Below are 283454 nucleotides of genomic sequence, written 5' to 3'. Positions count from 1 at the left end.
AATGGAGGAAGAAGTATTGTCACCTGAGTGGAGTTTGTGAGTTCAAACTATTGCCAATCATGTTGAAGAACATGAATGAAACAGTGAACCCAATAATGACTGAAGCTCTTGGCAAACCACCACAAGAAGCCATGAGCCAATTCACCTGAGCTTTGTTTCAGTCACTGCATAGACAACCCTTGTTAGAGTTACACTTCCTGCAGCTTAGCTTACAAAATACCCAAGTACCAGCGTCTGGCAACCCTGAGAACTTGAGTGATGGTTCCCAGCAGGAGCAAGCAGAGATTTTGTAGCTCATTAAACACAATGTTAAGCAATTTGCCTGACAGATAACCCTGGTCCTTTAGCAGTGTCTGGCCAGCATTTACAAGCAATGTGTAAATTATGAAGAAAGTGGCTTCAGTATCTCTTTTTTTTATTGTTGTTGTTCTTTTATTATTCTAAAGGAAACAAGATTATAATCTCACGTAAAAAAATATTAATCCAACCCAAGTTTACTGCGCTGTTATTATTTACTACATGGAAGAAAATAGCCATGATAGTTTATAAAGAGACAGAAATTTGTAATTTAACAATGAAAGGTAGAATAGAAAAAAAGAAGTGCATTCTTCAGAAAGGAAAATAAATATATATATATCTGTTTCACCCTCCAAGAGTATGAGGACTCCTCTCTCAGCTCAGCCTTAAATTAACTATTGACCGTGCCAACAGCAGAAATCAAGAGGCAGCAGGCAAAAAAACCTAAAAGGCTAATGGCCTGAGAACGTGATACATCCTTCAAAGGCCTTTTCTCCATTCTGCTCCTCTCATCATTTCTCTTCAGTTTAGGCAGTGTTTCAACTCCACGCTCAGATGAGTCTGCTGAAGCCAGCACACACCATGAACAAGTTCAGTCTTCCCACAAATCTATGGATTTGTTTGATCCAAGTCTGATGGCAATTACACACCCACGCTGGTGCTGCCAAGATTCTCAAAAAAGCCTCTGCAGGCAAGAAGACATTTGCAGTTTTTGTTTGCTTGTTTATGTGTCAGCATGCGTGGCTTCAGCGTGCATGTTTACCTGTGTGACTAAAATGACCGCCACGAGAAAGAAAGTCAAACTGAGGGAAGCCGAAAATGTCTAGTAAGGAGGAATTTGTCTGCAGGAGAAATAAGAATCGCAAACACATACATGCACTTGCTCATATATTCACAGAAACAGAACCACAAGGAGCTTGTTTCTACTGCCCACAGTCTAACTGGGAGTCATATGCAAAACACATACGCCCACACACAAATTATACATGCACAAAAGGGAAAGAAGCAAACACCCTTCCAGTTATGCACTGCAGCACGCCAAGGTCCGGCCTCTGTGGACTGAAAGCCTGAAAAAAAATCCTCATCTGACGACGAGTTCAACTGCCTTTGAAAAAATATGATTGATTTGTCTTTTTTTGTTTATGGCACAATCTAAATTTAATTTTATATATGTGGTATGTGTAAAGATAGTGAGCACAAAATAAGCAAGAGAATAGAGGTGTTGGTGTAGGACATCAGATAATTAACAAGCATAATTAGTCTGTCAGTTAGATACCTACCTGGCCACCTGATGCAAATTAACCATAATTAAAGTAGAGCTGCTGTATTTTTGTCCATCATTGCTTGTCATTCATTTTCACCTATGTGAATAATAATTATCACCTGCAGCACTGGTTGTGAGCAGATTCCTTTCATATCTGTACTTAACGGGAAATAACACGAAGCTGTGTTTATCACCACACGTTTGATTGAAGTGTCTGCTGGTGTGAACATACTCGGTGCTGTGGGAGCAAGCTCACAAACTGCATACTGTATGTGCAAACCAGGCAAGAGGTTAAAGCAAGGGAGATAATTTAAAGGGGCTCTGAGAGGACACATACTTGGTCTTCCGATTCTCCTTGATATTGTAATGAGTCTCCGTGGTCTCCAAACATGCCCATAAATTTTCATAACTGGTGGGTGTTCCATAGTTGGCACAGAAAGCGAACAAATGGCTCAGTCTCAGGCATCTTGAATATCAATGAAAGATGGGAAATGACTGTCCTGACTAAGCAGGCAAGCAAATCCTGATAACTTCCAGACCCTAAACTGGATCAGACAATTCCCAAAAGCTCAAGATGGCGGTCCTGTTTTATTCCTCCCAATGCCTTGAGTATATACTTCTCAATGTTTATAATATAAATGTATAATATAATTCTAATCAAGTGTGCTTCTGCTAACAGAGATGAGAAGCAATCAACCCCATGCAGATTTTCTGTATGAATTATATGGAGGCTGGTGTGATGGTGAAAAATATTTCACAAAGCTGCACACTGTCAGAAATATAAATGAGCTGATTGCAGCTTAATTGTGGTCTATCAGGTTACTCCTTTATGATAAACAAATCAGTAGAATAGTAATTGTAATTGTAATGGTTGTGCAAAACACAATCACTGTAATATGTCAGCCATTGCAAAGGAGACAATATGTTTAACACTGCGTGTTTACATTTAGGCTGGAAATCTGCAGATTTGCATGTTTGTTTTACACCTTAAATCAAAGAAAATGAGTTGTTAACACGTAGGGCTGTAAAGTTTCACAGTTCCACATTTTGCTGTGTTTTTCTTTGTGCTAGATGCATTAAGAAAAAGCCTGTGGAAAAACTTGCTTAAAAGCATTCTTGTGTTATTCAAATAGAGAAAATGTTACACGTGTGACTCAAATCTGAAGACTTTTCTTGATTTTATGATAACAGGTCAGATTTAGTTTTGTGCCAAACATCAGAAAGTTAACTAATTTTACTGTCAGCCATTTTCAATTTACCCATTAAAATACCATTTTAGCCAAAGAAAGTTAAAACTATGGAAGTCAAAGACACAATGTTTTCTGTAGTTGATCTCATCACAGTGGGTGTGGGTCTACTGGGTGTCTTGTTTGTATAATATTTCACTGTAGTTCAGAGCTCCATTGAAAACAGAACCAGATAAAAAGAAAGCATTTAATAATATGAGCAAGGCAGTGACTGCTTTTAAAAAGATGAATAATGCTGAATTCTCTTGAAATCTCCCATATGGCCCATTAAATGAGCTCCTTTTTCACATCTAATGACTTCTAGTTTCATGCTCTCTCTCTCACTCGTCCTGACTTCTGGCTGGAGCAAATGGTGAAGAGGAAAGTGGTCGTTACCTGTTGGCTGTAGAACGCAGGAGAGCTCATGCTCGGAGACATCAACAGACCGTCGCACTTTCTCCAACGATAGAATTATGAGCAGGATGGATGGCTGAGCCATGACATCAATATCTACTCATCCATGTGTCCATCTAGAGATCGGTGTAGAGGAATGTGATTAAAAGCTTGTGTGATTCATGCTTTCAATTTCATTGATCTCCTTACATAAACTAGTATTGGTGCTCCAACTGCACACATGCACATGTGCATCTCATATGAAGGCCAAGAGACATAAAAACACACTCACACATACATTGGAATTCCATAACTATAAATATTAGCCTGAGGTGGACTGAAGGATGGTCTTATTTCCTCTGCCGGACACACACACACATTCACACACTTGTGTTACAGGGACTTTCATATTGCCAGGTCAAGCAAGACAGCTAGTTTGCAGTGAATTTAAAGCGATAAGCTGAGTAGTGGCAAGCAGTAGCTATTCCTGGACATTAGGTGCACAAAACTGGGCACTGCTCGAAGATTTATCTCCTCCTCAGAAATTTCATTTGGGGACGGAATAATAAGGCATAGGAAATTAAAGTTAATCATGAATCATCCTTCACTTTCTCCCTTTCTGACTCTGGCTATCAAAGCTTGGCCAAGGCTTGCTTTATTTAGTCTGAAACCTTTTGTCTTTTCCCCCTCTTGCAACCTTTTAAATGCTTCATAAATCAGCGACAAGCCAAGCAATTTTGACAGTTTGTTGTCCCACAGAAATTAATTACAATGAGAGAGCCCCCCACTAGTGAAACCAGCTAGAAGGAAATGGTTCACAATAGAATATCCTTTGCAAAAGTGTGCAGAAAACAAAGATTGGGAAATAATTTCAGCTTTAGTTGTAATGTCTATACCTCATTCAGACACATTTCTCTTTCATTACTTTTTCTTTTTGCATCAGCATTGCAATGTTTCAGTGCACTACAGTACAAGTTACACTCTGACATTAGATATTATATTAGAAAATAATGTATTTTAGCACAAATATGATAAATGTGTTTTTAATCATCTTTTATACCAAACACAAATTAAATTAGCCACTCCAGCTGCATTCAACCTGGAGTTTAATTACCCCCCACTGAAATTAGATTTTAAATATCCCTTTTCAAGTCTCGCAAATGTGCTTAAAATAAAAAAACATAAATCTACATTTCAATATTTATTACAATATCCTAAAGACCAAAAAAAGCAGCACCACAGCAGTCAAAGTGTATTTCAGTAGGATGTCTGCTTAATGGGTGAAACTAGTTTTTCTGTGTTTAGTCCAGGAGGTTGAACTCATCATTATTTAAAAGGATGTCGAGGTCAGCATCATTTTAATCCAGGAGCAGGATATTTTGGTGTGAAATAGGTATCAATTTAACAGCAAGCTGTTTTTCTAACCACGGCCCGGAAGTTGTAATATTATGAATCCACTTTTAAAGAACTGGTTTGGACTATTGTGTATCTAGCTGCACTATCCAACATCTTCGAAGTCCAAATGCAAGCTTTGTTGGTTGTTAAATATGATGCAACAATCGTTTTTATGACTATTCAACTAAAAACAAACAAGAAAAGAGCTGCAAAAATTATGTTTCTGGACCCAAATCAGTCCCAATCCACAGCTTTCGGATTTACTGATCATAGCTGCTGGTGAGATAATAAGAGAGCAGATAAAAAAAACCCTAACCCTAACAAATCCACTGGGAGTGGGACTTAAACACAGCATAGTAAAGGAAAAATCTGCTCAGGAATGGCTGTCTGTGTTTGCTTGTTGTTGTGGCTTTCCACAGTTTTAAAAAGATCTGCTTCCAACATCCAGGTTTCACACAGCACATGCCTCACCTGAGCAGTCAGTGCTTATTAGGCTGCCTGACGATCACCACCGGGTTGATTGATGCATGTGTTTTCCATACTGGTAGCTTTCAAGTTGACTGGTTTAGTCTAAAACTTCATAGTGAGCACTATTTGGATATAATCTGTGGTTTTGGTTTGGGTTTTGTTGGATTTACGGTTGCTGTTGCCTACGTTGCCGTCCTGTTTTCCTGTTTTATTTTGTAGTTCATCCCCTTGTGTAGTACTTTCTATTTCACTTCCTGTTTTCTACACATCTGGTTTGATTTGCTAATTTGCATCACCTACTCTTCGTTTAGTGTGTTCGCCTCAGTGTAGTTTTCCAGCCCTGTGCCTTCAGTTATTATCATTAAACCTTTAATTCCTGCACCTGTCTGCCTCCTGCCTCTTTACCCTGCATTTGGGTCCTCTTCATCCTTGCACCGTGACACAAAACTTCCCATGTACACAGTAAGATACCAATAAGGATAATATCATGGTGAGAAATCCTTGTAATACACAGCAGTGTATGGCTTTTTCTGCATCTAGAATGAACAGGGTAACCACTGTGTTCTCAACAGGTTTCAACATTTATTTTGATTAATTCAACCATTTAATAGGGCAAAAAAGAAAAATCAAAACAAAACTCCAGGCTGCTATTCACATTTGCTGCCATTGCTGCAGGTAAGACAGGATTTTAATTTGAATAATGCATTTTTAATCATGTCTGTTAATTATGATAAATTATTTAAATGGGTGGCTGGATAGGTTGACCTTTTAAGTGCAGAAAAGGCCTTCAGCATTGTTTTTTTTTACCCTTATTAAACTTTAGTTATCATCACATTTCTGTTTTCCTGAATTTGGCTAATAGGGTAAAATTGTTCAGTAATTTAATTTAAAAAAAAAGCATCTGGCTTAGTTTTCAGTTTTGAACACTGATCATTCAAAACTAATAATGGGGCATTTAATTATTAACCAAAGAAGTATCAAGATAAAATAAACTAAAGACAACAACACAGATACACCGTGTTTTGATGCTTAATCCTCTACAGTACAATTAAGAGCAGCTAAAATGAAAAACTAAGGCCTTAAGCTCTGCTGCTGTTCCACAATTTCCCTACTAAAACTAAATATACACTTCTTGCAAATAGCAAACAAGCATGCAACAAGTATGTGAGAATATGCATACTTGCATATGCATATGTCAATTTGTAACTGTTTATAGTTGTAGTTTATTGTAAGGGAGCCAGAGAGTGATTTTATAGGGATTCAAGGATAAGAAAAGACTTCAGGCTTTATGGTTGTTGAATGTTAATGGGTAAAACCAACAGCATAATCTTACATTTTATATTGAGATCATGATACCAACCATTTATTTAGCCATATTTGTGAGTATACATATGGATAAATACACCACAAACATCTACTAATGTGTCAGATGGAGTGTAGTCAAAAGCTTGAAAACAACCATTAAGCAGTGGTTGATGAATCCAATTTTCCTTGAATAAAGGAAATCTGCCGTCTGTCATCCTTCTCAGCGAGTCACTTAACCTGAATGGCTTGTGAAAACACCCTGTGGGATAAATGGGTATTATCTTAAAGAAGGCCAAAAGCTGGCAAAGCTGAGGGGTGATGAAAATAACTAAGAAAAAGCTATCGCTTCCACTTCCTGGACAATGAGGATGGCTGTAATGAGTATTGGTGGGTGTATGTGAGGGGATCAGGAGAAAGATGAAAAGGTGGTGATTGGGAGAGTGTGGCAGAGACGATGACGAGAAAAAGAGAGAGAAAGAGGTAGATGACTGGAATAGGCAGCATAAAGCTAACAGTTCTCAAACTGGATGTGTTAAGACATATGGCCCCCTGACTGAGACATGCTGATAGAGATTGTTTCTCAGTGATGTGACTCTGGGGAGCAGGTTGTGACTGGATCGTGACTCGCAAACAGAAAGCTTCTTTGATCATTTCCATCTTCTTTTCTCCACATGAATGTTTACTGATGTTTACTAAGGCTACGCCCATGTTGATATGAAGCATCAGAGATCTCAGATGAGGTTTACCATTGGTTTGTAAGAGTACTTGATAAATTTACATTTTAGACAGTGGTGATAAAATTCAGTGGAAAGCCACTATATGTCAGCAGTAGCATGCAGAGGCATGATGTTTAGAGCTAATTTATTCATTTTTATTGTAAGTACCAGGAATAGCTAAGAATTTACCAGTTTCCAAAATTGACCTGTTTCTTTAATATTTTAAGCGGGATAGCAACTATTATAAATTTTAGTCAAATTGTTTTGTTGTTTTCTGGTAGCAAATTAAGCTGCAGACAGCAGTAAAATTTTGAACACAAACTTTAAAAATAAATAAATAATTTTGCTCTGCTATTCCCAAAATTTTGTCACCAAAAAAGGTCAACTCCCAGAAATTCATATGTAAACAGGCCAAGCACAAAATTATCTCTGTGCTGGTTTCATGACTTGCAACATGTAATTTGTACGAGGCTATAAATCTGGCCCTAACTCTCACTGGGTGTTTGTCATTTTCAAGGTGTCTCTTTACTTATCCAAATCAAAATAATCTTGCTTCAGATGTGGAAAAGAATGTTTTGTCTTTGATCATGAGCCTTTTGAAGACCCGTTCCTTTTACTTAAAGTCTAGGGAAAGCATCAGAAGATGTTGTACGTAAACACATTAATTGCAGAGAAAATGTGAAAAGACTTAGAACTGTGTTGTATAGAACTATTAAATGAGTCCAAAATTAAAGGGCTTTGCATCAGAATTAGCAAGTTTCATAGAAAGTCCAAGTTGTCCTGTTTTACTGTTGTTGTGGGACTGTATATGTGCATACTCATAGGCTACTAGAGTTGCACTTGGTGGACTGAATCTTGAGCAGAGCCAAATTTAAATGCTGCAAAGCTAAATATTTGATGGACTAAGACCATACATGGCAACTTTGCCAGCTCAGTGGAAAGTTTTAGTGCAGAGTGACAGAGCTGAGGATTCCCACCAATGCCATCGTCTGCAGTGACCATTTTACACATGGTAACTTTCAAAGCCGACAGCTAGTGATCATTACTCAATAAATAATCCCTACTCGTTTTCATCTTGCCATAGCACTGACATCCCGTAAACTGTTTGCAGGACACGTCCAGTGACTAGAAGTTCTTTGTTTGATACTGTTGTTGCTCTGCATTTATGATTTCGCATCTAAGCAGTTTGATTTGCATGCTTAAATCTTATTTTTATTTGATATTTAAATGAAAACATGTGTGTGTGAAACAGAGCACATCTTTATGACTGCTGTACCTGGATTTTTTAGTGTTCATAGCATGAGAAAATCTACCATGGGCACCCAAATTTATGCATGCCGCTGCGTTTTCTTCCTCACTTTTTCTTCTTGCCACCACTTTCTGTTGCTCTGTAATTGGATACTCCTCACCTCCCAACTCAGTCTCATCTATGAATTTAAGTGGAGCTTGAGTCTGGCTGTGATAAAAGTGTGCAAGTGTAAGAGTCTGTGACAGCTCACAGCGAGGTCACGAGGCATCTCACACTGTCTGAACTTGCTAACAAAAAGGCTGAATATTGTGTCAGCCTGAGAGTTTTAGTCTCAGATCCCTTACACTTTAAATTTAGTTATTTAAAAGTTCCTTCATTTCTGTTTTTTAGGCAGCTTGCCTGTTGCTCTGTGGTCATCTCCCATGTCTCTTTATTCCTTCTTTTCTTTGCCTGATTCTGTCTCCTGTTTGTTTTGGACAGATCCCCTCTGAGAAAACGGAGCATCACACAACTTGACACAACCACCACCAAAATGTGCATGTCTTTATATTCTTTTGTGTGGGTGAACAAGTTGACCTCTATGTGCAAGTTTGTGACTGTTGAGTAGGGAGACATACATTATATTCCAAAAAAATAAAAAATAAAAAATGCATGACAGCTCTTGCACTGCAGCCCCGTCATCATCCATCAATCAGCTTTGCAACATATGCATGCACACACAAAGCTTGTACACACAAATGCACACATCGGGGGAATGTGGAAATATGTCAGATGAATGTCATGTCATTTATTATCCAATAATATAGCTGAGAGAAAAGAAATTGTAAAAAATAGGTTCAACATTGAAGAACTAATCATGACACATCAGCAACCTTGTGTTAGAGGCAGATTGTGTTGAGGTCCGGCCGAGAGCATGAAATCATTTTGACTCTCATTCCTGTTCATTTTGTCAACGCTGAATATTTGTAAGATGTCAGAAGAAATTATTCTCTGTGTTTGTGGACTGAAGGCGACAGGAACTCAAGCTGGGGGGAATGGTTGGTCAGATGTGTGCAGGTGGGTGACTGCTAAACTGACAGAGGAAAAGTTCATACTTTTAAGGCTTGGCTGCCTGGCAACACTTATTCCTTAGGGAGCTGCCATTTATTTAATAAAAAAAAAAACTACTGCCAACCTTCTTTAATCTTACTAATACATCATTATAGTTTGCAAATTTTTAATTACTAGCCATAAATATCAATTTCTGCATCCAACATTTAGCTATGGGCTTCCCTCCATTCTTCATACGATGTATCCTGAGAGTAAATCAAACCCTTAAGCAGGCAGCGTCCTGAACCCGGTCCCTTGCTCGCCCTTATCTTTAATCTGTAAATTGCCTTTTCCATGCAGTAATTTCCCCAAACTTAGTCCGCCTGCCCTTTTTGAGACTTATAAAGATCAGGTTTTATTGCTTTGAGTTTCCTACAACTGGATCCAAAAATATACGAGAGGAGCAGGTGGGAGGACATAGAGATTTATTTGGAGTAGACAGAGAGAGAAATGGGCTGCCTATTCAACCGATATCTTTTTCAGTTGTACACAGTAGATATCAAACTTGGCCTCAGCTATACTAGAACTGTTTGGGAAGAGTCACAGTGCTGCTTCGCTCAGTGCGTACAGTCAATTTGTTCAATTGAATCTGAACCAGAATGTGAAGTGTAGCACTTGGAATGTGTCATTATGTTTTGCTTACCAATTTAAAAATAGTCATTAAAATGATTAAAGGCTATCAAAAAAACACAGAAATCTATGAATATTAATTATATCACTGCACCATATCCAACAGAATAAATTCCCAGTTTGATACTCTAGCTCAAAGGCGACCATAATATTATTTGATTGACAGCTGGCTCCTGCAAAGAAGAAGTTGTTGCAAGCCAAAGGCGTGGTCATATAGATAAATGATAGTTTCAGTCAGTTTGAATATTAAATGTATTATGCATGGATGGATCTCATTCATTTTGTGTGTGTTCGAGTTTGATAAGTGCATGTAAATGAACAATATACTCAGCCACAGTAGGAGCGCCAAACGAGCACTGCCATCTTTCAGCAATAATGGCAAAAGCAGTGGGAGAAATTACTCTGAGACTCGGCTTTATGGCTTTCTCATCCTAATTTACATTGAACATTAGCTTATTATAATTACTATTTGTGAAATATGAAGCTTTAGTTCCTCAGTCAGGGTTTTTCTCACAGCTTGGAGAAAACAGCTATGCAGTTTATTAAAGAATTTTCTTGATAATTAATGTCATTGCTTTCTTAGACATACTCTGTTTTATTCCATTCTCTTCAGCATGTCAACAGTGGTGTTAAAGCTGATCAGCATAGCCCTGTGAGAGCAAAGCAGATTCCCCATAATCTCTTAGTGATGTCAGCATATTATTGTTCTCCTGGTTTGAGCCCTGATTAGACAGCAGATTGAACACATTTGCTGTGTGCAGTGCCACACATTACTTAGGGACACAATGACAAAAAGCAACCAACATAGTCAGTCATACATCTAGGGATGGATGGAGGGGAGGGATGGATGTTCTGCCACACAGTTATGACAAAGGAAATTAAATGCCCCGTGTGTCAAACACATATCCTCACACAAAATGTTCATACAGTCAATAACAATTACACAGTCACACATTATGCATGTCATTGCACTCACTAGCGCGTGAGCATGGCAGCTTGCACACAAAAGACAATGTGAAATAAAATCTTAAATGAGAAAGAGTGATTAATATGTTTTGACATCTGTATCACACTTCTGGCAAATAAAGCAGCTACATAGCCGGCACATCAAATCTTAAAAATATACCAAAATCCCTTGCTGTCATGGCAAATCTACACTTTGACTAATTATATTAAAATTGCACTTTTCAATAACATTAACATATGTTTAATTTTGCACACACATTTAGTAACAAGATCTACACAAATGTGTTGATGTGATGAATCCACATCCTCCTGAGCTTATATGTGTCTATGTCTTCATGTGAATTTGTGCCTGTAGTGTGTTTTACCATCATAGAGGGGTATGTGCTTGTACAAGTGCCCACACACATATGTGTGTTTCCTTCCTGTCTAGTGCTCTAATAGTGTGTCTTCTGGATTAAGTGATATAAATGGATAGCTCTTCCTGTTGATGCACCATCCACCTGCAGGACAAAATAGGCCTCCAGGGGAGACGTTGTTCCAAGCCTCCCTCATTGCCTTCCTCCTCTGAAGTACAATATTCCAGGGGCCACTTCTTAAGTCACCAAGGATCAACAACAAGGAAGATGAGACAAATGGAGAGGCCGAGGCAATCAGCAACTTAGATGCATCACGCTGGCAGAGGATGTGGGTCATAAAATAAGTCTGAGGAAAGGAACAATATCACAAACACACAAGCAAATACAGAATTTAAGAGCAGAATTTGCTTTAGTTCCCTCTTCATAAAACATAATCTATCTTTGTGACTAACACAACTCTGCATCCTTCTTTTATTGATGATGATACATTTATGAGTGACTGCAATTTGCCAATTTTTGTACTGATTTTAAAAAAAAGTACATTTTATGTCACTGACTGTTTCCCAAAGATCTGAAACCAGCTAAAAGTCTTTATGTCCTTAAATGTGTACATGTAGACACAACGAGAGCACCAATATGTCAGACTTAAACAGAAACAAAGCCAAAAGCAAAACCTCAAAAACCTGCAAAGTGTTGATTCTGGTTTTATCCAACTCCTCGAGGGACACGTTGTTTGATGGGAAAATGTTGTTTATACAGAGCAAGAAAATCTGGAGTGTCAGAAGCTTGGATTACAATGACTTCTTTGTCATTTCTTAAATTTATGTATATATGGCTCATATCTGCATTCTAAACACATGAAATATATGACAAAGCATTGAACTCTCACAATAAAAAGCTAAAAAATGGTGTAATTAATTAAAAATTAATACATCTGCTTTTCCTTCCACCACCTCGACCTTAATTTTCTATCCTACTTTCTTTCGAAATGCATGGCTCAGGTTAGCATACATCTATATTTGTAGGTCTTCGTGTTGAAATTAGCAGGAGAGTTTCAGAAGTCTACATTACACATTTTAAAACTCAAGCTGTGTGATTCCTGTCATCACTAGAACGATGCCTGACAGAGTCTGTAGGGATTTGTAACCATATCATTACTTACAACAATGGCTTGTGAAATTACCATGTTGTGGAGAAGTAGTCATATTTTGTGGTGGTACTGGGCTGTCTTATTAAGATTTTTAGTCCCAGGAGGTGAGTAGAATGCTATCCTTTATTTACAGAACGTTGTCTTAATCCGTGATGAGTGACAAAACAACAAGTGGAGGCACATAATCTTCTAATAAGGAGATAATGCTTAATATTTTACTACAATTGACTTCTTCCCATTCCTTTTTGAACTTGAAATTAAATTACGTGTCTTGATTGCTTGTGTCTGAATGTAGTGGACTTTCCTCCTGCTTGCTTTCTTTTGCTTGTTGTTTTGTTTTTCTGACATGTTTAAAATAAATTATTAATATGATTGGAAGTTTTTCAGTAGAGATTGTCCAAGAGATGAGTACTGACTGGAAAGCAGCAAGTCGGGGCTTTTATATGACTTTTCTCATGGTAATGGCAGCAGCAGTGCAGAAAGCCTGATTCCTTGGTAGGTGTTGATGGTTATGAAACCAGATCCAATAGGTGAACAACTGCTCTCACAGTGAGAAAAGAGGAGGCTGGAGCTTTGAAAGGGCACATCAGAATCAGTCACAGGTAAGAAGAGTGAGTCATCAGGATCATCACCAGCCACTGTGCCCACAGGGATGCTGTGGAGAAAAAGAGATAACAAAACCATACACCCTAACAGGAAAAGGATAGGCACTTTAAAAACAAAGGGGTAAAAAAAAACATCAGTAGCTACCACTTTAGACGGCTGATTGGACCAAGTGTGGACTAGTCCAAGGGGGATGAGGTGAGGAAATGGACTCAATTGAAGAACAACAACAGAGATGAAGACTCCAAGTAGCATCTGAGGTTTTAATTATGAAACAAAAGAGACTATATAATAAATAAACAGAAACACTGAAACTTGAAGTGACATGGAAATAATCCAACAAGAGTCAACTGAAAACCAAGAGTGTATATACACAGAACTAATCACAAAATGAGCAGCAGGTAAGGCAATCAGCAAGAGAAACCGGGTGTGACAATGAGAAACAGACTCAGGGAACAGAAAGTGAAGTTCACAGAAAACACAAGGGAATAAACTCAACAAAATAAAACAGGAAACAAAGAACTCAAAATGACAAGACTAGAAACTAAGACTGCAATAGAGCAAGAACAAAAACCTGCAGATCAGCCACAAAGTACTTTGAACCTGAGAAATTTCAGAGCCCAGGGAGTTAATGTTCAGTACAAAACAAAGTCTTGAAAATCTTGAAATGATTACAGTATGCTTTTTACATGCATATTATAACATGTCCCTAAGTGTCTGTAGGTAGAATTGCAGAATGGGTTGGTTTGTTTGTTTGTTTTGTTTTGTTTTTTGTTTTTTGCAGTGGTGCAGTTTTATATCTGTTTTGGAGGAATAAGAAAGTTCCACAGAAAGTCTAACCTACATTTATTTGCAAGATGCAAAAGTTTGTAATTTGCATCACAACATCTTCACGCTGTTTGCCTCCCCCCAGCTCTCCTCTGTCTTCCTCCAGCACCTCCACACCTTCGCTCAACTCGCTATCACACATCAGTAACAATCTCATTTGCCGCCCCATTAATTGTTGGAATCCCAGACTCTGGTGAAAGAGGTATGTCTGCATGTGTGTTTGCATGTGTGTGTGAGCTTGCATTACTTATGCTGTGGGGACATAAATTGGTTTACACTGTCACATTGTAGAGATCCACTTCCCTTTTAAGCACAGAAAATAAATATATTGTTAAATGTAACGTCTGGACTTGGTTTAAGGTTACAATAAAGGTTAAGGGAAGTTTGGGTTGAATAAACTCCATCAGTGTGATTAGTGGGAAAGGTAACCAGGATTTGGAGTGACAGTAAACATTCCCTATGTGCTTTAAAAGCACTCTAAAATACTCAGAAGGAAAATAAACCACTTAAATACTCCATAATGAGCCAGTGTGTACAATACACAGTATTAGCAACATGTTGAATGTAGGTAAACGCTATTATTCTTCATTGATTTCCCATATGAATTGTTCATGACTTGAAAAAATTGTACGTGTAGATAAGGAGCAGATAATATGAGAAAATGATTGTATGAGCATGAACAGTTTTTCTGTCTCAGTCAATACCCATCCTTGCTGCATAATCAAAGGCAGATAGATTTTGTTTTAGAATCATGATACCTGCATTCAAACACCGTTACGTATACAAATATATGCTCACATGCAAAATATTTTTCAGATACCAGCAAGCACTTGCACACATAAAAACCAAAAAAAAAATAGAGTGGCAAATTAGCAGGAGGCTGTTAATGAAGTGAGTCCCTGCCTGCAGTAATGAGTGTGCATATTTAACTACATTAGGATCCCATTCCTCCTCAACAGTGCAGCAGGTAGGGCATGACAGCGCTCACTGTCAGACGTTTTACAGTTATTTGTTGCATCAGGAAGCGGCTCTTTCACTCGCAGCAGTGATGCAGGGGGAGTTTTGTTCTGATGCACTCTAAGTTCTCTGGATTTGCTCTAAGCTTTGTTTGTATTTGTGGTAATGCTTTGAAAAGGTTTGCTGTTTGCTGTGGGGTTTTCTTTTCATGATCATCACCGAGGAGACTTTTCTGATCCAAAAATGAAATTTTTACTTCCTGAAATCAGATAGAATAACAGAAACAAATAGTCTGAAACCTTCCAAACAACAAAAAAATATATTTTTTTTCATTGTTTTGTAGATTAGCATAAAAAAGAAAATGTAAAATTGACTCAAGCATGCAAATAGGATGTGAAACTTTTGCCCTTACCTTACATATACTTTGTTTGCTACATACAAGCAGATGCCAATTATTTTCCTGATGTGCAATAACTTAATGAGCATCTCTGCATGCAGTGCACATGGTGCAGATAGTAGGCCATGAAATGAAAGCATAATTACACCAGGGATGTGCTTTTGTCTCTTCATTTTCTCTCATCTTGACTGCTCTGTGCTCCGTTGCTCTCAGGTGGCCCTGGTTCTTACATGAATGCTCTCTGGGCCAGCCTTTCTCCTTCTCTCCATCTTTCAGTCTTTTCTATTTCTCACACTGGCACACATGTAGACTCTCAGAACTCTTTGTAAAAATCATTGTCAGACCAGGCCTGGAGAGATGGAAAGAAACAGAGAGAAAGGATTCGAGTTTATGATGGGTCTGAATCCTGGATAAAGGTCAAACAGATTGATGGCTTTAAAACACTTGGCGCAAGGACATGGGGGTTATGACAGCTTATATCACCACTGTCTCTGCCGCCAGTGCCATCAGCATTGTCTCCATCACTGCAAGTTTTATATTACCAGTAAGTGGCAAGAGGTATCTGACATTCCAAGGCTTTTGCAAATTGTTCTCTCGACAGTTTGAGCTGGTATTTCTCTCTCTCTGACTCTCCCTCTCAGGTTTTACTTTGAGATGAATAGGGGTGTTTAAGTGGTGGCTAGGAATGCCGTCAAATCGTCCTTGAGTGTCATACAATAGACACAAAGCGGAGTAGAGAGGGGCGTGAATAGGAGGTAGAAAGAGATAAGAGGAAGAGGTTTAACAAAGAGGTTGTCAAAGACAGAGGTGCTTTGTCATTGTCTGGAGCATTTAATGGGCAAGAATTAAACAATGACAATCCGTAATGAGCTAAGAGTGGTGTGCACGTGTTTGTGTGATGATACTTTAAGGTATGTTTGAGAACTAACTGACCTGCTATTTCAATATGGTATTTATGCCTCAACCATAAGTGATTAGTTTGTCATGCCAGGAATTCAGCAGACATCGAAGGAATTTTTCTTTGCAATGTTCTTCTGTTGCTGCTCCCTATCACCTGTCTAACAATAAAAAGCACACACTTTTTCTACATACTTCCATTCATTTAGAAAATGACCTGGTCTTGAATGGAATTAATAACTCCCTGATGGTGTTTCCAAGAAAGATGCAAGGTTTTCTTAAAGGAATTCTCTTATATACTCACCTGATGTCCCTAAATCTGGATTTTTGGACAGATATGGCCCTTAGAACACTTTCCTGAACCATCATGAGCAACAAGTGTTTAACGGAAACAATATTAGACCCAAACGTTTCTACTACTTAAGTGTCCAGATTTTTTCTAAACATGACTCAGCTATATGTGGAGACACAAATGTCCATATCAGATGAAACATTAAACTGGCTTTATATTATCAGCCCCAAGGTCAGTGTAATGTCTGATTGTGAGAACAGAGCAGAAAATGTACAAAAATATGTGCGGTATTTTACAGCAAGTATCCAGACGAGCATTTTCATCTTGCAAAGGGTTCTGTTGCCACAAGTCAACTTAAGATATGGACCTTAAATTTGCATTGTTACCATACCTGACAATCTATCCAGTAGTTGTGGTGATTTTTCAATAAAAGCAAAAACATGTAAATTTCATGGTGGCTCCACTGGGAAAGCTTGTAGACTAGATGGATCTTTTCTACAAACATATTTCTCTATAATGCCACAAAGACATCGTCATTGATTAACTGCTGTTCAATTCCCTCTGTTTGGCCATGATGACTTAACAGAGGTGCCATGAACATCAGCATGAGCTTACAAATAGCATGCAGAGGTAAGTCAGAATCAGAGGAGCAACAGCAACGTTGGCGTCTGGATCAGTGTTTAAACGTCATGAATCTTCCTTACAAACACACACACATATACATCAACCTTGATCTCTTGATTCTTCATAAAGAAGATAAAAGTATTTAAATTTCTGAGCGCATCACTCTGATATCTTCCAGTTTACAAAGACTACCTTTATCAGTGTTTAGAGCATTCAGTATATTGAGTATACGGTATATTGTATAACAGCTGAAATTGTTTTTAATTCTGTTTTTTAATTTGTTTTTCTAGTATGACTTCAACAAAAACTCATTAAATTCTTTACATGCTGTACACCAGCCTGAACTATTGGTGTACATCTCTCAGTACCAAACCAGCTGCTGTCACTCAGCCCACATTTATTCATTATCTTATTAATATTCAGTGTTTTATAGCCATCATTTTAATTCATTTGTGTGAAGTTGTTATATGCTTATCAGCAGTCCAACTTCCACTGCATGATTTATGAATCATTGTCCTCCTATTGGTTTACTAAACTGTTAAATGGAATAAAAATGACAGAATTGTAACAAAAGACAGTTTTGTGCTCTGGTTCAAGAATTAAGCTTCGACCACTGCAATGCACTGGAATATTCACAATGTAAAATACTTAAAAGAGACCACCCACAGCTGTTAAAATCACTTCCTTCATAATGGTTCAAATGAGCAGCAAACAAAGACACAGTGTTTTTATTCATTTTGATGCCAGTAAGAACCGTAAGCCAAAAACAATACAAGAAGTTAGCAGGGGTTGATTCAGCATTCAACAAATCTATTGTGAACATGTGCTCTTAGAGCTGTAAAAAAAGGCAGCAAAGGTTCATAAAACAACTACTAAAAACAAATGTGGCACAATTCAACAGTTTAGAGGCTTAGCAATGGTACTGCTGTCTAAAATTAAATAAATACTATTAGAACAATAGATGTCTGTGAATGGTGCACATAAATTCTCAGAAACAACTTGCTGCATTGCATGGCTGGAAGGTCCTTCTTTTGCTGGAAACACACTGAGTATCTCTTGAAACACACATACCACAGCGTCTTAATGAGCATAATCCTCCATGTTTGATTCACACATCCTCATAAAAGGTTGGGCCACCCAGTTCCTTTGCTTTCCAGCTGATTCCAATTAGATGCTCCCACTAAATAATATTGTAATGCAGTGGTTTATCAAGAAGAAAACACGAGCAAGAAGAAAGAAAGCACATTAAAAAAGCTTCTCATCTCCAGAGGTTAATCTACCATTTTCAGCCTAATTTACAGAGCGCCAGGAAACATTTGTGCAGGGAGAATGAGAAAGAACGAAAGTGAGGAAAAACCAGCAGTGACGTGATCAAAGAGGAGGAACAACAGAGCTGAAGAGAAGAGGGATAAAGACAGAATAAAAGAGATTTTGAATTCACAAGAGGAAAACAGAGGAAAGGCCCCAGCACCTCCTGGATTCTGACCATGCAGCACTGCATGTTGCACATACATTTCATTTGTTCTCTATTTGAGTGGAAAATGACTGGCTGTGATCCAATCAGACTGCCTGTCACTGGGATGGTGTGAGTGAGGGAATATGAGGAAACATACAGACCAGCCCACCCTGCTGCAAGCATCAATCTCCTCTATCAGATTATGCACGCTGAAATTAATCCAGACCGACTGGCCGATATGCTGATCACACCACTAGATGTAAATGATGGAGCAGCTGTCTCAAAAGCGGGTGGAAACTCTGGCATGTGATTTTGTGCAAAACAGGTGACGATGGAGTCACGTACAGAGCAGATACCCTGCAGATGTCCACCTTGATTATGTCATAAGATCACATTTTCATACTGTGTAAAACAAGGTATCATACAAATTTTAAATGAGGCAACAATAACATTGTGAATATGTTGAAATAGGTCAAGCTGAGTGTTGCTGATCTGAAGCCTTTATGCAGCAGGATGAGCTGCATCCGTGAGAAGACTGTCTGCTTTGAAGACACATCGACTGGCCTGACCCTTCGAGTCTGGATACACAGCACCCCCTAGAGGATCATTATTAGGAGCTCCCCCCTCTTTTGTTGTCCGTGTGTGTGCCACACAGCTTGGGAAATAGGGAGTGTGGTTGTGTGTGTGTATGAGTACACAAGAGTTAGGCTAGACTGAGCTGAGAGAGAGATTCAGTAACTTTATACTCTTGATAATCTGGATTAAAACCCTCTGGGACAGTATTAAACACCACTGACTGGGCATTGCACACACAAACACATACTAACACACACACAGATCCTCTCTTGTACTTTTTAAGATCACAACAGTCCCACTAAGACTGCTTGTAATCATATTTTAGCTGAATAAAATCTTTTGATCTGAGGATTGTTAGAATCCACACCTATATCTTCCTAAACCTTCATTAAAATGTCATTCTGAGTGACTCATTTCCTCAAAAGCTTTGGTACTTGGACCCTTCACGTGCAATGTCAATCGCCTAAACTATGACATATAATTTCAGCTAACAGGGAGATTCCACCTTTTACAAAACTCTTGGTGAAAGACAGGATGTGTTGAAGGGGTGGATGAAGAGTGAGGTTGGGCCCTGGCCTGCTTGGCCCTGTGGGAGTATTAGGTTTGATTGGATTGGGGTTGGGGATTTGTGTATTAAACTGAGATTACTATGTGATCCAGTGTTTCGCAGGGAAATCCACACAACAGTAGGAGGCAGAGCTTGCAGCGGGAGTCCGCTGACCTCCTCTATGCTGCCTGATTCCATCCACTTCTGTCCTGCCCTGCTGCGCTGTGTGCTTTTGACTTGTGTTGTGTTTACAGTTTATTTATTCCATCCCACTGTGCTCTGCTGCATCCTGTTGTTCTCCATGGTATTTACTTCTGTACACTACAACCCATTTTTGATCTGTTTTAATCCACATTACAATCTATGCTTTTCTAAGCTAAAGATAAAACTTTGCTTATTTTCTATTAAATCTGTTTTTCTGCTTTGATCTGAGGACAGTACACTGAGATGGTTTGGGCTTGTACAGAGGAGGGAGAAGGATACTGAGGCTGGAACAAACATGGGGCCTAGAGAAAAACCAAAGTGTAGATTTACGTGTAGTGAAAAAGAACATGAAGTTAATTGGTGTAAGAGAAGACAATGCAGTGGATGGAGTTAGATAGAGGCAAATGATTTACTGTGGCAACACCTAAAGGGAACAGCTGAAAAAGAAAAGAAGAATTAATATTTTGTGTTCTTTGGCTAAAACATGTAGCTTTGCTCGTCATCATGGGCAAAAGTTATTGACTGAGTTGAAGTTTTCAGCTATGTCAAGATAAAATCTCTAAACCTGAGTTATTATATGTTTTTTTTTGTGTGTGTGTACTTATGTATACAGGTTATTGCACATACTGTTTATGTCATGATCTACTTCAGATTTTTTTAAGTCTAAGCTGTCTTAAATTAACCATAAATAAATGAAAGCGTTCTCACACCTTTGCTACAGATTTTCACACATCTCTAATGTTCCTTATCACAAACTCAGCCAGAACCACATTTTAGTGCCAACATGCACGAAGGATGGCTCACTTTGCATTTGCACTGTTTTATTTAGCAGATCTCCTCTTTATTCTGCATTTATTCATTAGTTCCACTTTCCTTCATTAATGACTCCACAAAGTTTAAGTGTTACCTGAACCCATGCTGGAAAGTCCAATTCTTTACAGAAGTATGAGTGATATTCCACATCTATTCTACAAAATCTGTGTTGTCTGAATGTACAAGGCTGTGAGTCAGCACGAGAATCCGGGAAGATTAGCTCACAATGGAAATCAAGACTTAGAGAAAGGAAATATGTGACACCTCTGAACACCTCCCCAGACATGAATCCATAGTATTTACAGTGGGTCCCACACCCCCCTTATCTCTCTCTACACAGAGGTAGAAGTATTGGGTCTACAGAGTGGGTCATTGATTTTCTGTCAGAAATGCAAGGGCTGAGGGCCTATTAGGCCAGGACCAGAAAGACAGACACATGTATACACACACATACACACATTTGATGTCCTGTACCGCCACATGCATCCAAATCACTTTCAAAATTTACAATAATCCAGAATGCATTTCCTGTGTTGCCGTGTGCTACACGAGTCATAAGATCAGTTTACTCTTGTATCCTGATAAAGCTGGATACCTGAAGAGAAGCTTAACATCTGGCTTAATTACCAGTTCACACCTTACCTCGTTGCATACTGATGCTTGACCAGAAACCCACTGGTTATAAACTCATATGCCAAAAGTGTCACTTCTGGATGTGAACACTTTCCCAAGCTGATAATGTAACAGATGCAGGATACATTGACATGGCCACAAAGAAAATGTAAACAAAGCTTTCAGCATTCGAATGTTTTTTTTCTTGTGTATGTTTCCGCATGTTAAAGAGGAGCTTTTAAATTAAAAATAAAAACCAAAAATTGAAAGTAAAAAACAGTTGCACTATTCAAAAAGCATTTTTGTTCTCCAGAAGCCCAATATATACTAAACTTCTTTTTTTTTGTACCAATAACTTGGTTTACAGCCCAAACTGAGACATCTAAGGGTAATCAAAGGCTTAAAGTGGTGATTTTAACAGGCTGTTTGGTCTCTTAGTGTGTGACTGGTAATTTGACTTTGTTAGATTGGCCAAGCGCCCTCTTATGTATGAGAAAATGTTGCATAAGAATTTGAAAATCAGAAAATATGGCTAATTTTTCCTTCTTGAGATATTTTAAATTGTTCATACATATTGCAAATGGTCATAATCAACAATACATTACATTATTCTTGCTTTCTAAACTTCATTTCTCTCTCTCTCTCTCTCTCTCTCTCTCTCTCTCTCTCTCTCTCTCTCTCTCTCTCTCTCTCTCTCTCTCTGTCTCCCTCTCTGATGGACATTTGGTTGATTGATGGTGGTCCAAGTGCTTGCTAAGAGGCTTCAGGTGGAAAACTGTTATCAGCTGTAGGCTGCAAGATTACCTCCAGCAGCTTTGTGCTCAAACTTCTTCCTTCTAAATCCTCCCATTCATAAGCTACTCCAAAAATGGCACACAAACACACACATGCACCACCGCTCAGCGACATAGACTTGCAGGTACCCCCATTGAACTGATTTTGTTTCTTATATTTTTCTTTACGTTTAATACTCTTCATAGTCTTTCTGTTCCATTCAACATCTTTTCTGCCCCTGAAGTCAACAACTCTAAGCCTTCAAGGCAATGCTGGATGTTGACTCAAAACGTCCTCTGAATAGCACAGTGTGGCTAAGCCTCCCTAACCATTGACCCTGGGAATCAATCTGCTTTACCGTCTCTGTCTCAATGTTTTCCAGACTTTTTAAGCTGTTAAAATACCTACAAAGGCATTTCCTAGCTTTACCTTTATGTGCCATTTTGTGACAAGTCTGATGTCAGAAAAGGAAAAGATGTTAATGCCTTTAAAGAACCATGCAGCAGCTATACCTCTCACCTTTGGGCTGCTTTTGACAACATGATTCAATGTCGCTATGTGGAGCTCTATAAAGAAAAACAGTTGTTGTTGAATTAAGTTTTTATTTAGTTTAGGACAAATTTCAGGTTCATTATTTTGTCATCTCTGTAAACTGTTGTCTCACATAAAGAGGGTTCTGTGCTTAAACCTACAGGTCATTTGGTGTCTTTCTATGTGGAGTTTACATCTTTATCTCTGTTGTAGCGTGCTGCGATAAACTGATCCAGCCTCCTGTGACGTTCTTCTGATGTGTGTAGTTAATGGCTAGACTGTTATTGTCACTCATGTATCATCAGCTCTAAGCTTGAGTTGCCAAGGTTTCTCTCCACCTGAGTTTCAACCACAACTTTGCCAGGAACTAGAGCTTTTGGAGGATACACACAACTTTTCCACCACAGGAACAGCAGTCAGTCAAATTAAGTTGCATTCACACATGCACAAGATGCAATAATCTGATGGTAAATGAAGGTGTGAGTGTCATGTATGGATTTCTGTAACAGACTTGTGAAGCCACTGACATCATGTATCTTACATATGAAGAGGACTTTTTAAGGGTGTTATAGGTCACCCCTTTAAATCTCTGCGGAGGTTCTGGTTCAGTAACAAAGCTTTAAAAGTCATGGGTGTGCAGTGCTAAGCAGAATTGGTTTTTATGTTAGTTACCTTGGGATCAGTCTTATTCGTAGCCCATTACATGCAGACCTAAAGTTAAAGTTGCATTTTAAGTACTTCAACTGTTCTCTAATTAAGAGTCTACAAGATCAGAATCAGAAAACTTTATTATCAACAATGTACTTTAACTTTTAAAATGTTTTTGTCCACACTCTTTATTGATAGGCATTAATATATGCTGGTAAATCAGGTTGGTTCAGCCAGTGTCAACTTTGCGTGTTTTCTGTCTTCACTTCATAATAGTAGAGATGAACATCTGCTGCTCTGACTGCAGTTGTAAGAGCTCCTGTGGCTCACTATATATACATATATATGTGTGTGTGTGTGTGGGTGGGTAGTGACCGAAAAAACAAGATCGCGAATACAAGCGGCCGAAATGAGTTTCCTCCTAAGGGTGGCCGGGCTCTCCCTTAGAGATAGGGTGAGAAGCTCGGTGATCCGGGAGGGGCTCAGAGTAGAGCCGCTGCTCCTCCATATCAAGAGGAGCCAGATGAGGTGGCTCAGGCATCTGGTTAGGATGCCTCCTGGACGCCTCCCTGGTGAGGGAAAGAGGCCCCAGGGAAGACCCAGGACACGTTGGACGGACTACATCTCTCGGCTGGCCTGGGAACACCTCGGGATCCCTCCGGATGAGCTGGTGAATGTGGCTGGGGAGAGGGAAGTCTGGGTTTCCCTGCTTAGGCATCTGCCCCCACGACCCGACTCTGGATAAGTGGAAGAAAATGGATGGATGGATATATATATATATACACTCCTTTATTGGTCCTTTATTTTCTTTCTTGCATACCTTCTTTCCTTTTTTTGAGCATGGAAATGCTGGTAGATCTATGTTGTGCACAGCCTTTTTGAGTTCAACTTTCCTTGACTTGTATGCCTTTGACTTCTCTAACCTTGATTCAGCTTTAATTTTCTACCATTCTGACAGCTGTCCAAACTTGAAGAAGATTGAGCGCAAAAGGGAAAAAGATGAAAAGTTAAAGAAGACCAAAAACAAAGACAGAAAGGGGGAACATACGGACAAACACAGTCCAACAGATGGAGAGCTATGGGGATATTTGGAGGATACATGAGGCAGTCATCAGCCTATTTGGTTTCTTCTACAGGAGCGCCCAAGTGTCACTAATGGTAAAGTAGGGGCTGGTAAACACATTTCTGTTACAGCATGACACAACTGAAAAACGAACCGAGCTCCTTTTTTTTTTTTAACTCTCTCTCAACCTTTTTCTTTTTATCTGTTCAACTGTCCTGCCTCTCTCTCCTCTGTGGCTGGTAATCTCTCATCCTGCCTAACCCTCTATATTACTTCTGCCAGTCTGTCACTGTTTCCTCATCCATTCTCTGGCTTTAGCCCCATCTCTCTCTACTTTCTGCTGTGCACACCCAAAAAGAAACGAAAAACAGGGCCATATGTGTGGGGACAGCAAGCAGTATTGCACTCCTGATGTTCCTGCTGAGGCAGTTAAGAGTCTCTCTGCATACTGCACCCACTCCAGCCCTGCCCAGGACATGCGGGCAGTTGGCAAGTACTGCTGCTCCAAACACAGTAGCAGCTTTCTGGCTGTGTGTACTGTGATGAGACTGGGAGTGTAATGAAGCTTCTGGGTCCTTGTGTCGACTCACTGCTCCTTGTACAATGGCTGTCTGAGTTGATAGTGCAGAACAAGATGAAAAGAGTAAATGAGAACAGATGAGAACAATTTGGGTGAATAGAGCGGAAGATTTTACAAAGGTCAACAAACAAGGCCTGTATTCCGATTGTTGACTGACATGCACTTTTTGTAAGAGAAAAGAGGATAGAGGCCAAGGGGTTCTTTAACTTGTGTCTTTCTGCATCCCCAACCGTATCATTTCTTGAGCAGCTGGAAGTAAAATGGCTTTGAAGTGAAATTTTGGCATCAAATGGTTATCAGTGTCAGCCACCCTGATGACGCAATTGTGAGACTCTCATCCAGGAAACTGGTTTGATCTCAGTGTGGGATCATTACTCAGATGCCTTACAATTCAGTTTTTTATAGGTCACTATTAACTTTTTTTCAGGCACACATACCATACTACATTACAACTACCTTGTGAGGTTTAGGAAAGATTGTGGTTGTACAGCCAAATCTCATCTGAAATCTATTTTTTCTCATTTGAACTAGCATGTAAATCTCTAACCTATTCACAGAAGTTAAGGAATCATTACCACAGCCTGGAATGGGCTGTGGTAATTCACCACCCTAAAAAACCAAAACAACAGGGGAAAAAGCCCCCAGACATAGATCGTGCCACAGTTTCATGACTTTATTGATTCATTCTAAACAAATAGAGATTGCATAGCAAAACACATGATTAAGCTTAGTGACCACACATCAATTCTGCCTCTGTACCTTAACGTTTAGGCTCTATAGTTCAACCTTAAAAGGTTGCTATATGTGGTGCCAACAGATAAGCATTACACATAATCAGATGTAATACTTTTACTTGATTCCAGTGTCTCTGATTTCATGTCCAGCAGTGGAGTTACAGATTCAATGAACAGCGCTGGCTTCATTCTCCATGCATGTACTGGGGAACATTAGAAACCAGTCAGGGCATATTTTGTTCTCATGTAATGAGATGTAACAGCCTGGAAGCAAAAGTTGTGAAGTGCCATTTCTTTTCCTCTGGATGCTGTGCCATCAAAACGAATCAGAAACAATTATTTTAAGGTCAGAAATTTACATAATGCTTTACAGTGGTCTTGAGAAATAGTTCATCAGGCTCTCTGAAGGTCTTAGAAGTTTTTCTTAAGAAATTGGGTACTTTTTCCATCCATTTTCAAACCAGTCCATTCAGTTAATCTATCTACTGTTAGCTGAAGCCTGATCAGAAATGATTTTTATGGAGGGGTGACTGTCAAAAAGTCATTCCTAATGAAGAAAAACAAATAGAAAAAGGCAGGGGTTTGCCAGCTTACACAAGAACTGAGCTGAACATTCATAGAAATGGGTCTTATGATGAGTTCTCCCCAGAGCCCGCTTTTTGACATTACTGTAGCATTGTGGGATCATCTTGACATATATTGAAGCAAAAAGCAGCCAACATTCAAAATTGATGTTTGAAATATCCTTCAAGAAGCCTGGAAAAGTTTTCCTGAAGACTACTAAAAAAAGGGGGGTTCAATAATTTGTAAAAAAAAATAAATAAATAAATAATTAAAAATAAAGGTGCTGATACCAAATATAATTGTACAAAATAAGTAAATCACTGCAGCCATTTTCCCATTTTTTTGATGATGAAAACTTTAATACTAGATAGTATTAGGATCACAAAGCACAGCAGCATAAGCTGCTATTTCTTAAGCATCATTAATAAATCTGATATTATAGAACAAGAAATCATGTTTTTTTAGCCACAGCAGTGCTACTTCAGTTTATTTATTATACCTTAAAATACAACTCAGAAGCAACACTGTTCTGACATGCCACTACATCATTGCAGAGAATATGACATAGCTTCAGATAGCTCTGTGTCAGATTTTCTATCCCTCTTTTCGTCCAACTCACCCCCTGTCTCCTTTAAGTATTACAGTCTTCTAATATACAGTACAGTCTATTATTAGGAAAGGTGTCAGAAGAATGTGATTAACACTTGTGTGTGCTTGTGTGTGTGTGTGCCCATATTTAGCGAGGTGACACTTTGGATCAACGATGCGCTTCTACTGGGGCTGATGCCGGTGTGTTTGAGAGGTTGCATGGGTCACTAAGTCACTAAGTACTACCAAGAGGAAGCCAGTAGGGGGTTGCTGATGTTTACAGGGGCCCTCAGTAGCACCTGAAATGAACTGACAGCATGCATGTGTGTGTACAAGCCTGTGTGTGTTTACTAACCTCTTCCTGGACTTTAATTCTTGCGAGGAACATTAGTAACAGACCAGAACACACCCATCTGCTACTGCTCTGTCCTTCGATTAGCTTCCCATCCTTTTTCTCTCCTTGTTTAATCATTTCCGAGCTTCTTCTTTTTCACTCACTTTTTGTTTAGAGTGAGTGGTTTTTGCTTGTTTTGTTTTAAAGGTTAAGCTCCTTTTTTGTCATTTTTCCATTTTCTGCTCTCGTCGTTGTGTCATTTGCACCACCTGTTCTTCTTGACAGCACTTCATGTACTATTCCTCCCAGTGTGCTGCAACCCGCTTCCCTCACATACGCACTTACTTAAAGTCAATTGCATGTATATTTTGAAATGTTGGATTATGCACAACCAAAATGCCACCAGTAGCAAAAGGTTCCTTTCATTCTGTCTCAATCTGTCAGTCTTTCTAAACATCTGTCTGTCTCTGTTTCTTTCCCTTTCCCCCAGTCTTTCATTAGCACACACCCCTGCCTCCAACATGGGGAATAGTAAAACTGAAAACAATGAACGTTATCACAACAGCCACTGAATTCAGAGAGATAAGAAATTCATTAGGCGCCAGCTTGCTAATGACGTGCAAAGAGATGAAATTATGGCAAGGACAAAAAGGGTGTGAGAGATGGGGATGGAGGAGGAAGGAGGGGAGGAGGTGAAATGAAAAAGAGTATGTGGGAGAAAATGTTCTTCAGGATGGCACACTGTATCATAGTGTGCCAGCTCAATTGGCTTTTAACCTCAGCAAGTTTAAAGGCCTCTTTCTTATCACAACTATTTTTCTTCCTCTCTCCTGTTTCGTCTGTTTTTCTGTCTCTTTTCTCTCAGTTTGTCTAATACACAAACACAGAGCTGGTGCTCACGTTTTCCTCCTCCTGATTATGTACAAGTTTGTAATGTTTTGTCTTGGTGCAACGTGAGCAAACAGACAGAAAAATATCTTTGCATTTCATATTAAGGGCTTTCATGCTTTTTGTGATGAGAACAAAAACTGGAAAAAAAAAAAAAATGTCCATCTGCAGCACATCAGAAATCGACCTCAATAATCCCAATGTCAGTGCCTAAAATTCAATCTAAAACACACTCACATGCACCATCACAGCCACCATCTGGTGCCCGCCCTGCCCCATGTTATACCCCCCTCTGCCCTGTTCTGGATTACCCTTTCAGTATTTACATCTTGCAAATCCAGGCAGCAGCCTCTGATAGGGGCCATCTGTAATCTGAAGGTTATATTTGAAGCATGTGTGTGCATGTGTGTGTTCTCTGGTGTGTGTATCGGCCTGTAATTTGTTCCTGCTCAGCTCAGGGACAGTATCAGCGTCCGTGACATCTGTTCAACACAGGACCTACACAGCAGAACTGAGAGCATCATCTGCACAGTGCAGCACAAGGGATAACGCACACACATTTCATTCTCATGCACTGTTCATCGAGACACATTAAAAAACAGAAACAGATGCATGTAGACATAAAACTGACTTTATTCTCAGACAGGTTCTCAATTTGTTGCTCTTTTTCCTTTTGAAAAGGTTCATTTTATTGTGTATTTTGCAGTTATTATTTCCTTAGATAATTATTGCAGGTCCAGATGTTTTGGAAACGGGATTTCTCCTTTTATCAGTTTTCCAAATTCTCTCATAATTCCCAGAGTCTACATGCACTCTTTGGCATTTTGGGCCTGTATGAATAAAATTCATAGAGATTGTTAGTTTATTTCACATCTTTTTTTTTATTTTTTTATGTCAGCTAAATTAATTTGCCATTTTCCATTCAAATACATTTCATAAACAGGAGACTATGGAAGAAATGAAGGTCACATGAAATTGAACAGATAAGATTATTAATTCATAAAATAATACTCCTTAAATTAAAGAAGCAGAAATATTCTGGAAAGATGGAGCACTCTGGTTAATTAATACAGCACATTCACCGGACTTGCAAAGAGTAATTTTAATTAAACCCAAACCCAAAAATTTAAACCAAAAAAGCTGAGAAATTTCTGCATTTAGCTCTAAACAGTAAACCCTAAATATCCCAACATAAAATGTAATGTTTTCATCAAAAAATTTCTAAATATTTGCATCATCTTTATGGGCTACTACGTAATTTAAAAATCCTTACATCTAAACTCCCATGATTTGTAGCACACATTTACTGTAAAAGCTCAGTTCTGAGAAAAGGCTGCTCCCCTGTGGCATAAAGCATTACTTTTCACATGTTAAATCAATAGACCTCCACTTGAATATGTTCTGTTTAAAAATTCTTATTCTAATTTTTAATATTTACTAAACTTCCTTTACATTAATATGTGCATGTATGTTTGTCCACAGAGTTTTATTTTTGTATGTGCTTCCATCAAATCCTCATCGTTCCACTTAAAGACACCAAAAAAGCAAAGAAAAGTCTCATATAATGTTTTGAATGTCTGCAGTTTCTCACCAGCTCAAGTGGGATCTATGCAGAGAATGAGAACAAAAAGAAATTAATTTACAGCTTGTGCATACGGGGGAATGGATGTGCCTAAGATGAAGTGATGATCATCTCTGTTCCCTGCTAAAATGAAAAATGATGGCAAGGGAGCCCAGTGCCATTTCCTGCCTGGCACAGGAAGCGCCCATCTGGGGTTGAGTGCCGTCTGTACTCTGCTGTTTTGTTTCATGTTGTTGTAATAGCTCTTGTCACTGTTGTTGCTGTTCTCTATATTGTTATTATTTCTGAAGCATTACGCAGAAGAAGGTTGTGTTGATGATCTAAGATGCTATGCTGGGAGTTTCTGAGGATAAGATGGACAATAAGTGTGAAGTTAGTTATTTGAAAGAGGAGGTTGGATAGTTAAGGTGGGGTGAGTTGAAAGGTTTGAGGTGGGGTGCAGCAAGCTGCCTGTAAGACTGTCGCATCCCACCACCCGCCAGAAAAGCAGGAGAAAGCCACTCGTCATTGCTGTGACAACCAGCGTGTGGTAAGAAAAGAAAGGAAACTTATCCATCAAAAAATAATACAGGGATGACTGCGCTCTCTCTCTCTCTCACACACACACACACACACACACACTCACACAAACAATGCTTTCATATTTCATTTGAGTCATCAAGAGCAACTGTCTCCGAGAGGAAATCTCTCACGGTATCTCATGCTTTCTTCACTCAGTAACATAATAATGTATTTTCTTTGTAATGAAGTGACTGCAGCCCCCCACAGGGCGAATGTTCAGAAGACACAGACAAACTGAAAGCACCAGAGGAAAAGAGCAGCAATTCAACTGTGAATGAAAAAACACCCCAGAGCTAGACACATTCACACTGAAGGCAATTAAACTAATTCATTTAAAGGAAGTTAACAATTAGCTTAAAATATATAGAATATATTTTGATAGATGTGTATGTATTTTTACATAATAAACTCAAACAATTGGATTAATACATTGAAGCAAAAGGGGATTTTTAATTTTTTTTTTTTTCTTGCTAACATTTCCACTTTAAAAAAGCCTAAAAGGAAAGCGTCTGTGCATTACTGAAGCCATCATGTAGGAAACTGTGTACTGAGCACCACCCAGTGGTGGATGGTGTGATCTGTTCTCTCTGAACTTCAAACTAGAAAACACCTTTAAATGTTAACTCATAAAACTGGTTTTATATTTAAACCTCTTATAATGTCATTTTTCAACATAACAGTATATTAAATTGGAGAAATGTGAAGAAAAAGGTTATCAGTAACACATTTTTTCTTTCCTTTTTGCTCCATCACACCTGCTCCACATCCTGATATACAGTCTTACATATATTTTATTTCTCTGTGAAAATGTATTTTTGATTTCTGCTCTTGTGTCCTCTTTGTGAAATCAGTTTATTGTACAAAGAACTCCACTTAGGGTAGCTTCTCTTTGCTGTTGAGGCCGCTGAGTTGCCCAATTCATTTTTATTTTTGTATTCGTACAGCTGCCTGGTGATACTGTGGATCACACCTTAGAAATAGTAAATAAGTAAGATGACTGTTTGACCTGTTTAATTCAGAGGAGACGACATAGAGGATATTCATTCCAGCCTGTCTGGTTGGTCCCACGTGTCAACTTAATCTTCATCTTCTGGGTGGATGCTGCCCCCTGGAGGTCAATAAAGTCAGTCTTCATTAAGTTAATTAATCCAATATGAGAAATTTGTTATTTGTCCAAACAACTAAAAGCAAACAACATCTGGAGCAATAAACATTAGTGCACTCATGCACACAGCATAAACCTCATTCTAGTGTAAGACTTCAGCATGTCTGTGGTGAGAACCAACATCTCTGCAGCCTGCAGACTCAAACATAATCAGATAAGATCATAAGAAACACCATCACGTTTTTTTTTTGTTTTGTTTTGTTTTGTTTTGTTTTGTTTTTTGTTTTGTTTGTTTGTTTTTCACTGAAAGAGCAAAGGAAATCGAGAGGGTGCAAACGTCAGTAAGCAGTTTCTGTTCACACCAAACTAAAAGTAATAACGTTGCAGAGACATGATGACATCAGCAATTTCAGAGAATTTCTGCATGCTGCTAAGTAGATGACAATGTAGAAACAATGACTAGGTATTATTTTGCTATTAATACCGTGCATGGAGACTGATCACTATTTAAAATGTGCTAAAATTGACTTGATATCATTGTAAAGTTGATCTAAACTGTAAAAAGAACATGATTCTTGTTCAATTCATTTTTAAGTAATGCACAATGGTCTATAAAAAGTTGATACATTGTTAATTAGCATTTGCTGCCTCAGATATGAACTGATGTGTGAAACTGTGGTTTGTCATGAAGCACTGAATCTACCACATGATGCAGCAACGTCACCATTGTAATAATAATAAAAATAATAATAATAATAATTTATTATTATTATTAGTAGTAGTAGTAGTAGTAGTAGTCATCAGGAGCGCAACGTGTTTTATTTTATGTTTATAAGAGGCTATTAATGTGCTTTTGCATTAGTTTTGTGTTTTTATTGCATGTATTAACCTTCTTATTATTTTCAGGAGCTTACTGTGTGATCCACAGCGAACGTATCTCCGAACGGGGCTTGCAGGTGGACAAGGGACACAAGGAGCCAGCCGACTGCAAACCAGCATATTGTCTGGAGAATCCACATCGCTTCTTAGGAAGGAAAACAGGTGACCCAGAGGGCCCAGGTAAGAATTTATCAAAAGATTAGCTACAGACAGGACTGCCTGCACAAAGCCAGCATTGGTATCACATTTAGACTGATAATTCCATAGTCACTGGCCAATAACACCATCCAGTGCTGTACAAACAACACTTTGTTTTATTTAAATTTTACTGGTGAGCAGCTGCAACAGACATGCCAGCGTTGCCTCAACAGGAAGTTGACTATCAAATAACCACTCCAAACTTTTTGGTGGCCTAATAATCTCTCATGTTTTTTCCCACCACGCGATGTACCGAATTGCAATTCTTGAACCAAAGAAAAGGAAGTGAAGCTGCTTCACATCCTGTACCTTCTACAATTCCCCATCCTAAACCCACTTAAAACTGACTGTAATGAGGTGAAGCACTTTCACAACTACTGCTGCTTGTTTTGAAATTCTTTAGCTTTTCTCCATGTTTTTGACAAGCAGAACAGCAACAGTTTGTTTAGCAACAGTTCATTAAGTAAGAGAAACCACTTGCATGTAAGTACAGCCCAGCTTTACACATAAAGAGATTACATTACAGATCGCAAAGATTCTGAAATATTTTCAACGTACACATCAAATCTGCAGTTTGCATTTATTTTGGCTTTGATCATCTTAGAAAAAGTAGCATCATGAGTCAGATGTCTGTACATAGTTAGCAGATTGACCTAATTACATAGCTAAACTTCTCAAATGATCTCATATTAATCGTAGGAATAAAATAAAGCATTCAACAATACTGCAGCATATGATTTTGTTCGTTTACTTTAAATGTTCAACAACAACCATGTGTCAACTTACCTGACACATGAAAACACCAGCGGATACATACTGAGGGAATAAAATAACCTGTTTAACCTGGAAGTTGTTCTGATCACATGAATAAAACTAAGGATAAAGTCAAATCTTGGTGCAGCATGGGGGAAAATGATTAAAAATACATGTGTGATTTCAGAAGACGTTAATGAGCATAGTTTAGATCAGGGGTGCCCAAGTTCGGTCTTCGAGATCTACCATCCTGCAACTTTTAGATGCAACCCTTCTCCAACACACTTGAAGCAGATGTCATCTGCATGTCATTCAGCTCTGCAGAGGCCTGGTAAGGAGCCAGTCATTTGATTCAGCTGTGTTGGAGAAGGGTTGCATCTAAAAGTTGCAGGATGGTAGATCTTGAGGACCGGTCTTGGGCACCCCTGGTTTAGATCCTGTTATGTCCAGTCAATTTGGTTAAGTTTTCTGTTGTCTAGTCTGTTTCCGGTTTTGGTTTGAGTGTTTTATTTTGAAGTTCTAACTCTCCTCTCGTTTCAGGTGTCTTGTTCTTCCTGCCTTTGTGTCTGTCTTGTCCTGATTGATTTCACCTGGGATCCATTTCCTCCTGTCTGTATATAATCTGTGTGTTTTCCTTAGCCCATTGCCAGTTAAGTCCTGTTTCATGTGATGTTCGAGCCAGACAACCTGATCTGAATCCAAGCCTGTTATTGTAATAAACTATTTAACTTTTACTGGTCTCGGAAGTCCTGCTTTTGGGTCTCCTGTCTGAGCTCAGCTTAACTGATTCTTAGAAAACTTTAACTGTTCAGATCTTTAAACAGTATTTTGTGAACGTCCCCCTGTGCCCCCGTTTGACATATATTTATTGGATTTCTGTGACTTATTCAGACCTGTAAAACAGGGGTGTCAAACTCCGGACCACGAGAGCCGGTATCTTGTAGGTTTTCGTTGTTTCCAACAATTTTTGGCTGTTTTTGTCCTGATTTTGCCTTTTCCCAGCAAACACCCGAGCCGATTTGTCCAGATAATCTGCTTCGAAACGGGTTGTAGCCGATAATTGGGAATATAGAACATGTTTAATATTTCAGAGCCAATTTCTCAGGAATGCCTCGTGCATTGTGACTGCGTGGATGGTGACGTGGTACGTAATGTAGCAGAGAGTGAGCTGGCTGGGGAACAAGGAAGTAAATAAAGTCCGTGTTCACGCCGTCTCCAGTCTGTTATTTTTTCAGTTCTGGCTTTTTCTGTTAACAATAGTCCCAAGACCACCATCATTCCCTCATCCTATATATCTTCTTCCATGCTGTGTGTTGTGTTTTCCGATTGTTACTGTGTTTCTTCTTCATTTTATACCGGTTGTTGTTATGGTTCTTTTTCTACGTTTCGACGTTTGTCCGGCACGGAGGACTAGATTGTCTATCAGTTGCGGGACAGCATCGTTTTGTGTGTGTTGTTCTGTGATTACATTTTCAGAGCACACCACACACAAACTGATTTTTTTTTTATCTTCACGTGTGAGGTCTCAACCAGATTAAAAGAGTCATTATGTGTGTACCAGGCCTCAGGTTGGAGGTCTGATGCCGACCTGTGAAACTGCTACAATCATCACAGCCTGAGCCTGAAGGTGACCACCGTTGGAGATTTGAAATGTTTGTAGCCAAGTGTGCTGAGAGCCTGCCAGCTCTGAATTTAGAGAATGCATTAAAAGTTAGAGGAGTCTGGTAAATGGTTCTTCCCGCAGGTCACAAATCGTTGGGAGATTTTAAATGTTACAAACTGAAGACTTTTGTGGGTGAGATTGGCTTTTATCGTCATTCTCTGCTGATTTTCCATCCAGATATTTAGTAGTAAAAACTATGACTGCACACTGCTTTTTGCTTCCTGTGAGCAAAATCATGGAATAAAATTAGTGGTGTTTTTAAATTATCATTCAAAGGGAAGTTAGAACTTCCTTTCTTTCTGTTTTCCAGTCTCATACTTCCCCCAGCCTCACCTGCATTTTGATTATAACAAACTAGTCACTTGTGCACCTGTTGTATTTGCTTTTTGATCATTTCAGACAACATGCTGCTCAGCTTTGTTCTCCTCTGTTTTCTGTCAGAGAGCATAGGTATGTACATTTTTCACATTTATCTTTCTAAAATCATCCAAAATTGGAGATTTAGTTGCATTGTTACAATTTGTGTCGTCCTTGTTTTCAGTTAAATCCACAGATACTACAGAGAGGTCCACTGAGCTGAATTCAACTACAATCACAACAAAAGGTAATACTGGATATATATATATATATATATATATATATATATATATATATATATATATATATACTAACCAGCTTATAAACTCAAAATTAGTCAGTCATGCAAATATCTTTAATAAGTGAGGCTTACTTTGGTCTCTACTTTTAGTTAAGCTTACTCACATTAGCTTATCACTTGAGGTAAACTTAGTTTTTACTGTGTGTGGAAGGACCAGCCAGGAAATAATTCTAATGTAAACAGACAGATGAGTAAAGTGTTGCCACTGTTCTTCTTTTGCTTGTTTCCCTTTTTTGTTTTATCAACAATGTTAAGAATTGCAAATGTTATAAATTACATTAAAATATTTTTTTTTCCAAACCCTGAACAAACAGTTACAAAAATCTGAAGTAGGCCTGGACAGGAAATAGTACATTACAGTATTTGGTATTCATCTTCATCCACTGCCTGCTCTCTCTGCAGCAACCTCCACTGTAGAAAATCTGCCTCCCCTGCAGGTGGTGGCCACACCAGATTACCCAGTTGCAGCAGGTCAAAGAGTACACCTGCTCTGCAGCACTCCCAATGTAACAGCTTTTGTCACTTGGTTTTGGAAGCACAAAGAAAACCAGACCTGGAGCGACGTGGGCAGTGATAGGGAACTGCTCCTCACTGAACCGGAGCAAAGTGGTGTGTACCGCTGCTATGCTAAGAATCGGTTATCTCAGATCAGCGAGAGCCCAGATCACACAGTCTATATTGTCTCAGTGCAAGCAACAGGTTGGTCGTTTTTCCTTTATATCCTTGGCATTTGGGACACTACTGCCCAATATTTACTAATGCTAATGCAGGTTATTGGGGGCTTAAAGATAAAGTAAATACATGTTTTTTCATGTCATGAAGTTCATGCTTAGGAAGTAATGAGTTTCCATTTGAGGAACAAAATCTAAATATACACAAGAAGTTCAATACTCTAAAAAAAACATCAGTAAATGTCCTGAATAAGGACATGTAGAAATATTGCAGCTAATCTTTTATGTTTTCTGCCATTTCCCTACCATTAGTGGAAGGAAAATTAGGATTAGCTGCCTTTGTCCTTTCTCTTGTGGGCTTGATAAGCATCATCTCTGGTCTTATCTGGATGGGCTGCCAGAAACGGAGTGCCACACCGACTGTGTCAAGCACTCCAGTTAAAGGTAAACGGCATCTATAAGCACTTCCACTTCAGTCAAATTTAAATTTAAAGAGCTTTATTTTTATCATTTTATGTATTTTCTGTTCCTTATAGGTGCTGCAGGACCTGCAGTAGCATCAAAGTAAGTCTGACTTTTTCATACGTTGGGCTTTTTTCATTTTATTAGCTGTCTGATGCCAAATGCATGGACTAACTACCAGTAACCATGGATTTCTGTTTACCAGGGGAGGTTTCCCACAAGCTGAAAGTGATGGAGATGTGTACATAAATTACACAAGCACTAACCACGCTTACACCAATCTCGATCCCACCAATGTTACTGGAGAAAATTTGTACTCAACTCTGTCATAAATGACGATCTTAGTGAAGGTAGAGAAGTGAAATAAAAAACAGACTGAAAGAGTGTTTTGTTCAGAAGCAGACAAAGGTTAGGTACTTCTGTATTTGCATGTTGAGCTCTGTATTTACTGAGATCATAGTTTTTGCTAAAGTAAATGAAAATGATCTACTTTCATATCTTATTCTTAACGTGAATGACCAAATATGATGTTCTGTGCTGTGATGGTTGTAGGTGAAATGTTTTCATTATCTTTTTCAGTCAGCAAGTAACTGTCTCTCTGCCATCTTCTAGCTGATTTGTAAGAAAAACGAATAAATAATTACTGAACCACCACAATAAAAGAAATTGAACCCAAAATTATTTTATTGAAATAACATGAAAAAGAAAAGATAGAAATCACACCGGTCTGATGGCAAAGTTGCTTCACAAAATGCTTATTCTTTTACAACAACAAACAAGCTCAAAGTAAATGTAAACAAAGTCTTTACAGCATGTAGCAAAGAGCCGGATAATTACATGGACTAGTTTTTGCTGTTGTAATGAATCATAGGGAGATTCTGCTGCAGGAGATGTTGAAATGTGATGCTAGAGGGGAAATTGAGCCTTTTAACTTCTGCTCCCTGGTGTCACAATGCAGGATATAATTCTGGTTAAATCTTGTTTCTTCCTGTTAAGAAGAGTAGCCAAAATTAAGCCGCTCCTCTTCTTGAAAATTTTAAAATCAGTTACCTCAGCACTGTTCTGTCTCATCTGCAGATAGTACAAAATGCTGCAGCTAGACTCATAACAGGAACAAAGAAAAGAGACGGCGTCACCCCCGTCCTCATGTCTCTGCACTGGCTTCCAGTAAAATATCACATTGAGTTTAAGATTCTTTTATATGTTTTTAAGGCTCTAAAATGTGCAGCGACCCATTACATTGTTGTTTTTCTCTAATAGCTTTGAAGCTTTGGAACAGCCTTTTTATTTCAGTTAAAGACTCGGCCTCCATAAATATCTTCTAGGCTAAACTGAAAACTCTTTTTAGTTTTTTGAAGCTTTTGTTTTTAACCTTCAAACAAAATACATTTTAATTTGTTTTATATTGTTATTATTTGTATTTGCTTTTGCGGGTGTTTTGTTTTTTTGTCTTTTGCTTCTGATAACTGTTAAACACTTTGGTTGTTTTTTTTAAATGTGCAATACTAATAAATTGGAATTGATTTGATTTAACCCTTTGGTGCATAGTGTCCACTACAGTGGACACATATTTAAAGGCTGTTTTTAAATGTATGCATGGGTGTGGCTTGTAAATTAGCAACTTTATTGGACATTAGTGAGTCACTAATACTCTGCCACGTATAAAGAATAACTACATTTGATATAGTATATATACATACATTGTAATTACCAAGTTTGCCTCAGTGATAAACAGGACAAGAAAATGATCAAATGATAAAAAAAATAAATAAAGTAGAAATATCCATACACTGAGTAAAAGTTAAAATAAGATTAAAAAACAGAAAAACATTAATGTGCATGTCTGTAGAAGTAAAATATTTTATTTAAAAAAGTGTGGTATTGTTTTGTAATAATTCATGCACCAGAGGGTTAAAACCTTGTCCTGGCAAAACTGGAAAAAAAACAAAAACTGTAAGCAGAGATCACGAGTCACTTATTTTATTGATGGGACATCATGCATGTGAAATTTGTTTATATGTGTTCTAGTGGCTAAAATATGTGGCTAAACCTTAAATATATTCATATTTGACTGAATACATTCTGAGTTAAACACCAGTGCTATGACATAAATAACACAAATAAACACTTCATCAGCTTTTTAGTTTACACAGGAAGAGCAAAAACATTGCACAATACAGAGTACAGCTCCACAACTTCCAGGTCAATCGAGATGTGTGAGGTCGCATTAACATGGCTTTAAAAAGTCTTTAGGAGGTGAAGTCTGCTTTCATGTTGCAGATGAGCTGTGCTGCTAAGATACGAGAAAGAGGGGTAGCATGCAGGGCTTGCAGTGTCTATACGTCCCACCCCTGGAACTACACAGCACCTGTTACAAGTATTTTTTAATACATTGACAAAAGCATGTGTGAAAATAAAAATGAAATTATAAAAAAAATATTACAAAGGAAAAAGTATTGGATCAGATGAGAGCCAAACTAATGTCTCCTGATGACAACTCCAACACACATCCTGCAGCCTCCAAAAAATAGAACTATTTCCAACCAGCACTGAATAACACTCCTTTCATTGGACATTTTATATCTTTAGAACTAAATTCCTATATGTAAGCACTTACGGTCAATAGGCTACATTTTATGACCATTTTACAAGCTTATGGGAGACTGAGTTTGAAGCTGCCGACATTAAACCCATACATTTTCTTTCCTTTTCAACTATTCCAGTCAGAGGTTGCCACAATCATCTCCCTCCATCTAACCCTAACCTCTGCACCCTCTGCTTCTTTCATACTAACTAACTTCATGTCCTCTTCCTCTTCATCCAGAAATCTCCTCCTTGGTCTTCCTTAAGGCCTGATATATTCCACTATATATCTCTCATTTGTACATGCCCAAACCATCACAGTCTGGCCTCTCTGGCTTTGTCTTCAAAACATCTAACATGGGATGTCCCTCTATTATATTCAATCCCGATTCTATCCATCCTACCTCCAGCTCTGTCCTGTTCATCAATGATGCAACAAAAGATTAGCATATAATCTTTAGAGGTAGCTTGAAATGTCACAGAAGTAAAATTCTACATTTCCCTCTTGAAATATGTACATATATTACATAACACTGAGTCATTCCTCTTTGGGCTGTTGGTGAATACTCTGGAGTTTCTGACTCTGATCTCTGCTGTCCGGAGAAACATTTGTGGTAACTGTAGAAAAGCATCCTTCTCCCTTTGCAAACTTTTTAATATGGGCCACAATGAATTTCTTAAACTTTCTTGTGGCAAAGTAATAAACCACAGGATCCAAAATGCAATTGAGACTCATAAGAACCAAGGTGATCTGATGTGCATCATTAATTGCTTGACGGGTTTCTTGGCCCCAGTCCATGTGGCCCCAGCCATCTTTGATCTGCAGCACTGTCAACGTCCAGGGGCCTTGAACTATATGGTGCGGCAGGAAACAAAGAATGAATACTCCCACCACTGCAAAGAGCATCTGCAGAGCCCTCCGTTTCACTCCTCTGGACCTTCGACCTAAGGACGACATGGTTCTGGACATTTTGGATGAGACTGTCGCAGATCGCACTTCTGCCTGAGGAGCTTTCTGAGTAAGTAACGCTTGAGCAATAAGGAAATTGCAGACCACCACAAGGAAAAAGACAACAAAAAACATTCCAATTATTGAGAAATGAAGGATGGCCACTTTCTTTTTGTCATAATCGTCTTTATCCTGGTAGCCCTCAAAACATCGAGTTAAGTTTTCATTTTCTAAGTCAGTATGGGAAGCCTCTGTTAACCAGTTTGGAATGGTTGCAGACACAGTGAACAACCAGATAGCGGCACACACAATGATCCCACGACACTTGTGATCTGAGGAGGCTGCATCCAGTGGCTTTGTGACTGCCCAGTATCGATTATAGCTGATAGCTCCAAGGAAGAGGACGGTACCATAGGTGTTAATGAAAAACAAGGAGCCTGTCAGCTGGCACATAAACTCTCCATAGACCCAGTCGCCCCCACGAATATAATAACCAATCCAGAACGGAAGGGCACAGACAAAAAAGAGATCAGCGATGGTCAGGTTGGTCATGTAAATGCGGATCTCTCCCATGGCCTTTGTTTGACGGAGGCACCGCAGGACAAATAGTATGTAGATGTTCGCAAAGAAGCCCAGGATGAAGATGATGCTGTAGATGACTGGAAACAGCACATAACGAAACTCTGAGTCAAGGAAGGTTGAGTTGCTGGGTGTAGGGTCCACAGTTGGTGCAGACGTTCCCAGCATTTTTGTCTGTAGGAGACAAAATCCATTATCAGTATGATACCCAAACACAACATCCAACATTCTGATGTTAGTTTAGAGTTAATGTAGCAGCTGACCGTAACAATGGTTTATTTTGAGTGTTTGAACAAGAAGAGGAAGTTAGAAAGACAGTTGCAAACTCTGTATGATGTTATCAAGGTTAGAAAGAGTTCTGCAAACACTTTTTCTCATCCGTTTTCCTCTTAATCCGTTAGTTTAATCCCAAAATTAAATCAGGTGATAAAAGCTAATTGCTTATGGCTATCTACTTAAACACATTTTACAAAACACTTATGCAGTTTTCAACACATTAAGAACACTCATCACATCACGGGATACTGGTTAGCACACTTCATGTCTCTTCAATGCAAATGATGGAGATGAATGTGCAAACAGAGCTTCAATATGATATGTAAATTAAAGACGGGGAGATGGCGACATTATCTCCATCAACAGAAGGTAGGCGCTCCTCTTCACACTTAAAATGTAACACAATATTCTCACATCTTCCTCAGTGAATGAGAGGCCTGCCTGTCAGGCTCTATTCATATTATGCATCTAATCTTTTTAACTATGTTTGATAGGGAAATATTTTTAATGTTATATTATTATATTATCCTTTTTTTTTAACAATTTCATATGGGTGTTAGAGGTCCAACAACATTGTTTTCAAAGTGCATTACCCCAAATTCAGCCTTGGTCCTTTATTTCAGCCATTCCGAAAGTAGCTCTAATGAGCTCTACAGAGAATTCGCTGGGATGTTCTTCAATAGGAAGTGAATGCATTAAAATGGGAGGGGCAATATCATGTTGCTTCTTTTCTGTGGAATAGGTATATGGGTGAGAACATTCCCAAACTAATATCATTCCCTGTTCTACCAAGATCTCAGCAGAGATTACTGGGAAGCCAAACCATAAACATAAAGACAAGTTTGAGCTCGTTCTTAGCTTAATAAAGACATACCAAAGAAAAAGGAAGCAGATTCAGATGGATTATTCCATGCCAAATCGTTTAACTTTATCAAATTGTGCCAAGAATTTAAACTTCTATTATATTTTCTTTATCATTTTTATTATCTTTTTTAATATTTATATTATATTTTTTTGTACTCGCTGTAAAAACACATCCAATGACCTATTTTCATAGATATTAAATGATAATGAATTCAGTGTTGTGCTGATTGCTTTTTAGAAGCTCAGTTGTACTGATCACCTTCTATAAATAACTTTGTATCTTAACATTTAACACATTTAACTCCTTCCTCATATTTCCAGACAATTATTAAAAATGTGACCAAACAAAACTGCTATTTGGTTTTGTTATTTTTTTTCTGTTCATTCATTTTTTGTGTGATGCTGGAGTAAAAAAAGATAAAACGCTGTAAAACGAACTGCATTTCCTGAGAAATTGGGCAGATTTCTTATGTGCAACCAAACTTAAAACCTGTTAAATGACTTTTTGTTTAAACTTCTGTTTTCCACACACACACTCAAGGAAATGACTTTCATTTTCTTCACAGTTCCTCTCATACACACAGTGAGATCATCTGGGAGTGTTTTGGTGGTGCATTCTGTGTCTACAAAGTCATACAGCTGTGACTTGTGAAATAGTGCTGGCATTGTCATACTGTAATAACAATTACTAACCCAGTTAAAATACACGAAGAGTGTAGTATATCTCTCTCCTAAATTCCAATATTCACCTCTGCAGTGATGCAATGTCCAGCATGACATGACTACTAATGCACCTCCACGCCATCATAAACACTGGCTGTTGATCTTTTTAACCTGGTCCTTCTCATCTATAGTATTTGCCCTGAAACTGTTGAAACTTGTACTCATTTACAGCGCTCTCAATTAAATTGAAACAAAGTGGGGTCTGCAATTAGAAAAAGAACACGAAGATCTGAAGACAGAGGATTTTAAATGTCAGGCACTTTAGCTTTCTCTGACAGTCTAAAAACATGCATGTTAGTTCTAAATTCTCCCTGGGTGCAAGCATGAGTGGTTATCTCTCTGTTGGTCCTGCCATGGGCTGACAACCTGACCAGACCTGCCTCTCACCTACTAGCAGCTAGAATAGACTCGTCCCCCCATGACCCTGCACTGGAATATGCAGTATAGACAACAAATACATGAAAAAAGTCAATACAAACCTTTTGTAAGAAAGACCGCATACGATTAAATGCATTCTGTTGTACTTTTAATCTAGCTTTCTGGTTTGGAAAAAAGGAAAGACTAGTGAAAATTCACATGTTCACTATTTTTCTTTACATCTGAGATCAGTTCATGCTCCAGAGACCTCAACAAAGCTGAAACAGCTTCCTCATTTTACAATATGAGGTTCACTTTCTGGTTGCAGTGGTGGACTTTGTTGAATAAAAAGGGGTTTTCATGGTATCCCTGCATAGATTCTTTGCAATCTTGCAACAGAGAATCATTTCTTTGTAAATTTCTGATGATTCTTTGAGGAAGTTTTGCACAAAGGGATGAGCCACAATCCACTGTACAGGTAACTCCTTTGATTCATGCTCCCTTTATACCCAACCCTAACACTCTCACCCAATATCAGTTCATCTTCTGATAGCTATATCACCCACAACCCATAACACCCATATTCTTTATGTAACCCACAACTTATTTTTTAACACTAGAAGTCCCAGGAATTTTGATGTCTCCCTAAAGTCCCAGAGAAGGGTCGAAAGACCTTTAGTCCAAACTGACGACTCTGCTGGCAAAAATTAGCATCTCTTCATTTGTAAATGCAGCCATTACCTGAGGAATGCACCCATTGCATCCAGCCCCTCCTTGTTACCTTGAAACGTCTGGTAAATTCTGTGGCAGTGGGGGATGGTGGGCTGAGGGGGATAAATAGTAGCTAGCTTCACCTCGAACAAATAGAAGGAAGCAAAATGCAGAGGCGGCTTACAACTCAGCAGGCATTGGACCTGATCCTCAGCGATACAAACCCTTGTGACTCAGATGGAGAAGAGATACAAATTCAGCTGGATTCGGACTCTGACTCTGAGCAGTCTTCAGGTAAGATTTGAAACTATTATTGAACTTTTTGGTATGACAAATTTCTTTCTTTCTGCTTTGTCCTGTACTGTGAGTTGCAACACTGGAATTTCTCCATTTTGGTACAAATAAAGGATTTTTTTAATCTTATTTCCAAAACATCCTATTTTCGTCCTCTGAAATTGTGAAATTGTTTACCTTGCAGATGATGAGACTGCTCCACTGCCAGAAAAGAGGGCTCGGTTGGGAAGTGAGAGGACAGAGATGGCTAAAGATGGCACAGTGTGGCATGAAGAACAGCTGGGGACATGTCTCAATTTCACCCCAATAGAACCATACGGCACAGATGGAGAGCCAACTGCTAAGGCCAGAAGAAGTATCCGGACTCGTCTTCAAAGCTTCTTCTGTTTTATAACACTTGAAATGCTTCGTAGCATTCAAGAATGGACCATTCAGCATGCACGGCAAAAGGAGCAGGCAGATTGGTTCATGAACCTCCCAGAACTAATGGCATTTATTGCAATTATTATCTTGCGGGGGGTGAAGAAAGTTCCATCACTACGTGACAATTGGTCAGCAGAGCTGGGAAACCCACGAATCATTGCTACTATGGCCCGAAAGCGCTTCCAAAACATCATGCAACACCTACGCTTTGATAACATGTTCACACGCAGTGAGCGAGTGGAGACAAATAAGTTTGCTGCAATTTCTAATCTGTGGGAATCTTTTGTCAATAACTGCATCAGATCTTATAACCCTGGTCGACACATCACTATTGATGAACAGCTTTTCCCGACAAAGACTCGCTGCAGTTTTCTGCAGTACATTGCAACAAAACCGGACAAATTTGGCATTAAGTTTTGGCTGGCTTGTGACTTGAAATCAAAGTACATTTGCAATATCCTGCCATATCTTGGCAAGGACCCCAGTCGTCCCAGTGGAGAGAGACTCTCTGAGAGTGTAGTGATGAGGCTGATGGAGCCGTTCATGGATAAGGGCAGAACTGTAACAACAGACAATTTTTTTACATCGCTGTCCCTTGCGCAACGACTGCTTAGCCGGAAAACCACCATCCTTGGCACAGTCAACAAGATTCGCCGGGAAATTCCTCAGTCAACTAGACTGAAGGACCACACTAAATTCACCACTCGAGTGTTTTCCACCACTGGTGCAACACTCACAGTATATGCGCCGAAACGGAAAAAGACTGTCTATCTTCTCAGCAGCATGCACAATGTGGTTGAGACTGAGAATACCACCAAAAGGAAGCCAAACACTGTCACACAATACAACACCACAAAGTGTGGTGTGGATGTGATGGACCAGATGGTGCGGGAGTACAGCGTGCGTGCAGGAACACGGAGATGGCCAGTCGCCGTGTTCTACAACATGATCGACATGGCGGCACGGAACGCTCATGTTCTTCATAAGGAATGCACCGGAGTGCAGGAGAGAAGAGTGGACTTCCTGGTTGAGCTCGCGAAAGAGTTGGCCAACTCTCATGTGAGTCAGAAGAAGGCACATAAGGAGCAACTGCTTCAGCAGCAACCTCCCACACCTAGCCCTGGGAAAAGGGCAAAATGTCAGGTCAACCATCGATGCAAGAACAATTGCGCAACTGTAAGATGTGTTGACTGCTACAAATACACATGTGGCAAATGCAGGATGGAGATACCATGGAAGTGCCAAGCATGTTTGGACTTAGCACAGACGGACTGCTGAAAGAGCAGAAAAGCCATTCACACAAGGGCATGCCACTGTAGCCTTGTGTAAATATTTGTGAAATTGTTTCATTACTTGCATTATTTTAACTGTTTTGTTGTTTTTTTTATGACAAAAATAAAAAGCATTGGAAAAAATTCACAGTTGTTCTTTTATATCTTTGTCATGTTGACATTTATGCCCTCTTGACTTAGACACTAATGCTTCTGGACATTTTACTCACAGACCCTGCCTGTACCACCACAATCAAAAAATGTTCATTTTAAATATTCAAAATTGTTCATTGCTTGGGCTTTTTGGACATATGAACATTGGGTTAGAAAGTTTGAAAAATTGGTAAAAAATTCTGAAAAATTTGTATTTTTTCATTTGTATGAAAAGAGGAGAGCTGGACCTTTTAAAGTGATTTTTAAAAAAAATATGAATTCATCATTTTGTCATATCATTCTAAATTGTTTGCTTTTTTATTGAAGGCCCACAATGATTATCTTTTTTTTTTTCTTCTAAAAGCACACAAATGTGTCGAGGAGGTATATATCATATATCATATCAAATATATTTTTAATTATTTGAAATATACTAGAATGCAGGAAAACCTTTCTGAATCTGTTTGAGGTCTACTCCAATCTCATACTCAGGGGACCAAGCAGTGTCTCAAGCCAAGCTTTGGGCAAAAGTTGACAGTCCAGTTTCAAGAGTCTACAGTGTCTCCCCTAAGTATGCGCCCTCCTGGGGTGTGCCAGTAATTGACTCGTCTACAAACAAAAGAAGCTGTTCGCAGCTTAAGACAGGATTTTAGCTAAAATCCTACTGGTCAATCGACCCATCTCTGGGTTGTAAAGGTAGAAAGGTCAATTGACCCCTCTCTGGGACTTCTAGTGTTAAGTGCTGCTGACTTCAAATTCTAAGTCTGTTTATATTTTTATGTGCAGTGAAGATGGCACACTTTCACACAAATCCTCATTTTTGTTTTTGTGTCTTGTAAACAAGTTAACTCTCCAGACATGGAATCTGCTCAAAGGAAATGATGATTGTTTCCTGTATCATGTAGCATTTAAAATGGGCTCATAAATCAACCAGTTATGGTTCTAATTAAAACTTATTAATGTCTTTTCAGCATAATGCGGCAAAGGCAGGAAAACAATCTTCAATTCAAGAAAAAAATGTAAGTATAAACTATTAACATTTTAATTATAAACAATAATCTGCACATCTAACCCATCATAAAGTTTTATGAGTTATTAATAAGTTAATTAATATTTAACAGGAGCGCTAATTAAAGCTTTCTGTTCTTGCTATTCACTAATTAATAAAGTTATAAAGTTAAACCTTGTAGGTGGATACAGAGGCAAACCTGCTTGCTTCATAAATAATAATAAATAATAAAAAGACTCACCGTACAGCTTTGTCTACGATGATTGTCTCTCAAGATCTGAGACACGTGAATGTCCGCGCGGAAGTGAAACGTCTTTACTCAGGCAGATGTCAGAGCAGTGACTGAGGAGGTGTCAGTCCTCCAACAAAAAAATCCTCCATGGTGTAACCGAATGTTCACATGCGTAATTTCACGTATTTGTCTGACAGCGCGAGAGCAGACGCCCACCTTCACGCAATATTGGAGTTTTACGGTTAATTTTAATTCCTTGTGAATGAGATATGGATTCATGGAAAAATGTTACTGATAAACAGCGAGGCTTCAGCTTTTGTTTTACCTTTTTGTTTTATATTAGAAGTTGTTCAGTCAATTTCTAGTAAAAGTCATCAGAACAACAAATCTCCTGTATTTTAGAACAGAAATAAAACAGACATGTTTTTTCTGTAGGTTTAAATTTCTTTAGATTTGAACTTAAATGTAACCAATTTCAAATATTTCTTTTTAATCTTTGCTTTATATGTCTCATTAATATCTGTAAGTAATTGGTTGTTTATGTTTTAAACGCTTTATTAGTTACACCTTGCTTTTAGCTTGGACTCCCTTTAGCTTTCAGAAATGCTTTAATTCTTCGTGGCATAGATTCAACAAGGCGTTGGAAACATTCCTCAGAGATTTGATGCATATTGACATGATCGCATCACACAGTGGTTCCCAACCTGGGGTCTGGGACACTGCAAGGGGTTCCCCCAAAGAGCACAGGAGGTCTCTGAGGTTTTGAACTTTAGAACCATTATGATTAATGTCCACAAATTGTCCCCATTTTAAGGGAAAAAAGTAAGGCTATATGGTTAATTTATCTTTAGCTTTATGAAAGGACAGGACTCAACCAAAATACATTATTTATGGTGAGAATCTCACTTTTGAAAGCTTAAAACCAAGCATGGTTTCATCACAGGATGGAGCAGGGGGTCCATGACGTTTAGTATATGTATGAAGGGGGTCCCTGAGTAAAAAAGTTTGGGAACCACTGCTTTAAACAACTTCCGCTCTGCTCAAAAAGGCCAAACATCCGATCATTTTTAGGCTTTAAACCATTTAAATGCCAGTATGAATAGTTTAATTAATGCCTGATTCATTACAAAAAACAATTAATTATTTTCTATATAATATAGAGGAATGGGTCTTTGGTGGTGATTACACACTTGCATATGTTAAAGATTAGAAACAAAATTAATTATATTACATTTGTAGTGTCAGAAACGGGACTCTCATGGCAAATATGTACATGTGTATAAAACTGCTATAAAATCATCACACATCAGTATTTTTTCTGTTTTTTTATAAATCACTTTAGATGAAAATACCAAACATTCAATAATTTTAAGATTCTTAACCCTTTAAAATGCTGGTTAAACTATTTGAATTATTCGTTATAAAACATACTGAACATTCAATATTTGCTATAGTGATGAGATGGAGGAGAGGAAAGATAAGGAACAGGAAGACAGAAAGAGGCTGAGCAGCGTAGAATAGTGTCAACCAGGTCAACCAGGACTATGGCCATTTTGCCATTTGGAATTTAAACTAAAAATGTTTTTATTATCTTTGTCCTGTATAATAACTGTGAGAATTATTGATCAATTGATCTACATGCATTACTTAATGCATTTAGGCATGTCCATGAACTGATATTTTCTTGCCTTAAAACAGTAAATGTCAGAGGAGACGTGGTCAAGGCTGAGAGAAATGTTGTTTCACTTATGAGTTTCTAAAAACAATGAGAAAACATCAGCAGCAGCAAGTGTTTTTATTGCTGTGCCTTTATTTGGTCTTATTGTTTAACATTTTTAACTCCAGTGTTTTTCCTCGTGGGGATCCTTCATGTCGGGGACTATACCTGCCTGGTCTGTTTGTCCCTTGTCTTAGTGGCTTTGGGGGTCCTGCAATGCTGTGTAGTGGACTCTGGCCTGCCATGATCTGTGTGGTTTCCGGGGCAGAAGCCTCTGTGGTCAACAGTGGGCTGGCTCCAGTGTGAACAAATCCCCAAGATATTGTTTCCTCACAGCAGCATCAGGCCAGATGTTCATTTCCTTCTTAATATACAGTTAAAGAGACAGACGCTAGAGGTTAGAGTCAAAATAGGATGGGGGGTGTGAGTGGTTATGGTGGTGGGGGAATGCATGCATGTTGTGTGTGTGCATGAGTGCATTTGAGAGAATTTATGATCAGGTGTGTGTTTTTACGTTTGGGTGTGTGAAAACTTGTTTTGATGTGCCTTTTTTTTATGTAAAGCACTTTGTGCTTCTTTTTGTATGAGAAGTGTTTTGTAGATAAAAAAAGGATTTGATTTGATGATTGCTGTTCTTGTTGGTTTATCTTTACCCTTCTTTCATATCTTTTGTTCTTATCACACTATTCAGATTAAATCTCCATGACTATTTCTGTCAGGAGATTAAAAGATCTGTTGGATGAGAACCATGTGGATGTGTAATCATGCTTTTTAACCACATGAGGGAGGTAGAGACTAATAAAAAGGAATGAACTAATAAAATAACATTATCCTGTATTTTCAAGTGATTTTAGCCAGACTGTATAATTCTATTTGTGTGAACTGCATGAACCACCACTCTCACTCTCTAAAGGCAAGGCAAGGCTAATTTATTTATTCAAAGTGCTTTAAAAAATATATTAAAAGCATTCAGCGGGGAGAAATAACATTAAAAGAAATAAAATAAATAAAAACAGAAAGAAAAGGCTAAGGTAAAATGCAAGAAATAAAGTTCCACTGTGGGGGAGAAACAGCATTAAAAAATGATCAAGTTTAAAAATTCAAGCTTAAAAGAAACAGATGCAGATCTGGACTTCTAAATATAAATTATAAATGCAGCAGAGAACGGACGGACAGGCAGCCAGTGTAAAGATCTCAGAGCTGGACTGATGTGGTCCACTTTCTTGGTCTTAGTGAGGACTCGAGCAGCAGAGTTCTGAAACAGCTGCAGGTGTCGAATGGATTTTTTAGGTAGACCTGTAAAGACACTGTTACAATAATCAAACCGAAGATGAAAGCATGGACTAGTTTTTCCAGGTCATGCTGAAACATCAGATCTTTTATCCTTGATATATTCTTAAGGTGATAGTAGAGTGAATTTGTGATTCCCTTAATGTGTTTCTCAAAGTTAAAGTCTGAGTCTATCAATACACCCAGATTTCTGGCCTGGTTGGTGGTTTTTAGGTGTATAGACCTTTATAGGTGGCCTTTAGTTGTTTCTCTGGGGCTCCAAAGACACTCACCTCAGTTTTGTTTTTGTTTAACTGAATAAAGTTCAGACACATCCAGACATTAATCTCAATGCATTTACCAAGAGCCTGTACGGGGCGTCTTACATTGTAATATATACCTCTGTGTCATCTGCTGTGGTAACTAATTTTGTTTTTCTTTCTAACCTGTGCCAGTGGGAGCATGTAGATGTTAAACAGAAGAGGCCCTAGGATGGAACCTTGGGGAACGCCACATGTAATTCTTGTCTGCTCAGATGTAAAGTTACCTATATACACAAAGTACTTTCTGTTCTCTAAATGAGATTTAAACCAGTTTAGGGCAGTGCCAGAGAGGCCAACCCATTCTCCAGTTGTTTAAGTAGTATATTGTGGTCAACTTTATCAAAAGCAGCACTGAGGTCCAGTAAGACTAAAACTGACATTTTTGCATCATCTGTATTCAAACATATGTCATTAATGACTTTGGTCAGAGCATCTCAGCGCTGTGGTGCCGTCTAAAACCTGACTGGAAGACATGGTAGCAGTTGTTTTGTGTTAAAAAGTCGTTTAGCTGATGAAAAACAGCTTTTTCAATGATCTTTCTCAGAAACAGAAGATGTGAGATCAGCCTGTAATTGTTCATTTGTGTCTTGTCTAAATTGTCCTTTTTAGCAGAGGTTTGATTACAGCTGTTTTTAGAAGTTCTGGAAAAACACCCGAAATTAAAGACAAGTTCACAATCTGTAACAGATCTGGATCCAGTCTTTGAGATCTTTTTGAGAAAACCTGTGGACAGGATGTCCAGACAGCAAGAGGAGGAGTTCAGTTGGCATAAGATGTCGCCCATTTCTTTGCTGTTAATGGGATAAAACTGTGTCATGGTGTTTAAACTGGTTTTCAATGGACACAGTATGTCTGTTGAATCTGCTGTTGATGAACCAATTGCTTGTCTGAAATTCTGGATTTTTTCTGTGAAGAATTTGGCAAACTCATTGCAATAAAATAAAGCAGCTACATCTCTGCCCAATAGAACAACAGATATACACAATGTCAATATAGTAAAGTACCAGCAACCACTATATGCATTGACTGCGTTTCAATACACCCAAATATTTGTTTAACTTGGTGATTGTCCATGACAGTGTTGGGATGGGTGATGTTGCCATAAATGTCTGCAATAAAGGCTAGATGACTCACCTGCTCTGCTGGCCAGTGGGGTCGAAAGTCCGCACTGGCTGCCATCTTGCCACAGTCAGCTCGCTCACTCATAACATTGTTTTAATGGTGCATATTTCATAGCGGGTGTGAGTGGTTATGGTGGTGGGGGAATGCATGCATGTTGTGTGTGTGCATGAGTGTATTTGAGAGTATTTATGATCAGGTGTGTGAAAACTTGTTTTGATGTGCCTTTTTTTTTATGTAAAGCACTTTGTGCTTCTTTTTGTATGAGAAGTGTTTTGTAGATAAAATAGGATTTGATTTGATGATTGCTTTTCTTGTTGGTTTATCTTTACCCTTCTTTCATATCTTTTGTTCTTATCACACTATTCAGATTAAATCTCCGTGACTATTTCTGTCAGGAGATTAAAAGACCTGTTGGATGAGAACCATGTGGATGTGTAATCATGCTTTTTAACCACATGAGGGAGGTAGAGACTAATAAAAAGGAATGAACTAATAAAATAACATCCTGTATTTTCAAGTGATTTTAGCCAGACTGTATAATTCTATTTGTGTGTATAAAAAATATATTAAAAGCATTCAGCGGGGAGAAATAACATTAAAAGAAATAAAATAAATAAAAACAGAAAGAAAAGGCTAAGGTAAAATGCAAGAAATAAAGTTCCACTGTGGGGGAAAAACAGCATTAAAACATGATCAAGTTTAAAAATTCAAGCTTAAAAGAAACAGATGCAGATCTGGACTTCTAAATATAAATTATAAATGCAGCAGAGAACGGACGGACAAGCAGCCAGTGTAAAGATCTCAGAGCTGGACTGATGTGATCCACTTTCTTGGTCTTAGTGAGGACTCGAGCAGCAGAGTTCTGAAACAGCTGCAGGTGTCTAATTGATTTTTAGGTAGACCTGTAAAGACTGTAATGGAAAATTTATACATAACCCTTGTATTCTGTAGACTATACTTTGTATTATTAAAAACCTTGACTTATGATTCACTGAGGAAGGAGAACAACCTGTACCCAGAAAATGTTTAGTAATGAGCTCTTCTTTGTTATCACATCGCTGTTAACATTCTTTAGAAACCTTGTACCAGGCTGTGCAGGGTTTGAAGACAGTGTACTGAGAATCTGCTTCAACGACCTTGAATAATATCATGCCATGCGAGTCTATATTAACCAAGCCCGTGTGTATCTCTGCGGACTCGCTCAGCCAAAGCTGTTTGACTGTGTGACTCCCATTGCCTGATCAGCTCTTAATAAAAATACTTTGTTTGATTCTCACTTAGTGTGTGATCTTTGATAATAAAATTCCACAACAAGACACTGTTACAATAATCAAACCGACTAAAGATGAAAGCTTGGACTAGTTTTTCCAGGTCATGCTGAAACATCAGATCTTTTACCCTTGATATATTCTAAAGGTGATAGTAGAGTGAATTTGTGATTCCCTTAATGTGTTTCTCAAAGTTAAAGTCTGAGTCCATCAATCCACCCAGATTTCTGGCCTGGTTGGTGGTTTTTAGGTGTATAGACCTTTTATAGGTGGCCTTTAGTCGTTTCTCTGGGGCTCCAAAGACACTCACCTCAGTTTTGTTTTTGTCCAACTGAATAAAGTTCAGACACATTCAGACATTAATCTCAATGCATCTAAATGCATTTAACAAGAGCCTGTACGGGGCCTCTTACATTGTAATATATATCTCTGTGTCATCTGCGTAGCTGTGGTAACTAATTTTGTTTATCTTTCTAACCTATGCCAGTGGGAGCATGTAGATGTTAAACAGAAGAGGCCCCAGGATGGAACCTTGGGGAACGCCACATGTAATTCTTGTCTGCTCAGATGTAAAGTTACCTATATACACAAAGTACTTTCTGTTCTCTAAATGAGATTTAAACCAGTTTAGGGCAGTGCCAGAGAGGCCAACTTGTTCTCCAGTTGTTTAAGTAGTATATTGTGGTCAACTTTATCAAAAGCAGCACTGAGGTCCAGTAAGACTAAAACTGACATTTTTTGCATCATCTGTATTTAAACATATGTCATTAATGACTTTGGTCAGAGCATCTCAGCGCTGTGTCTAAAACCTGACTGGAAGACATGGTAGCAGTTGTTTTGTGTTAAAAAGTCGTTTAGCTGATGAAAAACAGCTTTTTCAATGATCTTACTCAGAAACAGAAGATGTGAGATCAGCCAGTAATTGTTAATTTGTGTCTTGTCTAAATTGTCCTTTTTAGCAAAGGTTTGATTACAGCTGTTTTCAGAAGTTCTGGAAAAACACCCGAAATTAAAAACAAGTTCACAATCTGTAACAGATCTGGATCCAGTCTTTGAGACCTTTTTGAGAAAACCTGTGGGCAGGATGTCCAGACAGCAGGAGGAGGAGTTCAGTTGGCATAAGATGTCGCCCATTTCTTTGCTGTTAATGGGATTAAACTGTCATGGTGTTTAAATTGGTTTTCAAAGGACACAGTATGTCTGTTGAATCTGCTGTTGATGAACCAATTGCTTGTCTGAAATTCTGGATTTTTTCTGTGAAGAATTTGGCAAACTCATTGCAATAAAATAAAGCAGCAACATCCCCGCCCAACAGAACAACAGATATACACAATGTCAATATAGTACCAATAAGTACCAGTAACCACTATATGCATTGACTGCGTTTCAATACACCTAAATATTTGTTTAACTTGGTGATTGTCCATGACAGTGTTGGGATGGGTGATGTTGCCATAAATGTCTGCAATCAAGGCTAGATGACTCACCTGCTCTGCTGGCCAGTGGGGTCGAAAGTCCGCACTGGCGGCCATCTTGCCACAGTCAGCTCACTCACTCATAACATTGTTTTAATGGTGCATGCAATTTATGAAAAAGCAGAAATTGCTCAATTTCATAGCAATTTTTAAAGGATTTGGCTTGTTATAAATTTAAAAACAGCTAGTGTATCAAGTTGATACAGATTTTTTTTCTTTTTTTTTTTTTTTTTTTTTTTTACTTTTGCGTTAGGGATGGTCCGAGAGAGAAGCCGTTTTGCTCAGTTTCTTTAGGTGTTTCTAGTCAGCATGTGTCCCTCTCAGCATCAAGTCAACATAACACAAACACCTGACAATGATTTTATTTCCACGTTAACAGAGAAAGTGTGTTGTTGTAACATACTGCTTTAACGGATTAATTACAAGTGCAGACAAAGAGGTTTGCTGTAATCAGAAATGGTATCAAGCTTTACTGTTTTGGCTTCTTGCCTGTAAAGTGAGATTGATATGTTTTATTGGTAATTTATTAGGCCTAAATAAACCCAAATTTCCATTCATTTTCATGACTGAATTATTTGATGCTGAGAGGTACATATGCATGTGTGTCCCAATTCAGGGTCTGCACACTTCGAAGTGCGGATTCGTCGGCCACATACATCATTGCGGTGCACGAAGTACTGTCCCAATTCACAGAATTTGAAGGACCCTCCGAATCCACCCTTCAAATCCGCACTTTTTTTTCCACTGAATTTATTGACTTTTTAGGGTCAGTACAACAAATTAGGGTGTAAACAAGCAACATTACAAAGTATAATAAACAGCAACAGAACAATGAAATAAATAATACCTTTATAAACAAACAAAGGAATTTTATTCATTCTTAGGGATAGCCAGCTATGGATGTCAGACCAAAACAAGTTAACAATAGAGCATTAATAGAAAAGGTGTTCAGTGGTTTCTGCCTTGGAAGAGCATAAGGAGCAAGGATCCACATCAAATTTAAACCTCTCATGCAGAAAATTATTAACAGGGTATATAGCCGAAATTATTTTAAAATGAGTTTCCTTGACTTTAGGTAAGATAGGATATGATGTATAAACCCAGAATGCCTTCTTTATTCCTGAAGCTTCAATGTGATCTCCAACAGAACAAGAATTAAAGTCACCAAAGAGCTTTTGTTTAAAGAGTAAACTAATCAATTTATTGTCACATTTTCTATCTAACAAGTTGATATCACCAATTAATAGAGTGGGCAGGGATGGAGGGGTCAGGGGAAGCGGCATAGCATTTTGGATCAAACGCAGCAATGGGATGGGGATACCTCTTTTTTAAAAAAAAAAAATACTTATGTTATACTTGGTCGCAAAGTCGTTAAAGCACAGTATTTGTCCATTGGAATCTAGCATATCATTAACAAAGAGAATCATTTTTTCATACCAGTCGGATTTGAAAATAGATTTCCTGTTAATGGTGATAACCCTGTTGTTCAATCATAAATATTTATGTGGGGAGAAGTTGTGGGTGAATAGCATCTATGCATACAGTAATACTTGTTTGTGGAAGTTTGAAAGCTGAACAGAAATTTTAGGTACTTCAAAATCACATCTAAGTAGGAGGTTAATACCACCAATCTTGTTGAATAGTTTGTTAGGAATGTGGTACCATATTGAATGGGATTGAGAAATGCGCTCTTTCAGCCATTTGACCCTAAGAGCAGCTATTACAGATTCAAATTCCATGACTCTCAATCCCCCATTTTCATTATCCCTGACCAGTTGAGATTTACGTAAATAGTGAGTTTTGTTTTTCCATATGAAATTAAAGATAATAGAGTTAGCTGATTTTATAACATCAGATGGTTTAAACAGGGAGTGACAAGGGTAAATGAGACTTGATATCCCATCATCTTTTGACAGGAGAATGCAACCTAACAAGATAAATCACGTGGTTTAAAGATTTTTGGATAGATTTCAGTCTGGGAGAGATATTCAGGATTACCCTATTATGCCAATTCCTTGATACTCTTAGGTCGAGATATTTGACCTCACACCTCACAGGGATGTTGTCAATGCAACTTAGGTTGTTTTCATGGGCAGCTAGAATTTCACACTGGAGATTAAGAAATGAACCGGATGCTTTTGAAAAAATATTAACTTTATCTATTACTTTGGGAACCATATCACCATTTTTGAGCAATAATGCTGTGTCGTCAGCAAACTGGCTGATTTTCTTTCCCCAATATGTTGATGTTCTTAAGACTGATTGCCAACAATTCACTAGCGATGATAAATAAAAGGGGGCTAATTGGACAGCCTTGACGGATGCCCTAAATCTTAGGGAGGGACCCCGAGTAAGGGAGACGCTACTGGAGATGTCTTTGTAAAACATCTGAACTACTCTACAAAAGTTGTTCCCGAATCCAAACATGGCTAAGGATTCAAATAAGAAAGGGTGTTCTAGGGAGTCAAAAGTTTTAAAGAAGTTCAAAAAGAGGATTAGGCTTTCGTGAGGGACTAGAGAACTGTAATCAAGTATATCTGGAATTAAACGTGTGTGATTATGAATATGTCTACCTTTTATGTATGCAGATTGTGTCTCGTCAATAATTGTATTTAAGCCTCTTTTAAGTCTATTTGCAAAAACGTGAGCAAGCAGTTTGTAGTCTACATATAGAAGTGTAATAGGCCTCCAGTTATCCAAAGAAAGTTTGTCTTTATTGGATTTAGGTAAGAGAGTAATTAAACCTTGTTTCATGGTAGGTGACAACATGTTATTGTCAATGTATTCCATGAAGGCCTCATAAACTAAAAATCTAATCTCACTCCAAAAATGTTTAAAGAATTCTACAGTGAGCCCATCGGCTGGAGACTTGCCATTGGACATTTGAGACAGGGCATCATCCAGTTCAGTTCAACTTCTGTCAAGGTTTTAAAATTATCAACGATTTTTGGAGGCATATCTCTGATCATGTCCAGGAAAAAAGTAGCCTCACTATCTATATAATTTGAACTATACAGGTTCTTATAAAAGTTGTAAATGTAGTTATCAATCTTATTTTGGTCGTCTGTAATACAATTTTCAATGTTTAATTTGTTTATAACCTGTTTGGATTGTCAGTTTTTTTCTAAGTTAAAAAAGTAGAATGAATTTTTTTTTTCTCCTTTTTCAATCCATCTCGCCTTGGAGCGAATAAATGCACCTCTGGCCATCTCAGTGTAAAAATCATCTAATTTTGATTGTAGTTGAAGCGATTCCACATTTTTTCTATCAATGGAAATATCTTGGTTATAAAGTGTGTTAATTTGAGATATTAGTTTAGATTGTTGCTGTCTTCTCCTAGCAGCCATTTTCTGGCCTTCCTGACTACTGATTCCCCTCATGATTCCCCTCATTTTAAATTTTAACCATTCCCATTTTTTTAGGGGACTTAATTCATTTAGCATTTTAATTTCTCCAATTAAAGCTAAATTTTTTATTACAGAACAGCTTTTGATTTAATAGATGACTGTTGAATTTCCAAATAGATTTTTTTGGTATTGGGTGGTCCTTGTGTGATGACATGGAGAGGGTAATAGCACAGTGGTCAGTAAGAGGAGAGGGACAAATTTCACAAATGAAATAAAATTCCACCAAGTTGCTTCATACCAGCCAATAGTCTATTATAGAACATTTGGGACAATCTGCCTTATTACTCCAGGTATATTGTATTTTTTCTGGGTTTTTCTTGCACCATATAACAATAAAGTCAAGGGACCTAGAGAAATTGGAGATTAGAGGGTTGAAAACATGTGTAGTCAGCAGGGTTGGTGACCTATCTTGCCATTCATCTGGGACCACATTAAAGTCACCTGATATTATGATCTTGTCTGTAGAGAACATAAACTTCCAATCGTCAGTCATGGTATTCACGTTGTGCATTATTCTCCTATTTTTAGATTAATTATTATAGCCATAGATGTTAACCAAAATGTATTTACAGTCACTGAGTTCAATAATAACCGTAATCCAGTGGCCTTCAGCGTCACACTTTAGTTAAATGATCTTGCCATCATGGTTGTTGAAAAAAATAGCAACACCTGCTGAGTGTGCGGTTCCACGTGAAAAAAAATAAGTCACTGGTGCAACCCCACTGGGATCTCCAAAAGTTAACATCATTTTTGGTTGAGTGTGTCTCTTGAAAAAGAAAACAATTAATTCTAGGCTGTTCCTTGCAGAAAAGAAAAATTGCCTTGCGCTGAACTTTGTGCTGTTCCGTAAGCCTCTAACATTTAATGAAAACAAAGATAGTGTCATAAGTAAAACCTTAATAAGATAATCTATACAGTACAGGTATACGTGTTGTTGCTATGGGAAATTCTTGTTGACTAGGTAGACTGTCCCATTTCACGAACGTTAAGCAGACTCTCCGTAGCCTACGTAGTCTGCGCACTTCGAAGTGTGCTCCAAGTAGTAGCTTTTTTTCTGCATGTGCGTGTGTGCACACGTGCATATGTTTGCACATGTTTTGAAGCAGATGAGAGCGTCTAGGATGATGATGATTATGATAATGGTGCATGTGTGTGTGTGTGTGTGTGTATACCAGCACTTCCCCAGTGAACTGAATGGGGCCTTCTTTTGTGGTGGCCAAACATTGCTTGTCTGCTCATGCATGAGTCTATTGCAGAACCTCTGAATGTGTCCTATATCTGAGCAGTTAGCTCATTCTTAGCCTGTTAGCTTGACTGTGAACAATCTCCCCAACAGTGACTGCATTGTCAGTCTGGCCGCAGCCTCTGAGCCTCGCCAACTGCCTAAAATGACAATGGTGAAAGATGACACGAGTGAGTGTCTAGATATTACGATGACCTGTGCTTCCCTTTTATTAACCTCATACCCTCTTTGTTTAACCCTCAGGATGGAGGGTTTGTTGGAAGAGCTTTACCTGCTTATAACAAAAAGATACATCAATAATAAAGTAAGTTACCTGTAATGTATTTGTATTTGTACTGCGGTCTCGTAAGATTGATTTGGTTTAAATTTGTTCTCTGTTCCATTTTACATATGAAAATTTCCACTCAAATTCATGTTTGTGTTTTTATTTTTATGATTAACATCTACCAGAAACTCCAGATCCTCATGGTTTTAAGGAGAATAATCTAAGGACCAAGAAAATGCCACTTCAAAGTTCCAGCTGATAAAATTTGGGGTGATCTGTTGGTAGAAATAAAATAAGATATTTAACATGTGTCTGCAGCAAACTTAAAACTCAAAAACACTTGAAACATTTCTAATTCAATCTTTCTCCTGACGTGTTGGTGGTTTTCAGATTTTTACTATTTTAGTAATGGAACATCAAAAGCTTCAAACTCAAAAATACACTTTAAGCAACATTCACACAACGTTGAAAGTGGCATTAAAGGAAAAAAAAGTTCTATGAGTGCTGGGCATTTCCATTTTCTGCTCTCCAGTCTTCTCCCTGTGGAGATGATTCTACTCCAGCTTACAAAAACTTGAGCTCGCCATGACAACAAACATTTCAGTCAAGCATCATGGGAGGTAAAGTGCATATTTGGCAGTCAAAGGATAGTTTTACCTGAAATCAACAGAATTTTAAAAGTTTTCTTTCTTTTTGAAGGGGACTTTGAAATAAAAGTCACGATACATAGAGGATTCCTAGTCAGATGTACACAGACCATGAAGAAAATGAACAGAAAACAGTACAGATGTATTTGACTGCAATAAGAAAATGTTTAATTTTGAGGTTCTGGGCAGACAAACAAATAGAAAAAAGAGCAAAAAAAAAAAAAAAAAGAGTTGCAACACTGACCCCTCAATTTTTCATGCATGACTGATGGGTTGGGACCATATATTTAATGTTAGCAAAGGCATCAGCTCCTCCATAGCGCTCCAACATCATCAGAGTCTCTTCGATCAGGTCAGCAATGTTCTGCTGGCTGTAGTCAGTTTTATCTCCAAGTTTGTCTGAACACAAAGAAAGACATAGAAACAGATGCTGGGGGTCATCACAGTCTGTGAGGCTGATGTCAGGGCTTGCAAAGCACCACATGTGACTACCCCTCACCAAGCTGCGATTGGGACTCGAAAGCAGAAGAGTTTTTAACTGTTTAGCTGAAAGTTTAATGAGGCAGCATGCAGAGAGGAGTGTGGTGCAGAGGACATGTGAGCGAGTGACGGCTCTGCTGTTGCGCTTCACTGCATCAATGTACACAAGGCATAAGTAGTGACCTGGAGTCATGCTCCACAGGTAGGAATGCATGTGTGTGTGTTTTGTTTTGCTGTAAGTGTGGTAGAGAAAAGTAGCCAGTCAGGGGGAGAGTGGCTGTGTGTTTTCACCACGCTCCCTGCCTGTCTGATTGCAGAGCAGCCCAGAATATGTATGAATCTGGCTGAGCGTGGGACGGACCTGGATTTGTATGTAAGAAATATTAGATAATAGATGGACTTCAATGAAAGCTTTGACAATGATAAAAACAGAACATAAAAGAACAGCAAGACAAAGACGGTTCAAGAGAAAAAGTGAAGCAACAACCCTAAACTAGTTTTTGCATTCGACAGAGAGAAGGCCGAGCACTGTGTATGAAAAACATCCATTTCATTCTATTTGAAGTTGTATCTTTTTCTTGTAGCAGGAGAAAGTAAACTAAATTATCCATTTACAGTATCTATGAATATATACAACTTCTTTTGTACAATAAAGTATGTATTGCTTTATTTTTGCTATAGTTTCATTATTTGCTCTAGTCAAGTTTTATAAACTTCACTGTACTGGACAACTATAAACTGCTGAGCAGGAAGCACTGTCTTTGTTTAGCAGATTGGGTTTTGTGCTTTGGCATCTGGATGAACCCTTCTCTGGCTCAGACTGGTCTCTCTGGGAGAGACGCCTGCCAGGTGAGTGGTTGGCTCAGGTTTAATCAATGCCCGCCAGAGAAGGAGAGAGAAGCATGCAGGCAGGTAGACAGGCCGGCACTGTAACAACTACAGCAAATAGTAACAGATAATGTAAGCGAATTAAGGAAACAAGAGATTCAAATTGGATATTGATTATGAGGCTAAAGCCTTGTGTTTTCTCTTGTTAAAGCTTGTGTTTAAATGATTGATTCAGTGTCTGACTGACTGTGTGGTGTTTGGGAATGGTTGAGCCTCTATGTCCTAAATGGGTCCACATCATGTCACACCATGCTAAGCGCTTTGACACTGCCACACAAAGAGCCCTGCCTATCTGATTCCAATCACCCCTCGTCTTGGTATCACACAGGTGGAGTCTTTCAGAAAGTGCAAGGCAAAAGTCTCCTCCTCTACCGCCCCACACAAAGCAGCCTGACTGACAGTAGAAAAGACAAGATGGAGTTTCTCTGTCATGGGGACAAAGTGAAGGGAGAGAAAATAAAAAGCAGTTCTTTCAGTCAAATAAAAAGAAATGATTAACCTCTGACACGTATCTCTGGATTATGGAATCACCTGGTGTTAATAAAAACAGAACACAACCACCATCTTGGCTGTCTCTCTGTTTACTAAGGACACAGCAGTATTAGCAGAAGAGAGGACCAGCCTGCACAATACCTGCAACATCTTAACAACTTTAACTTACTCCTCTTGTTCTTGAAGAGATTAAAAACGGGAAGGGTCCGTCTGAATTACGGGACAAGGGCCTCCCCCACATTGTCTGCAGACTGCACCAAATGCTGCAGGACTTTCATGGTGTTGCACATCACCTTTTCCTTCTTTGTGTTCAGGGCATCTGGAAGGTAAGATAAACAGCAAAGGCTGGAAATCAATGCTCAGATAAAACAAGATTATCAATTAAAGAGGTGTACATGAACAAACAGTCAAAGTAACCTGAAAAGAAGAATGACGGGTTGTTTGGGGAGGTGGAGGTTGAGTAAATGTGGAGTGGTTCCAACAGCAATTCCAGCAGCAATTATATGGTAGATAAGAGCGGCCTTTGCAGACACACACAAAAAATATACCTAAACCTTAACCCCTTTCACTTTTTTTTCTCTTAAAAGCATTTCCTTTATAGCTGGGCTTTGATTTAAACAAGCCTGCAATCAGTGATTTCAAATGCACTGGGGAGGCAGGAGTAAGTGAGAGCCAATCACAGGGCTATTTGGCCTACAGGCTCCACTTCATCTCCTACTGATAGAGAGAACAAAAGAGAATAACGGTGGAGGAGATGGAGGACTGGCAAGATCAAGAGAGACCAATATGAAGAGAGAGAGAATGAAGAGAAATAAAAAACAACAAAGGACACAATGTCAGAAACAGAGGTGGAGAGATGTAACAGGTGAAGAGCGATGACTTAGAGAGTAGCTCGCAATCAACCAGTAACCAAGGCAGACATATTTTTCTACTTCTAGGTTTCTCATTTTGAGCCGTTAACTTCAGCGCATAAAACCACACACCCCAAGGCAAAAAGCTGCAGCACGTCTCTATGAAAACTCAAACTGTAATTTTCTGTTGACGTTCATAAAAGCAGAATTGCGATAGCACCACTGTTCGTTTTGTCAGTTAGCACTAGAAAGAAAACATTTATTTACCACAAAAAAGTTAAAATACGTAAAAACAACTTGAACTGAGACTAACCAGATCTGAAACTGCTCAGCCTAACAGTTTTATGGGGAGTTTAAGCTATTTGTTTAATCCCACTACTCTCATTGTGTTGTCAATGACGTTTTCTTTAGGGCCGGTCGAACCCATAAACAAAAATAAAAAAGGGAAGGTACACTGCTCCACAACTGTCAGATGTATCAGTAACAAACTCTTTGCACACAACAAAGTCTATAAATATGTATTATCAACTTCAGTGGTTATATTGTTGACACATTTCTTTTCTAACCACAGAATTATTTCAGACAGGATTAAAGAGAATTTTCTAAATAAGGAAGCTGCAGATACCGGCACACTGCAAGAGTTAGCCATATTTATTTATATACCTATGCATGATCTTCTACAGATTTACAGATAAAATATCTAATAAATTCAATTTTAAATGCTGTTAAAATGCATGTACTGATTAACAGTTTTTGGAACAACTATGAAGTTTTAGTTCATCCATCCAGTATATGGTTTTGCACCACACCCACACCCAAAGCAAATTTATTTGTAGAGCACATTTCATGTAGGAAACAATTCAAAGTGTAGACATATAGACATGTGGGATACAGCAGTCACAACAACAAATCCCTTGTTGAGAAATCTAGTGCTACTGTTTGTATGTTTTTTAAATAAATCAACAACATTAGAAAATATAGTAATTTAAATACAAATAACTTTATCCATACATACATGAAGGTCAGTTTTAACAAAACCAAGTATGAAAACTACTAGCAAAGGCTGCATTTCAGAGACATCTTAACAATACCAATCTGTAACATCATAGTCAAACAAAAGACTATTGTGTGTGACAGCACAAGAGAACAGTATACATCATCATCCAGTTTCATTGGTAAAACATCCACCCAACCTTTAGAAGTACTTTCTGGGTAACATACAGGTAACCCATACAGATCACCAGTCCTCACAGGGCTAACACAGGGAGATATATGACCATTTATTCAAACACCCATAGCCTATTTAGAAACCACCCACAGCAACAGTTTAGCAGCAGATGAAGGGCTCTTCTCATTTCTCTATTTTGTGCCCCCTTGTGTCCTAGCTCCTCCTCTGCTTGAAATCCTAAAATTGATCTCAGCCTGACATCTAGAAGGATGTCTTTATTCCTAAAATGCAGGTGGAGGACAGAAGGGGCTTGCTGAATAGGTATAATTTTAAAATAATTCCATTTCAGATGTTATGTCCTGTATTGCGTAAGCTGTATTAGGCCTTTCATTTAATATATTATAGAGAAGTTTGCAAAAATGATGCAAAAGTTTATGAAGACAGGGCGTAGTGGCTGTGAGAGCTCTACTAACTGCAGCTTAGGAAAACACATTCAGAAAGATAAATGATCAGCAAATTAAGAATAAATTTTCATAAACTTGACTGTACAGCAGACAAGCTGGTGTTATGCTACAGCCTGCTGAACTGTCTCTGTTGTCATACAGCAGGGCCTTTTTCACAGAAATAACATCGAAATACAGTCAAGGTAAAATTGTGCAAAAAAAAAACAGATAGAGGCTATGTGTGTAGAGGCCGGATGATCAGTTTCACATAATCCATCAAAGAACAGTGGCAGGTAGTGGTTGTAGTCCAGTTGCTCAATATCCACCTGAAGACAGAAATGCTCATTTGTACATTTACGTTCAGGTATTCTTGGCTGCAACTGTCATTTACAGGGAAACAGAAAGAGGGAAGGGGGGCAAGAATCTTCATAATGAAATTGTATTTCCTTTTTAACAAACCACAGACACATGCTTTCAGTTATCAGATTAATGTCATAAAGCCCCAGTCATTCTTTGCCCTTTCGATTTGTTTGCCCTTGGCTTTGAAATAAATCTACAGCTAATGCCCCTCTTGCATCCATTTATAACCTTTTCAATAAACACTCACACACACAATAGTATGGAACAGCTGTTCGAGAGATCATGACACAGCAGCATGTGGCATCTTGTGGGCTGGCATGTTAACACCTGTTTACACCATTTACAGGACAGACAGAAAGGCGCACAGCACAATCAGGTGGTAGATGAAGACATTTGTCCAGCCTTAGGCCCCAGGCACACTTTGATGTCGTTCGGCTGAGGGTGAGGACGCTGTGTGACACATTATAGTCAAGTCTTTCATGTGTGAGAAGCCATCAGAGGAAAGCTACTCCAGCACACTGTGTGGGCATGCACAGACGATCCAAAGGAGGCAGTCCTTGAGTCACTAAGACCGTGCATGAAAATCATATGAAATTTTACATACCTTATGTGGTGTTTGTATGCAGGATCAAGTTACTGCATATGTATTTATATCAGGGGTATCATCTGTTGCAATTTATCCAAATGTCACTGCTGGTGATCCTGAGGTTATAGGTTGAAGGGGCAAAATCATGTCCCTATCCACCAGAAGTTCTATAGAATTAGAGGACAGATTGAAAATCTCTTGTTCATACATAGCCACATATTCACATACATATCTGTGTGTGTATAGATACACAAGCACAGAAGCTTGCCACTGGTTCACACTGCTGTGTGCTAAAATGTCACTGAGGTAGTAACACTTTGTGCTTTCAAGTTCCTAGCTCTTGTTGGTCAGAGCTGAGACTTCAAAGCAGAGCATTTAGCCTGGGTGCATAAATGTTACCCTCCCCAGGAGAGGCTGACTAACAAAGATCCCTTAAAGGAGTGTAATAATCTGCAATTTCACCAAGTAACCAGGTAAAATAAGTCATTGAAGGACTTTTTTCATTTGGTTCAATGTTAAAGTTGATTGGTTCATTATTTAGGGAGCAATGAATAAGAATGATGCACAACAGCATGGCAGGACTGCAAGGACAAAACCATGAACTCACTAAAACAGAGAGCTGCTGAGGGCTCTGTCCAGCTCCTAATAGGATGTACTTGTTGTTGCCAGTGGATAGCTCTCATCCTGTCTTCTGGACTAAAGATCAAAGAGAGCCTGGCCTCCACAGGGCTACCAAAGCTGAATGCATGGTAGCAGGGGTAAGTAACGGGTAAAATGAGAAAGAATACGAGAAGCAAAGTAAGCTAACAGGTAAGTAAGGAAGGATGAAACCCATAAATAAAGAATGACTGACTGAAAAGATGGGAAAAAACAGAATCAGCCACATGTTGTGTCTCTTTGTTCACTCCTAAAGGCCGATCAGAGGCTATTAATTTGCTTATATTCAGGTGAGGGGAAAGAAAGGCGAGAGGGCAAATAAGATGAAAGCCATCGACTGTAAAACAGTCAAAAGGGACTTCTGTGTTTTATTTAAATCCAATCCAGGAGGGCTGGGAAACAGATAATGGCTGAGCAGTATCACAACACGGGGACCGAACAGGATGGTGTCACCGAAAACATGTTTGTTTACCAGGATCCAAAGTTCCTACTGTAGAAAATACTGCCCTTCAAAAATGAAAAAAAAAAGTAACGTACTAGCTGAGTCTATAAAAATGTAAAGTTGAGATTTGAGGTATCTTCACAACCAAAGTTGGCCTGGTTGGTACCATGAGAGAGCTTGATAACCCTCCCTGTTAAGGGTCAGCAGTGTTGACAGGCCAAAGCTTTTTGTCAGGTGATGTGAGATCAATTTTTTAAGTAATGAATGGCAGCCAGCTGCAAAGGTGATGGTCCAGGGATAGAAACATGTCTGGTATGATAAATTATCAAGAGCGAAAAAAGCATGATACTGGCTGACCAGGAAAAGAGAATAAAGCTTTATGCGCTGGGATAGGCACAAAAATAAAAACACACAACCCCATCATACCTGCAGGGAGAGAGATGTCTCTCCCTGGTACTGATGAAAGCATTTTCAGTCCCAGGGTTCAACATTTTCACTCAAAACCTTTGACAAAAGGACTGCATCTAAAAAAGAGGATTTTTTTTTTTCAGCTTTTTTACTAATGTGCTCGACACACAGGGCCACAGAGTGGGATGAAAGACAGTTTTGAAATGTCTGAGAAATCAAGAGATACAATGTTCTGAACACACATAATTTCCACCACTATTACTGATGCAAGATGAATAACTGAATCTAAAGCAGTACCATAGTACCAGAATTTTCTCCCACACTAGACTCGTGTGTAAAGCACATAGCAAGTGTCAACCCTTTCTATTGGACAGCTTTAAAAAGGACCAGTTAATTAGGGATACTAAGATACTGCTTTACTAATGCAAAAACATTACAAAGACACTTGTTCACAGTGGAAGGCCACAGGCACATCTTGTGTAATAAACTTTTCTTTTTCCAGGGAATTTACAACGGACACGGCTCTGTGCAAGCATTGGCGGAAAATCAGGAAGCACTTGATATGACAGCAACAATTTCATACACCACATCCTATTTGCAGCATACATGTTCTGAGCACAAAAGAAATCCTTTATTTTTTTCAATTGCAAAGATTCATTTGAACATTTTCCATAAATAATTTATGCAAAAGGAGATACTTTACAGTGTTTTCACCTGAAGACAGACAGGTAACTAGGAAGAGCTCACTCACTTTCCTTTCTTCCTTTGAAGTAGAAAAAAAGAGTAAAGGGGGATAATTTGCTTGATTAATTTACCGTTGCTTACTATGAATAAATGTCATTATGAGTAGTTGCTGCATGGCAGTTATGAAGTTACAGAATTGCTTTCAGCATATTGGGAGGTTAAATAAAAGAATACAGTGATTAGAAAAAAGCATCCATCCCACACACACTTTCAGTCAGGAGAATACAGTAATGGCTCTGTTAGGTAGTGAAACACTCACAAATACATAAATACAAATACATACACAATTACTCCGTCTATTGCTGTTGCTGCCCCGAGTTTCTCGACATTATGTAATTGATGGGTTTTATGAAGCTTAGTCATCACCTTAGTCAAGTCTATAATGATGACGATAAAGGGTGTTAATGTAACACAGTCTTCAGATTTACCCCCATCTACTTGACAGCAAGTGTGATTGCAAACAGGAAGCTGTGCAAACTTTTTAATTCAGTTATGTTAAAGAGGAAATTAAAAGTTCTTCCGTGTTTTCTGGGATATTTATTTACATCTCCTGCTTGATATTTTCTTTGAAAGCTTTTAATTACATCCCATTAGCTTTGTATTTGTTTCCTAAGGTTATTTAGTTTACTGAGGGTATTTACACCATCCTTATTCTGATATGCAGCTATCCCTGGCCGCCTTCTTTTGTTGAAGTCCACCTTAACTTGGAGGTTGCCTCTGTTGTAGCACTTGCAAAAGAAGATTGATTTGGCTGGCCGCACCTGAAAAACACCTGTAGATGGGGGGCCCGCTACCTGGCCAGACACAAAAGGGCAAAAGTTAAAGGAAAGACATAATGAACTATTTCCCTTTAAAAAAAATGTCCCAACGTTCTTGTCAGCGCTTATCAGATTTGCAGTTTTTAACCGGGCTCCACCCTTTATTTGACTTCATTTGGTGTAGCACAGATGGTTTGTCAACCGGAGTTGATTAGCTTATTTCCCTGTCTCTTCTGTCCTTTTCACTTCGGTGACAAGACAGATGACGACAAACGGATGATAATCATAGGCCACTTAAGTAATTGTTACAGGGAACTTAAATAATTAATTATATTTGATTCGTACAACTTCACAATACTTGTTTTTTTTTTAAAGCACTGCGAAGCAGGATGCCACATGTTGTTACCTCAAATATTAGTATTGTGAAGTTGTACGAAGTTGCTCATTAGACTATACCGATATTACAGCCACAATCTGATTTATGAACCATAACGAAAGCAACTTTGCCTGCTATTAGCTAAAATCTGGTAGCATCCAACATGTGAACTTCGAAGCCCAGAAAAATTTGAAGAATGCAGTTAGCTACTTTGCCTTGAGTTTTTTGTTTCTGTCAGTTGACTTCTCTGCATGACTGATCGCACAAGTTATTTCTTGACCAATAGCCTTAGTGGTAGGAGTTATTTTTGGTTTATAATAAATATTTATCAGAGGTTGATATATGACAGCTCATGGAACACAGGTTGTACAAAACTTGTTTTTCTGTGTCTGACTGCAAAACAATATTATGGAGACACATTTAACTATACACACGCCAAGTGCTGCTAAACAAAGGGACACACTGAATAAACAGAACATTTCCCTAATTCTCTGCAATATACTAGTAAGCGCTAAAAAAAAGACTTAAAGCATCATACTTTATCCACTAAATGAAAAATTGTCCACTTATATTTTGGCCAAGTCATCCGTATTATAATAATAATGGTGATCATCATTGTTATTGTGTTGACTTGATCTGAATATTGTGTGAATCATGCTTTACTTTTAAAAACTAACTATAAAACTGTGTATTTTGTAGTGAGCCTATCAAAGACAGCCCTAAAGAGGCAAAATCCAATTAAAGAAGCAGAACATTATATCCGGTTGGGAATAGATAAGGAAATCCTTACATGGAGGTTTATTGATCATATAAAAGGTAAGAATTAAAAATGTTTTGTATTTTAATAATAGGTTGTCAACTGTTAATATGACAATTTGATCGATGGGAATAATATATATATATATATATATATATATATATATATATATATATATATGTACATATACATGTGCTGTTAGTTTAATTGTTTAATTAAATGCTGTTATTTTTTTCCTGAAGGTCGAGGAGTGTTTGCAAAAGGCCCTATTTTAAAAGGCACAATCCTTCTAGAATACAGAGGGAAGCTTTTTAAAAGAGCAATCTGTAGTAAATTTGGAATGACAATAAATGAATACACTTATATATTCACACACAAAGGAACAGACTTCTGGTTAGTAATCAAATTTATATTACATATTTAAATATTGTGGTAAATTAAAAAAATAATTAACTTTTTTTCAGTTTAAATTTAATTCTGTTTTTGAAAAATACAATTTGTCACTCTTTTAGCATTGACTTCAAGTGAAGATGGCAGATGCTGAGATGGTAAAGTTAAAGTAAACATAACTTGCAATGACACGTTTATTGTTATCATTAGTATATTACTATCATATGTTTCCAAAGCACATCACAAACCAAACTTATCAAATTGATTTCATATAGCCTACATGGTTTCATATACGTCCTCTATTTCCACACTTAACAATGCAGAATAATCTGTGCAAACCTATGTATTGTTTGTTGTAAACATTGTTGGTTGGTACGAAATGCAGGCATTAGGAGATGGCACTAAAGATAGCATTAGCAAAAAAAAAATAAAAAACACTCACCACTGCGTTCTTCAGGTAAGACTTTGTGCTAAAGCCTTCAGCTTAAAGCTGTGTTGACCTTTTAGACATTTCATATATTTCTAACTTTACACAAATTTACACAAAACAGCTCAGACTCGGACTACTGCTAGGGTAACCACGGAACTTAGAGTTGAATTTTCTAAAACTTAATGTCTATTGCTTTCAGTGGTGCTTTCAGCAACTTCTAAGACGCATATGAGTTTTATATATATATATATATATATATATATATATATATATATATATATATATATATAGTTTTTAAAGTTTTTAAGGGAAATTGTAAGTGACAAAAAATGTTGAGTATGAACCAGAGTTTATGGTGGCTGTAAGATAACTCATCTAAGTTCATATTGTTGCTTCATAGTTTGGTAGACGTATGGGAAAACTGACCGTCTTCAATGCAGTTTAATCTTTTGGATTTTTCTCATGTGTAGTGTGCAATTTTTCCACAACCTGTTAAAATTATATCAGAAGGAGTTTGTTCAAAAATCCACTTTTAAAGAAAGGCAGAAAACCCCAGAGATTGTGTAGAATTGACAATTCTTTGTTTAGCCAGCAAAAAGAAAGCAATACATATCTCTTAAGAGGAGGTCTGTTTTAGCCTTAGCCCCTGGTTCTAGTACACGGAGTGCAGAGCCTTTCAGGTTCAGCCAAAAAGACCTGCCTATCATTAATAATCCTTCTCTTTACACTGTTACAATGCGTTTGACTATGTGAATGCATGTTATGCAGATTCATGTGAATGTGTATTGTGCATGGGCGTTGCTCCTCCTCTCTCTTCCCGGGACCTGGTCTCTCAGTCAAAGGTTCCTCTTTTCGTTCTGCATTCTTTCACAGGACCTGTGGAGTAAATATAGCCCTCCCTGCTGCATTTTGGTCACTAGGTCGTATCACGCGCCCAGGTGTTGGCCTTTAAATGACTCCTGCCTTAGTTGTTTTTTACTACATTTTAGCAAAAGTTTCCCCCTGTTTACCTAGTTTCCTCTCTTTGTTCCCCAAAGTAGCCCTTTGCTTAATGTAATACGTGCAAAGCTGTTTCCTGTGTTTATGTGAGCTTCTTCCTTAAGCAATTATCTGTTTGACACTATAGCAATTCTTATGATTAAGCTGTTTTGTGCTTACAAATAACCTTAACTTGAACTTTGTGTCCAACAATAAGAAAGCATATGAAATAAAATATTTTCAACACTTGCTATTATTATTATTTGATTTTTCAACAAGGAAATTATTTTTGGCTGTTTGCCTGAAGAACATGTTTTCATTTGCAGTTAACCTTTAAAAAAAGGTTTTATACAGCCATAAGACATAAACGCAACAGATTTGAACAGACTCCCCCCACCCCCCCATTTATGTAATAATTAATGTTTTATAGGCAAGAGCTAACCAGCTCTGTTAGTTCCAGGTTCAATGCATGCATTAAGGTCGTTTGAGTGACTCATTTCCTCAAAAGCTTTCGTACTTGGACCCTTCACGTGCAATGTCAATCACCTAAACTATGACATATAATTACAGCTAACAGGGAGATTCCACCTTTTACAAAACTCTTGCTGAAAAACAGGATGTGTTGAGGGGGTGGATGAAGAGTGAGGTTGGGCCCTGGCCTGCTTGGCCCTGTAGGAGTATTAGGTTTGATTGGATTGGGGTTGGGGATTTTTGTGTTAAACTGAGATTACTATGTGATCCAGTGTTTCGCAGGGAAATCCACACAACAGTAGGAGGCAGAGCTTGCAGCGGGAGTCCGCTGACCTCCTCTATGCTGCCTGACTCTATTCACTTCTGTCCTGCCCTGCTGCGCTGTGTGCTTTTGACTTGTGTTGTGTTTACAGTTTATTTATTCCATTCCACTGTGCTCTGCTGCATCCTGTTGTTTTCCACAGTATTTTCTTCTGTACACTAAAACCCATTTTTTATCTGTTTTAATCTACATTGCAATCTATGCTTTTTTTTAAGCTGAAGATACTATTTAGCTTATTTTCTCTTAAATCTGTTTTTCTGCTTCGATCCACTCCAAGCTGTTTTAATTCATTATGGTAAATTCAATTCAAATGATAGATTCTTCAATCCGGCCACACACAAACACATTTGATGTCCTGTACTGCCACATGCATCCACATCACTTTCAAAATTTACAATAATCCAGAATGCATTTCCTGTGTTGTCGTGTGCTACACGAGTCATAAGATCAGTTTACTCTTGTCTCCTGATAAAGCTGGATACCTGAAGAGAAGCTTAACATCTGGCTTAATTACCAGTTCACACCTTACCGCGTTGCATACTGATGCTCGACCAGAAACCCACTGGTTATAAACTCATATGCCAAAAGTGTCACTTCTGGATGTGAACACTTTCCCAAGCTGATTGTTACGACCCAGTACAAGGGTATGATGGACGTAACAAAAGAATGAGAATTGTGAACAGATGTAAAACCGGGAGAGAACAGAATTTATTGATACAAGTGGAAGTGAGGATGAATACAAGGACAAAGATGATGAATCAAGTGCTGGGGTTAGTGAAGCTGCTTAAATCAAGAAATCAATATAAGAACAATTTTCTAAAGTTAACTCAAAACAAGCCAGTAAAAACAAAGCAGATAATAGAAAAAAAAGGTGAACAAAAACTGGCCAAGTAATCTATATAGTAACAAAAGGTGAAGCAGCTCCAATTAGGGATGTTATGCTTGGGCTGATCTTCTCGATCACGTGTCCAGCATGTGACACGGAAGTGTTGCGAGCATTGTCTCTGAGCAGGAGTCAGCGTGCCGAAAGTCACGTGATAGACCAAACGAGGCCTCGTTACGTCATCAGCGCGTATCGAGCAGCCCGCGGGAAATTTGAAGGGGCCGGGCTTTTCAATCTGTCAATGATTTAAAAGGGGTTCCAAGCACTTAGCCGATCATGGGTTTTTGAGAGGAGGAGATTTTGCTAGCAATTGTGCGATATTACATTTGGAGAATACTTTGACTTGATTTCACCAAAAAAAAGTCAAGTGTTTCATATGTGCTCAGGAGATAACGTACAGCGAGAACACATCAGCAATGTTGCGGCATTTGCATTCCAAACACCCGGAGACAACGCCTGCACCTGCTGTTCCTGCTCCTGGTGGTGCAGCAAACCATCATGGTAGGATTCTAAATTCCTTCACTATATGCTACAGTACTGGTCAAATATGGTTAACAACTGTTTAATATAATCACCTTCCTAAAATAATCGCCTAAGTCATTTTTATTTAAATATCTTTTCGCCTAAATCATCATTTTGTGATGCAGGCCACCTTTGATATTGTCACCAACATCCTCAGATGAACAGTTCATTAGCTGATCTTTTCTTCTAACAATGTTGGTGAGATTATTAGAGGTGGCCAGCATCACAAAATGATTAATAAGGCTAAATAAATATTTTTTGTGCAATAAATTACTTACGCCATTGCTATAGGATGGTGATGATATGTAAATTATTTTATTTTATAGTGCGGCAAGCTGAATTGGATGAGGCACTGGTGGGCATGATCGTTATGGATGCGCAGCCATTTACATTGGTGGGGGACAAAGACTTCAGGGCCTTTGTTCAGAAGCTTGACCCCACATACACCCTGCCTACTTGCAAGGCTTTGAAGGTATTGGTGGAGAAGAAATATGATGAGGAAAAAGAACATGCCATCAAAGCTGTGGAGAAGACAGAAGCGGTCAGCCTAACAGCAGACATGTGGTCATCTATTGCCATGGATGGCTACCTTGGGGTCACCTGCCACTATGTAAATGAGGATATGGAGCTAGCAAGTGTTCTCTTGGGTGTCAGCCACTTTAAGCAGTCGCATACGGCCGAGAATTTGAGAGATGCCTTGCACGCACAGTTGACTGCATGAGGATTGAGGCAAAAGGTCCACTGTCTCATCACTGACAATGCAGCAAACATGCAGTTAATGGCGAAGCTAATGGGACTGAGGAATGTGCCGTGCTTTGCACACAGCCTGAATCTGGTTGTGAAGAAGTCACTGGAACAAACACAGGCTTTGGCAGAAATCAGGACGAAGGCGAGAAGAATAGTGACCTTCTTCAGATCCAGCGTCAAGGCCAAAAAGCGCCTGGTGGAAATCCAGCAGCAACTACAGAAGCCAGCACATAAGCTAATTCTAGAGGTTGACACCCGGTGGAACTCTACCTTTTCCATGCTGCAGCGCCTTCATGAGCAGCGTGAACCTGTTGGAGCCGCGGTCACGTCTCTGGTCGCTGATGTCACCCCTTCTCATGTACTGAATATGACACCATTGGTAAATGCCTTGAGGTTCTCGGACCATTCAACTTGGCAACAACTGAAATATCTTCAGAGAAGACCGTGTCAGCGTCAAAGGTCATTCCAATAATCCGAATGGTGCAGCATAAACTTGCTACAAAAGCTGGTGTACTACACAATCCTACAGCAATTGAGCTAACACAACACCTGCAACACTTCTTACACACAAGATGTCACATAGAAAATATCCGTGTCCTGGCAACGGCAACTTTACTAGATCCCCAATTTAAAACTATTGCATTTGGTAATACAACATCAGCACAAGATGCTGTTGTCAGGGTTACCGCTGAATGTGCTGCAAGCATGAGAATGGAGAGGGCAGCGCAGTCAACATCATGCCAGATTTTCTTGAGTTGTTGTTTATGTAATAAGCACACATGACACTGTATTTATACTGTGTCTAATTTCAGTTACCAACACAAGCGGCACCCACATCTGCAGCAGGAGGGGACCAGGACAACTTGTGGGACCTTCTGGATAGCCGAGTTGGTTTGTGTTAGCCACTGATTACATCTACATTATTTCCTCCTGAAATAGGCTTTTTGTCACCTATTTATTTCTTGTTTAGGTGCAACTCAGAGCATTCAGAGTGCAACGGCAGATGCCACGGTGGAGGTCCAGCGGTACCTAGCTGAACCTAGGGATGTTATGCTCCAGCCGATCTTCTCGATCACATGTCGAGCATGTGACATGGAAGTGTTGCGAGCATTGTCTCTGAGCAGGACTCAGCATGCCGAAAGACCAAACGAGGCCTCATTTCGTCATCAGCGCGTATCGAGCAGTACGCGGGATCTTCAAAGGGACCGGTCTTGTCAACCTCTCAATGAGATTCCAAACGCTGAGGAGATTGCGGGTTGTTGAGAGGATGAGATTCTGCTAGCGATTGTGCACATTACATTTTGACAACAAATTTAGGGGAAGCATCACATCAGCATTAGCTTATATTGGATCACACTTAGCTTTTAGAAATTTTGGAAAACAAAAGTCTGTGCGAGACGCCGTTGCCAGGGTAACTGCTGAAGGAGCTCCGAGTATGAGAGAAGGACGGAGCTGGTGGTACCTTCAACATCACAGGTAGGCTTTGTTTCCCTTTCTTTATATAGATGTTTTTTTTTTAAATAGCCTTGCAAAAAGCAGACTTTAAAATTAATCATATACTTAATCCAGAAGCATCACAGGAAACGTCTCGGTCTGCAGCTGCAGAGGAAAACTCACAACCTGCAGGACGTTAGACACCAAGCTGGTTTCTGATCACCATCAGCAGAGAATTTTAATGATTTTTAAAGTTGGTTAATTACAATTTTATTCTTGTGTTTCTTTCAGGTGCAACCTCTCCAAAACTGGAGAGGTAGTGTGCCAGAAGGGGAGCAGACTGAAGCCTGACAGAAAATACGTTTTTAAATAAAAATCTATGACACATCACAAAGTTGCCAAAGCATTTTTCTCATAATACATTTCCAAATTCAAAGTGTTTATTGTCATTTGCACAGTAAGGAAACAGGTTTCCCTGAACAATGAAAATCTTACTTTGCCGTCCACCCTGAATGCCAAAAAACATTATAAAATAAAAACAATTAAAAAAACTAGATAGAAGATAAAGATAACATAAAAAACACTCGGAGTAAATAATCTATGTACATAAATGTGCAGTGTGCCACATTAAACAAGGCAAGGCAAGGCAAATTTATTTGTATAGCACATTTCATGTACAAGACATGTTTTACATAAAACATAAAAACATTACAGCAAGGTGCAGGGAAAGAAAAAAAATAATAAAGAAAAAGATTAAAAAAGATCAAATCAGCTATGCAAAAATAAAAAAAACTCATGAGGTAGACGATAAGATGCATTTGCAATTTCTATAATAAATGATAAGACACAAAACAGTAAACAATTTTACTACAACTGTATAAAATCAGTAGCACATTCACTATCCGCGTTGCACAGGTACCCTTCCCTCATACGTCCCCACTGTGAGTAGACCACTACTGTCATTATAGATTGGTATACTTAAGTTACACCACAATTCTGTTACCTTAACTAATCTCAACTAATACATCTCCTTGTTATTTATATGAACAGAAAATAAATATTCACTCGGATGGTAGATTACGTATCATTTATTGAACACGTATTCCATGTTGAGATAGGGATGACAGATGAGAGGTGTCAACGCTGCCCTTCTGATGCATCAGACGGCCACAGCCAGCAGATGGAGCTCTTTGATTTGGTCAAATGATTCAGAACAGCAAGCCTTTCATGCATTTGGGTCAAAGTTGGCTCGATGATTCATGAGGCCTCGGTTTCACCACCCCTACACATGCTCATACCCAACGCTCTCAGACCAAAGGCAGACTGTCTGCGCAAACAGTTGCCAAAGAATACACAGCTGCAGATGGCTTTTATTTCCTTATCAGGTGGCTGTAGGGATGATGATTGGCCTGGCAATTATCCAATCAGCTTGATGAAGGCAGAGGTGTGGTGTAAGGAGCCAATCCTCAGTAGGCAGGAAGTAAGGTGTGTAGAACATGACCAATCTCAGATGGGTGACGACACACAGGCATTACCATGCCAAATGAGGGCAATTAGTGAAATGACAGGCAGCTGTAACACTGATAATGTAACAGATGCAGGCTACATTGACATGGCCACAAAGAAAATGTGGACAAAGCTTTCAGCATTCAAATGTTTTTTTTTTTCTTGTGTATGTTTCCGCGTGTTAAAGAAGAGCTTTTAATTTAAAAATAAAAACCAAAAAATGTAAGTAAAAAAGTAAAAAACAGTAGCACTATTCAAAGTTTTTATTTAGTTCAGGACAAATTCCAGGTTTGTATTTATTTTTTTTATTTTTAATTTTTTTTTTATCATCTCTTACCGAGTCAGTATAGTTAAAACTGTTGTCTCACATAAAGGGGGTTCTATGCTTAAACCTACAGGTCATTTAGTGTCTTTCTATGTGGAGTTTACATCTTTATCTCTGTTGTAGCGTGCTGCGATAAACTGATCCAGCCTCCTGTGACCTTCTTCTGATGTGTGTAGTTTAAGGCTAGATTGTTATTGTCACTCATGTATCATCAGGTCTAAGCTTGAGTTGCCACGGTTTCTCTCCACCTGCATCTCAACCACAACTTTGCCAACTTGCAAAGGGTAATTTTAATTAAAACCAAACGCAATGCATGTAGCTCTAAACAGTAAATCCTATCCAAAATACAGAATCCTTCTATAACATGTCCCCAAAATTTAAGGTTTTCAGCAAAGATTTTAAAACATCTTTACATCGAAAAATCTTTACATCGAAATTCCCAAATGTAGCACACATTTATTGTAAAAGCTCAGTTCTGAGAAAAGGCTGCTCCACTGTGGCATAAAGCATTACTTTTCAATAGACCTCCATTTGAATATGTTCTTTTTCAATTTTTAATATGTACTAAACTCCCTTTACATGTATATGTGCTTGTATGTTTGTCCACAGAGTTTTATTTTTGTATGTGTTTCCATCAAATCCTCATCGTTCCACTTAAAGACACCACAAAAAGCAAAGAAAAGTCTCATATAATGTTTTGAATGTCTGCAGTTTCTCACCAGCTCAAGTGGGATCTATGCAGAGAATGAGAACAAAAAGAAATTAATTTACAGCTTGTGCATACGGGGGAATGGATGTGCCTAAGATGAAGTGATGATCATCTCTGTTCCCTGCTAAAATGAAAAATGATGGCAAGGGAGCCCAGTGCCATTTCCTGCCTGGCACAGGAAGCGCCCATCTGGGGTTGAGTGCCGTCTGTACTCTGCTGTTTTGTTTCATGTTGTTGTAATAGCTCTTGTCACTGTTGTTGCTGTTCTCTATATTGTTATTATTTCTGAAGCATTACGCAGAAGAAGGTTGTGTTGATGATCTAAGATGCTATGCTGGGAGTTTCTGAGGATAAGATGGACAATAAGTGTGAAGTTAGTTATTTGAAAGGGGAGGTTGGATAGTTAAGGTGGGGTGAGTTGAAAGGTTTGAGGTGGGGTGCAGCAAGCTGCCTGTAAGACTGTCGCATCCCACCACCCGCCAGAAAAGCAGGAGAAAGCCACTCGTCATTGCTGTGACAACCAGCGTGTGGCAAGAAAAGAAAGGAAACTTATGCATCAAAAAATAATACAGGCATGACTGCTCTCTCTCTCTCTCTCACACACACACACACACACGTACACACAAACAATGCTTTCATATTTCATTTGAGTCATCAAGAGCAACTGTCTCAGAGAGGAAATCTCTCACGGTATCTCATGCTTTCTTCACTCAGTAACATAATAATGTATTTTCTTTGTAATGAAGTGACTGCAGCCCCCCACAGGGCGAATGTTCAGAAGACACAGACAAACTGAAACTGTTCTGTTGTAGATATGGAAAAAATATTTCAGATTAAAATGACATCCTATCCATAATGGATTTTTTTTTCCTTTTTTTTTTTTCTTGCTAACATTTCCACTTTAAAAAAGCCTAAAAGGAAAGCGTCTGTGCATTACTGAAACCATCATGTAGGAAACTGTGTACTGAGCACCACCCAGTGGTGGAGGGTGTGATCTGTTCTCTTGGAACTACAAACTAGAAAACACCTTTAAATGTTAACTCATAAAACTGGTTTTATATTTATATTTTTTTTTATGTCTGTTTTCAACATAACAGTATATTAAATTGGAGAAACGTGAAGAAAAAGGTTATCAGTAACACATTTTTTCTTTTCTTTTTTGCTCCATCAAAGCTGCTCCACATCCTGATATACAGTCTTACATATATTTTATTTCTCTGAGAGGATATTCATTCCAGCCTGTCTGGTTGGTCACATGTGTCAACTTAATCTTTATCTTCTGGGTGGATGCTGCCCCCTGGAGGTCAATAAAGTCAGTCTTCATTAAGGTAATTAATCAAATATAAGAAATATATTATTTGTCCAAACAACTAAAAGCAAATAACATCTGGAGCAATAAGCATACACAGCATAAACCTTATTCTAGTGTAAGACTTCAGTGTGTCTGTGGTGGAAACCAACATCTCTGCAGCCTGCAGACTAAAAAATAATCAGATAAGATCATAAGAAACACCATCACGTTTTTTGGGGTTTTTTTTTTTTGTTTTGTTTTGTTATTTTTTGTTTTTTTTTTAAGTTACTGCAAATTCAAAGGAAATCGAGAGGGTGCAGAAGGTGTGAACTTCAGTAAGCAGTTTCTGTTCACACCAACCTAAAAGTAATTACATTGCAGAAACACAATAACATCTGCATTCAATGCTTCTCCAGAAACATGACATTTTAGTAAAAACTGTTGCTAAGTAGATAACAATATAAAAACCATGACTAGGTACTATTGCTATGCTAATGCAAAAATGTGTTAAAATTGACTTGATATGATTGTAAAGTTGGTCTAAACTGAAAAAACATTCTTGTTCAATTTTTTTTTAAGTAATGCACAATGGTCTATAAAAAGTTAATACCTTAATAATAAACATTACACACAGTTCGCCATGAAGAATTTATGAAGTAAACTTCTAATTTATTTCACAATGATACACCTTCTTATACAGTTTATAGTTATTGTACTAAGAGGTATGTGAAGACCTTAAACATGGACACAATGATAACATGTATCAGTCAAAAGGATGAAAAAATCTTGATTATTAGTTCACTGAGCTGAATGCATAAACCAGCCATCATTACCTCATAACAATGAGCTCAATAAGTTCAACTTTCTTTAACCCTTTGATGCCATATGTATCACATTTGACACATGCAGTTTCTGAGACCTTTATGGTAAAAACTTTGCTCGAAACCTTGTTGTACACAATCTGATACTTAAGCCTTTGGTAAATATACAAAAATAGTTTGTAATATTTATAAATAAAGACAAATTTATACTTCAGATTTTAAAAAAGGAGAATTTTCTCCCCATTTTTTCTCAGGTCAGGAGGGGTTAAATTTGGTCACAAAAAAACTGCTTTTAAACTGCCTCTCATGAGGATCATGACAAGAGCAGAACAAAACAGCTTTGCTGTAGAGATTCACTTTATCAAAGTGTGCAGCCTCAGATATGAACTGATATTTGAAACTGTGGTTTGTCATGAAGGAAGAAAAACCACTTCCTACATTTTAGGAACGTCATTGTATGACCTTTATGAGATGTAAGTAAAGAAATTACATTATAAATCACAAAGATTCTGAAACATTTTCAACTTAAATGTCAAATCTGCAACTATTTTGGCTTTGATCATCTTAGAAAAAGTAGCATCATGAGTCAGATGTCGGTATATAGTTAGCAGACTGATCTAATTACAAAGCTAAACTTCTCAAATTATCTCATATTATTCATACGAATGAAATAAACCATTCAACAATATATGATTTTGTTCTTTTACTTTAAATGTTCAACAACTAATAATGGAGTATTTAACGTACACTTCCAAGAAACTTACCTGACACATGAAAACAGCAGCGGATACATACTGAGGGAATGAAATAACCTGTTTAACCTGGAAGTTGTTCTGATCACATGAATAAAACTAAGGATAAAGTCAAATGTTGGAGCATCATGAGGTAAAATGAAACATACACGTGTGATTTCAGAACATGTTAATGAGCATAGTTTAGATTCTTAGAAAACTTTAACTGTTCAGATCTTTAAACAGTATTTTGTAAATGCCCCCCTGTGCCCCAGTTTGACATATATTTATTGGATTTATTGGATATATTTACTGTATAAAACATAAATAAATAAATCTACCTGCTCCGCCTGAACGGCCTTGACAAAAACTGACTGTCAAACTGCTACAATCAGAGTTTTCATCACAGCCTGAGCCTGAAGGTGACCACCGTTGGAGATTTGAAATGTTTGAAGCCAAGTGTGCTGAGAGCCTTCCAACTCTGAATTTAGAGAATGCATTAAAAGTTAGAGAAGTCTGGTAAATGGTTCTTCCCGCAGGTCACAAATCGTTGGGAGATTTTAAATGTTACAAACTGAAGACTTTTGTGGGTGAGATTGGCTTTTATCATCATTCTCTGCTGATTTTCCATCCAGATATTTAGTAGTAAAAACTATGACTGCACACTGCTTTTTGCTTCCTGTGAGCAAAATCATGGAATAAAATTAGTGGTGTTTTAAATTATCATTCAAAGGGAAGTTAGAACTTCCTTTCTTTCTGTTTTCCAGTCTCATACTTCCCCCAGCCTCACCTGCATTTTAATTATAACATACGTAGTCACTTGTGCACCTGTTGTATTTGCTTTTTGTTCATTTCAGACAACATGCTGCTCAGCTTTGTTCTCCTCTGTTTTCTGTCAGAGAGCATAGGTATGTACATTTTTCACATTTATCTTTCTAAAATCATCCAAAATTGGAGTTTTAGTTGCATTGTTACAATTTGTGTCGTCCTTGTTGTTTTCAGTTAAATCCACAGATACTACAAAGAGCTCCACTGAGCTGAATTCAACTACAATCACTACAAAAGATAATACTGGATATATATATATATATATGATATTTATCTATTCAAAATTTTTTGATATCCAGATCAAATGAAAATAATAAACACAAGAATGAGAGTTTAAGCTGGCTTCTTTAGGCTTTTTGAGATAAACCCTGTCACTAACCAGCTTATAAACTCACAATTAGTCAGTCATGCAAATATCTTCAATAAGTGAGGTTTACTTTGGTCTCTACTTTTAGTTAAGCTTACTCACATTAGCTTATCACTTGAGGTAAACTTAGTTTTTACTGTGTGTGGAAGGACCAGCCAGGAAATAATTCTAATGTAAACAGACAGATGAGCAAAGTGTTGCCACTGTTCTTCTTTTGCTTGTTTCCCTTTTTTGTTTTATCAACAATGTTCAGAATTGCAAATGTTATAAATTACATTAAAATAATTTTTTTTCCAAACCCTGAACAAACAGTTACAAAAATCTGAAGTAGGCCTGGACAGGAAATAGTACATTACAGTATTTGGTATTCATCTTCATCCACTGCCTGCCCTCTCTGCAGCAACCTCCACTGTAGAAAATCTGCCTCCCCTGCAGGTGGTGGCCACACCAGATTACCCAGTTGCAGCAGGTCAAAGAGTCCACCTGCTCTGCAGCACTCCCAATGTAACAGCTTTTGTCACTTGGTTTTGGAAGCACAAAGAAAAACCAACCTGGAGCGACGTGGGCAGTGATAGGGAACTGCTCCTCACTGAACCGGAGCAAAGTGGTGTGTACCGCTGCTATGCTAAGAATCGGTTATCTCAGATCAGCGAGAGCCCAGATCACACAGTCTATATCGTCTCAGTGCAAGCAACAGGTTGGTCGTTTTTCCTTTATATCCTTGGCATTTGGGACACTACTGCCCAATATTTACTAATGCTAATGCAGGTTAATGGGGGCTTAAAGATAAAGTAAATACATGTTTTTTCATGTCATGAAGTTCATGCTTAGGAAGTAATGAGTTTCCATTTGAGGAACAAAATCTAAATATACACAAGATGTTCAATACTCTAAAAAAACATCAGTAAATGTCCTGAATAAGGACATGTAGAAATATTGCTGTCACGTGTAGCTGGCAGAGGTGAGGACCCAAATGCAGGCAGTCAAAGCAGGAGGCAGAACTGTGCTGGTGACAAGGTTTTATTCTTGAAACGCAGGACAGGGAACCACACAGGACAGGGGAATGAACCACATGTAAGGATCTGACAAGAGCAAACTGAAAACCATGGGGTATATATACACAGGAGGAGTAACAAGGAACAGGTGAAGTGAATGAGTAATTAGACCAGGTGAACTAATGAACCAGAAACATGAACCACAGGAACACAAGAGCGAAAACCAAACATGACAAAACTGAAAACCTAAAGCATGAACATAACAGAAACTGAACATGATAAAACCCAAGAACATTAAACCAAGAGCAAGACCGAACTTAAACATGACAAAAACCAAAATCCTAAACCATGATCAAACACACACCAAAACCCAGAAACCATGACAATTGCAGCTAATCTTTTATGTTTTCTGCCATTTCCCTACCATTAGTGGAAGGAAAATTAGGATTAGCTGCCTTTGTCCTTTCTCTTGTGGGCTTGATAAGCATCATCTCTGGTCTTATCTGGATGGGCTGTCAGAAACGGAGTGCCACACTGACTGCGTCAAGCGCTCCAGTTAAAGGTAAACGGCATCTATAAGCACTTCCACTTGAGTCAAATTTAAATTTAAAGAGCTTTATTTTTATCATTTTATGTATTTTCTGTTCCTTATAGGTGCTGCAGGACCTGCAGTAGCATCAAAGTAAGTCTGACTTTTTCATACGTTGGGCTTTTTTCATTTTATTAGCTATCTGATGCCAAATGCATGGACTGACTACCAGTAACCATGGATTTCTGTTTACCAGGGGAGGTTTCCCACAAGCTGAAAGTGATGGAGATGTGTACATAAATTACACAAGCACTAACCACGCTTACACCAATCTCGATCCCACCAATGTTACTGAAGTAAATTTGTACTCAACTCTGTCATAAACGACGATCTTAGTGAAGGTAGAGAAGTGAAATAAAAAGAAACAGACTGAAAGAGTGTTTTGTTCAGAAGCAGACAAAGGTTAGGTACTTCTGTATTTGCATGTTGAGCTCTGTATTTACTGAGATCATAGTTTTTGCTAAAGTAAATGAAAATGATCTACTTTCATATCTTATTCTTAACGTGAATGACCAAATATGATGTTCTGTGCTGTGATGGTTGTAGGTGAAATGTTTTCATTATCTTTTTCAGTCAGCAAGTAACTGTCTCTCTGCCATCTTCTAGCTGATTTGTAAGAAAAACGAATAAATAATTACTGAACCACCACAATAAAAGAAATTCAACCCACAGTTATTTTATTGAAATAACATGAAAAAAGAAAAGATAGAAATCACACCGGTCTGATGGCAAAGTTGCTTCACAAAATGCTTATTCTGTTACAACAACAAACAAGCTCAAAGTAAATGTAAACAAAGTCTTTACAGCATGTAGCAAAGAGCCGGATAATTACATGGACTAGTTTTCGCTATTGTAATGAATCATAGGGAGATTTTGCTGTAGGAGATGTTGAAATGTGATGCTAGAGGGGAAATTGAGCCTTTTAACTTCTGCTCCCTGGTGTCACAATGCAGGATAGAATTCTGGTTAAATCTTGTTTCTTCCTGTTAAGAAGAGTAGCCAAAATTAAGCCGCTCCTCTTCTTGAAAATTTTAAAATCAGTTACCTCAGCACTGTTCTGTCTCATCTGCAGATAGTACAAAATGCTGCAGCTAGACTCATAACAGGAACAAAGAAAAGAGACGGCATCACCCCCGTCCTCATGTCTCTGCACTGGCTTCCAGTAAAATATCACATTGAGTTTAAGATTCTTTTATATGTTTTTAAGGCTCTAAAATGTGCAGCGACCCATTACATTGTTGTTTTTCTCTAATAGCTTTGAAGCTTTGGAACAGCCTTTTTATCTCAGTCAAAGACTCGGCCTCCATAAATATCTTCTAGGCTAAACTGAAAACTTTTTATTTTTTGAAGCTGGTGTTCTTAATCTTCCAACAAAATAAATTTTTCTTTGTTTTTTTTTTTTTATTGTTATTATTTGTTTTTGCTTTTGTGGGTGTTTTGTTTTTTGTCTTTTGCTTCTGATAATTGTTAAACACTTTGGTCACTATTTTATTGATGGGACATCATGCATGTGAAATTTGTTTATATGTGTTCTAGTGGCTAAAATAAGTGGCTAAACCTTAAATATATTCATATTTGACTGAATACATTCTGAGCTAAACACTACTGCTATGACTTAAATAACACAAATAAACACTTCATCAGCTTTTTAGTTTACACAGGAAGAGCAAAAACATTGCACAATACAGAGTACAGCTCCACAACTTCCATGCCAATCGAGATGTGTGAGGTCGCATTAACATGGCTTTAAAAAGTCTTTAGGAGGTGAAGTCTGCTTTCATGTTGCAGATGAGCTGTGCTGCTAAGATACGAGAAAGAGGGGTAGCATGCAGGGCTTGCAGTGTCTATACGTCCCACCCCTGGAACTACACAGCACCCGTTACAAGTATTTTTTAATACATTGACAAAAGCATGTGTGAAAATAAAAATGAAATTATAAAAAAAATATTACAAAGGAAAAAGTATTGGATCAGATGAGAGACAAACTAATGTCTCCTGATGACAACTCCAACACACATCCTGCAGCCTCCAAAAAATAGAACTATTTCCAACCAGCACTGAATAACACTCCTTTCATTAGATATTTTATATCTTTAGAACTAAATTCCTATATGTAAGCACTTACGGTCAATAGGCTACATTTTATGACCATTTTACAAGCTTATGGGAGACTGAGTTTGAAGCTGCTGACATTAAACCCATACATTTTCTTTCCTTTTCAACTATTCCACTCGGAGGTTGCCACAATCATCTCCCTCCATCTAACCCTAACCTCTGCACCCTCTGCTTCTTTCATACTAACCAACTTCATGTCCTCTTCCTCTTCATCCAGAAATCTCCTCCTCGGTCTTCCTCTAGGTCTCATGCTTGGTTTTCCAACCTCAGCATCATTTTCCTGATATATTCCACTATATATCTCTCATTTGTACATGCCCAAACCATCATAGTCTGGCCTCTCTGGCTTTGTCTTCAAAACATCTAACATGGGATGTCCCTCTATTATATTCAATCCCAATTCTATTCATCCTACCTCCAGCTCTGTCCTGCTCATCAATTACTTATGTTATTACATAACACTGAGTCATTCCTCTTTGGGCTGTTGGTGAATACTCTGGAGTTTCTAAATCTGATCTCTGCTGTCCGGAGAAACATGTGTGGTAACTGTAGAAGAGCATCCTTCTCCCTTTGCACACTTTTTAATATGGGCCACAATTAATTTCTTAAACTTTCTTGTGGCAAAGTAATAAACCACAGGATCCAAAATGCAATTGAGACTCATAAGAACCAAGGTGATCTGATGTGCATCATTAATTGCTTGACGGGTTTCTTGGCCCCAGTCCATGTGGCCCCAGCCATCTTTGATCTGCAGCACTGTCAACGTCCAGGGGCCTTGAACTATATGGTGCGGCAGGAAACAAAGAATGAATACTGCCACCACTGCAAAGAGCATCTGCAGAGCCCTCCGTTTCACTCCTCTGGACCTTCGACCTAAGGACGACATGGTTCTGGACTTTTTGGGTGAGACTGTCGCAGATCGCACTTCTGCCTGAGGAGCTTTCTGAGTAAGTAACGCTTGAGCAATAAGGAAATTGCAGACCACCACAAGGAAAAAGACAACAAAAAACATTCCAATTATTAAGAAATGAAGGATGGCTACATTATTCTTGACATAATCGTCTTCATTCTGGTAGTCCTCAAAACATCGAGTTAAGTTTTTATTTTCTACGTCAACATGGGTTGAATTTGTTTTCCAGTTTGGAATGGTTGCAGACACAGTGAACAACCAGATAGCGGCACACACAACGATCCCACGACACTTGTGATCTGAGGAAGCTGCATCCAGTGGCTTTGTGACTGCCCAGTATCGATTAAGGCTGATAGCTCCAAGGAAGAGGACGGTACCATAGGTGTTAATGAAAAACAAGGAGCCTGTCAGCTGGCACATAAACCTTCCATAGACCCAGTCGCCCCCACGAATATAATAACCAATCCAGAACGGAAGGGCACAGACAAAAAAGAGATCAGCAATGGTCAGGTTGGTCATGTAAATGTGGATCTCTCTCATGGCCTTTGTTTGACGGAGGCACCGCAGGACAAATAGTATGTAGATGTTCGCAAAGAAGCCCAGGATGAAGATGATGCTGTAGATGACTGGAAACAGCACATAACGAAACTCTGAGTCAAGGAAGGTTGAGTTGCTGGGTGTAGGGTCCACAGTTGGTGCAGACGTTCCCAGCATTTTTGTCTGTAGGAGACAAAATCCATTATCAGTATGATACCCAAACACAACATCCAACATTCTGATGTTAGTTTAGAGTTAATGTAGCAGCTGACCGTAACAATGGTTTATTTTGAGTGTTTGAACAAGAAGAGGACGTTAGAAAGACAATTGCAAACTCTGTATGATGTAATCAAGGTTAGAAAGAGTTCTGCAAACACTTTTTCTCATCCGTTTTCCTCTTAATCCATTAGTTTAATCCCAAAATTAAATCAGGTGATAAAAGCTAATTGCTTATGGCTATCTACTTAAACACATTTTACAAAACACTTATGCAGTTTTCAACACATTAAGAACACTCATCACATCACGGGATACTGGTTAGCACACTTCATGTCTCTTCAATGCAAATGATGGAGATGAATGTGCAAACAGAGCTTCAATATGATATGTAAATTAAAGACGGGGATATGGCGACATTGTCTCCATCAACAGAAGGTAGGCGCTCCTCTTCACACTTAAAATGTAACACAATATTCTCACATCTTCCTCAGTGAATGAGAGGCCTGCCTGTCAGGCTCTATTCATATTATGCATCTAATCTTTTTAACTATGTTTGATAGGGAAATATTTTTAATGTTATATTATTATATTATCCTTTTTTTTTAACAATTTCATATGGGTGTTAGAGGTCCAACAACATTGTTTTCAAAGTGTATTACCCCCAAATTCAGCCTTGGTCCTTTATTTCAGCCATTCCAAAAGTAGCTCTAATGAGCTCTACAGAGAATTCGCTGGGATGTTCTTCAATAGGAAGTGAATGCATTAAAATGGGAGGGGCAATATCATGTTGCTTCTTTTCTGTGGAATAGGTATATGGGTGAGAACATTCCCAAACTAATATCATTCCCTGTTCTACCAAGATCTCAGCAGAGATTACTGGGAAGCCAAACCATAAACATAAAGACAAGTTTGAGCTTGTTCTTAGCTTAATAAAGAGATACCAAAGAAAAAGGAAGCAGATTCAGATGGATTATTCCATGCCAAATCGTTTAACTTTATCAAATTGTGCCAAGAATTTAAACTTCTATTATATTTTCTTTATCATTTTTATTATCTTTTTTAATATTTATATTATATTTTTTTGTACTTGCTGTAAAAACACATCCAATGACCTATTTTCATAGATATTAAATGATAATGAATTCAGTGTTGTGCTGATTGCTTTTTAGAAGCTCAGTTGTACTGATCACCTTCTATAAATAACTTTGTATCTTAACATTTAACACATTTAACTCCTTCCTCATATTTCCAGACAATTATTAAAATGTGACCAAACAAAACTGCTATTTGTTTTTGTTATTTTTTTTCTATTCATTCATTTTTGTGTGATGCTGGAGTAAAAAAAGATAAAACGCTGTAAAACGAACTGCATTTCCTGAGAAATTGGGCAGATTTCTTATGTGCAACCAAACTTAAAACCTGTTAAATGACTTTTTGTTTAAACTTCTGTTTTCCACACACACACTCAAGGAAATGACTTTCATTTTCTTCACAGTTCCTCTCATACACACAGTGAGATCATCTGGGAGTGTTTTGGTGATGCATTCTGTGTCTACAAAGTCATACAGCTGTGACTTGTGAAATAGTGCTGGCATTGTCATACTGTAAGAACAATTACTAACCCTGTTAAAATACATGAAGAGCGTAGTATATCTCTCTCCTAAATTCCAATATTCACCTCTGCAGTGATGCAAAGTCCAGCATGACATGACTACTAATGCACCTCCACGCCATCATAAACACTGGCTGTTGATCTTTTTAACCTGGTCCTTCTCATCTATAGTATTTGCCCTGAAACTGTTGAAACTTGTACTCATTTACAGCGCTCTCAATTAAATTCAAACAAAGTGGCGTCTGCAATTAGAAAAAGAACAAGAAGATCTGAAGACAGAGGATTTTAAATGTCAGGCACTTTAGCTTTCTCTGACAGTCTAAAAACATGCATGTTAGTTCTAAATTCTCCCTGGGTGCAAGCATGAGTGGTTATCTCTCTGTTGGTCCTGCCGTGGGCTGACAACCTGACCAGACCTGCCTCTCACCTACTAGCAGCTAGAATAGACTCGTCCCCCCATGACCCTGCACTGGAATATGCAGTATAGACAACAAATACATGAAAAAAGTCAATAAAAACCTTTTTTAAGAAAGACCGCATACGATTAAATGCATTCTGTTGTACTTTTAATCTAGCTTTCTGGTTAGAAAAAATGGAAAGACTAGTGAAAATTCACATGTTCACTATTTTTCTTTACATCTGAGATCAGTTCATGCTCCAGAGACCTCAACAAAGCTGAAACAGCGTCTTCATTTTACAGTATGAGGTTCAATTTCTGGTTGCAGTGGTGGACTTTGTTGAATAAAAAGGGGTTTTCATGGTATTCCTGCATTGATTCTTTGCAGTCTTGCAACAGAGAATCATTTCTTTGTAAATTTCTGATGAATCTTTGAGGAAGTTTTGCACAAAGTGATGAGCCACAATCCACTGTAGAGATAACTCCTTTGATTCATGCTCCCTTTATACCCAACCCTAACACCCTCACCCAATATCAGTTCATCTGCTGATAGCTATATCACCCACAACCCATAACACCCATATTCTTTATGTAACTCACAACTTCTTTTTTAAGTGCTGCTGACTTCAAATTCTAAGTCTGTTTATATTTTTATGTGCAGTGAAGATGGCACACTTTCACACAAATCCTCATTTTTGTTTTTGTGTCTTGTAAACAAGTTAACTCTCCAGACATGGAATCTGCTCAAAGGAAATGATGATTGTTTCCTGTATCATGTAGCATTTAAAATGGGCTCATAAATCAACCAGTTATGGTTCTAATTAAAACTTATTAATGTCTTTTCAGCATAATGCAGCAAAGGCAGAAAAACAATCTTTAATTCAAGAAAAAATTGAAGTATAAAAAACAGTAATCTGCACATCTAACCCATCATAAAGTTTTATGAGCTATTATTAAGTTAATTATTATTTAACAGGAGCGCTAATTAAAGCTTTCTGTTCCTGCTATTCACTAATTAATAAAGTTAAACCTTGTAGGTGGATACAGAGGCAAACCTGCTTGCTTCATAAATAATAATAAATAATAAAAAGACTCACCGTACAGCTTTGTCTACGATGATTGTCTCTCAAGATCTGAGACACGTGAATGTCCGCGCGGAAGTGAAATGTCTTTACTCAGGCAGATGTCAGAGCAGTGACTGAGGAGGTGTCAGTCCTCCAACAAAAAAAGCTTCCATGGTGCAACCGAATGTTCACGTGCGTAATTTCACATATTTGTCTGACAGCATGACAGCAGACGCCCACCTTCACACACTGTTGGAGTTTTACGGATTCATGGAAAGATGTTACTAATAAACAGCGTGTCACAACCTGTCATGCCGCCACTCCTTCATCTGCAGTCCCCTGATCTTCCTCATCTGGTCCTGATCTGCGCATAATCATCAAGCCAACCAGTTACACCTGTGTCCCGTTAACTTCCCAGTCCTCTTATACACCAGCACCTCAGTCATTCCTTGTCGGACCTTAACCCACGCACCATATGGACACTCTCCTAGTCTCTTCCAGGCTTCCTGGTGACCCACATCTGCTCTACCTTGATCAGATCCAGTAAGACTCTTTATCTCTGCTTATTCAAATAAAGATCTGTTAACCTGTTCCTGTCTCCGAGTGGTCCATGTGTAACACAGCGAGGCTTCAGCTTTTGTTTTACCTTTTTGTTTTATATTAGAAGTTGTTCAGTCAATTTCTAGTAAAAGTCATCAGAAGAACAAATCTGCTGTATTTTAGAACAGAAATAAAACAGACATGTTTTTTCCTTTAAACTTAAATTTGCCCTATTTGAAATATTTCTTTTTAATCTTTGTTTTATATGTCTCATTAATATCAGTAAGTAATTGGTTGTTTATATTTTAAACGCTTTATTAGTTAGACCTTGCTTTTAGCTTGGACTCCCTTTAGCTTTCAGAAATGCTTTAATTCTTCGTGGCATAGATTCAACAAGGTGTTGGAAACATTTCTCAGAGACTTGATGCATATTGACATGATGGCATCACACATGTTCCAGCTGCACATCCTGTACATCCTTTAAACCAGCGGTTCCCAACCTGGGGTCTGGGACACTGCAAGGGGTTCCCCCAAAGAGCACAGGAGGTCTCTGAGGTTTTGAATGTTAGAACCATTGTGATTAATGTCCACAAATTGTCCCCATTTTAAGGAAAAAAAAGTAAGGCTATGTGGTTAATTTATCTTTAGCTTTATGAAAGGACAGGACTCAACCAAAATACATTATTTATGGTGAGAATCTCACTTTTGAAAGCTTAAAACCAAGCATGGTTTCATCACAGGATGGAGCAGGGGGTCCATGACGTTTAGTATATGTATGAAGGGGGTCCCTGAGTAAAAAAGTTTGGGAACCACTGCTTTAAACAACTTCCGCTCTGCTCAGAAATGCCAAACATCCGATCATTTTTAGACTTTAAACCATTTAAATGCCAGTATGAATATTTTAATTAATGCCTGATTCATTACAAAAACAATTATTTTCTAGATAATTACATTATATTATGTTAAAGATTAGAAACAAAATTAATTATATTACATTTGTAGTGTCAGAAACGGGACTCTCATGGCAAATATGTACATGTGTATAAAACTGCTATAAAATCATCACACATCAGTATTTTTTCTGTTTTTTTATAAATCACTTTAGATGAAAATACCAAACATTCAATAATTTTAAGATTCTTAACTCTTTAAAATGCCAGTTAAACTATTTAACTTATTCGTTAAAAAACATACTAAACATTTAATATTTGCGATAGTGCTGCAATGCTGTGTAGCGGACCCTGGCCTGCCATGATCTGGGTGGTTTCCTGGGGCAGAAGCATCTGTGGTCAACAGTGGGCTGGCTCCGGTGTGAACAAATCCCCAAGATATTGTTTCCTCACAGCAGCATCAGGCCAGATGTTCATTTCCTTCTTAATATACAGTTAGAGACAGACGCTAGAGGTTAGAGTCAAAATAGAATGGGGGGTGTGAGTGGTTATGGTGGTGAGGGAATGCATGCGTGTGTGTGTGTGTGCATGAGTGCATTTCAGAGAATTTATGATCAGGTGTGTGTTTTTACGTTTGGGTGTGTGAAAACTTGTTGTAATGTGCCTTTTTTTAATGTAAAGAACTTTGATTTGATTTGATGATTGCTGTTCTTGTTGGTTTATCTTTAACCTTCTTTCATATCTTTTGTTCTTATCGCACCATTCAGATTAAATCTCCCTGACTATTTCTGTCAGGAGATTAAAAGATCTGTTGGATGAGAACCATGTGGATGTGTAATGATGCTTCTTAACCACATGACGGAGGTAGAGACTAATAAAAAGGAAAGAACTAATAAAATAACATTATCCTGTATTTTCAAGTGATTTTAGCCAGATTGTATAATTCTATTTGGGTGAACTACATGAACCACCACTCTCACTCTCTAAAGGCAAGGCAAGGCAAATTTATTTATTCAAAGTGCTTTACAAAAAATATTAAAAGCATTCAGTGGGGAGAAATAACAAGACAGAAAAAATAACATTAAAAGAAATGAAATAAATAAAAACAGAAAGAAAAAGCTAAGGTAAAATGCAAGAAATAAAGTTCCACTGTGGGGGAAAAACAGCATTAAAACATGATCAAGTTTAAAAATTCAAGCTTAAAAGAAACAGATGCAGATCTGGACTTCTAAATATAAATTATAAATGCAGCAGAGAACAGACGGACAGGCAGCCAGTGTAAAGATCTCAGATCCACTTTCTTGGTCTTAGTGAGGACTCGAGCAGCAGAGTTCTGAAACAGCTGCAGGTGTCTAATGGATTTTTTAGGTAGACCTGTAAAGACACTGTTACAATAATCAAACCGACTAAAGATGAAAGCATGGACTAGTTTTTCCAGGTCATGCTGAAACATCAGATCTTTTATCCTTGATATATTCTTAAGGTGACAGTAGAGTGAATTTGTGATTCCCTTAATGTGTTTCTCAAAGTTAAAGTCTGAGTCTATCAATACACCCAGATTTCTGGCCTGGTTGGTGGTTTTTAGGTGTATAGACCTTTATAGGTGGCCTTTAGTCGTTTCTCTGGGGCTCCAAAGACACTCACCTCAGTTTTGTTTTTGTTTAACTGAATAAAGTTCAGACACATCCAGACATTAATCTCAATGCATTTACCAAGAGCCTGTACGGGGCCTCTTACATTGTAATATATATCTCTGTGTCATCTGCGTAGCTGTGGTAACTAATTTTGTTTTTCTTTCTAACCTGTGCCAGTGGGAGCATGTAGATGTTAAACAGAAGAGGCCCCAGGATGGAACCTTGGGGAATGCCACATGTAATTCTTGTCTGCTCAGATGTAAAGTTACCTATATACAAAAAGTACTTTCTGTTCTCTAAATGAGATTTAAACCAGTTTAGGGCAGTGCCAGAGAGGCCAACCAGTTCTCCAGTTGTTTAAGTAGTATATTGTGGTCAACTTTATCAAAAGCAGCACTGAGGTCCAGTAAGACCAAAACTGACATTTTTGCATCATCTGTATTCAAACATATGTCATTAATGACTTTGGTCAGAGCATCTCAGCGCTAAAACCTGACTGGAAGACATGGTAGCAGTTGTTTTGTGTTAAAGTCGTTTACCTGATGAAAAACGGCTTTTTCAATGATCTTTCTCAGAAACAGAAGATGTGAGATGAGCCTGTAATTGTTCATTTGTGTCTTGTCTAAATTGTCCTTTTTAGCAGAGGTTTGATTACAGCTGTTTTTAGAAGTTCTGGGAAAACACCTGAAATTAAAGACAAGTTCACAATCTGTAACAGATCTGGCTCCAGTCTTTGAGACCTTTTTGAGAAAACCTGTGGGCAGGATGTCCAGACAGCAAGAGGAGGAGTTCAGTTGGCATAAGATGTCGCCCATTTCTTTGCTGTTAATGGGATAAAACTGTGTCATGGTGTTTAAACTGGTTTTCAATGGACACAGTATGTCTGTTGAATCTGCTGTTGATGAACCAATTGCTTGTCTGAAATTCTGGATTTTTTCTGTGAAGAATTTGGCAAACTCATTGCAATAAAATAAAGCAGCTACATCTCTGCCCAACAGAACAACAGATACACAATGTCAATATAGTAAAGTACCAGCAACCACTATATGCATTGACTGCGTTTCAATACACCCAAATATTTGTTTAACTTGGTGATTGTCCATGACAGTGTTGGGATGGGTGATGTTGCCATAGATGTCAAAAATAAAGATGACTCACCTGCTCTGCTGGCCAGCGGGGTCGAAAGTCCGCACTGGCTGCCATCTTGCCACAGTCAGCTCGCTCACTCATAACATTGTTTTAATGGTGCATATTTCATAGAGATTTTTAAAGAGTTTGGTTTGTTATGAATTTAAAAACAGCTGGTGTATTAGGTTGATTTGAAGCCCCCCAGGGGTCACAGATTTTTTTTTCTTTCTTACTTTCTTTTGCGTTAGCAAGCAAAACTTTTGCGTGCCCTTGCAATACTTTTGCGTTAGCATGCAATACTTTCGCATTCTTTCGCAAAAAATGGATGTCCAAGAGAGAAGCAGTTTTGCTCAGTTTTTTTAGGTGTTTCTAGTCTGCATGTGTCCCTCTCAGCATCAAGTCAACATAACACACACACCTGACAATGATTTTTTTTTCACGTTAACAGAGGAAGTGTGTAGTTGTAACTGTTATGGGTACCACTCATTACGGACAGCTGGGGCTTGTTCTTCATGCAAATCCCTGGCTGTGGCATCCGTTCTGAGTGGCTGGATCAACTGCACCCCAGTCTCTTCCCCATTGATTGGTTCCACACTCGGCCAATCAAACTTCAGCTTGGGGGAAAGCCGGGGATAAAGAGCTGCTGCAGTGTTCAGTCGGGAGGGAGTAGCGGGCTGCACAGGCTGCTTCCCCACACTTTAGATGAGAGAGGGTGTTTAACACGGGCGGCCTCTTCTCTCGGTTGGCAGAAGTATGAAGGCATGGCTTTTCTGGGTGTTTGCTGTGCTATATGGTGGTCCTTTTGGTGTCAGACCATTTTGTGTCTACAGTGGGGTTGGTCCTGGCTGGTCCTGGATGTTCTGTTAGGGGACTTAGTTATGGTCTGTTTAGTTTGGTCTCACCTTTTGTTATCCACCCAGTTTTGGTTCAAGCTTTGCTTTGTGTTCTGCCATTTTGTTCTTTGTATTATCGGTTTTGGTGTGTTGGGCTAGGTTAGGGTTTTGGTTGTGACAGAGTTCACGTAGTTTATTGGAACTGCTGCCCTTTCGTTTGTTTAGTTATCACCCCGAGTTGTGGACACTCCTTTTGTTTTACTCGGTGGTGTTTTGTGTTTGGTTTTGGGTTAAACCTTTTGTATTTATTTTCAGCAGTTTCACTAACCCCAACACTTGTTTTTTACCATCTTTTGTTCCAGGTTTTATTTGATGTTTATGTTTTATGTCAATAAAGTGCGTTGTGTTTATCTTTTACACCTGTCCCAGCGTACTTTTGTGTTGCGCCCAGACATGCCCCTGATTTGGGTCGTAACAGTAACGTACTGCTTTAACGGATTAATTACAAGTGCAGACAAATAGGTAGGCTGTAATCAGAAATGGTATCAAGCTTTACTGTTTTGGCTTCTTGCCTGTAAAGTGGGATTGATATGATTTATTGGTAATTGGTATTGGTAATCTGAACACACATAATTTCCACCACTATTACTGATGCAAGATTCATGTTTTGCTATAGCTCAGCCATGATCTTTTGTTAATTAGATGAATAACTGAATCTAAAGCAGTACATAGTACCAGATTTTTCTCCCACACTAAACTCATGTGTAAAGCACATAGCAAGTGTCAACTCTTTCTATTGGACAGCTTTAAAAAGGACCAGTTAATTAGGGATACTAAGGTACTGCTTTATTAAAGCAAAAATATTACAAAGACACTTGTTCACAGTGCAAGGCCACAGGCACATCTTGTGTAATAAACTTTTCTTTTTCCAGGGAATTTACAACACACACAGCTCTGTGCAAACATTGGCGGAAAATCAGGAAGCATAACAGAAGCACTTGATATGACAGCAACAATTTCATACACCACATCCTATTTGCAGCGTGCTTTTTCATGTTCTGAGCACAAAAGAAATCCTTTATTTTTTTCAGTTGCAAAGATTCATTTGAACATTTTCCATAAATAATTTATGCAAAAGGAGATACTTTACAGTGTTTTCACCTGAAAACAGACAGTTAACTAGGAAGAGCTCACTCACTTTCCTTTCTTCCTTTGAAGTGGAAAAAAAAAGAGGAAAGGGGAATAATTTGCTTGATTAATTTACCGTTGCTTACTATGAATAAATGTCATTATGAGTAGTTGCTGCATGACAGTTATGAAGTTACAGAATTGCTTTCAGCATATTGGGAGGTTAAATAAAAGAACACAGTGATTAGAAAAAAGCATCCATCCCACACACACTTTCAGTCAGGAGAATACAGTTATGGCTCTGTTAGGTAGTGAAACACTCACAAATACAAATACATACACAATTACTCCGTGTATTGCTGTTGCTGCCCTGAGTTTCTCTACATTATGTGATTGATGGGTTCTATGAAGCTTAGTCATCACCTTAGTCAAGTCTATAATGATGACGATAAAGGGTGTTAGCGTAACACTTACCAAGTCTTCAGATTTAACCCCATCTACTTGACAGCGTGATTGCAAACAGGAAGCTGTGCAAACTTTTTAATTCAGTTATGTTAAAGAGGAAATTAAAAGTTCTTGTTTCCTACGGTTATTTAATTTACTGAGGGTATTTACACCATCCTTATTCTGATACGCAGCCTTCCCTGGCCTTCTTTTGTTGAAGTCCACCTTAACTGGGAGGTCGCCTCTGTTGTAGCACTTGCAAAAGAAGCTTGATTTAGCTGGTCGCTCCTGAAAAACACCTGTAGATGGGGGGCCCGCTACCTGGCCAGACACAAAAGGGAAAATGTTTATTAAAAAAGAGCAAAATAGAGAAAATAAAAAATAAAACATATACAGCTAGTAAAAATCATGTTTTATGAAATCAAAATTGACTGTTTTTCTCCTGCAAAAACAGAATCACTCCCACTGCCTTTTCTTCCAAGTAAACTCTTTTAAGGAAGGGAAAACACAGATAATGTGTGTGTGTGTGTGTGTGTAGGAGAGGAGGGTGTGTGTGTGTGTGTGTAAAAATGCTGAAGAGTGGCCTCTGCAGGTGGAAAAAGGAACTGCAAGGCCACGCTAAGTTACACATGTTCCGGGGCTGCCATACACAACGGTGGGAAATTTTAGTTACGTGACCAGCACTTCCCACGGATTTTCGGCTGGTGACCATTCCTACCATGGGTGTTTCTGTGGATTTTTAGAGGCTGGATTTGTAATTCCTTTGGATTTTGGACCCATGATTTTTTTTCCAACCATCTACTCAAGTGATGAATTCAAAAGTAAGTTTTTCTGTTTTAATAGATGTCTAATTATATGATATAGTGTCCGTGGACATATGTGATCAAGTAAAAATGGACATTATCACTTGTTAAGGTTTATATGTTTTTAATGACAAGAAAGACATAATTAACTATTTCCCTTTAAATAAATGTCCCAACATTCTTGTCAGCGCTTATGGGATTTGTAGTTTTTAACCGGGCTCCAGCCTTTATTTGACTTCATTTGGTGTAGCACAGACGGTTTGTCAACCGGAGTTGATTAGCTTATTTCCCTGTCTCTGCTGTCCTTTTCACTTCGGTGACAAGACAGATGACGACAAACGGATGATAATCATAGGCCACTTAAGTAATTGTTACAGGGAACTAAATAATTAATTATATTTGATTCGTACAACTTCACAATACTTGTTTTTTTTAAGCACTGCGAAGCAGGATGCCACATGTTGTTACCTCAAATATTAGTATCGTGAAGTTGTACGAAGTTGCTCGTTAGACTATACTGATATTACAGCCACAATCTGATTTATGAACCATAACGAAAGCAGCTTTGCCTGCTATTAGCTAAAATCTGGTAGCATCCAACATGTGAACTTCGAAGCCCAGAAAAATTTGAAGAATGCAGTTAGCTACTTTGCCTTGAGTTTTTTGTTTCTGTCGGTTGACTTCTCTGCATGACTGATCGCACAAGTTATTTCTTGACCAATAGCCTTAGTGGTAGGAGTTATTTTTAGTTTATAATAAATATTTATCAGAGGTTGATATATGACAGCTCATGGAACACAGGTTGTACAAAACTTGTTTTTCTGTGTCTGACTACAAAACAATATTATGGAGACACGTTTAACTATACACACGCCAAGTGCTGCTAAACAAAGGGACACACTGAATAAACAGAACATTTCCCTAATTCTCTGCAATATACTAGTAAGCGCTATAAAAAAAGACTTAAAAAAGCATCATGCTTTATCCACTAAATAGAAAATTGTCCACTTATATTTTGGCCAAGTCATCCATATTATAATAATAATGATGATCATCGTTATTGTGTTGACTTGATCTGAGTATTGTGTGAATTATGCTTTACTTTTATAAATTAACTATAAAACTGTATATTTTGTAGTGAGCCTATCAAAGACAGCCCTAAAGAGGCAAAATCCAATTAAAGAAGCAGAAGATTATATCCGGTTGGGAATAGATAAGGAAGTCCTTACATGGAGGTTTATTGATCATATAAAAGGTAAGAATTAAAAATATTTTGTATCTTAATAATAGGTTGTCAACTGTTAATATGACAATTTGATCGATGGGATTAATATATATATATATATATATATATATATATATATATATATATATATATATATATATACATGTGCTGTTAGTTTAATTAACTGTTTAATTGTTTAATTAAATGCTGTTACTTTTTTCCTGAAGGTCGAGGAGTGTTTGCAAAAGGCCCTATTTTAAAAGGCACAATCCTTCTAGAATAAAGAGGGAAGCTTTTTAAAAGAGCAATCTGTAGTAAATTTGGAATGACAATAAATGAATACACTTATTTATTCACACACAAAGGAACAGACTTCTGGTTGGTGATCAAATTTATATTACATATTTAAATATTGTGGTAAATTAAAAAATAATAACTTTTTTTCAGTTTAAATTTAATTCTATTTTTGAAAAATACAATTTGTCACTCTTTTAGCATTGATGCTTCAAGTGAAGATGGCTCACTTGGAAGACTGTTATGTCAATGATGACAGGAAACCTAACGCAAAAGTGAAGAAGACTGAAGTGGATTATGTGCCCCATCTCTGCTTGTTTTCCATTACGTACATAAACACGTGTGTGCTTGTGTGTTGGCCATGTAGCCAGAGGCACTGTTCTTTCATAAGTATATTAAAGTGTTTTTAAAATATATAATTTTGGTAAAATGTCCATGTTTCATCCCCATTTGCTTGTCTTACAGATAAATATTGGCAAGTACACAAATGAGTTCATCTTCAATCCTTATTAAGACCAAATTTTCTGGCTTTTAGCCTACAAGGTTGCGCCCTCTCCTGGCATGTGAAGGTAGCAGAAAGAAGTATGACAATGAAGGGGCTGGATCTTAAGCTTACATCATGGTTATTGCATTATTATTATTACCAAACTGGAACACATCTGGAAAGTTATATCAAGAAAAAAAATTACTAGCCGATTATAAACGGCTAGAAGAGAATGGCACTTTCCCGTTGTTCACCGGCAATTAAATTGTACAGCGGCATAAGAAAAAACGGCAAGCTTATGTCTGGACCAGAGTGCTGTAATGAGAGTGGCGACACTCTTTGAAATCGCCGACAGGAGGTCACGTGGTTCATGGAGCTCTGAATAGTTCAATACAGCACAGCGTTCTTCGTTGGGTTCAGCGGATTCTGGCGGGAGGCAACGCGGACATTACAATTTTATTCGTCATTTTCGGTAAATATTTACTGATTATGTTTAGTGATTACGTTATTAATCCGTATTTTATCCAAAGCTTACTTTTGGAAGGAGCAGAGACACATTTATCACAAATTGTAGATCTAGGAGGGAAGATCTGTATTACGAATAGCCTTCATTTAAAGATACTTAGTGATGAATAAAAAACCTGAGCTCATGTACGGTGAGCTACTAATCAATAAAAATCTAAATCAGTTTAAATGTGCATGTAATGAATTGATATGTCTGTTTTTTTTTGTTTATGCTAGCATGGGGATGCTAAATCTCATCCTCTTACACAGCGTGGAAGAGATTACATGTTCTGCTTCTTCTTACCTTCACATCAACGTCCTTCAACAAAGCCTCAATCAAAACTGTGGAAGATCTCATTCAGTTTGTTTTCTCTGCCTGGTATCAGGTGGAAAATGTACTCATGGCAATGTTAAATGAATAATTTCAAGCAGGTTTGAAGGATAAAATGTAGCTGTAGATGCTAACTGGTGTCTTTAGATGAATTATTTCCTATAACAAACATTACTATTCTATTATCATATCTGATCATATTTTCCTGTCATATGAGCTTAATACATGCATCTGTATCCATGTATATTGTATTTCTAACCAGAAAACTACCGTAAAATGGCACTGATCTGACTCCACTAAATGTTAATTCACTGACCCTTTTATAATATTAGCTAACAAGTATCCATGTTCAAAAACAGCTTTTTAACAAAATATTTTTATTAAACAATGTTATTATTGAAAGTGTAATAAATGCAGAAATAAAGAAGTACTTTTACTAATACTTGTAATGTTTAATAGTTGAATCTGCAACAATTAATTGTTTAAAGGTTCATTCAATGAGGGTTCATCCTTCTCAACTTGGCAGTTGCTTCATTTGGTAGTGACCATCTCTTCGAAACATCAGTGGACTCTGGTAACAAAAAATACAGAAATAATTCATCATCAAAAGCTCCAAAGTCAGACTGAAAAACTGGTGGTGTGTTCCTTTCATTTCACTTTTCATTTATTCATCCATATCAATTTTCTGTACCATACAGAATTACATAAAAAATACAATAAAGCCCTAACATGGATGAAAGGAGCATGTAGAAGATGTCATATATTACATGCCCTCTACAAAAAACAGCTTGAATAGATGACCAGTAGCAATCTTTTCCACAGTCCATGTCCAAATTACAAACATTGTTAATTCTGAAATAAAACTCTTAAAAAGGTATTGTTTAACTGATATATTGTGGATCATTTTAACATCACTTCTAAGAATTTCCATAATCTCACTCCTGAGACCATAAATCCCCTGTCTTTGCTTCTGTTTTTATCATCTGTTATCATGATAAATTTATTAAAAAATGTGCTTTGGTACTAAGATTGTTCATAACTTTCCACATGGTCAATATAATTCAAAGTTTAACAAATTCTTGAAATTTAACTATGTTCAACTTAACAAAAAAGAAATATGTCATCGGAAGAAAATTAAATAAACTCAAAGGGAACCTTAAAAACACTCAGGCTAAAATTTAATAAGTGATCTTGATAACAATGTAATACCCAAATACCCAGGATTGCCAATTTTTTTTCAAGTGACTGCTGCAGTTCCATTTCCATAAATAAAGGTTCTCAAAATCATTGCTTTAATTTACATTACAATAAATCTTCCAAATGTGAGAGAGTTTATTATCTTTACACTGTATTCATATCACAAATTAATTATACATATTAAAACCTCTTTATAGGTTGATTCTCTTACCATGGTAGGCTGTGCTGCATTTGGGTGCACCAGCCACTCTGAAAAAGGGACCAGAATGTATGGCTTCCCTAAAGACACAGAGAGAAGAAAAAAATGGCTAGTCCAAGTCAGTAGGAGCAATCTCTCCATCTCCAGAGATCATAATAACAGAAAACTGTGTGCGGTAAGTTTATACTGCACACACAAAGATTCTAAATCAGGGTTTAACATGTTGTTCTGTCATATGCTTCAATAAAAATGCAACATGTATGGAAATTAAACTAATGAGATACTCTGCAGGCACATTTTGAGGGAGATCAGTTTAACAGGACAAAGACGGGCAAAGTGAGACTGAAGCCTGATGCTGTTCCAACTCTTTTTGTCCACCGCCGAGCGCCAAGGAGAAGGAAGGGTCCTGCAATGAGAAGTACACCAGAACTTCCACTAAATGTTAATTCACTTAGAAGTGACCACACATATTATTCTACAGTTAACTTTGGTATGAGTCATAGTACTGTTGAGGAATATTTTTTTACATTTCTTAATTAATGACTAATCTTCTTACTAACAGTGGCATATTCATTTTAGATGTTGAGGAAGGGAGAACCAGAAATGAGGCAAGTGAGATAAGGGAAAGAGAGAGACAGAGAGAAGATGAAGTTGTGGACTCAGAAGAGAGGGACAAACCAGATACAAATGAGCCAGGATCCAGTGTGCAGGGGTCAACAGTGACAGGAACCAGTGAAAAATCATTTGAGGAGGAAATCAGCATCCAAAACCTGAGAGAAGAATCAGAGAGCCAGAAAGATCAGTTGAGAAAGTTACAGAGAGCATTTAGCAGACAAAAAAAGATGAATGCAGTCCTGCGCAAAAAAGTTGTCACTATGAAAAAAAAATTGGGTCAAATGTTTTCCAAGGATCAGATGAAGGCAATTGGCATGAAGAACAAAAAAGGTATTAGGTGGAGCAAAGACACTGTAAAAAAAGCCATAAAGCTCCGTTTTTCAGCCGGCTCAACGGGTTACAGGCAGCTACAAGATATGGATTACCCTTTACCTGATATCCGAACCTTGCAAAGAAGACTGGAACACATCAAACTGCAACCAGGTGTGCTAGAAGAGGTTTTTGAGATGCTTGAGCTGAAGGTAAACAGTCTTGGAGCTTTGGAGAAGGAATGTGTGCTGACTGTAGATGAGATGGCCATCACACCAGGTGTGGAGCTGCACCTTGGAACCGGGAAGCTTTTCGGGGATGTGACACTGCCTGGGCATACAGGAGCAGCAACACATGCATGTGTTTTCATGTTGGCAGGAAGCACACTGAGATGGAAGCAAGTAGTCGCTTACCATTTCAGTGGGAATTCCACCAATGGGGCAAGCTACAAGCCTGTCATCACCGAAATCATCGAGAGAGCAGCTTCCATAGGGCTTCATGTGGTAAATGTCACCACTGACATGGGCAGTCCTAATCGGGCTATGTGGAGGTCATTTGGAGTGGACCACAACCAAACATCCATCCCACACCCAGCGAGACCAGACAGGAGGCTGTACTTTATGCCAGATGTCCCACATCTGGTAAAAAATTTGAAGAGTGCACTAGTGCGTGGACAGACATTTAAAATTCCACCTGAGATAGTTGAAAAAGAGAGTCTCCCTCACAACGAAGTTTCCATTAGACCCTTGAAAGATCTGGTGGATTTTCAAGAAGGAACACCATTAAAAATTGCTCCAAATCTGTGTCAGAAAACCCTTCAACCCAGTCATTTTGAGAAAATGAAGGTGGGGCCTGCAATGAATGTTTTCAGCATGTCAGCGAGTGCAGGTCTGAAATACATGGTGGAGAAGGAGCAGCGACCTACCTCTAACCTGACAACAGCATGGTTTCTGGAGCAGGTCAACCACTGGTTCGATATCATGTCTTCCCGACACCCAGTAATGGCGCTGAGCAGGCACAAGATGGAACAGTACCACAAAGCCATCGAGTTTCTCCACAACATGATCCAACTCTTCCGTGGTCTAAAGATTGGTCCAACAGGTAGCTGGAAACCTGTGCAAACAGGATTTGTGATGGCAACATCTACAATTTTATCCATTCAGATGGACATGCTTGACCATGGTCACATGTTTGTGCTGACGAGCAGATTTACCCAAGACTGTCTTGAAAACTTGTTCAGCTGCATTAGGCAGAGGAATCCTGTCCCAACACCAGTGGAGTTCCACCAGGCTCTCAGATCAATATCAGTTGGGCAGTTTCTTGTGACAGTCAAATCAGGAAACTATCAGGAGGATGACAACAGTCTTTTGGCAGAGTTCCTGGACAACAAGGAGACAACTCCCAGACCTGGCCTGAGAGTGGACCAGCTGACTGGCCACAAAGATACTCCAGATCTCTCAAAGAGTGAAACCTGTACTCTCTACTATCTTGCAGGATACATTGTAAATAAAGTCATCAAACTTTGCGACATCTGTGATGTTTGCCAAAGTGCGATTGTGCAAAATGATGAAAGTCTGGAAGGAGAGCATGATGCATTACTGACATTGAAGGAATTCAAACCGGGTGTGCTCTGTCGTCCATCACACGAAGCCTTCAGTCTGGTCCAGAAAATTGAGAAGCTTTTCCGAACCAGGTCCAGTGCATCCTTCATGGAGCTTCCAAATGCCACAGATACTCTGGAGAGAGAAGCAAGGTCACTGGAAAGCATGCTTCCTTTGTGCCATGATGTGAAAAAAAAAATAACCAGCAGATTCATCAGGCTCAGATTGAGAATCGCAGCAAAACAGATCTCTGGTGAACGAAAAAAAGTTCTGTCCAATGATGGGCATCTTGGAAGCAAAAGCCAGACAAGAAACTTAAAGAAAAAACAGCAATGTCAATCAGCATCCAGGCCCACAACATACAAACCTCCACCAAACACCTTGCTCGTTGCCATGGAGGAGCTTGGTCTGAGCTTTGCAAACCCCTATCAACCCAGGGCAGCTTCAGCTTCGCTACAAATGCATGGTAAGTTTTGAAAAGTCTTAGTAATTTGGTCTCACTTAATTTAATGGTTACCATTTCAGTGGCAATTCCACCAATGAGGCAAGCTACAAGCCAATCATCATGGAAATCATTGAAAAAGCAGCTTCCGTTGGTTTTCATGTGGTAAATGTCACCCGATCATTTTGATTTCACTTTTATTTTTTGTCATCACAGCCTCTCCATCAGCCAACCAGCTCCAGCATTCCACCATTCCACTTACCAGCATCCTCATCACTCCATCACTGACAGGACCGTCAAGTTCCACGAGCCTGGTCTTCACTCAGATCACCTCTGAAGATCAGTCCCCTTGAAAACATGGACATGAAAGCAATGTCTGCATTACAAATTGTAGTATTTTCAAAATTGTTTTGCACGCATATTCTACAATCATTTATCATTGTTCATTCTTAGTTAACTGTTATCTTGTTTAATAGATTCAAACATCACATTGTGTGATGAAAATAAATGAATTCGCTTTTTTAAAAATGCAGTCAGACAGTTTACTGTTCTTTTGTTTAGATTAAAATCTAAAAAAATAACTGCATGGTGACACTAACTAAATGGGGATTTATTTTAATACGGTTTGAATTTTTACAATTGAGTTGTTAAGAGTTTTGATTAATTTGGAAAATGCAGAGAAGTGTTTAACAACATATTACTCTGCTGGTTCTGAGTAGATAACGTGTTAAAAAAGTTTATCTGTCAGTCTCCCGTAATTAATTGTAAATTTGATCCAACTAAATACTTAAAAACCACAATCAAGAGTACATTTTCTTCTTTTTAAAATACAATGTCCACATTTTTCTGCCGTCTGGGACAACGACTGTCATATGTTGTGCTCAGCTTAATAATATCAGTCTCGCAGAGCAAAAGTTAAACATGTTTAAAAAAAATCTTTATATTGAAAAGAATGCTTATAACAGCAAAATGTATTTGGATTAAAACAGGCTTGCTGACGATGTCTAGCGTGACATAAGTTTTGCTAGCATGAACTACTAACTGGCTAAATAATTATTTCACGCTACATTAAATAATAATGCTCGCTTAATATGCTACAGAACATTGATCTAATGCTTACAAAGTTCTAGAAATTTAGTAATTCTTGCCACTTACCGGCAAAAAAGCCTCCAAAAGACCGAAAATGAACTGCGTACAGTGCTGGAGCAACGGCCATTTTGAACTTTCTGCAGCTCCATGGACCACGTGACTTCCGCATTCCATTCTTTCTATAGAAGTCTACGGGAGTGTCGCCACTCTCATTACAGCACTCTGGTCTGGACCAAGCAGCAACCTCTGCCTGTAAAATGTGAAACCTATGCGGAAGTGCAAAACGAAAAACGAGTAAATCCCTATAGACTCCCATGTTAAAAATGCCAACTTCACAGCAGAAATAAGCATGTAGCCTGGTACAAAAATCCATTTTAGGATTAATGGGTCAAGTTTACCTTTATGACAACTGTGAGATGGGTGGATTTTTTTCTAACTCATCGGTTTGGATGTTATTTAATCTTGAAATTCGTCATAATTAGTGGCAGAGACTCTGTCCATTTTTATATACAGTCTGGACAAAGTAACACCCATCCATTGAAACAGAGTAACTAACTTCGCCACATCTACATGTTAAATTCGTTGATCATTCAGCCGTAAATCGATTTAACGGCCCGGCTATGCTGAGATGGTAAAGTTAAAGTAAACATAACTTGCAATGACACGTTTATTGTTATCATTAGTATATTACTATCATATGTTTCCAAAGCACATCACAAACCAAACTTATCAAATTGATTTCATATAGCCTACATGGTTTCATATACGTCCTCTATTTCCACACTTAACAATGCAGAATAATCTGTGCAAACCTATGTATTGTTTGTTGTAAACATTGTTGGTTGGTACGAAATGCAGGCATTAGGAGATGGCACTAAAGATAGCATTAGCAAAAAAAAAACACTCACCACTGCGTTCTTCAGGTACGACTTTGTGCTAAAGCCTTCAGCAGGAAGCTGTGTTGACCTTTTAGACATTTCAGATATTTCTAACTTTACACAATTTTACACAAAACAGCTCAGACTCGTTGGACTACTGCTAGGGTAACCACGGAACTGAGAGTTGAATTTTCTAAAACTTAATGTTTATTGCTTTCAGTGGTGGTTGCTATGCAACTTCTAAGATATATATATATATATATATATATATATATATATATATATATATATATATATATATATAATTTATTAGTTTTTAAAGTTTTTAAGGGAAATTGTAAGTTTATGGTGGCTGTAAGATAACTCATCAAAGTTCATATTGTTGCTTCATAGTTTGGAAGACGTATGGGAAAACTGACCATCTTCAATGCAGTTTAATCTTTTGGATTTTTCTCTTGCAGTCATTATTTGATTTTTCAATAAGGAAATTATTTTTGGCTGTTTGCCTGAAGAACATGTTTTCATTTGCAGTTAACCTAAAAAAAAGGTTTATACAGCCATAAGACATAAATGCAACAGATTTTAACAGACTCCCCCCATTTATGTAATAATTAATGTTGTTTTATAGGCAAGTACTAACCGGCTCTGTTACTTCCAGGTTCAATGTGTTCAATAAGGTCATTTGAAAAAAGTTTTTAATAAACATTAAACCAGTCCGACCCTCAGCTTTTTCCAGTTCTTTCCATCATCAAGTCTTTATGCAGCAGGATGAGCTGCATCCGTGAGGAGACTGTCTGCTTTGAAAACATCGACTGGCCTGACCCTTCTAGTCTGGATACACAGCACCCCCTAGAGGATCATTATCAGGAGCTGCCCTTTTTTGTTGTCTGTGTGTGTGCCACACAGTTTGGGAAATAGGGAGCGTGGTTGTGTGTGTGTATGAGTACACAAGAGAGAGAGAGAGATTCAGTAACTTTATCCTCCTGATAATCTGGATTAAAACCCTCTGGGACAGTATTAAACACCACTGACTGGGCATTGCACACACAAACACACACTAACACACACACAGATCCTCTCTTATTGTACTTTTTAAGATCACAACAGTCCCACTAAGGCTGCTTGTAATCATATTTTAGCTGAATAAAATCTTTTGATCTGAGGATTGTTAGAATCCACACCTATATCTTCCTAAACCTTTAAAATGTCATTCTGAGTGACTCATTTCCTCAAAAGCTTTTGTACATGGACCCTTCACATGCAATGTCAATCACCTAAACTGTGACATATAATTAGAGCTAGCAGGGAGATTCCACCTTTCACAAAACTCTTGGTGAAAGACAGGATGTGTTGAGGGGGTGGATGAAGAGTGAGGTTGGGCCCTGGCCTGCTTGGCCCTGTGGGAGTATTAGGTTTGATTGAATTTACTTCTGTCCTGCCCTGCTACGCTGTCTGCTTTTGACTTGTGTTGTGTTTACAGTTTATTTATTCCATCCCACTGTGCTCTGCTGCATCCTGTTGTTCTCCACTGTATTTTCTTCTGTACACTAAAACCCATTTTTTATCTGTTTTAATCTACATTGCAATCTATGCTTTTTTAGCTGAAGATACTATTTAGCTTATTTTCTCTTAAATCTGTTTTTCTGCTTCGATCCACTCCAAGCTGTTTTAATTCATTATGGTAAATTCAATTCATTTCTGGTCTCTTCTGCTTTATTCCAAGTTATTCCATTAATCAAGAACCAAAGGTAATCCAATGATAGATTCTTCAATCCGGCTACACAAACACATTTGATGTCCTGTACCGCCACATGCATCCAAATCACTTTCAAAATTTACAATAATCCAGAATGCATTTCCTGTGTTGCCGTGTGCTACACGAGTCATAAGATCAGTTTACTCTTGTATCCTGATAAAGCTGGATACCTGAAGAGAAGCTTAACATCTGGCTTAATTACCAGTTCACACCTTACCGCGTTGCATACTGATGCTCGACCAGAAACCCACTGGTTATAAACTCATATGCCAAAAGTGTCACTTCTGGATGTGAGCACTTTCCCAAGCTGATTGTTACGACCCAGTACAAGGGTATGATGGACGTAACAAAACGTTCTGTGACGTTCTTCTGATGTGTCTAGTTAATGGCTAGACTGTTATTGTCACTCATGTATCTTCAGCTCTAAGCTTGAGTTGCCACGGTTTCTCTCCACGGTTTCTCTCAACCACAACTTTGCCAAAGGATAATTTTAATTAAAACCAAACCCAAAAATTTAAACCAAAAAAGCTAAGATATTTCTGCATGTAGCTACAAACAGTAAACCCTATCCAAAATACAGGATCCTTCTTTAAAATGTCCCCAAAATTTAAGGTTTTCAGCAAAGATTTTAAAACATTTGCATCATCTTTATGGGCTACTATGTAATCAAAAAAATCTTTACATCGAAATTCCCAAATGTAGCACACATTTACTGTAAAAGCTCAGTTCTGAGAAAAGGCTGCTCCACTGTGGCATAAAGCATTACTTTTCAATAGACCTCCATTTGAATATGTTCTGTTTAAAAATTCTTATTCTAATTTTTAATATTTACTAAACTCCCTTACATTATTATGTGCATGTATGTTTGTCCACAGAGTTTTATTTTTGTATGTGCTTCCATCAAATCCTCATCGTTCCACTTAAAGACACCACAAAAAGCAAAGAAAAGTCTCATATAATGTTTTGAATGTCTGCAGTTTCTCACCAGCTCAAGTGGGATCTATGCAGAGAATGAGAACAAAAAGAAAATAATTTACAGCTTGTGCATACGGGGGAATGGATGTGCCTAAGATGAAGTGATGATCATCTCTGTTCCCTGCTAAAATGAAAAATGATAGCAAGGGAGCCCAGTGCCATTTCCTGCCTGGCACAGGAAGCGCCCATCTGGGGTTGAGTGCCGTCTGTACTCTGCTGTTTTGTTTCATGTTGTTGTAATAGCTCTTGTCACTGTTGTTGCTGTTCTCTATATTGTTATTATTTCTGAAGCATCACACAGAAGAAGGTTGTGTTGATGATCTAAGATGCTATGCTGGGAGTTTCTGAGGATAAGATGGACAATAAGTGTGAAGTTAGTTATTTGAAAGGGGAGGTGGGATAGTTAAGGTGGGGTGAGTTGAAAGGTTTGAGGTGGGGTGCAGCAAGTTGCCTGTAAGACTGTCGCATCCCACCACCCACCAGAAAAGCAGGAGAAAGCCACTTGTCATTGCTGTGACAACCAGCATGTGGCAAGAAAAGAAAGGAAACTTATCCATCAAAAAATAATGCAGGAATGACTGCGCTCTCTCTCTCTCTCTCTCTCTCTCACACACACACACACACACACACAAACAACGCTTTCATATTTCATTTGAGTCATCAAGAGCAACTGTCTCCGAGAGGAAATCTCTCACGGTATCTCATGCTTTCTTCACTCAGTAACATAATAATGTATTTTCTTTGTAATGAAGTGACTGCAGCCCCCCACAGGGCGAATGTTCAGAAGACACAGACAAACTGAAACTGTTCTGTTGTAGATATGGAAAAAATATTTCAGATTAAAATGACATCCTATCCATAATGGATTTTTTTTTTTCCTTTTTTTTTTTTCTTGCTAACATTTCCACTTTAAAAAAGCCTAAAAGGAAAGCGTCTGTGCATTACTGAAGCCATCATGTAGGAAACTGTGTACTGAGCACCACCCAGTGGTGGAGGGTGTGATCTGTTCTCTTGGAACTACAAACTAGAAAACACCTTTAAATGTTAACTCATAAAACTGGTTTTATATTTAAATTTTTTTTTAATGTCTGTTTTCAACATAACAGTATATTAAATTGGAGAAACGTGAAGAAAAAGGTTATCAGTAACACATTTTTTCTTTTCTTTTTTGCTCCATCAAAGCTGCTCCACATCCTGATATACAGTCTTACATATATTTTATTTCTCTGAGAGGATATTCATTCCAGCCTGTCTGGTTGGTCACATGTGTCAACTTAATCTTTATCTTCTGGGTGGATGCTGCCCCCTAGAGGTCAATAAAGTCAGTCTTCATTAAGGTAATTAATCAAATATAAGAAATATATTATTTGTCCAAACAACTAAAAGCAAATAACATCTGGAGCAATAAGCATACACAGCATAAACCTTATTCTAGTGTAAGACTTTAGTGTGTCTGTGGTGGAAACCAACATCTCTGCAGCCTGCAGACTAAAAAATAATCAGATAAGATCATAAGAAACACCATCACGTTTTTTGGGGGGTTTTTTTGTTTTTGTTTTTTTTTTTTTTTTTTTTTTTAAGTTACTGCAAATTCAAAGGAAATCGAGAGGGTGCAGAAGGTGTGAACTTCAGTAAGCAGTTTCTGTTCACACTAACCTAAAAATAATTACATTGCAGAAACACAATAACATCTGCATTCAATGCTTCTCCAGAAACATGACATTTTAGTAGAAACTGCTGCTAAGTAGATAACAATATAAAAACCATGACTAGGTACTATTGCTATGCTAATGCAAAAATGTGTTAAAATTGACTTGATATGATTGTAAAGTTGGTCTAAACTGAAAAAAACATGATTCTTGTTCAATTTATTTTTAAGTAATGCACAATGGTCTATAAAAAGTTGATACCTTAATAATAAACATTACACACAGTTCGCCATGAAGAATTTATGAAGTAAACTTCTAATTTATTTCACAATGACACACCTTCTTATACAGTTTATAGTTATTGTACTAAGAGGTATGTGAAGACCTTAAACATGGACACAATGATAACATGTATCAGTCAAAAGGATGAAAAAATCTTGATTATTAGTTCACTGAGCTGAATGCATAAACCAGCCATCATTACCTCATAACAATGAGCTCAATAAGTTTAACTTTCTTTAACCCTTTGATGCCATATGTATCACATTTGACACATGCAGTTTCTGAGACCTTTATGGTAAAAACTTTGCTCGAAACCTTGTTGTACACAATCTGATACTTAAGCCTTTGGTAAATATACAAAAATAGTTTGTAATATTTATAAATAAAGACAAATTTATACTTCAGATTTTAAAAAAGGAGAATTTTCTCCCCATTTTTTCTCAGGTCAGGAGGGGTTAAATTTGGTCACAAAAAACTGCTTTTAAACTGCCTCTCATGAGGATCATGACAAGAGCAGAACAAAACAGCTTTGCTGTAGAGAATCACTTTATCAGAGTTTGCAGCCTCAGATATGAACTGATATCTGAAACTGTGGTTTGTCATGAAGCACTTGAATCCACCATACGGTGCAGCAACATACCACTCCAATCTGTTTTGGCGGCCTAATAATCTCTCTCTCATGTTTTTTCCCACCACACGATGTACTAAATTGCAATTCTTGGACCAAAGAAAAGGAAGTGAAGCTGCTTCACATCCTGTACCTTCTACAATTCCCCATCCTCAACCCACTTAAAACTGCTTGTAATGAGGTGAAACAGCAAACTAAGAACACAACAAAGAATTGCTCTGCATGTGCTTGAACATTAAAAAATATTTTCAAAAACAGCTTTATTTAAACTACATCAGCACTTTCACAACTACTGCTGCTTGTTTTGAAATTCTTTAGCTTTTCTCGATGTTTTTGACAAGCAGAACAGCAACAGTTTGTTTTAGCAACAGTTCATGAAGGAAGAAAAACCACTTCCTACATTTTAGGAACGTCATTGTATGACCTTTATGAGATGTAAGTAAAGAAATTACATTATAAATCACAAAGATTCTGAAACATTTTCAACTTAAATATCAAATCTGCAACTATTTTGGCTTTGATCATCTTAGAAAAAGTAGCATCATGAGTCAGATGTCGGTATATAGTTAGCAGACTGATCTAATTACAAAGCTAAACTTCTCAAATTATCTCATATTATTCATACGAATGAAATAAACCATTCAACAATATATGATTTTGTTCTTTTACTTTAAATGTTCAACAACTAATAATGGAGTATTTAACGTACACTTCCAAGAAACTTACCTGACACATGAAAACAGCAGCGGATACATACTGAGGGAATGAAATAACCTGTTTAACCTGGAAGTTGTTCTGATCACATGAATAAAACTAAGGATAAAGTCAAATGTTGGAGCATCATGAGGTAAAATGAAACATACACGTGTGATTTCAGAACATGTTAATGAGCATAGTTTAGATTCTTAGAAAACTTTAACTGTTCAGATCTTTAAACAGTATTTTGTGCCCCAGTTTGACATATATTTATTGGATTTATTGGATATATTTACTGTATAAAACATAAATAAATAAATCTACCTGCTCCGCCTGAACGGCCTTGACAAAAACTGACTGTCAAACTGCTACAATCAGAGTTTTCATCACAGCCTGAGCCTGAAGGTGACCACCGTTGGAGATTTGAAATGTTTGAAGCCAAGTGTGCTGAGAGCCTTCCAACTCTGAATTTAGAGAATGCATTAAAAGTTAGAGGAGGTTGGTAAATGGTTCTTCCTGCAGGTCACAAATGTTGGCAGATTTTAAATGTTACAAACTGAAGACTTTTGTGGGTGAGATTGGCTTTTATCGTCATTCTCTGCTGATTTTCCATCCAGATATTTAGTAGTAAAAACTATGACTGCACACTGCTTTTTGCTTCCTGTGAGCAAAATCATGGAATAAAATTAGTGGTGTTTTTAAATTATCATTCAAAGGGAAGTTAGAACTTCCTTTCTTTCTGTTTTCCAGTCTCATACTTCCTCCAGTCTCATCTGCATTTTGATTATAACAAACTAGTCACTTGTGCACCTGTTGTATTTGCTTTTTGATAATTTCAGACAACATGCTGCTCAGCTTTGTTCTCCTCTGTTTTCTGTCAGAGAGCATAGGTATGTACATTTTTCACATTTATCCTTCTAAAATCATCCAAAATTGGAGATTTAGTTGCATTGTTACAATTTGTGTCGTCCTTGTTTTCAGTTAAATCCACAGATACTACAAAGAGCTCCACTGAGCTGAATTCAACTACAATCACTACAAAAGGTAATACTGGCTATATATATATATATATATATATATGATATTTATGATATTTATCCAAAATTTTTTTATATCCAGATCAAATGAAAATAATAAACACAAGAATGAGAGTTTAAGCTGGCTTCTCCGTAGGCTTTTTGAGATAAACCCTGTCACTAACCAGCTTATAAGTTAGTCAGTCATGCAAATATCTTTAATAAGTGAGGCTTACTTTGGTCTCTACTTTTAGTTAAGCTTAGTCACATTAGCTTATCACTTGAGGTAAACTTAGTTTTTACTGTGTGTGGAAGGACCAGCCAGGAAATGATTCTAATGTAAACAGACAGATGAGTAAAGTGTTGCCACTGTTCTTCTTTTGCTTTTTCCCTTTTTTGTTTTATCAACAATGTTCAGAATTGCAAATGTTATAAATTACATTAAAATAAATTTTTTTCCAAACCCTGAACAAACAGTTACAAAAATCTGAAGTAGGCCTGGACAGGAAATAGTACATTACAGTATTTGGTATTCATCTTCATCCACTGCCTGCTCTCTCTGCAGCAACCTCCACTGTAGAAAATATGCCTCCCCTGCAGGTGGTGGCCACACCAGATTACCCAGTTGCAGCAGGTCAAAGAGTCCACCTGCTCTGCAGCACTCCCAATGTAACAGCTTTTGTCGCTTGGTTTTGGAAGCACAAAGAAAACCAGACCTGGAGCAACGTGGGCAGTGATAGGGAACTGCTCCTCACTGAACCGGAGCAAAGTGGTGTGTACCGCTGCTATGCTAAGAATCGGTTATCTCAGATCAGCGAGAGCCCAGATCACACAGTCTATATTGTCTCAGTGCAAGCAACAGGTTGGTCGTTTTTCCTTTATATCCTTGGCATTTGGGACACTACTGCCCAATATTTACTAATGCTAATGCAGGTTATTGGGGGCTTAAAGATAAAGTAAATAAATGTTTTTTCATGTCATGAAGTTCATGCTTAGGAAGTAATGAGTTTCCATTTGAGGAACAAAATCTAAATATACACAAGAAGTTCAATACTCTAAAAAAAAAAACATCAGAAAATGTCCTGAATAAGGACATGTAGAAATATTGCAGCTAATCTTTTATGTTTTCTGCCATTTCCCTACCATTAGTGGAAGGAAAATTAGGATTAGCTGCCTTTGTCCTTTCTCTTGTGGGCTTGATAAGCATCATCTCTGGTCTTATCTGGATGGGCTGTCAGAAACGGAGTGCCACACTGACTGCGTCAAGCGCTCCAGTTAAAGGTAAACGGCATCTATAAGCACTTCCACTTGAGTCAAATTTAAATTTAAAGAGCTTTATTTTTATCATTTTATGTATTTTCTGTTCCTTATAGGTGCTGCAGGACCTGCAGTAGCATCAAAGTAAGTCTGACTTTTTCATACGTTGGGCTTTTTTCATTTTATTAGCTATCTGATGCCAAATGCATGGACTAACTACCAGTAACCATGGATTTCTGTTTACCAGGGGAGGTTTCCCACAAGCTGAAAGTGATGGAGATGTGTACATAAATTACACAAGCACTAACCACGCTTACACCAATCTCGATCCCACCAATGTTACTGAAGTAAATTTGTACTCAACTCTGTCATAAACGACGATCTTAGTGAAGGTAGAGAAGTGAAATAAAAAGAAATAGACTGAAAGAGTGTTTTGTTCAGAAGCAGACAAAGGTTAGGTACTTCTGTATTTGCATGTAAAAATCTGTATTTACTGAGATCATAGTTTTTGCTAAAGTAAATGAAAATGATCTACTTTCATATCTTATTCTTAACGTGAATGACCAAATATGATGTTCTGTGCTGTGATGGTTGTAGGTGAAATGTTTTCATTATCTTTTTCAGTCAGCAAGTAACTGTCTCTCTGCCATCTTCTAGCTGATTTGTAAGAAAAACGAATAAATAATTACTGAACCACCACAATAAAAGAAATTCAACCCAAAATTATTTTATTGAAATAACATGAAAAAGAAAAGATAGAAATCACACCGGTCTGATGGCAAAGTTGCTTCACAAAATGCTTATTCTGTTACAACAACAAACAAGCTCAAAGTAAATGTAAACAAAGTCTTTACAGCATGTAGCAAAGAGCCGGATAATTACATGGACTAGTTTTCGCTATTGTAATGAATCATAGGGAGATTTTGCTGTAGGAGATGTTGAAATGTGATGCTAGAGGGGAAATTGAGCATTTTAACTTCTGCTCCCTGGTGTCACAATGCAGGATATAATTCTGGTTAAATCTTGTTTCTTCCTGTTAAGAAGAGTAGCCAAAATTAGCTGCTCCTCTTCTTGAAAATTTTAAAATCGGTTACCTCAGCACTGTTCTGTCTCATCTGCAGATAGTACAAAATGCTGCAGCTAGACTCATAACAGGAACAAAGAAAAGAGACGGCGTCACCCCCGTCCTCATGTCTCTGCACTGGCTGCCAGTAAAATATCACATTGAGTTTAAGATTCTTTTATATGTTTTTAAGGCTCTAAAAGGTGCAGCGACCCATTACATTGTTTTCCTCTAAAAGCTTTGAAGCTTTGGAACAGCCTTTTTATTTCAGTCAAAGATTCGGCCTCCATAAATATCTTCTAGGCTAAACTGAAAACTTTTTATTTTTTGAAGCTGGTGTTCTTAATCTTCCAACAAAATAATTTTTTCTTTGTTTTTTTTTATTGTTATTTGTTTTTGCTTTTGTGGGTGTTTTGTTTTTTGTCTTTTGCTTCTGATAATTGTTAAACACTTTGGTCACTATTTTATTGATGGGACATCATGCATGTGAAATTTGTTTATATGTGTTCTAGTGGCTAAAATACGTGGCTAAACCTTAAATATATTCATATTTGACTGAATACATTCTGAGCTAAACACCAGTGCTATGACTTAAATAACATGTATAAACACTTCATCAATTGTCATCCTCAACTACAATTTTCCACAGTTGCTTGCAAAACTTCTGCTTTTTAGTTTACACAGGAAGAGCAAAAACATTGCACAATACAGAGTACAGCTTCACAACTTCCATGTCAATCGAGATGTGTGAGGTCGCATTAACATGGCTTTAAAAAGTCTTTAGGAGGTGAAGTCTGCTTTCATGTAGCAGATGAGCTGTGCTGCTAAGATACGAGAAAGAGGGGTAGCATGCAGGGCTTGCAGTGTCTGTACGTCCCACCCCTGGAACTACACAGCACCCGTTACAAGTATTTTTTAATACATTGACAAAAGCATGTGTGAAAATAAAAATTAAATTATAAAAAAAAAAACATTACAAAGGAAAAAGTATTGGATCAGATGAGAGACAAACTAATGTCTCCTGATGACAACTCCAACACACATCCTGCAGCCTCGTAAAAATAGAACTATTTCCAACCAGCACTGAATAACACTCCTTTCATTGGACATTTTATATCTTTAGAACTAAATTCCTATATGTAAGCTCTTACGGTCAATAGGCTACATTTTATGACCATTTTACAAGCTTATGGGAGACTGAGTTTGAAGCTGCCGACATTAAACCCATACATTTTCTTTCCTTTTCAACTATTCCACTCGGAGGTTGCCACAATCATCTCCCTCCATCTAACCCTAACCTCTGCACCCTCTGCTTCTTTCATACTAACTAACTTCATGTCCTCTTCCTCTTCATCCAGAAATCTCCTCCTCGGTCTTCCTCTAGGTCTCATGCTTGGTTTCCCAACCTCAGCATCATTTTCCTGATATATTCCACTATATATCTCTCATTTGTACATGCCCAAACCATCATAGTCTGGCCTCTCTGGCTTTGTCTTCAAAACATCTAACATGGGATGTCCCTCTATTATATTCAATCCCGATTCTATCCATCCTACCTCCAGCTCTGTACTGTTCATCAATGATGCAACAAAAGATTAGCATATAATCTTTAGAGGTAACTTGAAATGTCAGAAGTAAAATTCTACATTTCCCTCTTGAAATATGTACATATATTACATAACACTGAGTCATTCCTCTTTGGGCTGTTGGTGAATACTCTGGAGTTTCTGACTCTGATCTCTGCTGTCCAGAGAAACATTTGTGGTAACTGTAGAAGAGCATCCTTCTCCCTTTGCAAACTTTTTAATATGGGCCACAATGAATTTCTTAAACTTTCTTGTGGCAAAGTAATAAACCACAGGATCCAAAATGCAATTGAGACTCATAAGAACCAAGGTGATCTGATGTGCATCATTAAATGCTTGACGGGTTTCTTGACCCCAGTCCATGTGGCCCCAGCCATCTTTGATCTGCAGCACTGTCAACGTCCAGGGGCCTTGAACTATATGGTGCGGCAAGAAACAAAGAATGAATACTCCCACCACTGCAAAGAGCATCTGCAGAGCCCTCTGTTTCACTCCTCTGGACCTTCGACCTAAGGACGACATGGTTCTGGACATTTTGGATGTGACTGTCGCAGATCGCACTTCTGCCTGAGGAGCTTTCTGAGTAAGTAACGCTTGAGCAATAAGGAAATTGCAGACCACCACAAGGAAAAAGACAACAAAAAACATTCCAATTATTGAGAAATGAAGGATGGCCACTTTCTTTTTGTCATAATCGTCTTCATCCTGGTAGCCCTCAAAACATCGAGTTAAGTTTTCATTTTCTAAGTCAGCATGGGTTGAGTTTGTTTTCCAGTTTGGAATGGTTGCAGACACAGTGAACAACCAGATAGCGGCACACACAATGATCCCACGACACTTGTGATCTGAGGAAGCTGCATCCAGTGGCTTTGTGACTGCCCAGTATCGATTATAGCTGATAGCTCCAAGGAAGAGGACGGTACCATAGGTGTTAATGAAAAACAAGGAGCCTGTCAGCTGGCACATAAACTCTCCATAGACCCAGTTGCCCCCACGAATATAATAATCAATCCAGAACGGAAGGGCACAGACAAAAAAGAGATCAGCGATGGTCAGGTTGGTCATGTAAATGCGGATCTCTCCCATGGCCTTTGTTTGACGGAGGCACCGCAGGACAAATAGTATGTAGATGTTCGCAAAGAAGCCCAGGATGAAGATGATGCTGTAGATGACTGGAAACAGCACATAACGAAACTCTGAGTCAAGGAAGGTTGAGTTGCTGGGTGTAGGGTCCACAGTTGGTGCAGACGTTCCCAGCATTTTTGTCTGTAGGAGACAAAATCCATTATCAGTATGATACCCAAACACAACATCCAACATTCTGATGTTAGTTTAGAGTTAATGTAGCAGCTGACCGTAACAATGGTTTATTTTGAGTGTTTGAACAAGAAGAGGAAGTTAGAAAGACAATTGCAAACTGTATGATGTTATCAAGGTTAGAAAGAGTTCTGCAAACACTTTTTCTCATCCGTTTTCCTCTTAATCCATTAGTTTAATCCCAAAATTAAATCAGGTGATAAAAGCTAATTGCTTATGGCTACCTACTTAAACACATTTTACAAAACACTTATGCAGTTTTCAACACATTAAGAGCACTCATCACATCATGGGATACTGGTTAGCACACTTCATGTCTCTTCAATGCAAATGATGGAGATGATGTGCAAACAGAGCTTCAATATGATATGTAAATTAAAGACGGGGAGATGGCGACATTATCTCCATCAACAGAAGATAGGTGCTCCTCTTCACACTTAAAATGTAACACAATATTCTCACATCTTCCTCAGTGAATGAGAGGCCTGCCTGTCAGGCTCTATTCATATTTTGCACCTAATCTTTTTAACTATGTTTGACAGGGAAATATTTTTAATGTGAGGTCACAGTTGTTAACTAAATTGACTGTTTTCACGTCATAAATAATAATATCACATCTGGGTGAGAACATTCCCAAACTAATCTCATTCCCTGTTCTACCAAGATCTCAGCAGAGATTACTGGGAAGCCAAACCATAAACATAAAGACAAGTTTGAGCTCGTTCTTAGCTTAATAAAGAGATACCGAAGAATAAGGAAGCAGATTCAGATGGATTATTCCATGCAAAATCGTTTAACTTTATCAAATTGTGCCAAGAATTTAAACTTCTATTATATTTTCTTCATCATTTTCATTATTTTTTTATTATTTATGTTATATATTTTTGTACTCACAGTAAAAAAAAAACATCCAATGACCTATTTTCATAGATATTAAATGATAATGAATTCAGTGTTGTGCTGATTGCTTTTTAGAAGCTCAGTTGTACTGATCACCTTCTATAAATAACTTTGTATCTTAACACTTAACACATTTAACTCCTTCCTCATATTTCCAGACAATTATTAAAAATGTGACCAAACAAAACTGCTATTTGTTTTTGTTATTTTTTTTCTTTTCATTCATTTTTTGTGTGATCCTGGAGTAAAAAAAGATAAAACGCTGTAAAACGAACTGCATTTCCTGAGAAGTTGGGCAGATTTCTTATGTGCAACCAAACTTAAAACCTGTTAAATGACTGTTTGTTTAAACTTCTGTTTTCCTCACACACTCAAGGAAATGACTTTCATTTTTTTTTCATAGACTACAACCATCATATTTTGAAAGTATAAATAACACACTCTGACAAATGTTGGGAAAAACTTGGGCAGGGGGGGCATTTTTTCAGCCTGTGTCATCGCAGTTCCTCTCATACACACAGTGAGATCATCTGGGAGTGTTTTGGTGATGCATTCTGTGTCTACAAAGTCATACAGCTGTGACTTGTGAAATAGTGCTGGCATTGTCATACTGTAGTAACAATTACTAACCCTGTTAAAATACATGAAGAGTGTAGTATATCTCTCTCCTAAATTCCAATATTCACCTCTGCAGTGATGCAAAGTCCAGCATGACATGACTACTAATGCACCTCCACGCCATCATAAACACTGGCTGTTGATCTTTTTAACCTGGTCCTTCTCATCTATAGTATTTGCCCTGAAACTGTTGAAACTTGTACTCATTTACAGCGCTCTCAACTAATACCCACCAACACACCAAATGCGAATTAAAAAGAGTTTTGTAAGTTTTGGACAGATCATGAAAGGAGTGCATCACTTTGGTTATTTCACCGTGATAAATTTATGTTAATTTCATACACCATAACATTATTCCGTGATGAATCATTCATCCACTGGCTGCATGCTACGTTAGCGTACATGGTGTCATTTCTGTTCTACTGCCCGCCTGAACAATGTGCAGCTGCATGAGGAGCTAAATTGAAGCAAAGTGACGTCTGCAATTAAAAAAAGAACACGAAGATCTGAAGACAGAGGATTTTAAATGTGTTAAGAGCTAAATTTGCAGGAGGAGGTCAGGCACTTTAGCTTTCTCTGACAGTCTAAAAACATGCATGTTAGTTCTAAATTCTCCCTGGGTGCAAGCATGAGTGGTTATCTCTCTGTTGGTCCTGCCATGGGCTGACAACCTGACCAGACCTGCCTCTCACCTACTAGCAGCTAGAATAGACTCGTCCCCCCATGACCCTGCACTGGAATATGCAGTATAGACAACAAATACATGAAAAAAGTCAATAAAAACCTTTTGTAAGAAAGACCGCATACAATTAAATGCATTCTGTTGTACTTTTAATCTAGCTTTCTGGTTAGAAAAAAAGGAAAGACTAGTGAAAATTCACATGTTCACTATTTTTCTTTACATCTGAGATCAGTTCATGCTCCAGAGACCTCAACAAAGCTGAAACAGCTTCCTCATTTTACAATATGAGGTTCAATTTCTGGTTGCAGTGGTGGACTTTGTTGAATAAAAAGGGGTTTTTATGGTATTCCTGCATTGATTCTTTGCAATCTTGCAACAGAGAATCGTTTCTTTGTAAATTTCTGATGATTCTTTGAGGAAGTTTTGCACAGTGACAAGCCACAATCCACTGTAGAGATAACTCCTTTGATTCATGCTCCCTTTATACCCAACCCTAACACTCTCACCCAATATCAGTTCATCTGCTGATAGCTATATCACCCACAACCCATAACACCCATATTCTTTATGTAACTCACAACTTATTTTTTAAGTGCTGCTGACTTCAAATTCTGAGTCTGTTTATATTTTTATGTGCAGTGAAGATGGCACACTTTCACACAAATCCTCATTTTTGTTTTTGTGTCTTGTAAACAAGTTAACTCTCCAGACAGGGAATCTGCTCAAAGGAAATGATGATTGTTTCCTGTATCATGTAGCATTTAAAATGGGCTCATAAATCAACCAGTTATGGTTCTAATTAAAACTTATTAATGTCTTTTCAGCATAATGCAGCAAAGGCAGAAAAACAATCTTCAATTCAAGAAAAAAATGTAAGTATAAACTATTAACATTTTAATTATAAATAATAATCTGCACATCTAACCCATCATAAAGTTTAATGAGCTATTAATAAGTTAATTAATATTTAACAGGAGCGCTAATTAAAGCTTTCTGTTCCTGCTATTCACTAATTAATAAAGTTAAACCTTGTAGGTGGATACAGAGGCAAACCTGCTTGCTTCATAAATAATAATAAATAATAAAAAGACTCACCGTACAGCTTTGTCTACGATGATTGTCTCTCAAGATCTGAGACACGTGAATGTCCGCGCGGAAGTGAAACGTCTTTACTCAGGCAGATGTCAGAGCAGTGACTGAGGAGGTGTCAGTCCTCCAACAAAAAAAGTCCTCCATGGTGCAACCGAATGTTCACATGCGTAATTTCACGTGTTTGTCTGACAGCGTGAGAGCAGACGCCCACCTTCACGCAATATTGGAGTTTTACGGTTAGTTTTATTTCCTTGTGAATGAGATATGGATTCATGGAAAGATGTTACTGATAAACAGCGAGGCTTCAGTTTTTGTTTTACCTTTTTGTTTTATATTAGAAGTTCTTCAGTCAATTTCTAGTAAAAGTCATCAGAAGAACAAATCTGCTGTATTTTAGGACAGAAATAAAACAGACATGTTTTTTCTGTAGATTTAAATTTCTTTAGATTTGAACTTAAATGTTACCAATTTCAAATATTTATTTTTAATCTTTGTTTTATGTGTCTCATTAATGTAAGTAAATGACTGACTTAATGTTTTAAACGCTTGCTTTTAGCTTGGACTCCCTTTAGCTTTCAGAAATGCTTTAATTCTTCGTGGCATAGATTCAACAAGGTGTTGGAAACATTCCTCAGAGATTTGGTGCATATTGACATGATGGCATCACACATGTTCCAGCTGCACATCCTATACATCCTTTAAACAACTTCCGCTCTGCACAGAAATACCAAACATCCAATCATTTTAAGGATTTAAATGCCAATTATATTATTTTAATTATTTATTTAAAAAACTTTTTTTTGAATGAATGAATGAATGAATGAATGAATGAATGAATGAATGAATGAATGAATGAATGTCTACCAGGTCTACCAGGTCATTTTGCCATTTGGAAGTTAGAGTAAGAACATATTATCTTTGTCTTATACCATGGAAACGGCAAAAAATGGTCCATAAGGTCCAACATTTTGTGCTATTCTCCTGATATCTATACATTAACATGTCCATGAACTGATATTTTCTTGCCTTAAAACAATAAATGTCAGAGGGGACGTGGTCCAGGCTGAGAGAAATGTTGTTTCACTTATATGAGTTACTCGAAACAATGAGAAAACATCAGCAGCAGCAAGTGTTTTCATTGCTGTGTCTTTATTTGGTCTTATTGTTTAACATTTTTAACTCCAGTGTTTTTCCTCGTGGGGATCCTTCATGTCGGGGACTATGCCTGCCTGGTCTGTTTGTCCCTTGTCTTGGTGGCTTTGGGGGTCCTGCAATGCTGTGTAGTGGACTCTGGCCTGCCATGATCTGGGCGGTTTCCTTGGGCAGAAGCCTCTGTGGTCAACAGTGGGCTGGCTCCAGTGTGAACAAATCCCCACGATATTGTTTCCTCACAGCAGCATCAGGCCAAATGTTCATTTCCTTCTTAATATACAGTTAAAGAGACAGACGCTAGAGGTTAGAGTCAAAATAGGATGGGGGTGTGAGTGGTTATGGTGGTGGGGGATGTGTGCATGTTGCATGTGAGTGCATTTGAGAGAATTTATGATCAGGTGTGTGTTTTTATGTTTGCGTGTGTGAAAACTTGTGCCATTTTTTATGTAAAGTACTTTGTGCTGCTTTTTGTATGAGAAGTGTTTTGTAAATAAAATATTATTTGATTTGATGATTGCTGTTCTTGTTGATTTATCTTTAACCTTCTTTCATATCTTTTGTTCTTATCGCACCATTCAGATTAAATCTCCATGACTATTTCTGTCAGGAGATTTTAAAAAAAGACCTGTTGGATGAGAACCATGTGGATGTGTAATGATGCTTTTTAACCACATGAGGGAGGTAGAGACTAATAAAAAGGAATGAACTAATAAAACGACATTATCCTGTATTTTCAAGTGATTTTAGCCAGACTGTATAATTCTATTTGGGTGAACTGCATGAACCACCACTCTCACTCTCTAAAGCAGCAACATCCTTTCCCCCCTCTGTGGTAAATGTTTAATTCCAGCTCCTATGTACAACCTCGCAACACAACACGTCCTCCTCTCCCTGGTGCCACAGTATAATTCTGGGATTAAGGTTAACGAGCCTCCCCAACCTTATTGCTGTTATTATGGCTTGGCAGTGGAACAAGACAGCAGAGCGTTTTGGTGGTTGTGTGCCCTGCACGACTCCCAGACGTGCTGCGCCATTGCTGGGTATGCAGGCCTTCCCTGTAAAAATCTTTCACATGCAACTCATGGTTTGGGTGTGGATTCAAAACATTCCTCAGTTAGTCACTGAGATTTGTCTTGGTCATGAAAAGGAGAGCAGCTTATGTAAAATGTGGTTTGGTTCAAAGTACGGCACTGGATATGTGCTGTATTTGAACGTGCCGTGTACATCATCCTGCGTGGGCCTTTCTGTGTGGGTTTGCATGTTGCCCCAGGTGCCTGTGTGGGTTTCCTATGGGGGCTCTGGTTTCCTCCCACACTCAAAAGACATGTAGGACCGGTTAAGTGGCAACTTTAATTACCCGCTGCTGTGACTGTGGACTCTGATTGTACAAAGTGTACCCTGCCACTCACCTACTGTTAGCCAGCTCCAGTGTATCTGGGACCCCAGTACATGCTAACAGAACCGATATACACACTGTCAGTATAGTAAAGTACCAGCAACTATTCAATGATAACACTGTTAAAATGCATTCATTTAATGGGAATAATATTTTATAGAGGTATTTTAAACACAAGTTCCTAATTGTTTTGACCACTGCCATATTTCTGCTGTTATCTACTAACACTTAGCTTGGCTTTGTACAAAGACAGGGGCTGTCTGGTGGGTAGATTTTACCATTTGTGAGCTTAGCCTTAACACCAAGGTTCACCAACATGTACTGTGTGAGTGGGAAGTCTTTAGTTGTGTTTTTGTACAGAGAAGACATTAATAAATTATTTAGTTGGACAAAGATATATCTTTCTCAAGTACTTAAGAAAGGATTCATTGTGTTTATTCATTCATTTGATGCTTTGGGGATGAAGATGAGCTGGAGTTTTGAGGAGCTTGGCAAGTGGTTTCCTAGTTTCTTATCTTTGAGGTAAACTTTAATGGTTGCTGCTTGAAGTAATAACCCAGAGTTGATCAAATAAACATGAGAGTAAAATCAGTCTTTGCTGTAAACCCTGTAGGCCTCATGGCACTAAAGCAAATCAACTGTTATGATCCATTATGAGACAAAAATAAAGGCAAATGAGTGATTAAATGTCTGCATTGACTGCGTTTCAATATTTGTTTAACTTGATGATTTTCCATGATTTATATCTATGAATGAGGCCGTTTTAAGCTTGGTTTACATTGACAACTAATGGAAGAACTCTGGTTAGCTATAAGTTATATTCTTACTAATCTGAGGTTATTCAGCTTTAGATGTTTTGTGGTGAATATTAAGTCGTTTGGATTCTGGGTAATACAGTTGACAAATTTCTTTATAGACTGTATATTATTGCCTGGCTTCTGGCTACAAACCTTTACTCCTTTCTGCAGGGTAGAATATCTTCTATTGCCCCACCCACCAAAAGAAAAAAAAGAAAAGAAAGTATAATCAGATACAGGTTCATGCAGGTGATCACTGATGTTCTGCACTGCTGCTCAGGTCAATCCAAGGAATCTTCCCTCATACAGAGTGGCTGTACTTGGAGTCCAGGTGTGCAGAGCCAAAACAGAAACAGGGAATGCTGCCAGGAGCTTCATAGTTTTCTTTTTCTTTTTTTAAGATGGGAAGAGCTGGTTAGTCAGATGTCAGGGTGATGATGGAGGGACACAGGAAGGGAGTGAGCTGCCTAAGTGGAGCTCTTCTTGTCCCATTAACACCTTTACACTTGTACCTTCACCTCAGCTTGACCTTGAGGCGTGTTATTTTGTGTCAGGCAGTAGACATGAAACGCCCAAGTAGGATATTTTACACAGGAAGGCTCTATGTTCAGGCCACTTCAGGAGGGCAGAAAGAAAATAAGAGGTTGAGAATTGAGAAATAGTCTGCCAAGAGCCTGGCAGAGGGTTCTTGGCAGACTACAGAAGTGTAGGTCTCTCTCAGGCAGATTTACTGCATGCCAGAGGCTGAGGATTGAGGAATGTCCCCCTGCAGTGAGAACGAGAGGGCCATGGGAGGGTGAACTAGACAGGCAAAGGCATCTGTACTTCAAGATGATATAGGACCTGACAGTAAGTCAAGACTTTCAAAGGATTTGGATTTCTCTCTCTCTCTGTCTCATGGGACATTCTGTGTATTTCCAAATTAAGCCATAACAACCTCAAATATCAGAGGTTCATAAGTTGGTGGAAGTCAGTTATTGTTGGTTTAATTGGAAAAGACTGTCTAAGCAAGCAAGATTCACATGACAGTATTATAAAACGCTGTCTTTAAAATTGTTCCCTTGAAAACACAGCGACCGCCTGATGGCATTCGATAAGCGCATGCTTCCTGACATGACAAGCTGCCCCACATTTTGATCCACTAGAGTTACATCTGTTTAAATACTAGCCATAACCCACTCTGTGAGGACAGTGAATTATGCACGTTAATCCTTATCCCTGCTGTGGACAGGGCATAAAGTAGGAGAGCTCCAGCATAAGCCATATTGTGGCATAAAATCCTTCTGCGTTGGTCTCATTTAATATCTAACATGTTCATTGTGTAGTTAAAGTAAAAAATACCAGGTGACTGGTGACCCAAGGCCTGCTACTGCTTGTAATTTGGGGGATAAATACATGATTATTAGAGATTATCTGCTGCTGCAGCTACTGCAAGTCACTCTGGATAAGATAAAATACCCAAAAGTTCAAACCAATCCTCTTCATCAACAGCTTCTTACTGGAACAAACAAGATCCCGGCTGGTGAAGGATGTTTGTGATTAGGAAGGATGTTGGCCAGAAACCTGCTCTTCCTGAATCAGCTGGTCTGCGTGCCGCAGTAGATTACATTCGCTATAACCCCTAACCTTCTGCAGAAGAGTGCAGTCTGTGTAACGCATTCACATTTATATCATTTGATGTATTCAGGCAAATTCCCAAAATGACAGAAACTTGTCCGTACATGAGCCAAACCTCTCAAGATGGATGAAACACAGCTGTTATACATCCATGAAATAGACGTTTTCTTTACCTGCTTTTACATATTTGTCATATCACTGTTTCTGCTGCCTTGATGGATTATTTGTACCTTGATTCTTAGGTTGTTTCAGTGTAGCTTTCAGTGAAACTTGCAAGAAGAAAAAAAGGGAACAGACTAGACTCAAATAAAACATATTCAGAAATTTATAGATACTCATGCATATTCTCATACACCTGTGCTTGGCTTGTGCTGCTGTGGTATTCAGTGTCTGGGCATGCCTGGTTATGCCTCTGACTTGCAGCTGCCTCTGAGAGGATTTAATTTCTCTTTGATTACCTGGTATCTTTGGTATCTTTCCCCATCTGAAGATGGTGACAGCATTATTTATACCTCATTGAGCCCTTTATGATTATCAAATGATATGAACAGAAGGGTATGTCCTTTTGAAAGAGAGGTATGTTAAATATGGAAAACAAAGGCTCAACCACAGGACTCAAACTATTTGTTCCACTGTAAAGGTAGCAGAAGAAAATGAGATTTTGTTGTTGTTATCACATGCATAGGAGTAAGGACATATATTAGTATCTAACTGAAAAAATTCCACTGTTACATATCTAAAAGGATATAAAAACACCAACAGGGGATTTACTGCCCCACCTTAATCATGGCGCAACGAAAGAGGAAACACCTTAGTTTCAGTATTACGCAAAATTACTGAGGGCAACAGCATCTTGATTAAAGCTCAGGATTAAATATACACATCCCAAATGTGCAGGGATAGTAGAGTGATAACATGATGTGATGTAGCAAAGTGGTCCATGTTTGTGTGTGGAGGGCTTTGAGTAGTTCTGAGTTTTGATTCAGGGGATAGATTCTGAGATGATGTAGCATATGTTCAAGATGCTGAATGACCCTCTCCAGCATCATTCTCCCTGACAAAGCAATCAACACAGAACAGATCTTTTGGATGTAAATCCAGTGTCACTGTGGGCTGTCATGATACCTGATTTTCCCTAAACAATTATCACGGATAAAAGTGTTCACCACAACAATATTTATTCAATTTCAATACAACAAATTCATTTTTGCTTCTTGAGTTTTTTACCTATTGGATTTTAACTGGACCAACAATAGTTTTCCTTCCTTATGTTGTTTGGTTGATCATTGGTCTTTCTGTGTGTTTTTTTTTTTTTTCTGCAATATGCGGTATACCTAAAGACCTTGTTTTGTATGTGAGATAAAGGACTTTTTTGGTATTTGTTATACAAATTAGCTCTTTGTCCAGACACCCATGTGATCACTGTTTTTCCACACACTAATTCTAATCAAGGTTAAAAATCATCCTGCTGGACAATGCAGTTTGTGATATTGGTCGGCAACTGCACACTATTTTCTGTCTTATCTTGGCCACATTTCATTAAAATTTTCCTGTATATGCCACAGCAATACAATGAGATTTTGTTTTTAATCTTTTGAACTCATTGTAAACATATTTTGCACTTTTTCCAGCTGTGTAAGAGCTATTCTGCAACAAATAACTGTAGAAAACTTTATTCAAATTAAAATTTTGCATTATTAATTCTAGCATTTTTAGGTTTAAGGAAGCATATGGTCAGAGAGTTTTTGTAGTACTACCCTATGTAGTTTTTTTAGATGTTCATAACAAAAGTTTTACTTTTGGCCATGTTCATCATCGTATGAAAAATAAGTAATATTTTCGTGAAAATTCACATGGGGAATTAAAGTTACAATGTTGTTTGAGAGAAAGAGAATTAATTAATAGGAAGTCTTGAAAATTTGCTTGTATTCTTTTCTCCACACTAGCCACGCTTGCGTGAAGTTCAGTGGGAGAGAGGGGCGGGACCTTGCAGCCGGGAAGGGCGTTCTCTTTGCGGTCAAACCGGGTAGAGTCATCCCGAGGGGTGTGTCCTCCGGCAGCAGAAAAGGAAAGCCCACCTTTTTTCATTGTTAAGGACGCGGTGGAATGTGATGGTTTGATCTCAAACGGACCAGGGAGGGGAATATCCGAGAGGAAAGGACCAACGAAAGGGTTTGAGGTAACGGCAGAAAAAAAAACCCCCCCCCCCCGTCGCCTCCAACTCTGGTTTTGTCTGAGAATATGTGGATGAACTTGTCCCGGACGCTTCGGCTGCAGCGAATCCCACCGTCCGCATGAGCCCGACCCGTTTCAAGTTGCGGATTTACCGCTGCTGTTTTCTGACCCTGCGGTGGAGTCGCTAAGGTAAATGTGGCTCCTTATACTTGAGCATGTTTGGAGTTGGGCGGGAATGTTCTTGGGGAGTCAGACAGCGGCTTCCTGAGTTGGACCCAACCAGTTGGGACTGCAGAAGTCTGAACTGCGGCAAGTTTTTCCAACCCTCCTTCTCGTCTTCGTCCTTTCCATCTTCCTTCTCTGCTCACCAAAAGGAAGCGTCCAGGTCTGCGGAGAAAACCTCAGGTGGTTAAAATGTGTCGAGGAGTATTTTGTGAAGACGTAGCAGTTACAAGGTTACAAGTATGTTGCGGCATAATTGTTGCTCATTTGCTGCTTGTGTTATAATGTCAGCGTTTGCGTTCAGGCTGTTGCATTTGATACTATAGTTAAAAACATACACTTAAAACCAGCAATACTTGATGCGTAGGCTGCGTGTGTGTTCTTGACATTCATGTAGCTCGTGTGTTGGCCACTGTGCGGCAAGGACATCATCTTTCTCTGCTGTTTCGGTGTATCTTTCCTGTACTGGTTTCACCCCGTTTTTTCCTTCTTAAGACACCAGAAATATTTAGCTTGTTAACTCACGCATTTTTATTGAAATACTATATTGTGTTATGATGGAGACGTGACATTTGTTAGTGGTTACAGGTCTTCATACATTATTATGACAGGAAGGCAGCATCTTCTCAGGCTGTGCTGATATTTTAATTCTGGTAAATGGAAAAAGTTACACAGACCTCTATAAATGCTACACAGGTGAGATCTCAACCCCTGTTGTTAGTTTGGGTCTCTTTTTTTTGGCAAGTTTCTTATTAAGAAATCAATTTGGAGTCTGCTAGAAGAGGCTAATTTGTCTCTAGGTTTTGGTCTTTGAATGATGGACCCCTTCATGTAACATAAACAGATGTTAGCCTGAAATCTTTGTGTGGAAATTTGAACACAAAATCAGTTCTTTTTATATTTTCAAGAAATTCTTCGCTGCATATTTGCAAAATCAAAGTTGACTTAGCATGGTGATTTTTCAGCTTTTGACTGTTTCTTGGCAGTAGATTAAATACAAATGAGTTATTTTGCTGAGTTTCATGCACTTCATTAACAAAAGTATAGTTATTTTGTTATTCTATAAGAAAAAAAGTTAGTATCCTGTTAAATTACCGTTGCTGTAACACATCCTTGTTTGAGTATCTGTTTGTTTTCTCCCATGTGGTGGAATGTGTCCTGCTTCGTGTGCTCATATGAAAACAAAGTGGCATAGTTTGAACAGTATGTGCCCTGTACGTCCTCTCCAGAGCAGCAATGTGTGTGTGTGTAAGCTGCAGAAAAGGTGGTTGTAGTGGTAGAGCACTAATCTGCCAGGTGGGGCTCGTAAAGAGCGGCACAGGGAGGGAAGGAGATGGAGGGGACCTGCCTTGACCTGTTTCAGACGTGAAGGAGACAAAGAAGAAGAAGGGGGAAAAAAAATCCTTGATGGCTTTCCAGTAAGGCTCACTTTCCCAGCCAGCTTGTAGATTATGCCAGCTGGAGCTGCCAGCCTGTTCTGCTGTGAACCTACTTTCCTCCTGACCTGGACACAAGCACTTCCATGGGAGTTCGTCATGGTGGGAGATGTTAGAAAAGGCTTTCCTTTGCTGTTTTGAACGGCATTACACTGCATATGGAGGGAATTTCTGCTGTTTGTGGTGTCAGCTGGGAGAAATGCACAGGGAAAATCAAATGGGAGTATCAGCACTAAAATGAGATGCCAAAGTTTCCACTGATTACTGCTTCATCCATGCATTTCTAGTTCTGGGAAATTATGCTTAAAGTTAGGTTCAACTTGATTGTCTCTCAGTAAGGCATAATTCCAAGCCGAAGCTCTTTTGTTCCTTGAGTTTGATTCCACAGCATGATGATAATTGTTAATGTTGACACAGCAAGAATGCTCCGGCACACCTGTTATACAACGTCAAAGGAGCTTTAATGCCAAGATGTGAAAGTTACAGTTTGCATGACGTCCTGTCCAGAAGATGTCAACTGCCATGAAAAGTAATAATCATACTTCTTTCTTCTCTTTTACAACCTGGGCTTTTCCATGCGTGATTGGTTTTCCATCCTGCAAAATGATGCGACCGCCTTATGAAACTGCCTGCCCTGCTTTGGGTGAAACCAAAAACTAATCATTATGCGTGTCCTATAAGGGTAATTATCAGAATAAGCACTGGACCTGGGGATTACAGAGTGGCTAAATGACTGCTCTGGGGATTAAATGAAAATATTGAGGTTTTCTGCCTGGGAGAATCAAACCACTGAAAATGCCAAACCCAGCCTGTCAGTGGTAATGTAAATGCCATTCTGCACAGACCCTCCTGTTAGTGTGGGACAGTTACATGTTAATATGGAATTGCAGGACAGGGGTACAAACATCATGTATTACAGGTGTGTGTGTATTTTTAATAAGAATGGCTATAGTTGTATCAGCAAATGGGGGAAATATAAATTGCCCAAAGTAAAATTGTACATTTATTAAACTGAACCCAAATGTGACAAGTGAAGTATTTAAGTTTAACCAGCAATGACATATGGTAATTCAGAATGATTCAGGAAGTTGTTTCTCGAAGATATGAGTGGAAAAAGTGAAGTCAGCAGCCACACTAAATGGATACAAGTGTCATGTGCAGCATAACCTACACATCCTAATAAGCTGTAATGGATAGCTCGGATAGATTTAGAGCTGGATGGCGTTGGTGTTATTATTATCTTCAGACTTTTGCTTTTAGCCTTGGTTATCGGTTTACCCAGGAATAGAGCAGCGGAAGATGCAGAAGGATGTTGCAGGCGTTACAAACTTGGGCCTTCTTGAAATAGCACAGATAAATCGTGATGTCTCCCATAAAGCTTTATACAAAGCCCACGCAGAGCCTGTGAGTGTATATCCTTTATGAGTGTGTGCTTTTTATGATAATGCAATAAAGTGCTCAGTATCCTGGACAGAGGCTGCTGTTGACAGTACGCAGGCCAGCTGGAGCTGCTGTCTGTGCAATGGGGCAGGGAGATGGTTTAATTCCACAAAAACGCCACTGTGAGACTCCACGTGTACATTTTGTGTCTCTGGAGTGTAAGTGAGAAAATCAGCCTGCAAATAGTTTGACAGCTGATGAATAATTTCTGTTAGTTTTGAAGCAAAATGTTCAAATATCTGTCAAGTATCTGTGTTTCTTTTCTGAGAATTTTCTCTGTGCAGTGTGATTGCAAACTGAACATCTCAAGTTGTGGACATTTGGTGGATTAAATAAAATCTATTTCAAGTGATCAGTTTGAGCTCTGGGAAAGTTTGCAGACGTTTTTGACTGATTTGGATACTTTATAACCTGATTAAATTTAGTTGTTTGAGAGGATGCAGCAAATAAATTGGTTGTGGAAATACATGTACTGCAGCTTCAGAGGTAGAAGCATGTATGTCAGCTGCTCATGTGCACGCATGTCTGCAAATGTAGTTATTTGTTGGTCTGTATTAAAGTAAACAATTATGTAATCAAAAGAAAATTAATAACCAACCATTTGCATATAAATGAACTTGTCAAGCAAAGGCGTTTGTAATATTTCTTGTTTTCAGTTTTCACACTTTCAGCTATTTGACAGAAATAAAAACATCAACCATCTCCTCTAAAGATTTCCTTTTTCTTCATTTTTTTTCTTCCTCCCGTCTTCTTTCCAGCTTTAACAACTGTGGCTGAGTAACAGGGCAGTGACTGCAGATGGAGTTCAAACTAGATGAACTCTGTGTAGCGTCTTTTTGTGAATCTGTGTGTATGCGGGTATTTCTTCTCTGTGCTGTTCCCATCCACGTAGATCTGTCGTCAGATACTAGACAAACTGAGTGTCATTCGCTCATCGAGCTGTAGCTAACAGTACATTTTAGCTCCAAGCTTTCACACAGCTCACTCTAGCTTCTATTAACACATACACTGACACCCACACACTGATGTGAGCTCTCACTCTTTCTGCCATGTCAAGGCGAGAATGGATTCTCTTCATATGGCCTCTTCTGCATGCATGTAAGTGTGAATGAATCCTCATCATTAGTATCCTAAAGGGTGCTAAACTGCCTCTTTATGCAGCTGCATTATAAAATTACGCAACTCTGCCATTTAATCAGATTCCAAGCTGACGTGTTGTACTTACTGACCTGTAAAAGATTTTATTAGGTTACCATGTTCTTATCAAACATGTTATGTTAGCTGATGGTTATGAATTTGGAATTGTATTTCTGAATTAGGCTGTTGTAAAATGATCAGTTGTGCACATTTATTGAAAATTAAGGTTAATATATTATGGAAGTCTCCAATAGACTGAAGTGAAATAAGCGATGTAGAAAATGAATGAATATTATGGAAGTATTAGAGCGCTTTGCTACTGAGAACTGAGAAGCATCTGGATTTCTCTGAAACTTCTACTGAAACTCTTGACATTGACATATTTCTATTTACTTGGAAGAAGAAAATCCCCATTGCTCAATGCAGCGCTGCCGTTACCTGAGATAACCATGCTATCCATAAAAAAATGAATTCCTCTGTGTTATTAAGGTGTGGATATTATCAGCTTTGTCTTGATGATGAATACAATGCTTGGCATTGTTTATGAAGAGTTTGAAAACTTCTAGGGCACAAAGTCAAGTGGAATCTAACAGATGACTCCTCCATCACTGCTCTGCAGGAATTATCTTCCATGTTTCAGGAATGTGAATTAATAAACACACATTCCTAAAAACCAGGCAGCTGCCATGCTGATGACCTTGTCCAGGTTCTTAAAATATGGGACGTAACAGAGGGGCGAAAAATAATTTGTGCTTCATTTTAATCACACAAGAACGTACAAATATGTGAAAGGATTGAGCCCAAATATGCTCCACTAGAATGTAATTTATCACTAATGGATTAATTTGATGATGATCCTAAAATGTTTGGCATTTTTAACACTGCCCTCTAGTTCTGTTGTTTTCTAATCTTTTGTACTGCTAATTATAAAGCTGTGGGTTTAATCTTTAAACATGACATCCAAAAATTTCCACTGTAAGTCGTCTTTTAAAGTCTCCTCTCCAGTTAGTGCAACCTCATTGCAATGGTGCTTATATGCTCAAGTTTATGTACTTTAGCACATACAGTTGGATAGTAGCTTCTTCCTTATGTCAAGAGGGATCTTTCTCTCACAGCTTATTTGGCCAAAAATGTTTTTGTGGGTGTTAGATGTATCCTGATAACTGCAGGTGATAAGTTCTCTAATGTCTAATCAGTTGCTTGGCCAGGCCAGCTGCGTCACATGGCTGGAGTTTGGACCACGTTGACTACTAATGTGGGTCACTGTGCTACTGTGTTCGTGTTGTACACTCTTTCATTTAGGTTGTCCTGAAACAGAAGGGTGTCGTGTTGTTTTGGTCACTTTTTTCCAACTGTGTGAGATTTGGGTTCCTGTTGGACATTTCAGCCTCCAGGAAGTTGTTTTACAGAAATTCCCCAGTGCATCTGTTTTGTTCCTGCAGGTTTGTCAAAAATGGCTACCATGTCAACCCTGGAAGAAAAAAGGGAAATAAGTGCAAAGGAAACAGCCTTCAAAAGCACGTAGGGGGTGCAGAAAGGTAGTGGGAAGAAAAAAGAGGAGGAAGGGACAGGGGTGTTTTAAACAGGGGGAAAGCTAAAGTGAAGACTGGTGAATTTTTCAGGCACACTTGTATTTTTTTAGGTGGTGTCTTCATTAACTGGCCAAAATTTCCCCTCTCTCCTTGCGATTGTTATCTTGTCTCATTTACTGTCTCCAACTCTTTTACCTTAGAAGAGACCCCCTTCCCCTCTTTCCTCCCCCACCCCTGCCCTTGTCCAGCCTGGTCCAGGAGTATTTTTGGAAGTTAATGAAAAGAGAAATCTGAACTACTTACCCTTAAAAGGCATGTCTGGGTCAGCTGGGTGGAAACTTGTGTTATTAATGTTGTTAACATTTTCTGTGTGAGTGGGTCATCTGTGATTTTAAGTCTGGTGCCATGCAGAGTGCAGGAATTCTATGGGTTGGGAGATGAGGAGGGAAGGAGGGTGGGCAAGGGAACAGGCCTACATCTTCAGGAAGAGGGGGGGGGGGTCAGGAGCATATTTGGCATATTTCAGGAATCATTCCAGTCTGGTTCAAGATGTGTTCCTCCTCCTAGAGCTCTGGCCGAGCAGCCAGACAAGCAATCCCGGGTGGGGACGAAAGGTGAACATCATGCTCTACTTCCTATCCGTCCCATGATGGTGGTGGAGGAAGATGACACAGATTACACAAACCTCCCTTGAACAGAGCCAAAGCTAAATCACACCCAACTTGTTTTAGAGTTATGAAAACACCATCTCATGCCACTGACATGCCGACACACAGATGTATAACCAGTCCACCCCTCCGCCAGCAAGTCTGTAACCTCAATAACATCCATAAAAGGCTACATGTTGAACCATAGTCCTTCACCCAGCAGCAGAGGTTGTATGGTTTGGGTACCATCATGGCAATTTAATAGGCGTTTATGTGCTGAGACCTGTAATATGTATCTTTTAACCTTTCTTCCATGGCTTTACAGTTACCACCGCCCCCCTCTGAGAATTTATGATCCTTTAGTCTGTTATTTTCAGTCGGATGACTGCTGTGACAGTGGTTGGCAGGTCTTTGTTCGTCGTGGTACTGCTCCAGCGTTCAGCAGAGGTCCAGTTCATTGTGGGGTCATAGACGATAGTTTATAGCTTTATTTATGAAAACTTTTATTCTGTTTAAGTCTTACTGAACGGGTCATTTGTGCCGCAGTGCTGAAATCTGTTTTTTTTCAGTCTTAAAATCAGTTTTTCTCAGGAATTGAGAAATCTGAGTACAGCTCGTATGTTTCAAAGGGATATTTGATAATCATTTGTTCTCATACTTGCTGCTGATTGTGGGTAAAGCAACATGAACTGCACGTGCTGCCTTGTCTTCGATGTGTCTTATCTCATTTGTGTTTTGATCGTAGTAGGAAGAGAGGAATTGGAGATTCCCTTTAAAGAAAAAAAGAAAGAAGCAACTAACAAAACCAAAAATTGGAGCAGAGCTGTCCTATCCTTGTGTCTTTGTATCAGAAGAAGAGCCAAAGTGAAAGTAGTTTATAGAGTGGGAGAGAAGTAGCAGAAGTAGTTGTGTCGTGTGTGTTGGTGGGAATCTTTGTTCATGTGATCATGCATGGCTTTAGCAGCGTAGTGTTGGATCCTTACATGCACTTCCTTTGAAAATGGTCTATTGGGTGATATGTGAGTTTTTTTGTTGTTTTTTTTTTTTTTTTTTTTTTTTTTTTTTTTTTTACTCTTATGCCTCAACTGTACAAAGAATTTCTACATTCTCACACTCACTCTCACACACTTCTGTCTGACCCGCTCTAAGCCTCTGGTCTACAGGGCGGCTCTCAAAATAAAATTCCTCCTGCAGATTATTTTTCTTGTGATCACAAAATATACATGTTCTCTGAGAGAGGAATGTTGGGACGCCATGGCAACCTAGCTGTTCGTCCTCTTTCGTTTCTCCTGTCTTTGGCTATATTGTCATTGTAATGGAGATTTTAAACACCTTTTTTTTTGTGTAAATGTTTTATGTACCCCTTTGGCTGTTCTTTGTTTCAACTTAATTTAAAATTATACTGGAAAGATGTTTCATTTCCTCCATAAGCAACCCCCTCTTTTCTCATCTGGCCTTCCACATATAAAAGCAGGTGTGTTTTTAGGAGTATCATCATTGTGGTGCTAATGCATGTGGACCCCAACTACTGGGCTATTTTCAGACCCTCTTTCATTTGGTTTTTTATTTTTGGAGATGGACTCTGCACTACTGAGTTTGTTAAGGGCATTTGGGGGCTGGGCTTCCTGGTTTTCCCCTCCATGCCAACGTTGCTTTTGGAGCTCTGTCTCATGCTGGCTGCTCTGACCAGGGGAAGTGAAGCAGCACAATGCTGCTATGGTGAAGGCCATAAAAATAGATTCAGTAAAGTGCAGCTTTTACTTAAAAAGTCATGAAACCCTTTCATGTCAGAGTTTTATGTAGTGTGTGTGGGAGTAGAAAAAAGGGAGAATTTTGAGTGAATAGAGCAGGGATCACCAACTCCGGACCTCTTGAGCCAGTGTCCTGCAGGTTTTCACTGCATCCCTGCTACAACACACCTGGTTCAAATGAAATAGTCAATAGTCAAGGTCTACACCAGCCTCTTAACGACCCATTATTTGAGTCAGGTGTGCTGCAGTATGGACATACTGAAAACCTGCAGGACACTGGCTCAAGAGGTCCGGAGTTGGTGATCCCTGGAATAGAGCCTTGACTTAGAATTGTGATCAGGTTTTTTCCACTTATTGAACAATTGATTGAGCTCAGAAAGACAAAACATCCTGACATCATTACACGTGAACTTCTGTTTAGACAAAAACAGGCCGTGCAAACAGTGACTTGAGTTATGCCTGACTCATCAGCTTACATCTGCCTTTTCTTTCATCTGCCCTTCTTTTCTCACCTCATGCTACTTAAAGTGACACTGGGAAAACTTTTATAAACTAAAGGCATATACATGTCTCCAGTTGTTCATTAAGTGAAGTTAATGTTGCAAAGTTAGTCATTGCTCATCTGTGGTTGCAGCACTTTTTAATCTATAAAATGTAGCGTTGCTCACCTTTGCTGTTTGTGTGTTGTTTTGTGTGTATACTTGCAGACACATTCAGACATGGGAGCCTCACATAACACTCCCAAGACACTGAGTGGCTCATTTGTGCACTCTGGAACATTGTGGAATACCAGGCATATTTTATGATCCAGCCTTCAACCAGCTCCCCGTCTTTCTCTGTGTCTGGGTTTATTTGTGAAGCTTAGCCAGTCTGGTTAACCCCCTCCTCTTGTGTTTTACACATTTAGTGGAGGCTTTCATTCAGATAAACCTGTAGTTGATAAGTTTAGTTAAAGGAGTCCAGCCCCCGCTTAAAGGAACGAAATGCTAGATGGCTCGTTGTGCTATAGGATGTTTAGGTCTCTTTGGGTCTTTTTGTGGCCTTGTCAAACATGTTTGCCACATGTGGTAGTGTATTTTGACAGCCTGCTCTAACAAGGGGAAGGGAAAACTTGATGCCTGTGGCAAAGAGTGAGTTTTGCCCATCCACTTCGATTGGTTTGTAGCCTTTAACTCCTTGTTTCTCCCTCTAGTTATGCATTTTCTTTTTTTTCTTTTTTTTTTTTCTGTCTGAACCACTTCAAGTCTTTCCCATCACCACGTATCTTACATAGCCTCACTCCCTTACTGCCTCCTTCTCCCTTTGTAGGTGTGGACTGCACAGAAGAATGTGGTTGAATTAAGGTTTTATCTTTCCTGCCAGCCATCTGCATCTGTAGTCCCAACCATGCCAAGCATTTGAGGCACAATTGCCCTTAAAAGGAAACAATAGCAGCCTATCAATTGTGCTCTGCCAGTTGAGGAACGACTCACTCCTGCATGGGCAAGGTCCAGCTTGAACACACAACACAAGGAAGTGTTTGGTAACTGAAATTAAGAGTCACAACACACTCATTTTTTATTTTTGAACAGTAGGTGTATACTCTCTGTTTTGGGTCCAAGACATGTTTTTAGAAATACCAGGAACATTGGTCCATCACTAGCGAAATGTGACCCCTCCTGCTGTGTGTGTGTGTGTGTGTGTGTGTGTGTGTGTGTGTGTGTGTGTGTGTGTTTTTTTTTGTTTTTTTTTTAAACAGAAAGAAAAGTAAGAAAGTTTTCCAATGTGCAATCCAGATATTAAGCCACAGTTGCTCTGTGTTGTACAAAAATATGTCATCCTTTAAATTTTTGCTTATTAAAGCTGTGTTTTGCTGATTAGGCTGTACACACCTGTCAGTTCGGCTCTGTGACTTCCTCTACTGCTGGCTCAGAGGAACATCACCTTCTGGATCTAAACTAAAATTCTTGAAAAAGTCTTGTGAGAATTAAGCCGCTGGACACTTTTTATCAAATGTTTTTTTTTTTTTTTTTTTTTTTTTTTTTTTTTTAATGCCAGTCACTTATTGAGTATATGAGTCTGAAATGCTTTGCAAATTGATTTCTCTGGCATGTCTTGTTTATTTCAAGAATCTGAAAGACTTGTCACATTTTGCCTAATTTTGCAGGAAGGGCTGCAGGATTGTGGAGCAGGGAGGGCTGCAGGACTGTAAGTCATTAGATATTAGGGCTGGTTCTGCTGGTTGACTGTAAAGTTTAAGAGGTGAATGGTTTTCTGTTTGACAGCTCTTACCCCACCTTGCCATGCTGTTGGAGTGCAAATAGCAGTCGGAGAAATGCTGTCAGCAGTCTTCAGTGGCAGCAAATAAAAAAAAAAACACACTTATCCACTGCTTTCTTGATGTCTGTTTCTAGTCTCTCCATCTTTCTCCTCAAATTTTATGTATGCAGTCTCTCAACCTTTGTCGTTTGCCCCCATCCTTCTCTCTAGCCAGCATCTTGTTCACTGTGTTTGATTTGGGCATTCCTATCCCTTTAGCAGACAAAACAACCCCAGACCTCTCTGAACTGCAACCCCCAGTTCACACACGTGTGCAGACACATACACACACACACACACACTCTCTTTCTCTTCTGCTAATCACACACAGGAAATGGGCTCCCATGCAAACGAGGCCTGCCTGGCCAATGGAACCCAGGATGGGATTTCAGGCCTTGAAATGTTCTCCAGTGGAAGAAATTGAACAGGGCATGTTGAACAGGGTTTCCTTTCGTTTCCTCAGCATGCCTCATCTGTCTGCCCGTTTTTGTTTCACACAGCAAATCTGGTCATGTTGTTAGACATTTCCATTCATGCCATCTTGATACATTTGTGTTGTCTTCTTTGCTCCATGAACTTGAGTGAAAAAGTGTAAGTTTGGTAGATAAAAATGAACCAACTTACAGACATATCTGCAAGATTAGACTGTAAAATATACTCTGTTATCATCACAGCTTTTCCTAAAATGCATGATTCTAAAAGATGAACACAGAATGATAAAATGTTTATGTTAACTGGAAAGAGTTGTGAGCTTCATGAGTATCAGCTCTGTTTTAATATATCACTGATTGTACTTTAAGGGAAGTAATGTGTTTGGCAGTAGTAACAAACTGTGCATGTATGTACAGTATATGTCAGGACTAGAAATGCACAGTACAATTATGATGTGAGATTGTTGCAGTTGTTTTAAAGATAATTATATCACTGACACAGATTTTACTGGGGAAGAAAGCATCCTCAGACTGTCTTATAATGCATTTTGCAAAAGAACATAACATGTGATGTTTGAGTATAAATTAAACTTTGACATCTCAGGGATGATTTTATTTGAACTCAGAGCAATCGAGTAAATATCAGGAATTAATTTGGTCCTGAACCAACACTACTTAGTAGATGTTAACAGATTTTCAAATCATTGAATAAACTTTTTATATTGTTTTGTGGAAAAGCTTTGCACTTTAACATTTTGGGTTAGATTGTGCAAAAACAGTTTTTGCTGCTCTTACTAAAATCATTCCTAGTTCAAATTAAGCACAGAAACATGATGTACCACCATATTATATTATATTATATTATATTATATTATATTATATTATATTATTATAATAATAATAATAATAATAATAATAATAATAATAATTATTATTATTATTATTATTATTATTATTATTATTATTATTATTATTATTATTATTATTATAAATTAGTGCTTGGGTGGCGTGGCTCAGTGAGTGGCCCTCTTGTAGCCTGAGGGTTGCCGGTTCGATCCTCTGCCTGTCGAGCTCATGTCGAGGTGTCCCTGAGCAAGACACTGAACCCCAAATTGCTCCCGATGGGTCGTGGTCGAGCACCTTGCATGGCAGCTTCCGCCATCAGTGTGTGAATGTGTGTGTGAATGGGTGAATGTGATGTATAATGTAAAGCGCTTTGGGTATCATCCCAGGTACAGTAAAGCTCTGTATAAATACAAACCATTTAACATTTCCTCAGTTGTTAAACTAATTGTATGGCTATTTTATAGGCTATAGTTTGTATGATATAGTTCAGCTGCTATTTGAAATTGTAATTTTAATTAAAGACATTTTAGGCATTGATTAATTATTGGCCAGGTCAATTGTACTATCTGATATTTTGCATCTTTCCATATACTGGTGTGTTCCTTTTTTTCTTCTTCTTTTTAAGGCACCAACTTTCACTTAGTTGATTTTGTGTAACATCACATGGCATTGGCACCAACTTTAATGGATGCTCACAGACCATTTTGATGGATTTATTAATTAAACCCATGCATGGATACACAGTCCAGCATTTTAACAACAGCATATAAACCATATTAACAATATGTCTTCTTAATTCCTAATAACTAGCATTAAAACTGAAGGGAAAAAAGCAGTATTGACTTCAGAACAGCTAAATTCCCATAAAATTTGAATTTATTGCAGGGTTTTTGTACATGACCATATTTACTGCTTTGCATTTATGCTAGTTCTACCTGTAATAAAAGCTGGCGACTGAGGGTATATTTGAGTGATGGCACAATGAACAGATTATATTTCACAACTGTGAATCTAGTTTTCTGTTAAGATGAGTAATTTAAATCAAGGTGTATTGACATTTTTTATTTAATGCAGAAAAAATCCATCACCATGTTTGAAATGAGAAAAAAAGTTTAAAGATATTTCACAAAGCAAACAAGTTCATTCAGATGGGTGTAAATGCAAAACGTTAAAAACGACTTTTGTGGTAAATCATTAACTAAGTTACATGAGTGGATGAATTGTGGGTCAGTGACCGTTACGGACGCTTGAAGGAAGTTTCAGTTTATCCTGCTGACTAAAGTCATGGTTGTGTGTGTGTGTGTGTGTGTATGGGATGAGAAGAAGACAGCTGTTTTCAGTTTTGTTTGGTTATGGGCTGGCTAACTGTCTGAATGAAACGCTCAGCTCCCTCCCCCTCCCCACGTTAACACACAACACAGACAGACAAACATGGTCTCTGGTCACTTGGGTGTTTCAGCATTGTCTGCACTGTAAAAAAATGTGTCAAATCTCATTAGTAAAATCATATGTATTCACAGTTTCATTAATCAAACACCACATAAGTGTCTTTTTTTTAACTCAGTAGAATCATGCTTGGTTAAATGCAACATGGAAGGATTGTCATGTAGCGTGAGAACACTGGATGACTCAGCAAAACCTGTGTGTGGATGTTTTGAGTCTAACATGACAGAGCTGAGTACAGAGCATAAGGGCCGTGTCCTTCCTCTGAAGATGAGACAAGCAGGAACAAACAGGATGACACAGAAAGGAGCTGAGATTGGCAGAAGCAACCTAAAGACTGATGCTCTGTGTCCATCAGTTATACATGATCTTGTCTTTGAGTACATCACTTGTCACCGCCTCCTTCCTTAGTTCAGCCTGAACAAACACTCCTCAGCAACCAAGAAAATATTTTATTCTTGAGTGTTTTTGTTGAGTTTCTTGCAATCATTAAAGAAAATTGCTGTTAACCTAAATTGCTTTTCTTAGTTAAAAAGTCCTTTTGTACACCTTGTTGATGTGAACTTTTATCAGACTTCAGTTTACATTCATTCCCCGGACGCAGTCATATACCTGCGTGTATTGTTGCTGCTTACAGTTTACAGAAATGCTCCAGTTCCTTCTCCTCTTCCTCAGTTCTCCGCCTCCTCCCATCCTTTTAAATTCAGTCCAGACTCCCGTCTTAAATCTGGATTGTCTATGCTTAACCAAACATATGGAATGCTACTGTAGTGGAATGCTCCAAGCGTGGGTAGTTTTTTTTTCTCTGCATGTGCGTGTGTGCACACATGCATATGTTTGCACATGTTTTGAAGCAGATGAGAGCGTCTAGGATGATGATGATTATGATAATGGTGTGTGTGTGTGTATACCAGCACTTCCCCAGAGAACTGAATGGGGCCTTCTGTTGTGGTGGCCAAACATTGCTTGTCTGCTCATGCATGAGTCTATTGCAGAGCCTCTGAATGTGTCCCATATCTGAGCAGTTAGCTCATTCTTAGCCTGTTAGCTTGACTGTGAACAATCTCCCCTACAGTGACTGCATTGTCAGCCTGGCCGCAGCCTCTGAGCCCCGCCAACTGCCTAAAATGACAATGGTGAAAGATGACACGAGTGAGTGTCTAGATATTACGATGACCTGTGCTTCCCTTTTAATAACCTCATACCCTCTTTGTTTAACCCACAGGATGGAGGGTTTGTTGGAGGAGCTTTACCCGCTTATAACAAAAAGATACATCGAAAATAAAGTAAGTTACCTGTAATGTATTTGTATTTGTACTGTCGGTCTCGTAAGATTTGGTTTAAATTTGTTCTCTGTTCCATTTTACATATGAAACTTTCCACTCAAATTCATGTTTGTGTTTTCATTTTTATGATTAACATCTACCAGAAACTCCAGATCCTCATGGTTTTAAGGAGAATAATCTAAGGACCAAGAAAATGCCACTTCAAAGTTCCAGCTGGTAAAATTTGGGGTGATCTGTTGGTAGAAATAAAATAAGATATTTAACATGTGTCAGCAGCATCTCAGTGTACTAAATGCCCACTGCAGTGTGGGCATGACTGCCTCAAAGACAACTCAGTTGGTTGCAGTCTGCAAATTTTCTGCAAGATATTGCTTTATTCTGCACTGTACACACAAAAAGTGATGCTCTTAGAGGCAGTTACAGTTTAGCTGTTTCCCCTTATTTCCCCAAGCCAGGGCACAGAAATTATGCTGTACACTAACTGGCTATAGCAGTTAAATTTCCTTGCTTTTTATTTTTTTACTGGGGTTTACAATCCTTGCTTCCCCCAGCATCAGCAGTTGTGAGAGGGTCAAATTACAAAGGAAAAACCATAGGTCACTAAAACTTAAAGTGTAGACTTGTGTATAATGGCCTCCGATCGTCCAACTGCATGTATTGGTGTCAATCATAAATAATATTCTAAATTTTTAAGCCTCTTACTTCATCTTTTTTGCATTTTTCTCATCCTATGTCCTTGCCAACTCTTTCCTGCCTTCCTCTCAACCTCCTTGCCTCTTCCGCCCCTCCTCTGCTTTTTGTGAGACTGTTTCCTTTTGGGCACAAATGCCGGCGCCGCATTTCCTTCCCAGTAGCCCAAAGTCACACAGAACTGACACACCTACGGATACTGTGAATGTACTGCAATATGTGGCTTGGTACATTCATGTCCATAAACATGTACGCTTCGCTGACCAACAGTTACTGCTAGTGTGTAAATGAGTGATATCAAGTCAAGATGGTCACAAACCGGATGTATCAGTGTCTTACCCTCATCTCCCCAGCTGTCTGCTCTCACATCTGTTTAAGTTCAATATGTGGCCAAGGCGTGTCCTGTGTGTCTTTGCTGGCCTGCATTTATGTGTGTTTATTATTCTGGATGCCAGTTCACATCCTAATTGAGTTGAATTCATCCTAAATAGTCCAGAGCTAACAAAAAAAAAATATGAAAACTAATAGAGAAAGAGGAAAAGAAGTTTTCCATTTTTATGTCTCAACAAAATCTACTTCGTACTTGAATTTAAGCCTCATGTAATCAGCATTGTCACATTAGTCATTATGAGATATCAGCATAGTTTCTCATCTAGTACACCTCAATCACTTTTCCTCTGGCTTTATCTCTTGCTATCTCTGTCTTTGCTTTACTTCCCCCTTCCTGCAGCCAGTGCTGCATTCTTGCTGCAGTAATCCACTAAGGCAGCTACCTGCTCTGCATTCTGAGAAACAACCCACCCCCATCTTTCATTGCTTAACTTGCATTATTACACATTCTGGGCTGCACATTTGTTATATGTAAGCTTTTATACTGCAACTGCACTCTCTCACTGTCTTTCTTGTTCATCAGGGAGCTACTGAGCTCTCCATTCAGCCGCAGCAGACTGCTAATGCCAAGACTCAGGCTGACGAAGCAATGCCAAGCTCTGCCAAGCGAGCTCTGTGTCTGTGTGTCCTGTGTTAGGATGGGAAATGCAGTAAAAAAAAAAAAAGCAGGATATCAAGCAGTCAGACAGAAGGTGGAAGGGCTGTATGTTGAGAGCTATTGATGGATTTGCAGGAACTGACCATGTTTTGTGGGTTCGCTCTTATCGGGGGTGGGGGGTACCCTAGCCATGTGAATACCTAGTCACTGCTGGACAGTTTGATGATAGGCAGTCACCTCCTTGTCTCTTAGGAGCAAGGGAAAGGACATCCAAATCTAACAGGAAAGCAGGGAGAAAGGGATGAAGGTCAGGGGAAGGAAACTGAAGGAATGCAGCAGAAGTGGGGGTTGGGGTGACATTTAGAGGTCACATGACATGAGATGAGGCTGGTGGTAAAAGAGTAAAAAGTGAAGGTGATGAAAGAAACTAATGAATAGTAGAAGAAGTAGCTGTATTTGACCTTTTTTCTTTTGGAAATGGCAAAAAAACCTGCAATAAAGCTTTTGGCCAGTTTCATGCTCTAGGTTGATTTCTCTAGCTTTTGTTGCTACATTTTGCTCAGTGTGTCTACAGCCACCTTTTAATGTCATCTTCTTGCAATTTAAGATTATAATTTTGAGAGAATTATTTGCAAATACTGGAAAGTGGCAAGTGAAAGTGCTGTAACATGTTGTCATGCATTGCTAACAGGAATAGACTGCAAACCAGAAAACACTGTTTGCATTGCGGGTTAAATGTCACCTCCTTTTGTGAAGCAGTAGGTCAAGAATTCTTTCCTTTGAGTCATTGTGGTGGAATTAGCTAGATGCACTCCTTTTCAATGGTGTGCTTGGTGGTTGCGGGACAACAAAACAGTCTTCCTTACAGGTAAATATTTTTCTTCTGTCACTTTGTACCTATTCTCAGATCCAATGCCTTCTCCATACATGGTCAATTCTGGTTCTGCAAAAGCCAAATACTGAACCTGATGCTTCAACATGACAACAACTGTACCAGTGGGCGATGTCATGGGGATTTTATTCATTTTATTTACACTCTACAGGGAGGGTGCCCAAGTCCAGTCCTCAAGATCTACTATCCAGCAACTTTTAGATGCAACCCTTCACTAAACTCACCTGATTTAAATGTCCCTCGTGCCATGTCATTCATCTCTGCAGATGCCTGTTAATGAGCCATTCATTTGATTCGGGTGTGTTGGTTGCAATCAAAAGTTGCAGGATAGTAGATCTCGAGGACTGGACTTGAGCAGTCCCTGCTCTACAGAATGTTAGTAAGGCTGGGCCCAGTTATAGATCAATTCAGACTTCTTTCATCTCTCCAAAAAGTGGAAATATTTACCATCTTGTCTTAAATGCTTGATGTCCTTTCGCCTCACAGCAGGGAGCATCATCCTTCAGAGTCCCCTCACTGTTGCTGACTTAGCAACTTTAATTTTATTACCCCTTTAGGAAGCTTTTTATTTTATTTTAGAGCGGGCATCAGCAAATCTAGGAAGAAACAGTAACTTTTACTGGTTCTTGCTCTCCCATCGTAGGTACACCTTCACTGATTTTACCCCGTTCAGTGTGTGGTAGAAGAACACGAGTAGCAGCACAAGTAAATGAACTGTTTACACATGTTGTTCTTGTGGTTTGTCAACCACACTGAGGGTGCAGACTTTAACAGAAAAGATTGACTTTTTCATGTCAGCTTTTCTCTAAATGAGCATTTTGACTGTAAACAGTGAAAAATATACATCACAGTCATCTGAACTCTTTAAAGAATTCTGGGTGGCCTTTATTATTAACATGTTGTTTGGCTGTTCACAGTTGTGAGCTGTTGAAGGACATAATGTACAGCTCATTTTTGTAAATTTAGATGTTTTATTTTTTTGGGGAGCTTGCAAGCTTTTTGTAACTTATGAGCCTGTCAAATGATCACATGCCATTATCACAGTGTTACTGTTGGTAACACTGGATGAGAGCTGTGAAACAATCATTTTAAATATCCTGATAATTGCTAACAATAATAATGTTAAACTATAATAAATATTTTTATTCTTATTTAACGAGGATGTTGTACAGCTGGTGATAATAAAAAGGGAGCAAAGCATCATAATGTTGACTTATGTTAAAGCATTCTTGTGTTTTACATTATTTAAGTAAATGTGAGAAATATGTTGAAGATGTATTTTTCTATACCAGATGTACATGAGCTGATAAGTAAAAGGCAAAGCCATTCAGCGTCATTATCCTTTTAATTACTCCAGCTCTTGCTTAACATTTACCCATCTGCCTCCCCTCATTCTTTCTCAGCCTGACTCACTGTTATTCACACAGACACACACACAAACACTAATAGTTCCCCAGGGTTATCAAGTGTCATGATGTTTTCATGTTTTCATGTTCTCTTATCAGTGCGAAACAGTGATACACACACACACACACACATTCCTTCTCGGGCAGCTCATCGTCGGACACACCGTCACATATCTGTGAGTGTTCATTGGGTCATATAAGGATTTTAGCTGAAGTCGGCTTTAGATTGTTTGAACAGCTGCTACAGAGAGTTTTAAATAGGTACAGTGGATAAGGTAGGTACTGTTGGCTCTATTAATGGGAGGTGAAAGAGTTTTTCTTTAGATGGATGGAGATTGAGGCTTAAGTTTTTGTGTTAGCATTTTGAAGTTCATGGATTCTCCCTGGAATCTCATGTTGCATATGGCATTGGTATTCTACCCCTGTTGCAACAGACTCTCAAGACTTTCTGAACACACTGGCTGCTGTGGAGATCAAACTTCTCTACATTATAACTTTTTTTGCTTCTAACTTGAATGTGAATTGTGAAATGTTGTCATCATTATAAATTCTTGACTGAAGACACTAAAACATTTGGTTGCCAAAATCAAATCACTTCTTCTCTAGGCCCAAATTAATGTCTGCAAAAAATAGAAGAATTAGAATAAATAAAAAGAAAAATTCCAATTGTAAAGACAGCCTGTGCTTACAGAAATGGGATGGCTGGGCTGAATTTACCCACTGGGATCAAGTTTAGGATTTAGGGCATCTATATCCCCTTTTTTAAAATCAGTTATACACCATGGCAAACTGCACACAGCCATTGGGATTTATTTATTTATTTTTTTTATGTCAGAACTTGAGAAATTGAGGAATATTTATGAATTATTACTGTTTTATATTGTTTGTGTTCTTGTCTTATCATAAGCTGTGCGTGCAATCAAAAAGTCAATAGTTTATCATACATTTTATTATCTCTCCAGTATTTGAAGTATTTTTTATGCTGTGAACAACAGAGACTATTTAGCAACAAAAACTGATTATCTCCCACATTCTAGCTAGTTCATCTCAATTGGTTTTGGCTCAACTGCTGTAGGAAATGGCACAGTCTGTTCCCCTAATCATCCCCTCCCTCCTGTTTGTCCCAGTTTCTCTTGTTGAGATTCTTACATGTTTACAGTGTCGGTGACCTCTGACCCATTGCACAGGAGACTGCAGGCTGAGGACATGCAGGATTAAAAGAGGTGTATTTCATGGGAACCTGATGGCAAGGCACACGGAATTTAGATTTAAGTGTTTGCATTAAAAACATTTGTTGCTACAATCGTCTTTTTCTAAGGTACAGGTTCAAGTTCGTATTAATATCTTCCACTGAACATGCATTTATATTTATAGATTGAGTTTTGAATAATGTTTAGGTCTTTAATCAAAACAACTTGGTGGATTACAGTCATGGTGTCTGTCTGGATCTATAAGTTTCACCTGATGCATTTAAGCTGGTTTAGCAGCAGTTACTTTATCACAAACTGGATATTTACAGATGTGTTTCCTAATCAAGTGTAAGTGAAATGACACAAAGTGTGTTACAATCCTCTTCCAGACTTTCTTAGACCGTATGTAGCTACTTTCACATCTCTTGTAGATGTCTTTATGGATCAGATATTTCTACGTCTCCCTGCCAGACCGGACTCCTCCCAGCGCTGATAATGAGTTGATCAGGATCCACTTTCATCTTGCACATACTGACACACAGACAAGAGACGTGCAGCAAAACGTCATTTTATCTAAGAAGTAATCTATAATGCATTCTTATAATACCTCTGACAGTGTTTATTTGGACTGTCTTATACTGTTGATGGTTATGGTTCATTATATCTGTAACGATAGATTCATAGTGGGAAAACCTTTCTGTTATTTTAATATCTGTTTATTTTATTGTTGTATTGAGTGTGACCCTGAACACTCTCTGTCTGCATTTGTAGGATTTTATTTTTTCCCTCCCCAAATTAGCTGGTTTGAAGTTGTTCCAGGTTTCCTTGGCTGCAGATCTCCTTGAGGGCAAGCTAGATAGTGACTGGCTAGTATTTTCGGTGGCTTTAAATAGAGCATCTGATATGCTTCCTTTGCTCTGCTTTTTTGTAGCAGCAACAGTAACTTGTGGATGTAATCCTGCATGCGGTTAAGATTTCTTCTTCAATTTACTGTGCAACCTTTAAAATTAGAAATAAAGCCAAAAAGATATTTGGGCTTTGAGACTGAATCTCTTCAAAGTCACATTGTCAGTCAGGTCAAAAATGGAGAGGCCAAAAACGTTTAGTGCATGTGTACAATCATCATAGTTTTCCATGAAAGCTTGACAGCTAACACACTGTAACTTCTTTGGCTTTATTTCTCTCACCCTGCCTCATCTGTTTTACCCTCTCATCTACCTTTCTCTGGTATTTCTCATCCACCCCTCTTTTTCTTTCTCTTATCTTCTTGTTGTGCACATCCATGCAAGCAGAGTGCCAGTAGTAAGCCCCAGCAACAAGACTCTTGATGTAGACAGTCAGGGGAGGGTAAAGGAGGAGAGGTGAGACCTAGAAAAGGCTATGGGTTACTGGGCTAAGACCAGAAAGAGGGTCATATATTTCAGCACAGGTGGCCAAATAAATCTGACTGTATATTCATGTAAATATATATCATATATCTAAGCATAACCTTTTTACTTTTAAGGGTTTACTTGTACTAACTGGTGCTATTTAACCACAATATCCACCTTCTGTGCAGTTTGTAAGATGTAAGAATGCATGTATTTGGGTTTGAGTTTTCCTTTTGTTGATCTTTCTCTTTGGTTTTGCCTCTCAGCGACATTGAGCATGTAATGTTTAAATTGAAAGCAAGTGTAGATGGTTTACAAAGTACTTGAAATCCTAAATTAAATGGAGCTGTGTCCACATAGAGTGAGTGACAAGCAAACAGTATCTGCTTTGTTGTTATGGTGGTAATGTGGGTGACCTCCATGTCTTTTCCCGTAAACAAATCTTCCTCTAGTGGAAAAAAGAAAAAAAAATTGTTTACCCTCTATTCTTCCCACATTTCAGTATTTCTCCTGTAAGTGTCCATTTCATTCCGGCTCTAAAGGAAAAATCTAAATAAAGAAGGTATTCTTGTCCAGTTCAGCATGCTCCACTGAATAAGCTCCATGACCTTAGTATTTTTTTTTTTTTTTCTTTTGCTGAAATGCAACACTGCCTTTTTTATTTTACCATTTTTCCAGAAGCACTACAAAACTGAGAGTGAAAGAAACTGAGTAAAAAAGTAACATGACAGCACAGGAAACTGCAAACCAGCCATTATGGGAAGCCGGTTTTCTCTTACTTGGAAAAACAGAAAAATGCAGGCCAAGCATCAGGTCTCCACCATCTTGTGGCTTTCACTGCTGCGCCAGCATCCATCCACTGCAGTTGTCTAATGACACACACATACATGTATGTGCACAAATACACAGGATTTGTCACACTTATTCAAACTGGCAATAACCCCCTCTATGAAGATGTGGTGGAAGCATTTTGATTGGACTGGGGCTTTTTTTTTATTAAATACTGTTTATGAGGCAGAAGAGCTTCTAACCCATAGGTTCCAACTTAATGTCAAGTGCAACACAGACGAGATTTTTTTCCCCCTCTTTTTCATGGAGGGAACAGAATGTACTAAAGGCAATGGGCAGGCAGGAAGAAAGTGGCTAAAGCCTTAATCATATGGTGTATGATTGTAACCTTGGTGCATTGTGTGTAAGTGTGTGTGTGTGTGTGTGTTTGGGAGAGTGCAAGAAGAGTTGATGGACCTCTTCACAAAGTTTTACTTCCAGGTCTTTGGGGTATTGTTGGTAAAAACCCCTCTTTTTCCTCTGTTTGGTGCATTCATCATTGCCTGGCCCTCGTTGCACCTTCTTTTTATAAAAGACAACAGAATCTTGTCTTTTTTCCTTTTCTTTTCTTTTTTAAGTTATTAGCACCAAACAGCATTCAACTCAAGTTCATGTTTACCTCTGACCAGCTTTGTAACCATGTAGGCTTTACTTGTAGGAAATTAAGAGCAGTGACACTTTAGACGGAGGGAAAAGGGGATTTTCCACCAAAGCGGTTCCTGTGCTGGTTCTGTACGAGAACTCTAACTTTCGTTTCTGCTTTGACCACCAAAGCTCTGGCTCAAGTACAAAAAGCCTATTCCTGATTGTCGGCTATGACCCGTTTTGGAGCGGATTATCGTGACAAATCGGCTCGTAACACACCACAGACCAAATGATAATTTGACAGAGAAATCTCACGATGATCGGGCGTTTGCCGCCCGAGGTCGGGAAAAGGCAAAATCGGGATAAAAACAGCCCGAAAATCGTTATGTGTGTACCAGGCAATAAACTGAATTTCAACATGGGTGTGAAGTCAAAGCAGCAGTGGGAGAAACACCGCTTGGTATTATCAACTAAGCAGCATTTAAACAGTGCCGGTGATATTAAAGAAATACATTGCCCGAGAAATTGGGGGAAATGCTGTGGTTTGTTGTTTGTGACAGTAGACTTTCTCCATGGACGGTAATGGATCAAAGAAATTTAGGATACAGGAGGGTCAAACGTATTCATAGTAGGGCTGGGCGATTCAGTGAAGTGACCCTTCACTCACGCCTGGGATTTAGCTGTGCGTATAACTGCAGTGAGATATGCTGCTCTGTATGAGATGCAGATGTCAACTTAACCCACAAACCCTAGTTAAGAGACAACCTTCATCAGGGGAATTATTTCTGCAGTGGATCCTGTATGATAAGGATCTAGATGGAAAGAGATCTCGGATGCATTATGTCGCATATTTCTATGTAAGATATGAAGTTTATATGGTGGAAAAGCTATGACATATGCTTTATTTTTGCTGGCATTATTCTATATAAACAAATGTTTTTAATAAGTTTATTTATGTTTTGTAAAAGAAAAGAAAAAAAATCGGAAATTGGATTTGCTTATAAAAAAATCAGATTTTATTTTTAGGCCGTATCGCCAAGCCCTAATTCATAGAGGCATTTAAAGTGATGTAATGACACGCCTCTGTTGCAGCTGTCTAGCTGTGGAAAGCCAAATCAGTTTTTAGCAAGAACCAATTTAGAACTGGTTCTAGGACCACAATGAAAACAACAACTGATCGAAAAATTATATAAGAAAGTGTTTCTTTGCACCAAGGAGGCAAAAAAGTAACGGGTATGGTGAGTATTTCTAGCTTGATATCTGAACTACATGTATCTACAGTACTGACAGATAAATGGAGAGCAGCATACCGGTCTATGGAAAAAAGCAATGAGCAATTATTGGAGGACACCCTTGCTTTCTATAGATTAACTGTAAAAATACCTCCTTTATTCACAATATGGACTCATTTGTAGATATTTCAGACTTAATAAGGGCTTAGTTGACTCTAGGGAAAAAGTTCAGCCTGCAAGATTCAGATATTTGTGTTCTTCACTCAGATCAGTTGGGATCAATTAGACAGTTGCAGCTGATTCAGAGCTCTGCTGCTCGAGTCCTCACTAAGACCAAGAAAGTGGACCACATCACTCCAGCTCTGAGATGTTTACACTGGCTGCCTGTTTGTCAGAGAATAGACTTTTAAGTTCTGCCGCTGGTCTCTAAAGCTCTGAATGGTTTAGGACCAAAATACATCGGTGACCTCTTGAACTTACCAGACCTTCAGGTCATCTGGATCTAGTTTCCTATTAGTTCCCAGAGTCAAAACTAGACACGGAGAAGCTGCATTTAGCTTCTATGCTCCACATGTCTGAAACAAACTCCCAGAAAGCCTCAGATCAGCTGAAACACTCAGTTTATTTAAATAAGTTAAAGGCCAACCTGTTCTAAGCTGCTTTTCAATAGTTTTTATTTTAAAAAGACCAAATTTACATGTTTGTTATAAACATGATTTTTTAAACTTGTTCATGTTTTAATGCTGTTTTTCCCCAATATCTGTTCTTTTTCCTTTTTCTTTGTTTTTTTTTTTTATTTTAAATTATGCTTCTTGTATTCTGTAAAGCCCTCTGAATCACCCTGTTGTTGAATTGTGTTATAAAATAAACTTCCCTTGTCTTCTTACATGCAGCTCCTTAACTCTCAAAGGAAGACAAAAGAAATCCTCACCAGCATGCATGCTCACTGTCTCACGCAAACTCTTTAACAGTTTGTGTATTGTCTGTGGTTTTCAGTACATTTTACTAGGGAGCTGAGTGGAAAATCTCTGTAAGAAGTCCAGAGTACATGCTGTTGACATTTGTGTTCTCACATGTCATCCACTCACAACACGTCAACAGCATGTAATGATTGCTTTGCATTTGTGAAAACAACATACTGTATGGTTATAAAACTTAGCTTATGAGTTGCCCGTGAATTCCTGGTTTGTAGTTCAGAGCAGGGGAATTTCTAATAAATTACATTCTTCAGCTAAAATAAAACCCCACAAATAAAGGGATAAAACCAAACTTCTGCTTCTCATAACAAAGGCAGTAGCCCCTCTACTGGAAGTGTAAGTCAAAAATAGAACTAAGCAGCTAACCGGGTTTGGTTTAAACATGTTTTTAGTCCATCTTTGTATGTGTTTGTTTATTAAATGATGGCAAACATTCTGTGTATAAAATGTCCTGCTGCATACAAGTAGTTCCAGCAGGTTAGCAACTGAGTCAGGACTATACGTCACCTGCAAAAGACAAATGTGAATGTGGTCAGAAACTATTCACTGGAATCTGCTGGACTGAAATCTTATCAAGCTGCAAATTGCCCTGCTCTATGTGGCAGTTCTCTACATACTAAACGGTTTTTGGCAGTATAACCTAGAGAGCCTGGTGAAGAACAGACAAGGCAGAGCGAGGAACTGGCAGTGCCCTGGTTAGTCCATCATTAGGAATGTGTCTACAAAAAGAGGTCAGTTTTCCTGCCTCAGCGCTCCGACCCTCTACAGGATTTCCATAATTGTCAAACAAAGCTCAGAACAGTGGAATGAAACTCAGTTTGAGTCGAGTTCAGAAAACCTCAGCAGCCTTGTGCCTGCTCTTTTACTTTCCCTTCTTTATCCGATTCTTCATTCTTCTTTACTTTTTAAAACATGTTCTTGGCCGCACACCTCTTCCTCTCCTCGTTTATCAAGACTAATTTAAAAAGCAGGAATATCCTCTTGAAGCATGTGAGGACCCAAGTGTGGAAAATTAAATAAACACAGGAATACTGAGGTTTATAATTGTTTCTCTGTGTGGGTCTTGGTTTCAGCTTGGAATAATCTTATGATCTTAAATGTTGATGGGCTGAACTTCCTTTGCTTCTTTTTCTTTTGCTTTTTCTTCTTCATCTTACACTCCATCCCACTATTTCCATTGTATCTTGTCCTGATTTTAGCTAATGAGGCCCTGTGCCTGCCATAAGTGAATCAGGTATGTTGATTGGTTTAGCAATGGTGGGCCAAAGTCATTTTGCACGCACTGCCACCCCTAAAAAAAACGCCCACTTGGCTGAATTGGTGTGATTGTCAAAAAGAGATGGAGGGGAGAAACGAGGAAGGGAAGCAGAAAACTGGCAAAGAATTAGAGAGAGAATGAGAGGAGTGGGAGGCTGTCTGCCAAAACAGGGGTAACTGGACCTAGCTAAATGCCATTACTAACCAGTACAGGGCTCAGCTGGGATGCCTGGTAGAGACCAAAATCAATTCCTAAGATAATGAGCACTGTGCTAAGCCAAAATTGTTTTCATTTTAACATTTTCCCTAAGCTACTTCTGCAGTCGGAAGACCTGTCATCCTGTGATGAAGAATTGAACCAAAATCTTTTGAACCACAGACCAGTCTGGTTTTGACAGATATATGGGAACTTCTCGTTGTAGTTTTACTCCACTGGAATAAGATCAGTCATGACGACTCTGGATCACAGTGGCTAGCTCAAGACAACTCAGAAATATTGAGCTACTGAATTCACTTAACATACCACATATGAATAATGTAAATACGTCACACAAAGACTTAGAGTCCAAAATGTTTTGGTGTTGAAGTAGGCAGGCAGACTTGAAGCTTTCCCCAACATTTTCTCTCACTATTCTTTCCCCAATTTTTTCCCTCCTCAATCCATGTTCTTCATTTCCTTGATGTCTTGTACTCACTGAGAAGATTACTAAACCACTAGACCTCATGAAAGAGGGAAAAAAATATGATTAAACCACCGCAGCTGAACACTTTAAGTTCTCATTGTGCTTTGTTATAAAGTAATCTTTGATGCACTGACTTTCAAATCTTATTGCTTTGGTTAGTGTTCAATAAGACATTTAATGAATTGTGGCTAAACTGGTTTAGGCTTTTAAATCAAATAGAAAATATAGGAAACATACTATTCAGTCCCAGAGAATGGCATGTTTTACTATATATATATATATATACTATCTACACACATGGTTCATGTACTGTATATAGAGAAGATTTACTGCACTGGTTGATGTTTTCACAGCAGTAAAATGTAAAAGAAAAATAATAAACTACACCAATGCTTTCATGTAGCAGTTTGCAGCTTTAGGAGAGGAATATCTGGGCACAGTAAAGTAGAAGAGAGGGGAGACATGGAACAGTATAGAGCTTGTTGTCTGGGGGTCGATAAGTGATGATGTGTGCAGATGTTGTGTTCTACCGTTCGGTCGATATTCCCCCCTCTCTTTTGTGGTCAGTAGGAGAAGCTCAGCTGAATGAAGGGGGAAGGGGATGATGGGATTTAGAAGCAGAGGTTGGAAAGCCCACTACCTAAATCATGCATGAGACCCAAGTGTCGCCTGTTAGATATACGTTGGCCCTGCTGACAGACAGTAATGTGCTAATGATCTGTGCTCACATAATCTGTGTGCAGTGCTGGGCTTACATATGGGAGCTAACACATTTTAATGAAACACAACCCTTCCCCTACATAATTGTACAGACAAACAATAAAAAGGGAAGAAAAGCTAATTTACCCTTACCAGGTAAATTATGTGATTTTTGCCATTGTGTGATACACCCTAATAATGGTGGGATCTAAGAGTGCCACATTTTTTTTCTTTATTATCACTACTGTCCCAAGGGGTCATGAACGCTGTAGTGTTGTGACTGGTTGGTCATGCAGTGGAGGGCAGTGTGATAGAGAGATGCTGCTGTCAGCAGAAGCTGGCAGGCAATGATCGATGCAGGATACAAGAGCAGAGAGACAACAAAGCATGTGGGACTGTTCACAAGCCTCTGCAGATATGTTGAAACCCCCATCCACACATATGCATGAAAGAAGTGTGCTGTCCCCAGATCCTTCAAAGGACAGGCAAGGTGAAAAGCATGGAAACAGAATGGCAAAAATATCGAGCATTGCAGCTGGCCTATTGTGTTCAATTAATTCCAAGCTTGATTAGCACTCATACCTTTGCTACAAATAATTTTATAATTATTTTGTGTATGAAAAGATCAATAAGCTTAATGTAATTTGAGAAAGTAAATCTTGGTCATATTTGTAGTTGCTGAAAATGTGCAATTGGAGTATTTATTTATGTGCCAAAACATGAGTCAGTGATTTTGCAATACATTTCTTGTTATTTGGCCTTGTTTTATGGTTTGTGTTACATTAGTTAGATAAGCTACTTAATTTTAAGCTGACTATGTTGTTGCCATCAACTATCAGCTCATTTTTATGCTCTTTGGCTCATTTGAGTCACTGAGCTGCTTTTAACAATACAAATTATTGCTAATGACAAATTTGGGATGACTAAGTGTTGCTTCCTCTCTCCCTCCTACAGATACCAGATGTGTCTGCTTAACACCACATTGAGGAAATTTTGAAATCTTAAAGACTCAGTTGGGAAAACGCAACAAGACAGAGAAAATAGCTTTTCCTGCAGAGCCTTAAAGACTTGCTCGCACTACCACACAGATGTGGAACCCTGGACATTTTGTCATCAAATAACCTGGAAGACGACACAAACCCAACAAAATACGCTACGAAAGTTTGCAGCCATGTCTGATCATAAAGACATGACCCATCGCCACCTGAAGCACAAGCTACAGAGTCTTGGCCGAAGACTGGATGAACTGGAAGAAGCAACAAACAAGCTCCAAAAGTCGGAGGATGAGCTGCTTGACCTGCAGGTCAGTAACAGTTGACAATCTTACATTGTTTGTTTGTGTGTGCGTGTCACAGGAAATAAGTGGAGAGAAGTGGAACAGAAATACACAACACGAAAAGATTAATGAACTCTCTCATTTTGTAGGACAAGGTCATCCAAGCAGAGGGCAGCAACTCCTCACTTCTTGGTGACGTGGAAACGCTGAGGAAACGTCTTTTGAAGATCCAGGGTAAAGATGAGGAGGTACGCAAAGCTGAGGACCTGTGCCGCACAGTTAGAGAGAAACTGGAAGAGGAGGAGAACCTTACAAAGGAGCTAAAGGCTGAGATTGAACGTCTGCAGCGGAGGATGGCAGAACTGGAGAAACTGGAAGAAGCTTTTGCTAAAAGCAAGTCTGACTGCAGCCAACTCTGCCTTAGCCTCAATGAGGAGAAGAATGTGACCAAGAAGCTCTCATCTGAGCTGGAAACGCTAAAAGCACGTTTGAAAGAGATGGAGGGTTCAGAAACAAAGCTGGACAGAGCAGAGCAAGCTTTGGCTGTGGAGCTTGAGAAACTCAAGGGATTCACTCAGGCCTTTGTGAGTGAGCGTAAGAGGCTGTTGGAGAAGCAGCGAGAGGATGAGAAGCTCATTCTAAAGCTGAAAGAAAAGCTGGACCACCAGAAGAACCGCCTCGGCATGTCGACAGACCCTGGTCATGCAGATCTCATGAGGTCAAGAATTGAGGATGAACTGTCATCCACAGGGCTCTTTTCAAGTAAACTGCCCGGATGCAAGAAGAGCTTTGATTACTTAAAACTGGCTGATGAGAACATTGGTATTGTCAACAAATCTGAGAATGAGAAGAACAGCAGTCTTGATGGCTCTCAAGAGGAGGACAACAAAGCAAAGGAGCTGACGCTAGAAATAGAGAGGCTAAAGAATCGCCTTAAACAGCTGGAAATAGTGGAAGAGGATTTGAAGAACTCTGAGTCCAAAAATGGTGAACTTCATGAGAAGTTCCAGATGGAACGAAACCGAGTTCGCCTACTCAGCGAGCAGGTGGAACAGCTAAGGACGCAGCTGTGCGGAAAAGGTGGAATTGGGGGGAATGGAATTGGTAACATGGATAAAGAAGGCAATGAAAGCACTAACATTTGTCTCAACAGCCCTGTTAAGGTCCTGGAGAATGGCAAAGCTGATAATGAGGAGATCACTGTGAAGGGAAGTTACAGACATGAGAAGCCTAAATATAGAAGTGCTGCAACTGTCTCAGAACCAAGCTCCCCCAAGCACAGGAACAGGGAGCTCTCTCCTCAGCATAAGAGAGAAACCAAACTGAGAAGCAAGGAGCTCAGTCAATCTGAGGAGAGTTCTCCAAAGTCTGTTAGGAGAGCTCTCAGTCCTGCTCACAAGAGCAGAAGGACGCCTAAAACCCCAGCTGCTACATTTTCTTCTGATAATGGAATAAGAGAGACTCCTCGAGTTACTGAGGAAAAGACAAGAGGAGCCTCATACACCTCTGTACATGCATCTACTGATGTTAAGAAAGTGTCTGTACTTAGTCGCTACCCTCCAGCAGCTAATGACCACAAACCACAGAGGACAGCGCTTAAGCAACCTGATGGGGAGATAAAAAAGAGCAGAGAAAAGTTTTCAAAACTGTATGTAGGTAGTGATAGTGAGTCAAACAACTCTGATGTAGTACCTGACAGCTCCTGCAACATCAACAACAGCTCTGCACTTGAGAAGGAAACAGTTTCTGTCTCTGATCAGGAATCAGTGGATCATGTTCAAGAATCTGTCTCTGTATCTGTGGCATCCACCCTATCCAAAGCTAATGGATCTTACACGGCCTACAGATCTCACATTACTCCACTGCTGCCCAATGATCACGGGTCCGAGGGTCATTCCTCTGCCTCTGAAACAGAATCTACGAGCTCCAGGCCTTCTGAACCAGAACCAGTAACTGAGACAACTAGTACAACTGTAAGCACTAGAACTGCATCCTCTAGGTATGTTAGACACCCTCATGTCCATGACTCACATTCAGAGGGCTCCTCTTCTAGGAGCTCATTTGATGAGGAGTTGCACACCAGGACCCAGTTAGCTGAGGGGGGTCATCAGGGACCGGTGCATACTCCATCAGCAATTGAGATCCAGCGAGTGTGCAGCCCTCGAGAAGCGCTTAGGTCAAAAGCCGTCATCAAGCCAGCTATTGTTGAGATTGACAGGAAGGAAGTAATGATTTCTGAACCTTTGTCTACAAATGGCAAACCCAAGATCTCCACCAAGCCCATTGTGACTACCACTAGTAAAATGACCAGTAGTATAACCATCTACCCCAATGACCCAAGCTCTTCCAGAACTAGCAGTCGCAGCAGCAGCGTCTCCAGTGAACCCCTGTCAATCAAAGAGCGCCACACATCTACCAGTAACATCCTCATAGGTAGGTTAAACAATTCAGAATGAGATGGAGAGCATAGTTTTATAGTTTTGTGACCATACCCAAGCAGAATATTTAGCTTAATTGCAGTTTTTTTTTTCTTTTTTGAAGGAATTTGCACCGTTTGGGATGTAACGCGACAATCGTTATTCAACCGCATAAAGATATCAGAAATCTAAACACTTCATTCAGTAACTAGAATATGATGTGTTATTAAAGCATATCAACTGGATTAGTTGATTAAGATATTGAAGTGTCTTTTAAAGTTATTTCTGTTGTTAAAGTCCAGCAACAGTGTTGTAAAGTACAATATGATAATTTAATGCTAAAGCTGATGTGATAGAAGTTCTGCTGTGAAAAAAAATAAGGTTTTAAATATATATAAATATCCCAAGCGGTTAAGACTGATGGATTTTCCACGAATGCTATGTGATGCTCACTCTAACATTACTAAGTGTTTAGCAGAGATTCGTTGTGTTCATGCTGATTTGCTAACATGAAATCTGCAGTTTGTAAATGTTCCTTTTCTTTAAGTGAAAGTGATGCAGGAAATGAAAAGTACATCACACCTGATTCTCTCTGTCATACTTGCTGAAGTGTTTTCTGTCTCCATTGCTCTGGTTGCTTTGTTTAGATTTGGGGATGCAGTTGTTGCAGTAAAACTGAAAACACTGCAGTAAAGAAAAGTTATCAGGCATCAGATTATGATGAGGTCAAAATACTGTGTTGTAGGTTTTTTTTTTATTAGATATTTATATATTATTTATCAATTTATTGATCAGTTATACCTCTGACTGTATTGCTAATCTGATTGAACATGTTAGCAAAGTGCATGTAACAGTAAATAGATGTTACTAGCTTGATTTACATACACTTATTTGGTATGTTGCACTTTAGAAAAGGTTAATGAAATGGGGAAATTCTAAAAGACGTACTTGTTTTATAAAATACTTTTTTTTTTTTTTTTTTTTTTTTTTTAAATGTATGCTTCTGTTAATTTTTGTCACAAACTAAAAGTTTGGACAAATAGATTCAAGACAATTACTAGTTTGTTGCATCAATAAAGTATTCTTCTAAGATAATATGTGATATAATTTTATTTATTTCCAGGCCCCAGCAGTGACCACCATGGCAGTATTTCCGTCCCATATGAGATCTCGATACCCAAGAGTGAGATCACATTGCGGCCGTGCCAGGACCAGAACTGTGGGACAGATAACCACAATGACTCCTCATCAAGGTCCAAACTTCACAACACTTCCAGGGTGGAGACCACCACTAGCCACCTGTGCTGCCAACGCAGCAATTTTAGCCTCCAGTCTGCAGACACCACCTCTGCAGACTTCAATGACACAGAATCGGGTTTTGAGAGTAGCAGCAGCACAACCACAGTCACCAGCTGGAGAAGCCAAAGACAAAGCCAGCCCTCCCCAGAAGACAGTTTACCAGACATGAAGAATGTGACCATGAGAAGCACCTGGAGGAACCGAGGCGCCACGTCAGTGGATGAGGCTGGTCGAGGACGAGGGGGCACAAAAGCAATGATGGATGGTGGATCTGAGGATGAAGCAGAGGCTGCAACAACATGGAGGGCATATCGTGCAACCACCTTTGACACAGAGGAAACTGTAAACAGCGGTGCAGGCGCTGGTGTGAGTTCAACAGCTCAGAAGGGAACCAAGCCTTCCCCTGCAGAGGTAACAGAATAACTCTGTAAATTTCTGCAAAGAAGTAAGTGAATGAAATGAATGATGGCAGTAAATATGATGTTGTATGTGTTGATCACTATTCCAGGTGTACATGCGTAGGATCACCAGCTCTGTTACAAACACTAAAGAAGCTGAGGAACCACTGTATCGCAGAGGCAGGCGATCTCAGTCTCCCACTGTTGAACCTGGAGGCTTGGGAAGAACTTTACCTCATGCACCTGTTACTTCTCAGTCCTGGAACCGATCCTACACACAACCACCACCGGTAGGACAGCAGATTTTGAGTTTATACAATTTTTTTTTTTCTTTACTTAATTAATTGATTGTTTTCATCAATATTTAAATTGCTTCCTATGGTTGGCTCTAGAGTACACTAATAACCATTTTTTAGAGAGTTTTGTTTAACACTTAAAAAGTTATTTGTGTGTCATGAAAGTAAAAATTTTTTTCATTTTACAAATCAATGATCTGGAAGCACTTCTGCATTTGTGACTTCTCAAATCTTCAGATTAAGTGATTTCTGGATCATTCTTCAAATAGTTTTGCTTTGAGAGTGAATTATCCTGAAAGTACAGCTGCAGGACTGAGCTCCTGGTGTGTCCACTTTGCATTTGAGCTCAATGTGTATTTTTCCCTGACGCCAAACTCTGTGACTTCAAGCTTACCACAGCAGTTCTGCAGGCTCCACTCCTGCTGCCCCAGTAAGCACAAAGAGAAGAGGGTGGGACACAAAAAGAGGGCGAATTAAAATGAAAGAAATACCTCAACAGGGAGAAAAGAAGGTTAGGAAAACCTCAAGAAGAAAAAAAAAAGGCATTCTTGTATTTTAATGTGCCACCAGATTACAGTATTTAAATGCTCTACACAAAAAGCAATACTTCTCTGTATTACATATAAAAAGTTATGTGTTTGAGTATATGCCTCCTTACACTGTTGCTATTTGGCATGTACTATATTCATGTCTGTCAGTGAGTGAGACTCATGCTTTGTATATATAGCTCTAACTTTAAGTTTTCATATCCAGTCTGACATGAGCTGTACAAAGAGTCAGACTGAATTCTGTAAACTTTTATACAAGCCAACTAAGAGACTATGTGAACTTAACTGTCTACTGGTATCTGATATGTCATCAGATGGATGTAATAATGCATACAGAGCAGGCTGCAATAACATGCCAGTCTGTCAGTTTGACTAATGAGGTTCAGCTACAGGCCTTTGGGCAAAAAATAATGTGTGCTCCCCCTATAAATAAAATGGTGTCGCCAAGGAGACAAACACATACAAAGTGTCAGCCATCGCTTCCACCATCTTTAGTGCCGATTGTGAGCTACAGTGAGAGAGATGTATGCATTTAGAGAGTTTTTGTCTTGCATCTCTTCAAATGTCTTGTTCAAAAGATTAAAGATTCTGCAGTGTGAGAATATTTTTTATTGCTTCAATATTTTTGTTTTCTTGAAAGATTGACGACATTATTCAGCAAAATAGTTGCTATTTATCAGTCCATTGACTAATCAACCTCTAGCCTTATTTATTATTTCCATTTACTTCATGGTTAAAATATTTTTGTAGAGTTTAATTGATGCTAAACTCAATGACCCATTAGCATTAGAAACACTTTGCATTGACCCAAGTACATTCTTACAAAGCTGCTTCTTTCTCACACAATCCTATAGTTGTTCAAGTTAACATGCACCTTTTACAGTTTCTTTTATAGTTACACTATATGTACATGGCCGTCACAGACATCAGAGCATTCTGTTTGAGTCTTTCATCTCTGGCCAACATTGTATAAAAAACATAGCAGCTAACATGGCCTTAGAGCTGTAATTGCCAGCACAGTCCTCCCTCTCATTAGCTTTCATGGGCTTAATGAAATCTGTCTAACACTGAGCCTCACCACTCTGATGCTCCCTTTCATCACTGAGGGAGACTTGCAGAAACTGTGTCGGGGGTATTTGTTTTATAAAAGATAACCCCTCCCATCATTTAGCTTGTCATCACGACTTGATATGAACAACATAATGCATTGAGGATCTCTGTCAGGGTCAGTGTAAACTCATTTACACCACTTAGCTTCGACCCCTTGCTCTGTATGTTCAGACTCACGAACTCTAAACATAGGTCTCTTGTTGACTTTCTGACCCTGTCCAACATCACTCACCCAAGACTCAGGCTATCAAAGAGTCCCCTTCAGCAGTGACCTGATAAACTACTACTTGCTGCCATCCCATCAAGATTTTTGTTTTGTCTTGTTTTTTTTCATCCATCATCCACATTGAAATTTTATTGTAGGAATTTCCTAAACCCACTTATTTGACTTTGTGGTACAGTAAACTCTTGCTTATCCAGATGTTTGATTCATGAACTGGTCACTTAGTTTGGATAGCAGTTATGAGCAAAAATTGCCAGAGTGCAAAACAAACCCTTCAGAACATAAATGGGCTTTGAAGCATATCTTGGATCACAGCCGGATGCCTTTTGGTTTGGATTTTTAAAACATTTCAGTGGTCTGAACAGCATCCTCTGAAAAGAGGATTGGACAAATACAGCTGCAGTTGGGATAGTGGAAGTCGGGATTAGTCTGTGATTACAGTGTCAAAGGTTGGTAGAAGAAAGTCGTTACTACAAAGACTCAAAATGAACTAAATAGTCAAAATGAACTAACATCCTGTTGATTATTATTTAAGTCTTAAGCTGTGCCTCTATTTTTGGCACAGTTTCAAACTAGTTTCAGTCCACGTTTGTTTTTATTTATTTGCCTGTTTTTTCTTTTTTTTAGGAACCCATTGCTCATAAATTCTCTTTAAACATGAAACACGTTGCTGAAATAACAAGCTCATTGGAACATTCAGGATTTTTTCTCTTTCTGAGGATGAAATGATGTCGAAAGTCATTTTTATTGCCATCATATAGTAGAGCAGAAGTAAAATAAGCTTACTGTGAATCAGTGAGGTGCTGTCAGCCAATCAATAGTCATTAAGAAGGAGACGACATTCCCAGTGCCTTTAAGTAACCTGGGCTGGCTGATAGTGTATAGATTTTCTTTCTTTCTTTGATTTTCTTATAGGAATTATGTGACCATTCATTTAGTGAAAGGTCATCCTGATCTGTAAATTCTCCTACCTTTTTTCCTTTTACTTTCCTTACCTTGTCTCAGACTGAAATATCATGACATTTTGGGCAGACTTTTTTTTTAATATATTTATTTGTTTATTTTATTGGGCAGACTTTTATGATGTCCAAAAGATGAAGATTGTGGTTATTCTTCCCATTGTTATGGCAGTACCACTAACCATCAATGTAAGCATCAGTTAATCATTATTAGCATTTCCAGTGTACAATCTTTTTATTTTGTCAGTTAGATGACAATATTATAAAGATTGCATATGGAGCAGAATTGGAAAGCAGACGGAGGATAGTAGTGAGGTGCTTTTCACCGGAAATGGATTCAAGAATGAAAAATTCATATCTATCCATCCATCATCTGAGACTGGGTCACTGGGACAACATTAGGTTATAGTCCCTCCAGTGTCCTGGTTCATCCCTGGGATCTACCCCCATTGGGAGATGCCTGGAACATCCCATCAGGGAGGATTTTTGGAACCACCTCAACAAACTCCTCAATGCAGAGGAGCAGCGGCTCTCTGAAACCCACCTGAATGACTGAGTTTCTCAGCTCATTTCGAAGGGAGAGTCCATCCACTCTGTGGAGGAAACTCAGAAAACATCAGCCCTTTGAATCTAAAATCTCATTCTTTCAGTCAATACCTATAACTCGTGACCATAGCTGAAATGCACCCGACCACCATATCAAGAACTTCACATTTTGTCTTAGCTCCTTTTTCACCGTGACAGACTGATGCAGAAGAGCCTTCATTGCCAATTAATTCCCTGACTACTGATTAATAGATCAGTTGCAACTCTGGATGGTGTTTGATGTTACTATTTGGTTGAAAGCATTGTCCCTTACTGCAGCCACTAATAGAGGTCAATGATTTAAAACCCACTTTAGCAGCAAGTCTGATGAGAATAAGCCTAACGTGTCATTGCTATAATAATGGGTTCTTGCTTTTGTAGCTGTCACTCCACACCTCAGACTACTGAACAGAACAGCTTTGTAGTGATTCCTCCCACTGTAGCAGAAGGAAACCTCAGCCTGTACATGAATGAGCGATGAACTTATGTTTGGCAGAGGACAGCGAGGCTGATACGAGCCATGATTAAGATACAAAAACATCCTCCACTGAATTTAAAAAAAAATAAAATAAAAAATTGGGGCAAGCAGCAAGAGAAAGCGTGAATTCATAGCTGCTTTAGCAGTCTTCGTTCACCTGATGTGACCTGCACTTAAAAATCCCTCTGAAATAACATTGTGCGGGGTGTTTTCAGTAGTAAGTCAGGACAGACTCCATGCAAGTGACCCATGAAGAACAATAAATGAATGGCTTTTCAGCAGTAAATTATGACTGAAACACCGGGGAAAAAATGTACCCTGTCTGTAACATTTTACCTGGCGCGTCAAGAGTATTGTCTTGCTGGGGAGCAGATTTAAGAGTTTGGGTTGGCAATGCAACGTCATTCCTTAAAATGAGGCAAGAAACCAAAAACAGGCGGATTTAAAGCAGGGATATAATTTGTTCTGCAGAAGCTCCAACACGCTGCTTGTTTGATTTCTTAAACCTGCTGGACGTCACTCTGCATTAGAGACTTAAGACTGCACACAGCCTCCGCTAATGTTTTCAGTTCAATGTGAGCGGAAAAAGGCATTCGGTGTGTGTGCACTAGTTAAGTGAAGGATTTCTGGAGACAATAAGCCAAACGCACTTAAAGGTGGAGCTACAGGGAGTTAAGGGCATTTATGACATACTTTGCAGTGGGAGAGAACAATTTATTTTCCTTAAAACCATACCATATCAACTTTATTTATAAATTACTTTAATACAACCACAGCTTAAAACAAAGAGCTGTACATCAGTAACAAATAAAATGTGTAAAGATAAACAAATAATAAAACAATAAAATACAACTAAAACATAGTAAAAGACAAAGTCCTACAATAAAAAACATAAAATATATCTAAATTAATGTCATACTGGGTCGAAAGCTAACTGACAAATTACTTCTCATTTCTTTAATTCTATATCTAAGTGTATCAAATAAGATATGGGCAAATATTTATGGAACTTTTGTTTATTATCTATAATCCAATCGTCGTCTTTGTTTTTATTAAGGTTTTATCTTTTCGTTCTGTTATTGTGTTTTGTACTGTACAATCTTTCTGTTGAGTTGGAGGCACACTTTTTAAGGAAACCTTTGTAAAAACTCCCTTGTAGCATTGGTTTACCATAGAAGGAGAATATGCCACTCCACTGTTTCCTCCCCCAGTGACTGGGGCAGGAAGTGACCACACTAAATACACCCACTCGGCGGCGCTGCATGGTGACTTATTTCCTGCCTGTTACCCCCTTCCCCAGTAACTGGGGCAGGAAGTGACCACACTAAATACACCCACTCGGCGACGCTGCATGGTGACTTATTTCCTGCCTGTTACCCCTGGAGACCGAGAAAGGCGGTCCAGGAGGGCTCCATTAAAGCCAATTAGTGAGAATTCATTCTAAAACGGCACCAGAAGCCAACTCCAACCCACCAAATGTCACTAATTATGGTGCTTTTTTAAAGCTGAAATTACAGGAGCGGGTGCTGTTTCTGTGTGCTTCAGAAACTGCACCGTCATCTAACTCTTGCTTTCTTGAAGCGGGGTTACTGAGGTTATGAGAGAGGACGTGCCGATGTAGCCACCACAGACTAGTAACTTGGGGTTTATTTTGTAGTCAGCCCACCAAATTATAAATCTCTCAGCTTGGGGCATGTTTGGGGTTTTTGGTTGGGAAATTTTCCTCTGGCAGAAGTCCACATGGCAGAGTTTCTCCATCAAACACTGGTTAACATAAACTGCCCGTCTTTAATACCCACATAAGACAAAAGTCCATAACAAAACTCCAAACAATACCAACAAATTGTCCAGAGCTCAGATACACAATTCCAAAAAATAAAATCGGATGAAGTCACCTTTGTGTTTCTGGATTTTTCTTCTTTCTTTATAAACCAAGCTGGTCCATATTATCTGCATACTAAACAGGTCCTTGCAGCAGCTTATTATTAAGACAATTTACAGTATTTTACTCTAATTTCCGTCTTTCTCATATTCTTTGCTCCAGGGCACAGATAGCCTAGACCCTAATCCGATCCCAAGCCGCAGCCCGGCCTCTTGGAGACGACAGTTACCCACCAGTGATCTGCAACACCTGGGGAGCTCTTATGACAGGTTGTCTAAGACAGCAGGAGCCTCTTCCAGAGGAGGGGAGCCATGGTCTAGTCGAGGACAAGGGTCAGGGGCCAGAGCCGAGGGGAGGAGCGGAGCGGGAAGTAGACCGTGGAGTCACCGTCAGTCTGAACATCATTAGACCAGCTGGGTCCGAACAGAACTTCTATAACAGGAAGACTGGTAGGATGACGCAGCCTCTTTTCTTTTGTTTCCTGAAACTTGTTAATATTAGAAACAGATTTTAATTACCCTTTTGCACTGATGTCACTTCTGTTAGGGGGCTTTGACATAAAATTAGTTGTGTTGTTATGATGATGAATAGTTGTATATAAAGAGGTTTGTTTCATTTCTTTTATCACAGCACTCAATTAAGCTCTCACTGACAGAAGGAGGGCCAGACACCAGTTTTTCATCAACTAATGGCCATACATACAACCCCCATCTCCAACATCTGCAGCTTTTGCAACAAGAATAAAACTACAAACCACAAACCTGATCATGAGTGTGCACCTAGATCCTGGAGAGCTGGTGCCCGTGCGGTGCCTGAGAGATCACCCCACCAGCCCACGTTTTCTCTTCTGCTTCTTGTGTTGGATGTATTATAGTGTAACCCTAAAACTTGACAAGGGAGAGGCTGGCGTGCTGGGAAGGACTGAAGATTTCCCTGCGTGCCAGACAGTTTTTAAATGGAAGAAGAGTGACTCATGAAAGTGAGAATGCCTTTGTCAGAGAAACATTACTGTAGTCTCAGTGGAGTTGGATGCGTCGCTATTGCTTCAACCTTTGTTTGTCACTGAAAGAGACAAACTTGATCTGCAGTCAGTAACAGTGCTGGTTTAACAAAGCATCTGCATCCCACAGGGCTGGATTGTCACATAGAATTCTTCATAAAACCAAAAGATCTCTACTTTAAATGTGACCAAAAACAGGAAGCGAATTACCATGTTATCAGATTTCTGTTTTCTTTATCATCCTGAACTCATATCAGTTTAGAAACTGTATACCAGCCATGCATACATATCCACAAACAACAAGCAGACACATGCATATTTTCAGTGTAGGGTTATTTTTAACCTATGTGGCCACTTTCAGGCGTACAGTGACCTCAAAGTGGTTTTAATTAGGGCTCTTAGATATTGAGTGAACATTTGCATGTTTCAAAGTAATAAATGAAAAGCACTTGAATGGTTATGACGCAGCATGCCCTTTCCTTGAAAAACAAGAAAAAGTTGTTGGTTTGCCACATTTTAGAAGCAAACACAACATTTTTGTCAAACTGGGACCTTAGATATGTCTTTTATTGTGTGTGTTATTTTGATTCTCTGTAATTCGCTTCCTGTTCTGCATCATCCTTTCCCTTTCTTCCCAACCATGTCAAGTAACAAAAATGTAGATTGCACGGAATGAAATGCAACACACATATGTAGGAAAATAACCTCAAGCCATGATACAAGTTTGAGGTTGTGGTGGTGCTTTGCTTCACAGCTGAAGCAACAGTCCTCATTCATGTATTCTGAGAGGGGCATAAAAAATTGAGTTTGTGCTAACAAACATTGGACTTTGGATTATCAGCAAACCTGGCCTAACAGGGGGGTGATTTTCTTTTTTTTCTGTGCTGTAGTAAATACTGTGTAGTCATAGGAAAGACTGACGGGGTTGGACCTCTAGCAAGGAAGTGACAGTCCAGCCCTTATGTGACTGGATTCGCCGTGCGAATCGTCCCAGATTCTTTCTTTTTTTTTTGTCTATAGAGGTGTAAAACATTGTGACATCATAAAGCATCAACTTGAGTTGGTGTGTTGGAGCAATTTCTCATTGGCAGGAGCCACTGCAGCAGTGAGAGTGCCATAGAACAGATTTAGCCACTGGCCAGTAATAGAAGAAGGTGTTTTTTGTTTGTTTTTGTTAAGATGAAATGGTGCATGTCTATGACAGAAACCTTGCGGATATTTTTAAATTTTTCTGTAATTTCCTTCAAAAGTTTTCTGCTAGATTTTATAATGGCTCCAAAAGTTTGTCGGGCGATGTCAGCTATGATCCCAGAACAAAAGTTTCTGAATGTTACAAAGGAATGCGGCTGAGAATGACAAGTTACACACACCTGCATTCTCAGTTTGTTCAGTCTGCTAATGTTCGAAGTAACACAAGTGTTACTATGACAACCCTGAACCTTGTTCTGAATCTGATGAACAACGATTGAAGCTTGCTCTACATCTGCCTCTGCTGTTGTGCTGTTTGGTGCTGTGCTTTATTGGACCCTGGTGCAGATAATCTGATTCAGCACATTTCCCAGTTTACCTGCATTCTACCAGCCACCAACTAGCTGTAATATTTATTATTCCCCATATATATTTACCAGAGGCCTGCTTGGTGGTAGGAGCCCAGCCTGTTGCCACTTTGTCACTTTACTTTTTATGCAAGCAGGAGATTATATGTACTCCATCTGTCCTCCATGCAGTGTCTGTAGAAATGCCAGTCATCATGATGTAGAAATAGTCAGAGACGATGACTCGAATGAGGAGTTTGCTTGGTCCAAACTCAGAAATGTTCTTTATTAAACAAAAATAACATTTCCACTCATGATTATTTCTATTATGTATACAAATATCTACACCACATGCATCTGTGCCTTGAACAGAAACCCAGTGGTAAACTATCCCTACAAAAATGACTTGATACTTATTGTAAGTTAAGGTTTTGATTTGTTTCTACTTTTTCTACTTGGAGCATTGTGATATATTGTAAAAATAAGGGAACTCCTCCCACAGGGATGTCAAAACAAGGATCTTTGAGGACGATTTTTTTTTCTTTTTCTCTAAACAAAAGAATAACCTTTTTTAAGGAAATGTACACACCACCACCCAAAAAGCTACCCCCTGCATTTGACTGTCCAAGTAGCAGAGTGTCGTAGCCTCAGAAAGAATCTCCATGTGGTCTCTTCATGGCTGCTGCTGGCTTTACGATAGAAAAAAAAAAGAAGACCAGGCATGCTGTTAAAAGCTCTCAGTCCATGTGCCAAGATCCGATGGTCATTTGGTCTGTCTACACTCTCTTTGTTACTGTTTCTACCACCACTCTTTGCATGTAACAAGATGTGCCAATCTCTCATCTTTTAAACCAGTTCCAACTTTGCTTTTAGGGTTTTTGAGTGGCCAAGTGTTTCTTTCAACCTCCATCTTCTTCTGTTTCTCTGCATTTTCCTTGAATTCTCATTTCCCAAAAAGCAGAACCTTGGCCTCAGACGACAGTGATATGTGTTGTTGGTTCAGAGAGTTGTTTTATTGAAGGCCAGGGGCCTGTCACCAGATCTTGACGGGCAGCTCCCTGGGTAGCAGAAAAGTCAGAGGTCAGGGCTTCATCTAATCCTGCCTCTACGTCTTGACTCAGGGCTTCTAAATACAGAAGAGGAGAAGACGGACAGCTTGGCTGAGATGTCTACTTTGTGGTTAATTAAAACACACAAGGGTATTGCATGTCCAGTTTTGTCTGTGATCATGTTGCCAGAGATGCATGTGGTCTTCTGTGTGTGTGTGTGTGGTGTTGTCACTGTCAGCAAGCGTTCTTGTTTAAGGCTCAGCGTGCTGCATTGGACGCTACAGCAGATCCCAGAGAAAGAAAGCGGTTTAAAAATGTACATACGTGGCTGAAAGATAGTTTTCTTACAAGCTGATATTGCAGAGGAGCAAAACGACTGCAAGCAGCTACTAGGTGACGCCAACCATGCTGCCCTAAAGTTTTGTGTCACCTGTTTTTCTCCATCCTATATGTGACACTCTACTATGCAGACAGCCCTGTAGTGTCACCCTTCCTCACAATTAAGGACTACTCTCTCTCTCCTTCGTGTATTCCTCTTTAAACACATTTCCTTTTGAAATTTCTTCGCCATCCTTAACTTGAAAAGAGGATTGAAGTCAGGGGGTTCCAGGAAGAGTCCACCTGTCAGAAACTAAAGGTTTTATGACCCATTGGAGGGCTTTCCTCCTGGATATAGGGGTTCAAAGCAGGCAGGGCTTCTTAAAGGGCAAAGTTGAAACTCCATCCTCTGCTATGCACAGCGCCTTTCTTCCTTACAAGGCCCCCATGTACACTAACACCTCCGCTTACCCTGCTGTACATCCACACCGTCCAATGAAACCCGGCTGGGCGCTGTGTGCCAAGATGAAGACCAGCTGTGACTTCCATCTATATTTTGCACAAAATGCCACCACTCTAATGTGATAAGTCTTTTTTGATGTTTTCATTGGTGAGAGTTGGTATGGTGCTGACATGATGGAATGTACTGATTAGTCATCCGGGACTTTACAGGTTTCCAGACTTCTATGGCGTTTGTGGCACTGTGAAGAAATGGCTTTGTTCGCCGGAGTTATGGCAGTTTTAAAGAACACATGCTGATTCAGAGCACTGGTAGAATAGCTGCTGTGGTTTTAAGATTATATTGGACAAGGCTGGTGATGCTATGAGAAAAGGATGTAGAGAACAGAAAGAAAAGAGGTTGCTTCATACTCATCAAATAGCAAGAGTTATAGAAAGCATCTACAGGTGTGGTGAAGAACATAAAAACATCTGTTATTTACAGATGTTTGTTTTTTTTTTAATCCCATCCCCCCTTTTTAAAGAGTAGACTAGAATGTACTTAGTGCAGATTGGAGTGGTGAGGCAGAAATTACTCCCAGTACTGAGCAGGCGCTTATCTTCCAATGCCTCCATTGTAAAGCTGGGGTCATGATGTCAGAGGGTGGCATAGGCCGTAATCTGCACTTAACCAGCACTTAACTTAAAGACCTCAATTGACTAATACCCCCAAAGAGCCCCCCCCCCCCTTGTTAAAAAGTTTCCTCTTTTGTGCCCCAGAATTGTATTTAATAACTTTTTGCAGAATGTAATAAAGTCAAATGTGTCGTTTACGTTGTTTTTGTTTTTGCACCAGCCCCATTGGAGTATTTAAAAATCATTTCACAAAGGAAGACTGGCGTACAGGCAGCCAAGGAATTGTGTTTGATATATGTTGAGGTATGGCACCGTGTTTATGTCTTAGCCTTCAAACATTGTGCCAAAATCATTCCACAGTATTTACAGTTTACAGTCGGAGACAGTTCCAGTGTTTCCCCCTGATGGTCACCCTGTTTCCAAGATGCTGAAATAAAGGGGAGATTTTCACTTTGAGGGTTTTCTTTTGTTTTCTGCTAATGTGTGTTTTTATTTCTTTGTTAAACAAAAGATGTCTTATTTTAGAATCTATATTGGATAGATTTTTTTATTTAAGGAAAATCTTGTAATTTTGTAAAGTGGGCCTTATTATTGAAATATATTAAATATTTGTCCATTTTGATTTTATGATTGATATTTTTTTGCAAGGTAATGTTTCTTCATCAGTGCTATTACACTCCTGGAGAGTTCCTCTTCCTGTGTTTTGTGTTTAGTAGTTTAACATGAGACATGTCTCACAACCTGGACATGATGACACACTTTGGATCAGAGAGGGAGAAGCCAGCGTTGCCATAGTCATTGAATAATGAGAGTTATGTGTATTTTTATCAGGGCTGAGCAGGTCTGCGGGGCTGAGTGGTTTGCCACGTGTTGTCCCATTTAAACGGGAGCCAGTCAGTACTGCCTTGTCGCTGCTCTGCTTTCCCTCATAAATTCAGGGTTTGTACATCTTCTGCTCAGTATGTTTGTATGTGCTGCCAAAGAAAGAAGCATGCAGCCCCCCCCCCCTTCCCACACATGTATATATGTAAAACGCACACAAATAATCTAACAGGAAACGAGAATTTAAAGAAGATATTTTTACTGGATCTATTCTTTTCTCCTCTCATCCACAGATAGTTTCTGGCCTGCACAATCAACGGTTTTAATAGCTGAGCTTTTCTAAATTTGTGGGCAGATCAGGAGGTGTCCAACACAAAAATGTATTATTGATTATTTCATCTCAGTGTGTCAGCAAAGCCAGGTGGACTGTGTTTTGTTTTTTCTTTCAAATTTTAGATTTAATTCATTGTGCATGTTTTAACCTTACTGTGGCTGGCGCACTCTGCATGTAGGTCTCTTAAAGCTGCCAACTGTACAGCAGACCGTATGTATTCCAATAAAAATAAAAACCGACCTGTTTGTAAAGCGTCTCCGCGTTGGAACTTGTGCCTGGTTGAATGCAAAGCTGTGTGAGATTGAACAAATTACTGCAAGTTAGTCTCTTTTATGGTTTTTAATGCTGAACAAGCTCAGCAAGTTCTAATTTCATAGCTGTACACCCTCTGTGTGTTTAACGTGTGTGTGCGTGTGTGCGAGACTCCAATCTCCTGGTTTGCCTTAGTGGTGGTGGGGGGGGGGGGTACAACAGCTGACAGCATGCAGAATAAGCAGGCAGACAAATGAGGCAAATTGGTTGGGTACTAAAAGGAAAACCGCAAGCTGTTGTAGAATGCAAAGTCAGCACACACATCTTTTTCTTAAACAGCTACGCCTCGCTTTGTGACAACCACCTTTATTCTTCCTAAAACTTTTAACCAATCATCAAATCTTTATCATCTCTTCTCATACATCAGGTCTCTGATTAGAATACAACCAGCTTGATGACCATGATTTACAGTGAGTGAATTAATTTTGCATTATGTCAGCTTCAAGCTGCCTGGTATTTTCCTACTTTTGGTAAGGTGGTTTGTACACCACCAAGTCTCAACATGTTAAATTCAGTTGCCTGGGTTTTATGTGCAGAACCAAACTGTATAGCTGTCTCATCTCGAACAGACACAGGCTGCTATGCAGTGGTAAGAAAAACTATTTAACATTAAGTAAAAACATTTTAACCAAAGTAGAAACCCTGGTTTAAAATTTTTAGTGGGAAGAATAGAGATGTCATCAGTACACTGTGTATTAACGTGTCTTGAGGCAGCATAGTTAAAAGTCCAGACGGTTTAAACCCACCTGCAGCCATTGCAGTTTAATGTGTCCCAAACACAGCAGTGCCTGTTTGGACCCTGGAACTGCTAAGTTTCAGCCAACGCTGATCCCTGACCTGAATTATTGCAGTGAAGTCAACCATAGAGATGAGTCAGAGGTACTTCAGGTGAGTGGAGGTGGGCTGAGGCCACATGACTGAACATTTTCATATTTTTTACCATCTTTTTTTTTTTATCGTTGTTACGTACCTTTATGTCTATGGGTGTAAGGGAACGAACATACGAGTTGAGTCACGGGTGTATAAGAAGTAAGACAATTTATTCACATATAGTCTAAAAATAGTTACAAATGGGTTCCAAAACTTCTAATATCCCCAAACAAAAAGCCTCACTAAGTTTCAACAAAAAGCTCACGTAAACACAAATCACAATCAACCAACTGAACAGAAAAGATAACTCTGCCCTGAATGACGGGTGATCCGCTGATCCCGGAACTGGAGTAGTCGCTGGCCAATCAGCAAGACGGAGAGGAGTCCTGGGAAGATCACTGCAGACAACCAATCTGCCAATAATTAAATCAGTCTACAGGCTGAAAGGCCTGAAGGCCGTAACAATTATTAAAAGGAAAAAAAAACTGTGATACACATGAGGGGTTATTTATGTTAAATTAAACAACTTGTGACACTGATTTGGTGCTGATTCTTAAGTAGAAATGTAAGAATCTCCATCCACACCACAAACACTGCCATGTTATTGGAAAAACCATTAGATTTTCTGGCATTGAAACAACGGAGTCAAAAAGTTGAATGGAATAGTGGTGCGAGATGGAAACCGAAGGTCTTGATTCACTCTCTGGAGAACTCAAGTCTATTAACATATTTAAATCTGGAGCCAGGGACCCTCATTTCTCCCTCTCACACAACAGTACCACAGACCCTGGGAGGTGGCCAGACCTGGAATGAAGAAGGGTCAGTGGAGGGTCAAAGCAGAAGCTGCCATGTTACTTTTCTACATGCGTGTACAAAGAGTTTAATGCTCCATTTGTGATGGGTGATATTCAAATAACACAAATCAAAATTTAAACCCCGTTTAATTTTAAATAAACACAGACTCAAACTTTGGATTTGTGTCGTCATTTAATAACAAAACATTTTGACAATATAAAATGAAATAGGTCGACAAGTTACTTAGACTTGCAATGGCAAAAAAAAAAAAAAAAAAAAAAAAAAAGAAAAAAGCCATATTATTTTTAGCTTTAAGTACAAACTTTTTAACTACACTCAGCTGCCTAAATGATAGAATTAAATGTATGAGGCATAGAGCTACAGTATAAAGCAATATTTTTAGCCTTAGAGAACCAAGAAAAGACCTCTAGTGTAACAACAGAAGGAAAAATCTTCCTTTTAAAGGCAAATGTTTTAAAGAGGGCGTGTTACTGTGTTGGTCACCTGCTGAGTGTAATGTATGCTTTTTAAGTTTTGTGTTCATTTAGTGTGGATGTTTTTAGCCATCCCTTTAACTTTATACAAGAGCTCATAAATAGCAAATACCCCGCAAGGTCAAATACATCAAGTCATTCCAACTACTGAAAGTAAACACAAGCTTTTGCATTTTAAAATGGAGAAATCACATTTATAAAGTTCACAATGGATTACCACATCAGCTTGTGATAAAACTGAAATATTTTCTTGTTGCATGACAGAGGCTCAGTCTTTGCAATAGTTTGTCATCCTCTCTCATTCAAATGTAGGCAAACTGTAAGTACAAGCTCATATTTAGCCCATTCCCTCTGAAATGCTCCAGTGAAGAAAAAAAACCTGTTTCAGTAAGGTTAATTTTTTTTAACCTTAAGATTTTTATTTTTTTTATGAGCTGCTAGAGTTGATGGGACAGTCAGTCGACAGGATGTACAAGGCCGTTTCAGACGCTGGCGGTGGGCTGAGCCTGCGGAGGGTTGCTAGTGGCTGTGGGTGTGGCTTGTCTGGGAAGTGTGTACATGGCACCCAGGAACTGATCTGCGATACGTCCGGCCTCTCGAAGGCCACTGAGCAGGGCGCCGTGAACTGTAGCGGGATAATTTCTGATGGTGTGTTCGCCAGCAAAGAAGAGACGAGGGACAGGCTGAGAAGAAAAACGAGATGAGTCGAAACTTAAAATTTGAATTAATCCACTGTACCAACAAAAATAAAAGTGGTGGTGGGAAGGAGGGTGGAAGTCGCATTTCAGAACTCTTCAGTCAACACATAACTTGCTCGCATCAATCTGCGTACCAACATCAAAACAGCCAAAAAACATCTGTGTTGGCAATAAACTGCTTCGTTTTGGTTTGGTTGAATATTGTGGGATAACTGGGATGTCTTCCCTCCCCTCACTTTCTCACACACTGACTTATCCAAACACTAGCTGGTATATTAAAGATTCTTTGCATCTGCGCTCACCTGCGAGGCTCCAGGTATGGCTGAGCCAGGTGTGATGGGCTGTGCCATGAGGTCGTAGTCATTACCCGAAGAACCTGCTGCGACGTACGAATAGGAGCCCCTCGCCCAGGGATCTGCACGCCAGCGAGTGACCACAGTTTCCTTTGGCTGCCATGGCAACAGACAACACCACATACATTTTAACAGTTTCCATGATGATATGAGGAGGACCTGTAAACAGCTGGAAGGTGCACTGTTCCAGCTTTGGCCTGCATGCATGTGATTTTTATCCCACTTGAAAACCATAAGCAAATGACTTATAATGACGGGTGGTTTGGATGCGACTCCGCTTACGAGTGCTTTCACATATGTTTGCTGTGTGGTGGTTACGGGGGTAAATCAGGAATGAATTCCACTTGAAATATTGGGGGAAGAGAGAGAGAGAGAGAAAAAAAAAGACTGGGATAGCTATGTCAGATTAAAGAATCCCTATTTTTCAGTGGGAATTTGATGAATGCAAAGAACTGACATCGTGGACTACTGAATTGTTGGGTGCAAAAGTACCTGAGGTACAGCGCTACTTCCAAATATTCCTTTGAGAATTGCCAGGCAGCGTCCGACGATGACATCATCACTGATGTTCTCCATGATACCAGCTGCCTCTCCAGCCATCAGAGCGAGCAGGATTGGAGCTGAAAGAGGAGAAAAAAAAATGTCAAAGAAAATGCAAAACGACTATGTCAGATATCAGAATATACCTAAAATGCACTATAACCTTTACAGGTGAATTGAATTTAACTTTGTCTAAACTTGAATTCACCGTTTTTGAAGGTTTAAGTACTCATTGCACAACATGCTATTCTCTAACAAGAAGATTAAATAAAACTAAAGAAGCATATGATCCATGAATTGACCACTAAATGTTCTGGTTCAGTGGCAACTTGTATTTAAATAGTCCTCTTCATCATACTGTTCACATTCTGACATCATCAGACCAATATAACACTTAACATGACTAGTTATTAAACAAACTGTCAGCTTTTGTGCGAGTAACTGTTTAAGATGAAGGAATTACTGTAACATGATTCTCCTTTAATATCCTACATTCATGAAATAATATCACTTTTCACATTCTTTCTAAAAGTTGAATGTATACTGGCATCAGTAACTTAGCCAAATGCTGATTAAACCCAAGCATTTGCAATGTGTGACACAATCATCATCCTGTTACCTTTATAAAGATTCCAGAAGAGGAAGAGTTCGCCCCTGCTTGCAGTTGTGGAGCCGACATGACCAAACAGGTTAACACTTGGATCCCAGAAGACGCGGTCAAAACACAGCACCACCTTTTACCAGAGAGGAACACAATAAGAAGTCACACAATCCAAATTATTATTTTAGTAAAGAGCTCACTGAAGCTGTCTGTAAGGATAATGTCATGTTCAGCATATTTATTGCCCTCAGAACCACCATGTGCATGATTGCGCTCCCCCTGCTGGACATCCAGCAGCAGCTCCGGTTGCATAATAATGCAGTATTCTCCTCTTTGTTGCAGCAGCACCAGCAGATAAACTATGCCTGCTGCAGATGATGCTGAGCAACAGAGAGAGAGAAAGTTGTGGCGGGTCAGCAGTGACGCAGGAAGAGCACCGGATTACTATTCTAACACAAACAGGCGCTGGCTCCACCTCCATTTGCAGAGAGAAATGTGAAGGGGCAACAAAAAGCTTTCTATTGACAGAGTGCAGGAAAATCCTTCAGGTCAAATTTCATGATAACACCTAGACTGATGTATGAAAGGGGGAAAAAACAAATACAAAAGGAAAGGTGGTGTGGTGCTGCTTTTTGCAAGCAGTAATTAATAAACCTCCAATGAAAATTTAACACAGCATAACGACACTTCTACAAAAGTCAGTTGTATTAGAAACACACTTCAATTTATAATTTACAGCTTGAAATTTAGATCAAACGTGTTCAGATTGAATGTAGTCTAAACAGGTTTAAGATCCCAGAGAGGAAAATAGTCATAACAGCTCATGAAACATGCTCCATATGCGTTTGTAGAAGGCCAACCTTGTTAAGGTTTCCAAAACCCATCCTCTGTATGGCGGATGTCTTCCACTCTGGCAGTGGGGGAACAAACTGGACTGCGGGGGGCTGCTGTTTCAACACACCAAGGGGCAATGTGCACAGCACTGCATCGCACTTGTATATAAAGGTCTGAGTTGTGGAGCGGGTGTTGACAGCTATCACCTCACAGCCTGAAAAGAGAACATATCATTTTTATATATACACACACACTATGCAACTGTGGGATTCTTTGCCACTTTCAAGGTAACACATAAACAGGGCACGTACCAGATGCTGTATATCGGACCTGTCGCACTGCTGTGTTCAGTTTGATATCCAAACCCTCAGCAAGGGCCACAGGAACGCACGAGTAACCATTTCTTACTGTCAGGTGGCTGCCAGTGAACTCAAAATCATCATCCTGGGGAGACATTAATAACCCATTAACCTCCTGAAGAAATTAAACTGACCAATAGAAGCACCTCAAAGTTAAACCAACTTGTAAAGCCCCAAGGTGTCTTTGCATTCCTGACACGTCTTATATCACACCCTCATGACATTTTAAATTGTGTTCGTGTACATACCTGATCCCAGTGCTTGAGAGACAGGGTGGAGAGGGGTGTGGCGTTGGCAAACTCCAAGTTGGCAAAGTGCCAGTCAAGGATCTGCCGATCCCTCGATGAGAGGTAAACATCACTGTGGGAAAGAAGGGAAGACGAGGGACGGCAGCTATTAAGACATCCGAGAGACAGATTTAAAATTGCACACGCCGGGACAACTTAACACAGTAAAACTGAACACATTCCATGAAGTGAAAGCCAATAAAAAAGGTACATTGCCACAGGGCATAACATCACATTTCTTGCCAAGCAAATATTTTTCTAACCATTAAGCAAACCATTTTCACTCAATGATTTGAAAAATATACAAACTGGGATCAAAATTTTGTAACGTTAGACATAAAAAATACAGCTAACCTTCAGAAAAAAGTGGGTAAACAACGAAAAAAGGCTCAGTTTCAATCAGGCTGCAACACCCACATAAAACAAAAAATGTTGAGATTTACATTTGTGTTCTGGGTTATAAAGACAAATCCAGTTTTCGAAAACCCAATCTGGATCAGCAATGATATACATCTGTTTGACATGTACTGTTAGCATTAGCTAGCCTTCTAGCTTTTCCTGTTCTTTTTAAGGTTTTCCTACACATATTTATCATCCTTTAGAGCCAAATGTCATCCAGAGATCTGCTGTGAAATCTATCATGTGTCTGAGTCAAATGTGCTTTTACAAATCTGTTTTCTACTGACGTGTTCAAGCAAAAGTCTAACTTTAGTTAGTAATGGCTGCTTGTAGTTATGGTTGTAAACTGTCAAATGTAATTTCTGTTACACTGGAATTGGATCGAATGTGAAAAAGAACCAAAAATAAAAACAATGTTAAACATCACGGGGGTGCCTACCTGGGTGGATTGGCCTCCAGCTCCTGTAGCTTCTCCTCAAGCTTCACCTGCATCTCTAACAACTCATCATACTCCTGCATGGAGACACAGGTTGTACAGATAAACAATAAGAATGATGACACTTAAAACTTTTTAATAATTGTGGTCTATAAACATCTTCTTTTTTTTTTTTTTCTGGTTATCTTGTATTCTCAAAATGACTTAAATGCTCAAGCAATAATGCTTTAGCATTATTAAGGTCTTGTTTTAAACCAAAAGAGAGTATGCACCATAAGTAAACACCCAAGATACACACTCAACAGGTTTCAGGTCATGTAGAAAAGGACAAACGACTTCGACACAGAGGGCTGACTCAACCTGTTCATCACAAAATAGACTAGAACAACAGCAAAGTCTGTTTATACCACCTACTAAGACAGACCCAGATCCAGGCTCCAACCTTGCAAACCGTCCTGAGAAAACACTAAAAGTAGCAAGAATTCCACAAAGTATCCAAATAAAAATATGCTGAGTGGCACCGCCATCTCCTTACTGGCTTTAAAATTGGATTTTACACTGTAGTCATAAATGCATGTTAGGAGCACATACACACACACACTGTTAAATGCTCTGTCTGTTTTGTTCAAAGTGTGTTTATAAATCTACAAACATAAAGACAGTCAGAGCGTGATTCAAAGCCTTGAAGTGGTTCCTCAGACAGCGCAAGTTCAGATAGCAGCTGTGTTTAACCCAACTAAAAACACACACAGCAGCAGTGGAGGTGATTTATTCTCACTAAAAATAAAACACTAGTACTCACTAATAAAACATCCTAGCAGGACATTAAACAACTTAAAACACAGTCTGTCTGGTTTACTTAAACAAAGCAAATTTTGTGAAGCATCAACCCTGACAAAGAGGTCTGTGAAGTATCCTCTTTAATGAGCAAGTATTTCTTTACCAATGCAAATCTCTTGTAAACTGTTTGACAACTGTTGCCCATTAGATCAAAGTTTCTCTCCTCCTGAATTTTGCAAACATCTACTAATCAACTACAGGAAATCTTTAGTTTAAACTACAGCAAATGAAAACACAGACACTATAAACACAGTTCCACTTTGATAGTTTTTTAAACTTAACTACTTTGAAGTATTTGAAGTACTGGGGTGAAATGTCTGCCAGGTCTCGCCAGATTGGAGGAAATAATCAGGAATTGGGTTTGTGCAATGGCCTGTTAAAATAACTGCTTGAGGAAGTGTGTGAGATATAGAGAGGTGATGCTCTTCATTGATGCTTTGAGCTTACTTTGCAGAGTGCAGTCAGATCGCGGTGTTTGCTCTTCACCAGGAACTCGGCTGTGATATCTCTGGGCGGCTTGACTTCGCTTGCTTCTTTATAATGCTGATGGAGCTCCTTGACCCGTTCCTTCGTGGACACCATCTAAGAAGTGGGGTAAAAAAAAAAAAAAAAGGGAGATTAATGGCATCTCAGGTCATTTGAGACCACTTCAAATTGACTGCAGACAACTTAACTCCTACTCGCCTTGTTGAGAAGATCCCTAAGTTCCTCCTGAGTCTTCACAATCTTTTTCCAGTGTTCAATCTGCTCATCTTTTACATGCTTCTCCTGCAGCCTGAACAAGCAGACACACAATTAGAGATCCTGGTTTAGTTTGCATCTGTATAAGTCTTTTTTTTTTCTAAACCAGATGTACATGGCCCTTCTGCAACCACGACCTTGTGTAGCATCCACCATACTTACTGTATGACGACCTCCAGGGCCTGTCCCAAAGAAACAGGCTTGTTGTTGAGGAAGTTGAAGTCTAGCTGGTGGCTGAGGTAAGATGTGGCCTCCAGTAGTCGGTTGAACTCTTGCTCCACCATCTCATCTTTTTCTTTTGGGACCTGGGCACATTATCCGATAATAAAAAAAATGTGGTAGGAGTAGCACAAAATGCAAGAAAGAGTGGATGGGAAAAGCAGGATAGAGCCAACTAATGTACAATTTTTACAAACTATTTAAAAAAAAACAGAAATTTAATTTTCTGAATATTTAATTCTTTTAATTAACATGCAGAGGGTGGTGTAACATGTTTCCAGTATTAGAATGAAAACACTAAGATGGACCAATTTTACAGATAAAATGTTATAAATGTTAACGCTTTACCTAGCGAACAAAAAACGAAAGTAAAATTCAAATGGAAGAATAAAATATTCAAAATGGAGGTAAGAAATAGATTATGTAAATAAACATATACGTACACTTGTGCACCGTTCCCCCTGTAGAAGATGAAGATGGAAGGGGTTGAAAAGACAAGAAGGGAGAGGAAAGAGAACATGTTCAGTAAACACGACTTTAACCTCAAACAGGCTTGCACAAAAAGTAAAACATGTACATTTAATTTGCTTTTTCCTCAAAAGGATGAAACCAGTTACACATGATGTGGATGCCTCCAAAGCCCTGCAGTCTATTTTCTACTGTAATGGAAGGGCCCGGGAATTAAACCCAAACATCCTACTAATGTTGCAGCCACTAAATGGACACAACAAAAGTGAAGGGGTGGAAACACTCTTTATTCCCAACTTAACGACCTTAAGCTATATCCGTTTTCTGGTCTGCTCTGTACTGAGAGGAAGTAGAGCTGTTGTTGATGACACACAGGGGTAAGTGAATAATAAGTTTACAATTATCCCTGCTACCATGCATGCATCCTCGGGTAAAGGAAGTAACACAAGGTGCTGTTAAAAAATAAATCATGGTTGCACATCTTGCAAGAAGATGTGTACACTTCATTTGCCATCTTTTTTTTTAAATAGAAATATGTCCTAAATTTTAATCTGTGATTTAAAGAAAATATTTTAAATTTTTTTAAATTTGCTAAGATTAGATTCTGTCCATGTAGCACATAAAGCACACAATCCAGTACAGAAATGATTTCATTCAAAATTCTGGGACGTATGTGAGCCACAAGGCTAATGAAGTTACACAAATTAAACAAAGCTGTGAAGTGGAAAACCCTGGAATCAGATCAACAGAACAAGCTTGGAGGAGCGAGTCTGCCATTAACAAGAAGCACCTGCTGATTTGAACCATGACAGGCAACAGGAAATATCAAGAACTGCTCATTTCATGCAGCTGGAAATGTTTAGAAATGACCTAAAATTGTTTAGATATAAGTCAGTCCCAGAAAGACTCTTTTTGGATACACGAAGAAAGAGCTGCAGAAGTCGACTGATGTGGCGTTTTGTAGGGTTGATGCCAGTTTTGATCTTTAGAAATTAGAGCAGCTGATGGCAAATATATCATGTTAAAATGTGCTATGCTGGAGGCTACACAGCATCATAGAGGCTATGATTTTGGTTAGAGCCCACACACACCATTGGTTAAACCATCACATTTGGCTTTAAGTTATTTCTTGAAACCCAAACTTAAAAAACCCATTATAGCTCATATGTCTTGGAAAATGTTGAAAATACTCATGTCACGTTAGTCTTGAAAAGAAGAAAACTGATGCCAGATCAGTGTGATTATAGAATGTAATGGGTTAACCCAGCAGAGACGCCCCATGATGCAGACAATTCATTCAACATTCCTCCAGAGCTTCGAGCTGATCAGGTCTGCAGTCAGGAAGGAATTGTTGTTCACAAAGTTTTGACAAGACATCAAACAAGGCGGTTCATATACTTTTGTTACCAACAAAAACAAATGGGAGTGTGAATACGAATGTCAGTATGAATGAAGCAAGCAAGTATTTTCTAAGCATTGGCTGGATAAGAATAAATCCCACGCAGGGCTCTGCTGCCATTAGCCTCTTGCTATCTTTCAAGCTGGGAAGTCACATCATGATTTCTTAAGAAAATCTGAGCGTCTGGAAATAAAGTTTGTTTACAACTAACTGCAAGTTTTTGATAATTTTTTTTTTTTTTTTTTTTTACAGATAAAAAGATTTTATACTTACAGCCTGCCCATTAGCTTCATACAGTGGACACTTCTGTTTGATCTTGGCAAGCTCCATATTAACCTGCTTACTGATCACAGCCATTGGATTCCCTCCTGTCCAATCACACACACATAAAAACAATGATGCAAAATATATGGTTACCACCCTCTACTGGATAATCTAAGTCACTGCAGTGGTTCTATTGTAAGACCTCAAATCAGGTGAGAGCAAACTGACATGATACATTATAAGAATACGTGTTGTTCTTGTGGAACTTATAGAGAAAACCTGTTTTCACTTTAACTTTAAAACTGACTTTGGCTTATACTTTGAAGGAGAAGAAAAAAAAATTGGATTCTCACCCAGCCCTGTCACCACCATGGCCCCCAGATCTGCAACATAATTGCCCTTCCTAAATGTTGCCACTCTGCCTCCAACACGGTCCTTCATTGAACCAAAAAGTAAAGAGACATCAGTAGAATCACGCTACATTGTGATGACTGTACAGTTTCAAAATAAAAAGATAAATTCAGATAAAAGTATGATTAATAATCACAAAACATGTTATACCAACAACTGATTAAGCAAACATTGTGTTGGTGACCTACCCTGGCTTCCAGCACTGTCACATCCATCCCAAAGCTCTGCAGCTGCCTGGCAGCAGCTAGACCAGAAACACCGCCCCCAATGATGATAACCTTCCCAGTCTTCTTGGCTGTCACAACAAGCAGGAAGTGCATTCAATTATTAAATTTAATACTTGACTTAAATACATGTCAAGGCAGGTAACTAATTTTTGCTCTTAGTGTCAGTGTGACAGACAAAATTAACTCACTGGGTAAAGGCTTAACTCTCTTGTATATACCAAAGTTGATGAGGCCATGCCTTTCTAAGTAGCTGTGTATTCTGTGGACCAACACAGTGTCACCTATAAGAGAAAAAAATATATTAAATTCAAATTTGTACTGGAAAGAAAGAGAAATTAACCCAATAATGTTTCATTGATTCTCTTACTGTTGTATGGAGCTTCAAGCTGCTGTGCTGTGGCCTCAAAGGTCAGTTGAATTTTAGGGTTGTCCAGCCACAGCTGGATCTGGATGGGATTATTAAGAATTAGAGTTGTAATTATGCTTGGCAACAATCATCCGGAAGTTGTGGAAACAAAACAAGATGTAAAGTGACACATACTGTGCGGTTGCGGATGTACAGGAAGACCTTCTGAGTCTGTTGGGGACCGCTGATGATGTCGGGGAAGCAGGCAGCCTCTTGTGATGTCATTCGGTCATGAGGAAGACGGCTCTGGAAAGCAGCTCCTTCAAGACCTAAAAATAAACAGAAGCAATTCTATTATTACTTGGATCTGATGAGGGTATTCGCGTAATGACACAGTTTTTTCAGTTTACGTTTCTTCCCTCATTTTAAAACATCAGACTAACCAGATGGCTCTTCGGGTTCACTGTCGTTCTCCTCCTCTGGTGGTGGTGGTGGAGGAGGGATGACCTGCTTCCTTTCTTTCTCTGCCTTGGCGTTCCTCTCCTCCTCAGAATAATACTCGTCCTCCGACAGATTGGCCAGGCTTTCGTCCATCTCACGGTACTCCACCTGCAACAGTAGGCACAATAAAAGCAACATTAAAACCGGCATTCAGACTCCTCAATGCTTTATTTACTCACACTCCTGAGAAGTGCTGAAACTTTTCCAAGAGTAACCAGCAAATACTATTAACATCACCAGCAGACTCTGGAGAAAGGGGGACAAAAAAAGTTTAACTTCCACTGACAGAAGCATATTTGATACCCTGGAACATAAATCTGATACTTAATATATGAAGCCTTTATCAATACAAGCTATTGTGATAGAATGTACTCAATTCACACACTAGTTAAATAGTAATAGAAACTTTCCCTTCTAAGGGTGCAGAAACCTAAAATGTTTACTTTTGCTCGCTTGCGTCGACTCGTCCTGCGGACTTCAGCTGAATCCTGATCGGCCCCTCCAGGGCCTGGCTGGTGGGGGAAAGAGGCTCCTCCAGGTTCCCCACTAGGGGAAGACCTTTCCTTCTTCTTTGAATCCATAGCTCCTGCAGCCGAGGCAGAGGGACCTGTCTGTGCATCAGAACCCAAGGCCCTTTCACCTCCTGATGCTCCAACAGAAGATGAGGAAGAGGAGGAGGAGGAACCAGCATCTGATTTCTTGCTAGACAGCATTATGGAGGATGTTGGAGGCCTCTCCTGAACAAATGGTTAACAAGAATCAAATGAAATCTTTAACAACTGTAATATAATGCAAACACAACTTGCATACAACAGTGAAATCAAATATTGAGTGAAATGGTTAAAACATGAATGTTAAAGTAAAACCAATGAGAAAACTATTATTACAAATTGTTAGATGGAAATGACTACGTGTGGCCAGAAAGTGCATTGGACAAACAAATATTTAAAGTGTGTGTTATTTGTTCAGCTCTGTGTGGCATTTCCAAATGACAAAAAATGTGCATAAAAATAACAGCTAACATGCAAAACCAAAATCTAATCCAAGTTTCTAGCTCACTTTTTTGTAGTTTTTAGGCCTGTCAAAATGATTACACAGCTGCTGCAATTATTTAAAACTGGAAACCTGACTGCTATCTTACCTCCTTCCAGGCATATTTTAATGTCAGTAACTTTTTAAGGTGTGTAGCTACATGTTTTTAAACTAGCTGAATTTTGATTAGCATCAACTGACTTTAACATCTTATTTGTGTAATAAACTGAAAGGATATATAATTAAATAAACACTTATCAATAATGACAATTAAATATTATTTAACTTTTCATTGTTATGACAGCCTTAATGGCCTGGTTAGTAAATTCATTCTGATCAAACTAATTAGATAAAACTCTTATCAGTCTGTCATTCTGAAGCTGTAAATCTATCTAAACAACAACCTGATACTGTCTGGATTTGAGAAATAGACCTCAAAACACCACATCTGCATATTGGATGAAAGAAAAGATGTTAACTAAGCATGGATGTCATGGTTTTATGAAATGAGGGCAGCAAGGTACAGTAACCTTGTCTTGTTTTACCCATTTCTCCGTACACCTGGTAATATCCATTCAAACACTAAGAGACGAAAACAGAACCAGAAATACGGTTACAAACAAGACCAACTGAGCAAAAGTGTGGGCCTTTATTGTGACATAGAATGTATTTTAGATTATAGATAAACCAAGTCAGAAACATCAACTAATATGCCTGCACTTACCATGTTTGCCTAAACATTCAGCATGCTGGCCAAACAAGGCTTTTTGCTATGATAACCTTACAAATGTATTATTTGGGGGGAAAAACGCTTTCACTTTAACCTGTTTAGATAGTGGTGTTTGATTAAGTTTTACAAAAATCGTTAGTCAGAACCCTTCGCTGCCTTTCTGTCGCATTTAATTGATTCCCATTTTGGCTACATAAAGTGATACTAGCTAATATTAGCAACGACAAGGCTAGCACCAGAACCGTTTGAGCTTAGCTTGTGCTCACGGCCGTTTAGCTGTTGATAACGACTTCCATAAAACCCACATAAACCAAATGTCACACTCTTTTAATTTAACTGCAACAAATGTTAAATACCAGACATAAATGCTAATCGCTATCAAATGCAGCTATCATTTAAGTCATAAAAGACCATGCTATGTTAGCTGACGCTAACAATGAGAAGTGGCTAGCTGTGGCATAAGAGCAGGTGCGCCGGCTTTGCACACAGAGATCTGTCTTGATATCCTGACTGCAAAACAAAAAAAGTATGTTTCTTCACATCGGGGAATATATTTTTGTGGAGTATGAAGTGCAAATATTAAATATTAAAAATATTAATACCTCTTAATCCTCCGAAGTTGTCAACACAAAGACGGCAGGGTTGCAGGTCCTCTTTCAACGAACGCTTTCGTGATTGGTGGTATAAAACGTTACGCAACACCCCTCAGTAATATGATTGGTTTAAACAACCGTCCATCAACAAGAATATCCTTTTTTTTTTAATTGCTCCCAGCTACAGACGATACCGATTTTTAAACTTTAGCAGTGCGCCATTCTTATAAAACAAACGTTTTCTATGTTTTAATCGTCTACAAACAGCTATGAATGGAATTTTAAGAACTGAACGGGATTCAGGACTTCCGTTTTTCACTTTTCAGTTTGCATTCTGCTGAGAAACACTAAAACTGATCTGAGTCCTGCAGAAAAAGATGCCTGGCTTGGAGAGGAACAGGAAGAAGAGGTGTGGTTAGGCAGGTAAAGGTGAAGTGCTACATACAGGGAAGCATATCAGTGGTTTGTTGACTGCTTTATTTTTTTACTTCGAGTGGACTCCACTTTGCAGTAAGTAACACAGCCAAATGGGCTCCTTTGATGGACTTTTTTCCCACAAGCCAATTATAATTATAGTTATTGTGAGCGAAGTGTGAGCTTGTTTGTGTTGTGTTGTTAACTAATATGAATGTCGTCGTGAAGATTTTCTTGAGTGTAGCCATTTCGGCGTGGGGTATGTTAAACTGAAGTTTTCAGTTTCATGCTCTACATAAAGAAAATAAATAAAACTACTATAAATAAATTAGGAAATCTAATTTATTTGAACATTAAAAAGAAAAGCTCATTCAAATAGGCTACATTAGGGATTGTTCATCTTGATGACGATAGCATCTAATACATTTAATGTATGATATGGTGTAAACTAGTGAAAATAATATATTTTTAAGTTAATGAAGATTTAGTCCAACAGAACCAAGGAAATGAAGCAAGATCAGAAGTCAACCAACCGGCCTGACAACACCGCCTTCACTCAGCAGAGGCTTCCGGCATGGCAGCCTATACTCTCTGCAGGCATTGTAATCCCAGGGTTTGTTCTCATTGGTCTGGCATTTATCGGGATTGGAGCCGCACTCTTTGTTACTTCGCGGAGCATCCAGGTGCTGGAGGTAGGAAAGAAGTGACACTAATCACGTGCATCTGTAATCTCCCACCTCTCCAGTGAATGACACCTATCTGCTTACAGACTTGTAGCAGGCATGTGAGATTGGTCTTATATCCATCAATAATTAATAAGAAATTGTATTTTTCTTTACACAGATGGACTACACTGGGGATGAGACAAGTTCACCCTGCTACAAATGCATCAGTCCAGATGTCAAGAACTGTGTGTGCAATCTGAATTTCTCCATTGACATCACCTTAAAGGTTGCAGCACTACCTTGCGTGTCTACTCCCAAACGAATAGTGCTTTTTAAATTGTCAGATTAAACTTCCTCTGATTTGATGCTGTGTTTTTGTTTGTTTTTGTGTTCCTTCACAACAGGGACCAGTGTTCTTTTATTATGGCTTGTCCAACTACTTCCAGAACTACAGAAATTATGGGGCATCCAAAGATGATAACCAGCTGTATGGAGACCTTACTTTCTTTCAAGTAAGATAACACAAAACTCCAATTCTCATTTCTAAAAGAAAACCAAAATCCATGTTGCATCTTCTGAAATGAAGAGGACAAATATTTGAACAGTTATTTTTATTTTTTAGTGATCACTTTTGTTTAAGTGTTCAGAACCTAAATCTGCATTTATCTTACAACTACCCACCTAGCAAAAATGATAATCTCAAATCTTATTTTTTAAAAACTGTTTGTTGTATCTTTGGAAGAGCCCCAGTTCCACCTGTTCACCCTATAACTATGACAACAATAAGATACCAATTGTGCCTTGTGGATCAGTAGCAAACAGCATGTTCAATGGTATGTATGACATGTAAATTAACCTTTCAGTAAAGTTTGTATGATGCTTTTTTTTTGTGCATTAAGAAATTGTTCAATATCTTTGTCTGCTTTTGTCTGTTATTTAAAGACACCTTCAAGTTGTATCAAGTCATCGGTGGACAAAAGACGCTGGTGCCCTTTGATGGAAAAGGGATCGCATGGTGGACAGACTACAATGTCAAATACAGAAATCCCAGTGTTACCCCAATCAAAAACGCCTTCAATAGTATTTGGTTTAATTCACTACAATCTTTATCTTAAAATAGAGGTAGCTAAAGACATTTTGGAGTGAGTAAAAATTGGGCTTTTTTTTTTCCTTTAGATACTGTAAAACCCATATTTTGGCAAAAGTACGCTTATGAACTGGACCTCTCAGACTCTACAAACAACGGCTTCATAAATCAAGACTTTCTGGTGTGGATGAGAAGGGCAGCGCTGCCTGATTTCAAAAAGCTGTATCGACGGATCGCAAGCGGTGAATATGAAAATGGACTACCAGCTGGAAACTACTCCCTTGAGATTTCTTACAGTATCCTTTTCTATGTTACAGATCCTGATTCTAAGGCTTTTGCTTAAATTGTTATGTTTGGCATGAGTTCAGCATTTTATTTAATTGACACTAAAAACCACTGGAAAGAAGCCAATTAGAAAATTATGGTTTTTGCATTTGTTTATGCCGACAATTGGAATTATCAGTACTTTTTTATTTAATTTTGCCGCTAGTCATCACAGGGTTATAAAATAATGTTTTAAGACCAGGTAGATCTGAGCACTACATTCATAAAATGCCTTTTTATATACAAAATATACATTCTCCATATGCTTTGAAGCAGTACATTACAGTTAGAATCAGTTGATGATGGACATTGAAATGATTTTAAAATAAGTTTGTAAGAGAGAATACACACAAGCAGTTTCAGATTTTGTAAATATGTCATTACATTAAGTTCCTAACAAGAAATCATGGCAAAATTGGTAGTTAGGTGTTTATGGCAGTGGTTGCTTTTATGTTGGCTTGACCAGATAGCTCATGTTTCGTGTCATGTTACGGCCACAACAGCATAGCCTGTTTATTGTGCTGGTAAAGGTAAGGTGTGGCTCTGCTTTTTAAGTGCTCAGATAGAGCACAATGACTCAGGGATTCCTTGAAGTAACCCAAATAATAAAACAAGGCACATTTCTGGACATAGGTAAATGAGCTATGCAAATAGTGATTGTCGTTTACCCTAGCAGCACCTATGTAAAAGACCTTACCACTGCATTAACAGGCTTTAACCTCTCTCTCTCTCTCTCTCTCTCTATATATATATATATATATATATATATATATATATATATATTTAATATTTCTCTTTATATATATATCCTTAATATTTGGCTCCCAGACTATCCTGTACAGAGCTTTGATGGAAAAAAGAAAGTGGAGTTCAGCAACGTGTCTTGGATGGGCGGAAAGAATGACTTCCTGGGCATTGCCTACCTTGTGGTTGGTTCAATGTGTATCTTCATGTCCATAGTCATGCTCATCGTCTACGCTAAATTCAAGTTTGCCGAAGACGAATGAATAATATTGAGCTGGAACTGACTGAAGGTTCACCATCTGTGTTAACAAATTGGTTTCTGTTTCTTATTTAAAGAGACAATAAAAATTTAGCCTAGTGTTACGAAATAGTAGAATCAACTACAAACTGAGTTGAACATGTTATTCTGGAAAGGGTTGGTATTTATTTTGTTTTAAAGGACTTGATGTTGCAGCTTCCAGAGCGACTGCATATTAGTAACTGACTGTAAAAACTGGGTCATGAATTCCTCTTTGGCCACACGTTCTTGTCCATTGGCACATCAGTGAGATTGGCACAATGGAGATTTTCTTTAAGTGCAAAAAAGTTCTAAGTCAAGCTCTGTAACATTTGTTGGCAGCAGAACTTTTGTGCATCTATATTTCTGAAAATTCTGCTTCCATCTTCAGAAAATGAGTTTCATCCTGGACAGTGACGTTAAAGTAATAAATAACCTGAAAAGCAACGTAATAGCAATTGCATTTAATGATTGTGGTATATATAACTTTATTTGCAAATGAGTGCTGTAAAAATTGTGAATATATTACTCTAACTCAGGAATATGGGCTGCAGGCAATTCTGCTTATGTTTGTGATTATTCTTTGAAACCAAATTTTTACTTAATGCTTATATTTATTTTATAAAATAGCACAAAGCTATAGTGTCTCATTGTCACCAGGACACATCTTGTTACATGAGCATTTTTTCTGGAAATATTTATGCAAATGTGGTTTTTGTGTCTAATAAAGTTTTTACCTCTTTAGCCACTTTATTGTGATTGTTTTTATTTATTTTTTAACTTTCCCTTGTAGGATGAGCTATTGAATCTGTTGCACTTATAACAAATGTATGCATTACATTAATTCTTGTTCAGATTGTTACATCCAGGAATTAGCTAGCAGAACATCTAATAAAACTCAGCCAAAATAACAGAGCGCCCCAGTTCAGCTTTATTATGTACAGTGCAATCTTAGATATTGCTGTATCATCGTAGACTACTCCCCGTCGACCATATATATATTTTTTTTAAGTGACTTATTAATTCAACTGCAATATGGGTATTGTAGTTTTTATTAGCCCAATCCAGCGAACTGCCCACCTATTGAACGACAAGGACCACAATCCTTTGCGCAAATAAATGAGACTGTCACCCTTGCGGTGATTTGACAGCAGCAGTCTGCCGGTGTTGTGTGCTGTTTTACGTCAGTGTTGTGTCTTTGTCTACGTTCTTACAACATCTGGTCTCCGTTAACTTCTCCAAAGAATGTCTGACGGCGGGGGAACGGAGGAAAACTCCGGCACCATGGAGGTGTCGGCCGTTCAAACGGTCGCTGATACCTCCGTGTTGCAGAAGCACATTCGGAAACTGGTACCGCTACTGTTGGAAGATGGCGGCGAGGCCCCTGTTTCACTGGAAACCGCCCTGGAGGAGAAGAGCGCAGTCGAACAGATGAAGAAATTCCTGGCCGATCCCCAGATTCACACTATCCTGGTCGAGAGAAGTGCTCTCAAAGGTACATTTAGAAAAAAAGACAGTAAAATGAGAACTGTTTGCTCGCTCTTCATCGATATAAATGCAACGTCTCGTTCTAAATAGACGTTAAGATTAACAAACAGCAAAATATTAAAATATAATCGATTTAATAGCTAGCTTATGGCAATGCTTGAACCTTTTATATCCACCCATTAAATCGCCATATTTTAAAGGAACTGCGCCACACTGGGTATGGTAGAGAAGTCTATGCTTCACTTAATACCTTAGCTTAAACTGGTTATCGTTTTATGGCCCGATAGTGACAGATTTCTGACATGAGTGTATAATTTACTGCATGCATCACCTATTCCGGACCCGCTGAAACATGGACATATTGAAAACCTGCAGGACACAAATGTAACTGCATTTGTATATCAGTGTATTTTTATTTTAAAACAAAAAGATAATGTTAGTTGCTAACTGTGCTGTATAAATAAACAATATAAAAAAAACATTCCAATACAAACAAATCATTTATTGCAATTAAAATAGAATGAATCAGTTGTCAAAACACAAGTCATACTGTGTCCAACTTCTTGTGGTTTTATCATGTGAACCTGCTTGTGTCAATGAACACATTATCGCCATTTACCTGCAGGCGAATTAATTCTCAGTTTCTGACCTGCTTTCCATTCACACCAGTGTTGAATCTCTATCCTTTGATTCTACACATGACCAGCCACACAGTCCAAGCCTGCGAGCTCTGGATTCCTTCCCACAGAAAATCACTTCCTCACCCTGGTTGTGGTTTTCTACAGATATTGCTGCAATGCAGAATGCAGTATTTGGCTTTTTCTGGCAAGCCACACTAGTAAATGAGCGTGGCTAGACTTCTGCTGCAACATGGCCTATTGTACACAAATGAAGTCATCCCATGCTTTAATATTCATCATTAGCAACATGATAATCTGGCAACTAGTATTCATTCCTTAACTGGTGTTGCACACAGATGGCATTGTTGAAAGTGGTGGGGTTCTTTCACGAATGCAGGATCTAAGACAGCATTAATATTTCTACTGTATTGTGATCACATTGAGTAGGTAATAATGGTCCTGTCTTTACTTGTGTTGTATACAGTGAAACTAAAATTTAAATCTATAATCTAAATCCAAAATCTTTTACAAATTCAGTCGTCTCTCGGCCTATTGCCCACATAGGACTTTGATTTAATTTGTTTTTCACACAGAGGATGTTGGAGATGAAGGAGAGGAGGAGAAGGAGTGCATCACCTACAATGTCAGCATTGACATTCACTATGGGATCAAGTCCAACAGGTAAATGATTAAAGTCATACACTGAAGAGATGATTGTTTACAATCTTGTCATAAAAACTGGACAACATCTCCCATTGCTCCTGAAAGCTGCACATCTTTACTCTAAAAGATTGTTTATATGCTAAACAGGTAAAGGTTATTGTAAAGCTCAAGTAATTGTTAACATGTCTCCATCTCTTTCTTTGTTGCAGCTTGGCTTTGATCAAGAGGACAGGTGTCATCGATGCAGACAAGCCCATATCAACTCAAGTTCGGGTGTTGACCCTGAGCGAGGATTCTCCCTATGAGACGCTTCACTCTTTCATCAGCAATGCTGTTGCTCCTTTTTTCAAATCCTACATTCGTGAGTCCGGCAAAGCAGACAGGTAATATTGATATAGCTATGGTTTCTATTCATCTTTAGCATTAGCAGTTGATCTAATGGATGGAAAATTTTTAATTGCATCACAATATTCTTTATCATGACTCCACAGAGATGGAGATAAGATGGCCCCCTCTGTTGAGAAAAAGATTGCTGAGCTGGAGATGGGCCTTCTCCACCTGCAACAGAACATTGAAATACCTGAGATCAGCCTTCCCATTCATGCGATCATCTCAAACATTGCCAAGCAGTGCTACGAGCGTGGGGAGAAGCCAAAGGTCACTGACTTTGGTGACAAAGTGGAAGACCCAAGCTTCCTCAACCAGCTGCAATCTGGAGTTAACCGCTGGATCAGGGAGATCCAAAAGGTTCTTTTAAATCTGTCAAACACAATTTAAATGGTGCTGATACAATGAATCAGTCTTTGGGAAAATAAATCCATTAATTGAACATAGCTGGATTTATTGTTTCTGTCACTTATCCCCCTTCTAGGTGACAAAGCTTGATCGCGACCCAGCCTCAGGCACTGCCTTGCAGGAGATCAGTTTTTGGTTGAATCTGGAGAGAGCTCTCAACAGGATCCAAGAGAAGAGAGAGAGCCCAGAGGTTCTCCTCACACTGGATATCCTTAAACACGGCAAACGTTTCCATGCTACTGTCAGCTTTGACACAGACACTGGTGAGTGACAGAAGAATAGTATTACTTGACTTAATTCACTTTAGTATTTGTGAAGTAAAATGAAATGCTGACTTTTTTTTCTGTGCTACTCCTCACAGGCCTGAAACAGGCAGTGGAGACCGTTAATGACTACAATCCATTGATGAAGGACTTTCCTCTTAATGACCTGCTTTCTGCATCAGAGCTTGATAAGATCCGCCAAGCTCTGGTAGCCATATTTACTCACATGAAAAAGATTAGAAATACAAAGTATCCCATCCAAAGAGCACTGCGTCTAGTGGAGGCCATCTCCAGGGACCTAAGCTCCCAGCTTCTTAAAGTGTTGGGCACCAGAAAGCTGATGCATGTTGCCTATGAGGAATTTGAAAAGGTTTGTGTCATTGCATCTCCTGTTGCATTCCCCCAAGTGTGTCTTTTTTTTTTTTTTTTTTATCAAAATGGACATTTTCTTAAATTGACTGATTTCTTTGTGTACGTGCAGGTGATGGTAGCATGTTTCGAGGTGTTCCAGACCTGGGAGGATGAGTATGAGAAGCTGCAGGTGCTTCTGAGAGACATTGTGAAGAGGAAGAGGGAGGAGAACCTGAAAATGGTGTGGCGTCTGAGCCCTGCACACAGGAAGCTTCAGTCCCGGCTGGATCACATGAGGCGGTTTAGAAGGCAGCACGAACAGCTGAGGGCTGTCATTGTTCGTGTGCTTAGGCCTCAGGTAAATTTCATTCAGCATCTGTAATGGCAACATTTAAACTAGCATGTTATAGTATACTCCTTTTCCGTCATTTTTCAACATTCCTCTTCTAAAAGTCCATTAATAAATGTTTTAATATTGGGTTTTATTACAATATGGGTGACAAAATTTGCTATTTGTCTCCAGGTATCTGCAGTGCCACAACACGCCCCTGGTGAGACAGTTGAACCTGAAGATATGAAGGTAGCTGGAGTTCTCTTTGATGCTGCCGATGCCAATGCAATTGAAGAAGTGAACCTGGCATATGAGAATGTCAAAGAGGTGGATGGCCTGGATGTTTCTAAGGAAGGCATGGAAGCCTGGGAAGCCGCCATGAAGCGTTATGATGAACGCATCGACCGAGTTGAGACCCGCATCACTGCCCGCCTGCGTGATCAGCTGGGAACTGCCAAGAATGCCAATGAGATGTTCCGCATCTTCTCCCGCTTCAATGCTCTCTTTGTTCGCCCCCACATTCGTGGCGCCATCAGGGAGTACCAGACACAGCTCATCCAGCGTGTGAAAGATGACATTGAGTCACTGCATGACAAGTTCAAGGTGCAGTACCCTCAGAGCCAGGCCTGTAAGATGAGCCATGTTCGGGACTTGCCACCTGTGTCTGGCTCCATTATCTGGGCCAAGCAGATCGACCGTCAGCTCACTGCTTACATGAAGAGAGTTGAGGATGTTTTGGGAAAAGGCTGGGAGAACCATGTGGAAGGGCTAAAGCTGAAGCAGGATGGAGATAGCTTCAGAGCTAAACTCAATACTCAAGAGATTTTTGATGACTGGGCTCGCAAGGTATATACCAATAATATTATTATTTTTTCATTTATTTTGAATGAAGTCAGTATTTAGATGTTTTTTTAACATAATCCTGTTGTGTTATAAATCAGGTCCAACAGCGCAACCTTGGTGTGTCTGGTCGGATCTTCACCATTGAGAGCACTCGTGCCCGTGGAAGGACAGGAAACATGCTCAAGCTTAAAGTCAACTTCCTTCCAGAGATCATAACCTTATCCAAAGAAGTACGCAACTTGAAGTGGCTGAGCTTCCGTGTTCCTTTGGCTATCGTCAACAAAGCCCACCAAGCTAATCAGCTGTACCCATTTGCCATCTCCTTGATCGAGAGTGTACGTACCTATGAGCGTACTTGTGAGAAAGTGGAGGAGAGATCCTCCATCTCACTGCTGGTGGCTGGGCTCAAGAAAGAGGTTCAGGCTCTCGTCACTGAGGGTATCACTCTGGTCTGGGAATCCTACAAGCTCGATCCCTATGTGCAAAGGCTGGCTGAGACAGTCTTCAACTTCCAAGAGAAGGTTAGAATGATGGAATGCATGCAGCAAAAAAATCCTACTTTAAGCAGGCATTTTAGAACTGCTTGACATGTTTAATCATGTCAAATATATTTTTTTTCCGGTTGTTTCCAGGTGGATGACCTCTTGCTAATTGAGGAGAAGATAGATTTGGAGGTTCGGTCTCTAGAGACTTGCATGTTTGACCACAAGACCTTCACTGAGATCCTGAACCGTGTCCAGAAAGCTGTGGATGACCTTAATTTGCATTCTTATTCCAACTTGCCCATTTGGGTCAACAAGCTTGATATTGAGGTAGACTTGTAAATATGATCTACATATTTAAGTCTTTGTTTCATTCTGCAAGGTTACTTTTTTTGTATTACATTGAAAGCTTTTGTTGATGATATCTTAGATTGAACGCATCCTGGGAGTACGTCTTCAGGCTGGTCTTAAGGCCTGGACCCAGGTGCTCCGTGGGCAGGTAGAAGACAAAGCTGATGTGGATATGGATACAGAGGCTCCACAAGTCAGCCATAAACCAGGAGGGGAGCCCAAGATCAAGGTAACTGCTATGACTAGTAACACTGTAACCTTATGTCACATTGATTTGTAAATGTTGATACATTACAAACTTTGGTGATTCCTTGGATATTTGGACATAGCTGACTATTTTATCTTTTTATTTTCAGAACATTGTCCATGAGCTAAGGATTACAAACCAGGTGATCTACTTAAACCCACCGATTGAGGACTGCCGCTACAAGCTCTACCAGGAGATGTTTGCTTGGAAGACTGTCATCCTTTCTCTGCCCAGAATCCAGAGCCAGAGATACCAGGTTGGGATCTTAAAACAGATATTGTTTTTTTTTTCCTGGAGAGGATCTATAATAACTCGTGGTACAAGCCACTTTGGCAAAAATGCCAATCCGAACACTTGAAATGAGTTGACAGTTCTAGTGCTGTCTTGGACATTTTTAACTCAGATATCTAGGGGTCAGATGCTTTTATCTAAGCCAATTTGTCCTTTCTCATCAGGTGGGTGTCCACTATGAGCTTTCAGAGGAGGAGAAGTTCTATCGTAATGCCCTGACCAGGATGCCAGATGGTCCTGCAGCGTTGGAGGAAGCCTACAATGCAGTGGAGGACATAGTCAATGAGGTTGAGCAGTATGTAAAGGTAAGATCTGTCTTGTTTAAACAAGAAAATATAACGTGTTATTATCTATTGCTGATTGTTGTTTTGATTTGTGACAGTTTTACTTTTGATCATTGACACTCTGTCTCCCCTGTCTAGGTGTGGCTGCAGTACCAGTGCCTGTGGGACATGCAAGCTGAAAACATCTACAACCGTCTTGGTGAAGACCTCACCAAGTGGCAGGCCCTGCTGGTCCAGATCCGCAAAGCACGTGGAACCTTTGACAATGCTGAGACTCGTAAAGAGTTTGGACCTGCGGTCATCGACTATGGCAAGGTAGGAATGACTGAAAACTTTAGCTTTTTTTATTTCTTTTCATCTGGATAAAGCATTATTTTCTTGTTTGCGTGAGTTGTGTGGTTCCCTGTGTCTTTTTATTTATTTTATCTTTTTTTACTTAATTTATTTTATCTTTTCACTTGTTTTTGTTGGTTTAATAAGAGCTGGTGGAGCTAAACAGAGAAACACATGGTTATTGTTTTCTATTTTTTTTCTGTTATTAATATTGATGATTTTTGATGTGCAGCACTTAAGAGACATTTTTTAAACATGCTTTATAAATAAAGTGGATTGGATTACAATGTAAATCATTTTATGTGTCTGTAAGCTTGATATTATGTGACTTTGCCAACAGGTTCAGTCTAAGGTGAACTTGAAATATGACTCCTGGCACAAAGAAGTCCTCAGCAAGTTTGGCCAGATGCTCGGCCAGAATATGCAGGACTTCCATTCCCAGATCTCTAAGGTAAAGCATGATTAGAAAAACCTTGTTAATTGTACCCTCCTAGTTGTTTTCATTAGAAAAAACCGATACTGTAGTGACTTTTTAAAACTAGTTTTATATATTTATTAAAATTCTTCTGTTCTTACCAGTCCCGGCAAGATCTTGAACAACATTCTGTGGACACGGCTAGCACCTCAGATGCTGTCAACTTCATAACATATGTCCAGACCCTGAAACGCAAGATCAAACAGTTTGAGAAAAATGTGGAAGTAAGTGCTCTGATGTATCTACTATCGTCTTTTTCTTGTTAGTGTTTTGTCTTAAAAAATTGAAACCGTAATACTATCCCAACATTGTATCCGTAGTTGTTCCGTAATGGACAGCGTCTGTTGGAGAAGCAAAGATTCCAGTTCCCTCCATCTTGGCTCTACATTGACAACATTGAAGGTGAATGGGGGGCATTCAGTGACATAATGAAGCGCAAGGACACTGCAATCCAGCAGCAGGTAGCCAACCTTCAGATGAAGATTGTCCAAGAGGACAAAGCTGTGGAGAACCGCACCACTGACTTACTCAGTGACTGGGAGAAGACCAAACCAGTTGCAGTAAGAAAAACAATAATTTTATTGAATTTGAAATATCTTTTATATGGCTTATGGTATTAAGCACACATGACTTTATAAGTCCATATTTCTAAGAGAAAAGCTATTTTAAATATCAGATTATATATTGTATCCCATGTTTATTAAAAAAAAATCTATTTGTGTGTCTCACTCACAAATTGTTCCATCAGGGTAACCTGCGTCCTGAAGAGGCCCTTCAATCTCTGACAATCTATGAAGGCAACTTTGGTCGTCTTAAGGTTGAAAGGGAGAAGTGTGCTCGGGCCAAAGAGGCCCTGGAACTCACTGACACTGGTCTGCTCAGTGGCAGTGAAGAGAGAGTACAGGTAATGTCTGAAGTCAAAGATTTGATATCAGTTGTTGAAGAATTATTGTAATATAATGAATAAGTAGACATATTACTAACGGAGTAACATTTAAATAGATGATTGTCTCAAGTCTCCTTTCAACTTTTGCTGTGATTTGCAGGTGGCCCTGGAAGAGCTCCATGACCTGAAAGAGGTTTGGTCTGAGCTGTCAAAGGTCTGGGAGCAGATTGACCAAATGAAAGAACAGCCATGGGTTTCTGTGCAGCCTCGCAAGGTACAACAAACACAATCTCCACTGTAATGCACAGTGTTGTACTGGTCAAATCCTGCTTGAACTACAACCATGTCTGTATTTTGAATATTCAGCTCCGCCAGAGTCTGGATGCTCTTCTGAACCAGCTGAAGAATTTCCAAGCAAGGCTCAGACAGTATGCCTCCTATGAGTATGTCCAGAGGCTGCTCAAAGGATACTTAAAGGTCAGAAAACCCATTTTTTTTCTACTAAATGTAAGTTTTGGTTTAAAGAAAAACAAAAGTAAAAATGATCTAGCCTTTGCTTTCACTCTAGGTCAACATGTTGGTGATTGAACTTAAATCAGAGGCTCTTAAGGACCGCCACTGGAAGCAGTTGATGAAGCGCTTGCATGTGAATTGGGTCCTGTCAGAGCTGACCCTGGGGCAGATCTGGGATGTAGATCTGCAGAAGAATGAGATGGTGGTAAAGGATGTTCTCCTGGTAGCCCAGGGTGAGATGGCTTTGGAGGAATTCCTTAAACAGGTGTGAAGAGAGGGTTCATAAGAGGGGGGGGGGGTAACTGAGTTTTGTCTTTGTACAATTTTCACTGGCTGTGATTTTTAGTTAATATTTGAGCATTTTTTTTTATTGTCAGATCCGTGAAGTGTGGAACTCGTATGAGCTCGACCTGGTGAACTACCAGAACAAGTGCCGTCTGATCAGAGGCTGGGACGATCTTTTCAACAAAGTCAAAGAACACATCAACAGCGTGTCTGCAATGAAGTTGTCACCTTACTACAAAGTAATCAGACTTCCATTTTTAGTTAATTTAGACTACAGATTATATTTTCAAATAATTAAATTCTACAGAACTGCATTAACATAATGTTATTTTGGTTTTTAAGGTTTTTGAGGAAGATGCTCTGAGCTGGGAAGACAAGCTGAATCGTATCATGGCTCTGTTTGACGTTTGGATTGATGTCCAACGTCGCTGGGTGTATCTAGAAGGTATCTTCACCGGCAGTGCTGACATCAAACATCTGCTGCCCGTAGAAACCCAGAGATTTCAGAGGTAAACTTACTGTACCTTACAACTGAAATCTGATTGGTAAAAGCCACAATTCATGTTGGTTTTGTGTTACTATTTTAGCATTTTCACAACTTATATCTTGTATTAGTGCGTTCTTGTTTTCTTCTTATCCAATACAGCTAAAACATTTTCTGTCTTTATCTCACAGTATCAGCACAGAGTTTTTGGCCCTGATGAAGAAGGTGACAAAGTCTCCTTTAGTGATGGACGTGCTAAACATTCAGGGAGTGCAGAGGTCCCTGGAGCGTTTGGCTGACCTGTTGGGAAAAATTCAGAAAGCCCTTGGAGAATACTTGGAGAGGGAGAGATCTTCATTCCCCAGGTACGCAGACAATCCTGAGGCAGAGCTAGTTAAAGGGAATTCTCCTGTTTAAAAAAACATCTTAAATTGAAACATTTCTAAAAGATCATTAAATCTATATTCTTTTGTTGTTGACAGATTCTACTTTGTGGGAGACGAGGACCTCCTTGAGATTATCGGCAACAGCAAGAATGTGGCCAAACTCCAGAAACACTTCAAAAAGATGTTTGCCGGTGTCTCCAGCATCCTGCTCAATGAGGACAACACTGAGGTGCTTGGTATCTCCTCGCGTGAGGGTGAGGAGATTGTCTACAAGACACCAGTCTCCATCACAGAGCACCCGAAGATCAATGAGTGGCTGACGCTGGTGGAGAAGGAGATGAGAGTGACGCTGGCCAAGCTTCTTGCAGAGTCTGTCACTGAGGTCACAGGCTTCAACACAGGCACAGCCATTGACCTGAGCCAGTATATCACTTGGATTGATCGTTACCAGGTTGGCATTAAGAAATCTGATTGCACACGCTCAACAAATAATGCAGTAGAATTACATTTTTACGGACATGGAAATCTGTGCTCTTGTGCTAATTTCACTTTATCCTTGCTCCACAGGCCCAACTGGTGGTTCTCTCAACTCAGATTGCCTGGTCTGAGAACGTCGAGTCTGCCTTGACCACCATCTCTGGTGGTGGGGACATGTCACCTATGCAGGGAGTGCTGTCAAATGTGGAGGCCACTCTCAACGTGTTGGCTGACACCGTGCTGATGGAGCAGCCTCCACTCCGCAGGAGGAAACTTGAGCACCTGGTTAGAGGGTTTTTCTCTCCTCTACCAAATATGATTCTGAGTAGTGTTTTTATAATGAATTTTCTGAAATCCATCCTGTAATCCATTCTTAGATCACTGAGCTGGTGCACCAGCGTGATGTGACCAGGACTCTGATCAAGAACAAAATCGACAACCCCAAATCCTTTGACTGGCTCAGCCAGATGCGCTTCTACTTTGACCCCAAGCAGACAGATGTTCTGCAGCAGCTCTCCATTCAGATGGCCAATGCAAAGTTCAACTATGGCTTTGAGTACTTGGGTGTTCAGGACAAGCTTGTCCAGACCCCACTGACAGACCGTTGCTACCTTACCATGACCCAGGCTCTAGAGGCGCGTCTTGGAGGATCACCATTTGGTATGAAAGTTGAATGAGGCTGGGTTTTTTTTTTCTTTTGTTTTTCTTTTTGTCTTTTCTAAAAAAGATTGAGAATTTTTCTTTAAAGGAGAAAGTGTTGCGTATTGAACACTGAGTTGACTGAATTTGCTCGCCCTCTAGGACCCGCTGGCACAGGAAAGACAGAGTCTGTGAAAGCCCTTGGTCACCAGCTTGGCCGCTTTGTCTTAGTCTTCAATTGTGATGAAACATTCGACTTCCAGGTATGACTGTATAAATATATATTTGTTTTTCAGCTGCTTTTGCAACCAAGATAATAATAAACCATAAAATATTAATAGGGGTTAAGTGATTAAACTGTTTGTCTGTTAATGTTTGTTAACATGTCTAATTTTTAATTATTATTAATATTATTTTTTTATTTTATTTTGAACCCGTGTTCCGTAGGCCATGGGTCGTATCTTCGTGGGTCTGTGCCAGGTAGGAGCCTGGGGCTGCTTTGATGAGTTCAATCGTCTGGAAGAGAGAATGCTGTCTGCCGTCTCTCAGCAGGTCCAGTACATCCAGGTGGCCTTGAGGGAGCATAGCAATCCCAACAGAGACAGAAGTATGTATATGTGTTTGAACTCTATTGTGACAAAGTTATCCTTAAATAAGTTTATCCAAATTGAAGAACTTGAACACAAAAACATCCACAGAGTTTAAATGACTTCAATCTCCAGCTTAACATTATGTGGTGGGGAAGTTAAAAACTGACAGTCACTATCTTTGTATTTGTGTGACTAATCTGTTTTACAATGCATAAATGTATGAAATGTATGAATGTATAATGTTAAAAATTCAGCTTAACATTTCAATACAAGCCCTTTTATTACTCCACTCCACTGTGAGTAACATGTATTATTGTTCCAGGTGTGCCTGTCACTACGGAGCTCTTGAACAAGCAGGTGAAGGTGAGCCCAGACATGGCCATCTTCATCACCATGAACCCTGGCTACGCTGGCCGTTCAAACCTGCCTGACAATCTGAAGAAGCTCTTCCGCAGCTTGGCCATGACAAAGCCCGACCGTCAGCTCATTGCACAGGTCATGCTCTACTCTCAAGGTTTCCGAACAGCTGAGATCCTTGCCAAGAAGATTGTACCCTTTTTCAAGTATGTATCAAGTTTAGTAGAACACTCAACCAATTTCAGAAGGATTTGGAAATGGTGTTTTCCTCTGATTTAATCTTGTGCTTTTTTTGTAGACTGTGTGATGAGCAGCTGTCATCCCAGAGCCATTATGACTTTGGTCTCCGAGCCCTCAAGAGTGTGCTGATCAGTGCTGGTAATGTCAAGCGTGAGCGCATCCAGAAAATCAAAAGGGAGAAGCATGAGCGTGGAGAAGATGTCGATGAGAACGAGATTGCTGAGAACCTTCCTGAACAGGAGGTATTGAAACTGTGGCTTCATTGACATGAGTCTGCACTATTTTTTTATATGGCGTTTTTGGCAGCATTTTTGCCTTTCCATTTGCTTTAGATCCTGATCCAGAGTGTGTGTGAGACCATGGTCCCCAAGCTGGTGGCTGAGGACATCCCTCTGCTGTTCAGCCTGCTGTCAGATGTCTTCCCTGGAGTTCAGTACCACCGTGGAGAGATGACAGCTCTGAGGGAGGAGCTGAAGAAAGTCTGTGCAGAGATGTACCTCACCTACGGAGATGGTGATGATGTTGGCAGCATGTGGGTGGAGAAGGTATGAAAATAGCATACTTAAAATGCTTCCATGTGGTGTGTTTACAGTTAGTGTCAAACGTTACAACCTGATGAGCAAATCAAGATGCACACAGGTTGAGTAGTGAGTTCAACTTTCTATCAATTCAATTCTTATAGGTGCTCCAGCTGTACCAGATCACACAGATCAACCATGGTCTGATGATGGTGGGTCCTTCAGGCAGTGGCAAGACCATGGCATGGAGAGTGCTGCTGAAAGCCTTGGAGAGACTGGAGGGTGTTGAAGGTGTAGCCCACATTATTGACCCCAAGGCTATCAGCAAAGATCATCTGTATGGAACCCTGGACCCTAACACTCGAGAATGGACAGATGGCTTGTTCACACACATCCTCAGAAAGTGAGTTCAGCTTAATAATGAGTTTGAATTTCAAAGGTATTCTGTAAAGCTGGAAAATCTAAAAATATCTTTAAACTGTTTTTCTCAATTTCAGGATAATTGACAATGTTCGAGGTGAACTTCAGAAGCGTCAGTGGATCATCTTTGATGGTGATGTCGACCCAGAGTGGGTTGAAAATCTGAACTCTGTGTTGGATGACAATAAACTGCTCACACTGCCGAATGGAGAGCGTCTCAGCTTACCACCAAATGTAAGAGCACAGTATTTCAAACACAGACCTCTATTTTTTATTTTTTATTTTTTTAGTCTTTTAGCATCTGAGCTGGTGGCAGCATCGTTTACTTTTACTTTGTCCTTTCAGGTGCGTGTGATGTTTGAAGTACAGGATCTGAAGTATGCCACTCTCGCCACGGTGTCACGCTGTGGTATGGTCTGGTTCAGTGAGGATGTCCTCAGCACCGACATGATCTTCAACAACTTCCTGGCTCGCATTCGTAGCATCCCGTTAGATGAGGGGGAGGATGAAGCTCAGCGCAAGAGGAAAGGCACAGAGGATGAGGAGGAGACTGCTTCACCAATGCTGCAGGTAATTTAGGTGCAAAAAATGCCCAGAATACTTAAAGACTGGTCAAATATTTAATCTTCACTGATGTTCTACTGTCTGCTTTAAACTAGATCCAGAGAGATTCTGCAGCAGTCCTCCAGCCGTACTTCACCTCCACAGGTCTTGTGATCAAGGCCTTGGAACATGCTTCTAAGATGGAGCACATCATGGACTTCACTCGCCTGCGCTGTCTGGGCTCATTGTTCTCAATGTTGCACCAGGCCTGCCGTAATGTGGCTCAGTACAACAACAACCACCCTGACTTCCCTATGCCAATTGACCAGCTGGAGAGATACATGCAGGTAATGTTCGACTTTTTGTTCTCTGTGTAGTTGTTAGAAATACAATTTACAAAAGCATCACATTAATTTCTATAAACTAGGGGTAGGACTCGATTAAAAAAAAAAAAAAGTGATCTGTCTAATTACAGGTTTTGTACTTAATTAATCTTGATTAATTGCATTTTAATTGCATTAACAGTATTTGTCCCAAAAAGCAACAGTTTTTAATATAAATGCATTTTAGTGGACAACTGAATCAAATAATAGACACTGACATGAAAACTGAAAACTCAAGCTCTAGTAATCTCTGGAAAAATGCATTTAATTGCATTTCAATTGAAAAAAAATATAGTAGAAGTGTCATTTTGAGCACTTTAACTGGCAGCTCCGGCTGTTCTCTGATTATAAGTCTACAACATTCTACAGTACTTTAACTTTCAAAATGTTTTCATCCAGACTCTTCATTAACAGGCATTACATGTTAGGGCCTGCGGGAACATCCGCAACTCATTGAGAAGAAATAAAGGTTATATGCTTTCACTTTACTCTCCAAAAACACCAGAAAAAGGCGCTAGAGTTGTCACAATATTTATTTTATTGTATTTATTTTTTTTATGGTCGCTAGACGGGTCTGAAAACTCCTTAAATGTATTGTCAAAGTCACTCATTTTATTAATGCGTTAAAGCCCCACCCCTATCATAAACATATTAATATATTCCGTAATATGCTACATTTAATTATTTCATTATTTCTTGCAGAGGTATTTGATCTACGCTGTCCTCTGGTCCTTCTCTGGTGATGGCCGTTTGAAGATGAGGGCAGAGCTTGGGGAATACATCCGTCGCATCACCACTGTACCCCTCCCCACAGCTCCCAATGTCCCCATCATTGACTATGAGGTATGGCTTATTTATTAAGGAATAATGGGTGATATGTACCTGCAGTAAGTTTAAAAAAAAAAGACATCTGGTATGAAAAGAACAATTGTTTTGCTTTATTTGTATCAAGGTGTGCATCTCAGGTGAGTGGCAGTCCTGGCAGGGCAAGGTCCCCCAGATTGAAGTAGAGACCCACAAGGTGGCATCCCCAGATGTCGTCGTTCCTACCCTGGACACTGTTCGCCATGAAGCTTTGCTTTACACATGGCTGGCTGAGCACAAACCACTGGTGCTGTGTGGACCTCCTGGTTCTGGAAAGACTATGACCCTGTTCAGTGCCCTCAGGGCTTTGCCTGATATGGAGGTGAGAGACTGGAAGAAAGTTTTTTAACAGTGAAACCATTTGGGTGCTGAATGTTGAACCTGAACTGGAAACTACTCCTATAATTGAGCCAAACCCTTTTTATAATTAAAATTTAAAGTTTGATACATCAATTATCTTAGACTTCAAATGTATTGTTTTTTTTTTTTTGGATAACACTGGTTAAAAGGTTTAATTGTTGATATTAGTCATTTTTAAATTTTAAATTACATTCTCCACCAGGTTGTTGGTCTGAACTTCTCCAGTGCCACTACTCCAGAGCTGCTGCTGAAAACCTTTGACCACTATTGCGAGTACCGCCGCACCCCCAATGGTGTGGTCCTCGCCCCAGTGCAGTTGGGCAAGTGGCTCGTGTTGTTCTGTGATGAGATCAATCTGCCAGACATGGACAAGTACGGCACCCAGAGAGTCATCTCTTTCCTCCGACAGGTGTGATGCACTGTTCAACACATGCAGCCACAACTGTATTTGCCTGCTGCATTCTGTAGATATTTGACTAGTAATGTGAAGTAGATTCACAGGAGTATCGTGTTTTATCTTTTTGTAGATGGTTGAACATGGAGGTTTCTATCGCACCTCAGACCAGACTTGGGTGAAATTGGAAAGGATTCAGTTTGTTGGAGCTTGTAATCCTCCTACTGACCCTGGCAGGAAGCCTCTCACACACAGGTACAGTACTCAGAATTTACTCTTGGTATGAGTAACATTTTCAAAATTGATGAAGTGTAAAATCCCATATTCCAATGGGGGAAAAAAAAACAAAATACATTGCTCTTGACAAGTCCTAACAGTGACCATGTTGTGATGTGCTCTCATTAGGTTCCTACGTCATGTTCCTGTGGTGTATGTGGACTATCCAGGCCCTGCTTCTCTTACTCAGATTTATGGAACTTTTAACCGCGCTATGCTGCGCCTCATTCCCTCACTGCGAACCTATGCTGAACCTCTTACTGCTGCAATGGTTGAGTTCTACACCATGTCTCAGGTAGAGAAGACTTGATGTCTCTATAATGTGTAAAGGTTTTGTTATTGTTGGCTTTTTTTTTTTTTTTTTTTTTTTTTTTTTTGTCGTCTGATCACTTTGATATTCCAGATTATTACAGATTTGTGTTCACCTCTAATTTGGATCAATTTTTCCACCTCAGGAGCGGTTTACCCAGGACACTCAGCCTCACTACATCTACTCTCCGAGAGAGATGACACGTTGGGTCCGAGGCATCTTTGAGGCTCTGCGACCACTTGAAACTCTGCCAGTAGAGGGCCTCATCCGTATCTGGGCCCATGAGGCTCTCCGTCTTTTCCAGGACAGGTGGGTGAACATTTCCTTAACAACAAGTTTATTGTGTCAGGCTGTAGTGACTTTCTGTTTTTTTTGTTTTTGTGTTTTTTTTTTTAATAACAGTGATCAAGTGTGATGACTCTGTTTGGTTTCTCAGGCTTGTAGGTGATGAAGAGAGAAGGTGGACCGATGAAAACATTGACGTGGTTGCTCTCAAGCACTTTCCTAATATTGATAAAGAAAAGGCTCTCAACAGGCCGATCCTCTACAGCAACTGGCTTTCCAAGGTGATTTTTATTTTTATTTTTTTCCCCTTACCTATATTAATAGCAGCTTAAATTCCATTTTTGAGTGCATTGGTTTTGTGTATGCAGGACTACATCCCAGTGGAACAGGAGGAACTGAGGGACTATGTGAAGGCCCGTCTGAAGGTCTTCTATGAGGAGGAGCTTGATGTCCCTCTGGTGCTCTTTAACGAAGTGCTTGATCATGTCCTCAGAATTGACCGGTAAGTAATGCTTTCTGAGCTGTTTTTTCAGTGCTCAAAAATTGGTAAAATGTCAGATCTGTAGCCTTTTTTCAACAAGAAAATTAGAAGCGTCAATATTATTCTTTCAGAATCTTCCGTCAGCCTCAGGGCCATCTTCTGTTGATCGGTGTAAGTGGAGCAGGAAAGACCACACTTTCTCGTTTTGTAGCTTGGATGAATGGACTAAGTGTCTACCAGATCAAGGTTGGTACAATAAATGTCAGGAAGATTTGGAGTCACACAAATTCCCCAGCATTTTTGTGCATTAATGTGTGTGTCTGTGTTTCAGGTGCACAGGAAATACACTGGAGAGGACTTTGATGAAGATCTGCGTACAGTGCTGCGTCGTTCAGGTTGCAAGAATGAGAAGATTGCCTTCATCATGGATGAATCCAACGTGCTTGATTCTGGATTCCTTGAGAGAATGAACACACTGCTGGCCAACGGAGAGGTAACTTGAAGCCATCAGTCTTTTTTAAACCAGCTATAACCACTGAAGCACTGTGGGCCCCTTGAGCAAGGCACTTAACCTCCCAACTGCTCCCTGAACACCGTAATATTGCAGCCCACTGCTCTCTAATCATTTAGGATATTGGTAAAATGGAGAGACTAATTTCCCAAATCGGTTGAATAAAGTATATATTTTTAAAATTTTACTATATCTTTAAAGTACTGAGAGAAAATAACCACATGGTTTTTAACTTCATGAAGAAATTAAATTGTTTACATTTTGCATCTACAGTTTTTTTCTTGGTCTTATTCTGATGTTGCTGTACTTTTTGTAGGTTCCTGGCTTGTTTGAGGGAGATGAGTATGCCACTCTGATGACTCAGTGCAAGGAAGGAGCCCAGAAAGAGGGCTTGATGCTTGATACTCATGAGGAGCTGTATAAGTGGTTCACCAGCCAGGTTATCAGAAACCTTCATGTGGTTTTCACTATGAACCCTTCATCAGAGGGCTTGAAGGACAGGGCTGCCACATCTCCTGCCCTTTTCAACAGGTACACAGATTCACTGTGCTTTTTTTTATTGTAGAAATGGGAAACTGGATTTTAAAGAGTTGGTGTTTACCAAAAAAAAAAATCCTTCCTCCTTTTGTTAGGTGTGTGTTGAACTGGTTTGGAGACTGGTCCACCGAGGCTCTTTACCAGGTGGGCAAAGAATTTACAAGCAAGATGGATCTGGAGAAGCCCAACTACAAGGTGCCAGACTACATGCCAGTCGTCTACGACAAACTTCCCCAGCCACCATCTCACCGTGAGGCTATTGTCAATGGATGTGTGTTCGTACATCAGACTCTTCACCAGGTAGGGAAGAAGTTTTGCAGTGGTGTATTGATGTTATTGAATAGTTTGACTTTAAGTAATACTTGCAATCACATTTTTTTAGGCTAACAACCGTCTGGCCAAGCGTGGTGGTCACACCATGGCCATCACTCCTCGCCATTACCTTGACTTTATCAACCAGTATGCCAACCTGTTCAATGAGAAACGTAGTGAGTTAGAGGAGCAGCAGATGCACCTCAATGTTGGTCTTCGCAAAATCAAGGAGACTGTTGATCAGGTAAGTTGATGATTAAAATGCAAGTGGGTTGGATCTCCAAAACAGTCATTTTGTCAGTTGTTGCCCTTGACCAGTTCCATGATTGTACCTCCTCATTAAGGTGGAGGAACTTCGTCGTGATCTGAGGATAAAGAGTCAGGAGTTGGAGGCAAAGAATGCTGCTGCCAACGACAAGCTGAAGAAGATGGTCAAAGACCAGCAGGAAGCTGAGAAGAAAAAGGTGCACAAAGTTCACAGAATTAAAGAACAAAATTACTTTTGAGACCTTTTTTTTTTATAACACATTTAGGTGTTTTGCAATAAATTGTATTAATGTGTTATTTCCACTTTGATTACAGGTGATGAGCCAGGAGATCCAGGAAGCAGTGTACAAGCAGCAGGAGGTGATCAAAGATAAACAGCTGAGAGTCAAACAGGATCTGGACCAGGTGGAGCCAGCTGTTATTGAGGCTCAGAATGGTACAGTGATTCTCATTTATTTAGTTGCAGTTGTCTTGACAGTGGGTGGAATTTGTTTGTCGTAGAAGAAACACAGAAGTCTTAGCATACATTGTCACAGCTTTAATTTGTATGAACAGTGCTCCCAGCTAATAACTTGATTTCTGCTTACATCCACCTATCATCATTGCCCCTTTCCTTGTCATAATCCTCATCCTTGTTCACCTGATGTTGATAGCTGTTAAGTCTATTAAGAAGCAGCACCTGGTGGAGGTGCGTTCCATGGCCAATCCACCTGCAGCTGTGAAGCTGGCTCTGGAGTCCATTTGTTTGCTCCTGGGCGAGAGCACAACTGACTGGAAGCAGATCCGTTCCATCATCATGAGAGAGAACTTCATCCCCACCATTGTTAACTTCTCTGCTGAAGAGATCAGGTGAAATAGCAGAGAACCTGTATTGTAGTTGTTCACTAAAGCTCTCTTTCTCTCTGTTCTTTCTCTCTATTACCCTCCATGTCTCACTCTGAACACTCCTCCTCTTATTTCTTTCAAACACATTCCTCCTCTTTAACTAGCTGTGAGTTCTATTAAGCGGCAGCACCTAGTAGAAGTTCGGGCTATGACCAATCCCCCAGCTGCAGTCAAACTGGCCTTGGAGTCTATCTGCCTTTTGCTGGGCGAGGAGACCAATGACTGGAAAAAAATCAGACAAGTTATTATCAGAGATAATTTCATCAGCAGCATAGTCAACTTTTCCTCTGACGAAATGAGGTACTAGTGTCAGAATGGCAGTTTTGTCTTTACCTAATGGAAACACAAATCATGATATCAAATCAGCACGTGATCAGAAGTTGATTTATATTCTCTGGAATTAAGTCCAATCAGTATATATTTAATCCAATACTAGCTGATGACAACAAGCCATTATGTTTGTTTGCTGTTTTAAAAGAATGTGATTAAGTGAAACCCCCCTCAACCTAGAATAAATTTAAAGTGAAGCCGTGCAATATCGCACTAAATTTCCTGTTTTAATTTTCTATGATTTATTACCTTTTAAAAGTACTATTTGGCCATATAAAGTTCTACTATATTGTAACATTTTGGACTAATTGCTTTTATCTAGTGACTCTATCCGTGAGAAGATGAAGAAGAACTATCTTTCCAATCCCGGATACAACTATGACCAAGTCAACAGGGCATCCTTGGCTTGTGGGCCTATGGTGAAATGGGCGATTGCTCAGGTATGGAAGCTTAAATAATCTTGACAAAACAAAATGATTAAAATTGCGTAAAAGGAGAATGGCCCTCTAATATATATCCACTGGCTTATCACTCCTAGCTTAATTATGCTGACATGCTGAAGCGTGTGGAGCCTCTGCGTAATGAGCTGCAGAAGCTCGAAGATGATGCCAAGGACAATAAGACGAAGGCAGAAGAGGTGGAGCAGATGATTCGGGACCTGGAAGCTAGTATTGCTCGCTACAAGGAGGAGTACGCTGTCCTCATCTCAGAGGCCCAGGCCATCAAGGCTGATCTGGCTGCAGTGGAGGCAAAGGTAACTGGTTGTCAATCCTTGATCTGATTACCTTAACTTCTGGAGTAGTTTTAGAATCATTGTTTTCATTCACCTTTCTCTCTGCTTGCAGGTAAAGCGCAGTACAGCACTGCTGAAGAGTCTGTCAGCTGAAAGGGAGCGCTGGGAGAAGACCAGTGAGACATTCAAGAACCAGATGTCTACCATCGCAGGAGACTGTCTGCTCTCTGCAGCATTCATTACTTATGCTGGCTACTTTGAACAACAGATGAGACAAAACTTGTTCACTACTTGGTCTCATCACCTACAGCAAGCAAACATTCAGGTATTTTAAGCTCTAGTTCATGTTGTTTTTTATTGGCACACAAATCTGATCCTCAGTCATAGTACTTCATTAAAGCAGTATATGATCATAACTTTTTAACAAATGAAAAGATTCTTTACAATAATCTTAACTTTTTTTTTTTTGTACAAAATTTAGACATTTTTAAGTTTTGATTCCAGATGATAAAATGATAAACTCTTGCTCATCTAATTTGTCCTCCAGTTCCGTACGGATATTGCAAGAACTGAGTACCTATCCAATGCAGATGAGAGGCTCCGCTGGCAAGCCAGCTCTCTCCCAGCTGATGACCTCTGTACTGAAAACGCCATCATGCTCAAACGTTTCAACAGGTCAGTGTCTCAACAGGTCAGCAAAATTCGAGATGTAATTCAAATGTTATTCAACGCCTGATTTAAAATTTTGTTCTATTGTTGCTGTTTTAGGTACCCACTGATAATTGATCCATCAGGCCAAGCCACAGAGTTCATAATGAATGAATACAAAGATCGCAAGATCACCAGAACCAGCTTCTTGGATGACGCCTTCAGAAAGAACCTGGAGAGTGCTTTGCGTTTTGGAAACCCTCTGCTGGTCCAGGTTAGAGCAGTTTCATCATACTTCCAACATTTCTTTATATGCACAAAAGCACAGTGTCCTATTATCCATTGGGTTATTGTTTGTTGAGAATTTTTTGTTTTTTTCTTCTTAAGGATGTGGAAAGCTACGACCCCATCCTAAACCCAGTGCTAAACAGAGAAGTCCGCAGGACTGGAGGACGTGTCCTCATCACCCTCGGAGATCAGGACATTGATCTGTCACCTTCATTTGTAATCTTCCTTTCTACACGAGATCCAACGGTGAGAAGAATTTTTATTTATATCTACCTGAGATTAAATATTGAATCGGCTGGATTAAAAGGTTGACCTTTTGTTTGTGGTGTCTGCTCTGCGCAGGTTGAGTTCCCACCAGACTTGTGCTCTCGTGTTACATTCGTCAACTTCACTGTGACACGTAGCAGCCTTCAGAGCCAGTGTCTCAACGAGGTCCTAAAAGCTGAGAGACCTGATGTGGATGAGAAACGCTCAGACCTCCTTAAGCTGCAGGGTAAGCCAGAGAGAGACCGTGCTAATGGTGAAGCATAGATTAGCCAAAAAGGCGAAATGGGAATCATTCAATAACGCCCCTCTCTTCCCTTCCAGGTGAATTCCAGCTGCGTCTTCGTCAGCTGGAAAAATCCCTGTTACAGGCCCTCAATGAGGTCAAGGGTCGCATCCTCGATGACGACACCATCATCACCACATTGGAAAACTTGAAGAAGGAGGCAGCTGAAGTTACCAGGAAGGTGGAGGAGACTGATATTGTCATGGCTGAGGTGGAGGCTGTGTCACAGCAATACCTGTCACTGTCCTCTGCCTGCAGCAGCATCTACTTCACCATGGAGGCTCTTAACCAGGTCTGGACATATTTCACTCCTTCAGTTGGTTGGCTGTTATTCCTATAACTTTTTTTTCTGTCAACATTTAACTGGACATACAAATCCACACTGATAATAGTTACACCTTTGAAAATCATGCAAAAAGAGAGAAAAATAACTGTTTGGCTCCTTTCAGATGCACTTCCTCTACCAGTACTCTCTTCACTTCTTCCTGGACACATACCACACAGTGCTGTATGAGAACCCCAACCTCAAGAACATTAGCGATCATTCACAGAGACTCGCTTGCATCACGAAGGACCTTTTCCAGGTTTGAATGACTGCTTTTGAAAATACAGCAAAAGTTTTCCTTTCACATAAAGCATGTGATGATAATTAAGTATGGTGTGTATGTGTGTGGAATCAGGTGGCATTCAACAGAGTGGCCAGAGGTATGCTGCACCAGGACCACATTACCTTTGCCATGCTGCTGGCTAAGATCAGCCTGAAGGGCTTGACCAGGTAAAATGTCACTAGTACACCAATGAGTGTTAGCAAGAGTATTGCATAAAAACAGTTGGCGTGTATTCTTAATAACCATTAATCTATTGTGGTTCTCCAGCGAGCCGTCATATGACACCGAATTCCAGCACTTCCTGCGTGGTAAGGAGATAGTACTGACAGGAACTCCACTGCCCAAAGTCAAGGGTTTAACCACAGATCAATGTGAGGCCATGGTCCGACTCGGCCACCTGCCAGCCTTCAAAGATGTGGTGGCTAAAGTTGAGGCTGATGAGGTGGGTGAGGACAGATGTAGTCCATCTGGAAGGTCTTTCATCTTGCACATAAACTGTATTAGTAATTAAACATTGCCTTGTTTTGTTACATCAGCAATTCTTCATGTGGATTGAAAGCAACACTCCAGAGCTAGCTGTTCCTTATTTGTGGTCGGAGGAGAAACAGTCAAGTAAGTGCATGATCTCTTTATGTTGGAAAATAATGCCTAAATGCTAAGGACAGACTAAATGGGCAGTAGCATTTATATGTACCATTTTGTGTTCAGCTACCATTGGCCAGGCAGTGCACCAGCTGTTGCTGATCCAGGCTTTCCGTCCCGACCGCCTTCTGGCCATGTCCCACATTTTTGTCTCGAAAGTGCTTGGAGAGACCTTCATGAACATCATTGAGCAGCCTCTTGACCTGGCTAATATTGTGGACAGTGAGGTATTTAAAATTTCTTCACCAGTTTTCTCTCCAGAGACTTTAGTCACTGTAGTTTTATATGTGGCTGAAATCCCTGTCTGTGTGTCTGTAGGTGAAGCCCAGCACTCCAGTGTTGATGTGCTCTGTACCAGGTTATGATGCCAGCGGGCTTGTCAGAGATCTGGCTGCTGAGCAGAACAAACAAATCACTTCCATTTCTATTGGTAAGAAAGAAATAAACCTTTTATCTGTCAGTTGTCTAAACAAGATGTTTTTTTTATGTTCTTGTAATCTAAGGATATTTTAAATGTTTGGATTCTTCCACTGTCCACAGGTTCAGCCGAAGGATTTAATAAGGCTGACAGAGACATCAACACTGCTGTCAAGTCTGGCAGGTGACAAATGCTGTTTTTGTTTATTTCTGATGAAGTGCATTTTGTTTTTGAGCACTGTTATCTAAAGTGTTCTTTACTCTGTAGGTGGGTGATGCTGGAGAACGTCCACTTGGCCCCTGGTTGGCTGATGCAACTGGAGAAAAAGCTTCACTCTATGCAGCCTCATGCAAGCTTCAGGCTTTTCCTCACAATGGAAATCAACCCCAAGGTACATTTCATTGCTCATGATGCTACTTCCATCCAAAAAATAACCTAAAAAAACTTGGATTAAATAGAAAGTGGATCAATCCTAGTCCAGAAGTTCCTGTTCTTCTTAGCACTATGTTTTCCCGGTAGGTGCCAGTGAACCTGCTTCGTGCTGGTCGCATCTTTGTGTTTGAGCCTCCTCCTGGTGTCAAGGCCAACATGCTCAGGACCTTCAGCAGCATCCCTGTGGCTCGCATGTGCAAGGTGACAAATATACTTTAGTAATTAACCATCAGTGCTGTCTCCACTGTTGCTATCTAATTTTTTTTTTCCCCCTCATGTGTCTGCAGGCTCCAAATGAACGTGCGCGCCTCTACTTCTTGCTAGCCTGGTTCCATGCAGTCATCCAGGAGCGCCTTCGTTATGCACCACTTGGCTGGTCCAAGAAATATGAGTTTGGAGAGTCTGACCTCCGCTCTGCTTGTGACACCATTGACACCTGGTTGGATGACACTGCTAAGGTTGGAGATTATTGCAAAAATCTTATAAATGACTTAAAATGTGTCCTGTCACAACAAATGAGTAACTAATTGCCAGCAGAAAAATGTATTTGCAGCCCATTACTATATCCAGCTGTTAGTTTGTTTTATTTTAAATCTAATACAGCAGGGAATTAGTTTTTTTTTTTGTGTTTAACTTTTCATTGCAAATACACAGGGCCGCCAGAACATTGCACCTGACAAGATTCCCTGGGCAGCTCTGAAGACCCTGATGGCCCAATCCATCTATGGTGGCCGCGTTGACAATGAGTTTGATCAGCGGCTGCTCATCACCTTCCTGGAGCGCATCTTCACTAAGGGAAGCTTTGACAGTGAATTCAAACTTGCTGTCAAGGTTGATGGACACAAGGACATCAAGATGCCTGATGGCATTAGGTCGGTACTGGCTTGTAATTCCAACTTTAATAAATTCCTAAATATTAAAAGAAACTTTTTGTAATAACTGAAACCACAAAAACATCAAGATTTTTTATTTGTTACAGACGTGAGGAGTTCATGCACTGGGTAGAGATGCTTCCTGACACCCAGACTCCATCTTGGCTGGGGTTGCCTAGCAATGCAGAGAAGGTCTTGCTCACAACTCAGGGTATGCTTTTGCTGGTCCTCTTCATTATTTTACTGCTGTTACTGGACTGCAACTTTTGAGTCTTGGTAACTGCAGTCCTTTTAATTGATCCAAATATTTTACATGAATCATTAACCAACTTTCTCTTTCTGTTCTAGTGTCCTAACTAAATTTGACAGGTTGTCTCCATCTCATGAGAAATTACATTATTTTATCTTCTTTGAGCAGAATTATATGTATATCATATGTGATGGGTGCTTCCTCTGCTAATTTTCATCCTCCCATTATTTCTCCTCATCTCACCACCAGTTGGATTCCTGTGGTTTACCTAGTTGCTGTGGTGTATGACATAAGAATACATTGTAGCCATGCTGTGGTATTAGCCATTGTAGTTTTAAAGGTGTTCTTCCCAAAGGATGGGTGTGTCTCCTCACCCTCCAGCAGCTGTATTTCACAGCCATCATGTTGCTTTTTTGAGACAAAATTTTCCTCCCAGCTTCAGATTAGGTGTTGAAATGGCACCCACCTCCATGTCCCTCAGATCCCCCTTCGTTTCCCTTTAAGTTTCGTTAGAATGATCACAAACTCCCCCAGTCCCAGCCACTGAAGCACCCACACTTGGTCCTCCCTTTTTCCAAAATCCTCCCTTTTTCCTATTAGTTTCTCCCTCAAAACCTCCCTCCTTAAGTTGCTTGCAGTATTTATTTTCTTCAGATCTAGCCAGCTGAAAAATTGGTTCATTCATCCACTTGGCAATTATATTGAATGTTACATTTGATTGAAATATTGCCTGAAGCTTTAAGTGTATTGTCTTATCCTTTGTCTTCCTGGTTTCTATATGGCATGATTCCTATTTTTGTTTATTTTTTAACCAATTCTTTTTAACACACCCTTGAGGTAAGCTGTTAAATTCCACAATTAATTTCTTCTTCCTCCCACTTCCCACCATGGCTTTGTCTTCCATCCCTTCCTCCACCTCCCTCCCCTCTCACTTGCTTCCTCGCTTCTTCTGCCGGGCTGCGCAGGCACTGACATGATGGGTAAGATGCTGAAAATGCAGATGTTGGAGGATGAGGATGACCTTGCCTATGAGACAGAGAAGAAGGAGCGCACTTCGTCCACATCGGATGCCCAGCCAGCATGGATGAGGACCCTTCACACTACCGCCTGCAACTGGCTGCAGCTCATGCCACAAACAGTCAATCCACTCAAACGCACAGTGGAGAACATCAAGGTAATGGGAAAAACAAAAAGTATAACAGGAAAGGATGGCTGGTAAGCAAAGTATATGATGCAAATTTAAAATATGCTTACTTTGACTCTCTGGAATTGCTGTACAGACACCTGATCAGTTGTTCTTTAACCTTTTTTCCAACTGACTTTGGAGATAACCAGGTCAAGAGGAAAAAATAATTTGAACATGTTTTGGTTAATACACATCTTCTTTTTTGCATGATCAATGTTTTTATCCATTTGCATTAATGTTAAACGGAGCTTGAAGTAATCTGGCATTATGCCGAATCTCAGGCTTTCATAATTTTTGTGGGGAAAAAAAAGAGACAGTTTATTTACTTGATATGTGAGGTAATGTGGGCAGTTGTCACTTATTTAATCTACCAATGTTATGAGAGGAACGCAGCTTTGCTCACAATCAGACATTGTCAATAACCAATCAGAAGTTTAGCGGGCCTTTGAAAATGACTGAGATCCTGCTGCACCTTTGATCTATGCTAAACCAAAAGGACAGAGCAGAGATGTTGATGAATAGCTCATAAACGTAGGCTGCAGCAAGTCAGTTTGTTGTCAGGACGGAGAAGCTGTCCTGATTAATAAAGGACCAGTTGATAACTTTATATCCATGCACTTTTTTTTTCAACTCCCATCAGGCTCTTTAGTTTTTAACAGGCACTGAGTGTGGATAAAGAAATAGCCAGAGATGGAAGCCTGACATTGTGGAAGTTAGCTTCTGATTTATCATTTTTTCTTGCCATTTAGCAGTTAAGATGTACAAAAACGATTCCGCTGTTTTTTCCGGGGACTATGACCACATTAGACCAAGTCCTGCTGAAAAACTACGAGACTTTGAATTTTCAAATCTGGGCTGAAGAGGTCTACACAGTTTTTAGATTAACACATAAGTTCTGATTTGTGAAACATATATTCTGTTTATGAAAATGCCAATAAGGCTTATTTTATGTGGTTTTGTTTTCATTTGGCATCAGAATTGGTTCTGTGGAAAATGTTTTGCTTTAACCCGTTAAATTTGTTTAAACACAAACACCAGGACCCACTGTTCCGCTTTTTTGAGCGTGAGGTGAAGATGGGTGGGAAGATGCTTCAAGAGGTCCGTCAGGATTTGTCCGACGTGGTACAAGTGTGTGAGGGCAAGAAGAAGCAAACCAACTACCTGCGCACGCTCATCAGTGACCTTGTTAAAGGTTTTTTAATCTTTCATTGGGCAGTTTATATGTATATGTGTGTGTGTGTGTATATATATATATATATATATATATATATATATATATATATATATATACACACACACACACACACACACACTTTAAATGTTTATGGAGTACACTTATCTCTTTCTCTGCAGGAATCCTCCCTCGCAGCTGGTGCCGATACACAGTTCCAACTGCCATGACTGTGATCCAGTGGGTGGCAGACTTCAGTGAGCGAATCAAACAGCTGCAGCAGATCTCCCAGGCAGCTGCCAGTGGGGGAGCAAAGGAACTGAAGGTACTCTTTGTATACAAAATCACACAAGCTTTGACTGTTAAACAGTATGATAAAACTGGAATGCAGTGCTGGTATTTTTCCTCTTATTTCTTGTATCCTTCACTGTCTCACAGAACATCCATGTGTGCTTGGGAAGCCTGTTTGTGCCAGAGGCTTATATCACTGCCACTCGCCAGTATGTGGCACAAGCCAATAGCTGGTCACTGGAAGAGCTGTGCCTGGAGGTCAATGTCACCACCGCCCAGGGTGCTGCACTGGATGCTTGCAGCTTTGGCATCAAAGGTCTGCCAGAACACATCCCATCTTTTTTTTTTTTTTTTTTTTAAATCTCAGGGTGGAATTGCTTTTAAGGTTTTTTTAATTCCAACCATGTTGATGTCTTTTATCCAGGTCTCAAACTACAGGGAGCAACTTGTGCCAACAACAAGCTGTCTCTGTCCACCTCCATCTCCACTGAGCTGCCTCTCACTCAGCTCCGCTGGATCAAGCAAAGCAATGCTGAGAAGAGACACATGGTACAGTCAACATACGGACATACTACATTAATACAAATTTTGTTTTTTAAATCCGCTCAATACTTTCTGAAGTACTCAGACAAAATACACACACACACACACACGTGTGTGTGTGTGTGTGTATATGTATAAAGAGAGTATATATATATATATATATATATATATATATATATATATATATATATATATATATATATATATATATATATATATATATATATATATATATATATATATAATGTGTGTATAAAATGAGGGCATAGAATCCAACTTTTGTTTTCCCTTCCATTGCAGGTGACTCTGCCCGTGTACCTGAACTTCACCAGATCTGACCTCATCTTCACCGTTGATTTTGACATTGCCACCAAGGAAGATCCTCATAGCTTCTATGAGCGTGGAGTTGCAGTTCTGTGCACAGAATAAATGAGTCATAACTGTAGACTAAAAAGGCTTGTGATGATCAAACCTTGCTTAATCACTTACATTTATTACCCATTTGTAGTAGCTGTAGTCAGTTGCATTCTAATATTTACCTTAGGAAGATTTGTGGAGCAGTAGTATTTTGCGGAAGTATGTGAGAAGGTTACGAGAATGTTGTTAGATGGTGATTTGAAGAGGAGTACTTTGTGAAAGTTTAAGTTGAAAAAGGAACTTTTAATGGAAGGTTGTTTTAGATTGAATAAAATCCACTGAAAAAAACAAACAGCATTCTCATCTTTTGTTGTAGTAAATGTGTAAGCTCAGTCAGTTATTTTCTTTTTAGATATCACAGATTGTCCTGCAAGAAATAGACTCCAAGATAGTTTGGAGGTTATACTTGGTGTTTAATTCCATCAAATTGGATAGTTAACATTCTTAAACAATGAATTGGTCTGCTGAGACCTGAAAAGAATTTGACATAAGGTTCGTGTGGAAATAACTTAAATTTCTGCTCTTTTGAATTGTTCTTATGATGGTCATACTTTATCTGCTAAGTATGCAAAGGAAGGGCTTCCTTGAGGATATCTACCTACCCACTAGTTGGAATATGCATGAAAGGCTTTCAAAAAATTAAAAGCTTTTAACCAACTTGGGTATTTTTTTAATAAACTGGCAGTTTGCATTACTTTTTTTTCCCCTTCTTTCCAGGAAGACGACATCAAGCCAAAGTTACAAAAGGAACTTGTGGACTTTTGCATTTGCTTATTTTGATCAGTGTGCACAAAAATCAAATTGGATCAGCTCATTTTAACAAAAGCATGATGTTGATTAAAATCCCTGGAGCTGAAATTCAGAAGAACTGCTACTGCATTACTGCTGAATGCCATGTTAAAATCAGGAGGTGCTCAAACGTGACAGTGCACTAGTAGGAACTTATTTAATTTTTCTTGGAGAAAAAAAAATAGTATACACCAGTTTAGCTGTACATAAAGTGCATTCCTAAATCATATCTTTTTAAGACTCTTAGTGTGGCTTTAACCTCTGAGTCATTGGTTAGAAAGCTATAACATTGCTTAGACATTCTCTTTTTCCTCTTGCTTGTCTTCCATGTCAACACACAGCCGTTTTCTTGGCCCCAGCTCCACCATTTCTCTTCCAGGGAGACCCCCCTTTCTCTTGCATAGAGATCTGAGGGTACAAGAGCTGGCGGATCTCTCAGAGCAGCTGTTCAAACCTTCCACTGAGGTTTGAAGTCCAGAGGTCTGAGGAGTGGAGGATCCCGTTGAGTGCAAGCCTGAGTCATGAAGTTGCAATTCTATATCCATTGTTTGGATGAGCGTTGATGATTCAGTTGTTCTTTCCTCTGGAATAATTCTACAACCATTCCTGTCACTTTGAGAGGGCCGAGTATCAAGCTCACAATCCCACAGCTCAGAGTCACTTCCACATCTCATCTGGACATCGTTGCTATCTTTGAAGAGTGTAGGTTGCTGATCTATTACAGAATCTCTCACCATTTCTCTGATGGGAACAGGGTAATGAGTGATGAATCGCTTTCTCTGATTCAAAAGGCGACATCCTCCTCCTCCCTTACTCTGCTGCCTTGTTTGTCTGCTGAAGAAACCAGCATCAGTGTTTGACTCGTCAGAATCTTCTGAGCTCCCATCATACGGGTCCAAAAACTGCAGTAATAAGCACACATTCATTCATTCATGAACACAGAACAAGATGGCTTTGCAGCATAAATGGTTGGATAGCAGAAAGAAAAAAATGCTTACGAGAGAATAACTGGCGTGCCGTCCCGCAGACTTGTATGTTAATGACACTGACTGCCGTAAAGTCTCATGCTCTGACGCACTGCTCACACACCCCTGCTCACAACAACCAGGGATTCAATACCTGGATGACTACTACTAACAGCATATGCTCTCCATAGGTTTTTAAATGATCTGTTGTGATACGTGTGGCTTTTGGTTTTATTATACATGTTGTTCTAGTTGTTCTACTTAAGGTTCTTGAACTTGAACTCCCTATAAAATTATCTTGAAGTAATGAGATTTTACAAGTTTCTCTGAAATATTTAATTTTTTCTTTCCTCAGACAATTATATTGTATAAGCCAATTAAAAATCTGTATGCTGTATAAAAATGCACAATGCTTCAAAATGTGTCTGTATAAAGAGATCAAATTGATAGAATAATACCAGAGTGCTGGTGTCTGACCATCTTGGACTGACTTCTGAGTCTGAATCTGTGCTGGACTCCATTTTGCACATCTCCTGGCAGAAAACAGACATAACTCCAGTCCACATAAATATGTCAGAGCAAGAAAAGGAAAAAGTAAATGCAAGTGACTGAAAATTTATAGCCATCTGATAAAGTGACAAAGCACACTTTCAAAGACCCTTGTCATACCATGTACTTTGAAGTAAGCTGGTCCATACTGTTGGGTACATGTCTAATGGTGCAATCTGAATACAGAAGAAAACACATGGCAACAATGAATTTAGGTACTTTCTATATCTATCAATAATCATGACAGCCCCCTCTTACCCAGTCCTGTTAACATCATAAATTGACATTGCCCCATGTTTTTTTTTAATCTGGAAATATATATATTTTTTAAAAATGGTAGATTTTAGTAAATATGACCTCGTTTAATAATTTCAGTTTACTTCTTAAACCCATTTGTAAAACCCATTATGTCTCGTGCTTGAACAGAAAAACAAATATGCTATACAAACCTGGAAGTAAACGTTGTCGTCCTCTCCTACATGCCATGACATTTGCGCGTGCAAATATTTTTGGAGACGAAGATGATGATGCAACAGAGTTGTGAAAATGCAGCCAGGAAAAGTGGCAGGTTAATTGACCAGCAGGTTAGCAGGTGCCTTTGATTTTTAAGCAGCAAAATGTGGACACAGGTGAGTTTAAAATGCTGCTGAGTTCAAAGATTTTGTCAAACTAATACATCCGGTGAATGCTTTTTCAAACTAATATGCTGCTGCTGGAGTTTCTACGTGTGTTTGACAAACCTCATGCACTTATCCTGTTTATTTATTTATTAACCCTGTTCGTTTTGCATTAAGTATGTATGGAGTTGTCATGAGGGTGGTTAGTTTTTTATAAAATTCTGAATGTGTGGATGAACATTTGTACATGATTCGCGAGCAGAGTAATACCCTTGAATAACTTTATTTGTTCAGTTTTATCTAAATTAAACGTTGAGTGCAGCTGGTATGTGGTAGAAAAGCACAAATGTGATAAAAAAAATAAATAAAATAGTAGAAGGGTACCAATTTTAACCCCCCTTTTTCCTCCAGTACCCCGATAAACCATAGGGGGGAATGGGAGAGTCGGAATGCCCGCTCCCATCTGTGCGTAAGATCCGGCCTGGGGGAAAGGGATGAATGTTAATTTCAAAGATGGCGGCGGAGGGAGGAGGGAAGGAGATGAACGAAATTAAAACTCAGTTCACTACTCGGGAAGGTGTCTACAAACTCCTCACTCACTCCGAATACAGCCGTCCTAACAGGGTGCCTTTCAATTCGCAAGGCTCAAACCCCGTCAAGGTCTCCTTCGTGAACGTCAACGACCAGTCGGGTAACGGCGACAGGATCTGTTTCAATGTGGGCCGTGAGCTCTACTTCTACATCTACAAAGGCGTTAGAAAGGTAGCGTGCTAACTATGCTAATGTCAACGGATATTCGAGATACTGCTAGTTAAAGTTCACCACTGGTGTCACAGCTTTTGATGAAGTTCAGGCTTGTGTTAGGTCTATGAAATAACTCTGACAGGTGCTTGACTTTGAAATTAGCTGGAAGCTAGCTTGTTGGCTTGAAGCTAGCTTACCTGTTAGCTAGCCAGCGCAACTTGCTAACTTTAGCAAACCAGCAGCTACTCCGAGGCCATAGGCTAATCTCCGTTTCCTGCTCGTTACTCTATTTTAGTTGTTATTGCTAGCAGGACTGCTGAGGTTACCTCAATAAAACTAGAATAAATGCACCCTTCTGTTGTCAGGATTGAAAATGTTTCTGAAACGGATCCAGTTTGTGATGAAACTCACTAGCGACAGTGACAGTTTTAAGTTTCCACCCGTTACACCTGTCGACTTACTATTGACTGACAGGTGTCGGCATATCACAGATGCTGTTACACTATTGGTCAATGAAGCAGTTACTATCGCTGTAAGGCAAAATTCTGTGACCTAGATAGGATTTAAAGCTGCTGCAAAACATTCTCTTTTGTTTCAGGCGGTTTTTAAATTATTCAGATAGCTGTGTTCAAATATAATGGTACTATGTATTTAGGTTGCACTTTATTTTGCATTTTTAGCATCTTAAATATATGATTTATGACAGGTATTACTCACTTAAGTTTGAAAAAAACTTGACAAAACATAGTCAGTTTGGTGTATTATACAGGCTAACCTGTCTATTAAATTTAATAGTAAATAGCAGTTTTTAAAAAAAAAAAAAAAAAAGAAGTTCTACCTTTAAAATATATGACTAATCTGTCACATCTTAATCACAACCATTATAGGGAAATCTTATCATTTTTGTAATAATTTAGCTAACAAAGTATTACTCAGCATTAACAAAATGGCAAATCAATACATATATCTTTTTGGATTACAAAGTTTTGTAGGATACTAGCATCCTTTGTTATGTCATATGGATCTCAGTTTGGGAACTTCTAGAAAGAATCTGCCCGATTAAATCAAATCAACTCGCCTTTTTAAAATAATTCAATTTTAAGTTCTTTTATATTTGAATATACTTTTGTGGATTTTCAGACCTTTTAGTTCAAAACAGCCAATGTTGATGCAGGGCTCAGACACATGTCTAATGTTTTCTCTAGTTGAGCAGAAAATGGAGAACATGTGGAAATCACATGATAATGGTATCCAGTTATCACAACAAGGTATCTGTTGTATTCACAAGGGATGATACAAATTGTCCAGAAGCTACATTTTTTTAAATATAAGATTTATACAAATTTATGTGTTTTTTTTAAGTTATTATTAATTTTTTTATATCAGTGGTTGTCTTGTATAGTTAAAGCTATCTCCACCATGCTGTCAGCGCTGCAGAATTTAGCTGACAGCCGTTTTGATATCACAGATTGACAAGAATCAGCTGAGTGGTAAATTGAAGCAATGTGTTGTATAATATTTGATATTTACCCATGAGTCATCATTGTCCTGTTTTAATATATGTAGCTGCTGGCTAAATAGAACCTGGAAGAAATTATAGCTGTTGAGCTTAGAGTGTTTATGAAATTTCTGCAGAATTGAAGCTTGATTTTTTTTTTTTTTTTTTAAATCAATGCATAATACGGATATACTTTAAAAAAAAGGGGGGGGCTTTTAAAACAAAACAAAAAAAAAAAAAAAAAAAACCCCAAAAATGGAAAGATCTTTTGTAAAAGTTATTTTTAATCTTATGGCCTCGACACATGGGAGGTGATGTCGCTTTTTCTCTATTAATTTCCTGAATAACTTACACGATGAGGTGAAAATTGCTGCTCAGCTCAGCCAAGTGACGGGCGACATTCGTGCATGCGGAATGTTGCGCTCATTTATGTAAATGTGCACACAGTGGTTTGCTACCCGATACAAGAAAGTTGAAAAATGTTCAACTTTCGTTGCTGTTGAATGGCACTATGACCAACCAGCGAGGGTTTTATTGACTGACCAGTGAGCAGACTAGACATTGCAGTCCGCAACCCCTTTTAACAGGAAGGAGCATATCATTTTATTTGTGTCTGGCCTTCCCATACTTCACTGTGATTTATAGAGATGTAAATAAAAAGGCAGCCGCCTGGCGCCACATTGAGTTTTTTAAATGTAGGTAGGTCCTGAATTTATCTGGATCTTCCTTGAGGTTCATCAAATGATGATTTTCACCATGCTGTTTCATTGTTTGTAAAACAGGATGAACTCAGGGTTTTCTTTCTCTTTTGTACACAGTAGAGTCAACAAGATTTGTCAGTTCGAGCAAAATCTTCTAATAATTTATCCATGATAATTTGTCTGTCACAGACTGCTTTAAAAAAATGTCCAAATTCCCTCCAATGTCATTACCAAAGTTTTGAAGACAAGCGATCTGAGAGCGCGATGCTGTTGTTCATTGTGTTTTGTGTGTTGGGTTTCACCTGGGTGGCCCATTAGACTGTTGTAATTATCTAATTCCAATTCTTTGCTTACCCATACCTTCAAATCAAGTTATATTCAAGAATAGCACTTCATGTTGTTAAACGTGGCGGCTCCTGTGGTTTTAGCATTAGCTGCTAATGTGAGCGGTAATATGCTGCAAAAAACTTTACAGGTGAATGAAATCTACACTGGTGATATTGCATTTATTTAATTAGAATCTGTTCAAATCGATGAGTTGATTTTCTTTCTTTCTTTTAAGCCTTTTCCCTACGCCTAATGTGTTTTCATGCTTGCTCATTCTCTCTTTCCAGGCTGCTGACTTGAGCAAGCCAATAGACAAACGCATTTACAAGGGAACACAGCCAACTTGTCATGACTTCAACCACCTCACAGCGACAGCAGAGAGTGTGTCCTTGCTGGTGGGTTTCTCAGCAGGACAGGTACAGCTCATTGACCCGATCAAGAAGGAGACAAGCAAGCTCTTCAATGAGGAGGTATGTCTTTGAATGACATAGGTTACATTAAAATTCTTAGTGCAGCATCTTCTACTTGTAACTCAGTTTTCGTGTTTAGTCACTAAATCATTTATTGTATTATTCATGTGGATTCTCATCTTCCAAATATGCATATTTTTAGGCCATTGCTACTGCAAAGGTATTTTCTTGCTTTTTATCTTTTCCCACATAATTTATAAAGCGGTTTTCCTTGGTAATAACCTTAAGTAAGATACAACACACTTCAGATGTGTAGAAATGACTCTTCACTTATTTAAAGTTTGAAAGTTTTTAATTGAAATGAATGAAAACCTAACATTTTCCACAGGGTATAAATATGCTTAGTACTGATAAGAATACACCTTGCAAGCGAGAAGTCAAAATAGACTGTTCACAAAATTAAAACACTTTTTTATAAAAGCCATATTATGGCTTGATATGCTAAAATAACTTACCATCATCTCTGTAAGGAATTTAGCAATATACTTGTCCAATCTAGCTGTAATGACAGCTAATGCTTGAACATAGTGGCTCTCTCCTTCACGGTTATTGGTGTCTGAAGCTGTGAGGAACATAAATGTAAATTTGGCCAGTGTCTAAATGCCATTGTTTTAAAAACTGAAATCATTAATATCTGAAAATAGCTTTGGTTGTCACTTCCCAAAAGTGTTTTTAAAGAAAATATTACCATGTGGCCATATAAGTTTTGTTTTAAGGTGTGTGTGGAATAGTGATTTCAGACTTATGTTGCACTAAAATTGTCTTTCTCTCCTCCTATTTCCCTCTACTTTCTTTCTTCTTCTCAAACCTCAACCATCATTCTCTTTTTCCCAGAGGTTGATAGACAAGTCCAGAGTAACATGTGTGAAATGGGTGCCAGGCTCTGAGAGCCTGTTTCTAGTCTCTCATGCCAGTGGAAACATGTACCTGTACAATGTGGAGCATACTTGCGGCACAACAGCACCACACTACCAGCTTCTCAAACAGGGGGAGAACTACTCTGTGCACACTTGCAAGAGTAAATCAACACGTAACCCTCTCCTGAAATGGACAGTGGGTGAGGGGGCTCTGAATGAGTTTGCCTTCTCTCCAGATGGGAAATTCCTCGCTTGTGTAAGCCAAGATGGCTTCCTTAGGGTATTCAACTTTGATGCTGTTGAGCTTCATGGCACTATGAAGAGCTATTTCGGCGGCTTATTGTGTGTATGTTGGAGCCCTGATGGAAAGTACATAGTTGCAGGCGGAGAGGACGATCTAGTGACTGTGTGGTCGTTCTTGGACTGCAGAGTCATTGCCCGAGGTCACGGCCACAAGTCGTGGGTGAGTGTGGTAGCATTTGACCATTACACCACCAGTGTGGAGGAGAGTGACCCAATGGAGTTCAGTGGCAGCGATGAGGACTTCCAGGATCAGATGATCCACTTTGGGCGAGACCGAGCTAACAGTACTCAGTCTCGACTTTCCAAGCGCAACTCAACAGACAGCCGGCCTGTTAGTGTAACATACCGATTTGGCTCAGTGGGCCAGGACACTCAGCTGTGCCTATGGGACCTCACTGAGGACATCCTTTTCCCGCATCTTCCACTTTCACGGACACGGACACATACTAACGTGATGAATGCTACAAGCCCTCCTGCGGGTGCTACAATAATCACTAACACCTCTAGTAACACTACTAATGGAAACAACAGTGGTGCCAATACTCCTGGCATCAACTCCCTCTCTACTACATTACCACGCTCAAACAGCCTCCCCCATTCAGCTGGCACTACAACAGCAAACAGTACCAACAAGGCTGGCAGCGGTGGTGGTGGAATCGGCAGTGGTATAATGGACAGTGCCATCGCTACAGGTGTGAGTAAGTTTGCCACACTTTCACTCCATGATCGAAAGGAGCGACATCATGAGAAGGACCACAAACGCAACCACAGCATGGGTCACATTAGCAGCAAGAGCAGTGACAAGCTCAACCTCCTGACAAAAACCAAAACAGACCCTGCTAAGACTCTTGGCACTCTGCTGTGCCCACGCATGGAGGATGTGCCCCTCCTTGAGCCGCTCATCTGTAAAAAAATAGCACACGAGAGACTGACTGTACTCATATTTTTAGAAGACTGTTTAGTGACTGCTTGTCAGGAGGGATTTATTTGCACATGGGCGAGGCCAGGCAAAGTGGTAAGTTCTTTTTAACATGGGAAATGTGGGAAGATTGAAGTGATAACATTGCCTGTCAGTCCTTAAACATATTCAGAAGGTATACAAAAACTCTTGACATTTTGCAATAGAATTTTTAGCTTTTTATAGTTGTCTCTTCAAGCGGGCAAGTAAAACATTTAAACATTATTATTTCATGTGCATTTGCTTTTCAGTGAAATGTCTTATATGCCTAGGCTTCAAATATAGTATAGCCTATGCTATGAAAATGAAGTTAATGTTCATATATTCCATTCTGTCAGAAGAAGTTTATGTACACACAAATGAGGTGAAGGAAGACATTAACCCATTTGAAATCTTTTCATTGATTCATAATCGTTCCTCATTGCCTAGCCAACAAGTCATCTGTATACATTTGCATATTTAGGGTTGGGTTCTGGTATCCAGTTCAGTTTAGATCCAGTCACTGGTGAGCAAAATTTCCAGCTTTAAGATTGACGGCTAAGACATCTGTTGAGTTTTGCATCTCCTTTTTATTTATTTTTATTCTTATTTATTATTTTCTTTGCCCTTCTCTAGAAAAGACCAATAATCAAAAATATGCAAATGACATTAGCACTTTTTCTTTTATAGACAAATCCTTTTTTGGAAAAAACAAATGATGCATGACTGTCAAATTAACATCAATTCTGTAATGGCTGTGTTTATACATAGTCAATAACCGCAGCCTCCCAAAGACCATAAAATTAAAATCATAATTTAGTGTTAAAGGCAATATGTTGCAACTGCCATCTTAATGTGTCAATAATGGTGAGAAATCAACATTTCGCATCTTAGTTCTCGCATTACAGGGGAAGATTAGTCCTTGAATTGATAAAAATCACTACCACTTAAGTATTTAGGACTGTGGAAAAACGAATAAGAACGGATATAAACTGAATTTATCATTGTCAAATGTTCAAAACATAAAATTGATAAGTTAGAAATTTGCATTTGATAAACGGTTTTGATAAAATACAAGTGAACCCTAACCCTACCCACATTCCAGCTTTTTATGCAAAATGACGCTATATTTGCCTGAAGAATCTCTGCAGCTCCTCGCATGCTTACAGCTTTGTGTGTGTGTAAACTTTGGTGTACTTTCCCTTTGTCTGTGGTTGGAATAATATTTGTCAGAATGAGGCACACAGTATTCTGGATGTAGAACATAGCAAAAAGCCTGTATTCTTGACTTATTTTTAAGCAGGGGGTTTAATTTACACATGGCTGATTACTTGACGTCTGGTTGAAATAGTATAATTCTAAATATGAACCACCCAGTTATAAGAAATCCTGAAAAATGCAGCATTGTAAGGATCAAACTAATAGAAATGCAATAAAAATGTAATAAGAAGTTTGTGCTCAAATGCCTTTTGAAGATGACAGAAAGATGGATCAATGTATAGAAAAACTTATTAAAAGAAATGATTGGTGCAGTCCTGCACAAATGAAGTGCCTTGGTCAGGAAAACCTTGAAGACCAGTCTAACACTGAACAGAGTTTCTTCACTCTGCACAGGCGTTTGATTTAATGGACAGGACTGGGATTTGGAAAGTTGGGGCCAACTTTTTACTGAGCTACTTGTTGCTTGATTTTGCTGCAGTATGTGGACTTTCCCAATGCAAATCTCCTTGTTTTCCTTTTTCCAGGGTTTATTGTCATCCCAAAACCAAGCCAGCTCTCCCAGTGGAACAGTAGTATAGCCACAATTTTTCTGCTGCTAAAGAACCCTGCAACCCAGAGTCTGATGCTGCTCTTCACCCTGCAAGCATTGCAAGTTTTCCTTTTTATTTTCTACCCTTCCCTCTCCCAGTTTTGTTGATGGCTTTTCTGTTATTGTTTATTTAGTTACTTGACTTACAGGAAGAATGAAAACAGAAAAAGGTGTGGTGCAATTATTGACTATTGCGCTATTATTCTGTTCTCTGGAGTTTTAACTCATTTTAGGTTTTTTTAAAAAAAATCTTTTTTGTGTCAGATCTCATCAGACTGTTATCTGAATTAAGGCTTGGCTTTGATAGACACAAACCAGACAATTGAGTCTTGAGATTAAAAGGATAGGTTATTTAATTTTCATATTCTTTTTACCCTTTTTTTTTTTTTTTTTTAAATAAACAAACAAAAAAGCATATTTAACCATGTGTAGGTTGAGAGCTGCTGACTAAAATATGAATTTTCAAATAACTGTCCTTTTATGACCAAGTGTGTGAGCATCTGAAAAAACTGCATCCATCCGCATTGACCACCACTTCTGTCTTGAGTAGAATCTCCCCATTTGATGACTTTGCACTGATTTTGTTAGCTTTTTTTTTTTTTTTTTTTACTACTCTAATGAAAAAAAAAAAAGAGTTGAGGACTGCCTTGTTGCACTCGGCTTTAACATCCTCAGTCTTGAGATCTGAATCTATAAAGCTGGATGCTGCAATCATAGTCTTTTTAAAGGAAAAAAAGTTTGCACTTAAATTAGTTTATTAGAAGAAAATGGCTTTACATTTTTGGGTGTGCTCAGAACTCACAGATGGCTAATACAATAGGTAAAGAAAATGGTAAAACTATTAAAACCTTTATCTATTGAGCATTTATTTTAATATTATTTCAGATTTAAATTTGCTGTATCATAATGTGTATATTGTAATTAATTGATTTGATGGGGCCTAAGCAAACTACCATTATTCCAGTGGAAGTTTTGTCATTGATAGTTATATTTCTAAAGCCTAAAGTATACATATTAATAATATTAAAATAATCTTGAATACACCGTTTTCTGTTCTTTTTTTGTGCACCATGTGTTTGCATAACCAACCTGCAGTGTTCCAAGGGTGAACATGCCAAATTACTGCAGAGAAGGAACTCGAATGAAAGTCTGAGAAGCTCAGGAAGTCTGGCAAACGGTAAAGTGAACTTTAACGAACAGGAATGAGACACTGGAGATGCCAACGTGAGACTTGAAATTAAGCAGCATAATCTTTCCCATTTGATACTAAAGCACTTTTAAGGCATGTTTGTAGTTTGATCATTCCTACATGGCTACTAGAACTACAGAGACATCTGGAATCGACAGTTAACTGGTGAAGCAATCTAGTTTTGAAGAAAATTTTGGGATACTGAATGATTAAATTACTTTACAGTTCTATTAACATTTGTGATCAATTCAAATATCTGACTCAACATTTGTCCAGTCTCTTATTAGCCCATGAGTATATTAATACAAATGTTTTTCTGTGTGAATCATGAAATGTGCTTTTTCATCACATCTTTGGTGTGTTTGTGTGGTATGACTGTTCTGTGTTTTTGCTGTTGACATTTGTACAAGAGGACTTTTGCCCATGAAATCAGTTTGTCCCGAGAACTTCATTCACACTTGTCAGAGATCCTCACATCATTATAATTCTTAGTTATATAGTTCTGTTGGCCTTGAGTTTTTCATGTTTATGATTTAGTAATCTCAGTTGATTAATTAGAATCACTATGAAGACATTAAATATCTTCCATCAGGCAATAAAAATGTCAGTTTGATTCAAATTCATATATAGTCTTTCGATTAGTATACAGAAACTAATAGGTTCACTTGAAAAATGTACTTCTACCTGGTAGATATTTTTCTTAACTTACATTTTAGCACTTTTTTTATTATTATAATAAAACCCCAGGAAATTAATTATTCGGTCGCCAGCTACACTGTAATTATACATTAACATTAAAGTCATTACCGCCTAATACTTGGGTTTAATAATGTTGCAGTGCAGTGGAAATCTGCATTCACTGTACGTTCTTTTTCAACAGTGTAGTTATTCACATCCAAGCTGTGACCACTTTTTCAAAGTGACCATACTTAGAGTTGAACATGTTGATCACTGATTTTAAAAAGGCTTTTTTCTTGTTAAAAAAAAAAAAGAAAAAAATCATTGCTCATTTGTATTTTAAGGGCTCAGGCTTAAATTGGCTTTTAAATGTTTGTAAACATAAAATGCATGACTGGGTCAACTAAAATAGAACTAAACGATACAAACTTAATTTCAACACATAGAATTTAATCATAATTAATCACAAGGATAAACGGTTTGGTATTCCAGTTGTAACTAGTAAGAGACTTATCTTGTTTCCATTGCATTTTTTAAAAATCATTTACAAGGATGTTTTTGCTTTACAGATTATAGTATCAAGCCTGTACAAATGTCCTCAAATGTCTGTTAGGTATGCCTGTCCTGCTTGACGAGCCATCTTGGCTCAGATGTCTTTGTGTTTCCGATCCAGAGGTGGCATACAGTAGGTTTTAAAAGCTGTGCGGTGTGACTCATCCCGTGGCTGTGAAGAGAGAAAATGGAGACTGAATGGCAAATCTAAACACATTGCAAACATTAGCAAGGCACTTGTGCTTTTTCCCCTGCCTTATTCCTCTAAAAAAAGAAAAAATCACATTGATCATTTCCAAAGAGTTTTTCTGAAATAAAACAAGCCCTTCAGCTGCGTTCCACGACATCTGTGTATTTTCCATAGAAAAATAGACGAGCAGGAGTCCTAAATAAATCAGTCTGAACTGTAAACAGGCAGGTATCGGTGTAAACTTGCCATATTTACCTTTGTCAGCTGTGACTGGCACTTTTTTGATGTAATTGCTGGCAGTGTTCCTCTGTGTGTGATGGGAAAAACAGGAAGAGTGGAGACCGGGAATGAAATCTGAGGTCCTGGTGCAACCATGTTGAGCTTGGGCAGCTCTGCGGGGCAGTGGGGGCCATTACGTCTGAGGAGTGGGTCTGCTACATGCTTCATATTGAGCTAAAGACAGATAAGGTAATAAATGGGTTTGGAGCATTTCACTTCAGATGATTCCAACACTGAATCGTAAAATCTGGACTTACGCTCATTAAAGGTGTCTGTCTTATGTGTCGTCCTCTCAGTTGTTTACCAAGTCTGGTTGGTCGCCAGATGTGCTCCAAGGGGTTTTGCTTCACAGTTCCCCCTACTCCATCAAAAGTTCCAGAAACTCTGTGAAGAGTCTCTGCTGCATTCTCTGGCATCCTGGTTTAAAAATGACATTTATTTGGTTAACAGAATATGTTCATTTCATATTTTGAAGACTTTCCTCAGTTTTAACATATGTTTGTTTGAAATCCTGGCAATTAAGATATATAAATAGCTTCTTTTACATCTAAATAAAGTTGAGAACTTCACCTGATTTCTCTAAAGTATGTGTGCTTTATGGATGTTTCTGCAGTGATGCGCTCATCAGGGTCATAAGCAAGCATCTGATAAAGCAGTGACAGAGCTGGAGCAGAGCAGGTTGGGATTAACCGTGAGATGCCAGTGCCTTTTTTGGGAGGGAAGTTGAAATGCATCGCTCTAGATCTGCCAGACATTAAGATATCAAAACAAGTACATCCAGTGTATAAACAGTTTTTATGTGTGCTGCTTCTGTGCTAAGACAACATGTTGAAGAATAAACACCTACTTCTTGAACTTTTGGAGTACACTTTGATCTGGCGTCCCCAACACTTCGTGGATCTTGGCAACTTGGTCCAACTCACTGGCTCCAGGGAAGAGAGGATTCAAGCTGAAACACATGGTATCACTGTTAAATCACAGCTATTTTACATAGCTCTTAAAACATGTTTATACTTGTGGGCAGATATGATTAAATTACACAGGTGAATGAAAGTTTGAGTTTAACAGGTGACAAATCTTACAGAGATACCTCATGATTTCAAAGAAGACACAACCAGCACTCCAGATGTCCATTTTCAGGCTGTAATATCCATCAGTAAGGAGGCATTCTGGGGCTCTGTACCAGCGTGTGGAGATGTACTCCGTGTGTGGGGGCTTGGAGTACACACTCCGAGATGAGCCGAAGTCACCAAGCTTTAAAATATTTTGCTGCATTTCATGCAAAATAAATAAATAAAATTTTCAAAGGTTTAATGTCACAAATCAAAACCCATTGACAACATTCTTGCTAAATAAATTAGCATCTTACTTTTATGAGGATATTTTCTGGCTTGACATCCCTGTGAAAGATCCCACATCTGTCAAAAATAAGAGAAAATGTCAGCATATCTAAATCATTTTTATTTTGAGCTAGATAGAAACTTGAGTTTTTCTTTTTTTAACCTGTGCATATGATCAAGTGATTTGCACAATTGGTACATGTAGTTCTTGACTGTATGGTCAGGCAGTGGCGTTCGTCTTCCTATAAAGAATGAGCAACATCCATTATAATTATGGTTTGTACAAAAATGTAATAGAAACAGCTTCCAGTTGCAATTCTAGTGCTTGTCATACTTGCAGACTTGCCTTGTATGAACTCGTAGATGTTCATCTCCATCAGCTCACATATTAAAGATACAGTTCCAGTTTCTTTGTCACTGAAACATTGTGTTGGATCAGTATGTCATGCCACAAAACACAAGTGTAAGACAAGAATAACAATGTGTGTTCAACAACACTCCGGTACTCACAAAATCAGTTCATGTAGCTGGATGATGTTTGCATGAGGACTGAGTCTCTTCATTGCCTGGACTTCCCGTAGGTTGTGGGCCTGTTCCAAACTTGAGATCAAATTATATGTGATTAAAGTTAAATAGCATTATAGTTGCTTTTATGTTTATTTGTACAGAGTAATTTGGAGATTACATAAGAACTGAGAGTAAATGCAAGCTTTTCTATTTCATAGCTTTTTAGGACATAATTATAATTTCACCACACAGTATGAAAAATTACTGAGGGCAGTGAGAAATCACACTTTGAACTGTCAGTTGAAAAGGCAGGGTAAGCTAACATCTAACAGGATGCTTAAGGCAAATGAGGGTGTCAAGTTGCCTGTTCAGATTTCAACTGCCCATACACAACAACACAGGATATTAAAATTAGGAGAAAAAACAGGTTATGTGCAGAATAAATACCTGTTAATTGTTTGCTTCATGGTTTTACATGCATAAAACTTCCCATCTTTCAGGCTCTGTGTTTTAACCACCTCTGAAAATGCACCCTCTCCAATTTTCTTGATTATTTTGTAACCTGCAACAAGTAACAAAACAATGACTGATAAAAGGTAGAATCATTTGTTTAACATCTTATAACCCAATACTAGTTAAAATCACTTGAGTGTGTGAGGGAATCAAGACTAAAAAAACAGACCATACTTGTTCTTAATTAGTCTCACTCAACAAAAAATATAAAAATAAAATAAAATTCAAAAAGTTAAATCTCACAGTAGTGACTGATTACTATGTGCACATGTTTAAATGTAAGAATGCATACGTTTTTTCTTCTTTTTTTGCATAGTATTCGGATGGAAATTAATATTAACTTTTAAATTATTGCACATCTGAAATATTATTATTATTATTATGATTATTATACTAATCTGAAGCCAGCCTCACCATTATTTCGATAACGTCACGAAAAGACGTGCTGAAACTTAAAGGAAATGTAACAACTCTTTCCCGTATTTTCTGTTTGTATCATACGTCTTTGTAACATTCACTTGTGTATTTTTATTACAATAGAAAAAAATAACATGACCCTGAAAGTCAAAAGTGAAACATTAAATTAGGAAATGTCATTGACATGCGTACTGTGTAAGACCTGCTCTCACTCCGCTCGTCTTCAGCTAATTACTAACCATGCATTCCTTTCAGTCTTTGCCGCCGCATGGCAGTCGGTTATCCATAACATACGTATCTATATTGTACATTCCACTATTAAGATGGTAAATTAAACTTTTATCCCGCGTCGATGTGAATAAAGGACACTGAAGTCGTCGCGGGTGCTAGCCTAGCTCCGCTAGTAAACCTTGTTAGCTGAACTGTCGCCTTGGTAACGGAGCACGCCTTCGCCCTCCACTCTGACCTAAGGAGGAAACTGGAAACTCTGACTGAATGTCACAATTCTGACTCCTCCGCTTAAAATGTTCAAGATTAAAACCCAAAACATGTCCTGCCATGTATGACTAACGCCAGTCAAGCAGATTTATTCACAGCAGGCCCAAATTTTCGACAAGACTTATTATTTGCCCCCTTACCTTCTTTCCAGAGATGGGTGGTGACCATAAGCTCAGATGTTTTTGGTTGCGGGTTGTTGTTCTGCACATCTGCAGCATTACCCCTAATAATCCAGTCGGTAGTAGGAGGTTTTTTGCATGCATTTCGAAGGCTTGCCCTGTTTTTAACGTCAATAAGCCATTTTGAATAGTGCATCATTGGTGCACATAAATTCATAAAAAGCCGACCATGAGCGTAGTCATTTATAAAGGCAGTTCCCGCGGGAACAAAGCAGCTAATTCACTGCATTAATATAATAGCATTACGTTACCAGACACGAATGCATCTCATACACAATGTATTCCACTCACTTACGGCTACTGTTTAAAAGGCGTGGACTATTTTTTTATTTAATTTTTTTTTTTTTTTTTTTTTTTTTTTTTGCACCTCATGAGCTTCCGTTGAAAAAGTACTTTCTGCGCATGTTCAGTCATTTTCTGGTGTTTTCATGCTGATGTTGCTCGAGATGTGAATATTTCCTTTAGTGTTTATCTTTCTTTTCTTTATAGTATTCGTATATAAGTGGAACTCGGATTTTAGTCAGCATGAAAACAAGATTCACCACTGTGGACATCAGGGCAGTTATTGCCGAAATCAATGCCAAGTAGGTGACAAGTGTTCGGCTAAGCTAACTTACTAGCTAATGTTGAGTTTATAGATGTTCCTCAGTCATTCATGTATTATGCATCTTTCTTTCACAGCTACATTGGCATGAGAGTGTACAACGTGTATGACATCGACAACAAGACTTATCTTATCCGTCTACAGAAGTAAGATCAGTTTGGAAACTTGTCTGAATGTTCAAGTATAATAAGAAACTAAACTAGTTAACAGTAACTGACATGACATAAGAAAGCCGAAAACGGCTGTGCTTAACAAAATGTTCGTTGGTGATGATAACCATCTCGTTATCTCGAGATAACGGTTTAATTATTACCTTAGCCAGGGCGGAGATCATGTAGTTTGTGGTTTTAGTTTGTTAACAGCATAATTTAAAAAGGTATTGGCGGATTTCGATGACATTTCGATTTGATTTGTAATAAACTAATAAGATCAAAAATATTAAATAGTTTTTGTATCACTCTGGTGATAGTTATTCCAACTGTCTAAATAAACAACACGCCTAGTTTTAAGTGTTTATCTCATTAATTCATTCGTTCGTTCTACTGGTACTCTGGTACATCTAAACTGAGTAAATACACTTATTTGCATGTTTCTTTTTCAATGTAACCAAGAGTTGTTGTTTTGTCTCAGGCCAGACAGTAAAGCTGTCCTGCTGATTGAGTCTGGGACTCGCATTCATTCCACAGACTTTGAATGGCCCAAGAACATGATGCCTTCAGGCTTTGCAATGAAAGTAGGAATATTTTAATGATTTATTGTGAAATATTAAACTTTACATATTAGTAAGAGTTTCATTATTTTTTTAAATGACATAACATGATTCTTAATTAACTTTTCTTTCAACAGTGTCGTAAACACCTGAAAACACGCCGACTCACCCAAGTTAAACAACTTGGAATTGACAGGATTGTGGACATCCAGTTTGGCTCAGATGAGGCTGCCTACCACTTGATCATTGAACTATATGACAGGGTCAGAGAACTTAATTTTATTTTATTTTATTTTTTAAATTACATGTCTAGCATCCCATACTATTCAGATCATACCTACCCAGATCATATTTACCTTCGTCATAATTCTAATATCCAACTTTGTGTCCATTTTCAGGGTAACATCATTCTTGCAGACCATGAGTACACAATCCTGAATCTGCTGAGATTTCGTACAGCAGAAGCAGAAGATGTTAAGATAGCTGTGAGAGAGCGATACCCAATAGAGAGCGCCAAATTGGCTGAACCTCTCATCAGTTTGGAGCGGTAATGATAGTTTTACATGTGTTTACTGAGTTTGGATAGTCATCAGAAATCATGTAACATTCATAATGACAATACTGGAGGAATCTATTTCCATTTAATGTTTTTATTCATTTTTTATTATAGACTAACAGAAATTCTGATCAAAGCACCGAATGGAGAGCAAGTGAAAAGGGTTTTGAACCCTCACCTTCGTAAGTAGCCAAGTGGTATAACATTCAAAGCTGTCCCAGTGATTGAGATGAGATTTTAAATGCAGGTTGAAGAGTTGGACCTCCCTGTAAATAAAGGGATGCACGGTCTAGTTCCTGTGTGTAAGTAGAGGACATCCAGGGCTGTTTTTTGTTCTTTCTTTAGTCAAGGTGACATCAAGAATAAAGCATGCCATCCTATAAGAAAATAGTCAAGTTTTACACCAAAATCCCTTCAGAAATCTCTGTAACATACTCAGATTTGATCATGTGATTTTATGTCTCAAGTCTGCAAAGGCCTCCTGGATGATCAACAACTCTACTGTGACAATTTTTTTTGTGAAAAATGTCAACTTTTTAGCATAAATACACAATATTGTGTAAAGGAAAATAAGCACTGCACCAAAGCTTAAAGCCGACTCTGAAGCATGAAACAGAGAGGATCATGTTTAGAGTTACTTTGCTTATTGAGATCATAAAATCATACAAATGACTGAGGAAAGAATAAATGTAACTTTTTTATGCATTAAATTAGATTCATTCAACAAGTACTAAATCCAAATTGAGGTGCAATAGGAAGTTCAGCATCTTGCCCAATAATACCTTAATATTTAAGAAGTTGAAGTTGTTTATTAAACCAACAAGCTACTAACTGAAAGATGACTGCTCATCATCTTTGCTACAGCTGCCAGTATTGAGAAAGTTCAAAGGAAGATGTCAGAGAAGGGAAACTCACGAGACACTTATCCATACAAGATAGTGACCCATCCTTAACATACAGTAATCAGCAACAGAATAGATTTAAAAACTCTTGGCTCCGCCTTTTCCATGCACATTGTTTAAGCCTCAGATAACCTTAACAGTCAACATATCTAAGAAATATGTTTCATACTGAAGAAGGCTAAAGAAGGCTACACAGGCTGCTAAACTTAGTTAACTTTTTTCCAGCTTTTACAGAGATTTATCAACATATTAAAGAAAGACATGGGACATACACCTGTTGGATGTGTTTTTCTTTTTTTGTAGCTGTTTGGCTATATATAACAGTTAATAAACTCTTTAAATAAACTGTTTGTATGAGTTTCTATTCATTTAAAGTTTATTCGGTGTGTAAGAGGCAAGTTATAATCGTATTTTGTCTCTTTTCTGAACTTTAGCCTATGGAGCCACTCTGATAGAGCACAGTTTGATAGAAGCAGGACTGCCAGGTTCTGTCAAAGTTGACAGTCAGTTTAATGTCTCTGAAGGTATAGTAGGAAAGTTGAAGTACTTTTTTTTATTCTTTTAAATCAAATTTGGAATTAAACTGTAGTTGATCTGTCTGTTTTTTCAGTTGCACCAAAAATCCTGGAAGCCCTGCAGATTGCAGAAACTTACATGGAAAAAACGGAGAACTTTAGTGGCAAAGTAAGTAAGGAATCTTTCACGAGCAATGGGGAAAATATTTTGGATTTTTAAAAATGATTTATTACATTTAAAAAAAAACTTATATTGTTCGAAGGGTTTCATCATTCAAAAGAGTGAGAAGAAACCCAGTCTAATTACGGGGAAACCCAGTGAAGAACTACTTACGTAAGTCTTGTGTTTCATAGTAGAATGTAATTTTTCTAGCTGTTTGAAATAGTAAATTAGTTGATGTCAACATTGTCTTTGTACAGATATGATGAATTCCATCCATTTCTCTTTGCCCAGCATGCAAAGAGCCCTTATTTAGAGTTTGATACTTTTGACAAGGTGAGTACTGGCATGATTGCCCTTTAAGTGTGTCTTTAGGTGAGAACATTGAAGAAGTCTTGTTTGGAAGAATAATGTCATTGCTGAAATGATCCTTTTATCCAGGCAGTGGATGAGTTCTTTTCTAAGACGGAGAGCCAGAAGATTGATGTAAAGGCTTTGCAGAAGGAGAAACAGGCGCTGAAGAAGTTGGAGAATGTTAAGAGGGACCACGAGCAGAGGCTGGAGGTTTTGCACCAATCACAGGTTAGCACCAAACAGCTTTATGCTTGTCTTCATGACTAAATCCTGCTGTCTCATGTTTGCTTGCATGAAACTTCAATGTTGGTTTTGTTGTGACCAATTAATCAAGATTCATACTTGTTAGACAATTTATCTTCACATTGCTGAAGTTGATGCACAAGAAATCTTGCCTCGTGTGCTGCAGGCGGTTGACAGAATAAAGGGTGAACTTGTGGAGATGAACCTTCCTGTGGTAGAGAGGGCACTGCAGGTGGTGTGCAGCGCGCTGGCCAACCAGGTGGACTGGACTGAAATTGGCACTATTGTCAAGGAAGCCCAAGCTGCTGGGGACCCTGTGGCCTGTGCCATCAAAGAGCTGAAACTGCAGACCAACCATATCACCATGCTTTTAAAGTGAGATAATTACTAAAGCAGGAAGCATGCCTAAAGTCCAAATGATTAACCATTCACAATGCTGTGTAACTTTTTATTGCCAGGAATCCCTATATTTCTGATGAAGAACAGGAAGAGGAGGAGAAAAGTGATGCAGTGGAGGAGAAAGGGAAGAAAAACAAGAATAAAGGACAGAAACAAAAGCTGCAAAGGAACAAGCCCATGTTGGTGGATGTGGATCTTGGCTTGTCTGCTTACGCCAATGCCAAAAGGTGGGTTTACTCTCCAGTGTCGGCATCACTAGTGTATCAATGTGGATATGAATGTTTGGTGGTGGTCAGAAAGGCTGTAGGCGCGGATTGGCTGCCACGTTGTAGTTTACCATCACCAGGTATGAGTGAGGAGTGAATGAATAATGGATACAATGTAAAAGCGCTTTGGGTGCCTTGAAAAGTGCTAAATAAATCTAATCCATTATTATTATTATTACTCTTTAGGATTTAGACACAGATATAGGCTCTTTGTGTGGAAAGCTGGAGAAAGGTTTCAGTTGATCAACCTTGTTATTGTGCTTATTTTAGGTACTATGACCACAAACGTAATGCTGAAAAGAAGGAGCAGAAAACCATTGAGGCAGCAGATAAGGTAAGGAAGCTGCCCTTTGTTTTATCCACATGTGGACTTGATTCATAGCAGTCATCATCAGCAGCAGCAAGCAGGACCTGCAGTGGTTTTTCTAAGGAAAACTCTTAATGTGTCTTATAACCACTGGAAATTTAAACAACTTTTAATCAGTCGCTATATTTTGATTCAGGATTAATCGATAAATGTTCTTCCATTTCATGTCATTAAAGGCTATGAAATCTGCTGAGAAAAAAACTCAACAAACGCTTAAGGAAGTCCAGACAGTGACCACAATTCAGAAGGCCAGGAAAATTTACTGGTAAGACACACTGTTCTACTAACACTCTGATCATTCAGCATGTACTCATTTTTCATCTTTCTTTTTGTCAGGTTCGAGAAGTTTCTATGGTTCATCAGCTCTGAGAACTATCTTGTCATTGCTGGACGGGACCAGCAGCAGAACGAGATGATTGTTAAACGCTACCTCCGGGCAGGTTGTGAAACTTCTGTGTATCTTTTGAGAAATAAATACCTTCAAATGCTGGATTACCATATCATGTGTACTTTTACTTTGTCAGGGGATATCTATGTTCATGCTGACCTCCATGGAGCAACAAGTTGTGTCATTAAAAACCCTTCAGGTAAATGAAATGATTTACTATTCAACTCAATTTGCTCAATTCATGTTGTTTGTTTTCTTTTATTTGTCTTCATGCATACCTTTGCCTCTCCCTCTTGATGCTGCAGGGGATCCAATCCCTCCCCGTACTCTGACAGAAGCTGGCACTATGGCTGTGTGCTACAGTGCTGCTTGGGATGCCAAGATTATCACCAGTGCTTGGTGGGTTCATCATCATCAGGCAAGTCAAATTTTATGAGGGATGACATGCTTGCTTGAGTACCAATCAGTCACAAAGAGCTGAAATTAATATAAAAATCTATTATCTCGTCTGAGTGCAATAATCTGCAGGAACATGTTGGGAATTTGTGTTATTACTTTCTTACATACCTGCACTCACAGTAAACGTACCTAAAGACCAGTTACACTCATTCTTGCCAGTAGCATCTCTCAACAAAACAGTGCACATACCAACCACCAAACCAGATCTGAGAGGCATAACAAGTTGCCTGAGGTGATGAGCAGGTCTTTAATTTCCCCGAATCCACATCTGATCAAGTAGCTGTTTATAGTGTAGGTTTCAACTCTGTTTACTCCTTGTAGACATAATGTAACTGGTAACTGTTTCTCAGGTGTCTAAGACAGCACCCACTGGAGAGTATCTGACCACAGGAAGTTTCATGATCAGAGGTATGACACACTAATCTAATACACAATATATATTTTATTTAAGGAAGCTCAACTTGCAGCACAGTTTTAACTATGTTAGATCACAGGACTTATTTCCTCCTCTTTTTCTTCTATTAGGGAAGAAAAATTTTCTGCCACCCTCTTACTTGATCATGGGTTTTGGATTCCTCTTCAAGGTAAATACGAGATTTCACTACATTTTAATTTATATTAACACATCTATGTTAATTTTCATCTCTCTTGTTGCCTCTTGCAGGTGGATGAGCAGAGTGTGTTTCGGCACCGAGGGGAGCGAAAGGTCAAATCGGTCGAAGAAGACATGGAGGAGGTCACATCCAGAACTGCTGAGCTGTTAGAGGAAGGAGAGGAGCTGATGGGTAGGAGGACAAATCAACTTTATTTTTTCGTGTTCATAAAAAAAAAATCCATCCACACGTTGCAGTTGTTTCTGCTGCCTTTTGCAGGGGATGACAGCAGCAATGAAGACCTGGAAGAGTTAAAAGCAGAAGATGGAGAGCCCCGCGGCATGGAAAACAAGATAAAAAAGGAGAACGATGTAGAGATGGATGGTGATGTCAGAGAAATGGGAGCTACTCCTGAGGAGGCTGCAGCAGATGCAGGAGGGATGCAGTTAGAGAACAACAACATGGAGGAGCACAGAGAGGAAGACAGCACTAAAGAAAAGGAGCTCAAGAGTGAAGAAAGTGAAGAATTCAGTTTTCCAGACACAACCATCTCCCTCTCTCATTTACAACCCAGCAGGTAATGTTGCCTCCTGTTAAGGAATTGTTGTTGATGATAATACCAAGACTGGGAAATCTGTCAGTAAATTCTCCTTCCCTGTTTCTAGAAGTGCTCAGAATCCTGGATTTAAAAAGGAAAAAACAACTCAGGTAATTATTTATATCACTGACCTTTAAAGTCATAGATTTAGTGTACGTCACACACTCATGTTATTTCATTGATGCTGCTTTAGGCCCAGGTGGATTCACAAGGTAGAAAACACATGACTGCAAAGCAGAGGAGGTGAGTGATTGAAATTTGAACTTTTAGGACTAATTAAACCATGAAAAAAAACACACACACACACGTATAAAAAAACATCTGAAAAGCATTTCATAATTGAAGAAGACAATACTCTACTTTTGTTTATTCCTTCTTCTACTCGCCATTAAATACACTTTCAGTTTCAGGTGATTCGGTTTTTAATAAAAATGAGATTTGAAGACAGCAGAACTGATCAGCGATTGATCCTCAGACATTTATCTTGCAACTTTTAGGGAAGAGAAGAAGAAGCAGAAACAGGAGAGCATCGCCACTGAAGAGAAGATGGAGATGTCATCTGATGGATCTGGGATGGACCAGGGGTCCAAAAGTGGAGGAGGGCCTTCACAGCCGCCTCTGAAGAGGGGACAAAAGGTAATATAATGTTACCTTTTTTGTACTAAGCAGTAGATGTAAACATAGTTTAGAAATAATTAACAAATGTTTATGTTGTAGAAAATCTGGGTACAACCTAAAAGAAAAATCACATTGGAGTTTAAATCAGTTAATCTCAGTCTAAAGTCAACAGCCAGTAAAAAACCCCAAACGAGCTGTAAGCTTTTAAAATGTCATTGGTACCTTACATTTCTCTATTCCACTGTCACACAAAAGTTTGGGTACGTGTGGCCTTTCAAACCTTTATAAGCTCTGACTTCTAAAAGCTTATCCCATCCTCTACAACTGTCAATCCCAGCAAGTGGCTTGATCATGCTTTAGGCTCATGTTGCAGCAGATAGCACGGGGAACGGTTCACTGGCAGAGCAATGAAGGTATTCATCACATGGTTTGAAAAACAGTTGGAAATTTAAAGACTGTGGCTAGAAGATAATGATGTGAAACTCTATTGTTGTAGCTGTTGCTTGATCTACTGTTAATATAGATCTGTGGCTTGATCTCAGAAGAACAGTGAATGAAAGACATTTTTGCCCTTAAAATGGGTGAAAAATCCTGAACTTAGAGCAGACACTTTGGCTACAATGAGCACTGATGGGAAGTGATTGTACAAGGTGCTCAAACTTGTACTTTTGGTGCTTTTTTCCTTTTTGTTATTCAGATACAGTCAAATGTGAAAGCAGACATCATCTTAGATTTAATGCCTTTTATTCCCTCATTTCCTTTTAAATGGTTTGCAGTCTAATTTATCAACAGATTATAAAGATTAATACCAGTGCACCTCCCGTTGTTACTGCAGAACAAACTAAAGAAGATCAAAGAAAAGTACAAAGACCAAGATGAAGAGGACAGAGAGCTGATGATGCAGCTGCTTGGGGTGAGGATTATTAAACTCTTCAACCCACAATGTGTACTTGTTACATTGACATAACTATACTATTCCAGTTTGAGTGCCGGCAGTAAATAAAAATTCCTGTTACTTTTCTTTCTTTAGTCAGCTGGCTCTGCCAAGGACGAGAAGGGGAAAAAAGGAAAGAAAGGGAAGGGAAAAGAGGAGCCTGCCAGGAAACCTGCCTCTCAAAAACAACAGCAGAAACCTCGTCATGTGGTTACTGCAGAGAAGAAACCAGAGCAGACAGGAGGCGGGGAGGAGGAGGAGAGGCCAGCTGGAGATGAAGGAGGTCCTGGAGAGCAGGAGGACAAGGTAGACAACTTAAGAGTCCAGTCATTATGTCTGAAATGTGCACTTCCATCTCAGTTTAATTCAAACTATAGCGATCAGATGCACTCTATCTTTGAAGAAATCATTGCTACAGAGTATAAAGTATTTTGTGGCAAAACCTTGTTGGGCTTTCTCAATTTATTAATTCTGTCTTCTCCAGGAAGAAGAGGTGGACCAGGACAACCCCGGCGCAGAGGTGCGTTACTGATGTGGACATTTAAGCTCGACAACAAATCAGTTACTGAAAGATTGATATCTAAAATCCCTTCATTTGTTATATCAGGAAGCAGAGAGTCTGCTCACCTCTCTGACCGGCCAGCCTCACCCTGAGGATGTGCTGCTGTTCGCTGTGCCAGTCTGTGCTCCATACAGTGCCCTTTCCAACTGCAAGTATGTCCAATTAACCTTTTTGTGAAAGACAAAGTGAGAGTTTCAAAGACTAATGAGCCATTTATTCCCTGTAGACACAAAGTGAAACTTACACCAGGTTCTCAGAAGAAAGGGAAAGGTATGGATGAATGATCTGTTTTATATTAACACATTGAAAAATATTTTAAATTTGACTGCACTATACTTTTTTCTCCTCTTACAAGCTGCTCGAACTGCCGTACTCAGTTTTATGAAAGCCAAAGAAGCCTCATCCAGAGAAAAAGACTTGTTCCGCAGTGTCAAGGTAAAGAATTTATAACTAAAACTGTCAACTCAGTTTATGACCAGTTCACTAACATAATACAGTATCTTTGGGTCTGAGATTGAAAAAATTTGAGCACCAATTTTAATCATTTAATGCACCACAAAAATCCATGTTTAAAACAGCAGACTCCAGCTCCACTTCCTCTGTGTTGCAGGATGGAGACCTTTCCCGAAACATGCCAGGGAAAGTTAAGGTATCTGCTCCAAACTTGCTGGCTGCGAAGAAGAAATGAGTGAGGGGTGAATATGGACCTGTCAAGAACTGCAACATATATTTCATCAGCACATACCTGCAGTTTATTGGGACTTTATCTGCATCAAGGTCATCGGGGTTGCAGATTCCTCCTCAGTTCTGCTCCCTTGTTTGTATAAGAACTCTTATTTTAAAGATTGATTGTATTTGATGATCAGCAAGAAGAAAAGAAAAAGAGACCTTAAGTCACTGTATGTGTTTATTCCTTGAGTACAAAGTAGGCATTGCAATAACAGTTTACATTGTAGCCTACAGTTTAAAAAAAAAATAACATCAAGGTAATTTTGTGCAAACCAGGCAAGTACAAAAAGTCCTACCAACATGAGGCATCTCAGTGCAACGTGGCTCAACATCCAATACGCTCACTATATATGAAGTTATCCATTAAATTAAAATGCTACAGGAGCCAACAATTTAAAGGCTATGAAAGCCTCTTTGAGATCACAGAACTCACACACACTTCCTCAGCAACATATAAATAACTGTATATACACAAATAACTGAAAGTTTACATTTCTGATTTCAGAGTATAGTCTTAATTAGCATAAAGCACTAGTTTTAGGTCTGTGAGGACCAAAGTAAATAAGCCCCGGTTAAGCAAACATCTGTGTTCAAGATCAAAAATTAATGACAAAATGCTCCCCCTCCCAAAAAAGCGTCAGTTAAATCAAAATAGTATTTTGGACTTCCCAATTCTGCATTTAGTGTTAAGACAGTGTTGACATGCTAAGATTTTTTTTTTTGAAAGAATACCAGCAGGAATTATAGTTTCACAACTATTTTTAATTGTTTTTTTTTTTTAAACTATTTTTCCCATAGTCTTCCTGACATGTTGAAAGATTTACATTTTTTTCTGGAGAAAATGAACAAAGTACTCCTCAAAAAGAAACCTGAGAACAAAAACTAACTAGTAGTGTCTCGTTTCTACCATCCAAGCTAGCCTCCATACCGTTCCACAGTTTTACTCTTCTTGGGAAAAATCTGAACCTTGAGAGAAGCGCTGGTTTGAACCCTGTTGCTCGTTTGCTAAGCAAACAACCACAGGGGTAGTTCCAGCCACAGTAATTGCAAACTGCCATCATATTGAAATCTTCACAGTACAGACAGAAAATTCCATTAGTGGGAGCAGATTGTCCCAGACACTGATTACTGCTGGCCAGTGTTGTGCTGTTTGCAGTTGCAAGCTTACCGAAAGTCTTTAGTCAACATTGTTGATTGGGATTTCTTTTTTTTTCTTTTTTTAAACATGAGATGCAGGGATGAAATGCTTTACAATGCTTTTCTGCCTAGACGAGGGAAAAAAGAAAAAAGCAAAGACACCTTTGATGGCTACAAATATGTAGCTGTTCACTATTGCTTAGAAATGTTTCTTTTGCAAGTGTCCTCACAGTAAACCAATGCTCTAAAAGGACTGCCTGCTTTCAGAGAAACACATTGTGTCACATTCATACATACACTCCTGTACACAACTCTGAAATCCTCTGGAATACAATACTTGTGTCCTCTGAACCTAAGATCCCAGTGTGTTGACACGGGACATTCTCTGTTTGAGGCTGTGTAAGAGGTGTTTAGGCAAGCAGTCCCAGTAGCAAGACAAACGCGCCCTGTTCTGCAGAACCGTCTCCATGCACAACCTGAAGAATGGGGACAGGTACATATCAGACTAGCAGAGTATAAAAAAACAAATAAATTAAGAATTTGCATCTGCACACACTCACCGAACTAATGATTTGGGCTGAACGTTGAAAACTAGTAACTCATTGCTGTGAGCCTGGTATAATAAAAAATAAAAAAGTCAAATTTAATGAGGAAAATAAAAAATAAAGACCATGACAAAGGCAGAATTTATGTGCAGCTTACAGCTCTGTGATGGGACAGAAGATTGTTGGCACATCCTCCGAAAACAAACACCTCTCCATCAGGACCAGAACATGCTGTGTGCCACAGCCTGAAGTACACAAACACAATGTCAAATTTCCAGACGAAGGCTGTTCTACAAGCCGCTCACAAAAAGAAGAGATAATTACCTGGGGCTCTCTGTGTGATTGTGTTTGAAAGGCTTCCATTCATTCTTGCTTACACAATATAGCCAAGCATCACCTGGAAAACAAAAAGAGCATCTCTATGAGAACAGGCCGTGCATGGAAATGATCTACTTCCTCTCAATATCAAGCATCTGACTCACTCAGCGTGTCTCTCTCTGTGGTGAAGCCTCCGAAAAGGAAGATATGGTCTGATGACACAGGTGTAAAGGAGTGCCAAGAGCGGCCCACGGGACCCTGCTGGGGAACGCTCCTATGAAGCAGATGGAAATCAGGTTAACAGTGTTTTGACTTTCAAATATTTTTTGTCTGAATTTATTACAAGAAGAGGAGGAGACGTTCATATGAAATTGTGGGAAAGATTTCCAACTTTGGCTGCAAACTAAAATAATAACAGAGCTAACAGAGTCTCATTTTTTACAGAAGGGAGAAGCTCCAAGTGGTTTTCAAAAGTAAACTCTTTATTCTGTGCAAAAATACTGTCTAATGCAGGGGTGCCCAAGTTCAGTCCTCGAGATCTACTATCCTAGAACTTTTAGATGCAACCCTTCTCCAATACACCTGCATCAAATGGCTCAATTCCCTCATCCACATGTCATTCAGCTCTGCAGACACCTGGTTACGAGCCATTCATTTGATTCAGGTGTATTGGGGAAGGGTTGCATCTTAAAGTCTCAGGATAGTAAATCTTGAGGACAGGACTTGGGCCCCCCTGGTCTAATGTTAACAAGTTTTTGTTAAATTTATAACTACAGCTGATAGCAGCACAGTGACTCCAATCTATGCAACTACCGTTTTAATGCATAAACCTGAATTCTTTTACAATGTAATCACTACACAGGAAAAGAGGATTGATTAGCGCTTACATTTCATGCCACTCCCATGTGTCCAGGTCAAGGTAGTACAGGTCATTTAGTCTGTAATTCTGTTGACCAAGAAAGAAGTATTTGGGGTTGTTTGAAAGGTTCATTTTTTATCATTTTTTTACAAAGAAATTTACAATAAAGTGGTAAAATTCACTCCTCTTTCCCCCCTGCCCACCTTGTATCGTCCACCGAATACGTAACCTCTGTTGCCGACTGTAGCACAAGCATGAGCTGCTCTGGGTGACGGTGTGCTCCCCTACGTCCCAAGATGGAGAAAATAATTATTTTTCAGTGTTGTTTATTTCAGCATACCAAAAGAATTTTTTTTAATTACATCTTTTTATATTTTAATTTTGATAATACATAAACTGGATCTTTAATCCTTGTTTCTAGTTGTTTCTAGTATAATTGTAAAGCAAATATGCTGTGTGAATGCATTTTCTTTTTTATTTTATGTAATAATTTATAGACTTATTTTAACCTGAGTGATAGGTTGGCTCCATGTGGATGTCTCCAGGTCCAGGATGTGGATGTGATTGTTCCAGCCACGTCCGGGGCTGTCCCACTGCATCAACGAAAGCAATAACAACAACAAAAGTGACATCATCTTTACAGAAGGCTGATACTCCAGCTCTAGACTTTCTAACTGTACAGCAATTAAACAGGTATATTTTTTATCTTTTGTTAATTATGTGAATGAGATTAGTTTACAAACCATGAAAGAAGATGATTCATCATACTGAAAAGTCCCTCGATGAGATCCCTGTGGAGCATAGCCATAGCCCCCGAAGAATATTAGTCTGCAAACATGCAAGTTCACACAAAATAACTTAAAAAACAGCTCCCATTGATCATGTGCAAGTGCTGTACATATTTACCATTATATTCTAACAAGCCCAAGCAAAGGAAAACATAACCATATGGATTTAAATGTAGATATTGATGAATACATTAGTGGATCAGATGTTAGCATAAAACATGATGATGAAGAAAAAAAAAAAAAAAAAAAAAAACCTCTCTTCACCTGTTCTTCTGAACCCAGCACCCTAATTTGTCTTTGGAAGATGGAGGAAGTCCTTTAAGATCCCTCATTTCTTCCCACACAAGAGTGGGAGCCCTTAGCGGCAGGCGGTAGATCTACAAAGTAAAGCACAGAAAGTGTGATCTCTAAACAATAACCAGCATCTAAAGGTTGTAATAAATTGTAATGAAAAAAAAGTAAAACTGATGGCAGAACATTTGCTTAATGCAATACAAAAACTGTACCCTGTTTGTGTTTCCTCTGGCGTGATGACCACCAAAAAGATGGAGCACTCCATCAACACACACGCCACAGCTGCCCGACATTGATGTGTGCAAGTTACCTCCTGCTACATGCTTTGTCCTGTAAGCATTTACAACATTTATTATTATTTTGTGCTCTGAAATTGATGGCAGGATTATTCATTTGTGAAGCAGGTGTTCTCACCACACGCCTGATTCCATGTTGTAGGTCCAAATTTCATTTCTCGGCAAATATAAGTCAAAGAATCCATGGTTCTGAGCGTTCTTGATCAGAAGGAGAATATAACTTAGAAAATTACAGAGACAATGTGAGAACACAAATATAACAAAAGTTTACATATGGGTCATACCTTGTATCCACCCCACACATACATGATGTTTCTATCAACTACAGCTATATGACCGCTGCGCTCGGCTGGGGCGTCCAACTCAAATGATTCAGATGCTTCCGTGTCCACTGGCTGTTCATCCTCCACCTCATCATCTTCCTCTTCCTCAGCCATATCGTCATTTACCATCCAAACAAACAACCTGTCATCTTCATCTCTATCAGAGTCATTCTCGTCTTCCCCAGCAGGCAATTCTCCTACAGCTTCCTCCATCTCTGCATTTCTTTCTGCCATGTCAGCTTGTCCTGTCAAGGAGAAAGAGGAATCAAGCTGAAGCTGATGCGACTATGCAAATGTTTACAAAGATTTAAAGTTGTATCCAGACTAATTTTACCACATTTAAAACAATGTATACGTCTCCCAATCCAGCCTTCAGCGGGACATTAAACAAAAGCGTACAACATTTTTTTCCTGTGCAAAATGCATCATTTCCTTTTACTTTACTCTAAACTTTTTTTCTAGCTTAGCTTAAAAACTAATTTGAACTCATGCATCGTTGGCTAGCAACAGCACTGTTACTGTTGACCTACTTTGACAGATTAACTATATAGGTTACTAAGTCAACATTAGCAGCTAGCATGTCTTTTAAAAGCTACGTTGAAACTAACAAAACGTCTCGGCTATGTTATTAAGATGTCCTTATAAATGCATCCAGCCAAATAACATTGGTGGAGCAAGAGAGGAAATGACAGCCGTCTGTTGTTTTGCTTACCACTGTTAGCTTAGTAGTTTACCAAACACTCCCACAATGTCGGGCAAGTACCGAGCTCAATTATATCTACAAGGCCCATAACCAATTTAGTAAACATTTCATAGTCTCCGCCGAATGCATTCATATAAGTTATAACCATACCTTTCTAGATGTTCAATTTTCCTGAAAATGTCCTGTATTTGAGCTTCCCAAGCACAAGCCCCCAGGAAGAAAAACCGGAAATGGTCGACTCATTAAAGCGGAAGTGATGCAAACCATTATTTCGCCACAAATGGTAAATCTTTGAGCCGAGCAATGGGTTTTTCTTTTATCTATAGTGTTTTAAGGGACTCCCAACAGCCAAGTTTCAGTTTTACAAAGTAACCCAAGATTGTCACATAAATGTTTAATAATTTAGACTTTGAATAGCAAAGATAAAAAAGGAATAAAAATTTAAAATGTGGTGCATTCACGTACAAAAGTAATGGAGAGTTCTGGCCTGGCGTACACAGGTTTGTGTATTGTAAAATTTGGTGTATCTTCGTGGCAAATAAAAGAACATTTTTAATTAAAAAAAGTTGTAATGTTCTTTGATTTTTGTTATGGCATTTTATTTAAACCAAAAAACAATTCTGCAGACAAACAAGTAATTATGGTCAGAATAAAACCTTTATTATTCCAGAAAACAGATTTATATAGTTATTTGATAAGTTATTGTATACAAGTTGAAACAGAACTGCCTGCAAAATCCATTATCTTCCTTACAGTCCTTGAAGTTTACTGTGAAGAAAAGAATAAAACAAGCATGAATTTAACCACAATATTTATTTTGAGCAAACCAAACAGGGAAGTAAAACTTAAAGAATGTGTCCCACCTGTCCTCGACAGTTCTATTGGATGGATAGTACACCTTAAATGAGAAACCACTTCTTGGGAATGAGCCCTGCAAGAATATATATATATCAGTGATAAATCAAAAAAGGTCATACCAAGAAAAAAGAAAACAAAAACAACATGAATTATAGTTTGCTTCTTCTGTTTCATACCGGGTTGACACAAAGACAGTCAGTGTTGGTGATGCTGAAAGGGTCGTACTTGTCCGCGAAGACAATGACATCAGGCACTGGATAGACACGCAGGGAGTAGTCGTAGGCCCAGAACACAGGACTGACATACAGAGGCAGTGGAGTCAAGTGACCCTGGGACAGGATGGTCTTGACAAACTAGAGATGAAGAAAGATAAAGATCTGAAGACAACTAATAATATTGTATATTAGTGATGACTGATGTATGAGCAGGTTTGTTTAGACAAAAACTGAACTCACATGGTTTGGGATGTCAAGATTATTGTTGGGTAATCGGACACAATTCCTGCACATCTTGTTGACCAGGTCTTCTCTGATAATTACGATCTCTTGGCTGCAGTACTGAACCCTGACAAGATTGCAATAAGATCTTTTTTTTTTATTGTATTTCAGTCACAACACCCTCCAAGTCTTAGTTACATCCATATGTTAGTTTTATGTATATCACACTAACTGGCTAATTTAACATTTGATTTAACATGTAGTAACCGTCTCATATAGTGGCATTCCTTACCTGCATGGGTTGGTTGTGAACACAGAGAATGGCACCCGCTGCGTGAACTCCTCCGTGATGTGTTCTCCAAAAGGAGGCCTGAGGAAAACATAATTATCTGTAGCTGTATCTGCAAAATCTTTCAGAGTTAATCTAGAAGAGATGTCTCTGAAGGCTCACCGTGGAAGGATGGTGCTTGGACCAGGGTCCTCAGGGCCAGGAACAAAAACAAAGCGACTACTGCAGGTTTAGGATCAACACATTTAAGTCAAATACTGAAGTTTCAAAAGACAAATACAATCCACAACAGACAAAAAGGGGATTTTATTTCCTACCTGCTGTGAATGCTGGGGTATGCACATATAATATCAGCAAGAGCCTTCAGGGATTCTAAAAGATTAAAAGTTGATAAGCATTTCTGGTATGTTTAGTAGGTTGTTTTTAAGTATTATTAGTCCTATGTTACTTTGCTTGTAGCTACAGGCAAATCAGTCATATTTTTATAAGCATTTCTCTTTTTTGGTGCAGATTTACAATTAAAACTATACTCCATATTACTACTTTAAAAGAAGTTTTAAAAAAAAAGAATCAAAGAAAAGACTCACCTTTGAGTGACTTAATCTGTGTTTTCCCATATGGGGCAGAAGAGAAGTTTCCACAGAAAATGAAACATGTGGGAGGCATGGCAGCATATCCTACAAAATAGAAAAAGACTTAACAATTGGACAAGTATTTAATCAAGTATGTATTCTTGATGTGAAATACTGCAATATCACACCAGAAAACATGATGTTGAGTTTTTCCATCACTTCCACATTGTCCAGCCAGACATCAGAGACAATCACAAACATGGCATCTTCGTTTTCCTCCTCCAGCTGCTTCAGCTTGGAGGAAGCTTTCACGGAAGTGTTGGATGGACCACCAAAGAAGTTAATGTTCCCATAGTATGCCCTGGAATTCACGCAAGAGTTAACGTGTAAGGTGGCAGAAATACATACCAGTTAGCCTAATAAAGCTACTTAATATTTACTGTGCTTTCATAAGAAACGGCAACTTTTGTACATGTAAACAAATTTTGCAAACTTGAAGCATCCTCTGATGAACACTTAATCTTTACTTCAAAGTTAAACTGACATATTGCTTTGAGAGCACTGCAAATGTAGCTCTCAAATGTAGATCTCATCAGCCAACTGCATTAACTAGATATAAAGCAGTAGACTTCATTTACTCCAGTGGCATTTTAACTACTCAAAGAACAACATGGTAAACTGACTTAGATGTGTCACACTGAATAGGTGCTCCTAACATGCTGACACTGAGAAGAACACACATAGAAAATGTTCATTTAAACTTCATTTCTACATTAAATGTTCCACTGACTCCACTAACCTTGTCGCGGATGAAGGTTCTGTTGGTGGGAACCCAAAGCCATTGACGTGGAACACAGAGTCCTCATACCAACCTGCAGCACAGAGAACAAAGTTCTTCTTTAACACCAGACATTAAGAAATATATTTTATTTAGCTTTGATCATTCTTCATTTTCTGTACCTCAGCTGCAGCAGTTATTAAGATTAATCTTACCTTCAGCCAATACAAAGCAGGACTCTGTGTACAGGCCATTATGAAACTGGTGAGAGCAGAATCAAGGACTGAATCAATCATAATTTTATGTGTATAAAACACTTTGTTGACAAACTCAGAAGCTGTTCAAAGGATATTGCTTTGGACATGTCCAGCTGTATTGTTCCACTTGGGTCCTCCAGGAAAAATTTACCCTTAAAAAAATGTACAGAAAATGTTTCATAAACTTGATGAAAACTAAAACGTTTTCAAATAATAAATATAGAGTACCAGTACAGAGCAAACTTTTTCTGTCATCTTTTTAGAAACTGACAATTACAAGCATCCTTAACTGACCTCTTTCAGTTGTGTGATCATTCCCAGTACGATCACCTCTCCCAGTTTAGCAGTGCTACCAAGCAATGCTTCAATTGTTCTCAGCTGGAAAAGACAAATACCAGCAGGAAAAAAAAAGATGAATAAAGTGAATTAAGTAGATAAATGATTTGCATAAAAGATAAAATAAAATTTTATACATGCTTAACTTATTATGTAATTACATTGTTTTTGGACTCTATACCTGGAATTTGTTTTGACCCTCTTCAACAGCAGCTCCTATTGCTGGTGGGGTGAAGAGCTCATGGCGATGTGTACGCTATAATAATATGCCCACATAAATACAACAGGCAAACTACATGTACCAGAAAAAGCACCAAAAAGAGAGGGCTGAGCATCATGAGTGGGATGTTACTGACCTGTTGTAAGATTGTGTAGCGCTCCCTGAAGAGTTCAGCTTTGTCTTTGGCCAAACCACACAGCCTGGGGGTCGGGTGGCTGGTCATACTGATGCTGCATTAAAAAGCCACAATAAAAACAGTTGCAAATAACTGCATAAAACAGGTTAAGGTTGACATGTGTATACAAGTGTATGTCAAAGCAGCTGCAGTTCATTTAAAATTAATTGTACTGATTCAAACCCAAAGTAACTAAATGAACAGACTCTTTACTCACGGTACAAACTTCTTCCTCTCCACACTGTAAATGTATCTGGGCACATCAAAGGCTCCAATGATGTTGAAAACATTATTTCTGGAAGAGAGTTATAAGCAACAATGTAAAGTAGTGGTTTCAGTATTACTCATTATGATGCCAAACATTTTTATCCACACTAAATACACAACGTATTACATTCTAAAGGTGACTTAACTTTTCATTGTTGTTTTCAAAAATGCCCAGCAGATACTTTTACTGAATAATCTGCATCTATACACAACTACTAAGATATATATTCAGGAGGTTAACTCATGAATTGAAATGAAAGGCATCAAGATTAAAATTGCACAATTTGGCTGAAAACTTTACAAGAAGAAGAAGAAGGAAAAAAAACAACTTTACACACAAATATAAATTTACCAGACTATAACAAGCTAATTACTAATAAGAATAGTTAGTTGCAACCCCACTTACATGGCTTCATCACAAGACTGAGTACAGTCCTGCACAGCACTTTCCACCACAGACTGCTCAATCATGCTAGAGGACACTGTTGGAAAATACACGATGGTCAGAGCCTGCAAACATTCAAGGCACTAAACACATATAGTGTTGCATTAGGCAGACTGCAGTCATTACACAGTATCTTGTAGTGATGCACTTACATGGCTGCTTTTCCACGGCATCCAGGACCTTTTCAATAACATCATCTAGTTCAGCGTGATCAACAGACTCCAACACCTCTACAAGGTACTTGCTGGATTCACTGGAGCACAAAACATCATGACCATCAAAGACAGTTTTCACATCCTATAAGTGACAATATTGTTTCTGTTTTGTAATCTAGTAAAAACATTTCTTGAGAAAAAACCTGTGCTCACATTTGCTACGAACGGGCACTCATAGCTTCTAAAATGTCTTCAAATGTAGGCTTTTAAAAACATATCTAAAAGGATGGAAACTTGTCTGAATGTTGTACTCGATGTCAAAGAACTGACACTAGTTAAATTAAAATGAAATCACTGCAGTATTTTTCTTGTTCACGTCAATTAAAATCCACCACATACTACTACTACTACTAATAATAATAATAATAATACACAACTATCTTGTCCATAATAGTGTACAACAAAAGACAGTTTCCCAGTCTGTTCCTGCTTTTGAAATTGCTGTTGAGTCGTTCAAAGTTTTCTAAAAGGCACGTTTGACTGCAAAACAAATGTTTAGAAAACAAATTTTACCAAAGAAACAATGAAAACAATACATACGGTCGCAGTATAAACCCTCTCATTTTAAAGGCAGCAGACACTTTTGTCTTTATTTTGCGAGCAACATCCATGATTGTTTCTATCCCAGCTCAAGCTTTGGCGCTAAAAGTCAACTTCCGTGTTTGTGGCGTCACTTCCGACCCAGCGGTCCATCAAAAATAAAAGTCATTTCAGGGTAAAGGATGTACAGTAAAATACCTGCTGCTTTGAGCAGCAATGAATCATAATATAGACAGAAGTTGTTTGAGGAATCATTTAAATGCGCGATTATCTATTGAACTTAAACAAACATTAATATTATTTATGAAGTTTGAACATTTTCTGAGTTTATCTGCAAACTCACTCTGATTTATTTGTTCCACCCATGTTTAATAGGGGTGTTCTCACCGCAAGCAGTCGGATCTGAGCGGGTCATCCGGCTTTAAATGGAGAGAAAACTCAGCCCACCTAGTTGCTCGGTTGGGGATAAATGGTGCGGTCCCATTGTAAAAGACGCACTCCATGGACTTGGCGTCGGTTTTAGTAATATTTATATTGATAGATGAACTTATAAATCAAATTATGAAGACGCCTTTATCTGTTTTTATAAAGTGGTTAATTCCTCTAACTTCTTCTGTACTTTACATAAACCCAGAACTAGAACTCAAAATAAACGACTACATTTGCTATTTTACTTTTGAGGTAGGATAATGTCAGCTTTGGATGATAAACTGCAGTGTGGTGAGAGGGGAGATTTGACCATTTTGTGTCAAATTTTCCTATTCATTAAGACGACATTAAAGATCATGGGTCACGTGATACTGCTAAATAATCTTATTGTACATGTCCCTCTTCTGTAATATTCTGTATTGTTTTCTAGTAAACTGCTGTTGATATTGTAAGACAAAGTAGGTAACGCAGTTGTGTTCTACAATAACTACAACAAATTAAATCTTCATATTTAAAAAAAAAACAACATTTCCAGGGTTGACTTTCTTTGTAATGCAATAATACAGAAACTTACAAAACATTTTTCCATTATTTCAGCAATGTAACCCTTTACAAAGGTTTTACCAGTTCAACAAAATACAGTTTTCATACCCCCATGGATCAGTGGTGACGACTGTAATATGTTCTTTTCATAAAATGAGCTAAAGCCCCAGATAGCAACTAAGGAATGAGTTATTTAATACAGATCAAACACATTTTTTTGGCTTTAATTAGAAGGGGCTCAAACATAAATTCAGTGGCAAAGGTGTGTTGTATTGAAACTTCACAGTTCCTGATCTCAGTATCTCAGAAGCAGATAAAGATTCTCGTGCAGACTCCCACATCTCAGTTTTTACAAATTGCATACAAAGAAGGCAGTTGGACCATTTGTCTTGGTTCTAGAAAATACCTAAGATTACTGCTGATGCTTCTGAATGATATGGGCTCCAATTTAACCTTGTTTTTTCCTTTTTAAAAGAAAACTATTTACTATGGGAATGCTTTCTAAATAGATGCATGGTTGGAAGTTGAGCCAATGGACAGACCAATGAGGAGAAGCTGGTAGCAAAGAATTTACTATTAAAAAAAGTATTTTTGTTTATTTGAATTAACGCTATTTAGTTTTTTTTTAAAACAAATATTACACTTGGAGAAAATAAATAAATAAATAAATAAATAAATAAATAAATAAATAAATGCAGACAAAGCAAAAAGTCACAGCTTAGGTGGAAAAATTTCGACAATGGACAGTTCAGTGATAATCTGTTATTTTGACCCAGCTGACAGTAAACACATTAAAGGGAAGATAAACAAAAGATTAGTTGTGCTCCTTCACCTTGAGATAAATTGTACTGCAGAGTACATAAAGAGAGAAGTTACATCAATGACAATCAATAGTTTTACTGACTGTTGTTGTGCTCTCTCAAACAAGCTCAACTATTTCCAATTTTTCTTATTAAAAAAGTCCCAAATTTTGAAGGTTTTCTTTTCTTGTATTTTTATTAGCAGTACACACACACAGAAACTGTGCACCAGGATAGCAGTATACTTGCGTAATGAGTTATACTTTTAAAATAACTAATTCAGTTTTTTTAAATTTTTTTTAAAATCTTTACTTTAGAAATAAAAATGGACACTTCAATGTGAGAGGGTTTATGAGGATTATATTGCAAATAAAATGAAAAACCGTAAAATCCTGTCAGTTTCATCTGCGCCCTCCTAAACTTCTCAAGCAGCAGAGAATATTTTTAAACCTTCAAAGAAATAACAGCAGTTGCTTGACAAACTTAAAATGCAGTGTAAGGTATAGTCTTAATAAATGTTATTTATGCAGCAGAGTGAGGAACAATTCCAAATATACTATGAAAACTTTCTCTCGATCTATTACATTACCTGTTATTATAACATATATATGCAAATTTCACAATCTATTCTATGGTAGGCACTCTTCCCATAAAATGCACATACAAAATCTTACTTAGCTGTAATAAAATGCAAAATGTTTATCATGTTTTCATTATTAAACAAAATATATTGTTGCACCTTACAGAACACTGAAAAACCACATGTACTTTGCACTTTTATCTTCTTTTATTTAAGAAAGTGCCTTGCTGCTAAATTTAGCAGCATACTGTGTTTGAAAATAAAAACTTGACCAAATGATTGTCAAGTTTTCAGCAAAGACAAGTCAACTGCAAAGGGTGGAAGCATAGCCAGTCACATTCAGACAGCAGATAAGGAACCAAAGATGCTTCTGTTGCTCCTGGTTTCTATGAACAGTGTTGATATTGTTAAATATGAATTAGGTAAGCGTGAAAGCGTGGGGCTGGGCTTACATCTAATGCTAAATTTACACAGGAAACTCATTACATTTAAGCTGTTACTCCATAAGGTGTTTCTCTAGGAATTTTAAAATATATTAAGCTGTAATTACTTCAGTCAAGTTTAGGTCAGGCCACTGCTTTGGACATGTCCAGCTGTACTGAACAATTCAGTTTGACAGTCTTCTTTTTGCAGAATGACAGAGCCACCCAAAACAAAACAAACAAACAAACAAAAGTCAAATTAACAAACAAACAACAAAAAAATTAGATGACATAAACACAAATATTAGAAAGATTAAAAAAAAACTTTTTTACAAAGAAAGTGCAGCAGAACAGTCAGATAGCTTGAGCAAGTATACCATCAAAGCCAATGTTGTACAAACAAAATGAATAAGTTTAAAAGCTCTGTTGTATCTGGGAGCTGCAACTTAAAATGTGCTTTCCACCTTCCTCACACATTTCATAAGTAGCTGGCTGGTAAGTTAAACACAACTTAATACTGCTTAATAACATTATAAACTTCAAGCACAACGTTTGTATCAGTCATCCAAACTAGTAATTTCTTTTGAAGATATAAATTAAAGATAAAGCAAAAATGGTTTATTTTCAGATTTTTTTAAATTATTATATTATATTATTTTTTATTATGCCATATCGCCGCAAATTACAAACAGCTTGTGCCGTCTTTATTGATTATTGAATGGGAGTTTTATGTTGAAAGGGGACGAAGCGGAAGTTGTGTGTTGTTTGCGAGAAGTGTTTACACAGCTGATGGCAGAGCAGGAATCTGCTGTTTTTGCTGAGGAGCAGAAGGTTTCTGATTTTGACAGCATGAGCAAAAGAAACACAATAATTGGAGATGTACTGTAGTCTGTGGGTATGTTATAAAGTGTTTTTGTTTAGGCATTGTGGATACAATTTACATTTTCATTAAGTGTTGTTAGCTGTAAGGAAACCGATTTAAATAGAAACCCCATTAATTAACTGTATTTTATCTCAGACTAATGACAGTTTAAAACCTCGTCCACTGTCAGGCTTTAGCTCTCCGTTTTACCTCCTAACGTAAAACTCTATCGTAGCTACATTTAAGAATAAATAAATATATGTGATTTTCCACTAAATGGCGTGTTTGCTTTTTGTATTTACAGGAGAGCAGAGATGGATTCCGCATTTGAGAGACACTGCTCGGAGCTGGCGGCCCGGGAAAGGAGCGGACACACGGCTGTGGTGGTGGATAACCTGCTGTATGTGTGGGGAGGCTACATGGTGAGAAATATGTAAAAACATGTTACCAAACGTCTTATGTAAGTTCAACTGTGCGTCAGACACAGTGGGGAGAAATATGTACAATTTACCCTAGAACTGTACTGAGATGTTGAGGCTCCTACTGGGTTGTTTCTCTTACATCAGACTCTTACATACTTAAGGGGGCAGTATCTCACATTTTACTTCCCTGTAGTAATAATGACAGCTTTTTGTTCTCGCTTTCCATTAGTTTGTTAAAATATTGTCCTTTGTTACAATACACTAGACATTTTAGTGCTGTCATTTCATTTGAAAATCCTTTAAAATAAATTGTGAAGAAATTTGTCATGAATTTAAGAAAACATACACGTAGTGAGAGATATTGTAGAATAAAGTATAATAAGCTGTAGTATACTGTGTGCTGAAACCATGCTTGGTGTTATGCTTCCAAAAGTGAGATTCTCACCATAAATGATGTATTCTGGCTGAGTCCTATCCTAAGTTAAATTAACAACATGTAGCCTTATCTTTTTTTTCTTAAAATAGAGACAATGTCTAGACATTAGTTACAATGGCTCTGAATGTTCAAAACCTCAGGGACCCCCTCTGCTCTTTGGGGACCCCCTTGGGGGATCGTGGACCCCAGGTTGGAAACCACTGGTATAGAAGAATAAAAGTAAAATATAATTAAGTATGTGAATAGACCATTAGAGAAATAATAAATTAATCAGATCCATATGTATGCTGCTGACTTATGAGTGCAGTGATATATCAATAATAATCGACTAACACGTTTAGATTTTATGTAGTTATTTATGTACTTTATGTATCATATGAAACATCCCATACCAGATATTTTTTGCCAAAACAAACAACTTCTAGTTATACATGTTTGAAATCAAAGAGTAAAAACTAATGTTTCAAAATTGCCCAAATATAAACCAAAAAAATCTGTTTGCAGCTACAAAGTCAGTTTCATTGGTTTATAAAGGACTTTTTTTTCCAACTGGCAACCCTCAATGAAGCTGACACGGAAGCTGCAGACAGCCATCTATCATATTTTGTGTTGTTTTAATATAAATGGGACAATGACACTGTTATGATTGATTTAAGATGTATTACTGTGTCCCATATTTATGTCATTGTAATAAATATGATTCATTCTTCACAGTCAGTCGCTGACGAGGAAGTTTTCCTTCCCAGTGATGAAATCTGGCAGTATGACCTAGAAGCTGGTATATGGTAAGAAGACACAAAGGAAATTCCTTCTGCGCTTGTATTGACATGCACTTTCCTCAAGTTGTCCGCAGTGACTTCTGTTAAAAAATGTGTTATGACAGAAATGAATGTTGTTCATCCGCATTTCTTTTTCTTCATTTTTGAAGGAAGGTGTTTCACATGACAGGCGAAGTTCCTCCATCCATGTCTGGGACCTGTGGCTGCTCCCTGAATGGACACATGTACATATTTGGAGGTTGTGACGATAATGGACAGACCAATCAGGTGAGAATGGCTGAACTTGCTGTCCTACTACACCCAGGGATACAAAAATATATACAATTATTGAATAAATAACACATTTCCAGGTTTCAAAACTAGTTTGATTCTGCACTGTTTACATATATGTACAGGAGCTGTATCAGTTGCATCATCAGTCACCAACCATCATGTTTGATTTTGAACAGATGTACCGTGTTGACCTGACAGACGGTAAATATATGTGGAGGAAAATCGTACAAGAGTTTGGTTCCTCTCCTTCACCTCGAGATAAACTATCCTGCTGGGTTTACAATGGAAGGTAAGAAAATCTGCACTTCCAGTACATTGTTGTAATAAACTGCTGTTCCATCATTACTGCTCACAACTTTGTACCAATCAGATTTAGAGGATTTAAAACTGACACTTGTGTCTTCTGAATTTGGTTAACAAATCTCTCTTTTAAAATAAGATAAAATTTATCCCATAGATGAAAAATTTTAATGTTACAGCTGCCAAGAAAAAAGGTTGAATTCTTAAAAACATTATTAACAAAAATTTCAGATGGTAGAGATTGGAAATATTGCATTGTTAAATAGAAGGGACTCATTTAATTATTTTGTAGAAAATACATAAATTCACCAACTAATACAATAAAAAATAATGATTTATTAAAAAATATTGCACCAGTGACTGATATAGTTGAAAATGAGTGTGTAGGAGAAAAATATTTGTGCTTGCTATGTCAGACTGGCATTGAAAGATCTCTTGAAGTGTTTCTTCTTTGCCATCTTTTAATATTTGCAAGAATTAGGATGTTAATCTGTTTAATCAAATGTCTTATGTGGTGACTTGGAAATGAGAGCAAATTATTTGGAATTCCATTATAAACCAATTAATTGTGTTTACCTAATGTTAACTTCACTTATTTTTGTTGATATTTTTCCAGGCTCATCTACTTTGGAGGATATGGTCACAAGCTGCTGACTGATATTAACAACAGGAACAGAAGCTTTATTGTTGATGAAACATCATGGGTAATATTTTTATTGACTGTAAACACAGCACATCGAATTTGGCTTTTTATTATTATTACAACAAAGAAGACCCTGACCAATTTCACCATCTGTTGACATAATTATAAAATTATTATTAATGATCAATAATAGTCTAGAATGCATCAATTTTATGAGAATAATGTTATAATCTATAAAAAAGAAAGAAGAGGACTGTTTTTTGTCCCTAACCTTTTTCTTTTCAGGTGGAAGATGTGTTTTGGGGATGGAACAATGAAGTTCATGTATTTGACCCCACACAAGTCAGTTGGTGTGAACCACAAACCCATGTAAGTGCATCACTTTCATAATACATGATATCAGAAAATGGTAAAGGAAGTGTTTTGACTTGGCAGTTTTTATTTGCAGGGTCGTGCTCCAGCTCCAAGGGCAGCCCACGCTGGTGCCACACTTGGATGCAAAGGATACATCTGTGGAGGAAGAGTCATGGTAAAAGGCCTGCACTGCTACTATTATGCCACTGTGCATTAATACACTGATCAAAGCCAGCTATAAGTTACTTGTGCTCTTCTTTTTTAATGCAGGAAACCAGGACGAGTGATATTCACTGTCTAGACCTCGAATCATGGACATGGTCAGAAATGTATGTTAAAACCTGCTGGTGTAGGCCAATATGTACAGTGCCTTGCGAAAGTATTCGGCCCCCTTGAACCTTGCAACCTTTCGCCACATTTCAGGCTTCAAACATAAAGATATAAACTTTAAATTTTTAGTCAAGAATCAACAACAAGTGGGACACAATCGTGAAGTGGAACGAAATTTATTGGATAATTTAAACTTTTATAACAAATAAAAAACTGAAAAGTGGGGCGTGCAGTATTATTCGGCCCCTTTACTTTCAGTGCAGCAAACTCACTCCAGAAGTTCAGTGAGGATCTCTGAATGATCCAATGTTGTCCTAAATGACTGATGATGATAAATAGAATCCACCTGTGTGTAATCAAGTCTCCGTATAAATGCACCTGCTCTGTGATAGTCTCAGGGTTCTGTTTAAAGCGCAGAGAGCATCATGAAGACCAAGGAACACACCAGGCAGGTCCGAGATACTGTTGTGGGGAAGTTTAAAGCCGGATTTGGATACAAAAAGATTTCCCAAGCTTTAAACATCTCAAGGAGCACTGTGCAAGCAATCATATTGAAATGGAAGGAGTATCAGACCACTGCAAATCTACCAAGACCCGGCCGTCCCTCCAAACTTTCGTCTCAAACAAGGAGAAAACTGATCAGAGATGCAGCCAAGAGGCCCATGATCACTCTGGAGGAACTGCAGAGATCTACAGCTGAGGTGGGAGAGTCTGTCCATAGGACAACAATCAGTCGTACACTGCACAAATCTGGCCTTTATGGAAGAGTGGCAAGAAGAAAGCCATTTCTCAAAGATATCCATAAAAAGTCTCGTTTAAAGTTTGCCACAAGCCACCTGGGAGACGCACCAAACATGTGGAAGAAGGTGCTCTGGTCAGATGAAACCAAAATCGAACTTTTTGGCCACAATGCAAAACGATATGTTTGGCGTAAAAGCAACACAGCTCATCACCCTGAACATACCATCCCTACTGTCAAACATGGTGGTGGCAGCATCATGGTTTGGGCCTGCTTTTCTTCAGCAGGGACAGGGAGGTTGGTTAAAATTGACGGGAAGATGGATGGAGCCAAATACAGGACCATTCTGGAAGAAAACCTGTTGGAGTCTGCACAAGACCTGAGACTGGGACGGAGATTTATCTTCCAACAGGACAATGATCCAAAACATAAAGCCAAATCTACAATGGAATGGTTCACAAAGAAACGTATCCAGGTGTTAGAATGGCCAAGTCAAAGTCCAGACCTGAATCCAATCGAGAATCTGTGGATAGAGCTGAAGACTGCTGTTCACAAACGCTCTCCATCCAACCTCACTGAGCTCGAGCTGTTTTGCAAGGAAGAATGGGCAAGAATTTCAGTCTCTCGATGTGCAAAACTGATAGAAACATACCCCAAGCGACTTGCAGCTGTAATTGGAGCAAATGGTGGCGCTACAAAGTATTAATGCAAGGGGGCCGAATAATATTGCACGCCCCACTTTTCAGTTTTTTATTTGTTATAAAAGTTTAAATTATCCAATAAATTTCGTTCCACTTCACGATTGTGTCCCACTTGTTGTTGATTCTTGACTAAAAATTTAAAGTTTATATCTTTATGTTTGACACCTGAAATGTGGCGAAAGGTTGCAAGGTTCAAGGGGGCCGAATACTTTCGCAAGGCACTGTAATTTACCATTAGACAGAATTTGGCACATAACATCTATGTTATGTAAAGAATTTTCTTTATTCCTTGGCTTTTCATAAGTGATGTTATGTTTTCCAGAATCCCACTGTCCAACACCCCAGTGGGCAGATCATGGCATACGCTCACGGCAGTGTCAGATACAGCCATGTTCCTGTTTGGAGGTCTCAGTGTAGACTGCAAACCAATGAGTAAGAAAATGCACCCTCCTTTTCATCCTCCTTTGGTTATTTTATGTTGCGTTATTTTTTCAGTAATAGTTTTCCTCATTAGGTGATGGTTGGTTGTTTGATGCTGAAACAAAGAAATGGAGGGAGCTTGAGCATCCCTATAAGAATAAGCCCAGGTAACAGCTTATAGTTTCCATTTATAACTCTAAATAAGACTTCACAAGTGCTGCTGTGTATTGGGAACCTATTTAACGTAAGAGTGTTTCTGCTTTCTAAGGCTGTGGCACACAGCATGTGCCAGCAAAGACTCTGACGTGATAGTGTTTGGTGGAAGTTGCGACTACATCCTCCTTGTTGACACCGTGAGTATCACAGAGACATGAAGAAACTGAAACAGATGGGTTGTTACACAATTCAATTTTGTGAATAATTTGAAGTCCTAAATGGATCTCAGATGACTGACAGTGGATGTTTCTTTTCAGGGACACTGCAATGAAGCACTTGTTTTCCAGATGCAACCATATCCTCTCTTTAGGTAAAAACACTGGTTTACCAGACTATAATGCTGGATTTTATTTGAAAGAGCAGAAAATACAAGTATTTTTACACAGCAGACACATGTTCTGACTCATCAAACAGATGAAATTAAGAATAACAAGACTCTGCTGAATTGTGTGCTGCTTATCAGTTATATAAAATCCTCTTTTCTTGCCCTGATGTGCCAAGTTTTTCATAAGCTTTGTAGTTTTTTACGTTATGTTACCTTAATTATAAAATTTCTCACCCAAAATAGAAATCTGATCTGACACCTTTTTTCTTACACCTTGACAGGATTTGTGAGGATTACATTGCAAAGAATGTGAGAAACTCTGAGAGGCTCAGAAATCAGCTTCCTCTTCTACCTCCCAAGCTACAGAAGGCACTACAGAGGAGAATATCCTTCTACAGGCCTTCAAAGAAGCAGAATAACAGTTAAAAATAACTTAAATGGGAATAAGAATGCTTTATCATATGCTTTTTACTTTGGGGGGACTTTGGGAGGAATATTTTATGTTTTATTTTATTCTTTTAAGATATCTATTATTTTATACAGTTCTTGCCAAAGCACTCAACTGTCCATTCAATAGCTGTGATTAATAAATAAGCTATTAAAAGGTTTTCCTCTTGTGTTGATTTTTAGACCACTACATTACTCAACAGAGGGATTTTGTGGAGAAAAAAAGGTTAAACACACACATAGCCTGATATATATTTTTTTATCAGAATATGTTTAATTTGTAGCACAAAAATGTGTAAAAATGTGACACATTCAGTATCACGCTCATGTTCTATCACTGCTCTACCACTAAGTGGCAGAAAGCCTTTATTTTTTATGTTTAAATATGGCTGAAGCCTGTCAGCAGAAATGCAGCTGGGCAAACTGACTGAATGTTTGACTGAAAGTCTCTCTGGTGCCACAATTTTCTTTCATAAGTCTGGAAAAGTGCAGGAACTATGATCAAGAAGGAAACCTTGAATAAACATTCCCCACTCATACATTTGCAGGGTTGCCATGCATGACAGTTTTAAGCACCGCTCTGTACTGAAGAAGTGTTTACATAAAACCCCGCCAAAAAGCCAGAATGGAGCTCCTCTGCACAACCATGTAAAACTGAACATAAGCAGTCATAGAATGCTTCATTTAATCATTAACAGTTAAAACCATTTAAGTAATGGATAACAAATAAGTGCATGCTCAGAGGGATGGGATGACTTGACACCCTGCTGGTGCAGATAACAAACCAAGGAGGCCGACGTCAGTTAACACCCCTGGTTAGCACAGGGAGAACCTTCTGGCATCTGTTTCTCTTATATGGCTGCAGTTACACAGCTTTATGTTGTTAAATAACACTTAGTCAAGGGTGACCTGTTGAATCCAAACAATGTTGATGTACAAATGGGCAACCCAATGTAAAATCATGCAGTGTTCTTTGGTAGATGAATTTAGTCAAAACAGCCTTTAAGAAAAAAATCCTTTACAAATTGTATCCCATGTGACAACAGGAAAGAGCATTTGTTTGGTTGGAGAATTAAAGGTCAACTAAACTCTCTCTCAATTGTGTCCATCAGTTCCTCTTCTGATCCATCATACAGGATGACTGGCATGGTGAGAGAGGACCTGGGGCATAGAGAAATATGTTAACAAAATGCTGATGAAAATCAGAGCAAAACCAGTTTTAAATGTGCACTGTTGTTAAGTTTAAATACATAGTCTTGAAGTTTTTCTTGTGTTTCTTTAGAGTTGATTAACAATGACAGCCACTTGATTGTTTTGCCCTGCCAGCAGCCACCTGACAAATCTGATCTGCACTGACAATGATGGGCGGGTATTTCGATCCCTTTAGGGAGAATTTGATCCGACTATGCTCGTTTTTTTTACTCCACTCAGCTTAAAAATTAATTATTTAGTAGAGCTGTCTACTTACGCTTGTTTTTCGGAAGTGGGAACAACTTCCAACGAAGTCCCTCTTGTCAAGGAGAAGGACTGACAAAAGCCAGAGTGAAGAAAGGACATTGTTTTTCTCACTGAACAAGAAATCAGTTATTTATAAAAAACATTTTTTCTTTGTAATAAAAGAACATAGTTTAAAAGTGAATGAATCCAAGATGAATCCAAACAGTCTGGCAACATATCAAGCAGAAGAAAAATAAAAAAGCTTACTTCGTGCTGATTTGAGCTCTGAATGGTGTGTTGTCTTAAGCGCGTGAAGGCAGAATTACTTCTCTTGTTTACATCCTTTGGCACACAGTGAAAGACACGTGGCTCCTCAGCTCTGAGCCGAGAAGCAGAGCTGTCGTCGCCCTCGGTGTCCTCTTGGTTTAAGTGGCACAGTCCGTACGTTTTAGATTTGATAAAAGTCTTCTTTTGCGAAGTTTTCTTAACAGATGCTTTCTCTCTTTCCTCATAATCTGCCAGAACTGTGTCTAGTTCTCCATGAATATCATCGTCCTCCCCAGAAAGCTCAGAGTCGTGCCCTTCGCTGTGGCATTCTGGCTGCGCGCGGATACGCGCGTTGCGCAAAACTGATTGTATCTTCAGAGGCTTGAATGAATTGCTGTCCTGTTTGGATGAAGCGACTTTGGAAGCTGTTTTGGTCACGTTCACTTCGCTTACGCACACAGGTGCTACTTTCTTCCCTCGGCTTGTACCGGTGCCCATGTCCGTGCGTCTGGCAAAGTCAAATGTAAAGTCCTGCTTCCAAAAATTATCCCTTGGGCGCAAAACTAATCTCCAATCTTGAATTCTAACCAGTGCAGATAAAATCCTTCAGTCTAGTTACTTTTAGGTTAATGATTTGAAGACACACATTTAGGTAAAAGACGTTTTTGAGACCGGTTTTCTTTCTTTCAGATGCACCGTGGAAATCGTCTCCATATGTCCACAGAAAAACTTAAGTCCGGCCCGTCTAAACTTTCTAGTAACTCCCATCAAGATGCGAAACTGTGAATGCGTTACATAACACAGCTTAGCCAAAGACCCCGGGGAGAAAACCCCGCCTTCTTACAGGGGAAACACACACAAGAATCTTTGCCTCTGCCTTATTTTTTTTTCTTTTCTTTTAAAGCTTTACTAGAGAAAAATATTAAAGTCCAGTTTTGGTCTAAAAATCCAGCCATCCCGATGAGTGATAATTAGTTTATACAAGGATTTATTATGAACATGCAATGGCTAAATAGGGCAATTAGCTTGATATATCTGAATCACATTAGAAAAAACCAACAACTTATTGTACTTCGCCGTTCTGCTAATACATTTTATTGTGGTAAATGTGGTCCAGAGTGAATGAGTTCCTGCCAGCCCGATGCTACAAGCCCACCAGTGACAGATTAAGACTTGAGCACAAGAGAGGGGGCATTCCTGTCCAACAGCTTGAGCTTCCCAGAGATTCCTCAATAAGCTTTTGTTTGGTCCACTTGCAAATACAAAAGACAGCAGGAGCAGCTCACTGCCAAAGCTGTCCAAATGAACTAGGACAAAAAAAAAAAAAAAAAAAAAAGTTGTTTGCAGTCATTCATTACTGCCTCTTTCTCGGTCTTTCTTGCTTACGTGCGTGTTTACATGTGTCCATGTGTGCCAGACAGCTGTGCAACCTATTCTCTCTGGAGGATGACCAAGTCAAAGCCACCTGTCATTTAAACAAATGTTTTTTTTCTTCTAAACTGTGAATGTGAGTGAAAAATCTGCCTGTAAGTTCCAGATGTTTCATTATGGAATTTCCTGCTTTACTGTTAGATTTCTGGAAAACATACTGAGATAGGAATGTTGAGATGAAGACAAAGAAAAATACACTAAATGAAAAATATAAAAGATAGTTAGACATACATACATTTGAACTACACATTAAAGCCTCTGTCATCATCATCATCATCATCATCATCATCATCATCATCATATCCATTTTAGCATAAATGCTGCTTGTTTATAATCTTCTCTCAACTTTAAACATTCTCTTTGTGGGAAAAACAGCCTGTGGGAAAAAATCCTCCTGATTGTTCACTAATCTCAAGATGCAAAGTGCAAATTTAGTCTCCAATAAAGTCCTAAATGTCATTCATCTGTTTAAAGTACAAAAGTCTTATTTCTGGACAGTAACCTAATGGTAAAGTAAATACAATTAATTCTCGTTGCGATCTGCATCACCAAGACTTTTGTTTTTGTTATTTTCAATCTTTAGTACTGTTACTCTCTGCCTGCACCAGTGTATCATTAAAAAGATGAAGCAGCCACATCTGGAGAAAACCTCAACAGCTTCCAGACGAGGGGGAGGATCTGCCACGAGATGGAAGCCACGGCCCAGCTCGCTGCATAGCTGTGGTTTCTCTGACTTCTGCCACATTCAAGAATACCCCTCTAACATGAACGAAGAGCCGAAGGGCTGCAGGAAGTATTTCTGCGTGGCTTCAAACTCTAACTGGGCAGCACTGCAAAATCTTTTGCAGATACAAAAGTCTTTTGTTCCCACTAAACAGCAGCACAGCACATGTGAGAAATTTAGATTAGTTTGAGTCAGCAGCTAAATTTGTGGAGTAACAAATAAAACTGTTGTTGTCATGTTTGAGTGTGAAGGAAATAAAAACTGCCATATGTCTATAAAACAAATCTCTAGAGAGTATTTAATAAGCCAGCTGCCCATGAAAACACATTCCAGTAAAATTGCCTCATACCCTACCAGGTAGATAAATGATGGATTAAAAAGGAACTACAACATGTACAAACATCTGACTAAATACGAACATTAGTTATTCTTTAAAAAAGACACACTCAAAAGGGGGAAAAAAATGACATAAAGCTTAGACCTTCACGTGTTGAAAGTGGCTTTTATACTAAGAGACGTAATGAAAGCATAATAATGTGACACTAAAGTCTCAAAAGTTACTTTGTGATATTATAAAGTCATACAGACAATTTTTTAGGCCAGAAAGTTGAATTTATCTAATATTTAATTAGTCATTTCCTATGTTTTATATACATAATTTAACAGTTAAAGAAATGCATCATATGTTCATTTGTTTTCCCACTGCAGTCCAAAGCATTTTTATGTGTCATGGAGTTTTGCATTTTCACAGACGCTAAAACTGGAATATATTTACAAATAGAGTGCACTAAAAATCTTCTACACAGTAAGAAAGCAAAGTTGGGTTCTTTGTAGTGAGATGGATGGTCCGCTGAGTCATTGCACGGATGTAATCAACTGAAGAGATGATCAGAGCTAAGACAGTGGGATGCTATAAGTCTAACAAGGTTGTCTGGGCAACAGTGTGCACAGCCAAAAGTAGCTGAGTGGAATTAAAAGAAAGAGGGGCATCATTATTTATCTTTGAGCTATCACTCTTAATCCGTAAGATTAGCAAGTGTTATTGAAGGCTTTTGCTTTTGTGTTGATAGTGAAAGTAGGTCACAGAGAGGAAGCTACGACCTTTGGAAGAGGTCTCTCTTGTTTTTTGTTCTGTAAAACTTTTATTCCCACGCATTACTACCTAATTTATTTCTCAGAGTTTCAGCTTGGCCTCCTGATTTAATTCATGTTTAATGTTAGGATTATAACCAGCAGATGGAGCTAGCATTTAAGAAAAACAAAAAGCTGTTTCCTCCAGTGACTTTTGTCAATTATCAAGCTCTTTGCAAGAAGATATTTAACTTCTTCAGCATCTTAAATAACAACCTTTAATGATTGATCCATAAAAAAAAAAGTATGAAAAATTAAATAAATATAATACAGTTAGATCCTAAGATTAATTCTATTCTAAAATACTATTTGAATGGCATCATAAGACAGTTTTTGTGCTGTATATGAGTTCAGATGTTACAGCATCACCTCAAAATAACAGAAAAACCTTCAGCCATAAATTAGCTATAATTTAAATTTTCAAAAGCACTACTTTTTAAAAAGCTACTACTATTTAAAGATCCCCTCACTGTCTCATGCTTGCATGACTGTAAAAGCCGTACACTGCGAGGTCCTCTTAGCCAAGCCTGTGGTCACTATGACAGTGACCCTTTTCTCTGTCAATAGACTATGTAATCAACATAAAACAATTACTCCCTCTCTCAGGTTTTCATTGCATTCAATGTCAGCATCTGCTCACTTCCTAATTACCTACCAGGTGAGAGGCTTCATTTAGAGAGAACTCACAGCAATCAATCTTTGCACTATACCGGGCTTGTTTGTTAGCATCCCAACACATTAGGTCGACAGAGTCAGGTCTGTTTATTTTAATTTAGTTTCATTGACCTCTCCTATCCAGAAATGGTGCCAGAAGGTTTAAATATTTTCTATATTTATGCATTAAATTCCCCTCAAGCATCATCAAATTTTACTTAAGTGGAAATAAATAGATAAATAAAAGAACCCAATTAATCCTTTAAGCCCTTGGCTATTTTCTTAACTTCACCATCTTAACTTCAGTCCAAACTGAAGAACTTCAGGCTCATTGAAAAAGAAACACTTTATGAACCCTGAAATACAGTAGCCTAAACCTCCTTACCATTATCATCATGTTCAAACACTTCAGAAACATAGGCAGTTCTCCTTCCACATGTTTTTGCCACACAAATACCTAATACAGGATAATTTTCTGATGTAAATCTAAGTCTGAATAGTTTATTTGGACTCTCTTTTTAATAAACTTTTTTGTTTCTTTTTTTAGATGTGTTGCTTTCTTTTGTTATATTATTGCAGAAATTGAAAGAAAGAGTTTCATAAATCAGTGTGTATACATTTATTCATACTTTGTGTTTATCGCTATTTCATGTGTGAATTTCAGTCACTTTAATAAGAACAGTACAGTTTGCTTTTTGCATGTGAATTTGTTCCCAGGCTAACCTGCTTCTGCCTTCACAACACAGACTTTAAATGCCTCTTCTTTGTTCAGTGCTGTTTTTTCCAACTTAAATCTCCTTGCAGAGAGTGTGTCATGTCGATAAGAGCATGTTCCTTTGAAGCCTTGTCTCACTTGAGTCTTCAGCCCAATATGGTTGTTGAAAAAGAATCTACTGCCACCTTTGAAAGCTAAAATTGATTTTCAGTAATCCTCCCTGCTCTCATTGTGGCTCTTTGTATATCTGTATTGTACAAAGTGTTGTGAAAAATTACAACTAAAATAAAGCCAGACCAAAAAAAAAAAAAAAAAAAAAAAAAAAAAAAAAAAAAAAAAAAAAAAAAAAAAAAAAAAAAAAAAAACCAAAACAAGACAGGCCCCAGGACAAAGTTCAGGGGGAGCCACCTGGAGGCAGAACAGACGGCAGGATCAGTTCAGGCGGCCGGCCAGGGGGCCGGACGGACCGGGGCAGAACCACCGGAGGATGACCCGGAGGCCGTGCAGACAGCAGGATCAGTTCAGGCGGCCGGCCAGGGGGCCGGACGGACCGGGGCAGAACCTCCGGAGGACGACCCGGAGGCTGTGCAGACAGCAGGCTCCGGTCAGGAGGCCGGATGAACCGGGGCAGAACCTCCAGAGGACGACCCGGAGGACGCACAGACAGGTTTCCAGGCAGACGGGCAGGCTTGGACTGGATCTCTGGAGGACGGGCAGGCTTGGACTGGATCTCTGGACGGGCAGGCTTGGACTGGATCTCTGGAGGACGGGCAGGCTTGGACTGGATCTCTGGAGGACGGGCAGGCTTGGACTGGATCTCTGGAGGACGGGCAGGCTTGGACTGGATCTCTGGAGGACGGGCAGGCTTGGACTGGATCTCTGGCGGCGGACGGGCAGACTGGAGCTCTGGGTTGGGCACCAGTAGTGGGTAAGGGGCGTCTCGACCCGAGACCCCCTCGGAAACAGGAATCAGAAGAGAAGCATCACCACTGAAGACCCCCTCAGGAACAGGAATCAGAAGAGAGGCGTCACCACTGGAGACCCCCTCAGGGACAGGGACCAGAAGAGAGGCGTCACCACTGGAGACCCCCTCAGGGACAGGGACCAAAAGAGAGGCGTCACCACTGGAGACCCCCTCAGGGACAGGGACCAGAAGAGAGGCGTCACCACTAGAGACCCCCTCAGGGACCAGGAGAGAGGCGTCACCACTGGAGACCCCCTCAGGGACAGGGACCAGAAGAGAGACGTCACCACTGGAGACCCCCTCAGGGACAGGGACCAGAAGAGAGGCGTCACCACTGGAGACCCCCTCAGGGACAGGGACCAGAAGAGAGGCGTCACCACTGGAGACCCCCTCAGGGACAGGGACCAGAAGAGAGGCGTCACCACTGGAGACCCCCTCAGGGACAGGGACCAGAAGAGAGGCGTCACCACTGGAGACCCCCTCAGGAACTGGGACCAGAAGAGACGGGCAGGACCTGGGCACCGGCGTGGGACGCTGCAGAGCAGGGCAGGACCTCGGAGCCGGCGTCGGACGCTGCGGCGCAGGGCAGGACCTCGGAGCCGGCGTCGGACGCTGCGGCGCAGGGCAGGACCTCGGAGCCGGCGTCGGACGCTGCGGCGCAGGGCAGGACCTCGGAGCCGGCGTCGGACGCTGCGGCGCAGGGCAGGACCTTGGAGCAGGTGTGGGACGCTGAAGAGCTGGAGCAGACCTGGGAGCAGGCGTGGAGAGCTGGGGCACTGGAGCAGACCTGGGAGCAGGCAGGACCTCCGCAGGCTGCGCAGACAGGTTCTCCGCAGGCTGAGCAGACAGGTTCTCCGCAGGCTGAGCTGACAGGTTCTCCGCAGGCTGAGCTGACAGGTTCTCCGCAGGCTGAGCCACTGGAGCTGGAGGTGAAACTGGAGGCGTGGGCCTGGGAGCCCGTGACGACACCCGTGACCGTGGAGCTGATGGCGTCACTCGAGACGTGGACCGAGGAGCTGGTGTCGACCTCCGAGACCTGGCCTGCCCCAGTGGTTTTGTGCTAATCGCCAATCTGGTTCCCCAGAACGGCGACCACTCTGGATATTCCAGCGGCTCAGGCTCCGTGTCCAGTCCAAGGAGCATTCCCACCAGTTCATTTGACGTCATGTACTCGATGGGCTGCCGCCCCTGGTGCCTGGACGTCCTCCTCCTCCTGGACCTTGTGGGAGGAGGATCAGGAAACCACAGGTCTGGCTCCTCCACCGTTGGGAACCAGTCAGCAACCTCAGAACCGTAAAACTGATACCAAGCCATCAAACCTGCTGGGTCCAGTTGTGGTCAGATCCTACTGTCACGAATGGAGGTGGAGGTGAGGACCCAAATGCAGGCAGGAGGCAGAACTGGTGCAGGTAAAAAGGTTTATTACCCAGGAACTCACGACAGGGAACCACAGACGACGGGGATAAACTCCAGAGAACAAAAACCAAACATGACAAAATGAGGATCTGACAAGGAGTGACTGAAAACCGGGAGTACTTATACACAGAGGGAGTAACAAGACACAGGTGAAGTGGATGACTAATCAGACCAGGTGAACTAACGAGGCAGGAACAGAAAACCACAGGAACACAAGAGGGAAAACCAAGCATGACAAAACTGAAGACTAAAGCATGAACATAACTACAAACCAAGAACATGACCAAACTAATCATGAAAAACCAAAACCCTAAACAATCAAAACACCCACCAAAACCCAGAAATCGTGACAGTATCATACAAGAAAACAAGATTGTGTACAACAGGGTTTTGAGCCAAGTTTTTACCATAAAATGATGCAAAAGGTCTCAGAAACTGAATGTGTCAAATATCAAACATGCAGTCTTATAGGGTTAAAGATGAAGAGGAAGAGTTTAAGTCCCACAGCTCCTATACCAAGATTTCAAACAGCATGGATTTTGTACATGGTAGTGAAACCTAGACTTAGCTAATCCACCAATTTTGACTGTCATTAATAGGCAAAAGAATTCTGTTAAAACTGTTGTAGTAATAGTTTTTTCTCTTTAGACCAAATCTATCACTCAATAAAGCAGTAATACAATGGAGAGTCAGTCCATCCATCCATCCATGCATCCATGCATCCTGCATCCATGCATCCATGCATCCATGCATCCATCCATCCATCCATCCATCCATCCATCCATCCATGCATCCATCCATTCTGCATCCATGCATCCATGCATCCATGCATCCGTCCATGCGTCCATCCGTCCATCCGTCCATCCATCCATCCATCCAAGTAAAAAAATAAATTCCAAATTTTCCCCATTATTCTATTGCAAGTAGAAATACATTATCAAGACATTTACATTTAATTAACTATCCTTTTAAAAAACAAATTATGAACCTGAAATAAAAAGCAAAAATATTACAACTTACAAATCAAATGTAGCTACAAAAACAAAAAAACTTTCAATCACAGGTATCCTAAACAGAAAAATGCAGCATTTCACATTATGATTAGAACAATCTTTCAAGAGCTAGAAGTTATTTTAAATGTATGTATCTGTACATGCCCACTTCTGTCTAGTAAGAATTATATAAAAGGCATTATATTATATAAATTATATAAAAGTTATCACCCTGTCTTGTCAATGTTGAATTTAAATATAAATAAATTCAAACTCATGTAGACAATTAGGAATTATAGTTACTTTTATCAAAAATTGCTGGTAATTTTTTTTTTTTTCCACATTTACCAAAGTCATCCCACGGACCAGATTGGACCCTCTGGCGGCCGGTTTTGGCTCCCTAACTGTATGTTTGACACCTATGCACTATTGAATTATAATATTTTGGACTGTCCTTGCATCAATGCATTTATCTATATTTATGGACTATAGTTTAACATCTTAAAATGATCATCAAAGCATCACTATTCAAGTGTTATGGCAGCTGCCAATGGTGGAGAGAGCCATACCTTGTATGGGAAGGATTTAAAAACACAATAATTTTTGCAGTTTCGGTTTCTTTATTTTTAATTAAACCATTTAAGAAATTAAAGAGAAAGCTGTCCACAATTTAAAAATGTGAAGCAATCAGAAGCCAAAAGATTGGTAACCACTGGGACAAGCTTTAACAAGTGGTTCATTTAAAAAACTGATTGCTTTATCCATGATTGAAAAACTTTATTTTATATTAAATAAAGCTGAAAGATATGTTTAGTTAAGTAAAAAATGTACAACATTTTCCCTGCTCAGATTTTTAAGCACCATTTCCTTTCGCTGTGGTCCCTGTGTCCGGATAATTCATTTTTCCACATAGTCAGAACAGAACTTTCTTTCCTGACCACTGGCCCATGATCTGTGGCTCATTGGTTATTTTCTTGACTGACACCAGACTGAAACAATCAGATACTTTAAACCCCTTCTGGCTCATTGCCAGCTCATGCAACTACCAGTCAGGACCTATGGTCAGGACCGAGGAGAGAAAACGGAGAGATAAAACTGGTTAAAATAGCAGATCTTAAATTTAGTTATTTTATGTCCTATTGAACTAAATCATCTTATTGAAAGTGTGAACAATATTATTATTATTATTTTTTTTGCCATTATTCATCAACATTAACAGTGAGTCAACAGTGGTTGTACTCCTATCATCAATACAAGATCTTGGTGAAAAATAATGCAACGCTTGATGTAAATAAATCTCAGTTTCACAGAGATTGATTCAGGCTTGCAGGGTTTTAGATGTCTGGGCAATACTATTTATATACACTCTCAAATAGTGCTTACGTTATTTCAGCCTACTTTTAACTGTTTAAGTTGCCTGAAATGATAAAGTTATACAACTAACATAACATGTTAAATGAAAGTAGTCTTGGTTCAATGGTTCAATATTAACCTGTGATATCAGATTGGAAAGAAATCTTTTATAATATAATTTGAAAAGATTCTATAAAAAAAAAAGCAAAACAACAATAACTCTTGCCACTTTAGGAATATAGGAAGAACTATACATCTGAGATCAGGTTTCTATCCTGATAAAAAAAAAAGCTGCTTAACAGGAACTCTGACAGCACATCAGAGATTTCCTGTCTTTTCATTTTTCCTTTCTGTCAAAACAGCACACAGAATATGAAATTTGGTCTGATTCCTTCCCATGGTACTTCTGTTCCAAAAGCATTTTGAAGGTGGAGGAATCGTACAGAAGGTTCACAAACAGAAGCAACACCGACTGATGCTGTCTTGACAGGCCACGGATGGCACTGAACTGATAACTGCATGAAAGACATTACTATTAAATTGATAATGTCTGGAAGGCTAACAGCTATGTCATGTTTGTAGCGCCTTAGGAGAAACAGATCCCAAGGCCTTTTAAAATTCATGTGAATTACAACAATTTTACAGTCATGCAAAAAGAAAGTACACTCTCTTTCAGTTCTACAGCTGAAAGTATGGGTACGCAATAAAAAAAACAAAACAAAACAAAACAGAAAACCCATCTGGTCAATGCTAGTTCTTAAAATTTAATGTAGCTAAACACCATGTCACAGAACTACACTGTCATTACTTAAACAAAAGCAAATCTAAAGTACAGAAGCAGTGTGTGAAGAAGTAAATACACCTTACTGCTCCCATAAGAGTTGTGAGGGTAAGTAGCAGTCAGATGCAGCTGATCAAATAATACACTTTATTAATTGATCAGTAGCAAAATTAGCATGTTACCACAGCACCAGTGCATCGCAACTTTGCATGTAATGTGCATGTGCATATATATGAGTGCATATAGTGAGTTCAAAAATATGGTTATTATTAAACAAAAACCCATTGCTACTCCTGTATGCAGCTGGTTTAATCAGAAACAGCAACAGAAAGTTCTTTAGCCACAAAAAGAGGCAAATCAGGTGGTTGTTGTGTATATGCTCACAGCACTCAACAGATAAACAATGCTGCTGTCCACCTTGCTGAAGGAAACAGAATGGATCATCCACATCGTTTAGAAGATTTTTACAGCTCCCCCTTAAAGTATCAGCTGAATGTCTTTAGGGGAGCGTCTCTGCCTTTCAGGGGAGCCAAGCTCCCCTTAGCTTCCCCCATAATTCGAACCCTGTCAGCAATGATCTTAGAGAACTAATTCTTGCCACCCATCATCCTGGTCCTTTCCAAACTATTTGGAGTTTAAACGTTTTACAGTGATAAATAGTATTCACTAGCTGAAAACATTCAAGACAGTTGTCAGTCTTCCCAGGAGTACACATCTCAGCAAGTTCACCCCAATGTCCCCAATGGGGATCATTTGAGCTTGTTTTGAAGTCACAGGACCATGACCATGAACACTACTTATGAGACAATCTGCTCAATAGCCAAAGCTTAACTACTGAGCCCTGTACAATGTGAAAATTGACTGATGTAAAGAGTTTATTCAATCTAACTTTATTAAAATTTGGAACCCTGTATCTTTGGCCAGATGGTAAGAGCTTGTATTTTGTGTCAATACATGAATTGGGTAAAATGCTATTTTCTTGGCCAGTCTCAGCTTATTTTTTGTGATAGGATGCCTTGAAGAATATGTGTAATAGTTGTCTTATGATTTTGGAACACTTTTTCATTTTCAGTCAGATTTTTTCACGCTGTATACTGTATCATAATGACAGAAGTATGATGTAGCAGAAGAACTTTTTACTAACCCCAAAGGTTTTGGAGGAAATAGACACTTTGTTTTGTTTGTTTTTGCAGCGATCAAAAACGTGTGTTGTGGGCCAACAAACTACTATGGTTCAGAGACAAACAAACCAGCTAGGTGACACTCGTTTGCTCTTTCCGTGCAACAACACCTGTCATGATGGTTCCTCCCCATATGGTGTTATCAATTAATGCTTGAGGGACACCTGGACCAATAGAGAACCTTGAAAATGCCTTTAACAGTACCTGTTTGATTTATTCATTCTGATGGTAGTAGAAACATTTTAACAGTCAGCTGGTGATCCAATTACAATTTCTATAATTTTAGCAGTGTTTATTTGAAGAGCATTCTTGTGACACCGTTCAATTCACCCCAAGTTGGTGTAGCCCAGGGTTGTCCAAGTCATTAAAAAAGTGTGTAAGACTGTCTCATCTTAATACTTTATATGTTAATTTGGTTCATCAGTGTGGCAGTCATCAGTGTAAAGCGTGAATACAACAGCTGAATTCACATAACCCTGTGGCCCCTACATTGGTCGTGACAACAGAGCACAGACTTTTGTTTATCATAACTCTTTGGGCCTTGCTTGTTAAAAAGCAGGCATATCATTTAATGGGAAAGGAATTCAAACCCATCTAAATGTTTTATTTAAATAAAAAACATCAGTTTGTGTTGTATTAAAAGCTGATAAAAAGTTCAGAATGAGTGCTCTTACATATGAATTTCAGTTACCTTAGTATATAACAAGACAATGACCCCTGAGCACATTAGCAAATCTATAAGGAAGCTTAAATATAAAAGAATCAAGGTGTTAAAGTTTAGACCCAAACCTGATTAAAATATGTGTGTGTG

General features: G+C 38.9%; 18 protein-coding genes and 2 long non-coding RNA genes across 41 annotated transcripts; 10 read left to right on the top strand and 10 right to left on the bottom strand.

Annotated features, from left to right (window-relative positions):
* Positions 1-33657: 33657 nt before the first annotated feature.
* LOC121630656 (platelet-activating factor receptor-like) lies at positions 33658-47064 on the bottom strand. 3 transcript variants are annotated; one of them, XR_006008570.1, is made up of 3 exons: positions 46980-47064; positions 38626-40831; positions 33658-33668 (listed from the first exon to the last, which is right to left on the bottom strand). XR_006008570.1 is itself a non-coding variant. In XM_041971062.1 (2 exons), the coding sequence occupies exon 2, from the start codon at positions 40823-40825 to the stop codon at positions 39668-39670; it is 1158 nt and encodes a 385-aa protein (XP_041826996.1). In that variant the 5' UTR covers positions 40826-40831; positions 46985-47063; the 3' UTR covers positions 38452-39667. The 3 variants fall into 3 exon arrangements, 2 of the variants coding, with proteins under 2 accessions (XP_041826996.1, XP_041826995.1); XM_041971062.1 differs by lacking the exon at positions 33658-33668 and having other exon boundaries at positions 38452-40831; positions 46985-47063; XM_041971061.1 differs by lacking the exon at positions 33658-33668 and having other exon boundaries at positions 38453-40831.
* LOC121630658 lies at positions 34601-38000 on the top strand. The gene is made up of 7 exons (XM_041971063.1): positions 34601-34719; positions 35155-35205; positions 35297-35359; positions 35816-36112; positions 36397-36528; positions 36621-36648; positions 36752-38000. The coding sequence occupies exons 2-7, from the start codon at positions 35160-35162 to the stop codon at positions 36876-36878; spliced, it is 693 nt and encodes a 230-aa protein (XP_041826997.1). The 5' UTR covers positions 34601-34719; positions 35155-35159; the 3' UTR covers positions 36879-38000.
* Positions 47065-81456: 34392 nt separating the features above from the next.
* LOC121630946 lies at positions 81457-84115 on the top strand. Its single transcript, XM_041971515.1, has 5 exons — positions 81457-81584; positions 82272-82568; positions 83297-83428; positions 83521-83548; positions 83652-84115. The coding sequence occupies exons 1-5, from the start codon at positions 81539-81541 to the stop codon at positions 83776-83778; spliced, it is 630 nt and encodes a 209-aa protein (XP_041827449.1). The 5' UTR covers positions 81457-81538; the 3' UTR covers positions 83779-84115.
* Positions 84116-84730: 615 nt separating this feature from the next.
* On the bottom strand, positions 84731-90514 carry LOC121630944 (platelet-activating factor receptor-like). Its single transcript, XM_041971512.1, has 2 exons — positions 90343-90514; positions 84731-87200 (listed from the first exon to the last, which is right to left on the bottom strand). Exon 2 carries the CDS (start codon positions 87192-87194, stop codon positions 86076-86078), a length of 1119 nt encoding a protein of 372 aa, XP_041827446.1. The 5' UTR covers positions 87195-87200; positions 90343-90514; the 3' UTR covers positions 84731-86075.
* Positions 90515-97183: 6669 nt separating this feature from the next.
* Positions 97184-106922, bottom strand: LOC121630947. The gene is made up of 9 exons (XR_006008639.1): positions 106908-106922; positions 106066-106265; positions 105173-105258; positions 104081-104603; positions 102991-103980; positions 102622-102713; positions 101956-102349; positions 100021-101118; positions 97184-97194 (listed from the first exon to the last, which is right to left on the bottom strand). It is a non-coding gene; the product is annotated as an uncharacterized LOC121630947 (long non-coding RNA).
* Positions 97561-101422, top strand: LOC121630948. Of its 3 annotated transcripts, XR_006008641.1 has the most exons (5): positions 97561-97727; positions 98848-98964; positions 99162-99312; positions 99430-100184; positions 100454-101422. It is a non-coding gene; the product is annotated as an uncharacterized LOC121630948 (long non-coding RNA). The 3 variants fall into 3 exon arrangements; XR_006008642.1 differs by lacking the exon at positions 99162-99312; XR_006008640.1 differs by having other exon boundaries at positions 99162-100184.
* Positions 106923-113659: 6737 nt separating the features above from the next.
* On the top strand, positions 113660-115940 carry LOC121630945. The gene is made up of 6 exons (XM_041971514.1): positions 113660-113753; positions 113845-113907; positions 114445-114741; positions 115029-115160; positions 115253-115280; positions 115384-115940. Exons 1-6 carry the CDS (start codon positions 113708-113710, stop codon positions 115508-115510), a joined length of 693 nt encoding a protein of 230 aa, XP_041827448.1. The 5' UTR covers positions 113660-113707; the 3' UTR covers positions 115511-115940.
* Positions 115841-122499, bottom strand: LOC121630943 (platelet-activating factor receptor-like). Of its 3 annotated transcripts, XR_006008638.1 has the most exons (3): positions 122398-122499; positions 117492-119051; positions 115841-117455 (listed from the first exon to the last, which is right to left on the bottom strand). XR_006008638.1 is itself a non-coding variant. In XM_041971510.1 (2 exons), the coding sequence occupies exon 2, from the start codon at positions 119043-119045 to the stop codon at positions 117888-117890; it is 1158 nt and encodes a 385-aa protein (XP_041827444.1). In that variant the 5' UTR covers positions 119046-119051; positions 122398-122499; the 3' UTR covers positions 115841-117887. The 3 variants fall into 3 exon arrangements, 2 of the variants coding, with proteins under 2 accessions (XP_041827444.1, XP_041827445.1); XM_041971510.1 differs by having other exon boundaries at positions 115841-119051; XM_041971511.1 differs by having other exon boundaries at positions 115841-119051; positions 122403-122486.
* Positions 122500-129441: 6942 nt separating this feature from the next.
* luzp1 (leucine zipper protein 1) lies at positions 129442-174646 on the top strand. Of its 5 annotated transcripts, none has more exons than XM_041971716.1 (8): positions 129442-129535; positions 143940-144000; positions 157752-158100; positions 158223-160506; positions 161614-162200; positions 162298-162477; positions 168431-168717; positions 168899-174646. In XM_041971716.1, exons 3-7 carry the CDS (start codon positions 157969-157971, stop codon positions 168674-168676), a joined length of 3429 nt encoding a protein of 1142 aa, XP_041827650.1. In that variant the 5' UTR covers positions 129442-129535; positions 143940-144000; positions 157752-157968; the 3' UTR covers positions 168677-168717; positions 168899-174646. The 5 variants fall into 5 exon arrangements, with proteins under 5 accessions (XP_041827650.1, XP_041827649.1, XP_041827652.1 ...); XM_041971715.1 differs by having other exon boundaries at positions 129442-129720; XM_041971717.1 differs by lacking the exon at positions 129442-129535 and adding an exon at positions 129852-129936.
* A 1860-nt stretch (positions 174647-176506) lies between these two features.
* Positions 176507-189227, bottom strand: kdm1a (lysine (K)-specific demethylase 1a). 3 transcript variants are annotated; one of them, XM_041971681.1, is made up of 22 exons: positions 189159-189227; positions 188372-188408; positions 187238-187531; positions 186737-186905; positions 186489-186622; positions 186315-186393; positions 186136-186228; positions 185909-186015; positions 185663-185744; positions 185319-185413; positions 183622-183639; positions 183122-183264; positions 182903-182993; positions 182666-182800; positions 181382-181455; positions 180505-180616; positions 180209-180341; positions 179924-180111; positions 179082-179196; positions 178415-178542; positions 177872-178018; positions 176507-177554 (listed from the first exon to the last, which is right to left on the bottom strand). In XM_041971681.1, the coding sequence occupies exons 2-22, from the start codon at positions 188399-188401 to the stop codon at positions 177354-177356; spliced, it is 2568 nt and encodes an 855-aa protein (XP_041827615.1). In that variant the 5' UTR covers positions 188402-188408; positions 189159-189227; the 3' UTR covers positions 176507-177353. The 3 variants fall into 3 exon arrangements, with proteins under 3 accessions (XP_041827615.1, XP_041827616.1, XP_041827617.1); XM_041971682.1 differs by having other exon boundaries at positions 186737-186902; XM_041971683.1 differs by lacking the exons at positions 188372-188408; positions 189159-189227 and having other exon boundaries at positions 186737-187040; positions 187238-187368.
* A 107-nt stretch (positions 189228-189334) lies between these two features.
* Positions 189335-193404, top strand: tmem30b (transmembrane protein 30B). 3 transcript variants are annotated; one of them, XM_041971687.1, is made up of 8 exons: positions 189335-189659; positions 190046-190255; positions 190407-190514; positions 190633-190740; positions 190971-191061; positions 191171-191308; positions 191405-191611; positions 192468-193404. In XM_041971687.1, exons 2-8 carry the CDS (start codon positions 190070-190072, stop codon positions 192644-192646), a joined length of 1017 nt encoding a protein of 338 aa, XP_041827621.1. In that variant the 5' UTR covers positions 189335-189659; positions 190046-190069; the 3' UTR covers positions 192647-193404. The 3 variants fall into 3 exon arrangements, with proteins under 3 accessions (XP_041827621.1, XP_041827620.1, XP_041827619.1); XM_041971686.1 differs by having other exon boundaries at positions 189336-189659; positions 190060-190255; XM_041971685.1 differs by having other exon boundaries at positions 189336-189659; positions 190052-190255.
* Positions 193405-193820: 416 nt separating this feature from the next.
* dync1h1 (dynein, cytoplasmic 1, heavy chain 1) lies at positions 193821-222351 on the top strand. Of its 2 annotated transcripts, none has more exons than XM_041971680.1 (78): positions 193821-194155; positions 195362-195449; positions 195641-195814; positions 195923-196178; positions 196303-196489; positions 196588-196859; positions 196971-197198; positions 197364-198017; positions 198113-198535; positions 198647-198826; positions 198927-199076; positions 199204-199350; positions 199550-199690; positions 199808-199984; positions 200343-200453; positions 200582-200701; positions 200798-201037; positions 201226-201381; positions 201524-201637; positions 201730-201840; positions 201932-202141; positions 202254-202400; positions 202504-202670; positions 202837-203010; positions 203128-203482; positions 203599-203793; positions 203886-204168; positions 204310-204410; positions 204595-204754; positions 205060-205300; positions 205393-205576; positions 205667-205879; positions 206017-206255; positions 206350-206506; positions 206618-206842; positions 206932-207162; positions 207901-208041; positions 208151-208384; positions 208625-208831; positions 208950-209071; positions 209222-209387; positions 209548-209711; positions 209839-209968; positions 210056-210189; positions 210300-210414; positions 210500-210661; positions 210996-211210; positions 211312-211516; positions 211599-211772; positions 211873-211992; positions 212111-212231; positions 212785-212980; positions 213333-213450; positions 213549-213764; positions 213856-214068; positions 214291-214418; positions 214512-214665; positions 214779-214925; positions 215022-215172; positions 215268-215521; positions 215679-215813; positions 215910-216004; positions 216105-216279; positions 216374-216449; positions 216546-216706; positions 216798-216909; positions 217020-217080; positions 217165-217288; positions 217417-217530; positions 217617-217787; positions 217984-218201; positions 218309-218412; positions 219417-219625; positions 220676-220829; positions 220991-221133; positions 221247-221415; positions 221524-221648; positions 221943-222351. In XM_041971680.1, the coding sequence occupies exons 1-78, from the start codon at positions 193906-193908 to the stop codon at positions 222069-222071; spliced, it is 13923 nt and encodes a 4640-aa protein (XP_041827614.1). In that variant the 5' UTR covers positions 193821-193905; the 3' UTR covers positions 222072-222351. The 2 variants fall into 2 exon arrangements, with proteins under 2 accessions (XP_041827614.1, XP_041827613.1); XM_041971679.1 differs by lacking the exon at positions 212785-212980 and adding an exon at positions 212449-212644.
* A 225-nt stretch (positions 222352-222576) lies between these two features.
* LOC121631055 lies at positions 222577-225077 on the bottom strand. 2 transcript variants are annotated; one of them, XM_041971689.1, is made up of 5 exons: positions 224812-225077; positions 224483-224538; positions 224272-224343; positions 223847-223939; positions 222577-223750 (listed from the first exon to the last, which is right to left on the bottom strand). In XM_041971689.1, the coding sequence occupies exons 1-5, from the start codon at positions 224846-224848 to the stop codon at positions 223142-223144; spliced, it is 867 nt and encodes a 288-aa protein (XP_041827623.1). In that variant the 5' UTR covers positions 224849-225077; the 3' UTR covers positions 222577-223141. The 2 variants fall into 2 exon arrangements, with proteins under 2 accessions (XP_041827623.1, XP_041827622.1); XM_041971688.1 differs by having other exon boundaries at positions 224272-224346; positions 224812-225070.
* A 360-nt stretch (positions 225078-225437) lies between these two features.
* On the top strand, positions 225438-232864 carry wdr20a (WD repeat domain 20a). 2 transcript variants are annotated; one of them, XM_041971137.1, is made up of 4 exons: positions 225440-225741; positions 228537-228719; positions 229554-230894; positions 232562-232864. In XM_041971137.1, exons 1-4 carry the CDS (start codon positions 225478-225480, stop codon positions 232613-232615), a joined length of 1842 nt encoding a protein of 613 aa, XP_041827071.1. In that variant the 5' UTR covers positions 225440-225477; the 3' UTR covers positions 232616-232864. The 2 variants fall into 2 exon arrangements, with proteins under 2 accessions (XP_041827072.1, XP_041827071.1); XM_041971138.1 differs by lacking the exon at positions 229554-230894 and having other exon boundaries at positions 225438-225741.
* A 2058-nt stretch (positions 232865-234922) lies between these two features.
* Positions 234923-239272, bottom strand: LOC121630711 (MAPK/MAK/MRK overlapping kinase-like). 2 transcript variants are annotated; one of them, XM_041971139.1, is made up of 12 exons: positions 238930-239272; positions 237809-237923; positions 237365-237454; positions 237201-237271; positions 237018-237096; positions 236884-236932; positions 236605-236783; positions 236362-236463; positions 236085-236258; positions 235772-235931; positions 235491-235688; positions 234923-235217 (listed from the first exon to the last, which is right to left on the bottom strand). In XM_041971139.1, the coding sequence occupies exons 1-12, from the start codon at positions 239123-239125 to the stop codon at positions 235140-235142; spliced, it is 1491 nt and encodes a 496-aa protein (XP_041827073.1). In that variant the 5' UTR covers positions 239126-239272; the 3' UTR covers positions 234923-235139. The 2 variants fall into 2 exon arrangements, with proteins under 2 accessions (XP_041827073.1, XP_041827074.1); XM_041971140.1 differs by lacking the exon at positions 238930-239272 and adding an exon at positions 238531-238721.
* A 105-nt stretch (positions 239273-239377) lies between these two features.
* On the top strand, positions 239378-249636 carry LOC121630709 (nuclear export mediator factor Nemf-like). 2 transcript variants are annotated; one of them, XM_041971136.1, is made up of 33 exons: positions 239378-239552; positions 239650-239718; positions 240203-240305; positions 240419-240544; positions 240680-240828; positions 240952-241019; positions 242174-242263; positions 242350-242423; positions 242518-242588; positions 242675-242750; positions 242856-242996; positions 243178-243386; positions 243470-243637; positions 243947-244010; positions 244220-244308; positions 244380-244483; positions 244568-244630; positions 244737-244849; positions 245241-245298; positions 245416-245474; positions 245555-245675; positions 245763-245856; positions 245890-246060; positions 246149-246191; positions 246275-246324; positions 246579-246717; positions 247535-247612; positions 247730-247939; positions 248118-248153; positions 248241-248347; positions 248422-248465; positions 248551-248630; positions 248806-249636. In XM_041971136.1, exons 1-33 carry the CDS (start codon positions 239494-239496, stop codon positions 248881-248883), a joined length of 3204 nt encoding a protein of 1067 aa, XP_041827070.1. In that variant the 5' UTR covers positions 239378-239493; the 3' UTR covers positions 248884-249636. The 2 variants fall into 2 exon arrangements, with proteins under 2 accessions (XP_041827070.1, XP_041827069.1); XM_041971135.1 differs by having other exon boundaries at positions 245763-246060.
* A 69-nt stretch (positions 249637-249705) lies between these two features.
* On the bottom strand, positions 249706-254440 carry klhdc2 (kelch domain containing 2). 3 transcript variants are annotated; one of them, XM_041971141.1, is made up of 14 exons: positions 254338-254440; positions 253446-253729; positions 253280-253359; positions 253078-253195; positions 252836-252948; positions 252527-252611; positions 252293-252376; positions 251987-252067; positions 251812-251870; positions 251089-251198; positions 250931-251003; positions 250764-250851; positions 250622-250674; positions 249706-250537 (listed from the first exon to the last, which is right to left on the bottom strand). In XM_041971141.1, the coding sequence occupies exons 2-14, from the start codon at positions 253716-253718 to the stop codon at positions 250414-250416; spliced, it is 1341 nt and encodes a 446-aa protein (XP_041827075.1). In that variant the 5' UTR covers positions 253719-253729; positions 254338-254440; the 3' UTR covers positions 249706-250413. The 3 variants fall into 3 exon arrangements, with proteins under 3 accessions (XP_041827075.1, XP_041827076.1, XP_041827077.1); XM_041971142.1 differs by lacking the exon at positions 254338-254440 and adding an exon at positions 254197-254283; XM_041971143.1 differs by lacking the exon at positions 254338-254440 and adding an exon at positions 253819-253837.
* A 382-nt stretch (positions 254441-254822) lies between these two features.
* Positions 254823-259689, bottom strand: pole2 (polymerase (DNA directed), epsilon 2). The gene is made up of 19 exons (XM_041972090.1): positions 259577-259689; positions 258974-259074; positions 258783-258858; positions 258327-258404; positions 258071-258164; positions 257896-257970; positions 257673-257756; positions 257474-257530; positions 257337-257385; positions 257143-257215; positions 256532-256704; positions 256359-256448; positions 256089-256143; positions 255934-255993; positions 255775-255852; positions 255501-255609; positions 255222-255398; positions 255051-255118; positions 254823-254955 (listed from the first exon to the last, which is right to left on the bottom strand). The coding sequence occupies exons 1-19, from the start codon at positions 259645-259647 to the stop codon at positions 254937-254939; spliced, it is 1587 nt and encodes a 528-aa protein (XP_041828024.1). The 5' UTR covers positions 259648-259689; the 3' UTR covers positions 254823-254936.
* Positions 259690-263115: 3426 nt separating this feature from the next.
* Positions 263116-269755, top strand: LOC121631742 (kelch domain-containing protein 1-like). The gene is made up of 14 exons (XM_041972792.1): positions 263116-263245; positions 263517-263634; positions 264785-264855; positions 264999-265116; positions 265299-265411; positions 266039-266126; positions 266351-266434; positions 266514-266594; positions 266690-266748; positions 268512-268621; positions 268704-268776; positions 268878-268962; positions 269083-269135; positions 269432-269755. The coding sequence occupies exons 2-14, from the start codon at positions 263527-263529 to the stop codon at positions 269574-269576; spliced, it is 1188 nt and encodes a 395-aa protein (XP_041828726.1). The 5' UTR covers positions 263116-263245; positions 263517-263526; the 3' UTR covers positions 269577-269755.
* LOC121631745 lies at positions 269632-272067 on the bottom strand. Its single transcript, XM_041972793.1, has 3 exons — positions 271302-272067; positions 271066-271124; positions 269632-270758 (listed from the first exon to the last, which is right to left on the bottom strand). Exons 1-3 carry the CDS (start codon positions 271797-271799, stop codon positions 270677-270679), a joined length of 639 nt encoding a protein of 212 aa, XP_041828727.1. The 5' UTR covers positions 271800-272067; the 3' UTR covers positions 269632-270676.
* Between the last annotated feature and the right edge of the window lie 11387 nt (positions 272068-283454).

This window comes from Melanotaenia boesemani, chromosome 20, assembly GCF_017639745.1.
Source record: "Melanotaenia boesemani isolate fMelBoe1 chromosome 20, fMelBoe1.pri, whole genome shotgun sequence".
Taxonomy (NCBI): domain Eukaryota; kingdom Metazoa; phylum Chordata; class Actinopteri; order Atheriniformes; family Melanotaeniidae; genus Melanotaenia; species Melanotaenia boesemani.
The sequence above is the reverse complement of the archived record's forward strand: the minus strand, read 5'-3'. Positions and strand labels throughout refer to the sequence as shown.

Bases quoted from the DNA above. Each gene is read 5' to 3' on its own strand.
- dync1h1 (XM_041971680.1), top strand. From the start codon at position 193,906: ATGTCTGACGGCGGGGGAACGGAGGAAAACTCCGGCACCATGGAGGTG. The intron at 196,179-196,302 runs GTTCTTTTAAAT...TCCCCCTTCTAG, and splicing joins GGATCAGGGAGATCCAAAAG to GTGACAAAGCTTGATCGCGA. The intron at 209,388-209,547 runs GTAGAGAAGACT...TTTCCACCTCAG, and splicing joins AGTTCTACACCATGTCTCAG to GAGCGGTTTACCCAGGACAC.
- LOC121630656 (XM_041971061.1), bottom strand. From the start codon at position 40,825: ATGCTGGGAACGTCTGCACCAACTGTGGACCCTACACCCAGCAACTCA.
- LOC121630944 (XM_041971512.1), bottom strand. From the start codon at position 87,194: ATGCTGGGAACGTCTGCACCAACTGTGGACCCTACACCCAGCAACTCA.
- klhdc2 (XM_041971141.1), bottom strand. From the start codon at position 253,718: ATGGCAGAAAGAAATGCAGAGATGGAGGAAGCTGTAGGAGAATTGCCT. The intron at 252,612-252,835 runs GTGAAGAGAGGT...GCATGTTTGCAG, and splicing joins TGCTGGGTTCAGAAGAACAG to ACTAATATTCTTCGGGGGCT. The intron at 252,068-252,292 runs GTTAAAATAAGT...CTTGGGACGTAG, and splicing joins GGAGCCAACCTATCACTCAG to GGGAGCACACCGTCACCCAG.
- LOC121631055 (XM_041971688.1), bottom strand. From the start codon at position 224,848: ATGGCATGTAGGAGAGGACGACAACGTTTACTTCCAG. The intron at 224,539-224,811 runs GTTTGTATAGCA...TTCTGTATTCAG, and splicing joins ACGACAACGTTTACTTCCAG to ATTGCACCATTAGACATGTA. The intron at 224,347-224,482 runs GTATGACAAGGG...GTTTTCTGCCAG, and splicing joins AGCTTACTTCAAAGTACATG to GAGATGTGCAAAATGGAGTC.
- tmem30b (XM_041971687.1), top strand. From the start codon at position 190,070: ATGAAGCAAGATCAGAAGTCAACCAACCGGCCTGACAACACCGCCTTC. The intron at 190,741-190,970 runs GTAAGATAACAC...TATCTTTGGAAG, and splicing joins GAGACCTTACTTTCTTTCAA to AGCCCCAGTTCCACCTGTTC. The intron at 191,309-191,404 runs GTATTTGGTTTA...TTTTTCCTTTAG, and splicing joins AATCAAAAACGCCTTCAATA to ATACTGTAAAACCCATATTT.
- LOC121630945 (XM_041971514.1), top strand. From the start codon at position 113,708: ATGCTGCTCAGCTTTGTTCTCCTCTGTTTTCTGTCAGAGAGCATAG. The intron at 113,908-114,444 runs GTAATACTGGCT...CTCTCTCTGCAG, and splicing joins AACTACAATCACTACAAAAG to CAACCTCCACTGTAGAAAAT. The intron at 115,161-115,252 runs GTAAACGGCATC...TGTTCCTTATAG, and splicing joins GTCAAGCGCTCCAGTTAAAG to GTGCTGCAGGACCTGCAGTA.
- LOC121630709 (XM_041971135.1), top strand. From the start codon at position 239,494: ATGAAAACAAGATTCACCACTGTGGACATCAGGGCAGTTATTGCCGAA. The intron at 240,306-240,418 runs GTAGGAATATTT...TTCTTTCAACAG, and splicing joins CTTCAGGCTTTGCAATGAAA to TGTCGTAAACACCTGAAAAC. The intron at 240,545-240,679 runs GTCAGAGAACTT...GTCCATTTTCAG, and splicing joins TCATTGAACTATATGACAGG to GGTAACATCATTCTTGCAGA.
- LOC121631742 (XM_041972792.1), top strand. From the start codon at position 263,527: ATGGATTCCGCATTTGAGAGACACTGCTCGGAGCTGGCGGCCCGGGAA. The intron at 265,412-266,038 runs GTAAGAAAATCT...ATATTTTTCCAG, and splicing joins TGCTGGGTTTACAATGGAAG to GCTCATCTACTTTGGAGGAT. The intron at 266,127-266,350 runs GTAATATTTTTA...TTTTCTTTTCAG, and splicing joins TTGTTGATGAAACATCATGG to GTGGAAGATGTGTTTTGGGG.
- wdr20a (XM_041971137.1), top strand. From the start codon at position 225,478: ATGTTAATTTCAAAGATGGCGGCGGAGGGAGGAGGGAAGGAGATGAAC. The intron at 225,742-228,536 runs GTAGCGTGCTAA...CTCTCTTTCCAG, and splicing joins TCTACAAAGGCGTTAGAAAG to GCTGCTGACTTGAGCAAGCC. The intron at 230,895-232,561 runs GTAAGTTCTTTT...TCCTTTTTCCAG, and splicing joins GGGCGAGGCCAGGCAAAGTG to GGTTTATTGTCATCCCAAAA.
- LOC121630946 (XM_041971515.1), top strand. From the start codon at position 81,539: ATGCTGCTCAGCTTTGTTCTCCTCTGTTTTCTGTCAGAGAGCATAG. The intron at 81,585-82,271 runs GTATGTACATTT...CCCTCTCTGCAG, and splicing joins TTTTCTGTCAGAGAGCATAG to CAACCTCCACTGTAGAAAAT. The intron at 83,429-83,520 runs GTAAACGGCATC...TGTTCCTTATAG, and splicing joins GTCAAGCGCTCCAGTTAAAG to GTGCTGCAGGACCTGCAGTA.
- LOC121630711 (XM_041971139.1), bottom strand. From the start codon at position 239,125: ATGAATTTATGTGCACCAATGATGCACTATTCAAAATGGCTTATTGAC. The intron at 237,924-238,929 runs GTAAGGGGGCAA...TACTTGTTGCAG, and splicing joins CACCCATCTCTGGAAAGAAG to GTTACAAAATAATCAAGAAA. The intron at 237,455-237,808 runs GTATTTATTCTG...TTTGATCTCAAG, and splicing joins ATGAAGCAAACAATTAACAG to TTTGGAACAGGCCCACAACC.
- LOC121630658 (XM_041971063.1), top strand. From the start codon at position 35,160: ATGCTGCTCAGCTTTGTTCTCCTCTGTTTTCTGTCAGAGAGCATAG. The intron at 35,206-35,296 runs GTATGTACATTT...CCTTGTTTTCAG, and splicing joins TTTTCTGTCAGAGAGCATAG to TTAAATCCACAGATACTACA. The intron at 36,649-36,751 runs GTAAGTCTGACT...TCTGTTTACCAG, and splicing joins GGACCTGCAGTAGCATCAAA to GGGAGGTTTCCCACAAGCTG.
- LOC121631745 (XM_041972793.1), bottom strand. From the start codon at position 271,799: ATGGGCACCGGTACAAGCCGAGGGAAGAAAGTAGCACCTGTGTGCGTA. The intron at 271,125-271,301 runs GTAAGCTTTTTT...GGCTTTTGTCAG, and splicing joins AGAGCTCAAATCAGCACGAA to TCCTTCTCCTTGACAAGAGG. The intron at 270,759-271,065 runs GTAAGTAGACAG...TCTATGCCCCAG, and splicing joins CCCACTTCCGAAAAACAAGC to GTCCTCTCTCACCATGCCAG.
- kdm1a (XM_041971681.1), bottom strand. From the start codon at position 188,401: ATGGATATTACCAGGTGTACGGAGAAATGG. The intron at 185,745-185,908 runs GTAGGTCACCAA...GGTTCAATGAAG, and splicing joins TGACAGTGCTGGAAGCCAGG to GACCGTGTTGGAGGCAGAGT. The intron at 185,414-185,662 runs GTGAGAATCCAA...GTGATTGGACAG, and splicing joins CATGGTGGTGACAGGGCTGG to GAGGGAATCCAATGGCTGTG.
- pole2 (XM_041972090.1), bottom strand. From the start codon at position 259,647: ATGGATGTTGCTCGCAAAATAAAGACAAAAGTGTCTGCTGCCTTTAAA. The intron at 257,216-257,336 runs GTAAGATTAATC...TCTGTGCTGCAG, and splicing joins CTGCTTTGTATTGGCTGAAG to GTTGGTATGAGGACTCTGTG. The intron at 255,994-256,088 runs GTAGGAAATAAA...CTAAACCTGCAG, and splicing joins TACCCCAGCATTCACAGCAG to TAGTCGCTTTGTTTTTGTTC.
- luzp1 (XM_041971716.1), top strand. From the start codon at position 157,969: ATGTCTGATCATAAAGACATGACCCATCGCCACCTGAAGCACAAGCTA. The intron at 158,101-158,222 runs GTCAGTAACAGT...CTCATTTTGTAG, and splicing joins ATGAGCTGCTTGACCTGCAG to GACAAGGTCATCCAAGCAGA. The intron at 162,201-162,297 runs GTAACAGAATAA...TCACTATTCCAG, and splicing joins CCAAGCCTTCCCCTGCAGAG to GTGTACATGCGTAGGATCAC.
- LOC121630943 (XM_041971510.1), bottom strand. From the start codon at position 119,045: ATGCTGGGAACGTCTGCACCAACTGTGGACCCTACACCCAGCAACTCA.